Source organism: Corythoichthys intestinalis, chromosome 8 (assembly GCF_030265065.1).
Source record: "Corythoichthys intestinalis isolate RoL2023-P3 chromosome 8, ASM3026506v1, whole genome shotgun sequence".
NCBI lineage: Eukaryota > Metazoa > Chordata > Actinopteri > Syngnathiformes > Syngnathidae > Corythoichthys > Corythoichthys intestinalis.
The window spans coordinates 45,729,935-46,001,121 of NC_080402.1; the positions used below are offsets into that span (position 1 = coordinate 45,729,935).

General features: G+C 39.4%; 6 protein-coding genes across 15 annotated transcripts; 3 read left to right on the top strand and 3 right to left on the bottom strand.

The window, feature by feature from the left end:
• Nucleotides 1–1,382: 1,382 nt before the first annotated feature.
• si:zfos-169g10.2 (somatostatin receptor type 5) lies at nt 1,383–14,629 on the bottom strand. 4 transcript variants are annotated; one of them, XM_057844088.1, is made up of 3 exons: nt 14,579–14,629; nt 4,177–4,939; nt 1,383–2,923 (listed from the first exon to the last, which is right to left on the bottom strand). In XM_057844088.1, exons 2-3 carry the CDS (start codon nt 4,906–4,908, stop codon nt 2,354–2,356), a joined length of 1,302 nt encoding a protein of 433 aa, XP_057700071.1. In that variant the 5' UTR covers nt 4,909–4,939; nt 14,579–14,629; the 3' UTR covers nt 1,383–2,353. The 4 variants fall into 4 exon arrangements, with proteins under 4 accessions (XP_057700071.1, XP_057700072.1, XP_057700074.1 ...); XM_057844089.1 differs by having other exon boundaries at nt 4,177–5,221; nt 14,579–14,622; XM_057844091.1 differs by lacking the exon at nt 14,579–14,629 and adding an exon at nt 9,406–9,529.
• Nucleotides 14,630–23,740: 9,111 nt separating this feature from the next.
• rac2 (Rac family small GTPase 2) lies at nt 23,741–32,797 on the bottom strand. 2 transcript variants are annotated; one of them, XM_057843369.1, is made up of 7 exons: nt 32,682–32,797; nt 31,402–31,473; nt 31,113–31,230; nt 30,976–31,038; nt 29,761–29,920; nt 25,470–25,606; nt 23,741–23,923 (listed from the first exon to the last, which is right to left on the bottom strand). In XM_057843369.1, the coding sequence occupies exons 1-6, from the start codon at nt 32,714–32,716 to the stop codon at nt 25,476–25,478; spliced, it is 579 nt and encodes a 192-aa protein (XP_057699352.1). In that variant the 5' UTR covers nt 32,717–32,797; the 3' UTR covers nt 23,741–23,923; nt 25,470–25,475. The 2 variants fall into 2 exon arrangements, with proteins under 2 accessions (XP_057699352.1, XP_057699353.1); XM_057843370.1 differs by lacking the exon at nt 32,682–32,797 and adding an exon at nt 32,202–32,272.
• Nucleotides 32,798–37,950: 5,153 nt separating this feature from the next.
• Nucleotides 37,951–56,260, top strand: cyth4b (cytohesin 4b). Of its 2 annotated transcripts, none has more exons than XM_057843367.1 (12): nt 37,951–38,089; nt 39,663–39,745; nt 39,825–39,895; nt 41,901–41,961; nt 42,866–42,984; nt 43,309–43,389; nt 43,951–44,063; nt 44,710–44,858; nt 51,956–52,207; nt 52,671–52,742; nt 54,226–54,380; nt 54,870–56,260. In XM_057843367.1, the coding sequence occupies exons 1-12, from the start codon at nt 38,071–38,073 to the stop codon at nt 54,955–54,957; spliced, it is 1,263 nt and encodes a 420-aa protein (XP_057699350.1). In that variant the 5' UTR covers nt 37,951–38,070; the 3' UTR covers nt 54,958–56,260. The 2 variants fall into 2 exon arrangements, with proteins under 2 accessions (XP_057699350.1, XP_057699351.1); XM_057843368.1 differs by lacking the exon at nt 54,870–56,260 and having other exon boundaries at nt 51,956–52,067; nt 52,131–52,207; nt 54,226–54,384.
• A 1,274-nt stretch (nt 56,261–57,534) lies between these two features.
• On the bottom strand, nt 57,535–114,422 carry fam83fb (family with sequence similarity 83 member Fb). The gene is made up of 5 exons (XM_057844445.1): nt 113,877–114,422; nt 67,239–67,406; nt 66,628–66,749; nt 62,174–62,898; nt 57,535–58,083 (listed from the first exon to the last, which is right to left on the bottom strand). Exons 1-5 carry the CDS (start codon nt 114,339–114,341, stop codon nt 58,037–58,039), a joined length of 1,527 nt encoding a protein of 508 aa, XP_057700428.1. The 5' UTR covers nt 114,342–114,422; the 3' UTR covers nt 57,535–58,036.
• On the top strand, nt 90,403–229,468 carry LOC130920909 (E3 SUMO-protein ligase ZBED1-like). Of its 4 annotated transcripts, none has more exons than XM_057844447.1 (2): nt 90,403–91,246; nt 228,703–229,468. In XM_057844447.1, exons 1-2 carry the CDS (start codon nt 90,445–90,447, stop codon nt 229,086–229,088), a joined length of 1,188 nt encoding a protein of 395 aa, XP_057700430.1. In that variant the 5' UTR covers nt 90,403–90,444; the 3' UTR covers nt 229,089–229,468. The 4 variants fall into 4 exon arrangements, with proteins under 4 accessions (XP_057700430.1, XP_057700429.1, XP_057700431.1 ...); XM_057844446.1 differs by lacking the exon at nt 228,703–229,468 and adding an exon at nt 91,901–93,060; XM_057844448.1 differs by lacking the exon at nt 228,703–229,468 and adding an exon at nt 92,093–93,060.
• LOC130920907 (uncharacterized) lies at nt 125,688–132,467 on the top strand. 2 transcript variants are annotated; one of them, XR_009064246.1, is made up of 3 exons: nt 125,688–125,762; nt 126,045–132,139; nt 132,422–132,467. XR_009064246.1 is itself a non-coding variant. In XM_057844444.1 (2 exons), the coding sequence occupies exon 2, from the start codon at nt 126,213–126,215 to the stop codon at nt 131,943–131,945; it is 5,733 nt and encodes a 1,910-aa protein (XP_057700427.1). In that variant the 5' UTR covers nt 125,688–125,762; nt 126,045–126,212; the 3' UTR covers nt 131,946–132,467. The 2 variants fall into 2 exon arrangements, 1 of the variants encoding a protein (XP_057700427.1); XM_057844444.1 differs by having other exon boundaries at nt 126,045–132,467.
• Nucleotides 229,469–271,187: the final 41,719 nt, after the last annotated feature.

Genomic DNA, 271,187 nt, shown 5'->3' on the forward strand with positions numbered 1-271,187 from the left:
TAAGAGGGGTGCTAACTTGATCTGCTGGGAATTTGTTATTTGTTCATAAAGGATCAAATTGGTGTTTTTGGAGCTGCACTAGATCTGCAAACTGAAATTGTTTAACAAAGGTCGCAGTGAGGCACCAAAGTATGTCTGGACACTAGCAAGCTATGGTGTTTGGGGGACATCAGAGTGGATACACTCTACAAACAGGCATGCAGGGAAAAGGTGTGACAACGAACTGTTGATGTAAAAGCATTGGCATCCATGTCGATAGAAAAGAATTTAGGCTAGGAACTAAAATGCACACAGTGAAATCTTGGAGAGAGAATCAATTAGGGTGACCATATTTTGATTTTTAAAAAAGAGGACACTCAGCCCGGCCTCAAGATACTTGAATTTTACTCGAAGTTCACTCAAAGATGCCTATATCACTTTAATATATTTAAAGTGTGCCCCCTCACTCTGGATGAAAAATGCAGTTTGAAAAAAAAAAAAAAAATGTATGTGTATATATATATATATATATACATATATAATGCAGACCCATAGAAATGTAGTCCAGTCAATACACATACACACAGTAGGCTATGTGCCAACTAAACATTTTTATAAATTACTATCACGACAATTGTCCTTGACAAATTGTTATTCCCATTCAATTGATGTTCTCATTCAATGTTCCAGATTGCACACACACAAAAAACGAAATAAACTGACAAACTATTCAATCAGCATGTTTCCCAAACGTAGCAGTTCAAAACTACGTTTCCCATAATGCCTAGCGCGGTTTAGCTTACTGATAGCTAGCTGAGGCAAAAATCAGACTTTGCTATGAAAGTTTACAATCATCGGCAGCGCGCCGATGCGACACCAAACTGGATTTTACAGTCAAAGCTCCGACAGAAGTCAACAGTTGCCATTATATACGTATTCATCATTTAAAAAAAAAACAGGCATTGTGGCCAAATCGTCAACTCAGTAGATGGCGGTAATGCCTCATGATCGGGGTAAACTGCCAACAAAAACAAGAACTACTACTTCCCTCCATTCTAGTAGGAGCCATGTCAACTGCTGCCACTGCTGGTTTTTAGAACACTCAGAGACACTTTTACATTGCAATATTCTTTTAATCCACGCTACAAGGTGGTAAGATAACTATTGTAGCCACTGCTACCTTGGGGCAGTCTCACAAAACCGAGGCAGCCACTTAGCACCATTGGCCCTTCTGACCATGATCAACAACTCATTCTCACGCTACTTTCATACAGGCAAGTAGGATGAAGTATCTTGCCCAATGATACAACAACAATCAGCACAAGTGGCAGCTGGATTCCAACCACTGATCAATGGACAACCTGCTCAACCACTTGCATACCTGTCAGTCCAAGGCCGACGCATGCCCTTACAAACTGATGACTAATATTATAATGTTTTATATAGCGTGCAATATGAAACCAAAATAAAACTCAATTTCTAAAATAATATGAATTTATTGGTAACATTGTCACATATAACCTGGTGCAATCAAAGAACAATCAATATCTTCAGGTACATCATGATTACTAAAATTTAACAGTGACTTTTGTTATACGTGTAGCCTATGTAGCACTTTTGGCAATTTCTATCATGTCTTTTGATGGCTGCACTTAATGGCATTTCAGTGAATCAATCGTTAAAGTTGCTAAAATTGCTCCTGTTTTTGCATTAGTTCCCTTCTGTCTACTTTCGACATGAAAGTTTTAAAACTGTTTCATCATTTAAAGATAGATTCAAGTCAAGATTTTGCCGATTTAGGAGTATTTTAGATAAAAAATACATAGGTTCGTTAGGAAGGTTCGCTACAACAGGGCCTTTCTGAGAAGCCTAGCCTAGCATCGCGTTTGAAACGGAGTCACAACTCTTCCCTCCTTCCCACTTCCGCTCTTCTTTCTCTGTGTCTCTGACTTTTCATGCGTCATTTAACCAACGTAGCAACGCATAGTAACGCACATTGTCTTGTTGCCGAAAGGGTGAGAAAATCCGAATGGAGAAAAGAAAACGTAATGCACGAAAAACGTACAGATTTTGAACGTACGGCGTACACATTTAAAAATCAGTGTTCACTTCTACAAATTACACCGAAACCGTACAACTTGACAGGTATGCACTTGCTCCCCATTCATATCAAATTAATTATAATGAAATGATAGACACAAAGTGTCTGTGTTTAAAACATGGTTAGGGTTTCACAACAAGGCTTTGAAAATTGGGTTTTAAGCCCTTCTAAGGGCTTACTAGTTGGGTTTTTAATAATTTTAAGAATCCAAAGGACACTGGTTTCCCAGCATCATTGGGGAGACACATGAAGTTGAAGTCAAGAACATAGCAGTCACAAACAGCTGATTTCCAGCGCCGCCTTCACATCTTGTGACTTGTCCGCTCCCTCCTCCCACCCGCCAACGTTCTCCTCTTCTTCCACTTCCGGAGTCCTCTCCCTCTCAGAACCTTCTGGACATTCTATTGCATTGCTTAAAGCCTTTTGTGGGCTCGGCTCCCGGCATTCTACCCCCTCCTCCCGGCTCTTCGCCCTGAGTATGACCATGCCTCCCCACTGCTCGGTGGGGCAACGTGCATTGATGTCAGCCCTCTCGTGGCTGCGTACCCGACGCGATACCCGGCACAGGGCCTTACGAAACCCTCTCTTGAAGTTATCGGACAGGAAGGCATAGAGAATGGGGTTGGCACAGCTGTTGGCATAGGACAGCGCCACCACAAAGAAGTAGAGGCCCTGCAGGTCTCCTGGCAAAACCACTAGAAGGTTGACGATGTTGAGGGCGTAAAAGGGTAGCCAGCACAGTACGAAAACAGCAACCACAACCACCACCATGCGGGTAACCTTGCGCTCGGAACGACGGCGACGTGAGGATGTTGTCTGAGCACGTTTCCCGACGCTGCGGACCTGGTGACACACAATGTTAAGAGTATTAGGGTTCAATTATAATTTCAAGCCAGAGGTAGTCTTTTTCACAGTCAAGGTTAAATTTAAGTTGATACTTTTCAGTTATGTTTTCAATTCAGAGTGAGGGCTAAAACAGAGTGTGTTAGGATTTGCATTTTGGGGTTTAAGGACGGGTTAGGTTATCACCTCGTGGGCCCCTCTAGTGAGCAGATGCTGGTGCTTGTTCCGGGCTATTGCTTAGGTTAGCACATTTACTGTTTCCATCAACCAACTCAAACTACAGTTGCAGCCACCATTCGGCGTTACTTCTCGGCGTCACATAAGGCATGTCGAGCTGGGGACGGAGTAGTGGCTTCTTTTGCATATGCTCACATTTGTCTGCAGCAACTCATTTAATTGTACCCACCAAACAAGTGATCCCCCATTCTATGCCCTTAATAAACATTTGAATCATTGCAAGAGAAAAGAGCTCTTAGCCCTTTTACTGCTTTTTGTGTTTTCTACCGTTGTGTCAGTTAAACTTATTAGGGAGAGTAAGTTGGGGAACAACACTCTTTATTGTCAGGTGAACAACACTCTTTATTGTCATGTGTCAAGGAGCACACATAGGCTACTTACAAAACATACATTTTGGGACCCCCTACTTCCTGCTCTCTTGTGGCTGGCAAAAGCGCACCATATTTGGCTTGACTCTGTTTCAAGTCCTGGTTTGCTGGCTGAGCTCAGTTTTGAGCTAAAATTGCTCAAAGTGGAGGCCTTTTAAGCTTATTGACTGGTGCTAATCCAGCAGACCACTTGGCAATACTTTTTTGGAGGGTCATTTAAGGGGATTCCCTTAAAGAATATAAACTTTGGAGCCTCCACCCACCTCTCAACCTCGCACAGCGGAGGGCGCAGCATTCTCGGCTTGGCTCGCTGTAATACGCCGTTACATATTGCTTATGTAATGACATACTGGTGTTTTTTGGTGAGGTGGGTTCAACTTTGCTTGTTGCTGATGGAAAGCACATGATAAGAACCAGCATAACACGATCACCAGCACCAACACCAAACAAGCACCCTCATTCTTTTGGTGGAAAAAGGACAAAGGTTTTAGGTTTTTTTTTTGAAAGTAGCATTTCAAGATCGGCTTTATCTCAAATAACACGTATTATATGCCGGTAGACAAGTAAAACATTCAGACTATTTCTACCAAACATTAAATGAATAAAAATGTGCCAAATATTCCATCCTCAACCGTTTACGCTCCTTACCTTGATGACAATGAGCAGGTAGCACATGCAGATGACCATCAGGGGACAGCAGAATCCCACTGCGAAGGTGTACACTATGAACACTGTCTTCCACATCTCAGACGGCTCTGGCCACATGATCCCGCAATCTCCTTCCCCTTGCCTCACATCTGCAAATGCTACCACTGGGAGCACGACTACGAAGGACCCGGCCCACACAGCAGTGCTCACCGCCTTAGCCACTGACGGGCGCCGCCACCGTTCCGCTCGCACTGGCTGTGCCACAGCCAGGTAGCGGTCCACAGACATGACAGCTAGGCAAAAGATGCTGGTGAACTGGTTGATAGCGTCCACCGTCATCACCACCCGGCAGAGAAGTGAGCCAAAAGGCCAGGACAGGAGAGCGTTCTGGGCCGCCAGGAAGGGGAGACCCAGCATGAAGAGTTCGTCAGCCACAGCCAGGTTGAGAATGTAGATGTTGGTGGCCGACGCCCCCCGGCTGTGGTTGATCACCACGTGGATCACCAGAGTGTTGCCCGCCAGGCCCACGGCACAGACTACGCCATAGATGAGTGGGATGAAGATCCCAGTTAGCCCCGGGAGGTGTCCCCCTGACCCAAATGATGCCTCCTCATCTTCTGCCCCAGTGTAGTTGTTTGTGGTATTAAAATGAGGCAAGGGGACAATAGTGAAGGATTCGAGACTCCAGCTGGATGAAGAGATAGCATCCTGGGTCATCGGAAGAAGCTCCATGGCTACGTCATGGAGGAATGTGGGCCAGCATCTGGAAAACCCAGCAAGTTAAGGTTTCAAACGATGGGTAGCTTTGCAAATGAGTGCTTCAACGCAAGGGTTGGACTTCAGTACATCATTGGACTTCAGTACGCATTTTTATTGGGTGAAAGTGGGGGTTTTCAAACAGGGTTAGAGTTTCACCACAGGGTTGCACCCCCTTATTTTTCCTGTCCTATTCAGCTACATAGACAATGAGAATTGTGAATCTGGGTAACTTAAAAGTCTGAAAAACCTTTAATGTGCCACTTGGGAGTTTAGACAGAGGTTGAGGCTAAAGGGACAGAAACAAAGAAAGACAGAGTGAATAGTTATACAGAAACGTTGAATATATATTTATGCTACCTAACTGTAGCTACTTAAACTGGCTGGTAACCACTTCCTGGTGTACCCTGTCGATAGTTAGCTGGGATAGGCACCAGCGCCCCTGCAATCCTTATGAGGATGAGCTGTACAGAGAATGAATGAATCAATGAATAAATTCCTAAAAGTAAGTAGCTCCGCAAGCTTAATATAGGTATTCCCACCATGTGGGGAGGGGCTATACCTAGTAAACAGATGGATAAGAAGAGGGAAGATTTGTCATATATGAGTGTGATAATGCAGGATGATCATGCAAGCAATGTTAGTGATGTGTAGTTGGGAACCCAGTGTACAGATAAAACACTTGTAAGCATTAATTCGTCAACATCCTACTTCTAAATGTATAAGAGCAAATTCCAGCACCAGCACTCATGTACTAGTATACAGTGCCCTCCATAATTATTGGCACCCCTGGTTAAGATGTGTTTTTTACCTTCTATTTTTTTTAATTCAAATAATATTATACATATACATACATATATATTATACACTTAGAGTGTTTGGTTCCAAAAAGCTCAATCTTGGTCTCATCTGACCAAAGCACACAGTCCCAGTTGAAGCCTTAGACCGTGTCCCTAAATAGGTCTGGCGTGCCACGAAAGATGCGCATGCTGAAAAGCACCTCATACCCACTGTGAAGTATAGGGGTGGATCAGTGATGCTGTGGGGCTGTTTCGCTTCCAAAGGCCCTGGGAACCTCGTTAGGGTGCATGGCATCATGAATGCTTTGAAATACCAGGACATTTTAAATCAAAATCTGTTGACCTCTGCCCGAAAGCTGAAGACGGGTCGTCACTGGGTCTTTCAGCAAGACAATGGCCCTAAACATATGGCCAAATCTACACAGAACTGGTTCACCAGACACAAAATCAGCTCCTCCCATGGCAATCTCAGTCCCCAGACCTTGTTTTGTTGGCAAAAGGGGGTTGTACAAAGTATTAACACCAGGGGTGCTAATAATTGCGACACACATTATTTGATGTCAAATAATTATTTCTTTATGTGGGATTTTTTCCCCACTGAATAAATGCACTTGTATTGAAGGTTGGATTTTTCTCTTTTTTTCCATTAAGGTCCCATATTATTTGAATAATAAGAAAAAAAATATTAGAAGCTAAAAAACACATCTTAACCAGGGATGCCAATAATTATGGAGGGCACTGTATATCCATCCATCCATCCATCCATCCATCCATCCATCCATCCATCCATCCATCCATCCATCCATCCATCCATCCATCCATCCATCCATCCATCCATCCATCCATCCATCCATCCATCCATCCATCCATCCATCCATCCATCCATCCATCCATCATGTGTGTACCTACGTATGGGTTAGTAATGTGGAGAATTGAACCGCTTTGCAAGAGCAAACCGGGTTTCGCCCCAGCCAACCTCAGCATCTGGCCCCCCCACTGGTAGCGTCCCCAACGTCTAAGCAGAGCCACCTCCCACCAGCTGAAAACAAATTTTAAAAAACGAATAAAAACAAACAAATAAATAAATAAAACAAGGACTAGAACAATATCAGAGTCCCATGCTGTGTTGAAAGCCAAAGAATGAAATAAGTTTTATAAATGGACAGGGGGGCTCTTCTGATATACAACAATAATTTCACAGTCTAGTACAGTGGTTCCTAACCTTGCTAAAGGTACCGAAGCCCACAAGTTTTACATGTGGAGTCACAGAACCCTTTGAATTTACATACATTTTTCAAATTCAAAACCAATATATCTTAACCAGCAAGCTAATAATTTAGCAAATTCCCATTCAAAATTATTCTCATTTTGACAGCATGTTTTATAAACAGGTCAAAATTTGAGACCATGCTGCCCATTGTTTTGTTGTATTCTCTCATTCCAAGTGCGAGTCAGCCTTCCACTGAGCAAACCTGTTCCTCCTCCCATCAGAACGAGGACTAGCAGTTAAAAGAAATGGATTAAGCCGGCAAATTATGAGCAAACCAGCCCAAAACCTGGTCTAAAAAGCCACTTTGACGCCACTTTAATCAGCGTACGAAAATAGGGCTCCGTGTTTCTTTTCCTTGGCTGAACCCCTAATAGACTTACTCATCGAACCCTTAGGGTTCCATCGAACCCAGGTTAAGAACCACTGGTCTATTGGTAACAACAGAAATATTCACTATACCCTCTGAAGTTCTGCTTTGACCTCGGCACTTCCAAGATCAGCTGATAAGCTGACCTGAGTCATCGAGCAGTAGCTAAAAGATGGAGCAGCTCAGATACTATAGATAAGGTGGTGCACAATCATTTAAAGATGTAAAAGAATCTTAAAACAAACTCTAAAATGCACAAGCATTCAGTGGAGGGAGCCATAATGGGAGTTATTTGTGTCATATGCTATGTCATACTTTTGAACTCCACTTAAAAGGCGAGCAGCATTTTGGACCAGCTGGAGATATGCAAGTGAGGACTTACTGACCTCAAAATAAAATGCATTACAGAAATCCAAACAGGACATGACAAACAATGTTTTAAAATAAAAACAGGGTGAGAGTTTAAATTAGTTTTCAAAGTTGTTTTTCAGGACTAGGTTATGGATTCAAAGTAGGGTTTTCAAGACATAAGTACGTACATGTTTAAGACAAGGTTTAGGTTTCAACGCCTGGGGTGCAGTTTCAAACAAGGATTTGATTCTCAAAAGGTTGGTATTTAAATTCGTGCATTGAAACTGGGCTGGGGTTTGAAATTAGGGGTTTAAAATTTGAAAAAAATGTTTCAAAACAAAGTGGGTTATTTGAGTAAGGATTTAAAATGGTATTGGTTCAAAGTAGGGCACCAACGAAGGGAGGGTCTAGTCTATTCTAGTCTATTAAGACAAGTAGGGGTTCAAAGTATGGGTTTTAACACAATTTGTAGTTTGCTTTTGAAACGTTTTCAAGCCAGAGTAAGGTTCATTTTCCTAGGTAATGTTTCAGACATTGAGTAGTGTAGGGTTTCAAACTTTCAATTTGGGTTTCGACAAGCCCACACCGTGAAAAACCTTTGATGCTTGGAGGAAAATAACACACTTCTGTTATAATGTTAGCTTTCCATAATAGTGGCTATGATTTCAGGAGTAATTAGGGTCTGAAATTTGGATTTCAAAATGGGCTGAGGATTTGAAAGACGTTTTCAAGACTAAATTACTGTTTTGAAGTCAATCGTTTTGAAGAAGCAGGTTTCAAATTAGGACCTCAAAACAGGATTGTTATGTAGACACACATATTTCTTTATTATTTGATGTTTGTGAATAGGTAGACCGATGCATCAGTTGCTGGGTAAATAATAAGAGGAAATTATCTTAGCGCGCTAGCACCATCATAACAACAGCTTCCTAATCGCTGCCGCACTGCGCAGAGGCACACCCACATCCCTCGCTCTAATGGCGGATAATTGGTCACATCTCCGCTTGGTACAAAACGAACCAACGTATGGAATAAAAATAGTCTCCTTAAACCCTGACCAGAAAGACACCAGCACATGGACCCCTGAGGCTTTTGTACTATATGTATTGAAGACAGAAAAATGTTTTCCTGATGTATGTGAATTGACAGACATTTATTTATGTAAGTGAATGGTTTGAAAATGTTGACTTCACCATAATTGAGAAAAAACGGTGTCTCAGTAATCTGTGTGGAAGAAACGCAGATGGACCGACGAGTGCTTTCATGGGCTTTATGCAAATGATGAAATGTTTACAAGAAACAAATGTGGAGACCCGAGTAGAGAAATATTTGTTTACAATGCATGTAAATAGTGATAAGTTCTTAAAACTAAACTAACTAAATCCGAGAAAAAATGAACTGACTCATTATCTCATTAAGGCAAGCGCATCACACAGTATTATACTGGACTGTCTCAGGAAATTAGAATACACAATATTCTAATGTCCTGAGACAGTCAGGAAATTAGAATATTGTGTATTCTAATTTCCTGAGACAGTCCTGTATATATACACAGGACTGTCTCAAAAAATTAGAATATTGTGTATTCTAATTTCCTGAGACAGTCCAGTAGACCTAAGCATCTCAAACATTAAACATTAACGTATTAATCTTCCCGCTTGAGGCGTTCCTGTTTGTTTACTAACCATTTGAGGAGCTAGTCATTGTATCGAGTCCAGTTTTCTCCTCCTTCCTGGCCACTTTAGGTACTAAAGTGTTAGGTGGTAAGTCCAAGTAAAATTAGCTTTCTTGTGTGAGCTACTCAAATTTACTTTCTGAATCAGTCATTATTTTTTCCCACCATTGATAAGAATTCCAAATATGTTATCAGAGGTGGGTAGTAATGCATTAAATGTACTTTGTTACATTTACTTGAGTAACTTTTAGGGGGGAAAATGTACTTCTAAGAGTAGTGTTACGAAGTCATACTTTTTACTTTTACTTGAGTAGATTTGTGAAGAAAAAAAACGCTACTCTTACTCCGCTACTCTGGGCTACATAAGAGTCCTTCCAGTTTTCCTCTTTATTCTACATATTGATTAATTATTATTTTTTGCCAGCGAGGCCAAGAGTAGCGCTACAAATTTCACCAATGAGACGTCGCAACAATAATCACATGACTCCATTACACCAATCAGACGGAAGCTTGCTGCTCTATGATCATGCCAGCCTGTTGGCATGACTCGAAAGCGCGGATTTTAACCTCTCTCCCAGTTTTATTTGGCACCGAATGACCACGGAAAACCGGGGATATGATCCTTTTAATTTCATAATAGTAACTGTTGAGGTGGTTGCAGCTCAACGTTGCATTCGTGGGAAGAATTGACGGAGAATAAGTTGTCTTTTAGCCAAAACTTGGCGTGTTTAATTTCCACTGACATGCGGATACATCCGCTCTCATTGCTGTCTTCACAGGCAATCCCACAAATCAAAGTAATCAAAGTCAAACACAAAGAAGTAATAAAAGTAGCACTTTAGACAATTAAGTCCCATCCTGCCATCTTGTGGCGAAAAGATAATATGTCAATAATAACAAGCAATAGGAACATTATTTCAACATCAACTGAGGACACATTTATGAATACAAAACATTTCCTCCACCATTTCTCTCAACACCCCCACTTGTTCTCATGTTGATGCCTTTTTAACAACCAAATGAACTTTTACATTTCAAATTCCAAAAATAACACTGTCAAACTTCTTCAATTTTAACTTTCTTACAGGTTTTGTCATGATATCAGCTATCATGTCATCCGTTGGACAATACGTCAATGTTACTCTTCCCTGATTCACAGTAGATCTAATAAAATGATATTTTGTGTCTAAGTGCTTGAATCTCTGTCTGTTAACAGGATTTTTGGCAAGAGCGATTGTCCCTTGGTTGTCATGTGTACAATAGTTGGAGTGTACTGATAATGATCAATGCTACCTAGTAGTTGTTCTAAATATAGGCATTCTTGTATGCTTGAAGCCAGTGCCATATATTCAGCTTCACAGGTAGATAGTGCGACTGTGGATTGTTTCTTTGTTTTCCAAGAAATTGGAGAACTATTCTTGCTCAAGAAAACACCGTATTCTGAAGTACTGCGCCTGTCGCTAGTATCAGCTGCCCAATCAGCATCACTATATGCCTGTATACCAAGTTATGCATTGTCGTCACTTTTGAAACTAAGGCTCTTTTCGGAAGTACCTTTATCTCTCCCATCTTCATCCTTTTTGAGTGTGTAAACCCATTTACCCTCCACTGTTTTCTTGCCTTTTGGCAGTGTTGTCAAGGTAAATGTTTTATTTTCGTTTAGTGACTGAATTTCTTCATCCATGGCTTTTGACCAATCTTTTGAGTTATTTGAACTCATGGCCTCCTCATATGTTTGAGGTATACCAATTACCATCTTGTAGCAGTAGTCTACAGTGGTATGAACTCCATCACTATCTCTGACTTCTGTTATGAAGTCTTCTAAATGACTCGGTTTTCTCTTCTCTCTTGACGGATACCTTCTACTCTCAAGTTCACATTTTGTCACTTCCTTTGGACTCTCACTATGTGCACTTGGTTCTACAGGATCTTCAGTTCTGTTTTTGACCTCTACACCTGCTCGATCAGCCCTTGGCAATCCCATCATGTTGTATTCTTCATCTTGATCCATGTCACATGTCTGTGTCTGTTTTTCTATGACTTCCTTGTTCACAAACTTTACCAGCCTATGTTTTTGTACTTTGTTTGTGTATGGATAGTAGACTAGATATACTGGACTATTTTTGTCATAGCCAACAAACTGTCCTTGGCCACACTTAGAATTCAATTTTCCCGTGTCTTGTTTGTATGCGTAACAAACAGACCCAAATTTTTGCATTCTGGAAATATTTGTTTTCTTGTTTGTCAACATCTGGTAAGGAGTTTGCCCTGTACGTCTATTATAACATCTGTTGCGTACCATTGCTGCAGTTTGTACTGCGTAGTGCCATAGGTATTTTGGTAGCCCACTTTCAACTAGCATGCACCTATACATTTCAAATAGTGTACGCCATCCTCTTTTAGCTGTCCCGTTCTGGTGTGGGGAATACGGCGCTGATGTTTCGTGTCTAATTTCACTTTTTCTTAACAATGTTTGGAACTCATTGCAAGTATATTCAGTCCCGTTATCAGATCGGATGCACCTTACTTTCCCATAAGGAGCTATATCTGCGAGAAATTTTTCTGTTGCTAGAACAGTGTCACTTTTCTTTTTCAGGAAATACAGTATGTGAAAATTGCAGTCTATCAACTATGCAGGAACTATTCACTATTCAAACTAGGAACTATTTTCTCCACTAGAGGGCATTCATGCTCTTTGGACAAATAATGCTTTATTATTGTCTTTTTTTCCCCCTTTTGCTGGAATTCAATGATTTTTTTTGGGGGGGGGGGGTATTTCTTTGGCTTAATATGATTATGTAATGGGTTATTGCACAGTATCTTTATAACAACAGTTCATACATTTGTGCTGAGAGAAAAAAATACCATTGTTTAAAAAACAAATCAAACAAAAATAAGCAGTTACTCACAATGGCACTCATTACTTGAGTAAACTTTTAACTGGATACTTTTTACTTGCACTTGAGTACATTTTTTGGAAGACTACTATTATTATTTTTAAATAAAACTACTCTTACTTGAGTAAAATTTTTGGCTACTCTACCCATCTCTGTATGTTATCACCTGTTCCCTTTATGAGGTACTAGCGTTTGTCTTTCTCCCAGTCAAAAAAAAAAACAAAAAAACAAAATCTAATGTAAGACTGTGCCTCTCTTCCTCCCAACTTTTGTCGCCATGCCATATTGTCAGTCAGTAAAAACAACAACAAACCGGAAAATTACTTTAGGTGCCATACGATGCCGGGAGCTATTGTACTTGACATAGGCTAAAGCAAATGGATTTTTGAGTTTGAATTTTTTGAACACACACTACAGTTTTATTGTTTTTATTTCATTCAATATTTAGTTTTTTATTCATTTCAGTAAATGAACATGTTTTTTCAATTTAAATAAAAATGGTTAGAAAAAAATACTAACTCATGGACAGCTGATGTTGTTACCAAGTGTCACATTGCATGACGAGTGATTTCTCGTTCTGTACAATGAAGCGTCCAATTAAGCCCTGAATGCACACACAATGTGATTGCAGATAGTGTATCTCTTTCCACAAGACACCTCTTCTTTTGTCCCAAAAGTTCCCCTGAGGCGTCGTCCTGGCAATAAAGGGTCAAGACAAGGCCCCGGCAGAGAGATAAGTGAGAGAAAGGGCGGCCAAGCGCAACCACTCAGTTTGAACGGCTGTCAGAGGCTTTCGTTGGACGTCGAGAACTTCCTGACATTTACCCGTTGTTCCGCTGCGCTGCCTCCCAGCAGGCCGACGTCGGCCTATGGATTCCGGCCGTTGATGCTAAATATATCCGAGCACTAATTAACAACGTGGAGCTGCATTGATAGAGCGCCGGTGCCGATTGACAATGTGGTAGCAGGCAACAGAATGACAATGTGATGCACAATTGGCCCTCAACCAGCTGTTGAATTGACTAACATATGACTTGACGTATAATTACAATAAATCATGCTTAGCGCAGTTGTCACTTTGTGCATCTGTGAGAATTGACAGATTCATTTTTCATGTGAAAAGACAAGTTTCTTACTCGTAGCTTACATCATGTGTGAATAGAAAAGAAATGTATTTTCACATTTACAATACATTAATAAATTATACGTTATGCGCTTTTGCGACTGTATGTGAATGGCAGTTTTGTGGTTGCATATGAGATAGAGATATTCTCAATGTGTGTGAATGGACAGACAGGTGCTTACATTGTTTTTTTTTTTATGTGAATGGACAGATGTTTACAGGGAGTGTGAAAGGAGATCAGAAAATAGAAAAATTGTAAACATATGAATGTGAATGGACTGATTAGATGAGGTGTGAATTCTAAGAACGTTAGACACCATTATGTGTAAATGCTTCCATGGGTGTGTGTATACAGACAGAGATGTTTGATAAACAGAAACTGAGTGAAAGGCCACTTTATTAAGTACATCATGCAATCCTGTCAAAAGGGAAAGTCACACATTTCCAAACCTTGATTGGTGTTCTTAGAAGGCTGGAAATTGATGAGCACTTTCTGTGATTGACAGGTGACCTTAGGGGAAATATGCCTTAAAATAATCACCTGAAAGGCTACCTCACACATATCAGTCAGTTTAACAGTCACCTGCTGGCTGGCTTTACTTTCGAGGGGCAGTAGGCATGATAAGGATTGCAGCAATCAGCTAATCATCTGCCCAGGCTTTACTGAGCTGCTCCCTCAAGCCGGTTGGTGACGGCACACCCAAAAGATCATAAATCCCAAAATAATCAATCGTGTCGCCCTGGAGCGGATTATTAATCACCTGTTGTGTTCGTTCAATATACACAACAGGACATGAACATGATTAAATTACTTTACATTCTCACACTCCTGATCCATCATCATCATCAAAAAAAAAAAAAACACGGAAAAATACTTACTGGAAATGGAAATAACCGGTAATACATTTATCAGAAATTATATTTCAAATACAGAACATATATATAGAATAAAACAATACATTTACAGTTAATTGTAGATTTAAAGCACTTAAATATTGTTTTTGCTTTTTAAAAAATAAATGTATATTTTACTACACATTACCATCACGGTACAGTACAAATGCATGAAAAAGATTTCAGAAACAAGGAAACGATAATAAGAATAAGTAAAAGAATAATACGTTTCAAGATAAAACCGAATAAATAGGGAGTTAAACTCTTACCTTGGATCTTTTTGAGAGTCTCTGTCAAGAAGCACGACTCGAAGGGGGAAGTGTGAGGTTTAGAGTGAAGATGGTGAGAGTCCCCTCGAACATTAACCCCACGCCGGTGGTCCCTCCCACCATTTGCGCGCACACACACAATCCCACATGTACTTGTAATTCAACTGTAATAGCGTATTGACCAAACCTCGCTTGATACGATGGCAACAGATTTGCTGCACTGGCTCAAAATCAATAGTCACAGCAAAATCATTCGGGAAAGAGCTCAAAGTCTTAATTGTCAGGATCTTACCTGGTCAAAGTCTTACTTCATCTATCTATATGTATTTGTGTGTGTACATGAATACTGTTCATATATATGTGTATACCATATTTTTCCGACGAGAAGTCGCAGTTTTTTTCATAGTTTGGCTGGGGGTGCGATTTATACTCTGGAGCGACTTATGTGCGAAATTATTAACACATTATTATACTATTTCACGTGTTATTTTGGTGTTTTAAAGTGACACTGATGGTTTGGTAAACTTGTTAGCATGTTCTTTATGCTATGGTTATCGGAATAACTCTTAATAGCTATGTTACGTTAACATACCGGCCACGTTCGCATTTTGTTGTTCATGCATCATGTAACATTATCATGCTGTACACTTATTCAGCATGTTGTTCTCTATAGTATTTTTATTTTAAATTGCCTTTCAAGATGACATATCTGTTCCATGTGTTGGATTTTATCAAGTAAATTTCCCCCCAAAATGCGACTTATACTCCGGTGCGACTTGTATATGTTTTTTTCTTCTTCGTTGGGCATTTTATGGCTTGTACGACTTATACTCAGGTGCGACTTATAGACCGAAAAATACGGCACATATACAGGTTGTCCCAAGGTTACGACATACCTGAATTACGTAATTTAAGGCACCAGAGTCTCATCCGCCATTTCGTCTCCAGTCGTTTTTTTTTTTTTTTTTTTTTTTAATGATGTTGACTTTTGAGACACATGGTTTTATTTTGGCAAAGGAAGCGTACAACAGGTAGTACTTCCGCACGAGAGTAAGAGCGCATGTACATACGAAAGGAACGTATTTGCACTCACGAAGATGTGCGCACGGGCACACATGAGGAAGAGCGCATTTGCTCCCACGAAGAAGCGCAGCCGAGTGAGAGAGAGAGAGAGTGAGAGGAACGATTCCAGCTGCAAGCCTGCGCGCACATTTGTTACTTGTGAAGCATCCACAAAGGTGACACCTGTATGAGTTTATGGGATTATTTTTGACGGTGTGCCAAGGCTAACTGATACATGCAAGTCATTTGTGTGGATTGTTATTGGTGTATCAGCAGCTAGTTATAAACGCAAATTCGAATTGCTATTATTGAAGAAGAAACTGATTTAATTTCATTTGCATTTTAGTTTCATTCTTCAAGTGTCAAAGTCATGAGAAGCTGTATAAAGTCAGCAAACCGCATGGACGTCTGACATCGTCTTTTCGGAATTTAGCTGTCCTTCCTGTCTAGCTAGGAATTAGCTCCAGCGACATGGCAACGACAGTACAATGACGTATAATACATATTTTTGGATAGTTATTTTCAGATTTAGGGGTTGGTTCGGGGTACTTAAAAGGTTAATTACGACTTCTGTGGAAATCCGGCTTATGTCATCAGCATATGAACAGAATTCGTTCGTTACCCTGGGACTACCTGTACTAGTTATCCTAATAGCATAATTGCTTAGGTAATATTTTTTGCCAAATTGAGATTTATGCATAATGATACTCTCCTGCCACTGCTGCATTATCCTGACTTACTGCTTTTTCTCCTTCTATGTGTATGAAAAAAAAAAAAAAAATCTGAAAATGTTAATGTATGAGTTTATTTTTATTATATTAGGACATTATATATATATATATATATATATATATATATATATATATATATATATATATATATATATATATATATATATATATATATATATCGAGGAAAACACTCAGGTGACTCGAAGTTCCGCTCTGAGACCCCAATTTGGCAAAATTTCAAAGTTGTCTTATATGCATGTGTGATACATCATTGGAAAGCTTAAAATCTCAATTTTCAGGGGGAAGAAAAAAATTGAACAGGAGGGCATTTAAAAACTTTTTTTTTTTTAAACAGCAAAACTCTGGAGGCAAGAGCAGATTTAAAGACGCCACGATTTTAAAGAGATATCGCGTACTTACCTTGTTTCGATCCAAAAGCTCCATGTAGCGTGTATCACAGAGAGTCAATACATAGCTGTGAATGGCCACAGCTGGGTTTTTTGGGATTTTATGGGTGAAACATGGTAATACAGTGCCCTCCATAATTATTGGCACCCCTGGTTAAGATATGTTTTTTAGCTTCTAATATTTTTTTTTAATTCAAATAATATGGGACCTTAATGGAAAAAAAGAGAAAAATCCAACCTTCAATACAAGTGCATTTATTCAGTGGGGAAAAAAATCCCACATAAAGAAATAACTATTTGACATCAAACAATGTGTGTCACAATTATTAGCACCCCTGGTGTTAATACTTCTTTGTACAACCTCCTTTTGCCAACAAAACAAGGTCTCTGGACTCAGATGGCCATGGGAGGAGCTTGATTTTGTGTCTGGTGAACCATTTCTGTGTAGATTTGGCCATATGTTTAGGGTCATTGTCTTGCTGAAAGACCCAGTGACGACCCATCTTCAGCTTTCGGGCAGAGGGCAACAGATTCTGATTTTGTCCTGGTATTTCAAAGCATTTATGATGCCATGCACCCTATCAAGGTTCCCAGGGCCTTTGGAAGCGAAACAGCCCCACAGCATCACTGACCCACCCCCATTCTTCACAGTGGGTATGAGGTGCTTTTCTACGGTGGCCCTGAAGTGCAAAACACAACGGCAAATTAAAAAACAAAACGCCAAATTAAAAACACAACTGCAAATCACATAACAAAATAACAAATTAAAAAACAAAACGTCAAATCACATAACAAAATAACAAATTGAAAAACACAACGCCAAATAAAAAAACACAACTGCAAATCACATAACAAAAAAACCAATTAAAAAACACAAGTGCAAATCACATAACAAAAAAAACAAATTAAAAAACACAACGCCAAATTAAAAAACAATTGCAAATCACAAAAAAAACAAAACAAATTAAAAAACACAATTGCAAATCACATAACAAAATAACAAATTAAAAAACACAATGACAAATCTGAAATGAAATTAACAATTCACCAACCGGAAAAGGTAGGGACCAGTCAAAATGTTTACTCATCGCTGATTGGACGAATCCACCGGAAAGCGTAGTACTGATGAAGAAGGAAGTTTCTCCGCTTCTGGCGTGGAATTTCAAAATGAGCCTTACCGAAGATGCGAACATGGCTGCCGCTATAAAAGAATATTTTTATTCGGGGCATACGTATGAAGTCCTATTGACCCACTCCATGGGGCCAAATTACATCAGGCACGTGGATGGCTACGATAAACTGGTACACCAGACTCACCGCTGTTCCAGCTATTGAGTGTGGCCACCATTCACGCAGATACAATTTCCAGGACGGAGCAAGCCACAGCAAACAGACAGCGAAGTGGACCAATCAGCGACGGGCAGACATGACGTTAGTAAAATGACGAGGGAAGGACGAGGGACTTGCGCGCGGAAGTAAACATGTAGAGAGCGGAGTTTATTCAACATGGCTAGCGCGAGACAGACTGTTGTCAACGACTCCTGTCGATGTGTTTTTGGTCATTTAAAACTGATTTTACCGTGGATTGGAAAATATTCTCGGCTCTCCCGTTCACCATCTGTGTTGTTGTGGAGACGACTTTCGACGCGCAAGAGTGACGTTGCTCGTTAAGAACACGTCACGCAAATAAACGAATCTGATTTGTCGATTGATTTTGTACCTGCTCGAGAGGCCGTTAATGGGCTGGTTCCCAGACTATACTCTCAGTGTTTTAAAAATATAGGGAAAATAGTCTGGCAGAGCCAGGCAACTGGGTGTATGGATTCTTGAAAAGAATAATGTGGCTGGCTTGTGGCGCAACAAACAACAATCCGTCTGTAATCGTGTGCAATTCTATTAATTGCGTCACGGGTCTTTGTGCCATCCCAATGAGAATGCGAACAGACCTCGGCATGGAAAATGGGACAATCGCAGCAATACAGTGTGCCCTCCGTCAACGCCACTTATGCCACTCATCCACCCACCGTTATGGATCATCAATCGGCTATCAGCGGATTAAATCCTGGTGGTCGTTGTTCAGAGTGAGTGTGTATATGAGAAGAACACAGCATTTTAAACAAAATTGTGTATACCAAAAGCGAGTCATTCAAATTATAATCTTTTTTTTTTTTTTAATTCACCTCATATAAGGGTTAATTATTGCCACATAAAATCTTATGTATCCCCAGGTCTCAGTTATGGATAGGCTTCTTTGGAGACCTGAGAGACTTTTGAAGTTTCAGCGGAAGCCACGAACAGCCTGCTAGGATTTTGCTTCAGTGATGGTGTACAGAAAGACCTGGATAAATGCAAGGACCACTGGAACAAGCACAGGATTCGTCCAAGCGGTCTTGCATCTTGTCCTGGAGAGATATCAAATGATCTCTTGCCCCATAGGTAATTGTTTCATGTTGAATTGTATCACATATTACGTCATAGAATATACACATTATTAGTCTATCAAAATGTGTGAATTGTATCCATGGGTAAAGCTACTTAATAAGTGCTCTCTATCAGTTTACTATTCCATCACCTGATAAGCAATTATTTGGGACTCTGAAATATATCGATGTGCAGTTAAATGATTCATCAGAACTGATTGTCCAAACAAAATGGGGGAAATGCTGTCAATTTAAACTCATTTAGTAGTGATGTCTGAGATTGACGACTAATTTGATCTGTGTAAGGAAACCTTAATCATATTTTCTCATTTTGCATATATGGTTCCAGAGACGGTGGATTTCCTGTTGGGAGGGAACTGGATGTGTTTCCTGAGGCAAGGCAAACCGTAGGCTTGTGCAACGACCCAAATATTGAAGAATACCTACAGCACGCTGCTCAGCAACATTGACTACAGCGGCCACAGGACTGGAAGTCACCCACAGAATTGTATTTTACTCTGAAGGAAATAGCTGGGTTGTAGTATTTTTGAAAGTCGCTCATAGTATGTGACTTTTCTTTCCTCACAATAAACTTGTTAGGGTAACATTTTACCTGGTACTTATTATGAAACCCAAAAAGTTAGGCATAAAGAATTTAAAATTTTTGGCCACTTCCGAGTAAATGTATTCACCCTGGTCTTTAAATTATTGTCCTCATGGCACTGTATTGTGGTCAGTGCATTTAGTAGTTAATTTCTGTATGTATTGGCTGACTTGAAAATGTACAGTTAATAAATACCATCTTCCAGTACATGCATAGCAACATGGAATGTTTAAAAACATATATACTAGAAAAATGAGTTTAAAAATTAAGTCTGGCACTCTCAATGAAAACTTTATTAAAGATTTAAAAATCATGAGAAAAAAATAAAGCTAGGTGCTTCTGAGAACTTTAGTACCAGTTTCTGCCAAAATTTCTACATTGGCGAAACGTTCTACATGAGTCGAATTTGACACCCAAAGTACTACCTTGCACTCGCAACTTTTGTTTAGATGCGTACATACAGAACGTACTAAAAAAATGCCTTAAGAAAACTTAAATGTAGTAATAAGGACAGTTTAAATACTCTATGTGACTAATGTGGTCAACTGCTTCAAAGCTGACACAGAAAAACACGATGGTAAAAAGTATGAAAGGGTAATACATGCAAAAAGTATTTTTGAGGCAATGAAAAGGTACTAAAAAACAAAAATAGTGTTTACCCGCCACTTCTAACCGATGTGCGCATACGTGCCAATGCTTGCGCAAGCGTGCTGAGCATTGTGTAGGACATTTCGCCGCGTAGTAAGGAATCGCCGAACACCGGTCAACAGTACCTGGTGAGAACTGGCTTATTAATAAACAGAATAACATACACTAAACAGACAAGGCCATATTTGAGTCCACAGCCTCAGAACTCTTAAGGTGCAGGGGGTTACTACTTGGCTAACATGCAGTAGTGCAAAAAGACTTCGACAATTCCTAAACTCTGAGTGCCATTGACGATGATAGACGTATAACCACGTGGCTCTTTCCAAACTTCTGCTGTGAATTTAAATATCACCAGCAGACATATAATCCATTTAAAATAGGTGGGGTGACAGAATGAACATCCATTCCTTTGCTAACCCTCCAATTTCAATAGATTTGACATCTAGCGTTGTCAATGGGAGTGAGTAAACTGTTACTTTAAAAATTTCATAGGATGTTTCTCAAAATGTCATACGAAAAACATTGTAAATACAGTACATTAAAAACACCCAAATCCAGGTGAATTCTGGATTCCAAAGTCCATGTTTTGCATGAAGACACCATATGTGTCTTGAAATAAAGCTGACAATGTATTGGCACAAGTGCTGGCGAGTGTCAAGAACTTGATGCGTGGAAGGGGCTGGTGGAAATGCTGCTAACCCTATAGTGAACATCAGAACTTCTTCCAGGGAAACGGCTGCAACTTTCTCTGAAATAAGAATGGCAACAATACAGTAGATCATTTGATTGGCATGCATTATGCAATGCTTTTATTCCCAAAATGAAAGTGCATAATTAGGACATGTCAAGGAAATCTTATTAAGGCCTGGTAACCGAATGAATAATGTTGGCTTTCTCCGGTAAACGTATGTATCGTTTTACAGAGGTAAAGAAAGTCATACCGCACTGTTTTACTTACTCGAAGGACGTTCTGCGTCATTGACATTAGAAACTTCTCGAAGCCTCTTCTCACAGCCGCTGCAAAAATTAGGTGAGGATTCCCACAGGTCTAGCAATGCATTATACTTCAAGAATTCAGTTGTGTTTTACGTATTTTTGGCCAAATGTTGAACTATAACCAAAAGCGAGCAGTAATTATCTCTGCTGGTAGGCGCCGTCTTGCAGTCGAGTCTTCCGTCTCGTCCAATCAACGATGAGCGTACTGTTTCCGGTGGATTCGTCCAATCAGCGATGAGTTAACATTTTGACTGGTCCCTACCTTTTCCGGATGGCGAATTGTTAATTTCATTTCAGATTTGTTGTTGTGTTTTTTAATCTGTTATTTTGTTATGTGATTTGTAATTGTGTTTTTTAATTTGTTTTTTTGTTTTGTGATTTGCAATTGTGTTTTTTAATTTGGCGTTGTTTTTTAATTAGTTTTTTTGTTATGTGATTTGCAGTTGTGGTTTTTTATTTGGCGTTGTGTTTTTCAATTTGTTATTTTGTTATGTGATTTGGCGTTTTGTTTTTTAATTTGTTTTTTTTTTGTCATGTGATTTGCAATTGTGTTTTTTAATTTGCCGTTGTGTTTTTTGATTTGTTTTTTGTTATGTGATTTGCAGTTGTGTTTTTTTATTTGGCGTTGTGTTTTTCAATTTGTTATTTTGTTAAGTGATTTGGCGTTTTGTTTTTTAATTTGTTTTTTGTTATGTGATTTGCAATTGTGTTTTTTAATTTGTTTTTCGTTATGTGATTTGCAGTTGTTTTTTTTGTTATGTGATTTGGCGTTTTGTTTTTTAATTTATTTTGTTATATGATTTGCAGTTGTGTTTTTTAATTTGGCGTTTTGTTTTTTAATTTGCCGTTGTGTTTTTTGATTTGCCGTCGTGTTTTGCACTTCAGAGCCACCGTACTTTTCAGCATACGCATCTTTCTGGAACGCCAGACCCGCTTAGAGTGTTTGTTGCCAAAAAGCTCAATCTTGGTCTCATCTGACCAAAGCACACGGTCCCATGCTTCAACTGGGACCGTGTTAATTATTATTTTTTATAATATATTTTTTTTACTTAAAAAATTTATATTAATTTTAGTTAAATTTTTTATAATTATTATAAAACCAATAATTATGGAGGGCACTGTATATATATATATATATATATATATATATATATATATATATATATATATATATATACTCACCGGCCACTTTATTAGGTACACCTGTCCAACTGCTCGTATTGAAGGTTGGATTTTTCTCTTTTTTCCCCATTAAGGTCCCATATTATTTGAATAAAAACAAATTATTAGAAGCTAAAAAACACATCTTAACGAGGGGTGCCAATAATTATGGAGGGCACTGTATAACAAACGTCATGATGCAGAAATCGCAGACATCAAGGAGTGGTCAAGATTTTCATTTTCATATATTTACCATTTTAAACGTTTTTTTTTCCCAATACTTCTTTGTTTGGATCGATGATTTATCATCTAATATATTGTGGAAAATGCGACAGTAATGAAAAAAAATACAATTAAGCGATATTTATAAGCTAGATATCTGTGACTTTTTTACAGACGCCAATTTTTTCATTGTGACGTAATTTGTTTAAAAGTTTAAAATATGCGAGTGTATCATTTTTTAAAGTCGTTTTTAATTTTTAAATATTAGACATCATTTAATGATTCTAAGCTAAAAATGACAGACATTTCGAATAATAAATACGATTACTTACCCTTTTTTCATGGCTAGGTGGAAACAAAAGCGGTTGCGCGACGTCTGTAAACGGGGGTTTTCAGGGTAAAACATACAAATTGAAAATAGTTTGGGGGCTTATTGCACCATGAATCTGCTATGGCAGCATATAGACATATTGTTCTATCAAACACAACAGTTGTTTTGGCTTGTGTATATATATGTACACACACATATGTCCAATATATTTAAAGTGTGAGGGCTGGAAGTGAATGATCATGTTTTAGTGTCATTGACATAATTTTGACTGGGAGAGGCTGGCAGTGAATGATTGCTGCTATCCCTCCGAGTCAAAGTGAATTAGACTGTTATCACTGTCAATGGCAGCCAATGGGTTAATCTGTCCTTATGCAACATTATACACGCACGCACGCGCTCACAACCACATGCACACGCACTTGCATCGTCTACGCTAATGAGCGTGATTAATCAGCATATTACTTGTGCTTGGGGCAGATGGCAGAGATGCATTGAGATGAATGAAAGATGGCATGGCGTCCATTCATTTCATTTACCTTAATAATGATAATGATAAATGATTTTCCACTTGAAGCTAAACTAAGGTTTTTTTCTTTTAATCAAAACAAATAACTTTTATTTTATTTGAACAAGCATTAGCAACAAGGTTTGACACAACTTAATGTCCACATTCTTGACATTTGCATGCGTTCAAGAATTCCACTGGAGGACTTTGACCTTGGGAAGTTCTTGAAAAAGGAGGATGTCATCTGGTTTTTCGGTCCTATCAATGAAGACAGTTCAATTATCTTTTGTCGCAATGGAATATATGTGTATGTATGTATATATATATATTTATATATATATTTATATATATATAAATATATATATATATATATATATATTAAAAACTAATAATAAAAACAAACCAAAAGAAATGTTTGTTGTCTTGCCTAACTACGACAGAGTATTAGGGCCAAATTAAGAAAAAAAAAAAAGGACTACGAGATTAAAGTCGTACTGTTACTCCGAGAAAAAAAGTCGAACTGTTACTACGAAAAAAAAAGGGATATTAATGTAGCTGAATAAGCCACTATACACTTTACGTGCATGCACCTTACCTGGGAGCTACGAGAAAGCATTAGTACAGTGATACCTCGACATATGATTGCTTTGACACACGATCTGTTCGACATCCAACGTAAAATTTGACTCGCCATTTGTTTCTACATCCGACGACATGCTCGAAATACGACGATTTATGAGAGCGCCGCAGTTTCTTTGTTTTGCCGGAAGATGGACACACAGTGGATTTTCTTGTGTGAGAAAACACTGGTTCCAAGAAGGTTAGCGTAGGTAATGAAAAAGAAAAAAGGTGGCGCTTACCACTGAAATGAAAATGATAGAAAAATATGAGTGTGGTGTGCGTATCCTTGAACTGGCTCGACAATAAGGTCGTAAAATGTCTACAATCTCGAGGGTCCTCCTCTGACCTCCGTTCGGTTAAGGTGACAAATATTATTGTGGCAACATTGCCAAAGAAATCGCTAGCTTCATCAGGTTTCTAATCATTTATTCCATCAACTTGTGCAACACAACACGCCAACTATCCGCCGCAGTTGACGCCAGCAGCAAAACATTAAAAGAGAAAGTAAAATCTCTACCGCACTCTCTATCTCACTTTCACGTTAGCTACGCCTATGCTGTGTGTTCAGGTGCAGCACGCAAAAAAACGTCCACCACTTTAGAATCTGATTCGTTACGTTATTGAAGGAATTATTGACATTATAATATTGTTCTTATTTTTATTTACAATTTATTTGTTTTTCTATGTGTAATTGTCATTTGTAATAGTACCAGCAGTATTTATTAAGGAGGATGTAGTGCAGGTTTTCGAACTGTGGAACGAGTTATTCATGTCGCTTTTCCTCACGAGGGTCGCGGAGGTTCTTGAGCCTATCCCAAATGGAATTATAATGTATTTTTATGGGAAAATCCTGCTTGACATACTCCCATTTCGACTTGCAAACAACGTCCTGGAATGAATTAACTTCGTATGTAGAGGTACCACTGTATAGCCTACTGGAAATCCTTCTATTATTATAATTTGATCTACTATAGATGAGAGTTTTCATCCTTATTAGGAAAAGTCTAAAATTTATTAAAAAAAGATAATATTCATGAAAATGAATTCAAAGAAAATAAAAGTTCTTTTGTTGCAATGCAACAATGCAGTGTTTTCTGGACCCATAGTAAAAAATTCCTTTCACTGATAACTGTAAACCTTCTTTTGGCTTGTAATGCTAATCTAAAATGCGTTTGATGGTTACCCGTCATCAGATGAGTGTGCAGGGCTTCTTCTTGACTTTGGTTGGGGGCGGACAAAGAACTGCTCTGATGGCTTCATCAAAGACAGTCTTCAAACCTCGCTGAGTCAGTGCAGAGCATTCCAGGTATTTGATAGCATCTGGAACACACATGCGTGCGCACACCGACATGCACACACCCACATAGAAAACATTAAATTACTTGCTATTAGGGTTTCTACACAGGTTTAGGGTGTTGAATCAAGGTTAAAGTATGAGTTAGGTTCTAAAAGAAGTTGTCAAGTAGGGATGCATCGAAACGAAAATGCTGGGCTGAAACTGAAACATTGAATTAAATTATGGTATTGTACATATTTTTTGATGAACAATTTTTTTGCCTGTATCATGTTGTACACTGCGCCAGTTTTATGTAAGTGTGAGCTCACATTTTGCCTCCCTGTAAATATTCTCATTTATCCAGGTCATTTCATTCTCAAGGCATTGAATCGATCGCGTCAGGCTCCATCAGTTCAGCAGATTCCTGTCAAATATCAGTTTTCAGATGACACTATAAACATCGACCTCAATCAATGTCTGTGACGAGTCTGCAAATCAACAGGAGGTTTAGTGACTGTTGGTTTCGTGGGACCAACACAACTTGGAGCTAAATACGCCCAAGACTGCTGAGATGAACATGAACTTCATGAATCATTCTTCTTCTTTACAATTTCAGTCTTTCAGGGCTTAAAGTTCTAGACGGCAAACAGCAGTGGTCGCAGGGAAAAAAGTGACAAAAAAATTTAACTAAAAGAAATCAAATGCCCTTGTACAGTATAGATTTAAATAACACTTTATTAATATCCTATACAGTGTTGGGCACGTTACTTTAAAAAAGTAATTAAAAATACTCACTACTTCTTCCAAAAAGTAACTGAGTTAGTAACTGAATTACTCTATAGTAAAAGTAACTAGTTACCAGGGAAAGTAACTATTTCCGTTACTTTAAAAAGAACTTGTTGTATGTCAAAGAATCTGAAATTTTCTGAGCAGTATTCAAGTCAGTGGAATAGAGAAGAACAGACAGGTAGTTAACTTGTTAGGTGCTTCAGCAGATTTGAATTGCTTACCACAGATGTCGACAAAAGCTTTGCCCCGGGACATAAATTACACATTACATGCAGGTTCTTTCCTTTAATTTCTACAAATTTGAAATAGTGTCTATATCTCCACCTCTTAAAGGACAATTTTTCTTCTGAATGCTCTGCCATCCCGACCCTGTGCGTCTGTTTTGCGTGTATGTGTTTGCCACATGCGGTTCCGGTTTGCTTGTGAAATCACCGGCTCTGATTGGCTTACCACGACACATGACTCTAACCCTCAGCCAATCACCATCACTTCCATCTCATCTCTCGAGGGGCTGCATTCAGGTAGGCTCATTTTCCGACAATTCACGTCACCTTCAAAGCGTCTGCCATCCTCAAGATGGAAGCAGAATTATTGCTGGCTGACAGTGGGAGATGGGAACGAGGCTAGCATCAGCAACCATAGCATAGCAAACACAGAAACGTTACCAAACTTTGGAAAGCATTGTCTAACAGTGGCCGTGACCACCAAACCCTAACCCTATAAATTGGTTGACCACCCCGCTTGCCAGTATATCGTTAGATGGTTGTAGCATCAGTTATGCATTTCATCCCAAATGAATGCATTTATTTTGTTTTGTTAAATGTAGGGCTGTCAAATTTATCGCGTTAACGGGTGGTAATTTTTAAAAAATTAATCACATGAAAATATTTATAGCAATTTACGCATTCGCGGTACGACTCATTCACGCATTGCCGCAAACATCCTACAATGGCGCCGTTTTGCTTATATAAAGGGATAAGAGGCAGAGTCAAGTGAGTGGAGTAGATACAAGTATTCATTGGGGCCGTGCTTTTAATTGGCAAAAGCTTTGTCATCTCTCCCACAGCAACTGTAATTATTGTGGGAAGTGACGTGGGGAAGAATGACAGGAGTTGATCTTTTTCTTAACACCCTGTGGTGTACCCAACACAGAGAATATATAGCATTTCCAGCCACCACACACAGTCATGGTTGCACCACTTCCCATCATGCATTTGGGCAGAACAGTTAAGTTGCTACAGTATCATTTACTGAAAGCTCAACAAATACACTAGATGGCAATTTTTAGTCACAATATACAAACTCACATTTACCCTTTAAGAATTACAAGTCTTTCTATCCGTGGATCCCTTTCACAGAAAGAATGTTAATAATGTTAATGCCATCCTTTGGATTAATTGTTATAATAAACAAATACAGTACTTATGTACAGTATGTTGAATGTACATATCCGTCTTATCTTTCCATTCCAACAATAATTTGCCGAAAAATATGGCATATTTTAGAAATAGTTTGAATTACGATTAATTACGATAAATTAATTTTTAAGCTGTGATTAACTCAATTAAAAAAAATAATCGTTTGACAGCCCTAGTTAAATGTACACCTTATGCCTAATATATACATAACACAATAAAAGGGACTTGTTGTGGAACTTAAAATGTTGACTGGACAGTTATGGACTATTCACATTAAATCATTAGTAACATCAAATATTACACAATACACCAAAGTATATCAGTAGCCATGTCCTTAAGTCTTTCTGATAGTTTTCCCCTGACCTTTTTACTGCAATAATATAATGAAAACCTGAAATTATGGCTTTTAGTTTTGGCCACCCCAAGATTTTAAGTGGCCCCATCTGGCCACCCCTATGAAAAATTTCTTGAGGCGCCATTGTCGTCTAATTGAATGAGCAGGGACAAACAGCTTGGAGTCAGAAGTATGTGCGCTATTCTCGAACCTGAACTCACCCCAAGTCTTGGATGACAAATCAACAGAGCAAAGAGTCGAGTCGACACGGCTGGTAGTTTCTCCAATTTATTCAGAGTAAGTAACGCACCGCTTCTGACCGTCAGTAACGGTAACGGCGTTGTAATGGCGGAAAAAGTAATTAGTTAGATTACCCCGTTACTGAAAAAATAACGCCGTTTCGTAACGGCGTTATTTATAACGGCGTTACTCCCCACACTGGTCCTATATATTTAATTGGGCATATTTTAGAACCAGGAGGTGGCCAACTCTAGACAGGCTTGCTTGCCTCCTCGGTGCTCTCTATATTAGTGGCGTGGAAGAAGAACAACAAATAGGGCAGGTACTTGCATAATGCGGCACGGTGTGACATTACTTTGTGACCAATTTCAAAACCTTCCATTTGCAGAAGAATTTAACATGCAAATGCAACTGCAAAGAAAGACAAATAATATTAAAAACTACACTGATGAAACATTATCATCATCTAATGCATGAAACGGTTAAAAATAATGGAAAATAACATTAATGCCTCTTTCAGAAAATGTTTAAATTAGAATTTCAAAGTAAAGTTCAAAGCAAGGGTTAGTACTTGAAGTCAAGATTTGAAATCAGGATTTCAAAATAGCTATAGGTTTTTAAGTTGACTCTACTTGGTATAAAGTAACTATGTACACTAGGAGTGGGAACCTCTTGATACCTCACAATACGATACGATTTGCGATACAAAGTTCACGATACCGATGATCTCACGATATGGCGATACAACGATTATTGATACATTGGTCAAGAAATCATTCCAGGATATTCGACAAAACAACTAATAAAAAGAAAAACAAGCTATTTTCAACCTTCTGTGAAAAGAATGAGTTTATCAATAGTAGCAGTCCAACCCATTTGAGTTGGGAGGGTGGCAGAGTTCATTCGCTCAATGGCAACCAATGAGTTTCATTTGGAGGCATTTCAAGCCATTTGCTGTTGATTTTTCAGTTGATTTTGGAGCATCTCGGCGTCACTTCCTGTTTCTCTCCTTAAATGAATTGTCAGTGCCTCAAACTCAACAGGAAGTAATCTGTAAATGCCCTAAAATGCACAAAAATTAATTAATTAATATCGGAAAGACTAGCTGCAAATCCTCTGGTTTCGGATAACCCGAATAAATGAATTGTTTTCAAATTGATTCGCCCCTCCCGGTCTAAATGGATTGAAGCTTCTATCACAGTCAGTGGCAGCAATAGAGTTAACAGAGACACTATTATGGTGAAAAATTTTGATAGCAACTTGTAAATTCCTTTTTATTTTTAAACATTGACACCTATTTAAAACGATATACCAATTTTCGGCAGGAGCATATCGATAACCTTTTGAGATACAAAGTGTCGCGATAGTCACACCCCTAATGTACACAGTTAATGATTGGTTGCTATGGAGGACCTACCTATCTCCTTGGCCAGTGCCAGTCCTTGTGGGTAAGTGATTGGAGCCAGTTTCTTGTCTTTGAGCTTGTCTACCGTGTCCTTCTCGTCTCTCAGATCTAGCTTAGTGCCAACCAAGATGATGGGCGTGGACGGGCAGTGGTGGCGTACTTCAGGGTACCACTGACAAGCGGGTAAGCATAACTTCAGTTGCAATGAATTTGAATGGCATGACATTTCAACCCTATTGATCAGTGGGGACTTCTTCCAGGGATATTTATCGAGCGTAAGGTGAAAGTTATAAAATAAATTTGCTGGGGAGAGTTGGTTTCAGATGCCCAATCACTTTCTGGTTAAATATTATTTTTATTATTGTTGTACCATTTTTGGTTCTAGTATGAGGTAGGGTGATAAAGTACTCCCATTGTTATTTAAATGTCCCAAAAAGAAAGAGTGATTTTTTTAAAACCAGGGGGAAGATTTAAAATACAGTATGAGTTGGGTCATAGGTAGCTTTTAGAATTGGTTTGCAAGTCAGAATTCTGGTTCAAAAGTAGATTTTCCAGCCAAGTTTGGGTTAGAGGTTAGGGTATTACCGTATTGACCCGAATATAAGACGGCCCTGATTATAAGACGACCCCCTCTTTTTCAAGACTCCAGTTTGAAAAAAGACTTTTTGAACACCAAATTTATTTTTAACCAAATTAATTTTTATACTGAAAATAATGACAGTACATCTGAAACAAATGATTATAACTATATATTAGAGAGAAAAAGCATGTTAATTTGCCTCATTCAAATCTTAATATCTGAACATTTAAATATGTAAACTAAAGTGCAATCACATTCGTAAATAAATGGCTTCTGGTTTTTGAAATGTAAATAAGCCTAACCTAAACCTAATCTATTGTGATAAAACAACAAAATTGCAATAACTGCATTAACTATCAAAGTGAAGTCTAACTGTAACTGTAGTCTTAAGTTGAATCAAATCTGAATAAGGAAAAAGATTGCAATAAAATAATGCAAACTGGTTAAACTTGAGAGTAGCTGAGATCTGTCATGACAGAACATCGCTTCAATGATATCTGGCAGAATCTGGGTATAATATCTAGACGGCGGATATAAGACGACCCCCTCTTTTTCAATCTTATTCCACTGCAAAAAACACCGTCTTTTATCCGGGCCAATACGGTATAAACGGTTGTCAATATTAGCCTGTAGTATGTAAACCTCACCTTAGCTCTGACGTTCTCATGCGACGCAGGACTCACCAGCGAGAAACAAATCAGAAACACGTCCTGCACATGCACATAATCACACACCCAAAAGATGATGGGGCTTTATTTGTGAGTGTGTGTGCTTATGTGTATACCGTCTGCGGGTAGGACAGTGGTCTGAGTCTGTCGTAATCTTCTTGACCGGCCGTGTCCCAGAGGCCCAAGTTGACCGGCTTGCTGTCCACCATCACGTTGGCCGAGTAGTTGTCAAAGCTTCAGGGCCAGCAAAGAAAGAATGCTCTTAGCTAGGTGTTTTATCAGAATTAAACTCCAAATTGCTATTTTTGGACATTTCTGTGCAAAGGTTGCAGTGGTCTTTTAGTTCTTTTAGCCAGTTCAACAACCTTGTTGGTTTTCTCTGTGTGGATGTCTGTCTGTACTCACACAGTGGGGATGTATTCCCCTGGGAAGGCGTTGGTTGTGTAACTGATCAGCAGACATGTTTTCCCCACCGCCCTGGGACAGACACAAACACACACGCACCCTTATATGACATTGAAAAAAGTTGTGTGAGTGCAAAGAGGAAGTGAGTGTGTGAAAACAGGAAGCGGTCTGATTGACGCGTTGTCGTCACACCTGATACACAAGATCATATCCAGACTTTTTCTTTATATGTCTACAGCAACCATGTTCTCAGAATGAGGTCTGCCTTATAATGACCACCAAGAGAGAGTAAAATAGAGACCCTTCAATATCAATTTAAGGTGGTGATACAACAACATCGCTTAGTAGTTAGGGTAATAAATTATTATTTGATGATGATCCATTGAATGAATCCAAATGTGGTCAAATAAAATATTAAATCATTATTAGACACAGAATGGACACAAAGCATGACAAATGTTGTTAACCAAATTAGTTCTCTTCATATGGGTAATACTGAGCCTGGACTACATTGAGTTGGCTCAAGTCGTCAGTGAGTTGGTTACGTCGTGAGGTAATAAGTTCGTAAGGTAATTTCTCTTTTAGTCAATCAGTTAGACCCTTAAAGAATGAATTGGTCAGTTTGTTTTCAGTGAAACAGAAAATACTTCAAATGCTCCGATGGTGTCTAAGTTAGTAAGTAATTTAGTGAATAGGTGAGTGAGTTATTAGAAACATTTCTTGTTACACTATACCTGTTTTGTAGTCCACCCAAAAAAAAAAAAAAAAAAAAAAACATATTAAAGTATTGAGACACCCACCGGAAGCGGACATGTGAAGACCAGGAAGCCTTTCTACAACATGCATCAATGGGGATTTTGGAGAACAATTTTTAGACTTTGAGTCTCACTGATGTGCGTCCCACACTCTATTCTTCCACACGACACTCATACGAGTGCTCATTCTTACAAATATGGCTGTGTTGAGGGAAAAGGAAGTTGCCCAAATTGTTGTAGCGCACTCCCAAAAACCGGTGCACAGTCGTCCTCATTTTTCACACAATTAGTCTATCTGACCAATGTGTAATGCAATAATTTACTAATGACCCTTCCAAATCCTTTCATACAGATTCTACAAATCAAGCTTAGCAATTCTAAAGCAAATAATCTTAGACACGTTATAACCTCCCGCACCTAAATATGACACACATTTTAGTAATAAACACATAATCATGCTATAATAATTCAAGTACCGGTAATACAATATTCATAATTAATGTTGGAAATGAATTATAATCTTACCCATCTCCCACCACCACACACTTGATGGCTTGCATGTTGCTCGGATTCACACCCAACGTGGACACACACTCAAAGACGATCTACCGTGTGACATGACAGGAAGTTGTAACACACACACGCACACTTCTTTTCAGTGTGTGTATGTGTACATTGTGGTGAGGTGTTGCAGTAGCTTGTGCTCAACTTCCTCATTGCCTGAAATGCACACTCACAGAAATGGTCATTGTTATAGCTTAAAAAAAAAAAAAAAAAAAGAAAAGAAAATATCCATCCATCCGTCCATCTCTGCATCCATCCATTCATCCTTCTGTACACGCGTACACACACGCACAAACATGTAACGTGGATAACAGTGGTGGAATGTAACGAAGTAAAAGTACACCATAGTACATTTTCGTCTATCTGTACTTTACTTGAGTACAGATACGGAGTGGTACTTTTTATTTTTACTTCACTACATTTTACAGTGCAGATACTCAACTTCTTTTCAAAATGTTACCTGCATTACACTTTACTTTTGTTTGTTTGTTTTTTTCTCATTGTGAACTGATAGTTTCGTTTTCATGGTTCAGGCTCAATCGACAAGCCCCGTGCAACTGTACCGTAATTGAGCAGTAGAGGCAGCAACACGAGTACAAGCAGGATTAGACAGGTGAACAAGATATTGACCAATAAAAACCAAGAGTGAGAGGAGCGTGCCTTCAGATGGGTGCAGCACACTCTTGTACACTAGATGGCGGTATCACCTCATAGTTGCTTGCAATACGGCAGTAAGCTAAATTTGGGAGTTTTATGAGCTTGTTAAGCTTCTGTTTACAGAGCAGTCAATTATCTTGCTTATTTTTGCCATTCTGCACAGTTTTAAATAAAATTGAGCTGTCAATGAATTTTCTGGTTATTTAAATATTGGCCCGATCTCTCTGTGTTATAAATATATATATATACAGTGCCTTGCAAAAGTATTCGGCCCCCTTGAATCTTGCAACCTTTCGCCACATTTCAGGCTTCAAACATAAAGATATGAAATTTAATTTTTTTGTCAAGAATCAACAACAAGTGCAACCCAATCGTGAAGTGGAACAACATTTATTGGACAATTTGAACTTTTTTAACAAATAAAAAACTGAAAAGTGGGGCGTGCAATATTATTCGGCCCCTTTACTTTCAGTGCAGCAAACTCACTCCAGAAGTTCAGGTAGGATCTCTGAATGATCCAATGTTGTCCTAAAAGACCGATGATGATAAATACAATCCACCTGTGTGTAATCAAGTCTCCGTATAAATGCACCTGCTCTGTGATAGTCTCAGGGTTCTGTTTAAAGTGCAGAGAGCATTATGAAAACCAAGGAACACACCAGGCAAGTCCGAGATACTGTTGTGGAGAAGTTTAAAGCCGGATTTGGATACAAAAAGATTTCCCAAGCTTTAAACATCTCAAGGAGCACTGTGCAAGCCATCATATTGAAATGGAAGGAGCATCAGACCACTGCAAATCTACTAAGACCCAGCCGTCCTTCCAAACTTTCTTCTCAAACAAGGAGAAAACTGATCAGAGATGCAGCCAAGAGGCCCATGATCACTCTGGATGAACTGCAGAGATCTACAGCTGAGGTGGGAGAGTCTGTCCATAGGACAACAATCAGTCGTACACTGCACAAATCTGGCCTTTATGGAAGAGTGGCAAGAAGAAAGCCATTTCTCAAAGATATCCATAAAAAGTCTCGTTTAAAGTTTGCCACAAGCCACCTGAGAGACACACCAAACATGTGGAAGAAGGTGCTCTGGTCAGATGAAACCAAAATTGAACTTTTTGGCCACAATGCAAAACGATATGTTTGGCGTAAAAGCAACACAGCTCATCACCCTGAACGCACCATCCCCACTGTCAAACATGGTGGTGGCAGCATCATGGTTTGGGCCTGCTTTTCTTCAGCAGGGACAGGGAAGATGGTTAAAATTGACGGAAAGATGGATGCAGCCAAATACAGGAACATTGTGGAAGAAAACCTGTTGGTATCTGCACAAGACCTGAGACTGGGACGGAGATTTATCTTCCAACAGGACAATGATCCAAAACATAAAGCCAAATCTACAATGGAATGGTTAAAAAATAAACGTATCCAGGTGTTAGAATGGCCAAGTCAAAGTCCAGACCTGAATCCAATCGAGAATCTGTGGAAAAAGCTGAAGACTGCTGTTCACAAACACTCTCCATCCAACCTCACTGAGCTCGAGCTGTTTTGCAAGGAAGAATGGGCAAGAATGTCAGTTTCTCAATGTGCAAAACTGATAGAAACATATCCCAAGCGACTTGCAGCTGTAATGGGAGCAAAAGGTGGCGCTACAAAGTATTAACGCAAGGGGGCCGAATAATATTGCACGCCCCACTTTTCAGTTTTTTATTTGTTAAAAAAGTTTAAATTATCCAATAAATTTTATTCCACTTCACGATTGTTTCCCACTTGTTGTTGATTATTGACAAAAAATTAAAATTTTATATCTTTATGTTTGAAGCCTGAAATGTGGCGAAAGGTTGCAAGGTTCAAGGGGGCCGAATACTTTTGCAAGGCACTGTATATATATATATATATATATATATATATATATATATATATATGTCACAATAAGTCAATTTTAAAACTAGTACTTTTGTGCTTTTACTTGAGTACTTTTTTCCTTAGTTACTTGTACTTAAGTTTTTTTTTTGCTCCTTTATCTGTACTTTAACTTAAGTAAAAAAGTGATTACTTCCTTCACCACTGGTGGATAATATATAGGGGGTCAAGGGTTGCATAGGAAGGGTAGGGACATAACACTACCAACTTTTCAAGACGCTCAAATTGTCCCCACCAACCTTTAAGCAACCTTACATGCATTATATAATGAGTTCAGTTATACAGGTATTTGTTGTATGGATAGAATTGACCCTACCAATATAAAGTGAATTATTTTCATTATGTTCAAACTTACATTTACCCCTTTTCACTTGCTGAATGTGCCGGTCCATATTTTCTCCCCCCTCAAACACACGTTTGATTGGTTGATGAATTGACCAACCCTCGACATACACATGCACGTTCACAATAATACATGTCGACAACATTCTACCTCCTCCACCCCCTTCAAAGAAAGGGATATTAGAAGTTTTCTTCGGCCAGCAGCAGCCACTGTAAGTAATTTAAAAAGACGCCATTGTTGTGGAGGTGGGAAACACACCACTAATTTTGCTGCTGAAAGTCCAACCTGCATCAGAGTTAGCATAACATGAAACTGTGTGAACTTGCTAACCTGTAAAACTCGAGTAGGAAGTTGGTTAGAGAGACGTATAGTTCTGTTTGTGCTATCTATTAACGTTAATTAAACTATGAGAAATGTAGTGAACTCTGCTGGAACATATAGAACGTGAAAAAAAGTGAGCAAGAAGCTGCTAAGAGAGAGAGACAGGTGCTGCAAAAGCTCATGTGTTCACGCAACACAAAATACACACAACATAATCATGATTAACTACTGTATGTAAAATAGAAAAAGATTATTTTTTTGGGATGCCGCGAGCTACCCACACTACCGTTGCGATCGACCTGTTGATCGTGATCTACGTAATGAGCACCTCTGATTTAGCATATCAAGGAATTAGGTTCATATTTATGAGAAATGTAGCCCTGACCACAGTTCACCTAATCTGTTTGGTCTTATTAATGTCCCATCCCGAGCAAAACGTGCACATGCAGGTTATGCTGTTAAATCGTCCCTACCAATGTTGAGACTAAACCCACGCCCTTGATAGGGGTGCAAAAATAGATACATTTTAGAAAAAACACAACAATCATTCCATTCATTCATCATAGAAGATAAAAAAAAAGATGCAAACACAACTGGCGCATATCCATGTATTAACAAGCCTAGCATTAATTCCTCAAGTAATCAAATTACTTTCAATTACTTTTCACACACTCCTCTAATCTAGCCAACTAGGGAACTAGCTGACTAGTTTCTTGGCCAACTAATCGATTAGTTTGGATGAATTAAGTGTCATAACAGTAATGTATTCATTCGCCTCTGCCCCAACCACCACCATTTGCTATAAACAGAACCAGGAACAGAATAAAAACTAAACCTAGATTTCTAATCTGTAGCTTCACTTTACAACCAAAAGGTGACATTGCAGACCTGATTTGGTCCAAAATCAATGAATTTTACTAATAATGTCATATTTTCCTTATTATTTGTTGAGTCATTTCTCCAAATATACTCCAACCCACTTTTCCACATCCCTTCAAAATAAAAGTGTTTGAACTGAATGAAGAACAGGCCTGCTTGAACTTTTCTGGTTTTATTGCATTATTTGGCGGTTATGTTTGAACACTTGAAGTGATGCCATGTGATGACAACGCCGACTTTCATCACATCCAAATGATGAGGAACGCGAACTGTTGTGAACGTGCAATACCGCAGCCTGAAATCAGAGGGACATTTAAAAAAATGTCTGTCCATCATGGAAAATTTACTGCAGAGCTTCTGTACATCTACATGCATAAAAGCATTTTCTCTGGCAGACTGGTAAAATCTCTAGGATGGAAATGCTAATATCTCATCCCCTTAACTGTACTGATGACACTTTGCCCTCTGAACCTCATGTTTTTTAATCTGGATTTTCAGATTACATTGGATGTGGTTGCGAAAGTGTTCTCAAACTCTTTCAAGACAGGATATGGCTGTTTTCAGAATCTACAAATCTCATCAAATCATGTTTAAGGGTTACTTCTATCATTAACCCCAATGAAGTGAAGCTGTTCTAGGAGGCTTATTTTTTGAGTGGGACATTTTTTGCTTTACAGAAGAAAGTTCAAGGTTTTGTCTTAACATGAACTTTCTTTGAAAGTCTTTTTCACTGCCTTCATCATTACTAGGGATCATATTTTCGCTTCGCCTGGTGAAAACAGAACAATACAAATTATAGACATTTATGTGGGAAAATAAAAGGTGTTGAGGTGATTTGTATTTATTGTCTTTTTAAAATATGACCAAAAACATTTAACGGGGGTGTATACACTTTTTTAAATCCACTGTACTGTCTCTGCTTTGAGAACAGGAAGTTGCAGATGGAACATGACGTCCTGCAGAAAAAAGAAAAGAAAATAAGACTAACGTCATCAGCGTGCGAGTTTAAAATGTTTTTTCTCCGGTTTTAATTTGAAGGGGTGATTTCCTCATAAAATGAAGGCTTGAAATGTAAGGCAGGAGGTGTTGACGTTTATCCGATCCAAAGGAGAGCGCGTCACTCATTCAAGTGTTGCTCACACTTTGTAGACTTCATGCTGATGCAGCATCCAGACACGTTTGCCTGGTTATTTTATTTTGTTACATCGCACTTTCATTTTTGGTGGAGCTCATGACTGAGGGCCAAATGGGTATGACAATTTTTAATAATGACTTAATGTGATTGAAATGATTTAATTTAATAATGATAATAATTTTTTAAATGAAATTTTAGTTCTGCTTGCTTTTTTATTTACATTAATATTTTTCCTAATAAACATTTTATTGGAATGCTGAAGTATTTACAGAAATCGTCTTGTTATTGCCAACTTTTTGTTAATGGTAAATTTTGTATTTGATATGAAAATGGGAGTTTTAATAGCAGATTTGATTACATAAAATATGTGTTTAAAAAGTAACTTTTTTTTTTTTTTCAAAAAATTTTAGTTCTCATTGTACTTATTATACACTGCAAATTTATAACCTCTTAATCAGATTTTTTTTTTTTTTAAAATGTAGTCAAATAATTTTCTCCATTTGTTTTGAGTGTTAAAGACCAGTTAACAGATTAATGCGTCAGATTATTCCACTTACTTTACGTAAATATTACTATTTGTTCTTATTAAGCCCATACATCTAAATTGGCTTTGATTTTTGTAAGCAAGAAAAAAATTGCTTCAAAATAATGTTTTGAATGATATTCTTGAATTAAGAATATTTCTGATGAAGAAGCATTTATTAAGATTAAATATAAAAATCTATTGCTTAAAATAAATCTTTTCATCTTTTTTCGGGCTAGCTATTTTTATACTTTAATAATTGAGAGTAGAATTTACTTAAAGAACTGGCAGATAATTTCACTGAATTTTAGTAGATTTGCAATGAAAACTAGGGAATTTAACTATTTTTAAGGAGGTGTGTTTTTGCGATGTATAAAGTGAATTGAGACATAAATGAAACACATTTTATATAATTTTGTTTGCCAAAATTAGCACACACAGAAATTCTATTTTATTTGTATTATCAATCATCTCATTACAACAATGATACCTTGGTATAATGGGACTATTTAAGATTTGTGTGGGAAACACCTTAATACATTCCACAATCTGTGCTTTAATGGTCAGAATTTTATAGGCTCTTATCCTGTATGGCAGGAAAAGAGTCTTTAAACCTTTGAATAAAATAGAACAAAATAAAACGTGGTATTGTTTTCTCCGTATAGTGACTATTTAAATGCCACTTCTTTCTCCTAGTGTCAGCAACATCTTGCATGACTTTTCATGTGCGTGTATGTTGCAAAAGCAGCACACAGGAAGGGCGTGTGGTTCACGTTGTAGTTCACAAGATATGAGCATCTGCTAAGAGGAAGTGTAGTGAGGATCCCATGATCACATCTTCGGAAAAAAAAAAAAAAAATCTTTTTTTATTCAAACCAATCATGGGCTGATGGATATGTCTGGAGAGTCCAATAAAAATTTAAGTCACTGGTTGAACCTAGACAAGCATGATTAGAAATCACACTAATTAATCATGATTGTGATCATAAATCATTTGTAATACACTAAACTGTGTAGCAGTTTTGATGTTTTGTATTCATTTTTGCTTATTAAAACTTTGTGTTCCACCTACACCTCTCTCTGACACTATGCTACCACTTATAGTTTACTGTATACTGTAGATCATCATTAACAGTAACACTTTATGTTACGTGTTGTATTTTAGTTCTGTCAGACTTCACAGCAGCCGAAAGGTTGGAGCTAGAGAATATCAAGATGTACAAAAAAGGACTTCTGAATGACATTCAGGTACGTCATTACTAAATTTTTCACACAACAAATCAGTGCAAAAATTCATTTTACTGAGGATTTTTATTGACATGAGCAGAAACTGAAGGAAGAAATCGACAGTGTAATGGCCGAGATACTCACATTCGAGTCATCTGAGACTGAAGAAAGGTACGTACACTGTCAATCATGAATTGCCCTACAAATATTGGTTCTGTAGCTTTTCCCTAGAATCCAGCTCCAAATGCCAGGTTCCCTGAGCAACATAATAATTTGCAGACATCTCAATTCTAAATAGACCTACACATAAAAACAAACAAACAAACAAACAAACAAACAAACAAACAAACAAACAAACAAACACAGTCTCACAGACATAACTCACCTACTGTAAATTAGTTAAGTTGCATAACCCTAGAACTGTGGTCTCCAACCTTTTTTTTGCTTCAAAGTTTGGTTTAGTAACAGCGATCCCTCGTTTTTCGCATTTCATGGGGGCCAACACCCCCGCCCCGGAAATAAAAAATCCACTGAGTAGAGGCAGAACCTCTTTGCTTACAGTATATGTAGATTTTTATAAATGATTTTTAAAGGGTAGCACGGATAGAAAGACATGAAGTTCTTAAATAATAAATGTTAGTACGAGTTATAATATTTTGATATTTAAACCTGTCTTAATGTTTCGTTTTAATAAAATTTGTAAAATTATTTTAACTAGTAGGTCGCCATTGTTGTTGACGTCGCAGGGCGGTGACGTCACATGGGTACGCTGCCGGTGTTCTCAGATTTATCAGACTTCTCAGATGTTGCTCCCGAAGCTTGCTTCTCGGTGAATAAGCGACACGGAAAATGAATAAATGTATTAAACTTAGTTTGATTGCTGTTTTTTCGTATCATTTTCTGCCCAACAGATTGTAATGATGCCTTATTTTGCACATTGAGATCTAAGAGGTAGAGAAAGGCGAGTGGACACAGGCGTTCAGATTCGTTGCTCGGACCGTGCAGTTTATTGGCATAAGCTTCGGCAACTCCTCCTTCACAATATACAATTGAAGATAAGTACCGTATAGTGAAAATACAACAAAAATAATATATCGCTCTAAAAATAGCATTCACAAAAGAAAAGTGCTTCAATCTGTGCGTCTGTCCTTCACAACATACAACTGATCATACGGCACATTTCGCTTATGGCGCCCGCACCGTGCCTTAAAAGGAAAACTACGGTGTCAGTCAAGGGACAAAAGGTATTCAATGGCTTGATCTCTAAATAATTTAAAACTCACCATTGACACCTTGTGGCGTATTTTAAATCACTACCTTACATAGTTAAAGACTGACACTGTGGAAGTACGGCAGCGTGGCCATGTGACGTCACCGCTCTGCGACGTCAACAACAATGGCAAACTACCAGTTCATTTTTTTGGTTTAAAATTTTAAGAATTTGATTAAAACGAAAACATTAAGAGGGGTTTTAATATCACATTATTACAACTGGTACTAATATTTATCATTTAAGAACTGCAACTTTCCATCCATCGTTCCCTTTAATGATATATGCGTGTACATATACTAAATGTTGATAAAATGAAAAAAAGTAGTGATGCACTGCAGCGAAACGTGTCGTATTTTTCCGCTGCGAGAGCCGAGAGCGGTGAACGCTTGAATGATGTGTCTCGGCCAATCAGCTCACAGAGTCGAGTATACGAGTAAACCCGAAAAGGTCCAGAAGCATCAGCCAATCAGATTACTTGGAGTAAAAGGTTGCTGGGCCGTCTGCATTTTTCGTGTTGCTGTGAGTCATTTTTTTTTAAATATCTAAAAAATTTGCAAACAACTGAAACAGCAAATTTCAAAGTGCGAAATGGCGAGGGACCTCTGTATACTCCACACCATAATGTTTGATTATTGGCATATTTTCTTCAACAATTTGAGACATAATGTCTAACATTTTAGTTCAAATCAACCATTTTAGGACCATTTTGGTACTGTCTACATGCAGGTATCTTTCAGACAGCTCAGTAATTTTGTCCAATTGGTACCGAAGTTGAACCACATGAATTAGGCCAATAGCCAATTCTAAATTTGAACCACTTATATTTTCATCATTTTATATGAGTAGAACATGGTTGCAAAGTTCAATGACTTTTATGTTGTTGTTGTTGTTTTTTTTTTAAAGAAACATGGGAAAGAAAAAGTTCTCCAATGGGAAGAAAAAGTTCAACATGGACCCCAAGAAGGTGGGCGTCAAAATGTCTGTTGTGGCGTAACAAGCAATTTTCTGAAACGGCGTTGCATTTGTTCGGCCTCTCTCGGCAATACGAGGACTTCCTGTTTATCATGATGATGCCGAGTTGTGGTTTCCTCAACGCTTTCTGCAAGTAAACATATAACATCATTGTTACTGAAAATGTGGACTTAAGTACACTGAGGTTTTTATAGCTTGAGAGGTACGGAAAATCTGCATGTTTTGTCACTTTTTCCCCCAATCGGTGTGCCAAAACAATTGTATTTTTACAGTGTTAAAATAATTTAAGTCGCACTTCTTTCACATGTGAAAGCGGAACAAGATGTGATTTTAGGGAATCGAATTTAAGAACTTGGTTCCTGTTCACATTTGAGCAGGAGATGAGATCATAGACAAACAAAAATAGCTCAGAGATCTCTGCCAAGGCTTAGCAATTTATATATTAAAAAAACAGCAACAAAAACAATATATTACAAAGATTCTAATCAAACATGATGAATTGATATTTAACTCAGGTATACAGCAAGTGTATGAACCAGTTGGATTTTCATTGTGCCCAGGTGTGTAATCTAGATCTGACCTGGATTCAGTATGATTTCTCATTTCATCTCCCAGCATCCACATTTAATGGCTTTTTTTTAATGTGTGTGTTAGCAACATCAAATTTTGTACACACGTAGCCTACCACCACGACATACTGTACATAAAAACCTATGTTCAAACTTATGTACAAGAACACTCATTTTACTTTGGAACAGAGAGTTTGAGGATCGATTTTGACAATTTTAAGATGCCTTCCAAAAATGAACAAAATCATTGAACTTTTCCCAAATATTTGCCACCAAATTTGACTCGCGTACTTGTAAATTACTCATACATATGTGTGTTTGTCTCAGGGTATCAATTATCTGGTAGAGAACAAGCTTTTGAAGAAGAGTGCCGGATGCATCGCTGAGTTCCTCTACAAGGAAGAAGGCCTCAACAAGACGGCCATCGGGGAGTTCCTGGGAGAAAGGTGAGCAACTGGATTTGAACCACATACTCTATACCAGAAAGATAAGTCCACACCCAATGGACAACTCTTAGTATTTGGTCATTTCGTGCGGGCTAAAAATGCTAGCTAAGTTTGATGACTTGTTAGCCTAACCCTTCTAATTTGGTTCATTAGAGACTTAAAAAAATCTGCCATTTTGCATTGAAGTACAATAAACGTTCTAGGCTCATTTCAGTTGTCTTCAGTCCTTCAAAGACTTAGAATAGATATATTTTATGATCGTTTACGAGCGAACGCTGAGGAAGAAGAGTAAAATATTCCTTTTTTGTTGTCCTTTTTCATCAGAGATGAGCTCCACCTACAGACCTTGAAGGCCTTTGTGGAACTGCATGAGTTCTCCGACCTCAACTTGGTTCAAGCCCTCAGGTCTGTTTCGACACATATTTGGTTTCCTCATTCAAGTATTCAAATTAATGATGTGAAAACTATCGTAGAAGTAACCTTCAAACATCCAAATTGAGACAAATATTTTTGGGAGAACATACACATTCACGTTTATATGTTTAGGGACAAATTTAAGACTATGTTAAATAATGAGGAATATTGTCTTAAAGGAATTTAGAAATGTATATAGGAACACTCTGGTCTTCTCCTTGCTCGGCCATCACCTGTTTTTGCAACAGTTGATCAACTACAGGAGCTGAAAGGTCTGAGTGAGACAAATTGTTAGACAAAGCATTTGGGCTAAAAATAACAGCACTGGTGGAGAGGAGGAAAGCACACTTTATAGGTTTACATGTGTCATGCATTAGTGTGCACCACTCTACAGAATACCATAAAGCATTTTTCATTATTACATTAAGTCATTCCTTTTATCCTGTGGATTAATCAATCAAGAAATAATTCAATAATACAGTAATATGTGATAATGTGGGCCTGTGACATCACATCACACTAACTTACCAACTTTTATTGTGAACATGACAGACAGTTCTTATGGAGTTTCCGCTTGCCCGGCGAGGCCCAGAAGATCGACCGTATGATGGAGGCTTTCGCCGCGCGATACTGCGACTGCAACGCTAACGTCTTCCAGTCCACGGGTACGCTCACATTTGATGTTGGAGTGTGTTTGTGTATTTATTTTGAACTTGGTGGTAGACTACGTGTGTTTATGTGTAATTTGATGTTTTTTATATAATATATGGCCTTCATTCTTGAAAGGTGGAGTCATTTAACTTGTAATATTATTATTATTTCATTATATTATTTTTGCAATTAAACATCTCCGATCAAGTCTTGATAAATATTAGAGCCTATTACGCTTGTGTAATGCTGGTCATTAAAGCAGTACTTGGAGGGATGACGATTTCTGTGGGTGGGTCTTGATGTGAAAAGGTTGAGAACCATTGTCCAAAAGGGACTTCAGAAGTGCAGAAAAGTGCCCCCAAAACGCCCACCTCACAGGATGTCATTCTAAGTCTCTCCTCCTCTGTTAATCAAAACCCTTCTTAGAAGTTCCCCAAAAGGAAGTGTATGCTCCTTTGTAGTTGTACTACCTGATAAATCCCACCTGGTAAAAAATACAAATAAACAGTCACTAAAAATGATTCACTCAGACGTCATCTTTTGAGGCCACATACTTTTGTCCATGAAGCGATTTCCTTTGGGACTTTCACTTCTGCTGGTCTGGCTTCTCTTCCTATTGTAGCTGCACGTGATGTGACTTGTCATCTGTCCCCGCCACAGACACGTGCTACATCCTATCGTTCGCCATCATTATGCTGAACACCAGCCTGCACAATCCCAATGTGAAGGACAAGACCACGCTAGATCGATTCGTGTCCATGAACAGAGGCATCAACAACGGCCATGACCTCCCCGCAGAGCTGCTTTCGGTAAACATGGACATCAAGCATAAGCTTACAATTTGAGATAGTCGGCAAAAATATCTGCAAAGTTGAATCTCTGCATGCGATTAATTGCAATTAAAATGTTTAATCGCTTGACAGCACTAATAATTAGCAGTAATATTTAGTCGGTATTAATTATTAAGTACTTGCATTTTGTTTTTGTAATATTTTAACGGTATATGGCGGAAAACACTCAGGTCACTTGAAGTTCTGCTCTGAGACCCCAATTTGGCTAAATTTCAAAATTGTCCTATATGCATGTGTGATACATCATTGGAAAGCTTAAAATCTCAATTTTCTGGGGGAAGAAAAATTTTGAACAGGAGGGCATTTAAAAAAAAGTAAATACATTTTTAAGTAACAAAACCCTAACTGGAGGTGAGAGCACGCGAGAGCATAAATAAAGACGCCATGATTTTAACAAGATATTATCGCGTACTTACCTCTTTTCGATCCCAAAACTCCATGTAGCATGTATCACCGAGTGTCAAGACAAAGCTGTGAATGGCCACAGCTGGATTTTTGGGGGATTTTATGGGTGAAACATGGTAATATAAAAAAGGGTCGCGATGCACAAATCGCAGACATCAAGGAGTAATCGAGATTTTAATTTTTATATATTTACCCTTTAAAACATTTTTTTTTTTCTTCAGTTTTTCTTTGTTTGGATCGAATATTTATCATCCAAAATATTGGGGAAAATGCGACAGTAACGATAAAAATACAATTAAGCGATAGTTATGAGGTAGATATCAGTGACTTTTTTACAGACGCCAAATTTTTCATTGTGACGCAATTTGTTTAAAAGTTTCAAATATGTGAGTGAATAATTTGGTAAAGTCGCTTTTTAAATTTTTTTTATTTTAAACTAAATATTAGACATCAATTAATGATTCTAAGCTAAAAATGACAGACATTTCGAATAATAAATATAACTACTTACCTTCTTTTTATGGCTGGGTTGAAACAAAAGTGGTTGCGCGACGTCTGTAAATGGGGGTTTCCAGGGTAAAACCATGAAGCCATGAATCTGCTATGGCAGCATATAGACATATTGTTCTATCAAACACAACAGTTCTTTTGGCTTAAAATACAGCAGTTTATTTTAAAGAGGGGTACAAGAGCAGAAACTGCTTTTTCAGCGTTGTCTGTGTTTCCCGCCACATACATTTTTATTTATCATGATTAATTAAATCATCCTCTGTACCACTTATCTTCACGGGGGTCTCAGGGGTGCTGGAGTCTATCCCAGCTAACTGGGTCACCAGCCAATGCTGGGTACTAGAGGTGGGTAGTAACGAGTTACATTTACTCAGTTACATTTACTTGAGTCACATTTTGAGAAAAATTTACTTCTAAGATTAGTTTTATTAAGCCATACTTTTTACTTTTACTTGAGTAGATTTGTGAAAAAGATACGCTATATTGATTTTTCAAAACTGGTCATCAATCTTTCTTCCCTCTGTCAAACTATTATCATCCTTGGCAACTTCAACATTCATCTTGACAATCAAAATAATCCCTTCACAAAAGATTTCATCTCCTGCCTTGACAGCCTCGGTTTAACACAATGCATCAACTTTCCCACTCACAACAAAGGACATATTTTGGACTTGGTTTGCTGCTCTGGCTCCACCCCTTCTGACTGCAGGCCCCACCCATTACTATACTCTGACCACTCCCTAGTTACTTTCACTCTCAAGATCCCCTTTTCAAAGATTATCCTCCCCAGATCAATTTCATTTCGCAAGACTGAGACCATTAACACCCAAGCACTCTCTTGTGACATTGACAACCTTCCTCCCACAAACTCGACCAGTTCACCTGCTGATTTAGTGTCTCATTACAATACCCATCTACACTCACTCCTGAACTACCACGCCCCCCTAAAAACCCGTTCTGTTTCCTTCACCCAATCTGCGCCCTGGTTCACCCCTGCTCTCCGCCTGTTTAAGTCACGAAACTGTCAGCTCGAACGTCTGTACAAGAAAACTGGACTATCACTACACAAAGAAATGTACTGTTCACAACTCACTTTGTACAAGGACCAAATCAATGCATCCAAATCAACTTACTATTCCAGTCTCATTTCAGCTAATCAACACAACTCTAAAAGCCTGTACTCACTTCTAGCCAAACTCACTAAGCCTCCCGATCCACTCCCTCGTCACATATGTTCTGCTAATTTTTGTGCAGCCATCCTGACATTCTTCTCCACGAAAATCACTGACATTAACCAATCCCTGACTCACCACGGAGCTGCAGTTTTTAGGACTGACCCTGTTCCCTTTCATGTTCCTCTCATTAGCACCCTCTCATTTACCCTTCCTTCAATCCCGGCTATCTCTGACATCATCACCAAATCCAAACCCACTACCAGTCACCTTGATCCTCTTCCCACTGCCCTCATCAAAACTTGTCTTCCCTCAATAGCCCCCCTCATCACTACTATCATTCACTCTTCACTTACAACCGGTATGGCCCCTCCATCCCTCAAAACTGCTTCCATCACACCCATTCTAAAGAAACCCAACCTGGATCCCACCAATTTCAATAACCGCCGTCCCATCTCCAACCTACCTTTCATTTCCAAAATTCTTGAAAAAAACGTTGCATCCCAACTCCATAACCACCTAATTACCAATGACATTTACGAGCACTTTCAATCCGGTTTCCGCCCCCTCCATAGCACCGAAACAGCCTTACTTAGAATTACAAATGACCTCCACATAGCATCCGACTCCGGTTTATTATCAATTCTCGTCCTCCTCGATCTCACTGCCGCCTTCGACACAATTTTCCATACAATCCTTCTCGACCGACTCTCCTCCATTGGTATCACCCACACACCCCTTTCCTGGTTCACTTCCTACCTGTCCAACCGCACACAATTCGTCAAACTTGGCCCCCTTAAATCAAGTTCCCTCCCTGTCTCCGCTGCTCCTCTTCACCCAGCTCTACATATCCTCAAAACCAACCGCCTCCATCCCACCTTCCTCCCTCACCCTCTGCTTAGATGACATTAACTCCTGGTTCGCCTCCAACTTCCTCCTACTTAACAGCTCCAAAACAGAAGTGCTCTCAGTTGGAACCACCGCAACGTTCTCTAATGTCCATAAGTTCTCTATTACCATCAACAATTTACCGATCTCTCCTTCGTCTAAGGTTAAGAGTCTGGGTGTCATCCTCGACAGCACACTTTCCTTCCGGTTACATATAAACAGCATCACCAGATCAGCCTATTTCCACTTTCACAACATTTCTCGCCTCCTCCCTTCTCTCACCCACCATACCGCTTTCACCCTGGTCTGTAATCTAATAACCTCCCGGCTCGATTATTGGAACTCACTGCTCTTCGGTCTCCCTCACAAGTCCCTCCAGAAACTGAAGCTCCTCCTGAACTCAACAGCACGCTTCATCACTCGAACCCCCTCAACACACCACATCACCCCCATCCTCCGTCAACTTCACTGGCTTCCCGTCAAACAAAGAATCAACTACAAGATCCTCATCATCACCTTCAAAATACTCCATGCCCTGGCCTTTCCCTACCTTTGCGATCTTCTCCGTCTAAACAATCCAACCCGTTCACTTTGCTCTACCACTATTCTTCCCCTCTCCGTCCCCTGTGTCCGCCTCTCCACCTTTGGTTCCAGAGCTTTTAGTCATTGCATAGCTCTGGAACTCCTTACCCCTTGATCTGCGCAGCATATCTACTCTATCACTTTTCAAACCTAGACTGAAAACACACCTGTTCACTCTTTCTTAACCACCATAACCCCTAGCTCTTTTATATTTTTACTTCTTTTTATTGTTCTTTTAATTTTTTATCCTTTTAATACCTTTTTATCGTACTGTGATTCCATGTCTCTTGTGAAGCGTCTTTGTGTGTTTTGAAAAGCGCTCTAGAAATAAAATGTATTATTATTATTAAAGATACACGATAATATCGGTCACCGATAATTATCGGCCGATAATGGCAATTATGACGTCACACAGATAATCCAGATAATAAAAAAATTCAACCGATAATGCAATCCGATAATTATATACTTGATTTTGCCTCCAAATGTGCTCAACCGAAGAATTCAGCACGCCGCCTCCTCAACCCCTCCCCTCTCTGAAGCCCCTGAGGGAGGAGGGGTTGAGGAGGCGGAGTTACAAGACAAGAAGTAGTTGAATATTATGGCGGCTGTTACTAAAAAAACGACGCTCTCGCCATCTGCGAAACATGTGCCGTACAAGTTCCACGAGGCAGAAAGAACGCATCCTCATTCAAAACCACTAACCCAGCAGCCATTTAAAACTGCATCACAAAGAATTTTGGAACATATACGAGGCTGCTGCTAGCAGGAATGCTAAAGCTATTGTAAACACTAAGCTAAACTACAGGGCTTGTGACGATACAGAGTCGGGCTGTTTGGGAATGCAGCCCAAGGCGGGTGGTAAATTCCGACGGAGCCCGCCGCTTTGGCCAGTCCGGCAGGCCGCCGCCGCCTCGCCATAGGCGGGGCGGGCCGGGCCGAGCCCGGTTCCCCGGCCTCTGGACCTCCGGCGAACACCACGGTTTCTCGAGCGTTCCCCCACGGCGTGCGAGCAGAGCCAGGACCGGAATACGCTGCGGCGAACCGGCCGGGGCGGGCGGGCGAATTATCCGGTACGAATGTAGCTGCCGCCGAGACGAGACACAGTTTTTTTTTTTTACCTTAATGACACGAGAACCAAAGCCCTGGATAAAAGAAATAATGCAGTTTATACGACCACCATTCTTCATGAAAAAGTGATGTCCGGTAAGCAAGCTTATCATGACGGCACAGTGGTTATAAGATAATTTAAACATGGAGAAAACGAAGTCAGCCAGTCAATAATGCATTCAGAATGTGAAATGACGAGCGGTCAGATGACTTTGTAACGCTGTCTTTATTTTCGGCTTAATAAAACTCAGGCACAAAACAACACGGATGCGAGCGCCAACTCCGTCCAAATAGTACTGCCGTGTAGCAGTTTAGCTGCTGTAACGCAAATGTCGTGAAAGCCGCAAATGTAAACAAAGCGCTGCAGAATGGGTACATGACATCTCGCTCTTTTGAGGTAATCATTTTCACAGTGTGCAACAAAGCATATAACATTAGCAATCACTTTTCAAATTATTTAACTTATTTCTTTGCTCAATTACAGTCACAGTAGATAATCAAATTCTTAAATCAATATTCTGTAGCCACAAATATTATTCAAAATATTTCCTTCTTCAAGTTTTTTTTTTTTTTTTTTAGGATTAAGTATAATAATGTATTGCTTAAAACAAGGCTGTTAAGATTATTTTCAGCTAGCTATTTTTCTTCCAAGAAATCTGAGAGAAATACACTTGAAGCGATGGCAGATAATTTCACTTATTGCCAATAGATTTACACTTAAAACTGACTAGTTTTAAGGAGGTGTGTTTTGCAGCGGATTAATGTTATATATGTTAGGAATGGCTTAATTTTAAACGCATTTTTGTGCAACTTAGGTATTTACTCTGTAAGTAATTGTTGCCAAAGGTTTACCATTACACAATGTCAGACAATCTGTCATTATTTAGATGTTTGAATTGACGACTTGTTCTTACATTGTGTTGAAAAAAAGAGCAATAAATTATATTTTTGCACAGTAATATTTTCTTTTGTGTATACTTTAAAATTTTACATAAATCTTTTAATAGAATTATCGGCTTGACATTATCGGTTATCGGTTGGAATGAGGAGGAAATTATCGGTTATCGGTATCGGTTAAAAAATGCATTATCGTGCATCACTAATTATTATTATTATTCTTACTCCGCTACTTTGGGCTACACTCGTCACATTTTTCCTCTTTATTGTATTGGTTTTACTTTTTTTTTTTTTTTTTTTTGCCAGCGATACCAACAGTAGCTCAACCAGTTTTACCAATGAGACGTTGCAACAATAATCACATGACTCCATTATGCCAATCAGACTTAAGCTTACTGTTCTATAATCACGTCGGTATGTTCAATTACGTGGCATCTTTAAAGCGTATTTGACATAGAGCGAAAACTCGAAAGAGCAGATTTAACATCTCTCAGTTTTTATTTGGCATTGATTGACCACGGAAAACTGGAGATATGATTCTTTTAACCCCTTCAGACCTAAGCATGCTGCTGAAGGACATGACGTATTCTTGTCCCTAAACCAATAAATACACTGAATTTAGTTGCTATTGCCACTTCTGGGAGATGATTGGATGAAAATTTACCCATCGAAATCAAGTCATGAGGTTTGGCACGCCCTCTTTGCTATTTTTGGGTCTTTGAAAATGGCTGACCAAACGCAACTTCAAAAAGGATAATGTAAAGTGCTAATTTCTCATAAAAAAACACATTAATATTAACATTAAAAAATAACCAAAAAATCATGAAATATCCCTACCAAAAAACTGCACTTTGTTCTGGTGTTTAAAGTAAAAATCTGCGCAGATTTATTTTTGTCCAGCAGGAAAAAAAATGCAGGTCTGAAGGGGTTAATTTCACAATAAGACCTATGAAGGAACTATTCACAATTCAACTATTAAAACTAGGAACTATTTTCTACACTGATGCTCAGTACTCTAGATTTTTTTTCTCTCGCCGAATTTCAAAGATGTTTTTTTTTTTTTTTTTTTGTATTTGTTTGGCTTAATGCAGTTACACAATAGGTTATAATACAGTATAATAAAAACAGTTCATATAGATAACTTTGCTGAGAAAAAAAGTTTTGGGATGTTGGAGGAAGCCAGAGTACTCAGAGAAAACCTACGTGGGTGCGTGGTTAATATGCAAACGTCACACGGGAAGGCAGCACCCAGAACTGATTCATAACTGTGAGGCGGAGGTGCTAACCAATCAGCCACTGTGCCGCCCAATTTAAAACATTTTTTTTTTTTTTTTATTATTTTGGGATTTTTAAATATTATTTTCATTAGTTATTTTTTATCATCCTTGTTTCATTCATTTTCATTTTTTCTCTTTGTATTGTCATATTATATTGTTCTAACAATAATCTCTACAGAATTTGAGTTTGAAATTATTATTATGTTTTTAATAGAAACTGTACGAAAGTATACGCAACGAGCCATTCAAAATTCCCGAAGACGACGGCAACGACCTCACGCATACGTTCTTCAATCCTGACAGAGAAGGATGGCTCCTCAAGCTCGGTAAAAAATTATATTTAACATTACTGTCCCTGCAAAAGTATTCATTATCATCTCCATTTGAAGGCGGGCGAGTGAAGACATGGAAGAGGCGATGGTTCATCCTTACCGACAACTGTCTCTACTACTTTGAGTACACTACCGTAAGGCTTCTCCTCAAGCTTGTTGGCACTCCACAGTCTATATTAAAAGTCTGCACACCCTCGTTTTTGTCCTATATATGTATGTATAGTAAAAAAATACCTAGATGAATCATTTCAAAACCTTTCCCCATACGCCATGTACATCACAATTAAAAAAGAAGGTATAAAAAAAAAAAAAAAAAGAAAAGAAATCAAGTGTGGAAGCAAAAATAAACTGAGATGATGTGGTTATACACAGGTTACATGTCCTCTGCTAGGATGTGGCTGTGGTTTAATTTAACAAATTATTTAACTTGTGTCAGCACATACCTGCTAGCAGGGTTAATCGGCCAAAGAGCTTGAAATAGTGTGTGGCAGATATGTGCTGACTCCCAACAGTAAGGCCCATTTTTAAGAGGGGTGTGGAGAGTTCTTATATCCAATGAAGCTAGATGCTTCTAATCATTTTTTTTTTTTTCGGCAGGACAAGGAGCCCAGAGGCATCATCCCTCTGGAAAACTTGTGTGTAAGAGATGTCCCTTTTCCTCGGAAACCTGTGAGTGTTCATTACATAACCTGCTAGCAGCTAAAATCTGAACACTTTACTGTTCAGTAAGTTTATTTAGCAATACATTAAAAAACAAAACAAACATACAAAAAACAAACAAACATACAGGATATATACATATTGTATTGTAATCGATGCATTGTAATGTAATTTACAGTGAAGAAAATAAGTATTTGAACACCCAGCTATTTTGCAAGTTCTCCCACTTAGCAATAATGGAGGGGTCTGAAATTTTCATCGTAGATGCATGTCCACTGTAAGAGAGAGAATCTAAAAAGAAAAATCCAGAAATCACAATGTATGATTTTTATCGATTTATTTGTGTGATACAGCTGCAAATAAGTTTTTGAACACTTTAAAAAATGAATGTTAATACTTGGTTTTGTGATAGTTCTAATCATTCTTCTTCCTCCAAACATGGTTAGTTGAATTATCACAAAACCTGCTCCCTTGACTCCTCTGCATCATTCAAATTGTCATAGGCAAACTTTAGACAGGCATTGACATGTGCTGGTTTAAGCAGGGGAACCTTCCGTGCCATGCATGATTTCAAACCATGAAGTCTTAGTGTATTACCAACAGTAACCTTGGAAATGGTAGTCCCAGCTCTTTTAAGGTAATTTACCAACTGCTGTTGTGTAGTTCTGGGCTGATTTAGCTTCCCCATTTTCTAATGAGTGCTCCAACAGTGGACCTTTTTTCACCAAGCTGCTTTGCAATTATTCTGTAGCACTTTCCAGCCTTGTGGAGGTGTATAATTTTGTCTTTGGATAGCTTTTTGGTCCAGGTTACAAGTTTGAGGCTTACTGATTGAATGGGGTGGGCTGGTGTCTTTATGCAGCTATCAGGTGCATCTGATTCAGGATAATACATGGAGTGGAGTTGGACTTTTAACAGGCCAATTAACAGGTCTTTCAGGGTGAGAATTCTAGCTGATGGACAGGTTTTCAAATACTTTGCAGCTGTATCACACAAATTCATTGTTGAAAATGAATGCATTGTAATTTCTAAGTTTTTCTTTTTAGATTATCGCTCTCACCGTGGACATGCACCTATAGATGAAATTGTCAGACTCCTCCATGATTTCTAAGTGGGAGAACTAATAAAAATAGCAGGGTGTTCAAATACTTATTTTCTTCACTGTATATCTTTGTGTGTGTTTTTTTCTTGACCTCTGTTTTGTGTCACGTCTTCTTAATTTCCTGTTACTACATTTTGCTTTTGATCAGTGGATTCTCCAACTTTTGTTTTTCCTGTTGAGCGACCTTGAGTGTTCTGAAAGGCGCTTTGAAATAAAATGCATTATTACTGTTTTTATTTAAAATACATGTTTTTTTGGGGGGGGAGGGGGTAAATGTGTTTTAATCAATTCTAATCAATAATTTCTTTTTAAATCATGTTTGAACAAAAATAATTTCATTCTAATTTTGATAACTTTTTTGTAGTCATTTTTTTCTATTCTATTTTTTAGTACTGTCTGGAGCTGTACAACCCCAACAGTCGAGGTCAGAAGATCAAAGCCTGTAAGACAGAGACAGACGGCCGCGTGGTGGAAGGCAAACACCAGTCGTATGCCATCTGCGCAGCCAGCCCCCACGAGAGAGACTCATGGATCAACGCTATCAGGTAGCTAAGAATCCCTCTTCATTAACACGCTAGTCTACTTCACAAATTGTGTTTAAATTATTGGGATTACAGCATGTTAGAGTTGGCGAGCTGCTGTGCATATTTTAATATTTTGTAATCCTTATTTTGAATATATTTGTCATGATGGTGGTAGTTACAGCTGAGTATGTTTTTAAGTGATACTTGGTTCAAAAACTGAGAACCACTACAGTATTATACTTACAAATTTGTGTACGTTATCAATAACTATAATGTATTTTACATACATTTTTATGTTCGTTAACTTTAATCAGTACATTACACCTTAAGAATGTTTCACAAAAGTATTCACCCAAGTTATAATGTGATTACATTGTGGTGGAAGAGTAATTTTAGGCACAAACTAGCTTATATTATTATTTTTCTTTTCTTAATGGAACACAACTCCCATTATGAGTACAGAATGACAGTGTTGATTTTTAAAAAGCCCTCCATCTGAAATGTTTAAAGGGCGAGCATCACCAAAGACCCCTTCTACGACCTGGTTTCCCAGCGCAAGAAGAAGCTGATCAAGCAGAACCAGAACCAACAGGACTGAACTGAGACTCTGATAGAACATAAACACTGGCGAACAATTTTGGTCAGGATGGAGGAACCTCCTCTTTGTGTTTAGGCCCAATACACCACAACGAAAAGTGACTATGTGCCAAGACTCGTGCCAGAACCCCAAGATTTTTTTTTTTTTTTTTAATTCATGAGAGAATTGGACTTTATGAACTTTTATCATACCCTACACAGTTCCTTGGCTGGATATATAAATATATTCAGTGTTTTATAAACATTTTCTATGCAGGCTGACTATAGCAGGAGGCATCTGGGGTACACCCTTAATTGGTTGCCAAGATATCACAGGACACAAAGACACAAACAAGTTTTCATGTTCACGTTCAGAATGTATGTAAAAAGAACGTATATACATGATTTTTCATTGTACAGTTTAATATAAACACAAATATGAACTGCTCATTTATTAATGTCCACTAGATGGTGCTACTTTTCCCTATTCAAAGCATGCAGCAACATGCCACAACTATTGACTATGCCTCTACAGAAAGAATAGTGTGTACAGTATTAGGTCTGAGTTCTCCATAAAAAATCGATTTGGATTATTTTATTAATGAACAAATATGCATTTGATTGAGTTTTTTCATTTTCTTTAACTTGGGACTTCTCAAGCGTTTTACTCATAGATTATCATCCATTACAAACTGAAGTAGTTCGAGTTATATTTTGGGACTAAATAATATTACACGCATGTAAAATGTAAGATTTGTGACATTTTGCTTTGTGTTTTTTAAATGGGAACTCTGACGAGTGTCACTCTCTGATGGACAACAACAGTTAAAATTAACTTATCTAAATATTTGATCAAGCTTTTACACTACTTCAATAGATCATGCTTTCGTTTAGTCGTGAGGCATCCAGTGAATGGGGAAGTTAGGTGACGAATTAAGGTAGATATTTAAAGGACCTCTTTTAGGGTTGAACTAGTCATCACTTCCTTTTAGTGCAAGCAGCTGGAGTGTTTTGCTGTACTTCTGCTTTTCCTTTTCCACACACATCTCCTTTTCAAGAAATATATTCTCTGATAATACAAATATACAAAGGTAGTTCCTTGGTTTTTATCCACAAGTGACACATGCACATCAGGTCTTGTTTTCATGATCACTTCCTGTTCTTCATCCGCTTACAACTTACACCTGCTTATCACTTGCACTGTACGTTAGTGGCTACTAAAATAATGTTCATTGTAAAAATGTATATAATATATGGAACAATTTTTATACGAATATATTTCTGAAAGTGTCAAACAAAACTGAGCATTAAAAAATTCTACTCAATACCAAAAAAATGACTTTACAAGTGTTGTTTTTGCTACCCTCGCGTGGCCCGAACCGTCATTGCATGCTTGATAATGTGTCTAGAAACAAAATTGTCTTCAATTTAAACAACATTTAAACAAATCAACATTTATTTATTTTTTGTCCGTTTTTTTCCTTTAAAGGAAAGATCACTATTAATAATACAAATAATCTCCCCCTAAACTAATGTATCTAGAAAAAAAAATTGAAAAATATTGTTAAGTTGGCAAAAATAAATTTCTTTTCATGAGAGAGAAAAAAAAAAAAAAAAAAAAAAGCAATTAAGTTAGCAACAGTATGAAAAAAATGTTATTCTTTTTATCCCCAAATTAAATGTTTCATATTTCTCAATCGACCCAACATTTAAGGGGCTACAACTTTACTGGAAATTGCAGTTGAACCTTTAGTTCATTAACTAATCATCAACAACGTAACTTTAAAAACAAGCTACATTATGAACAAAAATGAAATCATAACAGTTTTTATTTTTTTTTCTCCAACAATGAAGAAGGCACACACGTATTTTGGTTTTAATACCCACTTTTGATTGGTCAGCCATTCAGTTTGCATGATAGTCCTGCCCCATAGACTTCATAATCATATTGACGGGTCACATCTGTCAGACACTGCGCCACGCCTTCAAGTAAGCGGCCTGCCCATGCCCAGCATCAAGAGGGGTTATTCTCAAACACACGCACGCAGCGATCTAACACCGGATTGAAGTTGGAAAAAGAATGAAAGCTGTACCGCATACAAACAGGAAGGATTGTCTCAGGAGTGATTTGTTCGAGGATTCAAGGTAATTATTGTATTTTTCGTACTATGCATGCATTTTGAAACGAATAGGAGAAATTAGCCGCTACTGCATTGGCATCATAGTTCGCAATATTTATGTAAAGCAATGCTAACTGCCCGTTTTTTTTTTTTTTTTTGCTTTTAACCAAGAATCGAGACTGTTCTACTTCCATATCTATAAAGAATTCAGGGATTTAGGCATATTTTCACAAGAATTTTCAGCGGAAAAAGCTCTGTAAGGCGGCTGCTACATTTGCTTACTGACTGGCATCATAGTTCGTTATATTTATGTAAAATAAATGCTAACTACACATTTTTTTTGGTGCTTTTTTTGGGATTCAAGCATTTATTCACAATAATTTTCAATGGAAAAAGGTCTTTGTTGACAGACTAGCATCATAGTTCGCAATATTTACGTAAAATGAATGCTAACTGCACGTTTTTTTTTTTTTTTTTTTTTTTTGCTTTTAACCAAGAATCGAGACTGTTTTACATCCATATCTATAAAAAATTGAGAGATTCAAGCATTTATTCACAAGAATTTTCAACGGAAAAAGGTCTTTGTCTGTGATTCCACTTGGTCAGCTTCGACGGCCACGCCAACAATGCAGGCCCCCTATAAATCGGCCCTGTGCCCCGTGTCCCGTCAATATATTATGAAGTCTATGCCTGCCCACCATGAAGTTCAAGTAAGTAAGGAGGTAAACTTAAATCAGATTAGTGATTTCCGTTTTCTAAAATACTTTGGATCTTCAATTAGAAGATCTTGATTCTACAAATGTAATACATTTCCAAGATTTGTACAGATTATGCAAACAATGAAGCGGCGCCAATAATGGTGAGCAGCGACATGTCTGAGTGTTAACTCAGTCACATTACATGCTAACAAAAGTGAATTTAGTGCGTGTAAACTGTTTAAAATATTTACTTAAAATAAAATCGTCCTCCAAAAATGAGACCTCAGGACACATTGCAGCCTTGTTTGGTTTGACGTTGACTCCTCCAGCCTGATGATCAAAAAGAAAAAAAAAAAAAAAAAACTATTATTAAGACAATATCTCCAAATCTCAGAATCAATGTGTGAGATTAAAAAGAAAAAAAAAATGTATTCAATGTATTTGTGATTCATTGCTGGGTAATATGAAGGTAAAATAGAACTGAAGAATTTCATACTTCAGAATACTTTAGAACTAAAAGAACATTGTATTAAAGTTTTAAGTGTTTTTTTTTTTGTTTGTTTTTTTTTTAAATGTGACCAGACATTGCAAAACTCTGAACAGACACATACATATTAGGGCTGTAACGATACCAAAAAAAAAAAAAAAACATGCTCCAATTTTGTATCACGATTCTTGACCCACGATTCGATACGCAAAATGATTTTTTTTTAATGTGAAAAACATTTTATTTAAATTATATTTTTACTAACGTTGTATGGAACAAATCACATTAGAATTTAACACTAATATGCAAAATATATAAATAAATAAAAAAACGTAACAACCACCACCAAAACTATACATAAGAAGAAGAAGAAGGAAAAGGAAAAAAGATTTTATAGTTAACATAATGTTTTGGAGTTTCGTCAATAGGTAGAAGAGTCACCTGGGAGAAAATTACAACTTCAGGACAGAGTTAGAAAATAATCATGAAAATGTCAAGAAATATGCTTGACATTCAGTGGTACCTCTACTTACGAACGTATCTACAATTTTCATGTTACAACACACTGGGAAAAAAGGGAAAATATTGCCTCATGCTATGAAAGAAATTTCAGGATGGTCTTGTCGCCCTGGGCACCATGTAGGCTAGAAACGCCACTGGATAGACGATAGGTACCATCTTGAACGAGAAGGAAGCCATCAAAGCAGCAACACCTTCGAAGAGCGTGACTACCCTTTCATGCAAGGAGTCAGTTTCGTGAAGAGATGGAGAGACTTCTTCTTCTCTGGTTTAAGGAAAATGAAATCGCTGGAGACACAATCACCAAGACGGTAGTCTGCCACAAATCCAACGCCATTTTTGATCTTGTAAAAGAAGAGACCATCGCCTTACTCGAAAGTTAGGCGACTACTCCCAGAACCAAATAATTTCATAAGTAGAGGTACCACTGTATTAAGACAACATGTGCAGCCATTTTACATGTAAATATGCAATAAACCACTGCCCAAAATTTGTGGGGTGTGAGACAAATCAACAGTGATCTGCTATGATAATACATTTTCAGCAATGTGAGACAAGCAATAGATAATGTTGGAAACATCAGAGAATTGTACACAATCATATACAGTACATGGATGTACCAATGTTTTGGAACTTTTTCAAAGAAACGAGAAACTGCTTTTTTGATGTGTACAAATGTCACAATGTTGTAAAGATTGAACAAGTAGTTTTAAGAATTTCATTTCTGACCCGAGCAATACAATAATGTGAAAAAATTAGGACACCCTATGGAAGCCTGTGTGTTTTGTAATATATTTTGTCATATGGATATTTAATATCGATTTTAACAATCTTGGAAGATTCAAGTAGTAGAACCAGGGGTGAAAGTGGCTAGAATTTCTTGCCGGAACTCCCAGACGTGAAGGTCGCCGCGGAGCCAGAATTTTTTTTTACATAGCGTTTGACAGTCATATTTTCGGAATCAAAGCACTGTGTACTAGAACAGCATTCTGGCCCTGAATCTTATACCGGAACTGCGTTCTGGCCCTCAATCTTATACCTGAACTGCCTTCCTGACCGTTCTGGCCCACTTTCACCCCTGAGTAGAACTAAACAATTAAAACTGGAAAAAAAAATTTTTTTTAATGACTTTCTGTAAAATGTAATGTTAAATAAATGCAATTAAATTAAAATGCCCCCACATTCAATCTCAATTAAAATAGCTTAAATCACACACAGGGGTATCACATCAGGTGCACATGATTAGAACATAATTACCCAGTGTTTTGAAGGAGGCTTGCCTTATTTAAAAATCATATTTAGTTTGGTGTGCCCCTGACTGTTGAAGTGAGAGAAAACACATTGGTGAGATCAAAGGAGCTGTCTGAGGCCTTTAGAAAGAAGATTGTAGTCGCTTATGAGTCTAGTAAGGGATTTCAAAAGATCTCAAAGGAATATAAAACCAGCCATTCCACTGTCCGGAAAATAGTCTACAAGTGGAGGACATTAAAAACAGCTGCCAACATGCCCAGGTCTGGCCTGAGAGCAGACCGCAAGATGCTAAAATAAGTCTCCAAAAACCCTAAAATGTCATCATGGGAACTACAACAGGCTCTTGCTACTGTTGATGTGAAAGTGCATGCCTCTACAATCAGGAAGAGACTTCACGAGTTTAACCTTCATGGGAGGTGTGCATGGAGGAAACCTTTGCGCTCCAAGAAGAACATGAAAACCAGACTGAAGTTTGCCAGAGTGAATGCAGAAAAAGAGCAGGATGTCTGGAACAATATTCTATGGACAGATTAATCTGAAATTTAATTATTTGGACACCAGAACAGAGGACATGTTTGACAAAAACCCAATAAAAGCATTCCAGGAAAATAACCTCATACCAACTGTGGAGCATGAAGGTGGAAGTGTCATGGTTTGGGGATGATTTGCTACAGCAGGACCTGGCCAGCTCACCATCATAGATTCCAACATGAATTCTATCATGTATCAGAGGGTGCTCTAGGAACATGTGAGATCATCTGTGAAACAAATTAGAGCTGAAGTGACAATGACCCAAAACATATCAGTAAATCCACCAAGGACTGGCTGAAAAGGAAGAATAGGAGAGTCCTGGAATGGCCGAGTCAAAGCTCAGATCTTAATCTCATTGAAATGCTGTGAGGTGATTTGAAACTTGCTGTACATGCGAGAAATCCCTGAAACATCTCACAGCTGAAACTATTCTGCGTTGACGAGTGGGGCAAACTTTCTTCAGACTGATGTCAAAGACTGGTAGATGGCTACAAAAAGCGGCTCACTGAAGTTGTTTCAGCCAAAGTGGGTAACACTTGCTTTTAGGTGGTAGGGTGTCCTAACTTTTTTCTCTGTTAGTATATGCATCTTTGTTGATATATTTGGTTTACTGAGTAAAACAATGTTAATTTTGTTGTTTACCTGCAATTACATAGCTTTCTTTTCCAGAGATAAAGAAAAACAAGATCAGACATTGATATGTTAACATTTCTTAATGTTCTGAATATTTCATGGGGTGTCCTAATTTTTTCACATGACTGTTTACCAAAGTGACTGAGAAAAACCGTCAATGTGCACAGAGGGTTTTCAATTTCAGGCTCACCGGAATCATGACTTGTGTCATCGACTCGCTAAACAGAGCTGTCTGCGCATGAGCCAAAGTGGGCAATATACATGCACATTACATGAGGCAAGGCTGTGGGCATAAATAAGGCAGAAGTTTACACAAGCGGTTCTAGGAGAGAAGTATTGAGGTTCCCGGAAGAATTTGGCGAGTGGTAAGTTGCGTTTGTTGTTAAAAAGAAGTTATAAGACCAAAAAAATTCATTCCTTCTTAGTGAAACCATGTTGCTGTCATTTCATTGACCGTCAATTCCAACCCCTAAAAAACTAAATTAAGGGGGTTATTACCTGAATGACTGTCACGCCCTGCCTTTGAGAAAGTCAGTTTCAATGCAGGCAGGCAAGCAGTTGCGAGTTTCCAACTGAAAAACACGTGGTTTGAACTGGGTTTGAAGGTGTGTCACGATTCTATCGTCTCACACTACGAGACAGAATCGTGACTAAGTTTCGCGATTTCGGTTTCGATACGCGTATCGTTACAGGCTTAATACATATATATACAGGTAAATCTTTAAGAAAGAAGAAGTAAAAATATACTGTGACGAAGCAGTTTCAGAACTGATCAATCAATTTCAAATTCATGTTAAAATGAGAGTTAATGCACACTTAAGTCCCGGTGTGTGGCCCTTTGTGGCAAATACGATCACCTTAACTCAATAAGCACGAATCCCTGTTGCACCACTTTTTCCACTATTTCGAGTGTTCATTTTAAGAATTGAGATTTCTTTTCCAGGTTAATGGGCAAAAGGAACCTGACTTGAAACAGTACTGTACAACTTTATCACTCACTAATGTTGTCTTGAGTGGCCTCGACCGTCTGCACCGAGTTCGCCCTGGGTCCGAGCGCGGACGGCCTCTTGAGAAGCTTGAGCTTGTTGGAGGGTGACTTGACCCTGACCTCCAGGTGATCTTGGCTGCCCAAGTATCCTGTGGGTTCTGCTGGGGCAGGGCTTGACCTCCCGCTATTGATGGACAGCTTGCTGACTGACAACCTTTTGGTGATCTTCTGCCTCAGCGTTAGCTTCTTCTTCTCCTGCGGGGCTCCGTTGGGTTTCTTTAAGAAATCCACTGGGGGTTCAGACGGTAACGGGTTGAGACGGTCCAACTTCTCGCTACTGGTGACCTGGTCTGGGGGCTCCATAAGCTGCAAGAGCTCAGACGGTCTAGTGGGCCCTTGCAGGGACCTTGCTGGTTGCGGGGCATCCGGGAACAAGAGGAAGTACTTGGGGTTGTAGTACTTGTGAGCGGGGACCTCGATGTTGACGTTGCGCGCGTCGCCAAGGCTGACCTGGAAACGGGATGTTGTGGCGGGAAGCGGGGGGCGCTTGGGGCCCACCTTCGAGCGCACGCTGGTGCTTATGTTGGCTGGCGGGCTCACATGGAACTCACGGAATAGGTCCAGCTTTTCCGACACGGCGTAGAGCTCTCGAAAGTCCTGGTCAAAGAACTCCACCACCTGGCCTGTCATCACCGTGATGGTGTTGCGATCCATGCGTGATGTGGACCATGAGAAACTGACACATAAAACAGAACATAAAAGTAGAGTGTCACATTTAGGGTTTAGGGTTATTATTATTTTAAATTTACAGTAAAAAAAAAAAAAAAATAGAGCACGTATGTACGTATTCAATGTTCCAAGTGTTACTTGAAAAAAGTCTAAAAATGTTCATAACATTTTTTTTTTAAATGTTTGATTAAAAAAAATCTTCTATTTGCAAAAAATTAAAAGCAAAATGTAAAACTGATTAATTGAAAAATATGGTCTTTTTTGTAAAAAAAAATATATATATATATATATTTAAAATGAACTTATTTTGAACTTGCAAAAAAAAAAAAAAAAAACATTCAAAATAATATATAAAAATATGAATGGTGGAAAACACACACAAGTCTGAAAAAGCAGTTTCTGCTCTTGCGCCTCTTTAAAATAAACTGCTGTATTTTACGTCAAAAGAACTGTTGTGGTTGATAGAACAATATGTCTATATGCTGCCATAGCAGTTTCATGGCGCATTATACCCTCAGACTATTTTTAATTTGTCCGTTTTACCCTGGAGACCCGTTTACAGACACTGAGCAACCACTTTTGTTTCAAGGTACGTAATTATTCGAAATGTCTATAATTTTTTAGATTAGAATCATTAATTGATGTCTAACATTTAGTTAAAAAAAAAAAAAAAATCTTAAAAAAAATATTCACTCGTATATTTCAAGCTTTTAAACAAATTACGTCACAATGAAAAAATTTGTGTCTGTAAATAAGACACGGATATCTACCTCATAACTATTGCTTAATTGTTTTTATTTTTTTGTTACTGTCGCATTTTCCCCGATATTTTAGATGATAACTAATCCATCCAATCAAAGAAAATGGAGAAAACAGAAAAGTTTAAAAGGCTAAATATTTGAAAAAGAAAATCTTGACCACTCCGTTTTGTCTGTGACTTCTTTATTGCGACCCTTGTTATATTACTGTGTTCCACCCATAAAATCCCCACAAAGTCCGGCTGTGGCCATTCACAGCTGTGTCTTGACACTCGGCGACATGCTAGAGTTTTTGGATTGAAACAAGGTAGTGCGCGATAAGATCTCTTTAAAATCATCTGGTCTTTAATGATGCTCGCTCATGCTCGCCCCTCGAGTTACCGGAAAGCCACAAAAAGATATATATATATATACATTGCAGTCGAATGCTAGCGCGAGAATTATGGACACAGCAGGTTAACTGACTAGTGCTATACATTATCTTTTTGACCCTTGTTGCCATTTGAATTGCTTATTATGGGATGATATCGATGTATTAGACACATTAGATGCTTAAATCATAAAACATAGGTCGTAGGCTTCAAGGCTAAATACAATAAATACATAGTGTTATGTACTCACATTTATATGTTCCCTTATGCATATGAAGACTTTTATTCTCAGTATCTCGCATTCACATTCTTTAATCATAACTGAAAAGATATTTTAAAAGCCCACAGCAAAAATATTATGGTATTGGAATTCAACCTCTAAAATTCTTCTGGAAATGTTGTTTCTTTACACACATTAAAATCAAGCCAAATCAAAAAATGTATACAGAAAAGTTGTCATTTACTATACAGCTAACTCCCCGTTTAGCCATTTTTATTTACAAACACAGGGCTGAATTTATTCTACACTTACTCACACACCAATTTGGTTTCTTATTGTACGTCCACCCACATGTCTTAGTGCATGCATATTGATTATCAAAGACTTGCGTAACAAAGGGGGATCATCTTGAAGTGTTTGTTATTTATTATGTACCAGGATGGGTTCCCAAGACCTTTTTTTTTTAATGATAAACTTAAAGAAAGTTTAAAAGGTCCCAAAAATGTCTATTTTTTACTCACCTGATTTGACCTACTTTTAATGTGTCAAAAAATACCCTCCTGTTAAAAAATTTCTTCCCTCAGAAAATAAAGATTTTAAGCTTTCCAATAATGTATCACGCATGCATATAGGACAATTTTGAAATTTGGCCAAATTGGGGGTCTCAGAGCGGAACTTCAAGTCACCTGAGTGAAATACATTTGGGGTTTTAAAAACGATATCATTTAGATGTCGAATATAATTTTTTAAAAAATGCATAAATTATACAAATTATTTTAAGGTATGGGAAAAATAAATAGTTATTTGAAAGGCCTAAAATTTAAAGTACCCTTAGCAAAAATTATTTTGTACTCTAGGCCAGTGGTCCCCAACCGTCCCTTCACCATGTTTGGTGGTGACATGCATTTATCATGTAGGCATCATGAGTTCTAAAGCATAGTGTGGTGTAAAACGCAAGATCGTCAGCAGTTTAAAAAAATAAAAAAATGTATATTTTTAAAAAGCTTCCCGCTCAAACTCATACTTCTGCTTTCAGTTTCCTCCCCACCTTTATGGGAATTTCATGTTATCTTTTTAAGCCATCAAATATGAAACACTCAGACTGAACTTGATTCACTCCTTCCACTTTTTTTTTTGTCTCACACACGTGATTCAATCTGAAACAGATTGTAATAATATTGTCTGTTTCTTAAAAGGAACTAAACCCCTATAGTCACATTTTGGAAAATGAGTTTCTAAAGGGATCAGAGTAAACTTTATGCATAGCTGGGAAATTGATATAATTGAAGTTTCTTTTTTTTCTTTTCTTCTTTTTTTTTTTGTCAGGATGTTTGTATTGTTTTGTTTTTGTCGCTACTGTGGTTGAAAGTGCAGGCTCAATGTTGCGCTTTTTCTGCATTGACAACACAGCTGCAAACTTACTATAGAAGAGCTAGTTTCGTTTACATAAGCAGAGTCTGTTGCACTTTAGCAACCATTTTCCAAAAAGTGACTTTAGAATTTAGTTCCTTTAAAGAAACAGACAATATGGGTCACAAAGCAATAATTTGGAACGCTGTTCAATCACAAAAGAAACTTTTGCATTCGGCAGTAATTACTGCAGCAAATTTTTGTGTATGATTGTTATCATTGAAATAAGGAGGTATTTCAGAGTTTGTCATACCTACAATTATACGAGCAGATCCGATAGGTGGGCATATTGTGACAGGTAAGTTTTAATGAGCCACTTCTACAGTCTTTATCTCTTCTTTCTTTTAATGAGTTTGGTTCAACTGTCACTTTTGACAGCAGAGGTGGCACTGGTCCCAGTTTTAAGTTGATCCTGTCAATCACTGGCTGTTAATGATGTTCTGAAGAACAGTGCTTAAGCGTTTAAAAACTAGAATATCGAGTCTTAGGTTGGTTCTAGGTGTGGTAGTAAAATTGGGTTGCCTACAATTACTGCTCTTACTTGTATGCTTGAACTCCTTTATTTGCTCTTCGTAGAATCAGCTAAATTGTTTATGTTAAATAACACTGGTGAGTTTTTTTTTCTCTCAGGTTTTTAACCATGGATATTTTCTTAACATGGTTTTGTTTAGCATATTTTCGCTGTCTGATATGGAGCACTTATTGCCCCCACCCCGTTTTTTTCCCTAATCCCCCCCAAAAATGTGTGTAAAGTCATCAAATTTTGACTGCTCGCAAGTGCAAAACTCAAATTGTTTGCAGTTGCCCTACTGACTTGAAATCTGCTGCAAATGATGAAACTTTAAACCAAAATGTTTGACTCTTTGTCTTTTCAGGAATTGTTTGTGAGTCTACTCAATGCAGCCATGCTTCAAAAATGATTTGTGAAACTGGCTATTGGGGCTAATAATACCAATGGGGAGGAATTGGGTTGTCACCTGTAGGATCCAAAGACCACCTTGTCTCCGTCCACTAGCATGTACTTGGAACACATGGAGCCGGGAAGTCTGCCAAAGGATAAATTGAAGCCCACCCCCGTGAGTGTCCTGGCCCGGATGTTCTGCAATTCAGAGTTGGTGATTATGAACACAATACGAAGCTAATGCCAAGAAAACAGTATTATTATCTGAGTAGAAAATATAAGTTGCTTCCAAAGAACAACACATGCCACTGACTCATACCGTCACAACTTCCATTAGCTATAAGTGTCACCCTGAGGTTGGCTTGGTGTCCTGCATTTTTGTGGTGAGCGATGCAAGCGCACGTTTGGCTTTATAAGACCAGGAAATAACTTTGAAAATAAATATAACCAGCAGTCCACTCTAAACAAATTTTATGCAAAACACTGTCCTATTAGAGTAATGATGATGATTTTAATTTTTAGTGAGCCAAGGCAAATACTGTGCTTTTATATTAAAACAACTTATGAGACATTTGACAACAAAAAGGGTTAGAAAGATATTTTAGGGCTGTATAATTGCTGAGTACCAGTGAAAATTCCACACATGTGTGGCAATCTTCACCTTGGTGGGAAACCGTCCCATCTTACCCGAAGGTGCTGAGCGCCAATCTGGAGCCGGGAACACATGTCCAGGAAGTGCGGCACGCCATTGTTGTCCAGCAGGATGTATACGGGCACGGAGCGACGCCAGGCAGCATCCATCAGGTCCTGCAGTATCTGCAGGTCTGTTAGCAGGTCCATCACAATTGCGATTACCTATGTTTATCAAAGAAATGACACTATACTCAATTATGTCACACATTATTTTAGTATTTGCATATGATTGATGTTATTCAAACAATACTATTTTTATTAGGGATAACGCCAGTCCGATCAAGTATTGAGTTTCCATACCCAGGGGACGACAATAGACGTACTTTTAAAACCATCAGGGCCAATAATGTGTCGAAGAAAGAAAAAAAAAAAAAAATGTATTTCACATTTATTCCCAGTGGTTCCGTGTTTTGATGATGTTACGTTAGCCTGATTAAATAAAACCTTACAGTCTATGCAGCCAGCCGTTTCACTCCCGCGTGAATGCCTGCAACCTGATTACCGCTGCTGATTTATTGTCAGTATCTCTGTACCCACCTAAAGTTATACTACAAGACAATATGTTTCTGAAACCCCAAGCACCTGGCCAAGCACCGTGGAAAAAAGACCACTCAAGAAAGAGAAATAGGGAGAGAAAGTTTCAGCCCAACCTATGGTATGAACATAACGTGATAATTTATCCGCGGACAAACGGAGAAAATAACATCGTCATAACGACAGTCTAGCTTGAAAACTGTTAGCCGTAATTGTGTTAGTCATCTCTTTGAGTTCTAAATTGTTGCCACGACAACCGAGCCAGGGGGAGACTTCCAGAGGGCGGTAGGAGGAACACAGGAAAGCGGGCTCGCCTCCCCCTAGAGTTTCCAAGAAAAACTGTTCTGTTTTTGCGTGTGTTTGTCTCCCGAAAACATTAAAATATGTGTAAATGGTCAGTGTAGTTGATTTGGGTTTATTCATGTTTCTACTTGGGTCATTCGTGTTACGGGTTGTTGCATGCCGTAAAGTTGAAAACTAGTAAATACTGACACCTTACGCCACTTTGTTAGATGTCAACATTACACATAAATAATAAAAATAAAAACATCATTTTAGCGCAAAAAATGGAGGAAGAACTGGCTATACTGGAGTGATTATGGAATTGGAATAGGAATTTTTGCACTAGATTTATGATTCAGCATCATTTTGCTGCACTTTTCATTAAATCTACCTAGAAAAAAATTATTCATCAAATTGTTTCCTTTTTGTGATGATCGGGATCAATAACTGACACGTTGACCTGGGCCAGTGGTTTTGATAGTGGGGACAGTAAACTTCAAAAGCCTCTGGGCCAGTTCCCTTATTGTCTACCCCTGCATACCAGTTTAATTCACCAACTGGAAATTTCCGATCTAATCTCTGAAAGTTTCTGATCCATGGGCTATTCCTGCTGACTGCTCAGCTACCTGGCTGCAAAATGTGAAATGGATTTCCTGAAAAGAGGTCTATCTCAATGAGAGGCAGCACACCGACACCAGTCTTTGTTCGGAAAAAGCTATGCACAGTTTGCAGCCATACGATGAGATTTTTCCCAGTTTTTGTTTTTATTTCCTTTATTTTCTGACCATGCAATTATTCATACATACTTTACTAACCTGACAGGTAAGATTTTATTAAAACCTCACTTAAAATAAATTAAAATGTTTAAAAAAAATACATACAGAAACAGAGCTCTGGTATCGGAACACTGGTAACGTCAGATATCCTGATTCATGTATCAAAATCAGATCGAAAGAGGAAAAAAATGTATGCCTAATTTTTATATTCATGAGGACAGCCACAATGCAACATGGAAATAATCAGTGTGAAGGGAGATGCCCAAATAAAAACAACAATATTGTCTTGATGGAGCACATGTATACTAGTGAATAAGTTGGTACTACTGGTCTGGTTTTCTTTCAGCAGGTCTCACAATATTGGGGTCTTGGCTATTACGAAAAGTTTTGGTGATTAAAATATTAGCTCACAAACAGACTGAGTTTTTATTTCCACGGCAGGACTGACTCATTTCTTCTTCCTGCTGACACACTTGACTTGCAAGTAGGTCAGTGACAGGGCTGTTTCACCACCTTTACTGCACCACATAATTAATGTTTGAAAACTCTTTCACCTCTTCTCACCAGGCACTCTGCTAGAATTTTAAGTGGCAAAACCCAGTGCTAGGTTTTATCCGCTTGTGTACTGTTAACCCAGCCCGTAGCTTGTTTACTGCCTCCCCTCAAAGGAGTTACGACTGGAAGCATTGCTCTTCGATTGAACTTGTTGCCGACAGCTTCTGGCTTTCTTCAAAAAGAAGGCTCTCACCAGTCACTACATTAGGTAGGCCTTCACAATATAAGTTTTCTCAAAGAGCCTCCAGTGTCAAAAGATCCAGTTCAAAAAAACAACTAGCCAGCCTTTGGAGTTTGCACTTTGCAGCGACTTTTGTGATGAGAAATTAAGTGAAAAAATTGAGTAATAAGAGCATTATCCTAAATTCATTAAAACAGATAATGTTAGGAAATACAGTATACATACTGTATATACAGTAGATACTACATACAGTGCCTTGCAAAAGTATTCGGCCCCCTTGAACCTTGCAACCTTTCGCCACATTTCAGGCTTCAAACATAAAGATATAAAATATTAATTTTTTGCCAAGAATCAACAACAAGTGGGACGCAATCGTGAAGTGGAACAAAATTTATTGGATAATTTAAACTTTTTTAACAAATAAAAAACTGAAAAGTGGGGCGTGCAATATTATTTGGCCCCCTTGCGTTAATACTTTGTAGCGCCACCTTTTGCTCCAGTTACAGCTGCAAGTTGCTTGGGGTATGTTTCTATCAGTTTTGCACATCGAGAGACTGACATTCTTGCCCATTCTTCCTTGCAAAACAGCTCGAGCTCAGTGAGGTTGGATGGAGAGTGTTTGTGAACAGCAGTCTTCAGCTCTTTCCACAGATTCTCGATTGGATTCAGGTCTGGACTTTGACTTGGCCATTCTAACACCTGGATACGTTTATTTTTGAACCATTCCATTGTAGATTTGGCTTTATGTTTTGGATCATTGTCCTGTTGGAAGATAAATCTCCGTCCCAGTCTCAGGTCTTGTGCAGATACCAACAGATTTTCTTCCAGAATGTTCCTGTATTTGGCTGCATCCATCTTCCCGTCAATTTTAACCATCTTCCCTGTCCCTGCTGAAGAAAAGCAGGCCCAAACCATGATTCTGCCACCACCATGTTTGACAGTGGGGATGGTGTGTTCAGGGTGATGAGCTGTGTTGCTTTTATGCCAAACATATCGTTTTGCATTGTGGCCAAAAAGTTCAATTTTGGTTTCATCTGACCAGAGCACCTTCTTCCACATGTTTGGTGTGTCTCCCAGGTGGCTTGTGGCAAACTTTAAACGAGACTTTTTATGGATATCTTTGAGAAATGGCTTTCTTCTTGCCACTCTTCCATAAAGGCCAGATTTGTGCAGTGTACGACTGATTGTTGTCCTATGGACAGACTCTCCCACCTCAGCTGTAGATCTCTGCAGTTCATCCAGAGTGATCATGGGCCTCTTGGCTGCATCTCTGATCAGTTTTCTCCTTGTTTGAGAAGAAAGTTTGGAAGGACGGCCGGGTCTTGGTAGATTTGCAGTGGTCTGATGCTCCTTCCATTTCAATATGATGGCTTGCACAGTGCTCCTTGAGATGTTTAAAGCTTGGGAAATCTTTTTGTATCCAAATCCGGCTTTAAACTTCTCCACAACAGTATCTCGGACCTGCCTGGTGTGTTCCTTGGTTTTCATAATGCTCTCTGCACTTTAAACAGAACCCTGAGACTATCACAGAGCAGGTGCATTTATACGGAGACTTGATTACACACAGGTGGATTCTATTTATCATCATCGGTCATTTAGGACAACATTGGATCATTCAGAGATCCTCACTGAACTTCTGGAGTGAGTTTGCTGCACTGAAAGTAAAGGGGCCGAATAATATTGCACGCCCCACTTTTCAGGTTTTTATTTGTTAAAAAAGTTTTAATTATCCAATAAATGTTGTTCCACTTCATGATTGTGTCCCACTTGTTGTTGATTCTTGACAAAAAAATTAAATTTCATATCTTTATGTTTGAAGCCTGAAATGTGGCGAAAGGTTGCAAGATTCAAGGGGGCCGAATACTTTTGCAAGGCACTGTATATACATACTTTATGTAATAAATTAAATTATTGCATTTTTTTCTGAGATATTGATTTTTGAAGAAAGCTCTCAGTCTCTTTGATGGAATTATGGTACCTGTGACGTTAACCCTTTAACACCTAAGCCTATTTTGGCCGAATTTGCATGCATTTGATGTTCCCTTTATATTTCAAAGAAAAAATTGTTTACAATGGCCAAGTTGGGTCCCTCTTTTCAGGACACCTTGAACTTCATGTCCAAACTGTTGTTTTCTTCACTGACCAATGATAATCCACATTTTGGACCCAAAAAGACAAAAAAATCCCAAAATCTTTTTTCAAAATTTGTAATGCTGATGTCCAATTGAGAACCAAACATGCTCGACCAACCGTTTTGAAGCTTGATGATATTTATTCAACTTGTTAGGATAAACATTCAATAGAAAAAAATAAGATTGAATAGTTTTATGTTTGACAATTCAACACAAACAGCAGGTATGGTCATTGCGTTTTTGGCCTTTACACATACTATGGTCAAAACAGGTTATATACTGTGCAAAATAGTGAGAAAAAAATTATATATATCATCTAACACAAAAAGGGTTTGGAGGATATCTCTTTGTGAAGTTAGGTGTTGTACCCATCACCTTATCAAAAGTATATACGTACATGCAATCAAGCTTCTCGAACACACATCTACATAAAAATATAGTAATTATAGTGAAGAAAAATATATATATAACATTGAAAAAAAGTATTTAAAAAAATATTGACAAGTAGTTCCGTTCAATTCAAAATTTTCAGGCATGCGACAAAATGAAGTTTTTTTGTTTTTTTTTGCGCACTCAATAAAGCTTCTTCTTGAACAGGTCACGGAGCTGCGTCACACACAACGTCACACAGCCTACTCTTTCGCCATTTGCGTGCTGTTGTCACTTCTACTCGCCGAGACGCCGACTCATCCCAAGAAAATAACGACAAATACGGCTCATCTTCTTCCTTGAGTTAATGAAATAATGCATTAGCTTGCGCTAAATGTAGATCTAGTTTCTTTCTGCACGTTTCAAAGTCACTCGCTCAAACCAACCGGCCGATGTTTGCTTCGAATGCCTCCCTTTCAATAGTTGGCGCCTTGCTCGGAAATTTATTAAAAATGATCACATTCAGTTCCTCCTTCTTGACATCACAACGGCTCTTGGGATATGTAGTCTTTTGTGCTGCTTTCAGTTTTGAAAAAGGACAAGACATGATGGAAATATGGAGATGGATACATGGTCCATGCAGCGTTTTAATGCATATTTATGAGTGCAATAAAACTATAAAACTCAAACGGCATTATCTCCCGTTTTTCTTGGCCGATTGACTTCAAATAAAAACTGGTGTGGACATCAACTTCCGCACTTTCAAACGAGACCAACCAGCGGCACGTGGGTGACGTAACTACAGCGTGACGAAGCTTCAAAGACGATATGCGTAACCGCGTCGCTGCCGACACGTTGGGTGTTAAAGGGTTAAGGAGAAAAACATGCATGCCAGGTAGCCAGCCATATTCTTGACCTGTAATTTAGTTGTTTTGCCCCCAGTGTTTTAAATGGTAGGGATGTCCCCAATCCGACCATGTGATCGGAAATCGGGCCATCTTTCAGAGGATCGGTATCGGGTAAAAAGGAATGGGTTTTTAATTTTAAAAAATATATATATACATATAGGTTTTGAGGGGCTAAAAAGTAACGGTAACACTTTACAATAAGGGTCCCTTAATTAACATTAGTTAATGCATTTTTAGACAGTAACTCATGTTTAAGTAACATGACAATAATCGATTTAATCCCTCATCTAACATTTATTAATATATTCATTAACATGAGTTAATGCATTAGTTAATGCATTTTAAGACAATAACTAATGTTTAAGTAACATTACAATAATTAATATAATCGCTTATCTAACATTTATTAATATATTATTTAACATGAGTTAATGCATTAGTTAGTGGATTAGTTAATGCATTACTTTTATTTAATGCATTCGTTAATGCATAACCAGACATTAACTAATAGTTTGGTAAAATTTAAAAATATATATAGGCCTATATAGGGTTGGGGTTTAGGGTTAGGGTTTGTTAACTTAAGCATTTATAATTTCTTAGTTAAGGGACACATGTGCTACACTTTACAATAAGCGTCCAAAAAGCATTCAGTAATGGTTAATAAAGATTAAGAGGGGGGAAGTTAAGCATTTATAATTTCTTAGTTAAGGGAGATGTGTGCTACACTTTACAATAAGGGTTGGCAAAACATTCAGTAATGGTTAATTAAGGTTAAGTAATACTTAACTAAGAAATTATAAATGCTAAGGTAAGAAACCCTAACCCTAAACCCTAACCCTATATAGGCCTATATTTTTTTTAAATTTTACCAAAGCATTAGTTACTGTCTGGTTATGCATTAAAGTGCATGTGACACGAAAACGCATGTTTATTTCATAATACACGCGGTATTTTATGCCCCTGAATGATATGGACCACTTGGATGTGTGTGGAAGCGATCGCTATATTTATTTAGTTTTTTAAATCCCGCGCCATGAAAATGAGTGACTTCCGGCTTCGGTCTTGCATTGAGGAGGCGGGCGCTGTGATGTGTACGGTGGAAGACGTCCTCTTCACTATACAGTGTACTGTTGTGTATGAGGACGAAGGATTCAGCTGATTTTGCGGATTAATACGTTTATTTTTCGCATCACGCCAGCCAAACGGCTGCAGAAAAATCATTCTGTATCAGGGAGAGGCGTATGCGCCTTTTTGGAGTTTCAAAAGGTTCCCATTCACCGTGGATATTTACTGTGGGACCATTGGACTAACGAGGAAGTGAGTAAACATCTTGTTTTGTATTATGTCAAATACAAATACAGCGATTACAAAGTAAACACTACACACTTTCTTTAAATAAAGGACTACTTACGTTTGATCATTGATAGGCATGTAAAAAGCTCTCCTCATGCTCATTAGCAGCACGTTAGCTGCACAACAACTCCAGCCACCCTCCTCTGGGGAACGAACTGTAAATTGCTCTCCGCCGGGCGGTTTGCCGAGCCGCAAAAACAATCGACAACCGGGTCGTCATGTCAAATAATCCAGGCAAGTTATGTGTGATTTTCCGCTTCGAAGACTTTGAAACATCACTCGGTTCGGGTTAGCATGTCGGCTAGCTGTCACGCCTTCTAGTTTGTTTACATTCTCTGAAGCCGGGGAAGGAAAATGACATATGTCCGATTTAGGTGTCATAAAATATCGTTCGGGAGGTGCGACAGTAAAGGTGAAGTCGACAGTTTTGACCATTATGGAGTAATTTTACCAAGTCGTCCTGAATAAATGCATTTTTATTATTTCATATTCCATTCAGCACAAGAATGTTATTTGTCATGACCATGCCATTTATTTAGCAATTGGGGAAAACACTTGGATAAAAAGAATATCCTGTAAAAATATTGAAGTAAAGTGACAGAAACAATGACATTTTTTTCTGCTCTCTTCGTCGCGTTTTCCTCGTTGTGAATAGTTCCCCGTCGACGGGCTGACTGGTCCTTCTCAAGCCATTTATATAGCTATTGGGGAAAAATACTTGGATAAAAAGAATATCCTGTAAAAATAATGGAGTAGAGAGACTGAAACAATGACATTTTGCGGCTCTCTTCGTCGCGTTTTCCTCGTTCTGAATAATTCCCCGTCAATTGGCTGAATAGTAAAACCGATGAGCCCAGTCTACCGCTGACGTCATCCACCTGTTGGGGACGCTAAAGCCCTATAATGGTAGGCGTGGCTAACCGGCAGATTAAAAGACTAATTTCTCGTCATCTGCGCTTTGCTAAATTGTTGTATATAGTCGAATCGTCTCAAAATATGATTCTAATTCACATAATAATGCCATTTAAGACTTTTTTTCTCGTGTCGTATCCTCTTTAACTAATGCATTACCTAATGCATTAGCTAATGCATTAACTCATGTTAATAAATATATTAATAAATGTTAGATAAGCAATTCTATTAATTATTGTAATGTTACTTAAACATTAGTTATTGTCTAAAGATGCATTAACTAATGTTAATTAAGGGACCCTTATTGTAAAGTGTTACTAAAGTAACAAAAAACCAAAATGATACAGAAATATAATGGCATTGCTAAAATAAACAAAAAATATATACATTTTAGACTCCTTAACACTTCAGGAAAAAGTGGAATAGGAAGTACTATACAGTACATTACAAATTATACACTACAGTATTGTAACATGTTTTGAACTTCTGGTCAAATGAAAAATAAAATAAATAAAAAATATTTTTCCTCAGTATTCGATCTGGGCTCGGTATCGGCAAATTCTCAAAGTCAAGTGACTCGGGTACCAAAATATGCAATCGGGACATCCCCATTAAATTATTTTGGTTTTTTGTGGGTGGAGGTAGAAGTTTACCTTTTGATAACCCATTGTTCAATGGCCAAAGAACAAAAATGTGCAAATAGGAGAATAGTTTGGAAGCTATACAGTAATACAACTTATGAGGAGGTACTCAATATTATTTCTACCTAATTACACTATAAAAAATCTGAACTACCCTGAAGCAGTGTTATGAGCATTATTGTTTTCTTTGACCAAAAATGATCCACTTAAAAAACACCCCCCCACACACAATGCTGAATTAATTTAAATAAAACACAGTTTCGAATGCTTACAGATGAATTACTTAATGTCATACATACATGTATGAAAAAAAAAAATACTCAAAATAATCACTAATAGGTATTAAAAACCATGTAGCTGCCAGAAAAAATATTGACAAAGAAAAAAAAACAAGACATGCATCAATAATCCTTACTTGCAAACCTTTTCTCTTGGGCGACACGTTTTGTCATAAGCATAAAAAGACCACTGTTAACAAAATCAGTCCTCCCATTATCACTATACTTTTCCTGAAAATTATATACATACATTCATTTGTGATTGACATGTGTTTTTCAACACTAAAAATACGTATATCTGTGATTTTCACATTTTTAAGATCCACAAATATATTCACAATTTTGTCTGTTTTGTTTTCACGATTCTGTTTGTGTGTGAATCTATTTATCATTTGTAAATATGTCATTCTGCTTTTTTCGATTGTTGAAGCTGCGTTGGTGGATCAATAGGAACGCCCAATTAATTGTTTAGACAAACATCCCACTGTTGGCGCAGATAACGTCAAAGAAAGTTGTTAGGACTTGAAATTCAACTTCCATATTTTAGGACGTCATAGTTATTTCTATTGTATGGAAAACAATATGATGCTGTTGTAACTGCACACCAATCGCAAACCTCAAGTACCACTAATACACACGCATTGTTCTTTTCATGTCATTCAATAGAAATGCACCCAAATTAAACACAAACACTACTTGTCGATCAACCAGTTGAGCAGCAAATACGCTACATTATTCTTCCAAATCTAAGTACAGTAAAAAAGAACAAATACACCCACTTAAAGGAAATCATACAGTACAAACAATAATCGGTGATCTCAAACTCTCAAGCTCTCATCATTGTTTGCTGGAGTCCTAAAAGTTGATGAGATGGTTGCTTTTAGCTATTGTTTGACCAATTTGAAAAAAATAAAATAAAATAATAAATATAATGTTGTTCTCCTATTGGCTGGAGATGGAAAATTTTGTTGTTACTTATACATAATTCCACATAAATACAATAATTGAAAATAATGCAGTTTCATTTTTTTCTTTTACATGGTTTATAACAACACTTATAAGAGAATTATGGAAGATTTGCACTTCAATTATTCAATACATCTCCCTAATATTTCAATAGACACTAAATAAACATGTTTTTGGGAAATAGTTCTAACACGGTTCTCAATGGTTGAGCAGAGATTCTCCCATTTTAAAAGACGATTTGTGATGCGCAAAGTTGTTATTGCTACCAAGATTAGTTCTTTGTCTTCGTTCGGGTTATCACAGCTCTGAGGGGTTTTCCAAAAAGTAGGATCCCCAAATCTGGGTTCATCAGTCAGCTCTTAATTTATACTTAAGGCGTCCGTGCGGAAACTCAGTTAGACACCACAGAAGTTCCACATGTAGCGCTTAGCTTGCACTAATACCATATTGGCCCGAATATAAGACGGTGTTTTTTGCATTGAAATAAGACTGAAAAAGTGGTAGTCATCTTATATTCTGGGTGTAGACATTATACCCAATCACGATGCTAGATGGCGCCAGATAAAATTGAAGCGAATGCTGAACTTGAGGAGTAATGTTCGGTCATGACAGATCTCAGCTACTCTCAAGTTTAACCAGTTTGCATTATTTTATTGCAATGCTTTTCCTTATTCAGATTTGTTTCAAGACTACAGTTACAGTTAGACCTCACTTTGATGGTTCATGCAGTTATTGCAATTTTGTTATTTTATCACAATAGATTGGTTTATTCACATTTCAAAAACCAGAAGCCATTCATTTACGCATGTGATTGCACTTTAGTTTACATATTTAAATGTTCAGATATTAAGATTTGAATGAAGCAAACTAACATGCTTTTTCTCTCAAATATATTGTTATAATCGTTTGTTTCAGATGTACTGTAATTATTTTCTGTATAAAAATTCATTTGGTGTTCAAAAAGTCTTTTTTCAAACTTGAGTCTTGAAAAAGATGGGGTCGTCTTATCATCAGGGCCGTCTTATATTCAGCCCAATACGGTAATAAATTTTGTGAGGGAAAAAAATCATAAAAGAAAACTAAAACGGTTCATTAGTAAACCGAACCGAAAATGCAAAACCAAAATGGTTCAATGCATCCACATGAACCCTGACACCATTTGTTAAAAGGTGGCCCTGAGCGTCCGACACTAAAGCGTCTGCGGACACTCTCTTGATTCAGTTTTCGCAAGTAGCGCTTAGCTAATAATAGCTTTATCCCGATCGCATATATTTGTGCCCAGGTTTGAGTCTGATTCGCCTGATTTTGAGAATCTGCCAATACCAAATCCCGATCCGATACTGAAAAAAAAAAGTTTTGTTTCTCGTTTTTATTTGAAGTTCCAAACATATTACAGTACTGTACTTTTTATAGTACCTTTTCCAGGAGTGTTGCAAAGTATGACATTAAAATATTTTTGTATCTTTTGGCAATGCCATTGTATTTCTGGATAATTTGTTACTTTTTAGCCCTTAAAAATTAAAATAAATAAATAAATAAATAAACAAAAAATTAGGCCTGAATGATATTGGAACAAATTAACATTGCGATATACGTATATTGCCAAGGCTCCACACTTACTTTTAGCATGGTTTGCTCTGGTGCATTGCACCAGCACAAAATGTAGGTGTACCCACATTTTTCATTATATCTCCTTTAATGCCATACATTTAATCTCTCCATAACATTCATATAATTCATATGAGTCCATTTAAATCCATTCATGCTTTGACGCTCATGCTGCCGAGAACAGCCTCTAGAGAACGAAGATGGACTAAACGATGATTAACACATTTGTGCCTCTGATCGTAGAGTTACAGAGCCTTCACTCGCCAGATCAAAGCTACAAACTTGTCAATCATCGTTAACTTCAAGTAACAAACTCCAGCTGCACTGCTGACCAAGAAAAGCAGCAGGAGGGAGAGGAGAGGCTGTACGAGCATGAGGCAGAAAAAAAAAGAAATATAGATTTTAAATTAAAAACCCGATCCTTTTAACCGGATTTCAATCCTCTGAAAAATGGCACGATCGGCCCAATTTACGATCACTTGATCGGATCGGGACATCTCTAGCTAATAATAAATTGTATGAAAAAAAAATGAATACAACAAAATCACAACGGTACGCAAGTGAACCGAACAGAAACTGCAAAACCAAAAGAGTTCAATAGATCAATGTGAACTGTTACACCCTCAATGATCAGTGTACAGAGTTGTACGTGCTGGTATTTGTGAATACAAATGTCTTCCTCCGTCGACGTCACACTGGCTTGTAATCAACGTTTGGGCACGCTGATGAATTGGCCGATTGTCTGCGGGACTCCTGCGGTGAGGGCAGAAAAATCAGCTTTTCTTCATTAACTGTGGAATATATTTAACTGGGGTGACAGGTTATTTCTACATACACTATATAATAAACAAACAAAATTTTGTGTAGGGGTATGCTCCTGTCGAATCGATTTATCGTTACGGGGCTTACAGGTCAGTTTTTGTTTTTTTTAGGGCATTTACAGGTCACTTTCTGTTGAGTTTCAGTCATTGCCTATTCATTTTGGGAGATTCTTGGGTCACCTTCTGTTCAGTACCCCAAATTAAACCAAAAGTGACCCATAAATGCCCTTAAATCAAAAGGAAATGACCCATAAATGCCCCAAAATAAACCCATAAATGCTCATGTCAACATGAAGTGACCAAAAATAAACAGCAAATGGCCTGAAAGGCGCCCAAATTAAACTCACTGGTTGGGATTGACCACCGTAGACGTCCAATTCGTTTGAAGTGCTACGGATTGGATGTCTACTACTGAGAAACTCATTCCAATACACAGCAGGAGGATGAAAATAGCTTGTTTTTCTGTTTATTAGTACTTTTGTACAATATCCTAGAATGATTTCCTGACCAATATGTCGTATCGCCATATCGTGAGATCATCGTTATCGTGAGCTTTGTATCGCAAATCGTATCATATCGTAAGGTAGCGAGAGGTTCCCACCCCTAATTGTGTGATTTGGTGAAAGCAAAGTATAGTGATCCCTCGCTAAATTGCGCTTCAAACTTCGCGCCCTCAGTCCATCGCGGATTTTTTTTTTCAATTAAAAAAACAAAAGAAATACAGATGAGCTGTCCCGAGTTTATCGCGTAGTCTCACTCTACCTCCCTCTTTCTCTCCCTCTCCCTGCTCTGTCAGGCAGTGCACTGGAGTTGCTTATTAAAGTAACAATGATTGACAGATGTTTGGGTTTGAGCTTGCCAGAGAAACGAACTTCAAAGAACCGCATGCGTCAATCATCGCTTAACTTGTGAAACAGTTGCTGTGGCAACTCATTGTGTGTAAGTGAGCAGCTTGAGCAGATTGGAGTGGACTCACTAAATGAAGCATTTAATAAAGCCAAGCATTCTTCTACTAACTTATTCGTATTTAAAAATAATTCGGTGAGAAACTAACATGTTTAAAACTTATCATAATTATTACATTTGAAATGCTCAAAAATCATTTATTGAAATATTTATATACATTTTTTTAGATTATACTTCGGGGGGGAAAAAGTGAAAAAAAAAACATGTCTTATATGTAGTATTACTCTTTCCAATGCTAAAACATTAAACATGGGCTGTGCTACTTCGCGGTTTTTCACTTCTCCCCATTAACTTCGAAAAACTAGGGCTCACTGTATTTCCCCTTAAATTAAATATTTATCTCAGGCTGAGGTAGCAGCAAATTCATAAGAAATTTAAAACAGAAAAAAATAGAGAGAGAGGGCCCATATGAATCCTAGATCAGTCACCATGTATTCCTGTGGAATTCCTACTTGATGTTTCTGATGGGTTTATGTGCCTGGAACGTAACCATCACTAACTGGTAAGAAACGTTTCAGTGCCAGAGTTACTTTTCTCACCACTCTGCACCCTCCTGACGTGCTCTGCATCGCCAATGTTATAAAGAAAACTGCCACTTGCAAAAAAAAAAAACAAACAAAAAAAAACCACGTAGCACTATGCAATAGATTTGCAGATATGTGAGTGCACGTCCATGATCTGTCAGGCTACAAATGTATGGCTAGAGTAGGTTGTCGAGGTAAATTATACGATTATGTGAGAAGCCGTTGCGTTCGAACAGATATTCCTCAGAAAATGAAAGTATCTGGGTCAGAGGATTCTCTCGCGGCATGAAGCATTTCGAAGGATTTGCGCTTCGATGTTGATGGGATAGGAACGAATAGACAAGCCATGTCACATAGTGATTTCCATGTGGGAGGAGCGTAGAAACTCAGGGATATTTCAAAAGCAGTGGGCAGGTTAAGTTCAAAGACTGTTACCATGATGACTGACTGACTTGGTGTTTCAGTTACCTCTCTAAAAGGAATGTAAATCTCGGAGTTTAGGCATGAATTTTGTCAGGCCCTGGAGCTGTCCAGTTCTTCATCTTGGACAGTCTTGTCTGGATGTCTGCTGTTGTGATGAGTACTGGGTCTTGTTCTGGGATGTTGCGATGTTCTGACTGCAGGTCTGCCAGCCATTGGGCATTAGTGTTGTGAGACGCCTCTTTTTCCCAGATACTCTTCCAATATTGTTCAGTCTCAGCCCTGGGTGGGTCTGCTGTGGTATTGGTACCCTGCCACTGAGAGTAGAATTTAGCTGGATTATTTGAGAACATAGTGTTTATTCTCCTGGCTTCTACTTCTCCTGTGTACCTCTTTAAGCGGCTAGCTAGGGCTATGAGCCTTTGCTTAGCAGTCTCCAGTGCCTCAGCTGTGGACAGCTTGCTGTATTTCTTGGGCAGTTGTTTCTTCGGTTTCATGCCTTTGCTCAGCTCTGTTAGGAGGCTAACTTCTCTCCGTGTTGTTCCGATTTTTGCCTCTACCCTTCGCTTCCATGGAGGCTCCTTCTGGCTACTGGCACTGCTTATCTTGTAGCCAAGTGACTCTAGGATGGCTGATACTGCTGCATATATCAGCTGATTGGTCTCAGTGATATTTACGGTAGGGATGTTCAACAGTGCTGTGTTTACATCCTCCAGCAGAGATTCTGATGGTACTTTGTTTGGGGAAAGGAATACAAAGGAATACTTATCAAACAAATAATTTGGATAAAAAAGACAAGGCGCTGTATGGTCATTGCAGAGCCAGAGCGTGCCATGCGCCCTCTTTTTACTCTTTCTCCTCTGCGATGCAAAACCGCATCCGTTTATTTACATTTTACAAACTTTTCCAGCGTTATTTCGTTGTGCAAATGCATTTAAAATGATCATAAAAATATGTTGACTATTTAAACATTAAGAAAAGTTGCGTTTTTTTTTCTGCCAACTGAGAATTCGTTACAAAAGACAGGCTTTAATGCGCAGGCATTGTCCCAAATGTGATCACGCAAAACGCAACCAGTCCGTTTTTCCAAGCAGCAAGCAGAGATCTGTCCAGGTCTGACTGGAGCATCCCTTCCCTCTCCTCCTCACAAATAATACATAGAATTTTGAGGGTTTTTTTCTCAGGCTTGGGCATACAAATAAAACATAACATTTTGGGTTTTTTTCGGGCCTGCAAATCAAGTTAATTGATCGGGCTGGGGCAGGTCGGGCATTAATACCAGCGGACCCGGGTCGGGTCGGGCAGGATTTTTTTAGGCCCGATCTTACCTCTTGATGACCTTAAATTGGTTGCAGTTACACGTCGGGGAACGCTCCCTCCGGAACAAAACACGACAGGATTTGACCAACATTGTGACAATGCTGACCAAAATTGACGTAATGTCCAGGTTATAAAATCGCCAAGCAGCCTTCCACGCACAGAGAGTGCCAGTGGGCAACACAGGTCAAGTCTGTGAAAGCGTCCAACCGGCTTCATTCTCGGAATCTTTTCATGCACTAAAGCAATGACGGGAGTAAATCCTGCGTTACCTTATACGGGAAATTCCCTGGTAATATGTGTGAAAAGGGCTACAGGCAATGCGACTTGTCAGATAGAGACGCTGGGGAGAACTACCTAGAATGAATGAATAATAAAAATCAGTGAAAACGGATGACACTAAGCAAGCTCTTTATTAGGCTTGTATTGTTAACACTTGTGTATGTATATCTGACATTAGTAGATTGTTCTTATTGGAGATGCGTGTGTGGCAGCTTTTTTTTTTTTTTTCAAACATTGGGTTCTGACAGTTGCCGTCATATTTTCGGGATCAAAGCACCGCATGCCGGAACGGCTTTCCGCCATCGTATTTCTTGGCGGAACCATTTTATTTTTGGGGTACTAGCTATAATTTTATCTTATATTAGACTGACTTTTTAAAGAATGAGGAACCTTTTGCAGGTGTTTAGAATTACACATGTGGCAAGTCTGTACAAAACTGAAGCTTTTCATCATATTCAATTTTTTTTGGGGGGGGGGGGGGTTTGTGGTAGAGATGTCCCGATCCGATATCTGTATCGGATCGGACGCCGATGTGGGCAAAAAAATGCGTATCGGTATCGGATCGGCCGACACAGAAAAATTCCGATCCAGACTTCCGATCCAGTTTTTTTTTAAAGCCCGGTCCGGTTCTAGTGCACCGACTTACATAATCCATTCCAGTTTTTGCTTCGGTTTCCCTAAAATACGGTCCGCATTTTACGCACACCTTCAACGTCTCCCAAATGACTGAGAGACTCTCGGTAAAAATGTCAGCTGTGTGGGATTGTTTCACTTTAAAGGACGACAAAGACGAAGAGGCAGAGGGCAACATATGCCACAATAAAGTCAAGCGTGGTGGTAAAGCTGTAAGAAGTGTTAATACAACCAAACTAATCAAGCATTTATCGAAATACCACCACAAACAATACAAGGAGTATGCGGAGTATATGAGGAGTAAAGGAGAAAACCGAAGACAGAAAGAAAGGTCATACACAACGAACACTGGCAGAAACTATTGCTATGCGTGACAAACTGGCACTTGACAGTCCCAAAGCCCAGGGAAGAGTCATTGCCGAAGGAATCATTCTGGATGATGAGCCATTATCTCTCGTGAGTAAAGTGGGATTTAGACGCATCGGGCAGACTTTTTTCAAAAAATATGTATTCATATATTTATACTAAAACGATGTATGATAAAAATATGTAGAGTTTTTAAACATTGAGAAAACTTGCGTTTTTTTTTTTCCTGCCAACTCGAGGAGATTAAAATTAGAGCTGTCCCGACTAGTCGACGTAGTCGACGTCATCGATGACGTAAATCCGTCGACAAGCACAACATCCCGTCGACGGTTAATGAAGGGTTAAAAAAATATATGTATGGAAAGTTCAGAATGTCGGATGCTCTGTATGCAAGCGGGGAAAGCGGCACAAAGCCAAAAAAAGCTCACCAGAGTGTCTAAAACATTGACTTATTTGAAAGAAACGAAGGAGGGTACACTCTTCTGCCCTGTCGCTTCAATGCCAAGCTTGGCTGCAAGTCGGCCGTGAATGAACACCATGCGCCGCAACCAGTTTGTAAAAAAAAAATTTTTTTTTTTCATTTTTTGTACACCAGAGGGTGCTGTCGCCTTACTAAATAATGATATTTCATTGACACTGGGCCTATAAGTGCTATTAGTATTGTTCTTAATGCTAATTGAAAGGTTTATTTCATGTTATGGTTTATTTTATGGTTTAGAAAATTATATAAGGTTAAAAGGTCATAAATATATACAGTATATACAGTGATTGCACTCAAGGGAGAGATTGTCAATGATAAGGTAATAATTTAAGGTAAAGGCAATTCATATAGGCAGTTCATTGATATATAAATAAGGTTTCAAAGGAAAAAGGTGAAAAGTTTTTGTTAATTTCTAATTGTGTTGTTTTATTTGTGTGCACCGTAGCTCTTACAGTGTGTTTACATCAAGGATGGAATAAAAGTTGTAAACCATCAGTTTAAGAGACCATCTTTCCCAGTCGGGATGCTACACTAGTTAATTCTATCAGCATTTGAACTCATTGTTTATTTGTGATTTATTATTGTTATTTACATGTTTATTTGTACTTTAATAAATCATTTAAGTGTTCCAATATATTTTTTTGTGAATTGATAAGCGTCAACAAAAATTTCATTGCTAAATTAGTAAAAAAAATTTAAAAAAAAATTTTTTTTTTTAATTATTAGTCGACTAATCGTAAAAATAGTCGCCTGACTAATCGGGAGAAAATTAGTCGTTTGGGACAGCCCTAATTAAAATAAAGGTCAAATCCACTATCCACCTGTTAGAACACACATGCAAATATAAAATATATAAATGTTTATTGAATATCCATTTTACAGTCTTGTTTAACTGGGAGAATTTGTTTCAAAAGACAGGCCATAATTTGTTATCATTATGCATATATGCACTGGCGTCACCAAACGTGATCACACAAAACATAACCTCGCATCGCTCCCGAGTCCTCACAAATAAAGCATAAAATTTTGTTTTTTTCGGGCTCGTGCCTACAAATAAAACATAACATATTGGGTTATTTCGGGCTGGGCAAGCAAATCAAAGGGAGTGTGTAATAGTTAATAGTTTGAGGTTGTTTGTGTGTTTTGCTTTTTTAAGACAGTTTACAATATTATTAGCATGTTTTACTGTCTGAATATGTCATTTCTGTTTGTTATTTAAAATGTTTTGTGTTTATCATTTAATAAACAGGTCAGTTTCTTGTTAGCAACCATTATGTGTTATTCCAACCAGGGGTCGCGTTAACCGAATATTTTCCGTCGTTGACCGATTTTTTAAAACGGTGACGGAAAAAAACTGAAGTCCACCTGTCATTTTGACAGGTTGCAATTCACACCCCAGACCACAGGGTGGCGAGTGAGCATATTAATTAGCTATTGTCTCTCTTGATGCATGACGTCGTTGGCCTTACTCTGAAAAATGTCAAGGCAACTGAGTGTCCGAAGTTTCTTCAAAAAGCCCCAAAACGACGATGGTGTTGATAAAAGAGGTGAAAAAACAGGGACTGCACAAGCGGGCACGCAATTCAAGTCCATGCGCACCAGGAGGAAGATGTAAGACTCCGTTCAGGCCACAGCAGGTGAACTGTTAATTTCATTGTTCCATACGTAGCCTAGCTACTGGGGCCACAGTCAGCTGTTTTTGTCACTGCGGAGAAAAACATTACATATTCATCTGCTTGATGTGTGATGGAACGGTGTGGATTCTCTGTTAAGCTTGTTTGGACAGAATATCAATTAAAATGAATGAAAACTAAATACTATTGAATATGTTGAAGCGGTATGCAATGCTAAGAGTCTTGTTAGCTGGAATTGCTGTGTCCAGCCGCTGTAGCTCTGCTGCTCTCTGTGAACTCTCTATTCAAGCCGGCACGCGGCTCTTAAGTGTCTCTGTCACGTGACTGTGTCGTAGCCGCTAACGCGCTCGGCCAAATGGACACACAAGTACGGAAGGTGAATTATGCCAAACGAAGGGTCACCACAATGTCATTATCATCATTTTAAAAATTTAAGTGACGGGTAAAAATAGATTATGACCGGATTTTTATGACCCTGTCAGTCAAAATGACAGACAACGAAAAAGTCTAGCGCAACCTCTGATTCCAACTCACCTAATTTAGCTGGCAAGTTGTTATCAAGACTACTAAAACCCTTTTCAACATGAGTCTGACAACTAAGTAAGGAGGCTAAATATCTTTAAACTTTAATACATGCTCAGAGAGGCCGGTATCGGTATCGGCTAGTATCGGTATCGGATCAGAAGTGCAAAACAATATCGGTATCGGATCGGAAGTGCAAAAACCTGGATCGGGACATCCCTAGTTTGTGGTACATGCAAATTGACATACTCAATTTTGTTGGTTTAATCTACCAAAATAAAACAACTTTTACTTGATATTCAAAATTTTGGGGGCGTACTGTATATAGTTTAAACAAATAAAAAAATAATGTAATATATCATTACTTATGACTGTTTTCATATTATTCATGACATAAAATTACCGCAATTAAATGTGAAAGATTGACTGAAAGAATAATTGAACTCACCAAAACGGCTGTCTCCCAATGCACTTATACAGTTCAGACACCTGTGTATTTCAGGGTAGTTCACGCTCATCAGTCCACCTCAGAGTGTAATGTTTTTGGTTAAAATGCCCAACTTATGTTTTGCCTGAGAACGTGGATTTCACCCCAATCCTCCGTCTTTGTGCCCAAAAATAGTGCCTGGAGCCTCCATGGTGGAAGTTTTATTGGTGCTCTCATGAAAAATATTTCATTCTGCATATTCATTTACGGTTTATCGCTGTACTTTTATCCAAACATGCTCAAAAACAACGATAATGGGTCGCGCCAACAGCCAAATGGGTTCACGCTCGTCATGCTGCCTCAACGTGCCCCATTTCGGCCATTAACCCTTGAGAGTCGAAGGACGCGCCGGCGCGTCCTCAGCGCACGTCGTCTTTGAAGCGCCCTCACGTTTTAAATACGTCACCCACATGCCGTTGGTTGGTCTCGTTTTAAAGTGCGGAAGTTGCGGTTTACTCTCGTTATTATTTGAAGTCAATCGACCAATTAAAACGTGAGATATTGTCATTTAAGTTTTATAGTTTTATTGTCCTCTCAAAAAAACATTAAAACGCTGCATGGATCATTTGTTTGTGTCTATATTTCCATCATTTCTTGTCCTTTTTCAAAACGGAAGCTCCATGAAAAAACCACAAATCAAACGAACCCTTTCGAAGTCACAGTGGACGCACTAAATGCGTTTTTTAAATAAATATAACTGCCATGCGAGGTTCCACCGAACGAGAGGGAGGAGTGTTCTGAAGCAGCGAGGTGGCGAGCCGACGGCCGTTTGGATCAAGCAGCGACTTTGTGTGACTTTGAGAATGAACGGAAAACTAAATTTAGCGCAAGCAATTGTGCTATTTGATCAACTTGAGGAAGAGGATGGTCCAAATTCGTCATCATCGTCTTCTTCAGAAGAGTCCTCGAATGAAGATAGTGACGTATTTGAACACGTGGGTGACGCCATCGACGAGCAGAGGTAAGCAAACTCTTTTTTTTTTTTAGGCTGGAAAAAGTTTCTTTTGAAAGTTTCTTTTGATATTGCAAGACAAAGTTAATTTTGATGCAATATAAGTGTGTGTTTGTGTATATAATAATAAAATGTGCATATCAGATCAAAGTCGTACGTGAACTGTGTGTATCCAAGGCAGGAATTTATAATTGTGGTGATCTTCTTTCTATATGAAGATTAGGGATGTAGCACATATTCAGCTATGGTATTCTTTCTATTGTCATACATATAGATTTCCAATATTATTTATTGCTGTATATATTTTTATTTTATACTTTATTATTTTCATAAGTACTGACTTTTTTTCATGTACATTTATAGTGACAATGAAAGTAAAGTGAAATGAAAATGGAAGGGTGGAAAGAGGACCAACACCCCATGGAAGTGTGGGCTGTGTGATGTCGCCCTGTTTCGAATTCCAGGACGAAACTGCTTTTCGGAGTGGCATGCCTGAAAAAAATTTAACTTGTTTATTGTAAATATTTTTGAAAATACTTTTTTCCCCCCCAATGTTATATATATATACATTTTTTCCCACAATCAGTCTTCTCAATTTGTGTATATAAATGTGTGTTCAAGAAGCTTGATTGTGTGTACATAGTTTTCATCAGGTGATGGGCCGCAATACCTAAACTCATAAAGAGATGGCCTCTAAACACTTTTTGTGTTAGATGGTATATATTTTTTCACTGTTCGGTCTGCTGTATATAACCTGTTTTGACTAGAGCATGTATAAAGGCAAAAAACGCCTATGCTATACCTGTTGTTTATGTTGAATTGTCAAATATAAGACTATTTATTCTAAATTTTTTTGGTTGAATGTTCATCCTAACATGTTGAATAAATATTACAGTTTCAAAACGGTTCGTTACGCATGTTTGGTTGTCAATTGGACATCAAAATTAAAAATTTTGACAAAACGATTGTGGAATTTTTGGTCTTTTTGGGCCCAAAATGATGATTTATAATTGGTCAGTGACGGAAACAACAGTTTGGACATGAAGTTCAAGGTGTCACAAAAAAAGGGACCAAACCAGGCCATCGTAAACAATTCTTTCTTTGAAATATAAAGGCAACTTCAAAGGCATGCAAAATCAGACAAAATAGGCCCAGACCTTAAAGAGTTAAAACCCAAAATTAAGTTTTTCCAGAATCAAGTCAACAGGATAATATCATGATACTCTTTCCCAGAGGCAGAGCTGGCGGCATTGGAGAATGTTGCGGGGTATCGAATTTCAAACTACGGAATGCTAGAAGGGCCACAATTTATCGCGCAAAGCAGTGTTGCGTGATGCCGTTAGTAAGTAGTTTAACTGAAAGCTTCGTTAAAAATGTGTATTACGACCGGCCCAAAAGTCAGGCGGCCCACCGGGAACTGTCCCGGTTCTCCCGATTAGCCACTCCGGGCCTGGTACTGTGCGATTACCTGCTGTTATGATGTTGATGCTAACGGCGCGCACACACGAGGTGCAGTGCATCGTAAAAATTCTACACGTGATCTTCGTTATGGATTAAAAAAAAAAAACAAACTTCGTCACGGATATAATTTAGGTTGCACTGAGATGTTCTTGAAAATTAAAACCACTATGAAAAAAATCCAGACTTACGGCAGCTAATTTAATACTTTTAATACCTTTAATAATGGAAAACTAAATTCAATGCCTTTTTAATACTTTTAATAACACGCAGGTACCCTGTAAATAATAAGAATAATACACAGATCCTGCTCACACAATTAAATTGATTAATTTCTGTGTGGTGCTTTAACTTGTGAAAATCCACCAATAAAGCTTTTGAAAACTGTTCATTAGAAAAAAAAAATCATTGAGGCATTCTATTTGTAAAATACATGTTAAAATCTTTGTCATTGGGATTGCTTTTCTCTTTAGCACAGGACTTCTTTTTTCTTCTATCTTTCAGAAAGAAAGCTGCCCAATATGTGGGGTCTGAAATAGGCCTGAACGATATATCGTTTAAACATCGCCATCGCGATGTGCGCATGTGCAATAGTCCCACCGCATGGACGTGCGATAGTTTTTAATTTTATTTTATTGGTTTTAATACACAAAATTTTGGTCCGCTTCATGGTTTCAGCAGGCCTTCTCCTTCCCTTCAGATCAGCAGTCATCGGCCCCTCCCTCTCCCCCTGCAACAGCAGAGTGGAGGGAGGATGGGCCAAACAGCCGAGTGGAGGGAGGAGGGGCTGTTCTCAAATTGAAAGTAAAACACGCAAGACGGTAAAGGAAGCGAATCAAGCGATGGAAGACTTTGTTCCCAAAAGAAAATCGACATCAGAAATTTGGAAATATTTTGGCTATCGGAAAGATGACACAGAACAAAAAAAAGCCCTTTGTCGACAGTGCCTCGCCGTGGTTGCCTCAACACGAGGTAATACGTCGAACATGTTCGACCATTTGAAACGCCATCACAAGCTCCTGTATGACCAATGCAAACAAAGGACCCCAGGTGAAACTTCCTCAGATCAAAAAACAATTACAGAAACCTTCGCTAGCTTAACACCTTACGACAGGAAGTCCAAACGGCATCAACAAATAACGGATGCAATAACTTTTCATTTGGCCAAAGACATGGCGCCTATGAACACCGTAGTTAAAACGGGGTTTAAAAAAATGATCTGCACTCTCGACAAGCGCTACGAAATACCGTCACGTACGTATTTTTCTCAAGTGGCCATCCCAGAGCTGTATGAAAAACAGCGGTTACAGGTTGCAAATGAGCTGTTGCAAGCAGTGCATTATGCATTTACAGCGGACTTATGGTCCAGCCGGACAACAGCACCATACATCGGGCTGACCATTCATTTCATTAATGATGAATTTGAACTCAAAAGTCGCTGTTTGCAAACTGCATTTTTCCCGGATGTTCATACAAGTGAGAACATTGCAGCGGCGCTGAAAGAAGCTGTGGCTTCTTGGAACCTGGACGAGGAACATCTTGTCTGCATAACGTCAGACAATGCTGCAAACATAGTGAGGGCAGCTTCCTTGAACAAATGGACCCGGCTGCAGTGCTTTGGACACAGGCTGCATCTTGCAGTTGGTAAGTGACTATACAATCTTTTCGGGTGATTTTTGAGGGTTTGTCAAACCCTCTAAGCCACATATGTGAATTAAATAATATATATTAATTATTTGTAATGAGGTTAAATGTTATATATTCATTCATTTTATATATTTTATGTAATAGGGACAGTGCAAATTTATGAACATCTAAAAGAAGTAAATATGCCAGTTTGTAGCAAAAACAATGCTATTTACAGTACTCCCGGTGTGTACTGTATGTAATGTATATAAAATCCTGGACAAAACAATGTAAATCAGAAAACCCCAAAATAAAATTTTCAATGTCACTTTATTTGTACATGTGGCTTCATGAAAAGTCATATGATTGGGGATTATTGAGTAGGCTTGTGGCCAATATATATACCTGGCTTTGTCAAAGTAGTGTCCATGATGATAATAATAATGATGATAATTCAGTCATTTTATAAATAAACTGATGATAGCAGGAATCACACGTTCTGAGTGTGTCCCCCCCCCCCAGAAAATGCAGTGAAAAAGAGTGATAAGATTGACCGTGCGCTAAGTATCTGCAAGAAGCTTGTGGGTCACTTCTCGCACAGCTGGAAGGCCAGAGCTGCTCCTGAAGATGCCCAAAAGGAACTCAATCTACCTTCACATTCCCTCATAACAGAATGCCAAACAAGATGGGGCTCCAGACAGATGATGATCAGCAGGATCCTGGAGCAACAGAGGGCTTTAGCTCAGGTCCTGTCTAAGGATAAGAAGACGCGCCATTTAATCCCAACCTGGCAGGACATAGATGTACTCGAATCTGTCAGTAAGTCACTGGGCCCACTGCTTGACTTCACTGATGCACTTTCAGGTGAGGACTACATCAGTATCTCCTGTCTCAAACCTGTTCTTCACCTCTTCAACACACAATTACTGCAAGGGCAAGATGAGGAAACAGACCTGACCAAGAAGTTGAAAAAAGAGATGTTGGACTATACAAATGAGAAATGTGAAGATAAAGCTTCTAGATATTGCATCTTGTTTGGACCCCCGGTTCAAGATGGATTTCATCGATGCAGACAAAAAGCCTCAAGTCAAGGCTAGAGTGACCACAGAGCTAATGGAATGCCAGGCCCAGACCTCTTCAGCACTCTTCAGTGCTGCATCAAGCAGCAGCACTGAAGAAAATCCCACAGTTGCTAACCCGCCCCAGGAAAAGAAATCCAAGAAGTCCTTTGGAGGTTTCTTCCAGTCAATACAGAGCAAAGCTGGAGCAGCAGGCACTAGCTCCTCTCTGACCTTAAGGGAATCTGTGGAAGCAGAGTTCAACAACTACCTGCTAACACCTTGCATAGATAAAGATCAAGATGCACTTGCATGGTGGAAAATTTACCAAATAAACTTTCCAAGACTCTCCAAGCTTGCCTGCAAGTATTTATGCATTCCCGCTACGAGCTCGCCATCAGAGAGGCTATTCAGTGCAAGTGGGAACATTGTCACATGCCAACGTTCCTGTCTCAAACCCGAAATGGTTGACAAACTGGTATTCTTGGCCAAAAACCTGTGAAAACCAGTTGAGGATTGCCGAATGAAGCTGGGTGAGATGTTTACCAAACACAGCTGTAGGGACGACTTTTGTTTTTCCTTCTGTGACAGCAATAAGCTATCTATTTGTCATGTTTAATTAAGTTGTTGTTAGGTTATGTTTACAAATTTGTTGTTTTAAAGAGCTTTTTATTTGTTGTTATATTTTGAGAACAACTCAGGGGACTTATGCACCTGTTCTTTAATTTATTATATTTAATATTTTTTTTAAATATGTTTACAACTTTGTTATTTTACTGAAGTTTTTATGTTTTTTTTTTTTTTTTTTTTTTTTGTGAACAACTCAGGGAACTTATGCACCTGCTCTTTTATTTATCATATTAATATTTTTGTTCAAATGTGTTTACAATTTTGTTATTTTACTGAAGTTTTTATGCGTTATTTTTTTTTGTGAACAACTCAGGGGACTTATGCACCTGCTCTTTTATTTATCATATTTCATATTTTTGTTCAAATATGTTTACAACTTTATTTTACAGACGTTTTTACTTTCTGTGAACAACTCAGCCAACCTATGCACCTGCTCTTTTATTTGTCATATTTAATATTTAGTTTAAGTTCAAATATTTTTACAACTTTTTTGTTGTTTTACAGAGGTTTTTATTGTTATGTTTTGAGAACAATTTGGGACTTTTGTACCTGCTCTTTTATTTGTCATATTTAATATTTTTGTTCAAATATGTTTACAACTTTATTTTACAGACGTTTTTACTTTCTGTGAAACACTCAGCCAACCTATGCACCTGCTCTTTTATTTGTCATATTTAATATTTAGTTTAAGTTCAAATATTTTTACAACTTTTTTGTTGTTTTACAGAGGTTTTTAATGTTATGTTTTGAGAACAATTCGGGACTTTTGTACCTGCTCTTTTATTTGTCATATTTAATATTTTTGTTCAAATATGTTTACAACTTTATTTTACAGACGTTTTTACTTTCTGTGAAACACTCAGCCAACCTATGCACCTGCTCTTTTATTTGTCATATTTAATATTTAGTTTAAGTTCAAATATTTTTACAACTTTTTTGTTGTTTTACAGAGATTTTTATTATGTTTTGAGAACAATTCGGGACTTTTGTACCTGCTCTTTTATTTGTCATATTTAATATTTAAGTTCATATATGTTTACAACTTTGCTATTTAACAGAAGTTTTTTTTTTCTGTGAACAACTCAGGCAACCTATGCACCTGCTCTTTTATTTGTCATATTTAATATTTAGTTTAAGTTGAAATATTTTTACAACTTTTTTGTTGTTTTACAGAGGTTTTTAATGTTATGTTTTGAGAACAATTCGGGACTTTTGTACCTGCTCTTTTATTTGTCATATTTAATATTTAAGTTCATATATGTTTACAACTTTGATATTTTACAGAAGTTTTTATTTGTTATATTTTGTGAACAAATCAGGGGACTTACAGTATGCACTTGCTCTTTTAGTTGTCATTTAATATCTTTGCTGTTGTTCAAGTATAAAATACTGTGTTCAATAAATCATCTATTTTGTGCAGAGACATGAGCTCCTGGTTCCCTTCATACAGCAATCTTCATCAATCACAGACGGTATTATACAAATACACAATAAACAAATACATTGTGGTCACGGTGACCCAACCAGTCTTTCCAAACAGCTATTCAAGTCATGTAGTGAAAATTTGAGTTTTAATATCGCAATATAATATCGCAATATATCGCAAACCCCCAAAAAATCGCAGCAATAGTTTTTTCCAATATCGTTCAGGCCTAGTCTGAAAGGCAAATTGTTGTTGGATTATTATCTTTAAATACCCGCTACTTTTTGAGCAGAGTTCTAGCTTTGTATAGGCTACTGTTCCTATTGTTGAAAGCACAAAAGTGTGTAATAAACAACTAGCACATTTATATTTTGCCTTTGTTTTTCTTACTGTACCGAAAATGAACCGAACCGTGACCTCAAAACCGAGGTACGTACCGAACCGAGATTTTTGTGTACCGTTACACCCCTAGTATATATACTGTAGATATCTTGACACTGTTCTTGTTCAATTCTTGTTTCAAGCTCAGTTGTTGTTGAAGCTTTTGAAAGCTTATGTTTAAAGAAATTCTAAATATCCATCCTCAGCTGTAGTTTTGGCTAAGCAAAGCAAAGGACCGTTTCTAAGGTGCTTGTCACATGATCTGTTCGAAAGATAATTTTGACCCATTATGAAATACTTACTACCAGTGTTGGGCACGTTACTTTAAAAAAGTAATTAGTTACATTACTCACTACTTCTTCCAAAAAGTAACTGAGTTAGTAACTGAATTACTCTATAGTAAAAGTAACTAGTTACCAGGGAAAGTAACTATTTCCGTTACTTTAAAAAGAACTTGTTGTATGTCAAAGAATTTGAAATTTTCTGAGCAGTATTCGAGTCAGTGGAATAGAGAAGAACAGACAGGTAGTTAACTTTTTAGGTGCTTCAGCAGATTTGAACTGCTTACCACAGATGTCGACAAAAGCTTTGCCCCGGGACATAAATTACACATTACATGCAGGTTCTTTCCTTTAATTTCGACAAACTTGAAATAGTGTCTCTATCTCCACCTCTTAAAGGACAATTTTTCTTCTGAATGCTCTGCCATCCCGACCCTGTGCATCTGTTTTGCGTGTGTGTGTTTGCCGCACCCGCTGTTCCGGTTTGCTAGTGAAATCACCGGCTCTGATTGCTTATCACGACACATGACTCTAACCCTCAGCCAATCACAATTACTTCCATCGCATCTCTCGAGGGGCATTCAGGTAGGCTCGTTTCCCGACAATTCATGTCACCTTCAAAGCGTCTGCCGTCCTCAAAATGGAAGCAGAATTATTGCTGGCTGACAGTGGGAGGTGGGAACGTGGCTAGCATCAAGTGTAGCAAACACAGAAACGTTACCAAACTTAAGAAAGCATTGTCTAATTGAATGAGCGGGGACAAACAGCTTGGAGTCAGAAGTACGTGCGCTATTCTCGAACCTGAACGCACCCCAAGTCTTGGATGACAAATCAACAGAGCAGAGAGTCGACTCGACACGGCTGGTAGTTTCTTCAATTTATCCAGAGTAAGTAACGCACCGCTTTTGACCGTCAGTAACGGTAACAGCGTTGTAACGGCGGAAAAAGTAATTAGTTAGATTACCCCGTTACTGAAAAAATAATGCCGTTACGTAACGGCGTTACTCCCAACACTGCTTACTACTGTAGGATTCTGGTTCATTTGATTAAATATAATTGTTTTATTGTTTTAAAACTTTTATAGACAACATTTTAACAGCTAGGTCTTTATTTTAGAGGGGAAGTTTAAAAAATTTTAACATTAGGCTTAATCTTCGAGTTGGCAGGTGTATAATTACTCTTCAAGTTGATTTGAACAAATTCTGTGCAGTTTTTCAGTTATTTGTTAGTTTCAGGGCTCCGGAGTGGTTAAGATAGTCCAAGTCAATGATGGTTGAAATCAACTACATCGACTAATTAAACCCCCGCTAACTCGAAGATTAATCTTATGTGAAAAATTCAATTACATGCGATGATATTTTTCTCTTGTCATTCTTATGTTGGGGCAGCAAAGAGAACAATTAGTAAAAAGTAACTGATTTTCAAGTAACTTAGTTACTTTGATAATAAAGTAATCAGTAAAGTAACTAGATTACTTTTTTGAGGTTTATTCAGTAATCAGTAATTAAATTACTTTTTCAAGTAATCTGTGACAACACTGATTATAATTAAACAGAATATAATATACAGTCTACGGCCTGCTCATTTTGTTGTATTAAAATACAACATACAAATATGTGTGTATTCATTTCATTAATAAATAAAAAATACTACTATGTGTGTATTCATTTCTTTAAGAAATAAAAATATTCTTTAGGGGCATGTAAAACAGCTCAATAATATAGATATCAGGATATTCAACACCTATGCAATTTAACTTTCTCAAACCGTTCATCCAGTAACTGAAATGTGAGCACTGAGCAGTTCAATCTCAATCGACTACTCACTGTCAAAATGTCCTTTGGCAATACACTGAACCCTAAATTGCTCCACCAGCATCTTGCATGTGTTTGAATGAGTGAATGTACGGCAATGGAAAGCACGATTTTGACATGGTATTTTAATGCCTTAAAATTCAAATTGGGGAACTGAAAAATTATAAAATTTAAGAGGGGAGTGAATGTGGCACGGCCCTTTTTTTTGACTGTTTATTACTGGGATTATATTCATTTATGTGTTGACAAGTCTGATCTAGTGTAGTCTCTCTTGACACCTGCCGGCTAAAATATTTGTGTGGAGGCCAGAACATGTTTTAGGCTGTCCAAAACACAGAAAAATAAGATGATTATTGATTACACGAGTCAATGAGTGTACGCGCTCTCAAGATTCTGCCTGCTAATGTAGACTATTTTGAGTGGTCTTCTATATTTCTGAAGTATGGTTATCCTAAATAACTGGAGAACAGGGAACTAGTTAATAATGACACGTTGTGTATATTGGCATTTTTTTTGTTTGTTTTGTTGTCTTTCAGTCTTATACGAGGTGGTGACTGTTTCCATAATGGCGAGGGGAACAACTGCTTAATTACCATGATTTTCAGATGATAAACTTCACCGAAAGACTATAAACCACATCCACCAAATTTCAAAAGAAAACAACAGTTGTTCAAGTATAAGACTCAGTAAGCAGCAACTGTCGACATTGTATTGCGGAATATTTACGCCAATAGACAAGAAGCTCAATAGCCTGTCAAAATCCATAAATAAGATGTACTGGACTATAAACCACTGAGTTCAAAGCGGGATAAAAAATACCATGCGATAGTCCGAAATAATGGTATTTGGCACAAATATTGTGCCCATGGATACATTTTCTACTAATTAGGGCATATTAGTAGTTATGTTAAATTCTATTGTGCAAAGTGGTATGTATCATGATTAACTGAGAATGAAGTGCATTAATTTTAGAGCAAGAGCATTCTGCATGATCAAGATGTGAAAACATACTGTATAAATAGGCCAGTTGGTCATTTTTTCCTGTATTTTGTTATTTGGTTTGCTTCTTGGGGATCAATAAATGAGTTCTAATATCCGATTAACCTAATTGACTATTAAGTAACTTCTTAACTAACTAACTCCAGGCATGCAAAATGGTTAGGGGTGAAAAAGGTGACAAAGTAACATGGACACACGGCATGCGCGGAAATGTGTATTTCATGGTGCAACCAGAGACATTTCGAATTAAACACAGTATATAATAATTTAACATATACAAGTCTAAATCTTTCATCCTGAAATCAGGACATATAAGATGCATTAAGTAGCAAATTAGACAAAATCTATATTATAAAATATACAGTATGTCCCTTTTGCAATACGCAGAGAACGGCTGTACAGCATACAATATGAATTTACAGGTACAGTATAAATTCGAACAGCCCGGGAATGGGGGTACTTTCAAATGCGACCTGTAGCGCAGGGCTCCCCAACCTTTTTTGCACCACGGACCGGTGTTGTTTGGGTCTTTTTTTCACGGACCGGTGTTCTGACAAATTTTGCAACCCATCAAAAATTGCAACGATGCGGTTCCGCGCAAGCGCGTAACGTTAAACATAGCCGCAAAATGCGCAAATGCAGCGATTCCAAAGTAAACACTACAAACTTTCTTGAAAGAAATTAATATTAACTTACGTTTGATCATGGAAGGACTTGTAGAAAAGTTCTTCTCAGACACATCCTGCCATGTAAGCTGCACACAACAACTTCACACCGCTCTCACCATTCACGACTTTGGCTCGTCGTTAAACATTAATTAAGAAGCCCGCTTCACAAAGATACGATGTTGGAAATTGTAGTAAGGTTTTCAATGCTCTCGTAGCGATGTCAGGATATTCCAGAATGACTTTAATCCAGGACCTCGGTAGAGTTGTTGTCTCAAATGTATGTTTAATAAGGTCGCCGTCATTTGCGATCTCTACAAGTTGATCTTCCTGTTGCACAGACATGCTCGAATCACTCGGTTTATTCACAAACGAATCATGAATCCACTCCTTCGCAGTTCAAGGGTCTTCGCCGTAAAAATATCTCCAAAGACGTCTGTTTTCCAGTCATCTTCGCTCGTGTGGGGGCTAATTATTTCCAGGAACAAATGTGCTGCGCCCCCAGCCTAGCAATACGTTATTATCGAGGACAAGCGCACATAGATATATTATATACACAAACAAGATGTACTGCTAAAAGTCCAATCTATGGATTTCTATGACGATATTCTAATCTATCCCGTAGTATTATATCTAGAGTAGACAGGGATATTGGTGTGTTAAGCAGGGGCACAAGGTTAATTCAGCCAGAATGCGGTCGTTATAAAATTATTATTTCTGTACGGTACCGGTCCGCGGCCCGGCAGATGGGGACCCCTGGTCTAGGTCATAGGACTAGAATGTAGTTTTGAGCATGAACTACTTTTTTGAAGTTAACGGTTTCACTCGCTCACCCCCCCCCCTTTTTTTCTCCTTGATCTACGTGATTCAGAAGAATGACCCATTTTGATTTCAAAACGGCGAAATTTCGCCGAAAGGAGGCAAGTTTGCATGCCTGTAACTCACTCACTCACTCTGGTTGGTTTAGGCGATGCTGATTAGAGATAAACCGATAATTGGCGTCGATATTTGGAAATTTGATGTATATGGTTTTTTATTTTTATTTTTTTATTTTTATTTATTTTTTTTAATCCGACCCGCCGATATGAAAAAAAATCAATTTAAAACTAGGTTATTTCGGCTCAGATGCAGCCGCGCCACTGTCTCCTGCAGCACTAGTCTTCACCCCATCCTCTGATTGGTTAAATGGTAATGGTAAATGGAGTTATACTTGTATAGCGACTTTCCACCTATATAAGGCCCTCATAGTTCTTCACACTCTGTCCTCATCTAACTACTGGTGACGTAAAACCAGGAGAAGCGTGGGATTTAGTATCTTGCTCAAGGATACTTAGTCATCAGGGCGGAGAATCATTCCCACAACTGCTGAGTTGGGGATCGACAATTAAACCAATGAACCATGCCACCCCCTAATATTAGCTATTATTTTCTATTTGTGTGTATCAATAAACATGCTCAAGACATTCAATGAAGTTCAGTGTTTGCATTATTTAATTTGTTACACTTTTACTGCAAATGAATATCGGTTGAAAAATAGGTTATCAGCCCCTCTAACTATTAATAATCGGTATCGGTCCTGAAAAACCCATATCGTTCGATCTCTAGTGCTGATGCCCCTTTTGATGGGAAACAACATGCCCAGAGTGCTTAAATGCTGTCCAATACAACATCTGGAATTTGCATAAGTTTAGATTTAAGAAAATAATGGAGTTTAATTTCCGGACAAAGTCCATGGTACATCCTTTAAAGTTGCTTTAACGTTGCTTATAAGGTGCAGGTGTTTTTTTTTCCCAATTTGAATAATGGGTTATAAAATGTTGATTTAATTACATGAGTTATTGGCATTGTAACTCAAGGTTATAAGTCAGTTCAATGAAATGTATTTTTAAGGTGTAGCATTTTTTTCAGCCACATTAAACAACTAAATGCAAAATTCTTGATTAAATATACTTTAAGAAACAGGTTAGAAAAACAAAAAGTGTGTCACAAACCCTTCCAGGATTCAGTTACACATCAATGTTTACCAGGCTCTTGCGTGGTCCGGGCCACACCCTTTCATGACACAAATGGAACTAGGTTATGTGCTTTATTTACTTAATAGTGCTCATTCACAAAACAACTCTTACAGCACTTCTGCTAAATGGACAATCATTATTCATAAGTAAAACTATTAATAAGATCAGGGTATAAAACCGAATATGAAATAGCTTTCTTTATCTAACATACAGTGCCTTGCAAAAGTATTCGGCCCCCTTGAACCTTGCAACCTTTCTCCACATTTCAGGCTTCAAACATAAAGATATAAAATTTTAATTTTTTGTCAAGAATCAACAACAAGTGGGACACAACCTTGAAAGTGGAACAACATTTATTGGACAATTTAAACTTTTTTAACAAATAAAAAACTGAAAAGTGGGGCGTGCAATATTATTCGGCCCCCTTGCGTTAATACTTTGTAGCGCCACCTTTTGCTCCAATTACAGCTGCAAGTCGCTTGGTGTATGTTTCTATCAGTTTTGCACATCGAGAGACTGACATTCTTGCCCATTCTTCCTTGCAAAACAGCTCGAGCTCAGTGAGGTTGGATGGAGAGTGTTTGTGAACAGCAGTCTTCAGCTCTTTCCACAGATTCTCGATTGGATTCAGGTCTGGACTTTGACTTGGCCATTCTAACACCTGGATACGTTTATTTTCGAACCATTCCATTGCAGATTTGGCTTTATGTTTTGGATCATTGTCCTGCTGGAAGATAAATCTCCGTCCCAGTCTCAGGTCTTGTGCAGATACCAACAGGTTTTCTTCCAGAATGTTCCTGTATTTGACTGCATCCATCTTCCCGTCAATTTTAACCATCTTCCCTGTCCCTGCTGAAGAAAAGCAGGCCCAAACCATGATGCTGCCACCACCATGTTTGACAGTGGGGATGGTGTGTTCAGGGTGATGAGCTGTGTTGCTTTTACGCCAAACATATCGTTTTGCATTGTGGCCAAAAAGTTCAATTTTGGTTTCATCTGACCAGAGCACCTTCTTCCACATGTTTGGTGTGTCTCCCAGGTGGCTTGTGGCAAACTTTACACGAGACTTTTTATGGATATCTTTGAGAAATGGCTTTCTTCTTGCCACTCTTCCATAAAGGCCAGATTTGTGCAGTGTACGACTGATTGTTGTCCTATGGACAGACTCTCCCACCTCAGCTGTAGATCTCTGCAGTTCATCCAGAGTGATCATGGGCCTCTTGGCTGCATCTCTGATCAGTTTTCTCCTTGTTTGAGAAGAAAGTTTGGAAGGACGGCCGGGTCTTGGTAGATTTGCAGTGGTCTGATGCTCCTTCCATTTCAATATGATGGCTTGCACAGTGCTCCTTGAGATGTTTAAAGCTTGGGAAATCTTTTTGTATCCAAATCCGGCTTTAAACTTCTCCACAACAGTATCTCAGACCTGCCTGGTGTGTTCCTTGGTTTTCATAATGCTCTCTGCACTTTAAACAGAACCCTGAGACTATCACAGAGCAGGTGCATTTATACGGAGACTTGATTACACACAGGTGGATTCTACTTATCATCATCGGTCATTTAGGACAACATTGGATCATTCAGAGATCCTCACTGAACTTCTGGAGTGAGTTTGCTGCACTGAAAGTAAAGGGGGCGAATAATATTGCACGCCCCACTTTTCAGTTTTTTATTTGTTAAAGAAGTTTAAATTATCCAATAAATGTTGTTCCACTTCACGATTGTGTCCCACTTGTTGTTGATTCTTGACAAAAAAATTAAATTTCATATCTTTATGTTTGAAGCCTGAAATGTGGCGAAAGGTTGCAAGATTCAAGGGGGCCGAATACTTTTGCAAGGCACTGTAAAAGTGATAAGTCAACCAAAGTTCCTTTGTTTGTTCTTCTCTTACAGCCCCTGTCTTCTTTTGGAATAGCCATTAGGAAAGCAAAACGAAAAGTTAATGCTCCATTCTCCGTTTCTATTATACAAGGCGGTGGGTACTGGGCAATATTATTACCAGTGTTGTCACTAACGCGTTACTAAGTAACATGTATTTTAATGTTATTACTTTCTTTTAGTCACTGGCAATCTAATGTGTTCATTTTTCCAAACCAGTAATCTGATTAAAGTTAGTTTCCTTAGTGTCTGTGCATTTCTATTTTGTTATTGCCTCATAATGTATGAAGAATATTTTCGTCATGTACGAAGAGCATTTTGAATTAAAAAATGTTAGAAAGGTTCCCACTACCGCTTGGGGTTACTTCCTGTTTTAGTCTCCAGTCACACACGCTTAGTGTTTTGGGACGCGTGAGGATCGCGGGTGCACTTTCGAGACAAGCCTGTTGAGATGTGCGAGGGAATGTTTATCTGTGTGTGTCCATGAATGTACATGGGTATTTTTCCTTTCCCATTAAGGAGGGTTCCAGCGATAGGTTGGACCCGCTACATGCGCGCCCCTTTTGTAGCTTTGCTGTTGCAACGGCGGATAGTCGGCGAGCATTGTTTACATCATATTCATGTTGCACATTCATGCCATGAGGTGACGTGTTCATTTCGCATCTTTGGGATGTGTTGTAACTGAGTGTAAAGTGCTTAGTTGCCGCTACATTTTGTGGCCAGATTGACTGTGTGTGTGTATGTGCGCTCGCACTCGCACCCGCCCCCACCTTTGTGTTTATTGCACTGTGCAATTAATTTGTGTGTTGTTGATTATTGTGCAGTCGATTTGCATTGTTTCACATCAGCACTGATATGCTGTAAACCCCCAAACCTTAACCCAAAGTTCAGAATTTTGACATTAGGCTTAATGTTTTAGTTGGCGGGAGTTTAATTAGTTGGTGGAGTTGAATTCAACAAATTCCATGTAGTTTGTCAGTTATTTGTTAGTTTCAGGGCTCCGGAGGGCCTAAGCTAGCGTGAGTCAATGGTGTTGAGATCAACTTAATCGACTAATTAAACCCCCACTAACACAAACATGAAGCCTTATGTGGAAAAAAATCTGATCTTATCATTATATACAGTCCCTCTCTCTCTCTCTCTCTCTCTCTCTCTCTATATATATATATTAGGGCTGTCAAAATGATCGCGTTAACGCGCGGTAATTAATTTTTTAAATTAATCACGTTAAAATATTTGACGCAATTAACGCACGTCCCGCTCAGACAGTATTCTGCCTTTTGGTAAGTTTTACAGCAAGGCTTTTTGTGCTGTCTAACAGCGAACTCTTGTGGTCGCTTTGCGACATTGGTTATTGTTTTCTTGCCAGTTCAATATGGCTGCACGACGTCTCGGGCTGACGCCTACGTTGTAATGTTGTGCTTATATGATCCTTGGACAAGATTTGTCCGTAAGTATGGTTGTTGTAAAGAATGTACATATTATGTTAGTAAGCGAAATGTTATATTTTTTGTATGAGATGCTTTTTGTTTATGTTTAGTGAACCTGTATAGCGTGCCAAGCTAAAGTTGTTGCTAATGCAATGCTTGTGTACTTTTTTTTTTTTTTTGTAGTTTTACGACGGTCTAAAGAGGACAGTGGTTTGAGGCCATTTTATTAATAAATTAGATGAAAAAGGAAGAAGTCTGATTATTAAGGCGTCGTTCACTAGCTGTCTAGATTTGGAAAAAGTAGACGCTTCGGAGTGAGGACAGCATAGACAGATTTAAATGACAGTAGAGTGAAATGCCCATTACAGTCCTTATGTACCGTATGTTGAATGTATATATCCATCTTGTGTCTTATCTTTCCATTCCAACAATTTATTTTACAGAATATATATATAATTTACAGAAAAATATGGCATATTTTATAGATGGTTTGAATTGCGATTAATTACGATTAATTAATTTTCAAGCTGTAATTAACTCGATTAAAAATTTTAATCGTTTGACAGCCCTAATATATATATATATATATATATATATATATATATATATATATATATATATATATATATATATATATATATATATAATTATTATAATTATAATTATCGGAAAGTCAATTACATGCGATGACATTTTTCTGTTGTCATTCTTATGCTGAGGCAGCAAAGGGAGAAAATTTGGTAAAAAGTAATCTATAAATTACTTTTTAGGTAACTTAGTTACTCTGATAATAAAGTAATTAGTAAAGAAACAACATTCTTTTTTGAGGGGTAATCGGTAATTAAATTACTTTTCCATGTAATCTGTGACAACACTGGTTATTACTAGAGGTGTGCAAAACTTCCGATTCTTAGATTATTCGCGATTCGGCCGTGGAAGATTCGAGAACGATTCACAAACATCCAAATTCCGATTATTGAAATATGCCAAGTAAAGTGGAAGTACAACACACTCAGCGCGCCGCGCGGTCAATGAGGAACGGAGCGAGAGTAGCTAAACATCCTGCTTCTCACTACCCGGCCCCTCGGGTAATGCCAATGCTCAACTCACGGCTCTAGCTCAACTCATGCCACGAGATAAAAAAACACAACAACATACCTGACTGCTGCCGAAAAGCTGCTACAAAGTACATCCACATGTTACGGTAGATATCATTTATATAGGACTAGATGCAAAATCGATTCGGTAGCGTTAGCAGCACACCTACAAAAAGCTAGATGCGGGCGTTAGTAAACGGCCGCCATCTTAAAGCAGTACACTTCCCTGCAAGGCTGTTTAGCGAACCTTCCAAGCAAACCTGATTAACTTTTTATCTAAAATACTCCTAAATCGGTAAAATATTGACTTGAATCCATCTTTAAAATAGTTTTAAAACTTTCACATGTCGAAAGTAGACAAAAGGGAAATTATGGAATAACGGGAGCAATTTTAACAACTTTAACGGTTGATTCACAACATTAAATAATTGAATGTAGTTTAAAGCTGCTGATACAGAATGGGGACTGGATTTTTTTATTTACTGTTATTTTTGTATATATGTTTACTGCTATATGTTAACTTGATGCTGAAAAAGTATTTTGGTTTAGCCTGAGAGTATTTTTGAACAATTTTGGAAGTAATGTACAAAACATTTAATAAAAAATAAAATTAAATTAAAAAAAAAAAAAAAAAAAAAGGAGGGGGTGCATCAATAATCGTTTTATAATCGAATCAGAGCCTCTGAATCGTGATCGTAATTGAATCGTTAGGTGCCCAAAGATTCCCAGCTCTAGTTATTACTATTGCAGGCAGTTCATGTTGCTCATATTCATGTATACTTTGTCCATTGAGGACTGTACTTTACATCTTTCTAAATGTCAAATAAATTCATATTGTGCAAGATATGAGTTTGACTTCTTTTTACACTTAGGGGTTATTTCCATTTATTTGGTTTATTACTATTGCATGAGGTGGTCATTTTCCAAAAATACTGGAAATGACTTTTTGTTTTCTAGTACAGTAGCTAGGCACATTTTTATTGTGCACAGCATAATTTAATTAACCCACAAGAGGAGCTAACCACTTCATTATACTGAGTAAATTGTATGCATTAATGCAAAATTGACTAGTGTTCTACCTAGGGGCATCACTAGGTTTTAAGAACAGGAGGGGCATAGCCCCACAGGAGGTGTAACTTTCAAATGCTGTGAGAAACTAAGCCTTTCTGTTTTTCCTGTTATACTGATACCGCACAAAACCGTGACCCCCGCACCAAGGTTCGTATTGAACCGTGAACTGTGTATCGTCACACCCATAGATATATTTTTCAATATGCAGGTGAGGCTCTGAATCTCCTGCCTTTCCTATCTTTGATCTAGTTGTTTTGATTAAAAAAACATCACACAGGGCTCATGGATACAGTGGGGCAAATAAGTATTTAGTCATTCACTAATTGTGCAAGTTCTCCAACTTGAAAATCTTAGCGAGGCCTGTAATTGTCAACATGGGTAAACCTCAACCATGAGAGACAGAATGTGGAAAAAAAAAAACAGAAAATCACATTGTTTGATTTTTAAAGAATGTACAGTATCTGCAAATCATGGTGGAAAATAAGTATTTGGTCAAAACCAAAAGTTTATCTAAATACTTTGTTATGTACCCTTTGTTGGCAATAACGGAGGCCAAACGTTTTCTGTAACTCTTCACAAGCTTTTCACACACTGTTGCTGGTATTTTGGCCCATTCCTCCATGCAGATCTGCTCTAGAGCAGTGATGTTTTGAGGCAACATGGACTTTCAACTCCCTCCACAGATTTTCTATGGGGTTGAGATTAGAGTAGACATGTGCCGGTTACCGGTTTACCGTGGTGTGAAAACGTCGCGGTTTCAAAACCACTAAAATTTTCCGTCATACCTTAGTATGGTATTCGCTATTTTTCATGTGCCAAAATGCAGCCGAAGTGGCTTGGTGCGGCAGCGCTCACCCTTCCCGTTAGTTGCCGTGAGTGTCAGTGACGCTATTCAGCTAAACACCCAGCAAACCCAAAAACAAATCCTCCAAATACAAGGTGTACTTTTCTTCAATTTATTGAGCTCTCAAATCGTGGTGAAATATACAAATGAATACATTTAAAACGTTATACAATTGTATTTTTCCACATGTGAGTAGGTTCAACAGGATAGCAGTAGCACCATGAAAAAGGTCGCCAAAAACAAAACACACATTTTCCTTTCAAATTCAATATACAAACTAACTACAACTTACAAAGACGAATGTTAGCCTAGGCTAAGCTGGGAGGGCAGCTTCGTCAACGTTTTATGTCTCACAGCCGCTGAGTGAGAAACAAGCTTAAAGGAAGGAGGGAGAAAAAAAAAAAAGGATCGCGACAAAGATCGCTAATTGCGGAAGGAGGTCTCACTCCTCACTTTTTGTTTTAGATGAAACCTTTCCTCAAAAATATTTACATTTTAACTAACTTATAAAACTAACTTCTACATCTTTAACTAACTTATTAACTTATGAATGCTTTGTTCTTTTTAACACAAAGGCATGACATCATGTAGAAGAGAGTTGACACAGTGGCTGAAAATGGCAAAACTTTAGCTTCTCCCCCTCAAAAAAAGTCATACAGTATATATTTTTAATTTTATTTAGAAGTGTTTTTACTTTTTTATAGCAATTATTTTGTTCTTGCTCTAATATTGAGCAACTTGAGCTGTGGCTGTGGGTATAGTCTAGGTTCTATTTAATTTAATTTTATATAAAATATTTGTTATTTTTTGTTAATTTATTTATTTTCACATTATATTCATGTTCCAATTTGCAAATGTGTTCTGAAAAAAAAAACCTTTTCAATGGAAAAAAGTTTTTTTTTTTTCTTTCTTTTTTTTAAACCATACATCTCAAAATTTTGGAGCTATAATTGCAATACCGTGATACCGTGAAACCGCGGTATTTTTGCTCACGGTTATCGTACCGTCAAAATCTCATACTGGCACATGCCTAGATTAGAGATGTCCCGATCCGATATTTGGATCGGATCGGACGCCAATATGGGCAAAAAAATGTGCATCGGTATCAGACCTGAACACGGGAAAAATTCCGATCCAGTTTTTTTAATAGTCCCGTCCGGGTTTTCCAGTGCACCGATTTACATTACCCATTCCAGTTTTTGCTTCGGTTTCCCTAAAATCCGGTCCGCATTTTACGGCACACCTTCAACACACTACATTTACATTACCGTCTCCCAATTTACCGAGAGACTTTATCGGTAAAAATGTCAGCTGTGTGGGATCATTTCACCTTAAAGGACGACAAAGACGAAGAGGCAGAGAGCAACATATGCCACAATAAAATCAAGCGTAGTGGTAAAGCTGTACGAAGTTTTAATACAACCAACCTAATCAAGCATTTAGCGAAATACCACCACAAACAATATGAGGAGTATGTTAAGAAAACCGAAGACAAAAAGAAATGTCCTACGCAACTAACACTGGCAGAAACTTTTGCTATGCGTGACAAACTGGCACCCAACAGTCCCAAAGCCCAGGAAATAACAAGAGTCATTGCCGAAGAATTCATTCTGGATGACGAGCCATTATCTCACGTGAGTAAAGACGCACCATCCAACACGCGATTCGGCCGTGGAAGATTCGAGAACGATTCACAAACATCCAAATTCCGATTATTGAAATATGTGAAGTAAACCGGAACTAATACACAGCGCGGTCTTCAGGACACAATGAGAAACTGATCGCATTGCATCCCGAAAGTAAACATAACTTGTCTTAGACCCGGGTAATGCCAACGCTCAACTCACGGCTTTAGCTCAACTCATGCCGCTGGATAAAAACACAAGAATACCTGACTGATGCTGACAGCCGCTACAAACTACGTCAACGTCGTTTTACTGGAGATAATAGATATCATATGTTTATAGAACCAGATGCTACACGACAGACTCGACTGCGTTAGCAACATTGAAGTATTGAAAACCAGATGCGTTTGTAAACCGCCGCCATCTTTAAGCAGAAGACTTCCCTAGTAGGCTGTTGTGAACCTTCCAAGCGAACCTAATGAACTTTTTATGTAAAATACTCCTAAATCGGCAAAATCTTGACTTTAATCTATCTTCAAAACAGTTTTAAAACTTTCACATGTCGAAAGTAGACAGAAGGGAATAACGGGAGCAATTTTAACAACTTTAACAGTTGATTCGCAAAATTAAATGAATTGAATGTAGTTTAAAGCTGTTGATACAGAATGGGGACTTGAGTATTTTATTTACTGTTTTAAAATGTTAGCTTGATACTGAAATAGTTGTTCATTTAAACCTGAGAGGATTTTTATACAATTTTGTCACTAATGCACGAAACATTAAAAGCCTCTAATAGCTTGGGGGATTTGTGGGATTTTCCACTGAGGTTGTTTGTGTGTTTTGCTTTTTTAGGACAGTTTACAATATTATTTGCACGTTTTACTGACTGACTATGCCATTTCTGTTTGTTATTTATAATGTTTTGTGTTTGTCACTGAATAAACAGGTCAGTTTCTTGTTACCAACCGTTGTGTGTTATTCAAACTCACCTAATTCAGCTGGCTAGTTGTTATCAAGAGTACTAAAACCTTTTTTAATATGAGTCTGACAACTAAGTAAGGAGGCTAAATAACTTTAAACTTTAACACATGCTCAGATAGGTCGGTATCGGCCAGTATCGGATCGGATCGGAAGTGCAAAACAATATCGGTATCGGATCGGAAGTGCAAAAACCCGGATCGGGACATCCCTAGTTGAGATCTGGAGACTGGCTAGGCCACTCCAGGACCTTGAAATGCTTCTTACGAAGCCACTCCTTTGTTGCCCTGGCTGTGTGTTTGGGATCATTGTCGTGCTGAAAGACCCAGCCATGTCTCATCTTCAATGTCCTTGCTGATGGAAGGAGATTTTCACTCAAAATCTCTCGATACATGGCCCCATTCATTCTTTCCTTTACACAGATCAGTCGTCCTGGTCCCTTGCAGAAAAACAGCCCCAAAGCATGATGTTTCCACCCCCATGCTTTACAGTGGGTATGGTGTTCTTCGGATGCAATTCAGTATTCTTTCTCCTCCGAACACGAGAACCTGTGTTTCTATCAAAAAGTTCTATTTTGGTTTCATCTGACCATAACACATTCTCCCAGTCCTCTTTTGGATCATCCAAATGCTCTCTAGCGAACCGCAGACGGGCCTGGACGTGTACTGGCTTCAGCAGGGGCACACGTCTGGCAGTGCAGGATTTGAGTCCCTGGCGGCGCATTGAGTTACTGATAGTAGCCTTTGTTACTGTGGTCCCAGCTCTCTGTAGGTCATTCACTAGGTCCCCCCGTATGGTTCTGGGATTTTTGCTCACCGTTCTTGTTATCATTTTGACACCACGGGGTGAGATCTTGCATGGAGCCCCAGATCAAGGGAGATTATCAGTGGTCTTGTATGTCTTCCATTTTCTAATAATTGCTCCCACAGTTGATTTCTTTACAGCAAGCATTTTACCTATTGCAGATTCAGTCTTCCCAGCCTAGTGCAGGTCTACAATGTTGTCTCTGGTGTCCTTCGACAGCTCTTTGGTCTTGGCCATAGTGGAGTTTGGAGTGTGACTGACTGAGATTGTGGACAGGTGTCTTTTATACCGATAATGAGTTAAAACAGGTGCCATTAATACAGGTAACGAGTGGAGCCTCGTTAGACCTCATTAGAAGAAGTTAGAAGACGTTAGAACTCTTTGACAGCCAGAAATCTTGCTTGTTTGTAGGTGACCAAATACTTATTTTCCGCTCTAACCTGGAAATAAATTCTTTAAAAATCAAAAAATGTGATTTTCAGTTTTTTTTCCCCACATTCTGTCTTTCATGGTTGAGGTTTACCCATGTTGACAATTACAGGCCTCTCTAATCTTTTTAAGTAGAACTTGCACAATTTAGTAGAGGTGATTATTTTTTATTCTAATCATAAAATAGATATACTGTATATATTATTATTATTATGATTATATTGTAGCATCTACAAGGCAATGCTAAGTTGGTGAAGATAATGCACTCAGCAGGAAAACAGCACATTATTTTCAATTAATTGTAATCACCTGTACGCCACAAACTGTATGCACAAAAAAAAGAAAAAAAAAAGAAAAAAAAAAAAGAAAAAGTTGCCCGAGAATTTAAAATGACGCTCGCCAGTTAGTGCTAGTGCTATGCTAATGCTCCGAGCCAATTATCATCACCATCATCGCGTTTGCAACATCGTCATCACCCCCTTCCTTCCTCCTTCCTCTCGCTCTACTCTATCCAGATTCCAGACATCTGTCAAAATCAGACAAGTCGCCTTTCATTCAACCAAATTGTAGAAACGAGCTCCTTCACATCTTCAGTAATGGTAATGGCGTTGATGGGAAAAGTAATTTATTAGATTACTCACTGGGTGGGGGGGGGGGGGGGGGGGGCATAAGAAACGCCACCCAGATAGCAGCAACATTAAACATTAACAACAACAACAACATTAAATAAACGCTGATTTTCCATCAAAATCATCAGTATGGTTGAAATCGAAATTTTCGGCGTCAAGTGACATTGAAACAGCGTTGTTCTATAGTTTGTCAGGCGATGGTTGGGATAAAATTTGTTTTATAATTGAAAAACTAATGTTGACAAATAGATGATTTATTATTGACCAGGAAATATGATTGAAAACATAACATTGATTCAGCGTTGTTCCAATATTTTTAATCATCAGAATGACGTTTAGGTTTTTTAAGGATTTCAACGTTGAAATATCCTTAACTGAGGGTGCAAAAGTGACGTTGATTCAATGACATAAGACCAACGGAATGTTGATCCAACATCTTTTCAACGTCGGTCTGCTATTTAGGCATTATACTCTAATGCCGGCCTGGTACCAATTGTGAGCAAGGACACAGGGAAAACACAGAGTGCATTTTCAGTGATGTGGGCATTCTTTATATGAACAAGTGGAATGGATTGGACGATGAACTGATGCGGCTTTCTACCTAACTCTATGAAGAGAGGGAAAACTGACAGATTTATGATCATATTTAGGTTAATAATGATATATTATGTGATTATGAATTTAAAGTGCCTGTGACACAAAAAAGCATGTTTATTTCATAATACACGCGGTATTTTATGCTCCTGAATGAAATGGACCGCTTGGATGTGTGTGGAAGCGATCGCCATAGTTATTTAGTTATCTTAATCCCGCGCCCCGAAAATGAGTGACTTCCGGCAACAGTCTCGAGTTGAGAGAGGGCACTGTGACGTGTATGGAGGAAGGAGTCCTCTTCACTATACAGCCGTACTGTTGTATGAGAAGGACTAAGGATTCAGCTGATTTTGCGGATTAATCCGTTTATTTTTTGCATCACGCCAGCCAAACGGCTCCAGAGAAATCTTGCTGTATGAGGGAGAGGCGTGTTTGCCTTTTTGGGGTTTCAAAAGGTTCCCATTCACCGGTGGATATTGGCCAAAACAAGCCCTACTACTGTGGGACCATGGGACTTACGAGGAAGTGAGTAAACATCGTCTTTTGTATTATGTTACATACTGGGATCATTTTAATATGTATGTGGCTTGCATTTTGTGGCTGACATGCTCCTTGTCCCCTCGGCCGACGACCTGTAGCACATCCCCCCGCCGGGAGAGCACTATGCTTGGCTTATAGCCCTCTTCATGTGCCCGGTGTTCTGTCAAATTTTCCGACCGATCAGAAATTGCAACTTTGTGTTAAAAATAGCCGCGAATACAGCGGTTAACACTACAAACTTTCTTTAAATAAAGGACTACTTACGTTTGATCATGGATAGTCATGTAAAAAGCTCTTCTCATACACATTAGCTGCACGTTAGCTGCACAACAACTGCAGCCGCCCTCCTCCGGGGAATGAGCTGTAAATTGCTCTCCGCCGGGCGGTTTGTTGATCGGCGAAGACAATCGACAACCCAGTCGTCATGTGAAATGATCCGGGTTAGTTATGTGTGATTTTGCGCTTCGAAGACTTTGAAACATCACTCGGTTGGGGTTAGCATGTCGGCCTCTTGGTTTGTTTACATTCTACGAAGCCGGGGAAGGGAAATGACATAAGCCCGATTAAGGTATCATAAAATATCGTTTGGGAGGTGCGACAGTAAAGGTGAAGTCGATAGTTTTGACAATTATGGAGTAATTTTGCCATGTCGTCCGGAAAAAATGCATTTTTATTATTTCATATTCCATTTAGCACAAGACTGTTATTTGTCATGACCATGCTATTTATTTAGCTATTGGGGAAAAATACTTGGATAAAACCAATATCCTGTAAAAATATTGAAGTAGAGAGACTGAAACAATGACATTTTGCAGCTGTCTTTGTCGTGTTTTCCTCGTTCTGAATAATTCCCCCTCAACGGACTGACTGGTCATTCTCAAGCCATTTATTTAGCTACTGGGGAAAAATACTTGGATAAAAAGAATATCCTGTAAAAAATATTGGAGTAGAGAGACTGAAACAATGAAATTTTGCTCTCTTCGTCACAATTTCTTCGTTGTGAATAATTCCCCCTCAATGGGCTGCATACTAAATCAGATGAAATCGTGACTCCGCTGACGTCATCTACCTGTTGGGGACGTTAGAGCCCTATAATGGTAGGCGTGGCTAACCAGCAGATTAAAAGACTAATTTCTCGTCATCTGCGCTTTGCTAAATTGTTGTATATAGTTAAATCGTCTCAAAATATGATTCTAATTCACATAATAATCCTATTTAAGACTTTTTTTCTCCTGTCGTACGCCCTATAAACTAATACTCTGGCTACTTTATAGTGAATATGTCAGCATTTTCTGTGATGTTTTGTTTTCTCAATAAATCAACACGAATTTATTAAGGGGGACTTAAGGATATTTTAGCGGGGCTGAAGCCCCAATTAAATTAGCCTAAAGACCCCACTGGTTCTACCATAATGATTTGAAAACCTAGTGTAATATCATTTTTTGTTGTTGGTCATCGATTCTCACCTTGCTGGCCCCCTGGATGAGTCTGCGCACTACCTCCTTGATATGGGGTCCATTGTCTTTGGGTGGGTGCGTGTGGACCGCCACCCGGGTCACCCCTTTGAAGAGACCCCAACTGGGCCAGCCGATGTCCAGTGGCGGCACTTCGGTATCAGACATTTGGGGCCAGTAAGTGGAGTGAACGCCTGAGTCCGACGAAGGGGATGACGCCGCCGCCCCCTCCCTGTCACCATCGCCGGTTTCATCATAGTGTTTAAAGTTGTTGTTCAATATTTTAACTTCTCTTGCGGATAAAAAGTCTTTCATGTTGTCGTCTTTGAGACGCATTTTGAAGGCGCCGTCGCCGTTCTTGAGGAGTTCCTCGACAGCGGCGCGCTGCTCCTCGCTGTAGTAGAACTCCGGCCGCGACTCCGGCACCTGGAAGCCGATGTGTCCGTCCTCCATGCACACGAGCTGGGATTCGGCCATGGCTGGAGTCCGTTCGATTGGCCTTCCTAGCTGGAAGGAAAGAAACGACCCACACGTCGAAAGATAGCCAAGAGAAAGTTACCTGAGTCCGGGGAGTGGAGAAAGGGGCTTGGCCAAACTGTGCTGCCTTCATGTACAAAACAGAGTTTTTCTGTAATCGCGCGTTATAAATGTCATTAATGAAACTATTTAACAATTTCGAATGTTATTTTAACAACTGGACATGTCAATATATAACCTTTTATTTATAACCAGTATTAAACAAAGCCACTTTACTTATTAGTGCAAGAACACCTGGAGATTGGCCGGTTTCCGCAGTGTACCCGAATGCATCATTTCAATGGGAGGTGTTTTTTGTGTGTAGGTGTTTTAATTTTATTTATTTATTTATTTATTTATTTATTTATTTAAATTTATATCTACGTTTATATATAGGGCAATAATAAACGTGAGGAAGTTTACATTCATATGGAAAGGCAGAGAGAAATGTCACATGCTTTCATGGATTCACTGCAATAAGAATATTTGAATACTCATATGGTTAGCACTGTACAGTATATGGAAGTCAATCTATTTTTTCTTTGAACTATGAATGAAATGTACATTAATAACATACATATTTACAAATATAATTCTAGCAAAATAAGTTCCATCTGTTGATGTATTAATTAGATAGACTAAATGCAAAATATGATGAGTTTTTTTCTTGATGAGATTAAATTTATCTTTCAGTCCTCTTCAATGCATTTTGTATTTCTTTTTGTGTTGTTGTTGTTTTTTTAATGCATGTGTATTGCTACTGTGGTGAGTAAACTAAGTATGACATGGAATTTTATATCCTTCTACCTACCTACCTACCTACCTACCTACCTACCTACCTACCTACCTACCTACCTACCTACCTACCTACCTACCTACCTACTTTAAACCCATTTGTCTACGCACCTACAAACCCCTTATTATTCCTTTTTCCTGACCCATTAATCTACAACAAACCACAACAACAAAAATAACAACAACCGTAGAAATAATATAATAAGATGAATACTCTGAATCTAGTGTAATTACTCTATTTGCCACAAGATATCAGCAGAACACAAGAAAAGTGAACCCTACGCTTACCAGCGTTCCTCGAGGCATTAAAGGTGGTATTTATGGTTTAAAAAAAAAAAGAAAAGTTTTTTTTGTCGTTTTTCTCGACATGCCAATAAAATGGTGCTTATACAGAGGCCAGTAAAAAAAAAAAACACACATAACAATGAGCATTGATTGGCATTAGTTAATATTAGTATACAAGGTTAAAAGAAAAATGTGTATTTACAATCAGATTCAGATTCAGAGTTTATTTGTCATTGTCAAGATAACAACGAAATTCAGATTGGAGTTCCAACAATACTATGGGTTAGTTTTCATTAAAGTGCTTGGTGCAGAGCAATATAAAGGTAAAGTGTCACCAGTGCCCCCACAATCCCACCATAAATAATGATAAATATTGATAGATTTACATAACCATTTATGCCCCCCCCCCCCCCCCACACCCCACAGAGTCAAGTGCGTACTAATGACAGCATAACCATAACAGCAATTTCAGTGTACTTGTGAATTCAGCAGTCTTATCGCCTGAGGGTACAGACTGTTTGCAAATCTTTTAGTACGGCTGCTCATTGACCTGTACCTTCTACCTGAGGGTAGAAGGAGGAACAGGCGATGGGCAGGGTGGTATTTATCCCGCAGGATGTTCTTCACTCTGTTTAGACAGCGTGTGTTGTATGTGTTACCTATCTCTGGTAGGGGAGTCGCAGTGATTTTCTCTGCTGTTTTTACCACCCGCTGGAGTGCCTGCTGGTCTGCTTTGGTGCAGCCTGCGTACCAAGCTAGAAATGCATAATTCAGAATGCTGCTGATGGCACAGTTGTAGAAGTTCACCAGCAGCGGTCTGGGGATGTTGTAATTCCTCAGTTTCCTCCGGTAGAAGAGGCGCTGTTGGGATTACCAACTACTGAGGCAATGTGATTGTTCCAGGATAGGTCCTCTGCCATGGTCACCCCCAGGAACTTAAAACTGCTGACCCTCTCCACCACCTCTGAGCCAATGGTGAGAGGGCTATGGTGTTTGGGCTTGCACTTACGGAAGTCCACGATGATTTCTTTGGTCTATTTAATATTTAGAACCAGGTTTTTCTTCCTGCACCATGACGCCAGATGTTGCACCTCTTTCCTGTAATCCGTCTCATCGTTGTTGGAGATAAATCCAAGATCAGTGGTATCGTCCGTGAACTTGACGATGAGGTTGGAGGGGGAGGAGGCAGAGCAGTCATGGGTGAACAGAGTGTAGAGCAGAGGGCTTAGCACACAACCCTGGGGAGCCCCAGTGTTGACGGAAAGGGTGGAGGAGGTGTTATTACCCACTCTGACACTCTGTGTGTGGTTCGTGAGGAAGTCCACAATCCAGTTGCACAGGGTGGTGTTAATGGACCCCATACAATATGTAGAACAATGTTATTTTATTCATCACATCCTAATTAATTATAATACTTTGTGTTATTTATAGATGTTTAAATTGGACTATATTCATAATTTATGCTATTGGCGACCAGGAGCTCAATGCAGCACTCCAATTACTCTAATGAAGAAAAGCAGTGTAGGAAATCAGTTCAAACGTTTTTATAACATACTTGCATTGAACCAAATTAAAATAATTTCAATAATCATATAATTTGATAGTGTTTAAAACATTGAAGTGTATGTTTAAAAAAACAAAAAACAAAAACAAAAAAAAATTACTTAAACTTAAGTATTTCAACTAAGAAATCTGAGGGGTGAAAATGTAGGGGAAAAACACCAAAGGGCCTAATTTGTATTTTTTTTTTTTAATTTATTATTATTTTTATTTATTATTATTATTATTTTTTTTTTTTTAAATACGGCAAACTGTCAATGCTCGTTGGATAGTCAATGCAAAAAGCTAGCATTTTCTATTTCTTTATGGCAGTTATAAAACATATGCCTGATTTTTCCAATATAAACCTGTTGGTTTATACACTATTTATCATAATTATATATATATATATATACATATATACATACAGTGCCTTGCAAAAGTATTCGGCCCCCTTGAACCTTGCAACCTTTCGCCACATTTCAGGCTTCAAACATAAAGATATAAATGTTTAATTTTTTGTGAAGAATCAACAACAAGTGAGACACAATCGTGAAGTGGAACAAAATTTATTGGATAATTTAAACTTTTTTAACAAATAAAAAATTGAAAAGTGGGGCGTGCAATATTATTCGGCCCCCTTGCGTTAATACTTTGTAGCGCTACCTTTTGCTCCAATTACAGCTGCAAGTCGCTTGGGGTATGTTTCTATCAGTTTTGCACATCGAGAGACTGACATTCTTGCCCATTCTTCCTTGCAAAACAGCTCGAGCTCAGTGAGGTTGGATGGAGAGTGTTTGTGAACAGCAGTCTTCAGCTCTTTCCAAAGATTCTCGATTGGATTCAGGTCTGGACTTTGACTTAACCATTCTAACACCTGGATACGTTTATTTTTGAACCATTCCATTGTAGATTTGGCTTTATGTTTTGGATCATTGTCCTGTTGGAAGATAAATCTCCGTCCCAGTCTCAGGTCTTGTGCAGATACCAACAGGTTTTCTTCCAGAATGTTCCTGTATTTGGCTGCATCCATCTTCCCGTCAATTTTAACCATCTTCCCTGTCCCTGCTGAAGAAAAGCAGGCCCAAACCATGATGCTGCCACCACCATGTTTGACAGTGGGGATGGTGTGTTCAGGGTGATGAGCTGCGTTGCTTTTACGCCAAACATATGGTTTTGCATTGTGGCCAAAAAGTTCCATTTTGGTTTCATCTGACCAGAGCACCTTCTTCCACATGTTTGGTGTGTCTCCCAGGTGGCTTGTGGCAAACTTTAAACGAGACTTTTTATGAATATCTATGAGAAATGGCTTTCTTCTTGCCACTCTTCCATAAAGGCCAGATTTGTGCAGTGTACGACTGATTGTTGTCCTATGGACGGACTCTCCCACCTCAGCTGTAGCTCTCTGCAGTTCATCCAGAGTGATCATGGGCCTCTTGGCCGCATCTCTGATCAGTTTTCTCCTTGTTTGAGAAGAAAGTTTGGAAGGACGGCCGGGTCTTGGTAGATTTGCAGTGGTCTGATGCTCCTTCCATTTCAATATGATGGCTTGCACAGTGCTCCTTGAGATGTTTAAAGCTTGGGAAATCTTTTTGTATCCAAATCCAGCTTTAAACTTCTCCACAACAGTATCTCAGACCTGCCTGGTATGTTCCTTGGTTTTCATAATGCTCTCTGCACTTTAAACAGAACCCTGAGACTATCACAGAGCAGGTGCATTTATACGGAGACTTGATTACACACAGGTGGATTCTATTTATCATCATCGGTCATTTAGGACAACATTGGATCATTCAGAGATCCTCACTGAACTTCTGGAGTGAGTTTGCTGCACTGAAAGTAAAGGGGCCGAATAATATTGGCCGCCCCACTTTTCAGTTTTTTATTTGTTAAAAAAAGTTTAAATTATCCAATTAATGTTGTTCCACTTCACGATTGTGTCCCACTTGTTGGTGATTCTTGACAAAAAAATTAAATTTCATATCTTTATGTTTGAAGCCTGAAATGTGGCGAAAGGTTGCAAGATTCAAGGGGGCCGAATACTTTTGCAAGGCACTGTATATATATATGGCGGAAAACACAGACAAGACTGAAAAAGCAGTTTCTGCTCTTGCACTCCTCTTTACAAGAAACTGCTATATTTTATGACAAAACAACTGTTGTGTTTGATAGAACAATATGTCTATATGCTGCCATAGCAGATTCATGGCACATTAAGCCCCCGAACTATTTTTAATTTGTTAGTTTTAACCTGAAAACCCCCGTTTACAGACGTCACGCAACCGCTTTTTTTTTTAACCCAGCCATAAAACTAAGGTAATTAATTATATTTATTATTTAAAATGTCTGTCATTTTTAGCTTTGAATCATTTATTGATGTCTAATATTTCGTTTATAAAAAAAAAAAAAAAAACATGAAATTATTCACTCACGTATTTTAAACTTTTAAACAAATGACGTCACAATGAAAAATATGGCATCTTTAAAAAGGTCACGGATATCTACCTCATAAATATGGCTTAGTTATATATTTTTTGTTACTGACGCATTTTCTCCGATATGTTAGATTATAAATAATCGATCCAATCAAAGAAATTTTGAAAAACAACGTTAAAAGGGGTTAATATATGAAAAATTTCTGAAAGATTTCTGCATCGCGACCCTTGCTATATTGCCATGTTTCACCCATAAAATCCCCCCTAAAATCCAGCATTCACAACTGTGTCTTGACACCAAGTGATACATGCTATATTGAGTTTTTGGATCGTAACAAGGTAAGTACGCGATAACATCTCGTTAAAGTCATGGCGTCTGTAATTTTGCTCTTGCGTGCTCTCGCCTCCAGATAGGGTTTTGCTGTTTAAAAAAAAAAAAAAAAAAAAAAAGCCCTCCTGTTCAAATTTTTTCTTCCCCCAGAAAATTGAGATTTTAAGCTCTCCAATGATGTATCCACAGGCGGTTTTTCCTATGGGCAATGTGGGCGACCGCCCAGGGCGCAATCTATTTGGGGGCGCAAAAGCGCCCTCGAGGAGAAACAATAACAACAACAAAAAAAACAAATAAAACTTCGCTAGTTTCTAGACTTAATACTGCTCATTTCCACGTCAAGTTGGTAGGGTGGGCACGAGGGCGTTTCTTGTTATCATGTCAATTGCTGCTGAAAGTTATGTGTGTCATGGAAGGGGCAGGGGTGGCGGGCGGGGTACCAGCTGTTCACAACTGGAGCGTGAGTGAGTGAGCAAGCTGAGTCTCTATCACAGGTCGAGAATAAATAAGGAGGGAAGCGGGGCTTTGAACCTTACACAGCATTTCACAGGCCACCTCATTATTCCTGTGACTACTTTAAGAAATGGTGATTTTTTCCAAGAAAGTCCATTAATGGGTCTATCATATTCCTCGTTCAATACTCTACAAGAAAAATATAACATATATGCATCTAAAATAATCCTAAACGATTTTATTAGCAATTTTAATACTCCTTTTGGCAAGGTTACTTGGGTATGCGGTATGCCGCTGCGTACGTTCCCATAGCAACCGGTCCTGCTACGTCACAAGTGCTGCATATTCTGAGAACGAGAATAGGCGTAAATCAAAAAGTAAATCCGAACTTTAAGATTTTTTTTGGTTGAATTTGAATCATATTTCACATCACTTAATATGATACAAAATAATAAATGCAAGTCTAGTATAAAAGCTCATGCAAAATTGTTTAGTACTTAATTAATTTCCTCTTGAGTTATTATTTTTATTTATTTACTATTTTTTGTATGTCTAATGATGTAAATATGTTGAGATGGTTATATTCTATGTGAACTAGTTGTTTGTATTATTTGTTATTTGTATGTTTGGTAGTGTTCAATTAAAAAAAAAAAAAAAAAAAAAAAAGAGAATAGGCGTAAGCATAAGGTGCGCATTTCAAGCAGAGGGGGCCACCCCACCTGTTTGAGGATTAATCTGTGCGTCAATGAACGAATGTAAGTATTTCCTCTTCATGCCATAAAGTTCTTATGATAAGTTAGAGCCGTTATCAGCGCGACCGTTTCGTGTTTTTCCTCTTACGTCGGCTGGTTGATCCCACTCGTTCTCGATGCGTCGAGGAGAGCGTTCTTTGCAATATATTCGCTATGCACATTTGCTTTAAGAGGGAAGGTGTTAGTTTAGCATCTTAAAATGATGTTGTACATCCATATGAGTGTAAAGTGCTTAGTTTTCCCCACTTTTATGGCCAAGATGACCGCACGCAGCGCGCACTCGAACCCGTCGCCCCCACCTTCGTGTTCATTTTACTGCACAAATACCAGTATGTATATGTGTCACGTGACTCAGAGTGAGTGGGCGGCGATCGGGCCCTTTTTTAATTGGCAAAATGAAAAGTTATCCGTCTGGAAATAAAAAAAGAAAGAAAGAAAGCAGAAGAGGAGAAAAGGAAGCAAGACAGCGGTGAGTGTACTATGTTACTGTAGTTTTATGTCCTAATGTAGTCGAAGCACTGCAGACTAGTAGTAGTAAACCAATTAACTGCCTTAACTTGTTGTAACTAGCTTGTTAGCGTTTGCTAACAGCATTGCAGCATGCTAGCGTTTCTTCATACATAAAGATGTTACCTAGAACATTAAATCAGTGTTTAGAATCACCATACACACTGATCAGCCAGACTGATAAGATGTTACCTGATTCACTTCTGTGCCAGAATGTTATCCTTATTAAGTAAAAGCAATATAACTTACCAGCTAGTCAGTAGAATACGGTATGTGTAAAGGTATGTGTACTAAGCAAAATAATAATAATCTGAAGTACATTTTGTTTATTAAGGCAAATGTGTGTAAATAATTAAGGATAGTGTGAAGTGAATGAATAATGCAATGGGGGGGGTGGGGGGGGGTCACTTTGAGTGTCCAAAAAAGCGCTCTGTGAGAGCGAGGCTTTATTAGACTTTTATTAAATATGCTTTTGCTACAAGTCCAACTGTCCCCCTTACTTGCACATGCTCAAAGGGCCCCATGTTGCCTGTTGCCTAGGGCCCCCGGGGACCCTTGCTACGCCTCTGGGCGGGGGATAGACTATTTTAATAAAATAACGTAAAAAACGTAACACATTCTTGTGTTTGATGCCGGCGGGGGGGGGGGGGGCGAAAGTAGCCAGGACCGCCACTGGATGTATCACACATGCATATCGGACAATTTTGAAATTTGGCCAAATTGGGGGTCTCAGAGCGGAACTTCAAGTCACCTCCCGGTCATGGCATAGTGATATCCAGGTGGGTCCTTGGGCAAGTCCGTCGCCCGGGTTAACAAGGTTCGCGTCAGGTGTTGGGGGACCAGGACAACCTGATGTCAAGTGGGCTACTGAAACAAGACACAGATGGAGCTGGACGGAGAACAGGGTGTTAATGGAGTGCTACTACAGCAGCAACCACTGCGGAAGGGGGTACATGCAGAGAATGTGGGAAGAATGGTTACTTCAAAATCCCACATCTACACTGACCAAGAAACAACTACTAGCTCAGTGTTCTAATTTCCACAAGAGGAACTTGCTATCACAGTTAGAGATCGATGAGTCTCATCCAAGGTACAAAGATGCTACGGCAAGGGGGAGCGAAGACGTCAGGTCAAGTGGGGGGGTTTCATCACAACCCCACAACATAGAGATTGGGTATGAAGCCCCAAGAGCAGCGGAAGAGAATGAGAGAGCAGCAGACCTGAGAGAGAAGATCATGAAGTCCTGGGGAACTCAACTACCTCCTAACTGCCAAGGCTAACAAAAAGTACCATCACCATCAGAATCTCTACTGGAGGATGTAAACACAGCACTGCTGAACATCCCCACTGTAGACATCACTGAGAAGAATCAGCTGATATATGCAGCATCAGTCATCCTAGAGTCACTTGGCTACAAGATAAACAGCACCAGTAGCCGGAAGGAGCCACCATGGAAAAACAACACGGAGAGAAGTTAGCCTCCTAACAGAGCTGAGCAAAGGCGTGAAACCGAAGAAAAAACGGCCCAAGAAATACAGCAAACAGTCCACAGCTGAGGCACTGGAGACTGCTAAGCAAAGGCTCACAGCCCTAGCTAGCCGCCTAAAGAGGTACACGGGAGAAGTAGAGGCCAGGAGAATAAACACTATGTTCTCCGATAATCCAGCTAAGGTCTATTCTCAGTGGCAGGGTAGCAAGACCACAGCAGACCTACCCAGGGCTGAGACTGAACAATACTGGAAGAGTATCTGGGAAAAGAGGCATCTCACCACACTGACGCCCAATGGCTGGCAGACCTGCAGTCAGAACATCGAAACAACCCAGAACAAGACGTAGTCGTCAGCACAACAGCAGACCCAGACAAGACCGTCCAAAATGAAGAACTGGACTGAACGCCTAGCAGCACAATTGAACCAGCTGCTGAAGTCGGGAACCCACCCAGAGTGGCTAACCCGAGGTCAGACAGTCCTCATCATGAAGGACCCCCAGAAGGGAACAGTACCATCCAATTACCGGCCTATCACCTGCCTCAGCACCACATGGAAGCTCCTATCAGGCATCATAGTGGCTAAAAATGAGAAGGCACATGGAGCATGCACAGGGCACAGAAAGGGATTGGCAATAACACCAGGGGAGCCAAGCACAAACTACTGGTGGACAGTGCAGTCGCCAGAGACTGCAAGACTAGGAGCACCAACCTGTGTACTGCCTGGATTGACTACAAGAAAGGCTATAACTCAATGCTGCTCGATACTGGAATGCTTGAAGCTGAATAACATCAACAGGACACTAAGGACCTTCCTCCAGAACTCAATGCTGCTGTGGAAGACAACTCTAGAAGCTAACTCAAATCCAGATGCACATGTGAGCATCAAATGCGGTATCTACCAAGGTCACCCCTGCTGTTCTGCATAGGCCCAAACCGCCTCAGCCAGATCATCACCAAGAGTGGTTTTGGGTACCAGTTCCGAAGTGGAACAACCATCAGTCAACTCCTCTACATGGATGATATCAAGCTGTATGCCAAGAACGAGCGTGACATGGACTCCCTGATTCACCTCACGAAAATATACATTATACAGCAATGACATCGGGATGTCATTCGGACTAGATAAGTGTGGGAAAATGGTATCCAGAAGAGGGAAGGAGATCTCAACTGAAGGGGCTGAACTACCTGAAGGCAACATAGCAGATGTGCAGGACAGGTACAAATACCTTGGGATCCCATAAGCAAATGGAAACCATGAGGAAGCAACTAGGAGGTCTGCCAAAACCAAATCCTTACAGAGGGTGAGGCAGGTCCTCAAGAGTCAGCTGAATGGCAAGAATAAGATCCAGGCCATTAACAGCTATGCCCTACCAGTAATCAGATACCCTGCTGGCATCGTATCCACTGGAAGAGATGCAGGCTACCGACATCAAGACAAGGAAGCTCCTTACAATGCACGGAGGGTTTCACCCTAAGTCCAGCATCCTGAGGCTCTACACAAAGCCGAAAGAGGGAGGCCAAGGACTAGTGAGCATCAGAGCCACTATCCATGAGGAAACTACATCCCTCCAACAGTACATCATGAAAATGGCCCCTGCTCGGTGAATGCCTCAGGCAACAGACGCCCAGTAAGGAGGAGGACCCTGAAGAGCTACCATGGAAGGACAAGCCCCTGCATGGTATGTACCACTGACAAATTGAGGAGGTAGCTGACATGGTAAAAACATACCAGTGGCTAGAAAAGGCTGGATTGAAAGACAGCATGGAGGCACTGATCATGGCAGCACAAGAACAGGCCCTAAACACAAGCTCAATAGAGGCCGGGGTCTATCACACCAGACAGGACCCCAGGTGCAGGGTAAGGCTATGCAAAGAGGCCCCTGAGACAGTCCAGCACATCACAGCAGGGTGCAAGATGCTGGCAGGCAAGGCATACATGGAACGACATAACCAGGTAGCAGGCATAGTGTACAGGAACATCTGTGCCGAGTACAGACTGGAGATCCCGGAGTCAAGGTGGGCAACACCCCCAAAGGTGGTCGAGAACAACCGAGCCAAGATCCTGTGGGACTTCCAGACAGACAAACTGGTGATAGCCAACCAGCCTGACATAGTCGGGGTGGATAAACATCAGAAGACAGCAGTAGTGATAGATGTAGCAATCCTGAGCGATAGATAGATCAGGAAAAAAGAACATGAAAAGCTAGAGAAATATCAAGGGTTGAAGGAAGAGTTGGAGAAAATGTGGGGAGTGAAGGCAACAGTGGTGCCAGTAGGGATTGGGACACTAGGTGCAGTAACCCCCAAGCTGGGTGCATGGCTCCAACAGATACCAGGAACAACGTCCCACATCTCCGTCCAGAAAAGCGCAATCCTAGGGACAGCTAAGATCCTGCGCAGAACCCTCAAGCTCCCAGGCCTCATGTAGAGGACCCGAGCTTGAAAGGAGGGACCATACCGCCCGGGTGGGCGAGACGACGATTTTTATATATATATTTAAAATACAATACGCATACATACCTAGAATATACTAACCAAATTTCATTGTCATCAAATTTAAATATTTTATCCAATTAATTAGCCCTAAGACAAAAAAAAAAATCAATAAATAAAAAATGATGCTCATACATTACTAGAATACCTACCTGTGATGGTTTGTTCAATTGTATTTGTCAAATAATGACCTCTGGTGGCGGCTTTGGGTGTAGTTGAATTCCTGCCTTTCTTTTCCTATGAAGCAGACGTGTCTAACAATGCTAAAGGACAGCTACGTTCTGGTTCGACCCACATGAGGCTGTAAGTTGTTTCAAGGAATGTATGTTGGTGTGTGTATTTGTAGTTAAGCGGGGAGATATTGTTTGTATAGTTATATTTAGCGTTTTACGAGGAGAGAAGGGAGAACACGTTAGCATTTTTAGCATCAAAGCTAGCGGACTTTTGTATACAAATGGTGCAGATTTAATTTACTAAATGTATATATTGATTGAATGGAAGGGACATTTGGCGACTTTGTTTTGTGTGAAATATTTAGTATTGATATGTACGTCATTTTCAACATTTTTGTATGTGTGTTTTCAGTTTTACGAATTCATCAAGAGTGAGGAAGTAAAGACTTCAAAATCCACTTTTGCCTCGTTGTGCTGTCTGTCTAGCTAAACAGGCTCACGTTTAGTGAGGACAGAACAGTAAAAAGCCTCATTATCAACAGTTGGAGCCAGAAGCTGTTACTCCAAGCATAAAGACATAATGTTGAAGCAAGTGGACGCTCAATCGCAAAGTCAGCAGAGAAGCTGCTCACCAAGTAGTCAAGGTGAGTTATGGGAAACAAGGTCTCGTTGCTCCAGATCCTCAAAGCAGTCTACAAGGTCATCAGCAAGCGTTGCAGCCCTCAAAGCGCGAGCCAAAGCTGGGGCTGCACAAGCGCAGTTGGCTTTTGCAGAAGAGGAAGCTGAAGCCATGAAGCAACAGGCTCAAATCCAAGCTCAACTTCATGTACTGAAGGTGAAGAAGGAGGCAGCAGCTGCATCAGCAGAAGCGGACATCCTGGAAGCAGCAATTCAGCAGGAAGAAGCACAACCACTTTGTCATCCATCATCCATCGACTTTGTGGACTCTAAACAAAAGGTTCAAAATTATATCGACAGTCAAGTAATCCAGCCAGTACAACACCCAGTCCCATGCTGGAACCCCTTCCACCAAATTGACAACTCAAGCATTCAACCTCAACCATTACCTCAACAAAATTCCCACACTTTCAACTGCATATCATCACCTATTCCTGGCGCTACATCTCCAGCTCCAATTCACCAGTATCAGCCACTCAGTTCATCTCTTCCCCACCCTCAGCAGAAAACAAATGTAAGTGATGTAGCAAAATATCTGATGAGACGTGAACTTGTAACAGGCACCATGCAGAGATTCGACGATGATCCACAAAATTATCGCAGCTGGAAATCATCTTTTGTGAACATCACTAAAGACCTAGCTCTGTCAGACAAAGAAGAGCTAGATCTTCTACTGAAATGGCTTGGGCCCAAGTCAACTGAACAAGCAAAGAGAATCAGTGCAGCTCAAGTCAATAACACAACTTCTGCGCTCAAAATGGTTTGGCAGCGACTAGAAGAAACGTTTGGTGCACCTGAGGTAATTGAGCATGCCCTCTTTAAGAAAATTGAGGACTTTCCTAGAATTGCGTCTAGAGAAAATACTAAGCTAAGAGAGCTGGGGGATCTCTTAATGGAACTTGAACTTACAAAAGCAGAAGGTCATTCTCCAGGGTTAGCCTTTCTAGACACCGCCAGGGGTGTCAATCCTATTTTGGAGAAGTTGCCATATTCACTACAAGAAAAGTGGATTTCACATGCATCTAAATACAAACTAGATCATGGTGTCATATTTCCACCATTTTCAGTCTGTTCTAGATTTGTGCAAGAGCAAGCACGCATAAGAAATGACCCAAGTTTTTCATTTCTTTCAGCAACTCAGTTCAAGTTTGATAAACAAGTTAAAAGCAGCACTCGCCCAATGATATCCGTGAAAAAGACTGAAATTGCTGTAGACACTGAGTTAAAAGAGGTATGTGAAGAGCCAGACAAACAATGTCCGTTGCATAACAAGCCACACCCCCTCAGAAGATGTCGCACTTTTCTCACCAAGCCTCTTGATGAGAGAAAGGCGTACCTGAAAGAGAAAGGCATATGCTTCAGGTGCTGTGCGTCAACCAAACACCAAGCGAAAGACTGTACTATTAAAGTCACATGCAAAGAATGTCAGAGTGAAAGACACAATACAGCTCTTCATCCAGGTCCTCCTTCAACCGACATCAAACCGTCTTCAGAGGCGCGTCAGCACGGCGGGGAGACCGAGTCAAGTCTACAACCCGTTTCCGCTACCACAATGTGCACCGACGTATGTGGGGAACAACGTAGTCCTAGATCTTGTGCGAAGATATGTTTAGCTAAAGTTTATCCAGCAGGCCAACGAGAAAAGGCTATAAACTTGTATGCTGTCATGGACGAACAAAGTAACCAATCCCTTGCTCGTTCAGACTTTTTTGACATCTTCAGAGTAAACGGAAGCAGAGAGATTTATACTCTGAAGACATGTTCAGGTGTCATGGAAGTGAGCGGGAGGAAAGCCAAAGACTTTATTATTGAGTCAATAGATGGTCGTGTAAAAGTGCCACTTCCTCCTATGCTAGAATGTGACATGATCCCAGAAGATCGTTCTGAGATACCTGCACCAGAAGTCACACAACACCATCCACATTTAAAGGCACTCTCACACAAAATCAGTCCTGTAGATCCAAACGCACAGATCCTCTTGCTGCTCGGTAGAGACATCCTGAGGTTGCACAAAGTGAGAGAGCAATGTAATGGTCCCAGTAATGCACCATTCGCGCAGCGCCTTGACCTAGGCTGGGTCATCGTGGGTGATGTATGTGTAAGTGGAGTGCACAAACCAGTCTCTATTACAGCATACAAAACAAACACCTTGTTCAATGGACGGCCATCATATCTCGATGCCTGCACAAATGTCCTACAAGTCAAAGAAAAAAAGGTAACCAACGTAAAAGATGACATGCACAGCTTCACAGACACTTATCAAGTAAAACGATCAGACAATCTTGGGGATACAATCTTCGTCAAAGGAGAGGATGATGAAATGTTGGCACCGTCACAACAAGATGCAGAATTTCTCAAAATAATGCAAAATGAAATGTACCAGGATGAGACAAACAATTGGGTTGCACCGCTTCCATTTGTTACACCCAGACAGCGTCTACCAAACAACAGACAACAAGCTTTAAAGAGACTTTACACACTCAAACGTAGTCTTGACAAAAAGCCTGAAACAAGAGAGCACTTTGTACAGTTCATGCAAAAAATCTTAAACAACCAGCAAGCAGAAACCGCATCTCCCTTGCAACCTGAGGAAGAGTGCTGGTACCTCCCAATGTTCGGGGTGTACCACCCTCAAAAACCCCATCAAATTCGTGTGGTTTTTGATTCAAGTGCCAAACATGAGGGTGTAGCGTTGAATGATGTCCTCTTAAGCGGCCCAGATCTTAACAATGCGTTACTAGGAGTGCTCATCAGATTCCGTAAGGAGCCTATTGCAGTAACGGCAGATGTGGAACAAATGTTCTACTGCTTCAAAGTGCGAGAAGATCATCGCAATTTCCTGCGATTCCTTTGGCACAAAGACAATGACGTCGCAAAGGAAATTATTGAGTACCGCATGAAAGTGCATGTGTTTGGAAATCGTCCGTCTCCCTCTGTTGCAATCTACGGATTACGCAAAGCTGCTGGGGTAGGAGAAACGGAATATGGCAAAGAAGCATCACAGTTTGTTATCAGAAATTTTTATGTGGACGATGGTCTGGTCTCACTCCCGACAGAACTTGAAGCGATCACGCTCCTGCAAAACACTCAGAAAATGTTGGCTGTGTCAAACTTGCGCCTACATAAATTCGCTTCTAATAGCAGCAAAGTCATGGAGGCGTTTCCAACAAGCGACTTGGCAAAAGACATTAAAAGCCTAAACCTAGACAACGACCCGTTGCCTGTTCAGAGAAGTTTAGGCATCAGCTGGAGTCTTGAATCTGACACTTTCACCTTCCACGTGAGCAAAGAGAAAAAACCCTTCACCAAAAGAGGCATACTATCCACTGTCAATAGTTTGTATGACCCCTTGGGGTTTGTTTCGCCTATAACTGTACAGGGAAAAGCACTCATCCGAGAATTCACCTTGGAACCATGCGACTGGGATGATCCCTTGCCTGCAAACAAAGAGAGATTGTGGACTGCATGGAAGGATTCACTTCTCGAGGTAGAGAACATACACATTCCTAGGTCGTATGTACCACAGTCTATGTCCTCAACACAGCACAGAGAACTTTGTGTTTTCAGCGATGCTTCATCTACAGCAATAGCAGCAGTTGCTTACATTCAAGTTAAAAATGACCATGGACAGTATTTCAGTGGATTTGTCATGGGAAAATCCAAACTAGCACCGAGACCAGCGCACACAATCCCACGTTTAGAACTGTGCGCAGCTGTCCTCGCTGTAGAAATGGCTGAGCTCATATGCCAAGAAATCGACATTAAGCTCCATGATGTCAGGTTCTACACTGACAGTAAGATTGTGCTAGGTTACATCTATAACATCTCAAGAAGGTTTTATGTCTATGTATCAAACAGAGTCTCAAGAATCAGAAAGTCATCTGTACCATCGCAGTGGCATCATGTTTCATCGGAAAACAACCCGGCAGACATTGCCACACGTCCAATAGCAGCGCTATTGCTACCACAAACCTACTGGTTCACAGGCCCACCTTTCCTGAACAAAGACCTGTCACAGTTTCCTCCCATGGAAGATAACAACAACTTCAAACTAATCGAACCAGAACAAGATGTCGAGGTTCGACCGGAAGTCAATGTCTGTGCTACCCAAGTAAGCATCAAACATCTTAGCCCACACCGCTTTGAAAGATTCTCATCGTGGAAACATCTAATAAGAGGCATGGCAAAACTCATTGCAGTCATCAGAAACAAATCCAAAACTGCAGACAAAAAAAGTACAAATCTACAAACTCAAGCAAAACTGTCAGTCATTGCAAGTGTTCAACAAAATGCATTCAAAGAGGAAATGACAAAGCTTAAAAAAGGAGAGCATATCGCAAAAACAAGTCCCTTGTGGAATTTAAACTCATTCATAGACTCAGAAGGACTGTTAAGAGTGGGAGGTCGAACATCTCTTGCCAATCTTCCATATGATGAAAAGCACCCACTGATACTCCCTAAAAGGCATCATGTGTCAACTTTGCTTGTGAGATATTACCACCAAGATGTCGCTCATCAAGGTCGTCACCTCACCGAGGGAGCACTTCGATCTGCAGGTGTCTGGATAATTGGCGCAAGAAAACTTGTCTCAAGTGTCATTTATCAATGTGTCATATGTCGCAAACTTAGGGGTAAGCCTGCTGAACAGAAAATGGCCAACTTGCCCGAAGACCGTCTTACAATGGAGCCTCCTTTCACAAGGGTAGGTCTAGATGTTTTTGGGCCCTGGACTGTTGTCACCCGCAAAACAAGAGGCGGTAGCGCTGACAGCAAACGTTGGGCAGTTTTGTTCAGCTGTCTGGGCACCCGCGCAGTTCACATAGAAGTCATAGAATCTATGTCTACATCAAGTTTTATTAATGCATTACGAAGGTTTTTCGCAGTCAGGGGTCCTGCCAAAGTTTTGAGGTCAGACCGTGGCACTAACTTTATAGGTGCTTGTAAAGAGTTGAAAATAAGCACCGATGACTCTGAGATTCAAGATTACTTGAGCAAAGAAGGCTGCACATGGACTTTCAACACACCTTATTCATCGCATATGGGAGGCTCATGGGAAAGAATGATAGGCATCGCCCGTCGCATTCTTGATGCCATGCTATTGCAAGCAGGTCCTACTCGCCTCACACACGAAGTTCTGACAACGCTCATGTCAGAAGTTATGGCTATCATGAATTGCCGACCATTAGTTCCCATCACCACGGATTCAGAGACACCAACAGTTTTGACGCCATCCATGCTCCTAACCCAAAAGAAAGGTGCTGCTCCTGCTCCAGAAGGTACGTTCGACATCAAGGACATGTACAAAAAGCAATGGAAGCATGTTCAAAGTCTTGCAGATGCCTTTTGGAAACGCTGGAGACAAGAATATCTGACAGCTCTTCAAGTAAGAAAGAAATGGACTCAGGACAAGGACAATATCTCAGAAGGAGATGTCGTCTTAGTTAAAGATGAACTACTGAAACGCAACGAATGGCCCATCGGACTCATTACAAAGTGCATCCCAAGCGAAGACAAAAGAATCCGAAAAGTGGAAGTACGAGTTGTCAAGCAAGGGACTCCGCGTGTCTATTTGCGACCGATAAACCAACTGATTTTGTTACTCCCTCGTCATAGTGAAACAAAAAAGACTGATTAAGTTTATACATTTTGTGGTATAAAGTATTTATACCAGACGGGGAGTGTGATGGTTTGTTCAATTGTATTTGTCAAATAATGACCTCTGGTGGCGGCTTTGGGTGTAGTTGAATTCCTGCCTTTCTTTTCCTATGAAGCAGACGTGTCTAACAATGCTAAAGGACAGCTACGTTCTGGTTCGACCCACATGAGGCTGTAAGTTGTTTCAAGGAATGTATGTTGGTGTGTGTATTTGTAGTTAAGCGGGGAGATATTGTTTGTATAGTTATATTTAGCGTTTTACGAGGAGAGAAGGGAGAACACGTTAGCATTTTTAGCATCAAAGCTAGCGGACTTTTGTATACAAATGGTGCAGATTTAATTTACTAAATGTATATATTGATTGAATGGAAGGGACATTTGGCGACTTTGTTTTGTGTGAAATATTTAGTATTGATATGTACGTCATTTTCAACATTTTTGTATGTGTGTTTTCAGTTTTACGAATTCATCAAGAGTGAGGAAGTAAAGACTTCAAAATCCACTTTTGCCTCGTTGTGCTGTCTGTCTAGCTAAACAGGCTCACGTTTAGTGAGGACAGAACACTACCATTTTCCATTCTGATCCATCCATAAATTTCTTCCCCAAGAAGAAAAACAACAAAAACAAGTTTTTGAGTCCCCCCTACCGGCAGTCCCAAAATACACATGCTGTTTATAAAAGAGTGGCTAATTTCATTCATTCATTCATTCATTTTCCATGCCGCTTTTCCTCACGAGGGTCGCGGAGGTGCTGGAGCCTATCCCAGCTAACTACGGGCAGTAGGCAGGGGACACCCTGAACTGGTTGCCAGCCAATTGCAGGGCACAAGGAGACATACAACCATTCACGCACACACTCACACCTACGGACAATTTAGAGTGTTCAATCAGCCTACCATGCATGTTTTTGGGATGTGGGAGGAAACCGGAGTTCCCGGAGGAAACCCACGCAGGCACGGGGAGAACATGCAAACTCCACACAGGAAGGCCGAAGCCCGGGATTGAACCCTTGATCTCAGAACTGTGAGGCAGACGTGCTAACCACTCAGCCACCGTGCCGCGAGTGGCTAATTTATTATTCTTAATTCATTTTTCTCATCGGTCGAGCTGGTGGTCAGAGGGTTAATATATTGAGGATGTGTTACAAAGGCAAAGTCTTTGCTAAACCCTACCACATCTAATTTCATTGGACTGCGTACCTAATGAACTGTCCAGGAGTGTAAAGTCACAAGAGAGCTTTCTCAAGCTCACCTTCCTAAAAAGAGCAAACATCCTCTAATTGACCTGGGTTCGGGATAGACAGTGGCAACTATCTCATTATTCCCTCGGACTCGTGGCCGGTATTTATTCAAGAGCGTGTCATTACCCTGCACTCCTAATGCCAAGTCCGAACATAATAACTGCTGCAATTCTTTAATTTCGTGGCATTGTCCACTAGTGCACAGCAAATTAAAGAGGGGTCGCTTTTACACAAGGTCGCAGCAATGAAACTATTATAGCCTCCAAGACACAGACGATTTTTTGAAAGCAAGCAAATGTAACACATTTTGCACGTTAAAGAGTGAAAAACCACACCCAAAAATTTGGTTAAAGAACAGCTTAAAATGTATTTCTTCATGAAAACACGGTATGTTTGTATGTACGGTATTTGGATTTCTTGAAAAATCTAAACATAATGTTCAACAATGGGTCTTAACTATCTCTGATGATTACAAAAACATGCAGCAGTAGGTTGCTCTTCCTCAAGATGCAAAATTTTCTTATAAAATCCTGCATGCTAGGTGAAAGGTTTAGATTTGTTTTAACATTTACCAAAATATGAACGTTCAATGACACTCACCTGCTCTTGATAGATACAAAAAATGTAACTTCATATTTTGGTTTAAGACTCAAAGACATTATTTTTTTCCAAACACACGGAAACGTTTTTTTGAGGACCCTTTTGCCCTTGAGAAAACTCATAAGTTTGGTTTGCAAAAAAACCCACTTGATTGTCTCTGATAATTAGCAAAAGATGACTTTTGAAAAAAAAAGAATTTTGTACTTACTTTTTGTAAGTACAAAAGTATATTTGTTAAAGACAATAAAGTATTTTTCATTTTAATTCATATCACACTAGTGTTGTTTTTGGCTGCCCTTTTAATTTTTGTCTTAGTCTTTTGGACAAAAATACTTATTGGTGTTATTGGTCATATTTTAGTCATTTCAAAATGTGTTTGTCTTCATCTAGTTTTCGTTGACGAAACCTTTTTGGTCGACGTTTTTTGTCTGAAAATAAATAAATTATTTATACATATACATTATTTTGAATTCATTACAACCACCTGAACACCATGTACTGCATGTTAAAAGTTGTCCGAGATTTTAAAAGGACGCTTGCTGTTAGTACTAGCCTAATGCTAAGGCGAATGCTATGCTAAGGATACGAATTACATTTAGTGTGTGATGATTACTCAGCACAGACCTTTAAAGGCTAAAGCAACATTGCATATTCTCTCTTACCAAGAAAGGAAAACACATCTTACTGTGTGTTTCAAAACAGGCAAGCCTGCAGAGGACACCGATGGGTTGGGGGGGCACAGCATGTCACATGAGTGACACCACCAGACACTGATACAATGCAGGCTAACTATACATACAGTGTCACACATTGTGAACATGTCACGGAAAATATGGCACACTTTTGTCTCATTCTGGTCTTTTCAGACAAAAAATGGCATTCTTCTCGTTATGTTTCAGTCTCCAAGGACATGTTTTTAGCTCCTTATTGTCTCGTCATCATCATGAAAAAATTGTTTGTTGACGAAATGTTTCCATTTCTTGAAGACACAAACATCCCTTTTAGATTTATGAAAATTAGCAAATTCATTTCTTCGACACTCAATTTGTTAAGTTTGTCCACCACTCAGCATTTACAAAAACCCATTTTCTGGGTTAGGTCAAGCATCAAAGTTGTCTCGATGTTAATAAAATCATATCAGGTGTTCAGCTTTTGATTTGAGTTATCTGGGATTAATTTCAGCTTCCCTGTGACCTTGAAAGATAGAAGCGCTATTATCAAAAATGATGAATGGACCTACTGTATTTCAAAATCCTACCTTTCCACAGTAAGTATTGTACATTGAGTACCATCAACCAATGCCAAACCTTGTTATCGTGTGCGTATGTGTGGGGGTGTACATGTGTAGATGTGCGCGTGCGTGTTTCATTTCTACATAAGTCTTTTTAAATGGGTGGAAACACCTCATCTAACTTTTGCCGCCAATGTGCCATTCAACGTTAACGGGTCCGCTAACTCGGATTAGAGTGCATGTGACAGTGTGGGTGCTTTTTTGCGTGTGGGAATGTCTGACAGTAGCATCTTTGTTGGTACCAGGAGACTTCAAAGTGTCTCTGGAGAGCCCAGGAACAAAAACAGCAGAGAGAATTGGTAGGATGAGTATTCTCCGGGCAGAATGTTTACTTCGCTTGTCTGAGAAGTCAACAAAACATCAATTGAAACACAACCTTTTTATTTTCTTGGTGGGAAAAGTGCTGGTGTTTATGGACGTGAACAAGCTGTAAAATACACTCGTAGCATTAAATTTCCATCGTTGGTCAACTACTGTGAAATGAAATGGCAAAACAATGTTGGTAAAGTATTAAATATATACTTAAACAGTATGAGGGAGCCATAAAAAGCAATGAATAGAATGAATAGGAAGAATAGAATGAATTGAATGCAATTCACTGGGGAGCAGGCATCTTTCAGGTTCGATTGTTCATTTGGCTGCCTTGTTGCATGAGAGCTGCATAATGGGATGGGACTGTACCATTTGTCATTTTCTAAACAGGGTAGCAGCAAAAAGGAATGGTGAAATGCTAATTTGGAACCCTAACCCTAATTTGCAAACCTTATTTGAAATCTTGACTTGAATTCCTAACACTGGCTGAACTGTAGAGCCATTTTAAAAACCTTAACCTTTGACTTAACTGTATAGCCTAAATTAAAACTACATTTAAAACTCCTACATAACTCTATGTTGAAAACCTAATTTAGGCTTTGGCAGCCAACTTTGAAACCCTGAGAAATCCTACCGTGACACGCTAGTCCTGATTTGAAACCCAATTTTAAAACACAAAACATTCTTAACAACAGTTTAAAACTTAAATTCTAGTTAGAAACGCTGTCCCTAATTTGAAACCCTTGCTTGAAACCATAATGGTGGCTTGAACCCTAATTAAAACCTGAATACATATAATGTTAATTAATATTTTTATACACTTACTTATATTTCAATTTTTATGAAAAAGGGTTTAAAAATATATATGTATATATATTTTTAATTCTATTATTATTATTATTTTTTATGCTTTAATTTTTTTTTTTGGTAGCTATAACAACCTTTCTTGACACCCTAGTTATAACATGAAACCAGAGAACTTGTGACACTTACATGTAATCTGAAACTGAAACTGTCCCTTGTTAGAATCTCTAGCCAAAGAAATGTTATCCTAAATTGAAAATCTGATTATTGTTCAAAATTTAAGCTTGAAACCCTTTTTGATTTTTCTTCCACAGTGTGACAACTGGAATTTGATTGCACGTTCCCGGTGGCTTTTGTTAACTATTTAACTTTACTGCCTTATTTCTATTATGTTATCTATTATATCTGTTCTATTATGTTCTTTTTTTTTTCCATCCAAAGCTGACATGTTTGCCTTTAGCCAGTGGCGTGTTAGCTGTCATTCGCGTTAAACTCTGAACCATCTCAAACCTCCAAATTTACGGAGCTTCCCCTGAGGGGAGCCCCCACTTGCCTGTCTATCTTACCTCTTCTTGAGCACCGCCAATAAAACAAATGCACTTATTGAGAAAGCTTGCAATATGAATGTAAAAAAGAACTAATGCTGCCATAAAGCTAAGGCTTGATTTAAACAAGCAAAGGTATGCGGTTCAGAATTGGCTATAAATTATGTCATCAAGTCATGATGCACTTTTTGGGCTTATATTCATTTTGATAGTGTCACAAAGTGTTCCTCCCAAAAGCAGGGGCATCACTAGACTTAAAACAATACAGGGGTACAGGGGGGCACTGGCGAGCGGGCAGTTTCACAATACATAATACATGTTGTTGTTTTTTTTGTTTTTTTTTTAAAGTGATATTTTTTCCAGCCATCAGTATTTAAAATCAAAATTAGGAACATCCTTTGTTAATAGTCAATACACCTCTGATCATGCTCATCAACTTCTATCTCTTCTTCACCTTTTCCTGCACTCTGCTATCACTGAAACTAATTAATCAGTGTTTATCACCTGGTAGAGTGTGACCAAAAAGTGGTTTATGTTGCCAAGGTGGGTTGCCTAGCTTACCTCTCTCATTCCTCCTTGCTGATTTACCCTTCCAAATAACTTTCTCACATCCATGTGCAAGAGTAACGCTGCTTGAGTCAAATAGAAATAAAAAAAAAGAATACATCTTGTTACAGATAACAGAAACTGCAATAACAATAAAATGGTGGTAAAACAGCTGGAAATAATGATGAGCACACACACAAAATTGTTAGAGGTTGTATCCCAAAGATAGGAAATTAATTCATACGGATTGATTCTGTTCATTTTGGTCGTATAAACAAATAGCAAAAAATACCATCAGTATTGATACAGTTCAAATTCCACATATCATTTTAACACTGTCAGGATTAGTCAGGTGAGCGTTGGAACCAGAATGCAGATTCAGCAACAGGCATGAAAGTTTGGCCAGGAGGCCGTTTATTGCAATCAGCAGCAGAATGTAGGAAATGCAACGAGATGCAGACCAGATTACTTGAAAGCAGGATTGGTTGGGATTCCGTCAAGAAGAGCAGGCAGGATATCACAGGAAGGCGGTCTCAGGACGTGAAGCTGTGTGCTAGAACGATCAGACAGTGAAGTGAAGTGAGTCTGCCACTTAAATACTCCCCAAACGATGATTGGTGGCAGCTGTGCCCAGCTGAGAGGCGGGAAAGGTAAATGAGTGAACCAGATAGGCAGGGGACATGACAGGGCCCCCCCTCAACGGCCGGCACCCGACGGCCCAGGCGCCCCAGGATGGGCAGCGTGGAAGGCACGGATGAGGGCAGGGTCCACGATGAATCGGGAGGGAATCCAGGAGCGCTCCTCCGGGCCATACCCCTCCCAATCGACCAGATACTGGAAACCCCGGCCGCGACGCCGCACCGCCAGGAGCCGCCGGACAGAATAGACCAGGCCGCCATCCACAAACCGGGCGGGGGGCGGGGGTCTGGCCGGAGGGACAAGACGACTTGCACGGGCAGGTTTCAGCTGACTGACATGAAATGTGGGATGGACTCTCATGGACTTTGGCAACTGCAGGCGCATGGAGACAGGATTAATAACTTTAGAGACCGGAAATGGGCCCACAAACCTGGGAGCAAGCTTCTTCGACTGGACCTTCAAAGGCAGATGGCGTGTGGACAGCCAGACCCGGTCACCCGTATTGTATGTCGGGGCAGCAGACCTCTTGCGATCTGCAGCGGTCTTGTAGATGGCCGAACGACGAAGCAAAATGCGTCGAGCTCGTTCCCAGGTCCGACGGCATCTACGGATCAAGGCAAGAGCCGAGGGAACTGGAGAGTTGTTATCAAGAGCAGGAAAGAGCGAGGGCTGAAAGCCATGTACAACATGGAAGGGTGAGAAGCCCGTCGCTGATGATGGAAGAGTGTTATGAGCCACCTCCAGCCACATCAGCTTCTCGCTCCACGTGGAGGGGTCCTGGGACGGCAGGCAACGAAGACCAGTCTCCAGGATTTGGTTCAGCCTTTCCGCTTGACCGTTGGACTGGGGGTGGAAACCAGATGAAAGACTAACCGTAGCCCCTATCATCTTGCAGAAGGCTTTCCAGAAAGCCGAAATAAACTGTGGTCCCCTATCAGAAACCACATCAGAGGGGAAGCCATGCACGCGAAATATATTGTACATGAGTACTTGTGCCAAAGCTTTGGCAGAAGGTAACTTGGGTAATGGGATGAAGTGTGCCATCTTGGAAAATCTGTCTACAACTGTGAGAACAACGGTGTTGCCAGAGGATGGGGGTAAACCAGTTACGAAGTCCATACATATATGTGACCATGGTTTGGATGGTATGGGTAAGGGATGGAGCCCACCAGCTGGTCTGCGCGAAGATGGTTTGCAAGAGGCACATACCGGACAGGCGTTGATGTAATCGGTCACATCTTTGCGCATGGCTTTCCACCAGAACCTCTGAGATATGACAAAAACTGTTTTGGTGATACCTGGATGACAAGAGGTCTTGAGAGTGTGGGCCCAGCGGATAACCTGACCTCTAAGATCAGGCACCACGTATAGCTTTTCTTTGGGGCACTCTGATGGGATCTCTGTGGACTCGAGAGCTGATTTTACTTTGGCTTCAATATCCCACGACAGCACAGACAGGAAACGGGTTTCAGGCACAATTGGCTTTGGTTCTGAGGGGGTTTTCCCTGAATCGAATATCCTGGACAAAGCGTCAGGTTTAGTGTTCTTTGACCCAGGTCGAAATGAGATGTGAAACTGGAACCGGTTAAAGAACAGAGACCAACGGGCCTGGCGTGAATTCAAACGTTTAGCTGTTTTGAGATATGACAGGTTCTTATGGTCGGTCCTAATCAAAAAGGGCTGGGAAGCGCCTTCAAGCCAGTGCCGCCATTCTTCTATTGCTAGCTTGATTGCTAAGAGTTCTCTGTCCCCAACATCATAATTCTTCTCTGTCTCTGACAGTTTCTTTGACATGAAATAGCAGGGGTGAAGTTTACCATCTTTGGGATTTCTTTGGGAGAGCACCGCTCCGACTCCGACATCTGAGGAATCGACTTCCAGAATGAATTGGTGAGCAGGGTCTGGCAAGGAGAGAATAGGGGCTGAGGTGAAGCGGTTCTTCAGCAGATCAAACGCTCTCTGGCATGGCTCTGTCCACAGGAAGCGTCTATGGGTTGAAGTGAGAGAATGCAGGGGTGAGGCAATAGTGCTATAATTCTTTATGAACTTTCTATAGAAATTTGCAAACCCCAGGAATCGTTGTAGCTCTTTCAGGTTTTTTGGTATGGGCCAATTCAAGACTGCTGATATCTTGTCAGGATCCATTTTGACCTTACCCCCTGCGAGAATGTATTCGAGAAATGGGACGGAGGTTTTATGGAAATCACATTTTTCGGCTTTGACATCCAACTGGTTCTGTAGCAGTCTCTGGAGCACTGCCCGTACATACTCCTGGTGAGATTCCTGGTTGTGGGAGAAGATCAAGATATCGTCAAGATACACAAACACATTTTTGTTCAACAGGTCCGCAAGAACATCATTTACAAGGTTCTGGAATATGGCAGGTGCGTTGGTGAGTCCAAATGGCATGACAAGATATTCATAATGTCCGGAAGGCGTGTTAAAGGCAGTCTTCCACTCGTCTCCTTGCCGAATTCGCACCAAATGGTAGGCATTACGCAGGTCTAGTTTAGTAAAGATCTTAGCCCCTTCGAGTAACTCAAAGGCGGTAGATATTAGCGGAAGAGGATAACGGTTCTTGACCGTTATTTGATTTAATCCCCTATAGTCAATGCATGGCCTTAATGTTTTGTCTTTCTTCTCTACGAAAAAGAAACCGGCCCCGGCCGGGGATGAGGAAGGACGGATCAGGCCCCCGGCCAGGGATTCCTGAATGTACGAGTCCATGGCCTGACGTTCAGGTGTTGACAAGGAATATAGCTTGCCTCGTGGAGGGGTGGTACCAGGCAAAAGTTCGATAGCACAATTAATGTCTCTGAATGGGGGAAGTGAGGTAGCTTTGCTTTTGCTGAAGACTTCTGAGAGGTCATGATAACAACCTGGAACATTGGCAAGATCAGAAGGAGGGACAAAGGTCTGAGGAAGCCGAGGAAAACACAATTCAGTGCAGTCTTTTCCCCACTTTATTATCTTGACAGTGTTCCAATCTAATTGTGGGTTATGTTGCTTTAACCACGGCAGGCCAAGGATTGGGTCATGGGGCATTTGATCAAAGACATGAAGGCAAAGATGTTCCGAATGGGCGTCAGTAAACGTCACACAAACCGGTTGAGTTCGGTGAGTGACTGATCCAAGGGGGGTGCCGTCAACAGCCCTGACCGCCAGCGGACTTTTCAGCCGGATCAGGGAGTGTGACAGACGCCTTGCGAGATTGAAGTTAATCATGTTAGCTTCCGAACCAGAGTCAATAAAAGCCGAAACCGTAACATGACTATGGGGTGAGGACAAGGTAACTGAAGGAGTGACGTTTCCTGAATTATTAATGATAGTCTGGCTCACCTGGACGGAGGTGTTAGCTGGGTACGAAGCGGCCTTGACTTGACATTTATTGACTACATGACCATGTTGTCCACAGTAAAAACACAGTCCACCTGTTGCTCTGCGGTGACGTTCCTCTGGGATCAGACGTGTACGGCCAAGCTGCATCGGCTCCTCAGGTGTTTGTTTTCGCGGTGGAATGGAGTGAGGCGAGAGCTGTTGAGGAGACGGCAGGAAGGAGTGGGCGTTCCGTTGATCATGATGATGATGATGTCGGCGCGGCAGGCGTCTTCCTTCCTGGTCTCGCTCGGCAAGGCGTCGGTCCATCTGAATGGCCAGTGCAATAAGGGAGTCCAAGTCACCCGGGATGTCGATGGCTAACATGGCAAGCTTGATGGGGCCAGACGGGGCTTGAAAAAATGCGTCAGTCAGTGCAGATGGGTTCCAATCACTGTCGGCTGCTAGCGTTTGGAAATCAATGGCGAAATCAGCCACCCGGCGTTTCCCCTGTCGCAGGTTCATTAGGGCTAACGACGCCTCTCTGCCCGGTAGTTTGCTTTGAAAAACTTGTTTCAAGGAGCTGGTGAAAGTCGGATATGATGAACAGACAGGTGAGTTGCGGCTCCATTCAGCAGTGGCCGAGGCTGCGGCTTTTCCTGAGAGGTGGGAAATGGCATACGCCACCTTGGAGCGCTCGGTCACAAAAGCAGAGGCTTGTAATTCAAAGTGGAGCTCACATTGTGTTAGGAAGGTGCGAACGTCTCCCGTGTCACCCGAAAAGCGTTCCGGGCGGGACAGTTGTAAGTTCACCTGTGTGACAGGAGCCCCCGCTGGACCCTCGGAGAGCAAGTTGGGTTGGTTCACAGGAGCAAAGGTTGGCCTGACAGATTGGGCTGTTGGTTGAAGCTGAAGAGCGATGTTTGCGAGCTGAGAGTTCAAGTCCTGTATCATTGACGCTTGTCGATCAGTTGTCTTTTTCAGGAACTCATGGAGGGAGGAAATCTGCTCCTCATGCTGCAGGATTCGCTGTCCCTGGGTTTGGAGGGCCACGTGAAGCGGATTTGAATCTGCGGGTTCCATGTTTTGTTCTGATCGTTCTGTCAGGATTAGTCAGGTGAGCGTTGGAACCAGAATGCAGATTCAGCAACAGGCATGAAAGTTTGGCCAGGAGGCCGTTTATTGCAATCAGCAGCAGAATGTAGGAAATGCAACGAGATGCAGACCAGATTAGTTGAAAGCAGGAGTGGTTGGGATTCCGTCAAGAAGAGCAGGCAGGATATCACAGGAAGGCGGTCTCAGGACGTGAAGCTGTGTGCTAGAACGATCAGACAGTGAAGTGAAGTGAGTCTGCCACTTAAATACTCCCCAAATGATGATTGGTGGCAGCTGTGCCCAGCTGAGAGGCGGGAAAGGTAAATGAGTGAACCAGATAGGCAGGGGACATGACAAACACAATTTAGACAAAGCTCTTGAGTGAGAGCCTCTCAGTCAAATCGCATTTAATTGTCATTGTATTCAAAGCCAAAGACGGCAGCTAACCTGCTACTTCAATTTGCGACCAGAGTAGTTTACCGCAGTTAACTGCATGATACGTAAAGAGTAAAGTTGAACAGTTTAAAATTCACGATTCATGGGAATAGGCGACCAAACAAACATCAACACAAACAGTAGGTAATAAAAACGAATAACAATGATGGGCAGTTTATCTCGCACTAACATGTAAAGCAGTTGGGAAGATGTCATTTGCACCGTCTACTAGATGAGTGACACACGCACCGTAATATTGATTCTGCATTCAAGTGTTGTTGGAGTAATTGAAAAATAATTCTTTATTACATGGTGTCTATAAAAAGCGCCAAACAGTCACTCTGTTAGGGCTCCAGCTCCTCCCTCCTGAGCCCTGGCCCACCTCCTGCAGGTGTGCCTGTTTTTATTTTGATGACAGATTGCACGACAGACAGGTGGAGCGGCCACAGTTGATGGTGATGATAATCAGCCCTCTTTAAAAGCACTGGACGCCGCCACCTCGTCGCCCGATCAACGTGTCTGTTTGCTAAGTCAGTTGTATCTCGCATTCTTTACTTATTTCTCTGATCACCGGCTCACGACATTTTTTGCTCTTGTCCCAGGTCCTGTTTTTTGCGCGCCCCTCGTTGGATTTCATGCCTGCCTCCTTCCCGAGCGTCATCGCCTCACGCCCACTCGACTACCCCGATCAGGAAGTTCCACGGCTTTTGTGTTGGACACAAATAAAACATTTTTATTCCTTGCCACACCGTGCCGGTTTCTGCATAAGGATCCTCTCCAACCCACGAATCCTAACACACTCAATTTGTGATGTATCGTTGGAGCACAAAAATAGGCTACTCGTCTTTGTAGCAACTATGTTTTTATCCAACATTAAAACTTTACAACACATCAGAACAATTTCCAACTTGGGATCTTAGACCTCCTGATACATATGAACGCAGTATATCTCCCGAAGTTGGTTCGCCGAAGTGTCAACTCAATAAATTACTATATTAAGGAGCCATGTGCAGATTGTGTATATGGAGTGAATACGACCATATTAAATACAGTGGCACTTCGACATATGATCGCTTCGACACACAATCTTTGTGACATCCGATGTAAAATGTGACTCGCCATTTGTTTCTACATCTGACGTCATGATCGAAATAAGACGATTTATTACAGCGTTTCTTTGCTTTCCATCAAGACGGACACATGGCGGATTTCCTTGTGAGAAAAATCAACATGGGTTCCAACAATGTCATTGCAGGTGGTGAAAAAAAGGGAAAAGGTGAGGCTTACTATTGCAATGAAGATTGAAATGATAGAAAAATATGAGCGTGGTGTGTGCATCCGTGAACTGGCTGTACAATACGGATGTAGATGGTATATGATCTCGGCGGTCCTCCTCCATTCGCCATTCTTAATAAGTTGACAAGTACTATTATTGTAACATCGCCAAGATAATCGCTAGCTTCGTCAGGTCTGTAATTATTTATTTCAGAACTTGTGTAACACAACATGCCTACTGTCTGCGGCAGCTCAACCCTACAACAGAATATGAAAAGTGAAAGTAAAAAGTCCTCTCTCACTCTGATACATCAGCCAGCGGTGCATTCAGGTACACCACGCAAAAATACATCTGCCACATTAGAACCCGATTCGTTACATTATTACAGGTATTATTACTATTATTAAATTATTATTCCGATTTTTATTCATAATTTGTTTGTTTAGCGTTTGCGTTTATTTTGTGTTTGTTTGCGTTTGTTATGTGTAATTGCTTTTGCAATAGTACTAGCGGTATTTATTAAGGATTTAGTGTAGGTTTTCGGGCTGTGGAACGAATTTTCTTATGGGAAAATCCTGCTCGACATGCGACCATATCGACTTACACACAAGGTCCTAGAACAAATTAACTTCATATGTAGAGTTACCACTGTAGGAGCAGTTTGTAGATTATGCTATGTATACTCAAAACTCCAAAGTATTTATTTATTATTATTATTTTTTTTTACTGGTGAAATTTATACTGGGCAACTGCAGATCAATACTTGGGGAACATGCCCCACTGAAATATGTCTGGCGACGGCCATGCCCAAAAGCAACCAAGGCCCATAAAACAATATGCTAAATATACAGTTTACATCAGACAAGGAATAGGAAAATTGGAATTGAAAAATTTTAGTCTTTTTCTAATTAACTAAGCAACTCTTGTCGGTTTGGAATTAGCTCATGCTCACTGTCAAAAAATGACAGTAATTTAAATAAATGTTTAAAATGAATAATTAATCATCAAATGACTGTCCAATGAAGACGCTTGATCAAAACAACTGTTGTCATTGGGTGTTGTGCTCCATATGTTTACCTGTGTAAACATGATGTCATTGCAGGGGGAAAATGGCTTTAGCTTCATTTTGCTAAAACCTACTTAACCTTGGCCTTGGGGTGACTTGGTCCAGCCAATCAATAAAAAGTCATGTGTTGACATGATACTTTGAATTTGAAGATGAATAGAGCCCTGTCCCTCTTTGGACACCCTCCCGCTAAGAACTCATCCATCAGAGCACGGTGACCATTCATCATCATCCTGTCTGTCTCAACACCCAGTTTGAGCCTGAAATCAATGGTAGGCGGAGATTTCAGCAAGGACTCCATTAAGAAAATGTGGAGTCTTCTAAGTGAGGGTATAGCCTTTATTTGGCAAAGCCACTTGGAAATGATGTGCTGATTTCACAGGATCGCTAACATGCTTTTTGACCTCCCGGTTGTTATGAAATAAAAGTGAAATACAGTACAGTAAAATGACTCACCCAAATAGCATTTTGCACACTTGCCTGTCAGGTAATGACACTAGTCAAATTGTGTCTTTAAATTCTAAACAGAATTTAAAGTTCTACTTAAAAACTGACACATATTTGGAACCCAAACGCAGTCTTAAAAATCTACTTCTACTCTATACATTACACAAAAATCGGAAACCCAAACTCAGTTTTGGAACTTTGTTTTTAATTGCTACCTCAAATTCAACCAAAACATTCTTGAAATTTCTAATTCCCTAATTTAATGGATGAGTTGTTAGCATGTCCTCCTCACATTTATTAGATCAGGGTTCCAAGCCCGGGCTCCGGCCTTCCTATGTAGAATTTGCATGCTTTCTTTCTCTCTTTCTCTATATTGGTTTCCTCCCACTTACTCCCACCTCCCAAAAACATGCATGCTTGGTTGTTTGAACACTCCAGACTGTCCTAATGTATGACTGTGCGCATAAATGGTTATTTGTCTCCTCGTAGCCTGCAGTTAGCTAGCAACCATTTCAGGATGTAGCTCCTCCTACTGCCCGCATAGTTTGCTCGGATAGGCTCCATCACCCCCGCAACCCACGACACAGAAGATGAATGAATGAATATTTTCATAACCCAAATCTGAAACTCAAACCCAGGCTTTAAATACTAACCGATACATGCGGCGTAATATGTAATATTGATTTTAAACCTCTATTTACATCTGTCGTATCCTTCCTTTTGAGGCACTCGCTTTCTTGTTAGAACCCATAACCCTGAGTTCAAAATACTACTTTCAAATCGTAACCCTGAGTATATAGGTCTACCATAATTTTAAACCCTAATACCGTAATTTTCGCTTAATAAGGCACACCTGACTATAAGCTGCCACCCACCAAATTTGACACAAAAATGACAGTTGTTCATAGATAAGCTGCACTGGACTATAAGCCGCAGCTGTCCTCACTGTATTATGGGATATTTACACCAAAAGATATCAACACTTTATTTGACAACGGCATCATACGACTGTCATAAGACTAAATGAAGCTTTGAACCAATTGGCTGCAATGCTTAATTGCTTCAAGAAGCTTTATTTGGCTATCACTGCCACCTGCTGTCAACACTGTTGTCCAACGTGCCTCCTAGCATGCACTGCAGCACTACAGATGTAAATAAAAATCTAAATTCATGTATGTGCTAATTATTTCTTCAGTTACTGTTCCAGTTGTTTCATTAATTGCTAGTTATGGTATTTGGTAAGACTTTATTTGACAGTGGCACTATAAGACTATCATTAGACAAAAATGCTATGACACTGTCATGAGCATTAATGAAAGCTTATAACAGATGTCATTTAGTATTATCTGGCAAATTATCTCACTTTGTAATGGATGTAAAAGAGCCGAACTGGAAATTAATGGAGTTAGTGACATAATTTGCCGGATGACACTTAATGACATCCGTCATAAGCATTCAGTAATGCCCATGATAGTGTCAAATGAAGTGTTACCTATTAACCCAAATAAATGAACAAATAAGCTGCACTGGACTAAAGCCGCAGCATTCGAAATAAAGGAAGGCAAGGCAAAGGCAAGGCAAATTTATTTATATAGCACAATTCAACACAAGGCAATTCAAAGTGCTTTACATCACATGAAGACCATAAAAATCACATTTAAATCAATACAACGTAAAAACCAAGACAAATGATCGCATTTAATCACAGAATAAAAATAAATAAATAAAAATAAAACAAAAATAAAAATAAAGCAAAAACTACTACTACTAATAATCATTGAAATCAGCAATGGAGATAAGCACAAGAGGAATAGAAGGCAGGTAGGTTGAAATATATAGACAGTTATGGATATGCAGTGCCAAACAAAAGCGTTTTTAGCCCTGATTTAAAGGAGCTAACAGTTTGAGCATACTTCAGACGTTCGGGTAACTTGTTCCAGAGGTGAGGAGCATAATAACTAAATGCTGTCTCACCCTGCTTGGTTCTTGTTCTTGGAACATGCAGAAGACCCGTTCCAGACGACCTTAGGGGTCTAGATGTCTCATAGGAATCTAACAAGTCAAGCATGTATTTTGGTCCAAGGCCATTAAGTGTTTTGTAGACGAGCAGTAGTATTTTATAGTCTACCCTTTGACTCACTGGAAGCCAGTGTAGCGATTTCAAAACCGGTGTAATGTGGTCCAGCTTCCTTGCATTTGTGAGGACTCTGGCTGCAGCATTCTGTACTAAAAGAAAGGAAGAAAGCAGTAGCAGTTTATAGTCCAAAAATTACGGCAATCTTTGGAAACTAACTGTAGAATCTTAAATCCATCCATCATCTTCCGCTTGCTCCGGGGTCGGGTCGCAGGGGCAGCAGCTTTAACAGGGAAGCCCAGCCTTCCCTCTCCCCAGCCACTTCAACCAGCTCCTCCAGTGGGATCCCAAGATGTTCCCAGGCCAGCCGAGAGACATAGTCTCCCTCCAGTGTGTCCTGGGTCATCCCCGGGGCCTCCCGCCGGTGGGACATGCCCGGAACACCTCTTCGGGGAGGTGTCCAGGAGGCATCCGAACCAGATGCCCGAGCCACCTCAGCTGGCTCCTCAGCCACCTCAGCTGGCTCCTCTCAACGCGGAGGAGTAGCAGCTCAACGCCGAGTCCCCCCCGGATGACCGAGCTTCTCACCCTATCTCTAAGGGAGAGCCCAAGAGTTAGCTTCTGCAGCTGGGGACCGCCAAGGCCCCGCCCTTGGCTGCCGCCCAACTCACTACGCACCCGACCCCTTTGGAACCCACGTTGCCTTTTTGGGCTGTGCCCGGCCGGGCCCCATTAGGACAGGCCTGGCCACCAGACGCTTGCCTTCAAGCCCCACCTCCAGGCCTGGCTCCAGAGGGGGGCCCCGGTAACCCGAGTCTGGACAAGGGAAACCTGAGTTCATTCATGTCATTCATCATAAGGAGTCTTTTTGAGCAATGCTTTGTCTGGCCCTACACCTAGGACCTGTTTGCCATGGGCGACCCTACCAGGGGCCCAAAGCCCCAGACAACATAGCTCCTAGGATCATTGGGACACACAAACCCCTCCACCACGATAAGGTGATGACTCACGGAGGGGAGAGAATCTTAAATCCTAATTTTAAACCCCACGCCAGACTTGAAACCCAAACCTAAACCTAATAATCTAATCTTAAACGTTAACCGTGAACACACTTTGTAGTGTAATGACCCAGTGGGTCAGTTGTTCTCGTTTTGCTTTTTCCACTGCTCTGTGTGTGTTGTGAGTTGGTTTGCTGATTGAATGGATTAGGTGCAGGTGTTGCCTGTTAAGCAGCTCCTGATTGGTGCAACGTGATTGGCCAAGTTGTAGACTCCTTGGCCTATTTAAGAAGCTCGCCACAAGCATTCAGTCTACTCTACAGTCATACCAAAACCCTGAAACGTTAGAACTCGTGCAGATTGTAAACAGTGGCCCAATTCCTTCTTTATGTTTAGTTTGACAAGGTACCTGTATAAGTTGTAAATAGTAGAGCAGTGATGTAGGAGGGAGAAGCCTTTTTGTTGTACCCCCTGTTTTCTGGTGTTTTTGGTTGTTAGGAGGTGGTGAAATGTCTTTTATCTACCCTCTTTCTTTTTGTTAGGGAAGGTAGTGTTTTGCTAGACTGTTTAGTTAGTTATTTTGGTGAATTTCTCCTTCTGAAGCCAAATAAAAAAAATTCCCTTGAAATACTACCTTCGCTGGCCTGTCTGGGTGAGGGTTGGACGGGTGTTACGTCCTGATTCCCCTGGACCGGGTAGTAACAGTAGAGTTCAATCACCTGGCATCCTACAAGATTTTCTGCGTTCATCGATTATGTTTGTTCGAAATTGTTGTTGGTGGGAGGTGAGTCTTTGGAGGGTCGACTTTACCCGTGCATTTATATCAGCTATCACCATGGCGACGCTTTTCATGTTTGCACCACCTCCGGCCGACAATGCAGCAAAATGACCCTCATTTGAATACAATGGATATTCATTATAGACATAGACCAGGTCAAAGTAGGGCAATTGATGGCAGGATGAAGAAGTACGCACACAGGCCGACACACGCACACACACACACATGTACTTGCACGGCAGGACGGTTGAATAATTCAACAGGGCAGAGATGTTTTTGAGTGTGTGTATGTGTGCGTCATACGGTGCATTAACTTGTGTGTCGATATCATTAGCGACTGTGTCTAAATGTAGGAACATACCTGTTTCAGGTTAATATGAATTGTTAGACAACAGGTAGAAATTGCATGAACAGGTGCACACAATACAGTATTAATGGGTCACTCGGTTCTGGCAATCCCATTTTTGCTGAATGTCAAGCCGTTTTATCAAAGCAAATGTACAAATCTTTAGAGTAACTTGCTTAATTCCACATTTATCCACTTGCTGTTTTAGTCTTGACTCATAATTCATAGCAGCCTGAAAAAAATAATCATTGTTAGCCATGGCATCAAAATCCACATTTAAATCCGAACTGCCAACAATACTCTCAATATTAGTCTCTTAGGACAAAACGTATGTACTGTTGTACAGTATGTGAGGGACTCATTCATCCACCTCAACAACAGACATTTTTAAAATCAGTACGACTGGGCATTTGTTTGTTATTTGTATGTTTGCATTCTAAGTAAGTATAATTATAATTGCTTCGCCTCCACTAAATTTTCTGCCGTTGTGGCACTACTTTAGATGGCGACAGTCTGCGGTTCCGCCAATTTGATTCTGGGTTAGAAAATGAGATGATGAAAAATGATTTTGGCCCACCATTGAGAACGGACAAAAAAGGTTTCAGAACTGATCACTGGACACCATTCGAACTCAAATAATTTTTTCGTTAATTAGCTTCATTGCTGCAGCCATGTTGTGGAATATGTCCAACACAGTCCAGGTCATACGGTGACTTGTGGTTGCCAGGGAAACCAGATGGCAGGTCCACAGGAGTGGACCACCCACCCACCCAGTCTCCACTCCACCCAGCCTCCAATACACCCCTCCCCACTATAGACCAACCTTGATCGTTCTGTAAAATTCTATGCACCAATTACAAGGACATTTTGCGTGGAAAAACAATTCCAGTGGCTCTGGACAGCCTCACTTTCACATGCTGAGCTAAACTAAAGATGTTTAACTTGAGAATCAAAGAGTCTATAAAAGGGACTGATTCCACCAAGTCATCAGACTCCACTTTGAAACGTTTTTTTTGTCACTGCTCTCATAACTCTTGAAAGTATGCAATGTAGCCAAGTCAGATCCTTTAGCACAACATGCTGGTGATCATATTGTTATCACATAATACATAAAAGAGTGTTGAGCAACGAATGTACATTTGCATAATTTAATAAGTTTAGCTTATTACTGATATTTTATTGCATTTACCTCAGTAAAGGTTTTCTGGCCTTTTTGTGTCCACAGTACTGTCAGACAAACTTGTATTCTGTACCATGATATTTTAGCTTGAAATCAAAATATTCCGAAAGAGCTCACCTGGAAAACAAGCTACTGTACTGTATATCCTACAATATATCTAAGTCTATTTTTATTAGGGACAACAAAACACATTTAATAGTCACTCTAGTAGATGATGGTTCTTATGCGAGCATGGCGGCAAATGTTAGCAATGCCAATCAATCTCGTTAAACTCACATGCTTGACCTCCGTTAGATGCCTAGACTGGCAGTGGGATCAGCAATAAATTACAGCCCTGGGCGTTAAATGTCGTCTAGAATGGGATAAGAGGCATGAGAGAAAAAAGGGTATGTTGAGAAGACGAAAAAGGATGTGTCACACCAAGTACATAAGAGAATAGGGCCTTTTAAAGGAGGACGAGTGTTGCCATGGTTGACATTTGGCTCAGGACCAGACTGATACCCAGAGATCAGCCCTCCTTCAGTTTGTGGAGGATGAGTATTCTAAATGATGAGTGCAATAATAAAAAAAAAAAGATCTAAAAAATGTCACGCCTGAGTCAGTTGCTGCATGTGAACGCTGCCAAGCCGGAAAAACACCAGTACATTTCCCTTTATCTGAAAGTCACAAGCCGGATAGATTTCGGGTCATATTACCACATAATGTACCAGTATACTATGTCTAAAAGCAGTTTTATTCAGTGGTTACCATAGATGTCTTAGATTAGCTCTAACACACTTTAAGGAGCTGCCCTGTAAGGGGGCCTCCAACTTGGGCTCTACAATTGGGGGAAACGAACAGGAACAAGATAAGGGTAGGGTAATTTGGTAAGTATTTCGTAGTTGCTTTGTCAGTAGGTTGGAAAAATAATGTGGTCAATAAGTGAGCCAGGCCAAATGGAACTTTTGCTTAATGAGGATGTTTCACTTTCAATCCTAAAGGTTTCTTAAACGCAACGGTTTCGATATGGTGTCCATCTATTCTATTATACTGTTGTATTATGGGGTAGATTAACAATAATTTGTTGCTACTGGAAAAAAACATCTGGCATACACATCAGTCCATCAGTCATTTTCTTTTGGCAAAATGTCTTGTTTGGGTCACTCTTACCCTTAAATTAGGCAGTCTTTTTAGGGAGAGTTGTAAGGACATTGTTACATACTGGCGGACGTTGCAAAATTTGGATGTTTTCATTCTTGAATGAATGTCCCTTCTAAAGATACAAATGGAGGCATCTTGGTTTGTAGCTATGTTAGTTTAATGGATAAAAAGTATGTAATTATTTGTAGGCTAAATTCTCGGTTGGTAGGATTGAAAATGGTTGGCAGGTGGGTTGGCCTATTGGCCCAAAGACCATGGGGCAAATCTCATCTCTGTAGGTGTCCAGTATGTGCCACACAATGTGGGCTCCACAACAAAGAACCCAATCTGTTCATGTTGGATCGTCAATTTTTGGTGCTTTTTTTGTTTTAATTTTCTGGTCTGAGGCAGTCAGGCGGACACAGAGAAGAGCATTACACATGCCCTCACAGCAACAGCACGGCGTTGTGCCTCTTATACTCTACATAAGAATCCATGAATAATGTATGTAACCAGTCATATAATGGCAGCGTGACAGATGTTTATTGCAACGCACATGCATGCACACACATACTGTAGTGCTGAGTGCTCAGCTATTGGCCACATGACAGTAAAATGTAATGTCACGACCACAACACTTGGTTTTAAATCTTGGCTGTAACGCTCCATTCAACCTTGTGTGTGTTCATGGGTGCATTTGGGTGTGTATGTCTCATATGCCACCTATGCAGCTATTGATAAACCAGAACTTTGGCTAGGTTCATACTGCAGGTCTTAATGCACAATTCTGACTTTTTGTCATATGTTTTATTTGGCGTGCCCGTTCCGACAGCCTTTGTCCATTGAGCCCATTCAAGTTTTATGCATGCGCACTAAATCACAGTCTGACACGCGCTGAGCAAACTGACCCGCATGCACAGAAGCATCAAAACAAATGACTACTCATGCTGGCTGTACGCCATTCCAGGGTGATCATATTTTGATTTCCAAAATGAGGACACAAATAACAGACATTATAGTATAGTATAGTGTAGTGTAGGGTAGGGTAGGGTAGGGTAGGGTAGGGTAGGGTAGGGTAGGGTAGGGTAGGGTAGGGTAGGGTAGGGTAGGGTAGGATAGTAATAAAGTATACAGCTTATATGGATTGATAAAACGCATGCACACACAGTGCGTGCGTGACGCACACACATAAGCCATATGTGTGTACGTCAGTTTGCCCCAACTCGCCCATGTAAGCAATATTGAAATATTGCTCATTTGGCAAACAGAAAGAAAACCGAGCATTATCAGGTTTATCCTTTTTTTTCATTTTGTTTTTTAATGACTGTGGTCAAGCCCGCCTCCTGCTTAAAAGCTGAGTTCAAATAGGGACTAGCACTCATGCACAGCTATCGCTGCCGTCCTGCCTGCCGCTCTCACTCTTTGCTGAAGTAATTGCTGCATGAATTCCGATCGGGGAGACTTGACAGTTCAGACCGCCGCCACATTCTGGAAAAATTTGTCCCAGATCAGATTTAAAGCACATACGAAGGTGAACCAGATCGGATTTGAAATGGTCCACTTCTATGCGACTTGTCCCTTTCAGACTGTCAACTTAATGCCTCACTCGAGTCGGAAAAACACGAAAAAATCTGATTTGTGCACTAAGGCTAGGTTCATACTGCAGGTCTTAATTCACAAATCCAATTTTTTTCGTGTTTTTCCGACTCGAGTGAGGCATTAACTTGATGGTCTGAACAGGACAAGTCGCATAGAAGTGGACCATTTCAAATCCGATCTGGGTCCCTTTCGTATGTTTTAAATCCGATCTGGGCCACATTTTTCCAGAAAGTCACGCATGGTCTGAACTGTCAAGTCTTCCAAATCGGAATTCATGCAGCAATTACGTCATCAAAGAGCGAGAGAGACGCCACGCTACAGTAGTGGTGCAGCTGTGCATTAGCGCCTAGCTTGCCTTGAACACAGCTTTTTGGGAAGGATCGGGCTTGACAACAATCACAAACAAATAAAAATTGGTTGATAATAAGAATAAGAATGATAGGTTTTCTCTCTGCTCTATATGAGCAATATTTCAAGATTGCTTACACAGCCGAGTGCCCGTATGCGTGTGTGACATGCACGGACAGTGCATGCTTTCTATCGATCCATATAAACTTATATATATAAGCCTAATATATATATATATATGTATATATAGAATATAAACCTAAATTGGGATTATTTATGTCTGTTCGCGACTACGGTGTCATTCGACATCCGATGCTTTTCCGTCCAGGTGACACATTGCTTTGTAATTCACCACCAAGCCACTAGAGGGGTGTGGCGTTATGTTTGTAAGGTTTTGGGGCATGCTTGTTGAGTTCCTCTCGTCTAGTTTACCAGAGAAAAAAATAGATAAACAATGCAAGATGGAACACTTGAATGTGGATCTTCAGCTTATCAACACTGAATAAATGTTGATAATACAAATGTCGATGTGCAGGCCATGCAGAAGACTGTTTTGAGGCGATCTTTCCACTTTTTGATGCCACATACATAGATTTCTAGCCTCGGGGGGAAACCAGCTAGCTGTGGTGGCTCGCTTCAAACTGGCATCGAGCACTGCGTCCAGCGGTTTGTCCGAGGTCTGCAAAGCCCTCCAACCTAATTTGTTTGCCGTGTCCTACAACCAGCCAATGGGAAGCCATAGCAGATTTCTGGCATCTATGGAACTTCCCAAACTGCGTTGTAAGCCTTGATGTTAACATTTACATAAAAGCACCGAGGCACTCTCAATCAGTGATGATGGTATCCTGTGTGAACTGTCTGTTGTTGAAAATTAAACATCAAAACAACTTTTTTGACACCAAACCTGTGCTTTATTCATATACTCGGAGTGTGACGATGCAGAAGACGGTTTCGAGGCGTTCTTTCCAACTTTTGATGCCACATAGATTTCTAGCCTCGGGGGGAAACCAGCTAGCTGTGGTGGCTAGCTTCAAACTGGCGTCGAGCACTGCGTCCAGCGGTTTGTCTGAGGTCTGCAAAGCCCTCCAGCCTAATTTGTTTGCCGTGTCCTACAACCAGCTAAAGGGAAGCCATAGCAGATTTCTGGCGTCTATGGAACTTCCCAAACTGCTTTGTAAGCCTTGATGTTAACGTTATCATAAAAGCACCAAGGCACTCTCAATCAGTGATGATGGTATCGTGTGTGAACTGTCTGTTGTTGAAAATTAAACATCAAAACAACTCCTTTTACACCAAACCTGTGCTTTATTCTTCATATACCTGAAGTGTAACACGTAAATAAGTCACAGACTCACAGCAAACATATGTGCGCAATAAATGATGAAGTGCACCAACCAAAAATACGACATAAAGTGATAAAAAGCTGGCAGTTTTTGGCCGACTGGGTCACCGCTCTGTGTGGCCACTCTATTTCGAACACACACATATTTGTGTGTTCATACTTGGCAATATTAATAATGTCTTGACGAGACATTGTAGAAGTTGTCGTACTTGCTCCTCGTTGATACTCTCGTCGGCTTGGTTCATTTTTGCGTGTAGAAAAGTAATGTTTGACAATGCCGGTGATTTTGCGCTGAACCGGAAACAACAGTCTGAGCGGACCAATCATAATCCATTTCCACCACGTCACACGCGTTACGCGATGCGAAGTCAGAAAAAAAGGAAGGAGCCAAAGAGGCTAAGGCGGAGGGTCGTAAATCGGGTCTTCCTTGACGGCGCAGGTCTGACGCGGAAGCATAACTCGGCCTTATGTCAAAGGTGCTATATGGAATTTTTAGTGTTAATGTAAAATCCTTTTCTAGTCCACCAGTGATGAGTTCACAGAGCCATGACATTTTAACTGAGACTGCCCCCAAAAGCCCTTCTTCTTCCCTTCAATAGAGGGGGTTTGGGTCAAACACTGTGGGCGAACATGTGCCTGTGCACGTGTATACGCAGTGCTGTTTCACCTAGCTCCGCTTGGCAAAAACACGGCCCACACGAGCCGGTAACTGTCCCTCATTTACCATGGATTCTGCAGACAATAAGAAGAGACCGGCTTCTAGCACAGCCCCAACTCTCGCTCACACTTCAGGCTTTATGTTAATACTTGTACAAACATGCGTCCCATGCATGAGCATAACACAGAAGCTATAGTTAAGCTTTCGACCAGAGGTGGCAGTTGCGAGTAAAAAACTCCAAATAGCACTTTTATGGTAACTCACGTAAAGGTTTTGTTTTGTTACTTCTGATCACCGATCATTATTTTAAATTTAATATTTCAGATTTAAAATTACAAATAAGATGCAGATTTAAATTTAAATTCTGGATTAAATACTGAAGTGCAACACTTATTATTATCATTTATTATGTACAAATTTATTATGTACAAATACATATTTCAATTGCTAAATATTGTTATAAATAAGATAAAAAAAAAAGTAATTCTAAAATTTTCAATGCACATTTTAAACATTATTGGCGCGAAAATTTATGTTGTCGTAATTTCATCATGTCCTGCTTTACAAATGGCACTACCTACCGACCGACCGACCTACCATGAACTCATTTTTTTTGTTTTTGTTTTTTTAAAACTGCCTTTATTTTGCTTTTATGAAAATGAAATGAACACTTAATGTAAACATTTTGGACTGTTAAAATGCCTCTTAGCTCTTTGGCTAGTGTAGTGACTGACTACTGAAATACACACACACAGTAGTAAAAAAGTTACTTGGCAAAGTGGTGTTAGCTCTCAGTTTTTTTTTTTTTTTTTCATTTTTTTTAAATAAACAAAAACATAGTAACCTTTGCTATCTTTGATGGTCATATAATGTTGTGAATCAACCGTTAAAGTTGACAAAATTGCTCCCGTTTTTTGCATTAGTTCCCTTCTGTCTACTTTCGACATGTGAAAATTTTAAAACTGTTTCATCCTTTAAAGACAGACTCAAGTCAAGATTTTGCCGATTTAGGAGTATTTTAGATAAAAAGTTACTTAGGTTCGCTCGGAAGGTTCACGACAACAGAGCCTTTCTGAGAAGTTTACTGCTCTAAAATGGCGGCTGTTTACTAACGCTACCGAGTCTGTCATTTCGCATGTAGTTCTATATGCATGAGATATCTAGGCGTAGATTGTAGGCTGTCGGCTACAGTCAGGAAATACTGGAGCCACCTAGCCTAGCTTCACGTTTGCTACAGCGTCACAACAAACACTCTTCCCTCTCCGTGTCTGACTTTTCTCGCGTCATTCAACCAACGTATTAACACACATTGTCTCGTTGCCGAAACAGTGACAAAATCCGAACAGAGGAAAAAAACGTAATGCACGAAAAACATACAGATTTTGAACGTAACGTACGCCGTACACATTAAAAAATCAGTGCTCACTCGTACAAATTACGCCGAGACCGTACAACTTGACAGGTACGAATTATAGTGGACCATCACAGTTAGGTAGTAGCACTCTGTAGCACGGGACGTCCAACTATCAGTGGTCAGGGCGAAACTATGTGCTTTAGCAAAATCATCTTCGGTGGCTTTGCGTGCCATTTCATAAATGTCGGGGATTACGTTGTTGGAGAAATATGTCCGCGAGGGAACAATGTAACGTGGGTCAAGCGTTGCAAATAAATTAAACAAGCCGGCCATGTGTTTTCACTGGTGTCATCTTCGGGGTTGTCCTGCTCTGAGAAAGTGATATCTGTGGGTGAGGCCGGCTGAGGTGCTGGAGTCATGCTATAAGTGTTGTCATTAGCATAAGGAACAAGCACCGAGCAATGCTTGCAAATTGTTTCTTTTTTTTTTTTTCAATATTTTGTCTCCCTCCTCATTGTAGTCCACGGGGAAACCGCAATGTTACCACACGGCAAATTTGAAAGAAGCCGGTGCTTCCTCAAAATTCGGTCTCTCCACTCCTCCGCTCGCCATAGCTTTTTGTTTTCTTTCTTGTTTCACTTTCACTTCGCTCGTAAGCGAGAGAGGGCATTACTCGGCTTCTATTACACAGGTGCTTGACAGCGATCGGACATTTACTTGCGGGGCGGGAATTTCTCCACAGCTGTGCTTCACGTCACACACAGGCACACAGAGCTCGACCAATTAATTACACAAGCGTTCGGAATAAATTAATTGCAAAACCGAAAAGGCGCGGTTAATAAAGGCGTATTGAACCGTACAGGGCGAACAGTACAGTTCGGCTTTGAACCGCAAACCGTTGCACTGCTACTACTAACCAATTTACATGCTCCTTCTTTACCCATCAATCTAAAAACCCTACTGAACCCACTGTAGGTATTCAAATTCTCTTTTCTCTGCTCTCATAAACTAAATACCTGCATTTCCCCCCCACCTCCATTCCACTTCTGTATTGATGGCTACATACCAATCAACCTATCTTCAGTCTTTTCTATCCACCCTACTAATACGACTTTGATCAAAACTACCCCAGGCATGCGGAGCGATCCAAATCACTAGGGCCTGCATTCTACAATTACATAATCATCCATGAGCGTTTGAAGATACTGTTGGTTGCTAAGTGTGACTGGTAGAGAGTTCACAGGTAAATCTCTGTGGTGGTGGTAAAGCCTCTTCATTTCTCTAAGGTTGCATGCACTGTGAAATATCTTAGACCCAGGAGAGGACCATAGGGTACTAACCTGTCTGCAGCAAAATGGTCGTAGGTCGCTATCATAAAGGGCCGTTCAGACCAGACAGGCACATGACAGATGGCAAAATAAAGCGAGCTATGGCAACACATGCAGACAAGCAGAGAGTGGCACATTTAATTAGCGTCACAATGCTCACTGTCGAGGCGCTAAGCACACAGGACAGACCTGGACGCCGGACAAGAACGAGCCCACCCCACCAAAGGACTGATTGATTTTCTATGAATAGAGAAGAATTAAATGAGGGTAGAATGCGTCAACAGTAGATTAAATTTGTGAATCAAATGGGGATACTTTCAAAATGTGTCTTGCATCCAGTTCCATTCCTTGGTCAGGATTGAAAAATAAGGTTCTAGATATTATATTTAGCTTTGAAATATTAAATCAATTAATTAAATATTACTATATTAATGATATTAAAAGCAAGGTTAGAGTTTTATATTATTAAGGCTTTCAAATGAGGGTTTGGCTTTCAAAATTAAACAGAATTAATAAAAGTTTAGGTTTGGAATTAGGATTTAAAAACATGGTTAGGGTTTCAAATTAGGGTTCCAGGGCAGGGTTAGGTGTTCAATTCAGGGTTCAGATTCTAACTTTGGGTTGGAAACCAAGGTAAGGGCTTGGGTTTCAAATAAGAATTTGGGTTTCAACTTAGGTTTTGAAACCAAGCGTTAAGCTTTTCAATAAGGGCTTAATAAAAGAGATTGGGATTTAAAATTACATTATTATAAGGAAACTGAAACAATGAGGCTGTTTAAATAGTGATGCTGCGACAGCAAGACACAGAGATTGTGTTGCCGAATGGCCTCGTCTTTACACATATATCGGCCAAAATGGAAGGCGAAGACGCAAACTTTTGATTCTTGCCTCCAAAGAGAAACGATTTGATTGTGGGGATTGCTCTGCATCCATATGAATGGAATTCTCTCGCTCCGATGACTCACACATGTCACTTTGGGGGTTTCAGCGGGGAACCCCACACTTCCCTTTCCCTGGCCACATTAACTTGCTCGGACTGGGGGATCACGAGGCTCTCCCACGTCAGCGTCGAGATACAGTATAATCCCTCCAGCTAGTCCTGGGCCTTCACCGAGGTCTCCTCCAAGCTGGACATGTCAGGAACACCTCCCTAGGGAGCCGCCCTGTGGCATCCGCACTAGATGCCCGAACCACCTCAACTGACTCTTTTCTACGCCAAGGAGCAGCGACTCGACTATAAGCCTCTCGCGAACAGCAGTATTTCTCACCCTGTCTCTAAGGAAGACGCCAGCTTTCTGCCTGAGAAAATCCATTTCGGCCGCTTGTACCCGTGATCTTGTTCTTTCGGTCATGACCATAGGTGCAGGTAGGAACGAAGGTCGAACGTTAGATGTAATACTGCTCCTGCTTCCCAGATTCTCAGTTCAATCTCACACTCCAAAGTTCCCTCACTCGTGTACAAGACCCCTAGAGACCTGAGAGCCATGGCCTCAGGATTGGAGGTGCTAATCCTCATCCCTGCCGCTTCACATTTGGCTGCAAACCGATCCAGTGAGTGCTGCAGGTCACAGGCTGATGATGCAAACAGGACTACATCATCTGCAAAAAGCAGCAATGCAATCCTCAGCCTACAAACTATAAACCCTCTTCGCCACAACTACCAATTGATAACCTGTCCATGAAAATCACGAACAGAATTGGTGGCAAAGCACAACCCAGGCGAAGGCCAACACCCACCTGGAACAAGTCTGACTTACTGCCGAGGACACGGACACAACTCTCATTTTGGGCGTACATGGACTGGATGGCCCTGACTGTTTTTATGATATTTTTACTTGAAATTTATTTTGTTTGCGTTTTTGTCCCATTTTGAAACAAAAGAAAAAAAACGCTTGGATGTCAATGCTTCGATTGAGCGGGTATGTTGTCTTCCATGCTGAAGAGGTTGTTGTCAAGGAAGTGCATCATTGGCTGTCGCCTTATTAAACTGCACTGCCCCCTAGGGCATGGCATGAATATTACATTGTTTTCACGGGGAATTAGACGGAACCAAGACGGAACCATTGAAATGCAAACATGAAATGTGTTGTATTGTCGAAGTGTCACCATGTAAACGGCCCCAAGGCTACAAATTAAGATTTTAAGCATACTGTATGTCATGATTTTAAATTAGCATATCAAACCTAAAGCATTGTTTAAAAACATAAATAAATAAACCAAAGGTATGATTTCAATAAAGGATCAGGGTTTTTAAATGAAGGTTTAAAAGCAAAGTTAGGGTTCTGGACACAGGTTAAAGTGCGGTTATGAAGTTTTAAATGTAGATTAGAAACCAGGGTTTAATTTTAGTTAGGGTTTTAAATTAGGATTATGATTTGAGGTTTGAGTGAGCGTTTCAATTATGATTTTTTTTTTTTAAGCCTTGACATACGTATCTTTTTGATCTTTTTGCTCTAGGACCTGAATGGTATTTCTCGACTGAGAATTGAGTTAGTTTTAGTAGGAAAGCAGCAGAGTCCTAAAGTGTATCCCTGTGATGAGCTCATGCCATGAGCTTGTTTTTCTTTCCCAGAAGCAAAATCTGAGAATCTCAAAAACATGAAGATAAAACAAGTAAAAAGAATGCTGCACAGTAAGGGCATGATGAGAAATACAATATATAAAAAATAAGAAGTGAAAGCATGCAGAGAATCAATACGCTAACTTGAACATGATAACATTACATCAGCAGGGATTAGCACAGCTGACAATGATACCAACTCATATACATACATATGTTCCACCTGCATAGTCATAACCTTTATTACATACTTTATAGACATGATACAAAGTATGTATTATGAAGTATGACTCTCATATTGTAGGTTTTAGAATTAAATATCATGTCTGTTTTAACTAAATAATACAAAAGTTAGACTGTAATCCCCATGGATAAAGATGTTCGCAAATTATATTGTTTTCTGCAATGAGAGCAGGAGTAGCCGAAAAAACATTTAAAAAGGTAGCTGTATGTATCGGAATGGAGAAGAAGCAATCCCGAAGTATCCTGGTCATAGAGGTGGCGCATATGAGGATTTTGAGGTTATCTCTAGAAGTGATCAGGTATGGCAAATGATTTCAGAGGAACAGCAAAAGTGAGATACTTTGGAGACAGAGTTAAGAGAGAGAGCAAAAATACAGTATATGGTTTTGACACAACCCGAAGAGAAATTGCGAATATATTGGTAAAAAAGTGTTGAAGATGGTGCCACCAGGAAGAAGATAGAGAGGAAGACCAAAGAGAAAATGGATGGATGTGGCATTGAAAGGCATGAGGGCAGTTGATGTTTAGAGAGGAGGATGCCAGAAGATTGGGTGACACGGAAAATGATGACATGCTGTGGCAACCTGTAACAAGGCAAGCTGGAAGGAAAAGAAGAAAAACTGAGCATAGGTTTAGAAAACCACACCCTGCTCGAGTGCCAACTTCTAACCAACTACTTCTACGTCTTACCACAAAAAAAAAATGAATACTACGTTTTTTGGTTTGTTCCCCTTGTCTATGCAACTCAACGACCATGCCAACGATACTTTGTGAGTATAATATTTGGGAAAATCATCTCTTGATTACATTTTTGTCAGACTCACTCTTACCTATAATGCCAGCAACTGCTTGAGAAGAATCACCAGTACATCAACCTGGGGATGTCGTTGAACTTGGTTCCATTGTCACACTCCCCGTTGACAGTGGAGCCAACTGCAAGATCATTTCTTAAGCCTGAGTTATACTCCCGCGTTGCGGTGACGGCGTAGCGACTACGGCGTCATTCGACATTCGATAGTTCTGCGGTGAGGGAACGCGTTGCTCTGTAATTCACCGCCAAGCCACTAGAGGGATGTGGCGTTATGTTTGTACGGTTTTGGGGCATGATTGTTGACTACTTCCGCTAGTCGGAGAAAAAATAAACAATGCAAGATGGAACTCTTGAAAGTAAATATTCTGCTCATCAACACTGAATAAATATTGAACATACAAATGATGACGGGCAGGCGACGCAGAAGACGGTTTCGAGGCGGTCTGGCCGACTTTTGATGCCGCACAGAGAGTTTTAGACTCGGGTGGAGAGAGCTAGCTGTGGCGGCTAGCTTCAAACTGGCGTCGAGCACTGCGTTCAAGGTCTGCAAAGCCCTCCAGCCTGATTTGTTTGCCGTGTCCTACAACCAGCCAGTGGGAAGCCATAGCAGATTTCTGGCGTCTAGGGAACTTCCCAAACTGCGTTGGGAGGCTTGATTTTAAGGTTATCATAAAAAGCACCGAGGCACTCTCAATCAGTGATGATGTATTGTGTGTGTGAAGTGTCTGTTATTGAAAATTAAAGATCAAAACAACTCTTTTGACACCAAATCTGTGCTTTATTCTTCATATACTTGAAACATATGTACACAGTAAATGATGAAGTGCACCAACCAAAAATACGACATAAAGTGATAAAAAGTTGGCAGTTTTTGGCCGACTGTGTCACCGCTTCGTGTGGCCACTCGATTCAGACCACCCACGTCTCGGTGGTTCTTCCATTTATTTATTTTTTCGATCGCCGACCTTGCCATTTGGCAGTCACAATAATAATTTCTTGACGAGACTTGCTCTTCGATGATACTCCCGTCGGCTCGGTGCATTTTTGCGTGTAGAAAATAATGTTTGATTCTATTCTACAATGGCGGTGTTTTCGCCCGGAAACAACAGTCTGAGCGGACCAATCACAGTCCGTTTTCGCTACGTCAACGCGTCTACGCGACGCGAAGGTTAGAAAAATCGAGAGGTGCGCGTCAGGCTACGGCGTAGGGTCGTAACTCGATTCTTCCTTGACGGCGTAGGTCTGACGCGGAAGTATAACTCGGCCTTTAGGGTCACATAGTAGATACCACTTGGTGCTACCTTCGGAAGGTCGGCCAAGGCTCCACAACGCACCACATGCCTGTGAGTCAGTGTAGCCAACTCCCCAGTAAGGAGAGTAGCTATTGCCTGTCTAAAAGTCGCTAGATGACGTCATTACCTAATTTGCATAATTGGCAATTTGCATGTAATTATAATGGACGCTCTAGGAGAGAGGAATGAGCATAGGTGGGTAGAGTAGCCAAAACATTTTACTCATGTAAGAGTAGCGTTACTTCAAAATAATATTACTCAAATAAAAGTAAAAGTAGTCATCCCAACATTTAGTAAAAACGTATTTGGTGAAAAGAATACTCAGGTGATGAACACCAATGTAACTTCTTTTGATGTCTGCTTGTATATGATTTAAAAAAAAAAAAAAACAATTATTATTTTTTTTTTAAACATTTATGTGAACTGTTATTATTATATATTAAAGAAGAAGACTAACCTATTACATAACCACATTAACCCAATAAAATACAAAAAAAAAAAGTGGAGAAAACACATTTCCTATTATAAAAATTAAAAGGCTCATATCTCCGGTTTTCCTTGGTCTATCGGTGCCAAATAAAAACTGGGAAAGAGGTTAGAACCGGCGCTTTCAAGTCATGTTGACGGCAGCGCTCTACTCCAAATACTTAATTTTTTATGGTGCTTTAAAGATGCCACAAGAACAGGCTGGCATGATCATAGAACGGCAAGCTTGAGTCTGATTGGTATAATGTAGTCTTTTGTTTATTGTTGCAACATCTGATTGATGAAACTGGTAGTGCCACTGTTGGCGTCTCTGGGAGAAAAATGTAACGACTAGGGTGGCCCAAAGTAGCACAGTAAAAGGAGCATTTTTTCTTCCCAAATCTCCTCAAGTAAAGGTTAAAAGTATGGCTTAGTAAAATTACTATTACATTATTATTATGATGTCTCATTGGTGAAATTGGTAGTGGTACTCTTGGCATCGATGGAAAAAAAATAATAAATCTAATATGTAGAATAAAGGAACAAAGGAAAAGTAGGAGAGTAGGAGTAGTGTTTTTTTCTTCATAAATCTACGGAAGTAAAAAGTATGGGTAAGTAAAACTATTTTTAGAAGTATATTTTTCTCAAAAAGTTACTCAAGTAAATGTAACGGAGTAAAAGTAACGTGTTACAACCCACCTTTGGGAATAATGTTGTGAGAGAAGCAAAAAGTGAGTTAAAAAAAAACACCAGGAAAAAGTCGCTAGATTTGTCGCGAGTCGCTTTTGACAAAAAAAAAAAAGTCGGCAAAAGGCTTTGGAAAGTTGCCAGATTTGGCAAAATAGTTGGCAACACTGCTGAGGGGCATCCCAAGGTGCTGTGTCGCGGCTTGCCATTTGCTGCACTTCACATTGTTACACAAAGTCCAAAAGACATTCATCACAAAAACAGTCGAGGGAAAATATTGTCTGCAAACGGGTTGTAATTTGTAGGCAAAGCGTGATGGCCGAGTGAATGAGAAAGTTGCCCAAATAGTATGTCATGGTGTTTGTTCTTTATATAGTTGGAGGAACGGGCCAGAAAGACAGGTTTTTACTGTGTCCTGCTAACTGAGACGAAAAAAGAATTTATTTATGACGGGCTTTTGTAAAACAAGACATAGAAAAACATATCCATGGATTCATTTTTAGTAGATTGGACTATTGTTATGATATATTTACAAGTCTTAACAAAAAAATCAGTCGCTGCCTCAAGTTGTCTGGAACCAGTCTGTTGTGTTCCAAGAACACACAGCAGGCAGCAAGCACTTGACCAAGCAGGGTGAGGCAGCATTGTTATAATGTTCCAGTTACCTGAAGCTCTGAAGTGTGCTCAAACCGCTCATTTAAATCAGGGCTAAAAACGTTATTGTTTACCACAGCGTACTCATAACTGCCCATATAGTTCAAAATTTAAGTTATTTGACTTTTGCTTTTCAATATTTTTTCTGGGGTTATATTGCTATTTCCTGTTTCAATTGTTTTTTGTTTTTAACTGTCTTCATTATTTAATGTGACTATTATGTATATTTTATTGGTATTTTTGGATTTTCATGTAATGCAAATAACTTTGAATTACTTTATGTTGAATTGAATTAGCCTTGCCTTGCTAGATTTCAGGAATTCTGCACTAAAGTGTCCTCATCATGCATACAATATTTTCATCATGTATCTTCAAACATATTTTATATAAAGTGGTACCTTGACATACAAATTTAATTCATTCTGTATGTCGAAATGGTCATGTGTCGTGCGGGATTTCCCTATAAGAATACATTATAATTTGATTAATTCATTTCACTGCACAAAAACCTGTGCTAAATCCTTAATAAATACAATGGGTACAATTACAAATGGCAATTACACATAGCAAAACAAATAAATTATAAATAAATTAGAAATTTTAAAAAGCGTTTTTATAGTCACCTTAACTTATAGGGACTGGCAAACGGAGGTTGGAGGAGATGGCAGGTGTGTCGACGGAGAGGATACAGTGAGCCGTGTTATGTCTAATTTAACAAATGCATTGAAATAGACACATGTAAAAGAATGTACATTATGAATAAATAAGAAATAAAAAAATAAAAAAAGTGTTTTCATTGTCACCTTGATTTAGGTCAGAGGGAGGTCAGAGGAGACAGTGGGTGTGTAAGTAGAGGAGGAAATGGCGAGCGATGTTGTGAGCCGTATTGTCTAGTCAGTTCACTCACACGCACATATTTTTCTAAGACTTGTTTCCACATTTCAATGGTAAGCGTCACCTTCTTCCTTTTTTTTTTTTTTTTACCCCTACTACCACCTGCACTAACCTTCTTGGGACCCTTGATTCTTTCTTTTACAAGAAAATCCGAAGTGCTGCAGTCTTGCAGGAAAACAATGAAATTGTGACACTGTCGTAAATTGTCGTATTTCAAGCATGTTTTGATGTGTCTAGACAGATGACGAGTCAAATTGACGTCGTATGTCGAAATAATTATATGTAGATGCGTTCGTATGTCGAGGTAACAGTGTATTTAGAAACAAATCGTGAAAATGACTAACAGTTTTAAGCCCAAATACTAAATAAATGACATTGTTCTTTGGAACAAACGAACTAAAAATTATATATTTTCATGAATTTGTATCACGTGTGTATCTTTTATAGGGAAAAGCATATCACATTGCTTAAAATTCATGCGTCAAATTATGGCCACATAGGGTTAAAGAATGTCTAATGTGCCATTAAATTAATCAAATGTGTGAATTAATTAGTGAGTTCAACGTTACCTTGTTAACTTGTGCCGTTAGTAGCCCATTAACATCACTATTAACCAGAGGTGGGTAGAGTAGCCAAAAATTTTACTCAAGTAAGAGTAGCGTTACTTCAAAATAATATTACTCAAGTGTCCAGTATCCAGTGAAAAGAATACTCAAGTAATGAGTAGGGCTGTCCCAAAAGACTAATTTTCTCCCGATTAGTCAGCCGACTATTTTTACGATTAGTCGACTAATCTAATAATTAATTTTTTTTTTTTTTTTTTTTTTTTAAACAATTTAGCAATGAAATTTTTGTTGACGCTTATCAATTCACAAAAAACATATTGGAACACTCAAATTATTTATTAAAGTACAAATAAACACGTAAATAACAATAATAAATCACAAATAAACAATGAGTTCAAATGCTGATAGAATTAACTAGTGTAGCATCCCGATTGAAAAGATGGTCTCTTAAACTGATGGTTTACAACTTTTATTCCATCCTTGATATAAACACACTGTAAGAGCTACGGTGCACACAAATAAAGCAACACAATTAGAAATTAACAAAAACTTTTCACCTTTTTCCTTTGAAACCTTATTTATATATCAATGAATTGCCTATATGAATTGCCTTTACCTTATTACCTTATCATTGACAATCTCTCCCTTGAGTGCAATCACTGTATATACTGTATATATTTATGACCTTTTAACCTTATATAATTTTCTATACCATAAAATAAACCATAACATGAAATAAACCTTTCAATTAGCATTGAGAACAATACTAATAGCACTAATAGGCCCATTGTCAATGAAACATTATTATTTAGTAAGGCGACAGCACCCTCTGGTGTACAAAAAATGAAAGGAAAAAAAATTAAAAACTGCGTGAAGGCGCTTGAGGCGTTCATTCACGGCCGACGTGCAGCCAAGCTTGGCATTGAAGAGACAGGACAGAAGAGTGTACTCTCCTTTGTTTCTTTGAAATAAGGCAATGTTTTGGACAATCAGGTGCGCTTACAATCAGGTGCGCTTTTTTTGGCTTTGTGCCGCTTTCCCCGCTTGCAAACAGAGCATCCGACATTCTAACTTTCCACGCATATATTTTTTTAACCCTTCATTAACCGTCGACGGGATGTTGTGCTCGTCGACGGATTTACGTCATCGATGACGTCGACTATGTCGACTAGTCGGGACAGCTCTAGTAATGAGTAACATTGTGAGTAACTGCTTATTTTTGATAGATTTTTTTTTCTCTCAGCACAAACATTTCTATATAAACTATTGTTATAATCATACTGTATAATAACCCATTAAATAACCACATTAAGCCAAAGAAATACAGAAAACAAAAATCATTGAATTCTGGCGAGCGAGAAAAAAAAGACAGAAATGAAGCATTATTTGTCCAAAGAGCATGAATGCCCTCTAGTGAAGAAAATAGTTCCTAGTTTGAATAGTGAATAGTTCCTTCAAAGTTACTATTATGAAATTAAAAGGATCTCTAGCTTTCCGTGGTCAGTCAGTGCCAAATAAAAACAGGGAGAGAGGTTTAAATCAACGCTTTCCAGTCATGTTGACGGCAGCGCCCTATGTTAAAATGCTTCATTTTTTACAGTGCTTTAAAAACACCACTTAATTGAACAGGCTCATGTGCAGTGTTATGCACGTAACTTTAAAAAAGTAATTAGTTATAGTTACTCACTACTTCTTCCAAAATGTAACTGAGTTGGTAACTGAATTACTCTATAGTAAAAGTAACTAGTTACCAGGGAAAGTAACTATTTCCATTACTTTGAAAAGAACTTGTTGTATGTCAAAGACTGAAATTTTCTGAGCAGTATTCGAGTCAGTTGAATCGAGAAGAACAGACAGGTAGTTGTGTTATAGAACCTTGTAATATTTATTGCACCTCATCAGCAACAGATTTATCCTACACTTGAAGTGCAACAAAAATACTGTAAACAGATTTGAACAGCTTACCACAGATGTCGACAAAAGCTTTGAATGAATGAGCAGGGACAAACAGTCATAAGAAGTATGTGCGCTATTAGGCTCGAGCGTTTACGGGGATCGCGTGAGATTTGACGACAACGCAGCCATATTGGAAGCGGGTCTGGCTCGCTGACTTTAACTTGCCAGTTCGATAAAGAGACAAACTCGTTACTAAGGCGAAGAACAGATATGTGATCAAACTTAAGGATCTGAACAATGTTGACCCTTACGAGCAAGCCGAAGACAAATGGAGTAAAGATGTCGACAGGCTTCCACAATTACGCCAAATGGACATTCTTCTGTATTTATTGTTTGGTGTATGTTACCAAACTCATCAGCGATTCCGAAATTAACAAATCGCTACAAAGCTACGAACAGTTTTGCTGCGGATGGGTGCAGGACCTGCACATTTTGACCGTATCAAACGGCAACTCCATCATTCTTGCAAAGGTAGGCTATGTGTGTTTACTATTTTCATTGCCATGAACCTGAACACACCCCAAGTCTTGGATGACAAGTAAACAGAGCAGTGTAGACTCGCCACAGCTGGTAGTTTCTTCAATTTATTCAGAGTAAGTAATGCACCGCTTTTGACCGTCAGTAACGGTAACGGCGTTGTAACGGCAGAAAAAATAACGCCGTTATGTAACGGCATTATTTATAACGGCGTTTTTCCCAACACTGCTGATGTGATCATAGAACGGCAAGCTTGCATCAGATCGGTGTAATAGAGGGGCAGTTTACATGGCGACTCTCCGAGAAGACGAAAAATTTCATGTTTGCATTTGTATGGTTCCATTTCCATTCAAACAATATCGCAATTCCGCATGAAAACGATGCAGTGCAGATTTACAAGGTGACAGCGAATGATGCACTAATAGACCCTACTCACGTGACGTCACAGCCACGCCCCCGCGCCATGTTGTCCGGATACTAGTCATGTTAATGCATTAGCGCTTCGTAAATTCCTCCTATTATGGCGTGTTTTTCTGCTCGTTAACATTAATAATCAAAATGGTGAAGTCGTGTGTGGCGGTCGGTTGCAAAAACAGAGAAGATAGACGGAGAGACTTGAATTTTTACCGTATTCCGAGAGACCCGGAGAGGAGACCGAGATTGACTGCTGCAATTCGACGAGAAAACTGGGCTCCAAACGACTACCACAGATTACGTAGTAGTCATTTTATATCTGGTAAGATGCATTTAATATATATTTAGAGGGTTTTGGGCTGAGAACCACAATTAAGATCATTGCTAGGCTAATCGCCGACAACATACACTCAGACGTTGTGAATGAATTACCTGAAAATATATAATTATAAGGGGATAATCAGACAGTTGTCATACAATTAATTTACAATTTCACTATTGAGGTCAAAAGCCAAAAAATAAATTCAACTAGGGACAATCTGGAGTAGTGCTATCGCACTTCATATTTATTACGTATTATATATGTATACAGTGAGAGTGCTATCGCTAAACCATATAAACATTAAAAGCCCTAGCTCCATTGACAAATGATATGAAATACATTAGACTTGACAGTGGATGTTAGCAAGAACAAAAGATTTTGAATTGAAAATTTCGTAACTCACCTTCCGAGCACAAGATTCCTGCCGAATTTTCGTGTACGAGGACCTGTTTCACCCAACCAGCAACGTAGCATTTATAAGCCTCCAAGCTCTTAAAGTTTTTCAAACTTTCGTGAGAATAGGCTGATTTTGTGTGGACAAGATAGTTGTAAATATCAGGATATCAGATGTCAGGCGAAGCCAGCGGGTCGAAAAACATCGATTTAGGCATCAAATACGGATCTGACGAATGGATAAACTGAAGCTTTTCCACGTAACGCCTTTTATGCAACGGATCCAATGAGTTGACAGCGTCAGATAACACCGGGGCTTCCATGAATTGCTCTATAACTTGCTCGACTAATTGAAAACAATGAGAATAGGTCTGAAAAAGAGGTACAATATGGCGGCCGGAAACAGCGACACGCCCATTTTGTGACGTAGGTGAGTAGGGTCTATACCTCCTCAGCCCGGAAGACAACATGCCCGCCCTCTCCAAGTAATGGCATTTTCTTTTGTTCAAAAAGGCACCACAATGGAAACATTCAACATATTTAAGTTAAAAACATTATGAAAACTGTAAATTAAAGCCGACGTTCCGCCATCTGCTGTTTTTAATGTTTAATAGCAGCGCACGTGCGCGAGTGCTTACGTCATCGAAGCAAAGGCGGTTTCCGTGCGTTTGAATGCGCTGCGACCCCCGTAATCGAATTCTTCCAATTGGGAGGCAGGATTCAGAATTTTTTGTCTTTGTCTTTCGTCTTCGCCGACACCATATACACGCGAGGCAATTCCGCTACTCAGTCATTGCGTCTTCATGTCGCAAAGTCGCCATGTAAACTGCCCCAGAGTCATGTGATTATTATTGCGACATCTCATTGGTGAAATTGGTAGTGGTACTCTTGGCATCGATGGAAAAAAAAAAGTCTAATAAGTAGAATTAAGAGGAAAGATGTAACGACTCTTGTGTAGCCCAAAGTCGCGAAGTAGGAGTAGCGTTTTTTCATCACAAATCTACTGAAGTAAAAGTAAAAAGTATGGCTAAGTAAAACTACACTTAGAAATACCTTTTTCTCAAAAAGTTACACAAGTAAATGTCACGGAGTACATGTAACGCGTTACTACCCACCTCTGCTATTAACGTCTTTAAAAATATTATTATTTTTATTTTAAATCAAGTTCCTACATTTAAACTTTTCTCTGTTGCCATGCAGCATCAAGTGATAAACTGATTATTTTCCTTTCTTTTTAATCCAATATGCGCGCATACGTTCATGTGGAGCCTGTGTGGAAGGAGGAGGACGGAAAGAAGGTTCAATCTCTTCTCGCACAAGACTTGAGGAATTCCCAGAGTTTGAGAAAAGAAGGGGGGAGGAAGACTGACGGACGTAGGTATCTGCAGCGGACTCGAACCTGCAGCTCCTCAGATGACACCGTCGAGCGCAGGCGGCGAGAGAGAGGGGGCGAGGAGAAAGAGGAGGTGGAGGAGACACTCCCTGCACCCGTTCAGGTTTGCTTGTGGCCACGGTGACATCGCGTCGACTCTGCTAAAAAAGAGTGGTGCGCATCCCTCCACCAAGGCGCGCGGTGGGTCCACGAACGCCCGACGCGCGCACACCCGTTTCACAAAAAGTGTGTGACACGTGCAACAGGATTCCAACAAGCGGTTGTGTTGTGAGCTGCGGACATTCGTGCACGTGGAATACCTGACAGAAGAACCGTTTAGGATTTCCAACAGAACCGATCCAGACTTCCATAGTGGATTTTTATTTTTTCACCAGGATTTATTCTTTTTCCTGTTCTTGTATTTTGCTGCACGGTTGTGGAGGTTTCATGTGGAAGGAGAGGGTAAGCAACAGTTATGTCATATAAAACATTCCACAAATTTGCATAAGAACTTGGACTTGTTTTCTGTTTTTGGCAATTGAGCTAAATACGGATCAGTTTGGATGTGTGACTTTCAATTAAGCGACACCTTGCACGTTCAGTGGACATGATTGATTTGATTTTAATAGTGTTGCTGCAACAGGGGGCGCTCTTTCAGTTCAAACTGCGCCTACTCATGACCACTTCATTAGGAACACCAGCACACGCCAAAACTATTATGAAAAACATCAACCAGTTTGCTGTGAACGCACACGGGCGCTGTTCCCACTAATTAGGTTGATTTCCCCACCTTTTCTACCTTTATTTAATCTATTAATATTTAGTTCAAAAGATAAAGAAGGTATAGGTAATTTATTTATTTTTCTTCAGATGTTTTCACATACAAAAGTTCAAGGTCATAACATCAGAAAACGTATTATTATTAATATTATTGTTATTATTATTATTTTAATTTACAGTTTTCCTCTTTTCTCCAAACTTGGTATTCATTATGAACAGCTACTAAAACCGGCCTTTGATTTTAATGCATTTTTCGTACTTCAAGGGTCACCTACATATCACAATGTCACAAATCACATAGTGCTAAACCCTATTATGTTTCATGTCAATTTAAAGGTCTCGATGACGGGTTTCCAGATCAATGATTACTTTATTAACATGAGTGGTTTATTATGTAATGGCTGGAAACTGGTTTTGTATGAAACTGCCAAGCAATATTCCCTCAAGGTCACATGGTCAGAACCCATCAGGCTCTGACCCAAGTGGTGGTCTCGAGATGTGGGGAGATGATAACTAAGATTTTGTGAGTGTGACTAGGATACAGGAAAAATGATACCGTTTTTCTTGAATAAACAGTGGTAATGTAATGGGGAATATTCCTTGGTCAGATTGTGAAAAAAGATGACTTTTTGTCAAGCACAATAAGGATTTAATCTTGGGAAAAAAAACAAAAAAACTTTACATTTTCCCCATAGGACTATTTTCTTAGTAAATGGTCTCATATTTGGATTCTTGTAGATTGGCGGCACGGTGGCAGAGTGGTTAGCACGTCCACGTCAAAGTTCTGAGATCAAGGATTCAATCCCGGGCTTGTGTGGAGTTTGCATGTTCTCCCTGTGCCTGCGTGGGTTTTCTCCGGTTACTCCGGTTTCCTCCCCACATCTCAAAAACATGCATGGTAGGCTGATCGAACAATCTAAATTGTCCCTAGGTATGAGTATGTGTGTGAATGGTTATCCGTCTCTTTGTGCCCTGCAATTGGCTGGCAACCGATTCAGGGTGTACCCCGCTTACTGCCCATAGTTAGCTTGGATTGGCTCCAGCACCCCCGTGACCCTCGTGAGGATAAACGGCTTGGAAAATGAATGACTTAATGTAGATTTGATTTTTTTTTCAAGGCAAGTGTGACTATTAAAAAAAAGAAAATAAAAGGTCATTCTTCAAGTATGAGACTTTCGTGAAGATTTTATTTATTTTGTTTGAAAATTTATTTTGGGGAGAAAATATTTCCTTTAGTGAGAATTTTTTTTTTTTTTAGTTTTGAGAAACCCCCCCCCCCCCCCCCCCCCCGCCCCAAGACAATACAAATATTATCACCCCACCACCACACCAAAATGGCAACCACTTTATTCTTGTAATAATGGTCATAATTGTTAATTAACACACTTGTATCATATGTTATATATCATCTTAGTCGGAAAAACTATGCCAAAAAATGTATTTACTATATTCAAATATAAGGAGAACAATTTTGAAAAAGTGTCAATATACGTAGCTAGGTGGAACGATTCTCACATCATTTAACATTACATGAGAAGGTTTATCTCGTATAAATTTAATCCTGTAGATAGGCTAATAGAATAAAAGGCAATAAAGCTTTTAGTTGCATCAGTGTTCAAAAGTTACGCTCTACACACTTCACATTCCTTTAGAGACTACGGCTCAATGCACAATTGATTTTCAGAGCGGAGATGTCAGAGGGGTCAATGCTTACATTCAGTTTGCATTGATAATTTTAAGTACTGAAGGTAGATGCATCACATTGATTCTATACTCTGTAGTATGTGCAGTAAGTAAATGGTGATAATGCACTATTTATGTAAAAGTCTTCAAAAAAAAAAAAATTACAATGGTACCCCAATAGACAAAATTAATTTGTTCAGAAGTGGCCTGCGTATCAAGATTTTTTTCCAAACAGAGATTTTACAGTACCAGTATTCTATTGTCATCTTTTGTATGCTGAATAATTTTTTGCAACCTGAAGCACACAAAGCTTCGATAAACCTTTCATAAAATGAATATTTCATGTACAGAAGCTTTCATATCTAGAGGTACCAATGTAAAGAATAATATCATAAGCAGTCCACTCTCTGAGATTTATCTAAGAATTTCCAGAATGACTCCTAAACTAAGACTCTTAGTTTGGCTTTTTTGGAGGTTAAGTTAGAAACTCTCTGAGGGGATTCTCACAATCTTTAGGAATACAGGCTCTGAATTTTTTAGGCTGTAAGCATACATCCCCCCTCACGAATTGTTCAATGTTCTCTTTCTTGATGCGACCAGTTGAGCGACCCATCATCCTCCTGCTGCTCTCTGCAAGCACCTCACCTCGATCAATACAGTCTCATAATTCAGCCCCCTGACCCTGACGACTGGTCTTATTGCCCCCTGGGGAAGACACACACACACACATATGCCATCTATTTCTATAAATGTCAAAAAAAAAAAAAAAAACTACCGTATTGCCGCAAACGGCATCTAGGGACAGATTATTTACTAATTGAATATGGGGAGGCGTCAACTGGGGCCATTGGTGCAATGTACGAAGTAGAAGTACTTTGTTACTGTACTTAAGTACATTTATGTGTATCTGTACTTTACTTGAGTACAAATATGAAGTGGTACTTTTTACTTTTACTTCATTACATTTTACAGCAGCTATCTGTACCTTTTACTCCACCACTTTTCAAATTGTCGCCAGCGATACACAATATTTTAGTTTTTTTTTTGTGTTTTACTCATTGTGAATTGATAGTTTCCTTTTCATGCATCAGTCGCCATCGATAAGGCCCATGCAACTATACATACAGTGGGGAGAACAAGTATTTGATACACTGCCAATGGGTTTTCCCATTGACTGTGTATCAAATACTTGTTCTCCCCACTGTAACAAGCACTAGAGGCAGCAACACAAGCTCAAGCAAGATTAGGCAGGTGAACAAGATATTGACCATTAAAAACCACCACACTCTTATACAGTATGTGGCGATATGCACCTGATAGTTGCTTGCAATCCATCATTAAGCTATCTTTTGGAGTTTTTGAGCTAGTTAAGCGTCTGTTGAAAGTATGGTCAGTTTTTTTTGCTTTTTTCAATTCTGCACAGTTTTAAAGATAACTGAACAGTCAATGAATTTTCTGGTTCTTTCTTCGAATATTGACTCAGACCTTACTATTTATAAATATATACTTATTAAAAAATGTTTATGTTTATTGTGTATATGTATAATAACATTTTTGCATCGGGAGAAAACAATTCTTACTTATAAAGTAAATTTTAAAGTACTTTTGTACTTTTACTTACTGTATTTTTCGGACTATGAGTTGCACCTGAGTATAAGTCGCACCAGCCATAAAATGCCTAACGAAGAGGAAAAAAACATAGTTAGCACCGGAGTATAAGTAGAATTTCTGGGGGAAATTTACTTGATAAAATCCAAAACATAGAACAGATATGTCATCTTGAAAGGCAATTTAAAATAAAAATACAATCGAGAACAACATGCTGAATAAGTGTACAGGATGATAATGTTACATGATGCATGAACAACGAAATGCGAACGTGGCCGGTATATTAACATAACATAGCTATTAAGAGTTATTCAGATAACTGTAGCATAAAGAACATTCGAACAAGTTTACCAAGTCATTGGTGTCATCCCAAACACCAAAATGACATGTGAAATGATATAATGATGTGTTAATAGTTTCACATATAAGTCGCTCCAGAGTATAAGTCGCACACCCAGCTAAACTATGAAAAAAACTGTGACTTATAGTCCGAAAAATACGGTAAGTAAAATTTTGCACCTGCATCCACCACTGACTGGGGCTCAGCGGCGAGTAGATGCTACTTTGGTTAGCAACAGAGCTGAGCTTGCGATGCCTGTGTGTAAATAGTATTGGGTTATTTTTTTCTTGAAAAAAAAGTCTATTTGCAGGAGGAATTCAAGATATGGAAGGTGCATTTAGTGACTTTAATGACTGACAACAAAAAAAACAATAATCAATTTTTACAGGCACCAAAATGGCCAACAAAAACACTTATACTACACAATTCAGTTATTTATTTATTACACGTTTCCAGTAAAATGGAAAAAAAAAAGCACTCAAGAGTATTTTTAAGGCACATTTAATTTTTGGGCACCGAATTTAATTTTTCATTTTCAAATAATTTTCAGTTTCTGATACTGAAACAAATGGCATTTTGAATTAATTAATTAATTAGTGCGTTCATTCATTCATTGGTTCGTTCAACAGCGCAATGTAAACGCCCTCAAGTCAACCGGAACTTACATGTGTTGATTGGTGCTACTTTTTAGGTAAGTACCATAGTAAAAATGCGGGTTGAGTTCTTCAGTGGCATGAAAAACCTTGGGTACACCCATAGTGCCAATGCCTGTCTGCAACCATGTTTCAATTGGGCTCTGATTCGAGTACACAGTAGCATGCAAATGTTTGGGTACTTGGGTACACCCAAACTTTTTCATGCCTCCGTACGCTCACATGAACCATACAGCTGGCAGAAAATGACTCTTGGGCTACGTTTACACTGCAGGTAAATTCTGATTTTTTTGCCAATATGCAACACACATCTGACGTTTCCATACAGTTATGAATAGTCCAATTCTGAAGTTTTCAAATCCAAACAAGACCTTATAATATGTGAATGTATTTCAAATATGTATCCGATGCGTCTGCACTATGAAGGCACATTCGTCTGAATTGTAAACATCCGATCTATACAACATCAACAAGTAAAATAGGACAGACACAACAAGCAAAGGCGGACAAATCCAGAACAATAGCTCTTGTTTGTTGACATAATTTATGTTAAAAAATATTGACTTTTAGTTGCACAAAATCTTTAAAAGTTGCCCCAAAAGTCATATTTATTATAAGTCGAATCATATTTACTTCCATTAACCATGTACATACCCTGTGACACGTAATGAGGTTTCACACATGTCACAGCATGCATGCATGTGACGTCAAGGAAGCGTTCCCTTCCCACTGATGCCACGTGTGTTTGTGGAATAGGAATGACTACACATACATAATAGAATTAACAAAGAATCCAAATTGGGCATTACTCTATGCAGTGTGAGTTCAGCTTTTTAATCCCGCCCACAAAGTAAAGAATTTGACTGAAAAATCAAAGCCCCTAGAGTTAATGTCAGTATGTAAAGATTTTATTCATAACTGTCACTGAGGTATGTGGCAGCTCACAAGTTGGCTTGATGCTGGCACACCAAGCGGTTGAAACTCTCCTATCAGAAGCTACAGACTAGAGAGTGAAATCGGAGTGAATTTTGACTCCCACTCCTAGGGATTCTTCCCACTCCCTTCTAATGCTGAGCTACATTTGTAGAGACTCACCCTCCTATTCCCCTTTTTACTCCCATACGTATCCTGTTGTGTGTTCCTTTCATGATATACATTACTTTTGTTATATTTCATAAAGATCAATATGTTATACTTGAAAAACGTGTTCACTTGTTGTATTGCTATTGTACGGAAGAGGATAATAAGATAATTTTTCTATGAGACATTCTTTACATTTCTTTCTCTTTTTAAAGCCCTGTTTTGCGTACGAAATCACTCAATCCCATAAATCTGAGCATCTGATGAGCAAGCAAGGAGTCTTTTAATTGTTAACGCGTGTGGTGGCGGCTTCCGACGTCTTAGTGTGTGTTGTCACACAGCTTGAGCAAACAGCTAAATGGGAATCTGTGCTGATAAATGGTGGCAAAGGCGGCGAGCAGATGGAAGCCTTTGCAACAACCTACTTGCTGGCAAACTGATGACAATTGACTCACAGACAAATCGCTCGAAGCGTTGCGTAGTCATTCATTCTGTTTTGTTGTCCATTCATTCATTCATTCATTTATTCATTCATTCATTCATTCATTCATTCATTCATCTTTTGTCGCGTATCTTGACGATGGTTCTGAGGGTGCTGGAGCTAATCCCAGCTGACAATGTGAGGCGGAGTACACCCTTAACTGGTTGCCAGCCAATTGGACAACAAGACAAAGAACAATTCACTTCCAATTCATACCTAGGGATAATTTAGAACCTACCCTGCATGTTTTTGGGATGGGGAAGGAAGCTGGACTACCCGCAAAAAACCCAAACCGACACGGGGAGAGGATGCTGGAGTTGAACGTGAGCATCCAAGCATTGACAGCAGGTTTTTATTTCAAAGACTTTGATTTTCTTTTTTTTTTGGTTTAGTGCCAAAAAACTGGAGGAATGTTTCATCACTAAGAAATATTTTTAGTTAAAAAATAGGATAAAAAGGTGAGAGGTCTCTACATTACACTAGAGTCTTTCTGATCTGATGCACTGCTTCCACAAGCTATAAGTGTGAATTCTTGTATATAATTATATATATTTTGTCAAAAGAAATCATAAAGAAACTTGAGGGTGTGCATTGTAAGTAGATATGAGTAAATTGGCAATATATGTCCCTTTGAACCAATACCTACGTACTGTATATATTACTGGCATAGCCTAGGACAGATATTTCAGTTGGGTATGACCTCTGACAGGTGTCATGTGTGAACAAAAAATTGAGAGAAGAAAACTAGGCAGAAGCGGAAAAAGTAGAATAAGTGAGTGAAGCACATGGCAGGAGCAGAATAGACATAAATTAGATCTGTGGTACGTATTGCCAAGTGACAATACATTGAATTTGAAGTGCTGTTGTGAATGCATGGCAGAGCCATTGGAACTGAGAAAACAAAGCCCTGAGTTGCAAGCACAACAAAGTGGTGAAGTGTTGAACAGACCGTTTTTCTGCATCTTCACGCCGTTAAGGCAATGGACTGAGTGTTGCCTGCAAAATGAGAACAGCCAGTTCACCCCTAACTATGGTTTGAAGTTGAAGGCACTGACAAGAAAAGGTAACACAGACTTTGTGAAAAAGGGTACAAGGAGTCCCTGGTTTACGAACAAATTCCGTTCCTGCACTGGTGATGCAACTCGGATTTTCGTGTAAATCTGAATGAACCCTATAAATACCTCAAAAGACCCTCTTAAAAAAAATAAAAAATGAATAAAAAAGAAGGAAAACTATCCAAAAATGTTTTATACGTCACTGTACTGTCCTCGCCAAGACGTTGGAGCGAAGTCCTAGCTCGACAGTGTTCTAAGCTTCGAAATGACTATGTCCGACACCCGCGTGGTTTGCTGACTTTATTCAGCCACTCATTACATCAACAATTGCAGAATGAAACAGACAAAAAAAAAAGAAATTAAATTGAAATTACTGAAATTATCAGTCTTATTTTCAATAACAGTAATTCAAATTTGCATTTACAAGTAGATGCTAATACAGCAATAACAAACGATTAGCATGTATCAGTCCGTGTCCGCACATCACCAAAAACAATCACATAAACTTGCCCCAAGATTTTAATCACAATTGAAAATGCACAATGAACAGTACAAAAGGGGTTATATTCAGCCGTCGCCTATGGATGCTTCACAAGCAACAAATGTGCATGCAGGCTGTCACCCCTTCAACTCGGCTGCTCTTTATATGTGTGTCGAGTGGGCGGGCGCGTCTATAATTGCGTTAACTTCCTGTTCTATGCTTCCTGCGCCAAAATAAAAGCACGCATCACAAAACAAAAGTCAACATTTAAAAAAAAACACAAAAAAAAAACGACGAGATGCAGGCGTCGTACAGTCAAAATTGTGTAAGTTGGGCTGTCGTAACCTGTACTTTCGTTCCAAAATGATATGTAATGTCTCATGTCACAAATTCACATGTAGATATAATTCCTGCTGCTGCTGAAATTAACAAACAGTGCGCTTTTATTCCACTCAGGCAAATCATCAAGCTTTGCCTCCTAGCTCCAGCTACCCAAGAAATACTTCTGAGTCTTTATTTATTTTTCGGCCCACGTAGATGGACCAAATACGCCCAAAAGCCCTTTCAAATTTAAAATGGCTTGCCATCCTCTTTGATCACCGTGTCATAACAAACATAACCCAGGCTTCATGCAATTTGGATGCATCGGTGTAAGCTGGTAATATTTTGTAATGCTCCCATTGCATTTTGTAGTTTACTGCGAATAAAAACGAAATGGCTGACTTCCTGCGATTTTCACAGCATCTAATCTGCACTAATTTCTGTGCATCCATGCTGGATTTCATGCTAATCGCTCAAATAGTTTTGATGTTTCCCACATGCTGTTTAGGGTACTACACTTTTAGGAAGCCTGCTGAGGAATTAAATAAACCTCGAAAAATCCTTCTTTCTGTGAATGATCTCCCCCCTTTGATAGTACGAAACGATTATGTTGTACATTGTCAGATAACTTGTTGCATCACTTTTACGATGATGCTCAACTTGTAAGGATTGTGGTTTGGTGGAGTGGGCATAGTGGTTAAGCACTCAGCTAGCCCAAATTGTCTTTTACTATAATATTATCCTAAGAATGAGGGGAAGATCTTGTCTGGGGTTAATGACTGTGGGTCTGCATTGTGATGCTGAAAAATCATTATTGAAGTCGCACACAAACACACCTGTTTCCATTTTCACCGACCTCATTCCATTTCCCTTCCAATTTGCCATCTGATTGGCTCCCGCCTACCTCTGCCGCTTTCCTGATTCTGCACCGTAATTACTCCTCCATCTGCGACCACACTTTGATTTTTTTACCTTAACTGGTTTGTTTTAACTTTTATTTGTCTCATTTTATTTAAGCTAAAATTGATGCTATCTTAGCCTAAGGATTGCTAATTAGGCTATGCGGTGATCTTTGTGCCGACAAGAAACTGTTTTTTTAATCTGAATCTTTAAAATGTTAAAAACTTGAATTTGAAGTAGTTAACTTGAATAACTGAAATATAAAACAATCTGAATCACGTAACTTGAATTTTAGAATTTTTTTTATTGGAATCCTTGACTGAAAACTTATTATTTCATTCATTCATTCCTCTTCCGGGCCGATTATTCTCACAAGGGTTGCTGGTGTGCTGTAGCCTGTCCCAGCTAATTATGGACATTTGGCGGGGTACAGATCAGTGTTGCGAATCCTACTTTTAAAAAGTAATTAGTTACAGTTACAAATGACTTCTCCCAAAAAGTAATTGACTTAGTTACTCAGTTACCTCGTTGTAAGAGTAATTAGTTACTCAGCAAAGTAAGTGACGCTACTTTTCATCTTCTACGCGTTATTACATTATACATTCTACAACATCTTTCACATCAAAGATGTTTATATTAACTGATTGAATAATTAAAGACACTATGTACAAAACTTTAGAACATTTGGTATTTATTTGGATCAAATATGTTACTGTCTCTTAAGAAAACACAAAAGTTAACTGGCCAATAACTAGTGCAAATCTCAAACTGAATTTAGGCCTACTGCACAATAAGCAGAACACTATCCCTAAATATTCAGTAAAGTAACTATATTAAATATAATTCAAGTTTGACAACGCTACCTTTGAAATTCCCTGGCCCCTCACCATAATTGCTTTCTTGTTGTGTTTGCCAGAGCGTGCACTGGAGAAGGGCCATGATCCGCCCACCAAACCAATCATCATCGGGTTTGCAACTGCATCACCACCCCCGTCCCTACTCCCTGCCCCCGCTCTGCTCTCTTAAGGCAGGCAGTTGATGTATGACAAAATCAGACAACTCGCGCTATATTCCACCAAATTGTAGGAACGCAACCCTTCACATCCTCAGTAGTGGTAACAGTGTTGCAAAGACGGGAAAAGTAATCAATTAGATTACTCACTAGTGAAAACAAATAACGCCTTTATTAATAACACTAGTACAGTTTGAATCGGTTGACAGCCAATCGCAGGGCGCAAGGACATTATTAACTGTTCACACACACACTAAAACCTAGGGTGGAAACCGGAGCATCCGGAGAAAACCCACACAGGGTTGCAACATGCCAACTCCACACTGGAAGGCGGAGTCGGGGATTGTGCCCTTGATCTCAAAATTACTGTATGAGAGATATGCTAACCAGTCGTCCACCGTACTTCCCCGAAAACAGAATATGAGTGATTTAATTTGAAATTTGTAATTGACTTCACGGCAAATTCAACTCCCTCAAGTTTTCACGTTTAGGTACCACGATACAAATTTAGTCTGAAAAACACAAATTTAAGTTGCAAAACTCAGATTTATGACTTACAGCGGTGTGAAAAAGTATCTGAACCTTTTGGAATTTCTCACATTTCTGCATAAAATCACCATCAAATGTGAGCTGATCTTTGTCAAAATCATACAGATGAAAAAACAATGAACAGTAAACCATCACATTTAATTTTTTGTGTCCCCCCCTTTTGGCAGCAATAACTTCAACCAGATGCTTCCTGTAGCTGCAGATCAGTCTGGCACATCGATCAGGGCTAATCGTGGCCCATCCTTCTCTACAAAACTGCTGTAGTTCAGTCAGATTCTTAGGATGTCTGGCAGGAATCGCTGTCTTTGGGTCATGCCACAGCATCTCACTGGGGTTCAAGTCTGAAATTTCACTTGACCACTCCAGAACGTGTATTTTGTTCTTCTGAAACCATTCTGAAGTTGATTTACTTTTCTGTTATGGATCATTGTCTTGTTGCAGCATCCATCTTCTTTTTAGCTTAAGCTGTCTCCCAGATGCCCTCAGGTTTTCCTGCAAAACATCCTGCTGAACTTGTAAATTCAGTCTTCACTTAATAATTGCAAGTTATTCAGGCCCTGAGGCAGCAAAACAGCCCCAAATCATGATGCTCCCTCCACCATGCTTCACGGTGGGGTTGAGGTGTTAATGTTGGTGTGCTGTTCCATTTTTCCTCCACACAAGACGTAGTGTCATACTACCAAACAATTCAACTTTGGATTCATCAGTCCTCAAAATATTTTGCTGAAACATCTGTGGAGTGTCCAAGTTCCTTTTTGCAAATATTAAACGAGCAACAATTGTTTTTTTTTAGACTGCAATGGCTTCCTCCGTGGAGTCTTCCCATAAACACCATCCTTGGCAATAGTTATACATATAGCTGATGTGTGCACAGAGATATTGGACTGTGCCAGTGATTTCTGTAAGTCTTTGGCGGACACTCTATGGTACTTTTTTACCTCTCTGAGTATTCTGCGCTGAACGCTTGGCGTCATCTTTGGTGGACAGCCACTCCTTAGGAGAGAAGCAACAGTGCCAAACTCTCTCCATTTATAGACAACTTCTCTGATGAACATTGGATTGATGAACATGACCAGACTTTTAGAGATGGTTTTGTATTGTTTCCCAGCTTTATACAAATCAACAATCCTTGATCGCAGGTCTTCAGACAGCTCTTTTGACCGGGCCATGATGCCCATCAGACGATGCTTGTCATCAAGACATTTCTTATCTGGTATGTGTTTTATAGTTGGCAGGGCAGCTTTAAACCACTCATCAGTGATTGGGCACACACCTGACATACAATGTTTGGTAAAAATTGGTTTCAATTGCTCTTCAAGTTTCCTTAGGCACAGGGTTCACTTACCTTTTTTTAAAAAAAAATTTTATACCCCTTCTTTCATTGTTTGCATGCTATCCTCATATAAAACCTCTAAATGTCTGGGTGGTCTTAGTTAAAGCAGACACTGTATTTTCATCTGTGTGATTTTAACAAAGATCAGATCACATTTGACGGTGATTTTATGCAGAAATGCGAGAAATTCCAAAGGTTCAGATACTTTTTCATATCACTGTACATACAGGTACGTACTTGGGAAAAGCAATTTGATCTTGGCCAAATCAACACATTCGTTTTTGCTCACGTGACACATGCCCTTCGTGAGCATGTAACTTTCAAAGTAAATGAAACATGTTTTACACATAATTACACACTTTTGTACATCATATAAGGAAAAATGGCGATGAACTTGGAGAACGTGAGATTTGGATTTCATTGCATCTCTTGGCGCAGCTGGCGCAATGTTCTCTCAAGCTGCAGATTCGACAAGGACGTTGCAATTCAAAATGAGATAAACCCATAGTGATTTTAGTATTTAGTCAACAATTCACTTAGCATATAAAATAGACAAGTGATTACATTTGTCAAGCCGATTACAATGAAGTTATTGCACTGTGGTGTCGATTATACAGTTGTTTACAGTTATCAAGCTACTTGTTGATGACAAAAGGACAATGACTTAGAGTTGTGGAGCTGCATTGTGATGCCAAACATTTTTTTCTTATTTACCAATGCGCCTCGTGATGACAAACATGCATTTGTTAACAGTTATGGATACTTTATAATGACAACTATGCAGTTGGTAATATTTTTCTAACAGTATGGTCACGATGAAAATCTTGTGTGAAATTATCAAGCCACATCGTTATGACAAATATACAATTTTTTAAACTTGTGAAGCCTCCTTGTGACGACTAACTTAGGTTGGTATATAAAATATCAAGAAGCAGTTGCGACCAACGATAGTGTCAAGTACAATTGTTTACAGTTTGAGACATTATAATAAATATACAACTATATAGAGAATTAGCTGCGTCATGATCAAATGAGAAAGATTTTTCAATGTGCCTCATGCTGCTTCACTGTGAAATTAATATCTCCCAGCATGTAGCCTTCTGCACTAAATTCCAGTGGTGCTCAGGAATTTGATGGTTTGCACCTCCGTCATCCTCAGTTGTCTCGGGCGCAACTAGATTTTATTTGGTGCTCGGGCGACATGACTCAAAGACTAATGGGTCCAATATCCTCCGCTGTACATTCATCGCTTTACCCGCTGGCGGAAACTTAGTGGTGGTGCGTTTTAAGGACGTGTGATCACTGAATCATGACCGTTTGCCATTCGGAGAATCAGATCAGTCTGGGGGCATTCATGGAAATAATTTGATGGCAAAACTTTGATGAATTGCTCTCAAGTGCAATAAGGTGTGCGAGTTCATTGTTCTAATAGGATCCTGTTAGGCTTAAGTAAATTCAGCACAGCAGTGATGCTTGACCTGTGGTGTATGCACCCCTGGGGAAAATTATAGAAGCCAAACTTTGTAACTTCACTCGAGCTATAAAATATATGCCTGAGTTGTGGTTGTAGTTTAACTTTATTTTGTAAATTTTCAGGGTGAATTAGGGAAAAGAAGTATGTCTTGTTTTTTTTTGTTAGTACTGTACTGGGTCAATATATATCTGTCTAGTTCAAGCTTTCATGGATTATTTTGCTTTGTCGGGGCAAGAACATCATTGATATTTTCTTAACAAATAATTTGTAACATAATCCCTGAGCTAAAGATGAATAGCACTCGGAACATGATTGTTTTCAACACTTTCAGGAGCAACATTTGTTAACGAATCTTCTAGTTATGCTTTTGTTCTTTTTATGTTGTTTTACCAGGCCAAAGTACCAAGTGATTTTTTCACAAATTCAAGTCAGAATGAGAATCTTTTTGATTTTGAATTCCAAGAAACACAAGTCAATCAACAATGTTAGATATTTACAGCAAGATATTTTTGCTCAGCACCTTGTTATATCTTTAGCCAGATATAAACTGTACATACCCACTTGCCGACCTTGTGATGCTCTGATCTTCTTATTCTATGTTGAAGAAAAAAAGCTGGGTTTTTAGAAGAGGTAACTACTGTATCTATGTATGTATTTTCTGCTTCAGAAATGCAAATCATAAACTTTTTTTTTTTTCTTAATTTTAACAAAACATACGTTAATACGTAGTTCCTAGGTAGAAGGCATCATTTCTATGCTGTCATTTTTGGTCGTCATTATTGGCGCTCAAAGCGCAAATGTTGCTATCTGACAAGCAAAATAAAGGACAAGCAGTATGGCCCGGCCTTGCTGGGCATACAACCTGTGCTGTGTTGTTGAGGCTAAGGTTTGTTGAATCAATACTAGTATGTATGAAAGCTCGAAATCAGGGCTTTCCTATGATTTTGGGATGTCAATTCAGCGGTTCTACAGTTAACACCTTGGGCAGTTTTTACATTTTGCTCCCTTGAAAAAGTTTTTAAAAATGAGTACCATATTTTACGGACTATAAGTCGCACCTGAGTATAAGTCGTATCAGCCATAAAATGCCCAACGAAGAGGAAAAAAAAAAAACATATATAAGTCGCACCGGAGTATAAGTTGCATTTTTGGGGGAAATTTACTTGATAAAATCCAACACATAGAACAGATTTGTCATCTTGAAAGGCAATTTAATATAAAAATACAATAGAGGACAACATCCTGAATAAAGGTACAGTATGATGTTATATGATGCATGAACAATGAAATTCGAGAATACTGTCCTCACCAGGACGCTACGGCTCGGTCCTGGCTATACAGAGAGCTAAACTCACAAATGATGATGCTGGACATCCGTATAGTTTGCAGAATCAATTTCATCCTCGATACCAAACAGGTTCGCATCAACTTAAATAAATGATAATTAGCAGCTATTACAGCAATGACAAAAATGGTTAGCATGCGTTCGCTAGCATTAGCACATCGTTCAAACAACCATACAACTGGTTCTAAGTGTCCGATCGCGGGTGGAAAACACAACAACAACAGAAAAGATAATACACACAGGCGTTGCCTCTGTAGAGATATTTTACAAGCATAAACAATGAATGTAGGTTCGCTGCCGTGTTTCTCTCTCTCTCTCTCTTTCTCTCGCCCACTCGCTCAGAGACTCTGCGAAGCTGTCCGTCTTTCTCTGGCGCGTGAACGCTCTTCTTCGCGTGAACAAGGGTGAGTGCGCCCCCACGTGGGTGTGAAAGCGCCACAAACTAAAAGCATGCATTTCAATATAAAAAAAGTCAATAATACAATTGAACACACATTGCCAAAGGCAGAACTCGAACGTGGCCATAGCTATGAAGAGTTTTTCAGATAACTATAGCATAAAGAACATGCTAACAAGTTTACCAAACCATCAGTGTCACTCCAAAACACCAAAATAACATGTGAAATTATATCATAGTGTGTTAATAATTTCACACATAAGTCGCTCCTGAGTATAAGTCACACCCCCAGCCAAACTATGAAAAAAAACTGCGACTTATAGTCCAAAAAATACGGTATGTTGGACATCCGAGCATGTGAATTCTGCCTCGTTCCTGACAATTCATGCTGCATGGGTCCACTTGTGGGAACACCTGGCTTAACGGTAGAACCATTGTTACCCAGGCATATAAGGCTTGAACCAATTAATAGCGGCACATTTTAAAGGTGCCAATTTAAGTCCACAGCATACGACTTCCACTCCACTGCACTGTAACCTACTTTTCCTTCTCGTGCGTAGTGTGACCCAATCCAAAAACACCACTTTTGAAAGTAGTCCAATTAACGGTTTATCGATTGTCAATTTGTCACTCTGTTCAGGGGCGCGCCGGTGAAAAAAATTTTAGGTGTGCATGTGATTGGTCGACAGTTAGGGTCCACTAAAACCAAGTTTCTTGAGCGAAAATTAGGCGGTGCCATCTTTGACACTTTCTGCTTGGGACTTCCGGTTTAAACAGAAATTAGAAGTGCGGTTGAAGTAAGCAGTGTGTCGACAAAGTTAAAACTGCAAAATCAAACCAGTGCCACCCACGGAATCTTCAAAAAATGGAATTAGCACGGCGTAGATGAGTCTCCGGGGCTTTCTGTGCTTTACCTGAAGTCCTGGAAGCACCTATACAGGACTGTCTCAAAAAAATAGAATATTGTGTATTCTAATTTCCTGAGACAGTCCAGTATATGAGGAAGGGCAGATTACTGTGTGGTAAAATCAGAACCTGACAACCTCTTTACTTTTTAACTCGCTTTTTTGAGGTAAAACTTGTAAGTACCATGCTTCGGTGGAATGACCAACATGGCTAAGAGCTCAGGTAGCCCAACTTCGTTTTATAGTTAATAAGAATTATAAATTCCAACTATCCTGCTTCACTACACGTCCGTCTAATTGAGTTGTGATTGGCTCGTCAATAAGCCCTCGTCATCATCTCTGACAGCATACTTTTCTTATAGTCTCCATCTTTCTTTACCACACTGGCACGCTTCCCTCTCCATCTACTTCCATTTCCTTTCTAATTAATCCTCACATGCCTGGCTTCTCATTTCCAAGCCGCCGTGTAATACCACCATGATTGTTTATTGCCCCCACCAATGTGTGTGTTTGTGTGCATTTATATCCTGCATGTGTGTCTGTTTATACTTGTTATATGAGTCCTATTGTTCATATCTGCTGGTGTTTCCCATTGTTTATGTTTATGGAGGCGTGTGATTGCGCACTGTTAAAATATGAATGTGTGATACAGTCGGTGTATGCGTGTACCTCCCCGTCAGAAGCATTTGCAGGCTGATTGTGGCCGCCAGCTGATAATTAAAACCAAGCCACGTAAAAAAGATGGACGGCAGCGGAAGCAAGGAGCAGTGAAGTTGAGCGTCAGTTTCATTCTTCCTGCCTCCAAATAATTGTTATCCTTCCGTATCTTTTCTTTTTTTCTAAGATGCTGTTGAAAAGTCTTCCCGCCACCGCAGCCAAAGCGAATTCCGCCCACCTCTTTTGGATGAGAGCAAGATGCTATTTTTTGCCTCGAGTTTGTGTCTTACTTAATGCCATTCCTTTAAAAGCTCAACGTGCTCGTTCTGACATTTCTCCAGGAAGATTTGAAGAAAACAGGTTGGTGGTTTCACCAAGCAGAATACGAGCACGGAAATATGTCCTGAGCCACTACGGTCATCTTGGGTCTTATAGAATTTAAAATTCATTGGGTTCTTGTTGCGCTGTTAAACCTTTTCTCACTGTGAAAATCCAAAAAGTTCAAACACAAAGGAAGGTATTTCCGTTTTGATTATTACATGGATAGAAATGAGGTTACATTTCTTTATTCATTGTTTTTGTTTGCTTAAGAATGGTTCCAGATTGAAGCTGCAATGTTTTTTTTTTCCCTTTTTTAAAAATTGTATTCTATTTTATTTATTTTAAGGTTTTTGTTTGTTTGTTTGTTTTAGTTTAGTCACTACAATGAGAGGTAACAATGCTGATTGAGCAAATCAGCTTCTTAAACATAGTGCTATAGACAAGTTTCCAAGGTACTTCCGATTTATTTCCGAATTTTTGCTCGCGACTTCCGTTTTCCATGTTCTTTAACCAAAAAACAATGGAGCAGGAAGGGCATTACTCATCAAAATCACTCAAAATAGACAGTTTGGAAATACCGTATCCATCTGCCATCATCACGACATGGGAGGACAATATGGCTAAGATTCACCACACCCAAAATATTTTTGTATTTTATTGATTTAATGGCAATGGATGAAACACAATCAGAAACCTAAAAAGCTCCGTGGCATCCAGTACCTACCTGCACAGCAACAAAGTTTAATGTGTCCTAATACATCATATAGGAATTTTGTGTTCATGAAGACAGATGTGGAACCAAGGCAGTGACACTAACAATAACAGGTACAATTATGTTCAGTTTGACTACAATTCTGTGTGTTATGTCACAGCTGAAACATCATTAGCTTTGCATTGGTTTCAACGAAAAAGAAATGGAAAACACTTATCTACTACAAGTAGATGAGTAGTAGTAGTACACGAGCTTTTTACCCTAAATGCAAGTGTTACACGTTTTTTGTTCATTTGTTTACAGGTGGAAAATGCTGTTAGGCAAGGAAAGACAACTTGATGTCCCTAACAACAACACTCATGTTGATGGACATATATCGAGACTACGTGTTAATATTTTTCTAATAATTTTATAAATTGTGATTTAGTGACCGGATTTTCAAATGCACCATTTGTTTTAAATAAAACAAGAAGTGAATCATGTTGTCCAAAAATTTTATATTAGTTTTATATCTGCAAAAAAAAAAAATGACATACTGAGTTTATATACACATGTGCAATAAGCACATAACACCATAACTATAATCTAACCAGATAAAAAAAAAAAAAAACACTTTGTAGTATTTCCTTTAACAACAAAATCCGTGTCAGCCCTTCTGCATTCGGCAAATGTAATATTATTTGGTAATTTCGCCTCATTTTGGTCACTCAAGTGACCAGCGTATCAATCTACACCTCATGTTAACACAGGCTGCACAGATTGTTAGACTTTTGTCCACGAACAATTAATGGGGTGATGAGAACAAACATACAATCTTTTAGGTGGATCCTTTAGGTTTAAAACACATCCTTATCTTATTGTCTGCTTCTGGTTTCAATTGAAGGCATATGGTAAGGTAGATCCACACTGGCTCTTTGTAGCTACTAGCTGGTCACTGATCAAAACATTCCACTTCCAACTATATATACAGGACTGTCTCAAAAAATTAGAATATTGTGTATTCTAATTTTCTGAGACAGTCCAGTAAGCGTGATTTTGAGTTATTCCAATCACAGTTTTATGCTACTGATTCCGTTCATCTATATTCAAGATCTGCCGATCAAGATACCGATACCGATCACGTGGATGAGCTATTCTTTTCTATTTATGGTGAATGTTGTAAGATGACCTGAAAAAGAAAATCACCTTCATTTCAACCAAAAGCATATACAGTGGGGAGAACAAGTATTTGATACACTGTCAATGGGTTTTCCCATTGGCAGTGTATCAAATACTTGTTCTCCCCACTGTATTTACGTTTTCCAACACAATACAGAATCCACAGCAAATATTAAAGCAACACTAGGGAACTTTCAGTTTTGGTCGATTTTAGTGGCACAGGTGGACAAAAGCGGTAGTGTTTTGCCTTAAGGAAGATCGTATTTCCGATGAGAAGCAGCGCACAGTGTCGTAAAATCTTGATCTCCCGGTCGCCTGCAGTTGAATTGAACGACATTTCTATTTCCAGCGGCTGTATGAAGGATGGATAGTGATGAGGTAAGGAATCCAGTTATGGCTAAACAATATCATATGACAATGTTGAAAATAAGAAACGTTTGATTTTGTATCGTATTCACCCACCAGCCTTCCGCCACCCCCTCGACCGAACTCGTCAGCAAGCCAGCGAGTAAAAGTCGAGCCAGTCTTATATTCTTTATTTTTATTTTAATCCTCGGACAAAACTTTTCGTCACTTTTGTTGCTCTGCCATTTACGCGAAAGCGTTTGCATTGACTTCCGTCTTTATAGGGAAAGGGAGAAGTGACGTATGCCGTAAAGCTGTCAGCACCAGGGGTCGCGTTAACCGAATATTTTCCGTCATTGACCGTTTTTTTATAACGGTGACGGAAAAAACTGAAGTCCATCTGTCATTTTGAGAGGTTGCAATTAACACCCCAGACCACAGGGTGGCGAGTGAGCATATTAATTAGCTATTTCTCTCTTGATGCATGACGTCGTTGGCCTCACTTGGAAAAATGTCCAGGCAACTGACTGTCTGACGTTTCTTCAAAAAGCCCCAAATCGACGATGGTGTTGATAAAAGAGGTGAAAAAAGAGGGACTGATGCAGTGAAGGATGACAACGAATCAAGTGAATCGCCGGCCGGTTCACTCCTCACTGCGGTGAGCAGTTGAAAACGCCGCCAATTACCAAGAAGGGCAGAATTGGTAACACGGTGAAAGCGGCATAAAGCCAAAAAAGCGGACCAGACTAGCCAGAGCCTGAAATTATTTCAAGGAAAATATGGAGGGTGCCACCACTGTGTGTACTCTTTTTGCTAAGTTGAGCTCGCATACCACGGTAGCACGTCGGCTATGAACGAACACTTGGCGCGCCGTCACCCACGTGTATTTCGGAAAACAACAGGAAACAACAAGCTAGCGGATTGTAACTTTCTAACGAATTTTTAAAAAATTTGGAAGTTGCCTTTATGTGCGTCGTATCAACGTGCATTTTTATTTAATAATAATAATAATAAAACATTTTTTTTTTAAATTATATATATATATTATATATATAAAGGAATTATATAATATTTTATTATTATTAAATGTATTAGGATCATGGAAGGTCCCACTTGGGGGGGTATATATATATATATATATATATATATATATATATATACATATATATATATATATATATACAGTAGGGAGAACAAGTATTTGATACACAGTCAATGGGAAAACCCATTGGCAGTGTATCAAATACTTGTTCTCCCCACTGTATATATCCTGTATATACAATATAATAAAAATATATATGGAAACACAGTACTGGCCTGATTACTGTAATCCATGACTGCACTAATGTTAGTTACTTTATATTACAAAGTATTATTGTATTATTGTGTATATACATATAGTGACTGCATCAAGATAGTCATTTTAAACATTTAAGTGGCGGGTAAAATAAATTATGACCGGATTTTTATGACCCTGTCAGTCAAAATGACAGACAACGAAAAAGTCTAGCGCAACCTCTGGTCAGCACGTTAGTAATTTTTTTGCGTGAGTGTTCCTGCCACCCTCCTCAAAGTTAATTAGTGCCGGTGAATGTGATACAGACCCCCTCAGGCCATAGCAGAGGTGTCATTAACTAGTTTCCAGTTGACATATCATGTCAAATATCACAAATGTTGTGAAAATGTTTTACAAAGGTTGAAATGTTCCCTACTGTTGCTTCAAGTACAAAAGAAAACTGATAAAACTTCTGACTTTTAGTATTAGAATCTTCAAAAGATTACAATTACTCAACTACACTGCTGGCCAAAAGTACTGGCACCCCTGCAATTCTGTCAGATAGTGCTCAATGTCTCCCAGAAAATGATTGCCATTACAAATGCTTTGGTAGTAATATTTTCATTTATTTTGCTTGCAATGAAAAAACACCAAAAATGGGACAGACAAAAGTGTTTGTACCCTTTGAAAGAACGTGATGCTTCTTTAATTTGTGTAACTAACAGCACCTGTTACTTACCTGTGGCACATAACAGGTGGTGGCAATAACTAAATCACATTTGCAGCCAGTTAAAATGGATTAAAGTTGACTCAACCTCTGTCCCTTGTCCTTGTGTGTACCACATTGAGCATGGAGAAAAGAAAGAGGACCAAAGAACTGTCTAAGGACTTCAGAAGCAAAATTGAGAGGAAACACTGGCAATCTCAAGGCTACAAATCCATCTCCAAAGACCTGAATGTTCCTGTGTCTACCGTGCGCAGTGTCATCAATTAGTGTAGAGCCTATGGCACTGTGGCTAACCTCCCTAGATGCGGACAGAAAAGAAAAATTGATGAGAGATTTCAAAGAAAGATTGTGCGGATGGTGGATAAAGAACCTCGACTAATATCCAAACAAGTTCAAGCTGTCCTGCAGTCCGAGGGTACAACATTGCCAACCCGTACTATCCGTCGGCGTTTGAATGAAAAGGGACTCTATGGTAAGTACACAGGAAGACACCACATCTGACCCAAAGACATAAAAAAGCCAGGCTGGAGTTTGCCAAAACTTACCTGAGGTAAGCTTACCTGATTTTTTAAAATTTTTTTTATTGCAAGTAAAAAAAATATATATATTAAAAAAAGATATTACTACTAAGACACTTGTAATTGCAGTCATTTTCTGGTAAAAATTGAGCATTATCTGACAGAATTGCAGGGGTGCCAATACTTTTGACCAGCAGTGTATACTCTTCACAGACTAAAAAAAGTGCATTTCCATTTGCTGTAAGGTAACTGGAATGAGTTGTATTTAAAAAATAAATAAATGTATAAATAAAAACATGCAACTGTTCAAGGTAATGTAGAGAAGCCTGCTTAATGGTTCCAAGGAGTCGCAGTTGTTAGCAATTAACAAAACCTGGTCTAAACACTCGACTGGTTAAAACAAAGGCGACATTGCCTGTGTAAACTGTTCATGCGATGTCTATTAGTACAGTATATTTCAAGTTCCAATATAAGTTATAGCTACTTGATTAGTCAGCTAAAACTGCAGTGAAAAAACACTAGTTCTCCAAGAAACTGTCACAATTATGAGGAGAAATTGTGAAAACACAACATACAGCATGCATGTTGTTGTTGGATTTGTCATGCCTGAAGAGAAAAGAAAGAAAGAAAAGAAAGAAAGAAAAAGAGAAACATTCCAATTTTCAAAAATAATAATATTGATGATAGGATGAAATTTTCACAATATTGTGAGTGAATAAAATTTGAAGAATATTTGGAATCATTGATTGACCTTACAATGAAGAGATAATATGATGTTGAGAAATAAGTCTTAAAGTTGTGAGGGGAAAAAAATGCAAGAATACAAGTTGAATGTTTCCATTATGAAAATTAACTCACATTTTGAGAGAAATAGGGAAAAAAAATATGCATTATATACAGTATGTATAAAGAATAATTTGTTAAGAGAGAAACATTTTTAAAAAACATGGGGGGGGGGGGGGGGGGGGTTTCAGCATTGTACAAGAAAAAAAAGTTCAACTGAAAAATTCAATTACAAAAAAAAAAAAAAAAACGTAGTATGTATGATAAAACGGTTGATACAGTATTACGTCATTGCTGTGGAAGTGGAGTTTTCACTACTAGACATTGATGTGGTGACATGCTTGTAGCAGTGTGTTACATTGTGTCACTTTGTTCCGCAGCTGTGTTTCATAGTCTTCTTGTGACGTTGCATCAGAAGAAAGCGCTAAAATGTCAGAGATAATTTGTGGTCAATGTGTTGCACTGCTTTGGCTTTAGCGGAAACTTGAGAAAGCTCTGCTTTCTGATAACCTGCTAAGGAAAAAAAAACTGTAATCAAGTGAATTAAGTTGCAATGTGCTTTTCCTGGGCCATAGTAATCGAAACAGCAATTAATCTCATTTACTGAGCACAAGGCAATAAAAGCATTAGTGTTGAAGGCAAATGATGATTTGTGCGAGGGCATGACAACTATGCATTTTACGTGCCAAAATCAACTGTATACTAGTATTTATTTTAATAGGTTTGTGTGAGAGAGTATACTGTATGTAGTGGTTTGTGTGTGAGTTAAGGGCACCCACCCACACAAACATACCCACACCCTTGCACACCCCCCACACGCACACAAACACAAACTAAGGCCCAGCCAATCCTGTTGATTAAGGCTGAGGTCAGCGCCAACTTGTCAATTATTATTTGTGAGTGTGCATTCATGAGTGGGTTTGTATTTTTGGGTGTATGACAGTATGTATGGGTGTATGAGGGAGTGAATTACACGTACTACACGCGACCTCCAGGAAATTAATGACAGTCAAGGACGCGTCCTCTAATTCCATTGGCAAAATAAGCACGCACACATGACCCGCATTTACTAGGTCAGTAATTTGTGTTCATTTTGATTAGGATAGACGCGTAAAGTAGTGAAAAATCGGACACATACACGTAGCTAGATCAATGATTAAAGTGTCATTTCCCCCGAACATTGCTGAGGCTCAGGTTATTTAAAATTCGGTGAGGCTTTGAAAAAAGTGCCAATAGCTGAACAAAGCACTTGGGCAAATGTTGTTTTTTTCAGTCTAACATTTAGAATCAAAACAGTAGGGGGAGGGGGGGTGAATTAACCAAAGAACAAACCAAAGAACAAAACTAAAAAAGACAACAACATAAACAAATGAAAAAAACACCCAACCCAACCAATCAAACCAACCAACCAATCAAACCAACCAACCAATCAAACCAACCAACCAACCAACCAACCAATCAAACCAACCAACCAACCAACCAATCAAACCAACCAACCAACCAACCAACCAACCAACCAACCAACCAACCAACCAACCAACCAACCAACGACTTCGCTTTGCTTGTACCTTGAAATCTTGTTTGAAAGTGTCACATCAACATGACTGACTTAGCATTTGGAGCTCATTTGTTCAAAGTTTGTTTTTGTGAACCTCATCTGTATGCTGATGTTGTAAGCCTGTAATATTTACAGTGGTGATAAAACATGTCTGAACCTTTTGGAATTTCTCACATTTCTGCATAAAATCACCATCAAATGTGAACTGATCTTTGTCAAAATTCCACAGATGAAAAAACAATGTCTACTTTAACTAAAACCACCCAAATATTTATAGGTTTTCATATTTTAATGAGGATAGTATGCAAACAATGACAGAAGAGGGAAAATAAGTAAGTAAACCATATCATTTAATATTTTGTGCCCACCCTTTGGCAGCAATAACTTCATCCAGACGCTTACTGAAGCTGCAGATCAGTCTGGCACATCGATCAGGGCTAATCTTCACCCATTCTTCTCTACAAAACTGCTGTAGTTCAGTCAGATTCTTGGGATGTCTGCCATGAATCGCTGTCTTTAGGTCATGCCACAGCATATCAATGGGGTTCAAGTCTGGACTTTGACTTGGCCACTCCAGAACATGTATTTTGTTCTTCTGAAACCATTCTGAAGTTGATTTACTTCTGTGTTTTGGATCATTGTCTTGTCCATCCTCTTTTTAGCTTCAACTGTCTGACAGACGGTTTTCCTGCAAAACATCCTGATAAAATTTTTGAATTCATTCTCCCATTAATGATTGCATGATGAATATGATGCTCCCGCCAGCATGCTTCACGGTGGGGATGAGGTGTGGATGTTGGTGAGCTGTTCCATTTTTCCTTCGCACACGACGTTGTGTGTTACTCCCAAACAATTCAACTTTGGTTTCATCAGTCCACAAAATATTTTGCCAAAACTTCTGTGGAGTGTTCAAGTGCCTTTATACGAACATTACACGAGCAACAATGTTTTTTTAGACAGCAGTGGCTTCCTCTGTGGAGTCCTCCCATTAACAGCATGCTTGGCCATAGTTTTACATATAGTTGATGTGTGCACAGAGATATTGGACTGTGGCAGTGATTTATGTAAGTCTTTAACAGACACACTAGGGTTCTTTTTTACCTCTCTGAGTATTCTGCGCTGAACTCTTGCCGTCATCTTTGGGGGACGGCCACTCCTTGGGAGAGAAGCAACAGTGCCAAACTCTCTCCATTTGTAGACAATTTCTCTGTCAATTGATGAACATCCAGACTTTTAAAGATTGTTTTGTATCCTTTACCAGCTTTATATAAATAAACAATCCTTGATCGCAGGTCTTCAGACAGCTCTTTTGACCGAGCCATGATGCACATCAGACAATGCTTCTCATCATGACATTTCTTACCAGGTGTGTGTTTTATAGTGGGCAGGGCAGCTTTAAATCACTCATCAGTGATTGGGCACACACCTGACTTAAAATGTTTGGTAAAAATTGGTTTCAATTGCTCTTTAAGTCTCCATACGCCGAGGGTTCACTTACTTATTTTCCCCCTTCTGTCATCGTTTGCATGCTATCCTCATTAAAATATAAAACCAAATAATGTTTGGGTGGTTTTAGTTCAAGCAGATGCTGTTTTTTTCATTTGTGTGATTTTGATAAAGGTCAGATGACATTTGATGGTGATTTTTTGCGGAAATGTGAGAAACTCCAAAAGGTTCAGATACTTTTTCATATCACTGTTCATACCTTTACTTTCAAGTGTGTGACAAAGTGCTGCTTGTTGTTTTTTTTTTTTTAAGTTAGCAAGGTGACATTTAGCCCAGCAAAAGGTCTTGGAAGCAGAAGTATTTCTTGGCTGCTGTGGGCAGTTTTAGTTGGCGGCGTGGTGGTTGTGATAAAAATAAAACTAGCCTTGAGTTGAATGCCTGATGGATTAATAGCTGAATCCGCGTATGGGGACCAAGCTGCCTTTTGAAATGACTTTATCTGATAAACAGTCCTACAATGAAGCCTGGAATTGTTGTCGTAATAATCCCAGAAGTAACTACATGCCAGATATTGGATTAGAGAACGTTCATAATAAATAAATCACCATGTGGACAAGTGAATATACTGCTATATGATTGGTTTGGAGGTGTTAGAAGTGGGGAGGTCAACTGAAAGTTTCTTGTGTTTGGTAGTGGATATTAGGTGCAGTGCTTCTGTGATTTTTACAGAATACACGTGAAAGCCTATCGGGGATCAAGTCGTTTGTCAATATCAAGCCTTTCCCTGATTCCTCGAGTCCAATCAATGCGCTGCTTCTAATACCTGCACCTCCATCTTCATCATCAGTCATGTGTGGCGACGTACAGCGAGTGCACCAGAAAACAAAACTTCGATGGAGTCACTACTTTGGACAGCTTTTCTACAGTTATTTAAGGCTACTAATGTCAAAATGGGGCATCGGTCACTATAGTCAATAGTTATTTAGAAGCAATTCTCCCTTGTATGTAGAAATTTCAACATTAATTCAGTGTTTTTCAACCTTTTCTGAGTCACGGCACGTTTTTACATTGGAAAAAATCTCGCGGCACACCACAAACCAAAAATGTTCCAAAATTACTGCCTGTACAGTATATTTATTTTTAAAATAGTTTCTCAATATTTATGCTAATTCTATTTTATGCTAAGTGTGCAACTTGAGCCTGCTTAAATGAACCCAAAGCGGATATCCTGACAGGAATCTTCATCAACAGCTCAATCTCTCTCTCTTTTTTTTTTTTTTATAGCAGTTAGGCTTGAAAATCTCAGAATTATCAGACAGGGGGACTTTAGCAATGTCTTTAACCGCATCAGGGCCAAGGAGCTGGCTGAAAATAGCTTTGCAGACAGGTAGTATTAAGCTCTCTGCCACATTGTGGGACTTTGGATTTAGCAACAAAGTAACTGGCTTTGGGGGCTTTCTCATTTACCATTGTAGCTTTTCTTAAAAAAGTTGCCTGTTTCTCTGTGTTTTCACAAAGGCGGACAAAATAGTCCATCGACTAGTTTTGAAGCGACGGGTGTTTCGTTTGGGGATGACGTTTAGGATAGCTGCTCGTTTCGCGTTCAAGAACTGCTCAGATTTCGAGCCATCTTGCTGCCCTTGAGAATGTGTTGGAATAAAACACAGGGGGAGGATTGATTGTCGTCACATACCAGTATGCATAAAATGGAAAGGACACTCTCGTGAATATTGACTCTTGACGAGTCTAATCAAATGATGGACAGTAGACGTGCTAGGGTCCACATTGTCGCGGATAGCAAGGTAGCTGATGGCTTGAAATTGGAGCAATTATTGAACGCGACAAGAGCAATACCTCGCTCATCTGCACACAACTGCAACTTTCTACCTCCGCCTTCCTTCTTACTGCAACTCCGCCCGACCACATAAAAAAAAGGAAAAAAAAAAAAAAAAAAAGCGATATTTGAGAATTTCTTGCGGTCCTGTTAGGGTTGCGCGGATAGGAGGGGATCCTAGAGTAGACAACTGTACAACTGACTGTGATCCACAAATGTTTTGTTTATTTGCGAACAAAGCTGGTGGAATTCAGACCAGCGGGAGGCAGGCAGTGTTCAGAGAAGAACCAGGCGTTGGGATCCGACAAGTGGCGAGCAGAAATAGGTCCTGGGGCAAAAAACAGAATATCGTGAGCCGAGAATCAAAGACAAAAAATATAAGCAAGGCGTTATGCAACTGACGGCAGAACTAGACGAGTTGATCTGGCGATGAGGTGAGGCGTCCACTGGCTTTTAAAGGCTGCTTATGGTGATAGCCTGCACCTGTGGCCGCTCCACCCGTCTGACCTCCAACCTGTAATTAGGATAAATCATGCACACCAGCCGGAGGCAGTTGAGAACTCAGGAGGGAGGAGCAGAGGCCCTAACAGGCACACCTGACGATGTCTCACGGCTCACTAGTGTGCCACGGCACACCGGTTGAAAAACACTGCATTAATTTACAAATCAGTCTGTCACTACAGTGGAAAGGGCTCTGAAAGCTGTTTTCTTCTGTTCTTACATAGATGCATGAGTCTTTGATGTCAAAGTTACACATTATTCACAAAAGTTGATGAGAGAATGTGATCCCATTCACACTCACACATTGTTGTAGCCTTTTGTGATGGATAGAACGCATTTATTAGTAGTTGGATGCTGTGTAAGCATACGAACCCTCACCCAAAAAATTGCTAATAGACACACACTGAACTAGCTATTATGTAGTAATAATAATATGCTAATAAATTTTGTTCTACAGAATATGTTCCATTCATGGCAGGCAGCCTGTTAAAATTGAGCCTTATCTAATGGATGACTTGCTCCAGATTCTCAGCAGCTTCACACAGTCAAAGAATTTCAGTGCTCATATGTGTTTGCAGGATGTACGGTATATAAAGTTTTAGGCCTGCAGTACATGTATATTATTATACAGTGGTATGAAAAAGTATCTGAAACTTTTGGAATTTCTCACATTTCTGCATAAAATACCAGCACCAGCAGCCCTTCCCGCATATAGAGCGCCAATTGGGCAACACAGGTCTGTGAAAGTGTCAAACCCATGTCATTCCTGGGGTATCTCCTCATGCATAAAAGCAATGACGCGAGTAAATTCTGCGTCACCTTACAGGGGAATTCACTGGGATATGTTTGTGAAAGGGGCATTGACTCTATAACAACCAGGACCTTCATGATACATTTCAGATTAACTAGCTAGCAGCAGCTATGTAGCAGCATTATTTTAGTGCTAGGATGTACTTTTGACCGCAAAACAACAAAGATAAGACATGCGCAGAGATTATCTGTAGTGTGCAAGCCAGGTTTTTATGTGTCAAACACGGAGCATTTGGTTTTATAATTACATGAGATTTTCTGCTGTTAGCTGGGGGCTGGCGCTAACTAACTGTCACTACCAGCAACGATAAATACTCACTTTCATCCATCTATTAAGCTCTATCCATCTATGTTCTCCTCTGTGTGCGGCAGAGGTAGACACACACACAAAGCCGGTACGAACCACGAGCAAGGTCACAGGGAAAATGCAGACTGGATTTTTAGTGATGTGGGTGTTCTCCATATGAACAAGTGGAACGGATTGGATAACGACATACTGAAGGAGCTCATAACCTTACTCAAAGAAGTGAGGGGAAACTGACAGATTTATGATAATATTTAAGTTAATAATGACAGGTTATGTGATTATTGATCTAAACTAATATTCTGGCAACTTAATAGTGAACATGTCAGCATTTTTGTAATGTATTTTTTTTTTCAATAAAACTACACCAATTTTTTTAGGGGGGTCTTATGAATATTTTAGGAGGGGCTGGCCTAACAATGCCAATGCTGACCTGTGCATCCAAAAAAACCTGACCACGCGTCACGACACGTAAAATGACTGTGACTGGTCCGTTCAGAACGTTGTTTCCGGTTTAGCACAACAACACCGCCGTTTTCAAACTTTCCAACCCCTCCGCAAATGTCTTTCTTCTGTGTAGCCTACGCCTCAACATTTGTATTAACAACATTTGTTGTTCAATATTGATTAGCTGCTGCCCCAAATTCATCTCCGTTGCCATTACTGTGTTTGACAGGAAAACTAAAGGAATTTGACCCCAAGAGTCCCCCAAAACCGTACAAAGACACACCCCTTTAGTGGCTTGGCGGTGAATTACAGAGTAACGCGTTCCCTTGACGCAGACACTTTGTGTAATGACAATAAAGGTGTTCCATTCTATTCTACCTTCAAATGCTCAATAAAGATGTAGGGTCTACGCCGTCGCTCCAATGTCAACGGAGTCCAGAAGCATAAATCCGCCCTTACTATGGAGAGGCGACGTGACATACCCAGAACTTGTTGCCAGCCAATCACAGAATTAATGGCGATAGTAAAAGGAGAAAAAAACAGTTTTGTATGGTTGCTCACCACAATTGTGGTATGAAGACTTGTGCAAATAGAAGGTACACATTTTTAAATAGTTGACCACAGAAGTGAATGATGAATACTTTTGAGTAGCAATCCTTGAAGTGACTAATTAGCTAGTGGCAACAATGAAGTTATTCATAGAAATTTCTGAGTTTGCCGAGTTTAATTCAAAGCCAAACCAACATTCCTTTAGCAAACAATAGTGTAACATACAGTAAAGGGTGCTATGATGTCAGTGCATTATCTTATATTAGTGTTCCTCTCAGCATGACATTAGCAGAGCATGAGGATCTATGGCTTGTAAAAATAGACAGTCAGGGCAGCTGTAGTTTGCGCTGTGAGCAGTATTAGCGGTGTTTGTCTATGTAGCCACACTCAAGCTGTGTGTGGTGACAGATCACCTCATTGGCTTCCCGGGTTAAAATGGTATAAATATACGCAACCTAGATAAGACAAGCGTGTGTACAATATGTCTTTGTCATGGGCTTGCAAAAGCGTGCTGAGTGCTTTTTTTATGGCAGCTATTCGAGGACAATTGAGTCCCTTTTGAATTATGTAACCTTAATATTTTCAAATTTCCAGCCATGTTTCAGCGCTTCTAACGATCACATTTTTTGGCTTCCAAATACAACAAAAAACCATTATATGATTATTGATTTGTTCCTGTGTGTACATCATCAACCCAAGTGAATGTAAGAGTGACTGCACTATTCATCTTTATTGACAGACACTTGATTATTTCAGTCCTGAAGTGGAACAACCATCAGTCACCTACTCTGCATGGATGATATCAAGTGGTATGCCAAGAACGAGCGTGACATCGATTCCCTGATTCACTGCACGAGAATATACAGCGATGACATCGGGATGTCATTCGGACTAGATACGTGTGGGTGAATGGTATCCAGACGAGGGAAGGTGATCCCAACTGAAGGTGCTGATCTACCTGAAGGCAACATAACTGATGTGCAGGACAGCTACAAATACCTGGGGATCTCACAGCGAATGGGAACCATAAGGAAGCAACTAGGAGGTCTGCCTCAACCAAATATTTACAGAGGGTGAGGCAGGTCCTCAAGAGTCAGCTGAATGGCAAGAAAAAGATCCAGGCCATTAACAGCTATGTTAATCGTATCCTGGCCACTGGAAGAGATGCATGCTACCGACATCAAGACAAGGAAGTTCCTTACAATGCACGGAGGGTTTCACCCCAAGTCCAGCATCCTGAGGGTCTACACAAAGTGGAAAGAGGGAGGCCAAGGACTAGTGAGCATCAGAGCCACTATCCAGGAGGAAACTACATCCCTCCAAGAGTACATTATGAAAATGGCCCCCAGTGATTACCGGCTCGGTGAATGCCTCAGGCAATGCCTCAGGCTACTCCTTACTGGAGGAGGACCCTGAGTAGCTATCATGGAAGGACAAGCCCCTGCATGGTATATACCACCGGAAAAATTAAGGGACTAACTGAAATGGGAAAAACATACCAGTGGCTGGAAAAGGCCGGACTGAAAGACAGCACGGAGGCACTGATTATGGCAGCACAGGAACAGGCCCTAAACACAAGATCAATAGAGGCCGGGGTCTATCACACCAGACAGGACCCCAGGTGCAGGCTATGCAAAGAGGCCCCTGAGACAGTCTGATGCTGGCAGGCAAGACATACATGGAACAACCAGGTAGCAGGCATAGTGTACAGGAACATCTGTGCCGAGTACGGACTGGAGACCCCAGAGTCAAAGTGGGCGACACCTCCAAAGGTGGTCGAGAACAACCGAGCCAAGATCCTGTGGGACTTCCAGATCCAGACAGACAAACTGGTAATGGCCAACCAGTTTGACATGGTGGTGGTGGATAAACATCAGAAGACAGCAGTAGTGATAGATGTAGCAATCCTGAGCGATAGCAACATCAGGAAAAAAAGAACACAAAAAGCTGGAGAAATATCAAGGGTTGAAGGAAGAGTAGGAGAAAATGTGGGGAGTGAAGGCAACAGTGGTGCCAGTAGTGATCGGAACACTCGGGGCAGTAACCCCCAAGCTGGGTGCATGGCTCCAACAGATATCATCTCCGTTCATAAGAGCGCAATCCTACGGATAGCTAAGATTTTGCGCCGAACCTTCAAGCTCCCAGGCCTCTGGTAGAGGACCCGAGCTTGAAAGGAGAGACCATACCGCCGAGGTGGGTGGGACGACGATTTTATACTGTATATGTGTATATATATTAGCAGTGCAACGGTTTGCGGTTCAAAGCCGAACCGTACGGTCCGCCCTGTATGGTTCAATACGCCTTTGTGAACCGCGCCTTTTCGGTTTTGCAATTAATTCATTCCGAACGCTTGTGGAATGAATTAAGCTCTGTGTGACTGTGTGTGACGTGAAGCACAGCTGTGGAGAAATTCCCGCCTCGCAAGTAAATGTCCGATCGCTGTCAAGAAGCTGTGTAATAGAAGCAGAGAAACGCCCTCTCTCGCTTACGAGTGAAGTGAAAGTGAAACAGGAAAGAAAACAAAAAGCTATTGCGAGCGGAGGAGTGGAGAGACCGAATTTTGAGGAAGCACTGGCCTTTTTCAAATCTGCGGTGTGGCAACATTTCGGTTTCCCCGTGGACTACAATGCGGAGGGAGAGAAAATATTGAAAAAAAAACAAAAAAAAAAACATTTTCAAGCATTGCTCAGCGCTTGTTCCCTATGCTAATGGCAACACTTACAGTATAACATGACTCCGGCACCTCAGCCGGCCGACATCACCCACAGATATCACTTTCTCAGAGCAGGACTACCCCGAAGAGGACACCAGTGAAAACACACGGCGGGCTTTGTTAATTTATTTGCAACGCTTGACCCGCGTTACATTGTTCCCTCGCGGACATATTTCTCCAACAACGTAATCCTCGACATTTATGAAATGGCACGCAAAGCCATCGAAGATGATTTCGCTAAAGCACATAGTTTCGCCCTGACCACTGATAGTTGGACGTCCCGTGCTACAGAGTGCTACTACCTAACTGTGACGGTCCACTATAATCAGGGGTGCACATATTTTTTTTGCCCTGGTTCTCAGAGGAGGACCTGGAGATGTGACTTGGTCCTCATTGAGCTTGAGAGCCGACTCGCCTGATGCGATAAAATTATGACAAGCTTTACTTAGAGCCAATTACCTTTAATTAATTATATAAACAATTAACGCTTGATTAACATTAACTGGCACAATAAAATTGCCATTACTTTGAAGTGAAATGTAAAGAAATAAACATAAAAGCACTAATTCAAAATAAAGGGCATTCATATGCGGCTCCCACATTAACTCCAAGCCTTTGTAAAAGTAGGATGTCCTCCTCATAAGAGCTCATTGAACGTGCATGTTTAGCTTTGTGAATTGCGAGCAAAAACACGTTTGTCAGTGCAAGGCGCTGCTCTTCATTAACTTTATTCCGCCACTTGTCCATAGGGCGAGTGGGGTGCTGCCTGACATCGATAGTTTGCTTAATTGCCACATGCTGTTTTTTCGTGCTTTTCAAAGTTTGGATGGCTGAAATTCTTTGTCCGTACATAAAACTCACTGCTTTTATCAGCGACATTGGGATTCTCATGGCAAATGTTGCTCCACATTTCCGTGCGAGCATCATTTACTTCTAGCCATGGTACCTCCTGCAGCCACTTTTCAGCAAAAGTCCTTTTTTCCGGTAGCTCGGGTGACGTCTCTGTCGTCTGTCTTTTGACGGGGGTGGGGGAACACGGAAATAATTACTCGGTGGGGCCTGCCTTTTCGACATTTTGAGAAGTTATTTTTCGTGTCTGCCGCAAATACAGTGGCCAGCCATCGGTACACAAAAGCGTATGGAAGCTGTTGAGGGCCAGCACGTTTGTCTACGTCCAGTACGCATTCGCGCATGCGGACCACTTATGTGCACCCCTGACTATAATACATACCTGTCAAGTTGTACGGTTTTGGTGTAATTTGTACAAGTGAGCACTGATTTTTAAATGTGTACGTTTTTTTCCTACGTTCGGATTTTGTCACCCTTTTCGGGAACGAGACAATGTACATTAATACGTTGGTTGAATGACGCCAAAAAAGTCAGAGACACGGAGAGTGAAGAGTGTTTGTTGTGACACTGTAGCAAACGCGATGCTAGGCTAGGTGGCTCCAATATTTCCTGACTGTAGCCGACAGCCTACAATATACGCCTAGATATCTCATGCATATAGAACTACATACAAAATGACAGACTCGGTAGCGTTAGTAAACAGCCGCCATTTTAGAGCAGTAAACTCCTCAGAAGGCTCTGTTGTAGTGAACCTTCCTAGCGAACCTAAGTAACTTTTTATCTAAAATACTCCTAAATCGGCAAAATCTTGACTTGAGTCTATCTTTAAAGGATGAAACAGTTTTAAAATTTTCACATGTCGAAAGTAGGCAGAAGGGAACTAATGCAAAAACAGGAGCAATTTTATCTACTTTAATGGTTGATTCACAACATTAAATGACTCCAAAAATAGCAGAGGTTACTATGTTTTTTTTTGTTTTGTTTTTTGTTTTTTTTTGTTTCTTTGAAAAAAAAAAATGGAAAAAAAAAATATGAAAGGTAACACCAGTTACTTTGCCAAGTAACCTTTTTACTACTGTGTGTGTATTTCAGTGGTTAGTCACACTAGCCAAAGAGCTAAGAGGCATTTTAACATTCGAAAATGTTTACATTTTAAGTGTTCATTTCACTTTCTTAAAAGCAAAATAAAGGCAGTTTTTTATTTAAAAAAAAAAGAAAAAAAAAGAAATGCAAAACGCAAACCGAAACTGTGATCCCAAAACCGAGCTTCAAACCGAACCGTGGGCTAAATGAACCGTTGCACCTCTAATATATATCAGTATAGACACACATATACATATATATATATATTATATATATATATATATATGCAATATATATATTATTACTCATCGACAGATCGTTTTGTTTTTTTCTCTCCACGATTTTTTTTCATAATTTTAATATCAACAAATAAAATTTGGTTGCTCTCAAACAGCCTTTGAGGGAGCCTTTTAGACAGAGGCAGTTCACCTGGGGTTCTAGGCTCCTACTGTGTCGCTGTTTTGCAGTATCAGTGCTGGTCTGGTCTGGGGAAAATGGCTCCATGAGTTGGTGTTTAAACACATGGATGCACTGCTCCCCAGTCTCTGACCCTAAGAGTGAAATTTATTTTATTCTGTGTTTGTATGCGTGTATTTGTTTCTTTGTGGACAAGTTGGACGGGGTGGTTGATTTTAAAAACTGAACTGCAATTTTACAAATGAAAAGCACTGTATAAATAAGAATAAAGTTGCAGAACAACACTATCTTGGTATTTTTCAAAGACCCAGATAATTAAGTTTGATTGAACATAAACCTTAACTTCAAACCAATATGGCATACTTACTGTGCCCTTCCACCTTTAGAAGAGTATAAAACTATACTTATGTACTATAAAACTTTGCTTAAACCTCACAATGTAGCATCAGCCATGTTTCGAAGGGCGCATGGTACATCTTTAGTTGCAATTAAAAAAAATATATCTCAAATAAATTAGAAGGGCTGCTGGCAAAAGGGAAAAACAACTTTTAAAAGGGTTGCTTCATACTAGCATGACAGGTATCTTCTGGGTTTTCTAGTATGGTCCAGAGTAAGGCTGCAACAACTAATCGATTAAATCGATTAATAAATTACCGTATTTTTCGGACTATAAGTCACACCTGAGTAAAAGTCGCACCAGCCATAAAATGCTCAACGAAGAGAAAAAAAAAACATAAGTCGCACCGGAGTATAAGTCACATTTTTGAGGGGAATTTACTTGATAAAATCAGAATATACATAGAGCAGATATGTCATCTGGAAAGGCAATTAGAAATAAAAATACAATAGAGAACAACATGCTGAATAAGTGTACAGTATAATAATGTCACATGTTGCATGAACAACAACACGAACATAGCTGGTATGTTAACATAACAAAGCTTTTAAGAGTTATTCAGATAACTATAGCATAAAGAACATGCTAACAAGTTTATCAAACCATCGGTGTCAACCCAAAACACCAAAATAGCATCTGAACGATATAATAATGTGTTAATAATTTCACACATAAATCGCTCCAGATTATAAATCGCACCCCCAGCCAAACTATGAACAAAACTGCGATTTATAGTCCGAAAAATACAGTAATTGCCAACTAATCTGATAATCGTTTTTTTGCCGGCACCAATGAGCAGTCCCGTTTGGGTCCTTGTCTGTGTGTAATGTGAGGCTGCAAGTGCATGCCAGTGATTACCCAACAAAGAGAGAGTTCACTGCTACACTCAGGTTGGGTTGCTGACTCAATACAGGAATATTACGAAGTGTTGAGAGTTAGACTGTCTTTTGTGTTGTTACAAACCGGATTCGGTTGAAGTTAGATTAGATCAGTTAATTTTATTTTTAAAAATTCAGTATCAAATGGTCAAAAAATACAAACCTGTTTCAGTAGACCTTGGGAAATTGTGTAAAATGTAAATAAAAACAAAATACAATGATTTGAAAATCCTTTTCAACCTATATTCAATTGAATACACTACAAACACAATATATTTAATGCTCAAACTCATAAACTTTATTTTATTTTTCAAATAATAATTAACTTAGAATTTCATGGCTGCATTGCGTGGAGTAGATGTTGGGAAAGGGCATGTTTACCACTTCGTTACATCACCTTTCCTTTTAATAACACTCAATAAACGTTTTGAAAGAGAGGAGACTAATTCTCTTAGCTTCTCAAGTGGAATTCTTTCCCATTCTTGCTTGATGAACCACTTCAGTTGTTCAACAGTCCAGGGTCTCCTCTGTCTTATTTTATGCTTCATAATGCGCCACACATTTTCAATAGGAGACAGGTCTGGACTGCAAGCGGGCCAGGGGAGAAGCTGGACTCTTTTACTTCGAAGCCACGCGCAGACATGTGCAGAATGTGGGTTGGCATTATCTTGCCGAAATAAGCAGCGACGTCCATGAAAATGACGTCGCTTGGATGTCAGAATATTTTGCTCCAAAATCTATGTACTTTTCAGCATTTATGTTGCCTTCACAGAAATGTAAGTCACCCATGCCATGGGAACTAATGAACCCCCATACCATCACAGATGCTGGCTTTTAAACTTTGCGTTGATAATGGTCAGCTTCCTCTTTGGTCCAGAGGACACGACGTCCGGTGTTTCAAAAAAACAATTTGAAAAGTGGACTCATAAGACCACAAAACACTTTTCCATTGTGCATCAGTCCATTTTACATGAGCTCGCCCCCAGAGAACCCAACAGCGTTTCTGGATGTTGTTCATAAACGGCTTTTGCTTTGCATGGTAGAGTTTTAACCCGCACTTACTGATGTAGTGACAAACTGTATTTACTGACAGTGGTTTTCTGAAGTTTTCCTGAGCCCATTTGGTGATATCCTTTACACACTCATGTCGGTTTTTAAGTCAGTGCCATCTGAGGGATCGAAGGTCATCGTCATTCAGTCTTGGTTTCCGGCCGTGGCGCTTACGTGCATTGATTTCACCAGATTTCTGAACCTTTTGATGATATTATGGACCGTAGATGTTGAAATCCCTAAATTCCTTGCAATTTTGCTTTGAGAAATGTTGTTCTTAAACTGTGCAACTATTTTCTCATGCAGTTGTGGACAAAGTGGTGAACCTCGCCCCATCCTTGCTTGTGAATAACTGAGCATGTTTTATGGTACCCACCTGTTCCGAATTAGCCTGATCACGTCTTCAATAGGTTTTTTTGATGAGCTTTTCTCAGCTTTCTCAGTATTTTTTGCCACCTTTCCCAACTTCCACTGGACGTGTTGCAGCCATGAAATTCTAAATTGATTATTATTTGGCAAAAAACTATTTAGTTTATCAGTTTGAAAATTAAATATGTTGTCTTTGTAGTGTATTCAATTGAATATGGGTTGAGAAGGATTTTCAAATCGTTGTATTTTGTTTTTATTTACATTTTACACAATTTCCCAACTTCAACCGAATCCGGTTTGTAGATCCAGTTAAAGCAGTGCACTTGTAGATTACAGTTAAATTAGGAAGCTGTAATAAAATATTATTTTTGAAGGAAATAGTCATCATCAAATAGTCTGTTTGTCAAAGTTGACGCAGCCTTAGTTTGCTAAAATTTTATTGAACCCATAGTTCAAAACCATAATCCTTGTTTGCAGCCCCTATTTATGTTTCAAATTTGATTTATTTGTTAATTTATTTTTAAAACTTTAACAATAACTCAAACCCTCACTTTGCAACAACAACCTAATCTTGAATTTGGAATTAGCTACACTGGACAGATGCTTATTTTCATAGTCTCAAAGTTTACTGACTGTTTTAAGCAATCGTCATGGAAAGCGGGTGCTATTTAATGGTTGTTGTTGTCATGCCCGCAGGCGTTGCTTCCAGCTACGCTGGGTGGCTGGCCTGTCCCCACAACTTTTTATGCTGGTCATAAGAAAAGTTGAGCCCAAAATTCACTGTGAATAGTATTTGCCAAGACACCCATGTTTCCTCATACAACACTGAATGTGAAGACCTGCTTATATTCATATTCATAAGCATCAAATAATCATTTGTCTGGGTTAAATGTATTAGCATTAGCTTGTTCGTGGACATGAGTGGTATGATGGAGGCTACAATTGCGATATCTCTGATCTTTTGCCAAGAGGAGACAAAAACTTTTTTAAAAAATGTAATTAATTAATAATTTATTTTTTTTTTTTTTTTTTTTTTTTTGCTTAACAGCTTAAATAAGCTTTTAGGATTTAGGAATGGACAGTAACTTTTTGGTTCTAGTATTTTATTCAATTAAATTATTGGATATAAATGAATAAGGAGTGATGACCAAAAAGAGCGCAAAGGCTAATGTTTCTTTAACAAAAACAGGAACATCTTCATCATTCCCAAAACCTTACGGAGACTCTTCTATGGACTGATGAGCTATAAAATGAACAACATGAATAAGTTGCTTCACACAACACAACACTACACAAAGAACCTCTTACTAGCAGTAAATTATTGCGTCAGTATTGCGATGGTCTGGTAATGATGGTCGGGGACCTTTTTGGCTGAGAGAGCCATGAACACCACATATTTTAAATGTAATTCTGAATTCTTTTTAATAACATTGTTATGCTGTTGCTAATCAATGATGAGTATTTCTTTCCATTAATGTGACCTCTGGTGATGCATGGTTTTGCTGATGGCTTTTTAGTTTGGTTGATACGTGGTGGGGTTAAGCTTCATGCAGGTGTTGAGAAACTGAGAAACTCTTTTCATGTCCCCGAAGCGCCACAAATCCTGTTTTTCCCCTGCACGCAAGGAGCACCATCAGTGCTCACCGAAACGAGTTTATCCATCGGTAGATTTTTTTCTTTAGCTAACTCAGTAAAGGACATGAATAAATCCTCCCCTCTTGTTGTCCCTTTCATAGTCAAAACCTTGCAATCACGCTGAACTGGGATAAATGGCTTACGTGTGTTGACTCATCCAAAGCGAGAGAAAAAAACGGTGCCGCATTTGTTTCCTTATGTCCTGCTGAAAAGTACAATACTTCTCGTCTTTTTTTCTTTTTGCCATCTTCTTAAAAGTGTTTCTAAAATTAGCTGACAACATGGAAAACAAAACTGAGAACGAGGGAAGTTTACTTCCTGATCTCATGTATATGCGCACATTGGCCGCTATTTTTGACAGCAAAATACGGCAACCCCACTTGCACAGTGTCTCTCTCATCTGTGTTGCCTATGCGATTGATAAATAGATAGATAGACACAACGATATGTATGTTTGCCGTTTTCCCACTAAAATTACTGCAAACCGTCTTTCTAGTCGCCGGTGACTGTCGCCGTTTCGCGCAATGCGCAAAGGAGTATAACGAAACTTTTTTTTTTTTTTTAAATTCAAGATTTGCCTGCGAGCCAGAAGGCCCGTCAAGAGAGCCGGATCTGGTTCGCGAGCCATAGGTTCGTGACCCCTGCTTTAGAATGACTGACTATACATACGCGGGGATTAAGGAGAGGATACTGCCCCCCAGTGTCTGAAACATGTCATTGCATGTAACTGACTTTCCTATATATGAATTTAAAAGACCTAGCTGGTAAAATGTTGTCTATAAAAGTTGTAAAGCAATAAAACAAGCTACAAAAATGAATGAAATGAGCAAGAATTCTACTAAGTATTTCATAATGGGTCAAAATATAACCTTCGGTGTGGCCGAGTTAAATTCTGGACTTGAATCTGATTTAAATGCTGTAACAGTGCCTTAAAAAGGCTGATTGACAGTGTTGCTAAATTAAAACATTTCTGCAAATTCGGTACTTTTGTTTTTGTTGTTGTTTTTTAAACATTTGTTTAACCATCAAATTGGGGAAGCTGTCAAAGAATTTCAGTAGGTATCAAATACTTTTTCAAGGCTCTGTACTGTATATTCATGAGTGTAAAATTAGTATATTTATACAGTCTAAGAACAACATGCAACTGACTTTACCTTCCTGGCTAATGGATACAAATGTGCTTGTTTTGCTTCAAATGCAATTTATCACCAATGCTTGAAGGCAAATCCAATACTTGCATATTTCCAGTAATGACATTAGTCCGTGCAGGCGAATGATTCAGTGTCTATAGCCTTATGCTTATTAGGCGTGGCCAGGTGATCTACACACTGCTTGTGATCAGGTCAAAGGGCACCTAGCATGTCATCAGTCTCTTTCTCTTGACTGATTTCTGGCTTGTTTTTGAGATTAGCGCACACACTTACACGCACCCATACTTACATGCACACCCCTGCTGACAAGCAGGAAATAAGTGTGCATTCACCAAGTGCTGAGCCATGATATTAGATTACATGTGACAATTAACTCAATAAATTCAGTTAAATTTATGTGCAATGTACCCCTTTCCCCCTTTTTCTTTCAAGTGAACTGCATGAATCAAAATGTCAATGCTTTATATGGAACTGTTCCACAAAGTAAAAGGATATAAAAAATAGAATCTGTTCTGATAATATATAAAGACAATTTGATTTTATATATTTTTGGTGTCAAGTGATGTTTCTTTTACTTTATTTTGAAATGAATGCTTTACTAAAATACATTTGTATTGTCTTGTTCTCTGTTTTTCCCTTGATTTGTCATGTTATGTTTTAGTATTGCTCTATTTCTTTAAAAAAAAATCCTATTTTACTATTTGAATTTCCCCTGTAAACTTTCATTTACATAATTTTACAATATATTTTATTCATAGGTGTGTGTTTTTTTTAAATCTAAAATCTAAAAAGTTTTGCCCATCTTCATTTTTTATTAGTTTTCTGCATTTGTTTTTATTTTTATTTTTACCAATATAACTGAAGATAAGTACTGAAAACACATGAATTGTATTACTGAATTATACTAAGAAACTGACATTTCAACACCTCAGCCTGTCGTTACTTTTTGGGTGGGCCGTAAACAGGGTACCTGCTGACATCAGCAAACCCAGTGCATTCTGGCATGCCCCTTTGAATATATAACACTAGGGTTGGCAAAATATTCCACAAAGGGTCGCAGTGGGCGTGGATTTCCCTTCCAACCCATCGAGAGGAAACTTTTTCATCAATCTGGTGTCTTGCAAGCGCAATTAGTTGATCGCAGTCAGGTGCTTCTTAATTCAACAGAAACGTCATTGGTTAAACTGTGTGTGCTAGATCACTTGGAACAAAGACCAGGACCCGCTACGGCTCTTGAGGACCGGTTTGCCCAACCCTGATGTAACACTAAGTGCCGTCAGTCTATATATCACTTAGTCCTGTCAGTGGCTATTTGGTACAGTTGCAACTTCCTTATTTATTGCGCAAATTACATCCCCTGAACTAAGTACATATACATCATCTCTCATGTGTTTGTTTTATGTTTTTTTTTTTTTTTTTTAATTGTGACGTAAGGTGAGAGATACGGCAGGCACCGAGCGACGCCAAGGCGTTGCTGGCTGGCCTTACAGGGGCTGAATGTCATATCTGTGTGATTTTTCTCAGTTTTAGTTTTTAATTACAACACTTGTTTGAGCTGGATGGGCGGGGCCGTGCGACACACCTGTGGCACATTAGGGGAGCTCAATATTTAAGGACACCTGTCCCCATCTGTGGTTGTCAGACTAATGTTGCTAACCGCTGTGTGCGTCATCTTGAGTTCTCCTGCCTGCTTACGGTTGTATTTGTTGATATCACTTTGATTTTGTGCTAGGATTTTCGTTGGACTTTGCTCTTATTTGTTTTCGACTTTTCAGCCATTGTTGCCTTTCCCTTGGTTCTCTCATCGGCTTGATTTGTGCTTCTTCAGTTTGGAATTTTCTTGCATGTTCTGGCGTGCTCCCTTAGTTGTCTTTTTGTAATAAATACTATAGCAACTTTCTTGTCTGGTTTGAGATCCATTTGCCATTTCACCACACCGATTATGCAGGGAGCGATCCCTGCGATATGGGCCGACGGTAGAGGTACTGCGGTCTTTTACAGTTCTGCCAAGGGTCCATTGAATTTCTAGTGTTACTTCTCTGACATCGAAATGCATCTAGCGCCTATGTTTTTTATAATAATACATGATGCAACATATGGCTGGCCGTGAGAGGCGAGGGAGATATGCTTTGTGTGGTGACGGCCAGCGGCGGATGCGTGCGGTCAGCGCAATTGCTGCCATGTGTTCGCTTTGATTTTCTACTGGATTGCGTGCATGTTTGCTAATTAAAATTAAACGTCTGAAGCGCTTAGGTAGGGGATTCCCAGAGTTGCTGCTTGCTGCTGCTAGGTGACTCTCTCTGACGCTCTCAAAAGTCCTGCTGGCGAGAGATGCTTTTCCCTGCATCTGCATTCACAAAGCCTCACTGGCTTGGTAGATGAGTTGTGTAGACATCTAGACCATGTTTCATCCATTTTCAGTGTTTTGCGAAGCAATGGTAACAAGCACACCAGTGGTGATTGCTCTAAGACTGCAAGGGAAGCTAAAGTGTCCAGAAAAAAAAAAAGTGTGTCGATGTCATTGACTAAATGCACTACAACACGCTCAACTTTTGTTCAGAATTAGCTTCTAATCACTCGTTTCTTCACAGTCCTTCAAATAGAGCGGACTGCGCTGAGTCTCCAGAGTCGAGAGTACGTTGTTCCATTACAGCGAAATGAGACGTGTCATATTTAAAGGCTGGGTTTATCCTGCCCATTGGACGCTCGGTGTCTCTGGGGGTCTATGGGCAGGTCTCGGCTGGCCCGGAAGTGCTGGTTCTCTGCATGATGATTGGATGATCTTTTTCAGAATGAATCCTTTATTGATTGACAATGAAATGAGTGAATCAGTGATTAAACATTCATTCACTTCCGTTGCGGGATTTTCGTTTTGTTGTCCTGAGTTGAAGCGGACACTTTCCCCATCCTCCTAGCGACCCTTTCTTTCTTAAAAACAACTAGCGAAAATCGAGCTACTATTTCTGGTGTTTTTTTTTCTTTTGTAGCTGCTTGTGTTTGGAGACTGACTTCTGTCACTCTGCAGTTTCTGTCCCTACCGAGCAGCTTGTGCTGCTGAGCCCCTCCAAAGTCACAAAGCACTCACGGGTGGACACACTTTGAGCTAACCCTCCTTGAAAAAACAGCATCCACCATTGAAGTACACAGTTTGGCACTTGAAGGTGTGTGGGTTGAGTATAGTCATGACACGTCAACAGTGTCTGACACCTGACGGGGCGACTTTATTTATTCCCCATTTTGAAGCCCTATTAAAATTTGCCATTTTTTTTCTCTTTTTTTAATACATTCAAATTTAGCGAGCTTGTTAACAACTCTTTTTTTTTTTTTTTGAACTAATCAAATAATGTATCAATGTTGACCTCCAATGCACAATCACTTAAAATGTTTTTACATTCTTAAGTGACCTTTATCTCAAAGTGAGTATGTTCATTTTTAACACGTGTCACATTCAGCATTCCTTCACAAAATGTCATGACATTTGTGAAGTAGTTGGTAGCACAGTTCTGCCCGTGCAGAAAGCAAGCAACCTTATGAGGCAGTCATGATTATTTCATAGAGTGCAGGAAGTAATACGAATTAAAACGTGTCAAGCCCCAAACTTCAGGAATCCAACTCTACACATCACATACTAGTGGATAATAAGGTTGAAAAAAGTACAGACCAAATTTCATCTGTTACAATAAAGACATTAAAGTGAATAGCTTCTAAGGATGAGCCAGTACGTATGTGTATGGGGGGGTTGTTTGTGTGTGTACACAGGTTAAAGTGTCATATTTTTCTACATCTCGTTTGGCTGCCAGCAGCAGCTAGATTGCAAAGAAAACAACTTTTTTTTGGTGTCCTTTTGCTCTCCACACGGAGCCAGGCTGCAATGCATAATTCAAAGGTGGCCACATTGCTTCGGTCCGTTTCGCACTGCAGTTCCAACGACAATATGACCAGCCAATTAAGTCCATGCCAAAAGTTGCCGCAAACAAGGCCTAAAGAATAGAGGTTACTGGACGTTTTTGCAACTTGATAATAAGGCACATAATGATGACGAGCAGGGACTCTAATAGGTAACTAACATTATGAGTGGAAAAGATAGCATGAAGAATTTTAGTCTAACCTTGATTTATGTCTTGTGTGGTGACTTGCGCATTTGAGGTCATGAGTGAATGTCTATTGTCAATGGCAGGCAACGAGTTAAATTCTTCTCAAATTCAAATTTGCAAATTGTTTCAAATGTAATTAAAGGAGCCTTTCCTATGATAGCATTTGCAATGAACTCAATTTTTGGACAATGAAGTGAATGCATTCTGGTGGCACAATACATTTTTAAATTATATATTTTCCCATTTTTAAAGTTCTTTTATTCATTTTCTTTGCCACTTATGCACGCAAGGGTCACAAGTGAGTGCAGTAGCCAAACCTAATGGACAGGTCTGAATGGCAAAGTCAACTGGATTTAAAGATTGTAAAAGCAGGGTTTGAAATTAAATCAACTGATAAACTATTTCTGGTGTGTTAAATGTTTGAACGGGAAATTTCACAGCATAGGTTTTAGGAGATACCGACAAATTTTTCAGAATGTTGACTTCAATTTCCTCAACTTCACAGTCAGCGATCGCGTCGTCTGCTGGAGGTTCTGCCTCCGGCTCATACCTGTATAGTGCAAAATTGGGAGGAGTTACATCGTCGTCAGCACATAAAACATCCTCAAAGCTATCTTACGTGAAACCGAAAACATTTTAATTTGATTCAATGTCTGAATCGCTGAAGAAAGAGGAGTTGTCCGAAAAATTGCTGTCCGTGGTGGTTGTATGTTCTGCTGTGTAAATACACAGACTCTGTCAGCAACGTAACACCTGCTGGTAAGCAATATTTAGCCACGCTGTTGAACTGGCCGAGTGTTTTTGGAACTGGTGCGGCGTGGGCAAGTAAAATTCACTTTTCTTCATAAAGTGAGGAAAATATTTAACGGAGGGTTCCAGGTTATTTCTACATACACTATATAAAAAAAAAAAAAATAATAATAATAATAAAAAATGTGGTTTTCGGAATGCAACATATTTCCCCTTTGACTGGAGACTAAATGACTCGGACAGCACTACAATAGCTCAAAGAATTAAATGCCCAGCTCGGCTGCATTAGACCAGTCAACACTGTAGCTTAGGGAGGCCCCTGGTTCAGAGGGTTTTTTTTTTTTTTTTTTTAGCTGCATCTTTTGCTTAACGGACCATTAGAATAAGGAGACAAATATGAGAAGCTCAAATTGTTCCCTCACTGTTGCAAAGAGAAACACGGCTTGTACGAGTATGACAAAGGCTGCAGCAACTGCTTGTTTGTTTTTAGCCAAGATGTGATTCAACAAGCTAACACGTCATTGACCTAGGTTAAGTAGTCAGAGCCTCCAGTGACTCAAAACATTTTTCATATATTATTGTATTTTCTGTAAACTGAAGAGTAGTACAGTTTAAAGATGATCTGACACGCCTGAGGCTTTCTCATTGTATGCAAGACCAGATCACAGCAAAAAATAAAAAATTAATAATAATAATAATCAAAGAGGATAAATACAACACTAGTGGTTGTATTACTGATTTTTACCTTTTCTTTTCATAAATTTGCTTCTTTCGTTATTTCATGTTCATATACAGTACATTGTTAATTCATACTGTTGATTTTCTCCAGTTTTCAGTGAATGTTTACAAGAAGGCCTCTTTCCCTCCTTCCTGCCTTATAACCCCAAGATGGATGTTGTTTTCTTGTGATTCTTTTGTCTCATCTCTTTCTTAACCTCATGCTGCATTTCTTTTTGTCTCATCTCTTTCTGAACCTCTTGCTGCATTTCTTTTAAAATTGAAAATAACGGAATTGATCACCTAGTAGTAGTTTGATGAGATGTGCAGACAGAGGTTAGCCCGCTTACCCTGTGGCATTTTTTGTGGCCATATATACATTGGTCTTTTGAAACAAGTGGAAGATTATGTGTGTGTGTCAATTCTTCTCTTCGAGAATGTGGAAGACACCTATATACAGGTATTTGGATCAGGTATGTTGCTGAATGGAACCACCAACTTCGACATTTACTGTATCTCAAAGTTCAGAAGGTGTTGGTACCACTTTTGGAAATGGAACTGCTCATCATGAGGGAGAGAACTCTCAGACGCGGGCAACGTGTTCAATAGTGAGCTGAACATATTTTAACTAGGAGAAGTTGACAGGTTGACCTTTATTTACCTGGAAAGAAAGACCAATCAATTTTTGATTAATTCATTTACCAAGATGACCAGACACATAGAAAACTTTAGCGCTCTCCTACACACAACAATTGCTACCTTTTCCGACTATGGCCATGTAATGCTCTATGTACAGAGCGTTATGTGCAGAAGAGAAACTGGTCTCTGACTCTTTTCTCGGCCATATCGTCACTCTGTCGGCCTGCAATATGTCATTTTTGTTTGCAGCCATTAAAAGTGTTGGATGAAGTACTCACTTTTTTTTTTGTTTTTTACTTCTAGAAAAGTACAGATGCGGGTGCAAAAAATTACTTAAGTAACTTAGGTTACTTAGGGATATACAGAGGGGCAAATAAGTATTTAGTCAACCACTATTTGTGCAAGTTCTCCCACTATTAGATAGGCCTGTAATTGTCAACATGGATAAATCTCAACCATGAGAGACAGGACGTGGGAAAAAAAAACTGAAAATCACAGTTTGATTTTTAAAGAATTTATTTGCAAATCATGGAGGAAGATAAGTATTTGGTCAATACCAAAAGTTCATCTCAATACTTTGTTATGTACCCTTTGTTGGCAATAACGGAGGCCAAACGTTTTCTGTAACTCTTCACAAGCTTTTCACACACTGTTGCTGGTATTTTGGCCCATTCCTCCATGCAGATCTCCTCTAGAGCAGTGATGTTTTGGGACTGTCGTTGGGCAACATGGACTTTCAACTCCCTCCACAGATTTTCTATGTAGTTGAGATCTGGAGACTGGCTAGGCCACTCCAGGACCGTGAAATGCTTCCTACAAAGCCACTCCTTTGTTGCCCTGGCTGTGTGTTTGGGATCATTGTCATGCTGAAAGACCCAGCCACGTCTCATCTTCAATGCCCTTGCTGATGGAAGGAGATTTTCACTCAAAATGTCTCGATACACGGCCCCATTCATTCTTTCCTTTACACAGATCAGTTGTAACGGTCCCTCTGCAGAAAAACAGCCCCAAAGCATGATGTTTCCACCCCAATACTTCACAGTGGCTATGGTGTTCTTCGGATGCAATTCAGTATTCTTTCTCCTCCAAACACGAGAACCTGTTTCTACCAAAAATTTATTTTTGGTTTCATCTGACCATAACACATTCTCCCAGTCCTCTTCTGGATCATCCAAATGCCCTCTAGCGATCCGCAGACGGGCCTGGACGTGTACTTTCTTCAGCAGGGGGACACGTCTGGCGGCGCATTGTGTTACTGACAGTAGCCTTTGTTACTGTGGTCCAAACTCTCTGTAGGCCATTCACTAGGTCCCCCCGTGTGGTTCTGGGATTTTTGCTCACCGTTCTTGTTATCATTTTGACGCCACGGGGTCAGATCTTGCATGGAGCCTCAGATGGAGGGAGATTATCAGTGATTATCACTTGTATGTCTTCCATTTTCTAATAATTGCTCCCACAGTTGATTTCTTTACACCAAGCGTTTTACCTATTGCAGATTCAGTCTTCCCAGCCTGGTGCAGGTCTACAATTTTGTCTCTGGTGTCCTTCGACAGCTCTTTGGTCTGGCCATAGTGGAGTTTGGAGTGTGACTGACTGAGGTTTTGGACAGGTGTCTTTAATACTGATAATGAGTTAAAATAGGTGCCATTAATACAGGTAACGAGTGAAGCCTCGTTAGACCTCGTTAGAAGAAGTTAGACCTCTTTGACAGCCAGAAATCTTCCTTGTTTGTAGGTCACCAAATATTTATTTTTCCACCCTAATTTGGAAATAAATTATTTAAAAATCAAACAATGTGATTTTGTTTTTGTTTTTTTCTCATGGTTGAGGTTTACCCGTGTTGACAATTACAGTGCCCTCTAATCTTTTCAAGTAGGAGAACTTGCACAATTGGTGGTTCACTAAATACTTATTTGCCCCAATGTATATATACAAACAGATATCTCAGTCAATATCCAAAGAAAGAACTAGAAAATTAATTGACTGCTCAGTTTTATTTAAAATTGCAGAATGAAAAAAACAAAGAATAAATTTGACTGCACTGTAAACAGCAGCTTAACAAGATGAAAAACTCCCAAAACGTAGTTTAATGGTAGATTACTGCACAAGAGTGTGGTGGTTTTTATTGGCTAATATCTTGTTCACCTGCCAATCTTGCTTGTACTTATGTTGCTGCCTGTAGTGCTCAGTTATGGTATAGTTGCACGGCGCTTATTGATTGCGCCGGATGCTTGAAAACGAAACTATCAATTCACAATGAGAAAAAAAGAAAACAAACAAAAGTTACGTGTAACGCAGGTGACAATTTGAAATGTAGTGGAGTAAAAAGTACGGTACCTGCTGTAAAATTTAGTGAAGTAAAAGTAAAATCTACAACTTTATATTTGCACTCAAGTAAAGTACAGATACACAAAAATGTACTTAAGTACAGTAACGAATAGGGATGGGAATCGAAATCCGATTCAAATTCGGAACCGGTTCGGAGTGTTTCGAGGCCTCGACATCACAATGAAAAAGCCTTAACGATCCCTTTAACGATTCCTAAAGACGCGTATTGCGTCGTGACGTGTCTTGTTGTCCAGACGCATCAAACTAGCATGGCGCCAAGAACCACTCTCCAAAGTTTGACTACACTTCACCAGGAAAGTGTGTGAAAATGAAAGGTTACGACGGGTAAGCACGAGCATTGCAGCCATAAACATAACAATGACAGCATGTAGGTTCAAACGCTCGAAAGTGTGTCTTCACTTCACGAGGAAAAATTACAACAAAGCGACTTGCAGTCATTGCAAGGTGGAGATAACTGCATCGGGAGGGAATACGACTGCGCTGTCCTCACAGAGAGGCTAAGGCTCAGTCCTGGCTATACAGCTAGCTGAACTCCCAAATGACGATGCAGAAGACGTTGGTATAATTTGCTGACTTTATTCAACCATCACTTGAAGAGTGAAACTTAGAAATTAAACAAATCAATTTCGTCCCCAATAACAAACAGGTTTGCATCAACGTAAATCAGCGATGATTAGCTGCTAATAACAGTAATAACAAATGGTTAGCATGCGTTCGCTAGCATTAGCACATCCTTCAAACCACTACTCAACTGGATTTAAGTGTCCGATCGCGAGTGGAAACACAACAACAACAATACAAAAGATGATACATACAGGCGTTGCCTCTGTAGATATTAACATTAACAAAGAACGTAGGCTCGTAGAAGTGTTTCCCTCTCTCACTAACTCGCTCACTTGCTTGGATGCGGCATTTCTTCTTTGGGTGTAAGCGCGCTCTTCTTCACGTGAGTGCGTTCTTCTTCGTGTGAGGAAGCGCAAGGGCGCCCCCACTTGAGCGTGTAAGCGCCACAAAAACTAAAAGGCATGCATTTCAATGTATTGGTAAATAATACACGTTAACCTAGCAGTCCCCAAACTGCGGCCCGCGGCCCAAATATGGCCCGCCTCCACATTTGGTCCGGCCATTTTGAATTTTTTTTTTTTTCTCAATCGTTTTATTTATTTCCTGGCCTTTTCCTTGAAGAATTCAGAGAGGGTTATTTGGTTATTATCTATTTAATTAATAGTGTTTTTATTATTAATTATTATTATTATTATTATGTTTATTATATTATTATTTTTATTTTATTTACTTTGTTTGTTTGTTTGTTTATTCGTTTATTTCAGGCCATTATTCCTTGCCAAGACAACAAATATATACAGCTCATATAATAAAGTAACAAAAAAGAGCAGCAAAGCTAAGTAACATTACAACATCAACTACATGCCTGAAAAGGAGTGGGAAGAAGAAAACTTATTTAATCCCACCCCTATTCTTATCTAATTAAGAACAAAAAATTCTTGCTACTTCCTTCCAAAAATGTAGGCCACCAAAAAATCAGTCCAAACAGTTTTGCACATATACAGTTTTGTACCAAATTTTGTCCCTTGTGATGAAGTTACCACAGGCAACACCCAAACCAAAAACAATTTCATACCAACATGGTAAATGAAAGTAAAACCATACCAACAATGGTAAAGGCCACAGACACAGGACAACAAATTATAAATGGCAACAATAACTATACCAACAACGGTCACGGACAATATACCAGCAATGGTAAAAAACAACCAGCACTCATTCCAAGACAATTTATTGATGTAATTAAGACCTTATTTCGGTATACTGTGACCAGACCATAAGTTTGTATAACCTTTTAAATTTGTAGATAGTTTGGCATTGCTTGTGTTGCATTCCCAAATTATTCCAAAGTTTCACTCCACACACAGACACACAAAAGCTTTTACGAGTTGTTCGAATTTTTGGTATTCTGAAGTCTCCATATCCTCTCAAGTTATGAGTTCTCTCTTTCATTGTAAACAAGTTTTGCAATTTAATTGGTAATAATTTATTGAATGCTTTATAGAGGATTATTGAGGTATTATAATTTACAAGATCGTTAAATTTTAGCAGCTTTGATTGAATAAACAAATTATGTGTATGATCCAAAAACCCGACCTTATGGATGATCCGCACGGCCCGTTTCTGTAAGGTAACTAAAGGATTTATCGTGCTCTGATAAGTGTTTCCCCAGACTTCAACAAAATATGAGAAGTATGGGAGAACCAAAGAGCAGTATAAAGTGCGGAGTGTGTTCTCATCAAGGAATTGTTTAACTTTATTTATAATTGAGAGACTTTTGGAAATTTTTGTTTTTATATGTCTGATGTGGGGTTTCCAGGTCAGCTTACTGTCAATTGTGACACCCAAAAATGTATTCACATCTACGTTTTCAATTAGGATACCATCAATAATTACATGCAAATCAAGATTAGTTTTAAAGCTACCAAACATCATAGCTTTGGTTTTACTTAAATTTAATGATAATTTATTTATATCCATCCATTTTTTAATTTTAATTAGCTCCTTGTTCACGACCTCAATCAACTCATTATAGTTATTACTACTATGGAACACATTCGTGTCATCTGCAAAAAGAATAAGTTTTAGAGATTGAGATACATTAAAAATATCATTTATATATAGATTAAACAATATTGGCCCCAACACTGACCCCTGTGGAACACCACAAGCAATACCAAGTTGTTTTGATGTATACTGTCCCATTTTGACATACTGCACCCTTTTGTTTAAATAATCTTTTAACCAATTGCCTGCAACCCCACGAATTCCATATTTTTCCAGTTTATGAATCAGAATTTGGTGATTGATTGTATCAAATGCTTTTTTTAGATCACAAAAAATACCAATTGCATATTTATTCTGATCTAACGCATTAGTGATTTCTTCAGTTGCTTCAATCATAGCCATTGAAGTTGTTCTTCCAGTTCTAAAACCATACTGGCCTTCATTTATTATTTTATGTTTCTCCAGAAATTTTTCTAGTCGAGAATTAAAAAGTTTTTCAAGAATTTTAGAAAACTGGGGCAACAGAGAAATTGGTCTGTAATTGTTAAAACTATATTTATCGCCACTTTTAAATAGTGGTATTACTTTTGCAATTTTCATTTGTTCAGGAAAACAGCCAGATTGAAATGATAAATTGAAGATATGAGTTAATGGTTTTGCAATGTTAAAGATGACTCCCTTAACCAATGTCATGTGAAGATCATGGCAATCGGTAGATCGCTTACTTTTGCACTTGAGGACAGTATTAATCACTTCCTGCTCGTTTGTTGCTGAGAGGAAGAGTGAGTGTGGATTTGGTTCAATTCTTACACATCCTTCACCACCTCCGTGGTCCGGAATGTCAAAAGCCAACTCTGGGCCAATATTTACAAAAAAATCATTGAAACCATTTACTATATTGTTCATATTATGTTGTTTGCCATTTTTGCCAATAAAATACTCTGGATATGACAGTTGAGTAGGACATTTCTTAATTAAATTATTGAGCACATCCCAAGTTCCTTTCACACTGTTTTTATTTTCATATAATTTTTTCCTATAATATAACTGTTTACTTGCCCTTATAATTTCAGTTAATTTGTTTCTGTACGTCTTATATCTTATTTCTGATTCTTCTGTTTTCAGCTTAATAAATACTTTGTAAAGATTATTTTTCTTTTTGCAAGCATTAATTATCCCTTTGGTAAGCCAGGGACTTTTTGTTTGTTTTTTCTTTATAGAAAATTCTTGTACAGGGCAGTATTTGTTATATAAAGAGATAAATATGTCAAGAAAATTACTATAAGCACTGTTTACACTCGGCTCACTGTAAACTGTTCTCCAATCCTGAAGTGCTAAACTGTTATTAAATGCATTAATTGTATCGTCACTTTTTATGCGTTTATAAAACACTTCAACAGAAACCTTAGATTTCTTATGATCACAATTACACAGAGTAAACACAGGCAAGTGGTCAGTGATATCACAAACAAAAAGGCCACTAGTGGTTTCGTTGTCCATTGTATTAGTGAAGATGTTATCAATGGCAGTAGCACTGTGTGATGTTATTCTGCTCGGTTTAGTTATTGTCGGGTATAGTGATAAACTGTACATGGTATCGATAAAATCATCAATGGTTTTCAGTTTAGATGGATTTAATAAATCAATATTGAAGTCACCGCAGACAAATAATTTTTTGTGGTTCATGGTGGAAATTGTTTTTTCCATCAGTTCACCAAACATTTCGATACTTGAACCAGGCGTTCGATATACACAGCTCAAGATAATATTATTCTGTTTTTCTATTTGAATCTCCACTGTTAGACATTCCATGGTTCCATCAACTGTAAATGTCGCATCTGATAACACTGTGAATTTTAAGGTTTTGTGAATATATAAGGCTACTCCGCCCCCCGTTTTATTATCTCTATTCATATATCTTAACTCATATTCATCAAGCTCAAAATGTATGCCTTTATCATTGTTAAACCAAGTTTCAGTAATGGAAATAATATCAAAGGGCTGAGCAAAACCATTTAAATACTCTTTGATGGAATCAAAATTACTGTACATGCTGCGACTATTGAAATGTATAATAGACAGCTTACCTTCCAATATAACACTGTTTTTAAATTGTTCTTGTCTATAATAATCACATTTCTTGATGGAGTTTGAAAGAAAATTATCAGGATCAATATCTGAAATGAAGTCGATTGTGCTGTGTTCAACATATTCGCATGTTTCCAGTTCCACTTGTTTATGTTGGAGAATTTCCTTTAGCATGTCCATTTCATTTCCTGGTGCAGTCATTGTTTTTGTTGTGTTAAGCATTAAGCAAGTTACCTTAAACAGATGTTCGGACTGGTGAGTAGTGCTAGTTGAATTTATCCAGATCTTCCATATTCTTCACCACCAATACCTTAGCTTGCTCAGGACTTCCATTCAGTTTGATGAAAACCTTACAGTTTGTTACCCAGGTATGTTGGATCTTGTTTTGCCTTTTCAATAGTCGTGCCCTCCTAGCGATGTCTGCATTCCTTTTCGTCAAGTGCTCATTTATGAAAACGTTCGTGCCTTTCAGTTTGCGGCCTTGTTTCAGGAGTGTCATCTTGTTCTTTTGGCTGATAAACCTCATGATGACGGCTGGTGGTCTCTCGCTCCTCGTAGGCAGTGGGTGACATGCTTCAATGTGCTCCAGGTCCATGTCTATCCCCTTGGTTCGGAGGTAGGATGCCACCTGATGCTCCACTGATCGGGTCTCTTCTTCACCGGGCTCCCCGCTGTCCGCGGCCGTCGCACGCGCATATGAACGTGGCTTGATTTTTATTCCCGTGATGACCACGTCATTCATACGGGTGTGTTGCTCCAGATCGTCCACCCGGCGCTCCAGATCGGAGATGCGCCGGTCTTTCTCATTGTTTTGGATACGCAAAAGTTTCACTTCCTCCAGTAGCGACAGAATCTGCTCCTGCTGCGCCCTGACAGCAGTCACATCACCAGCCAATGAGTTGAGGAAGGTTTTTAACTCCTCAAACTCCTCTGGGGTCGGGCTTTTCTTCGGTGGCATTTTGATATCGTTTCCGCACACTTCATGCAGGAGTGGAGAAGACTCCGGTCCGACGCTTCCGCAGCTGGCTAACGTCAGCTAGCCCGCTGCGCTTGCTTTTGGTATCAAGCCCGTCAGACACGTTAAGGCTCCACAAAAAAACACAACATCCTCTGTCAGCCAGGTATTCGTGTTAGGTCAACACAGACCACCGAAAAATACAAAAGTAAATGCAGGAAATGGCACAGCCAACTTTTTCCAACAACTCATGGACCGCATGGAGTTGCATACCGGAAGGAAGATTCATTCCGTGAAGAATCCAGAAAGGGTTATTTGATTGTGGCTTTCTGAAAAACAATATTTTTTTACATTTATGCACTTCTGCAATCATCACACTTTTTCTGTTACAAACTGACCCCGGCCCCTCATCAGAGAAGGGAAAAGTTATGTGGCCCTCACAGGAAAAAATTTGGGGACCCCTGCTTTAACACATATTGCCAAAGGCAGAACAACAACCTATCTGCCAATACATACCAATATTTTTTATTTCTATTAGATAAATGTTTCAGTAAAATGTTACACATTCTTGTGTATTTGCCACTTATTGCCACAGTTAACATTGAGGCTTTGGGCCTCTTTTGATCTCGTTGTGAGTTTGTAAGGTTGTGACTTCTGATTAAACAAACTCGATGCCAATCAAAACGTTTGTTCTTCTTTTTCCCCAAATTAGAATCGATAAGAGAATCGATAAAGAATCGAATCGTTAAGCAATATCGATAATGGAATCGGAATCGTAAAAATCCTATCAATTTCCATCCCTAGTAACGAAGTACTTATACTTTGTTACATTCCGCCAATGGGCATTAAACAGAGTATTCATGTCTTTACTCAGTAAGTCGTATGGAATGTTCTGCCTCCTAGTTACCTCACAATTTGACATCTTACTTCTCAGCTGTTGCGAAACTTTGTAATTTCAGTCATTCCCCTCTCAGTCATGTTGTGACCCAATCACTACATTTCCCATTGACACTTAGTATTCCACTCTTTTGTGTCATCACTCAGTTTCCCTGCCAACCAGTCATTTTATAGTCAGTAATCTCAAACTCAGTCTTCTTGACACTTGATCACCTTGCCTCTCTTTCTCCTTGCATTCATCATCTCGCTTCTCAGTCATTTCCTTAGCCATCTCATGCTCATTCATCTCAGCATTTTATCACCTCCCCACTCGGTCCTCCTGCCACTCACTTGTCTTGCACTCATTGAACATGCACTAAGTTTCACTCTTTCCTCTTGCATTTGTCATCTCGCTTCTCAGTTACGTACTGTATATCCTTACTCATCTCATGCTCATTCATCTCAGCACTTTATCATCTCCCCACTCGATCTCCAGCCACTCACTCGTCTCGTACTTATTCAACTCGCACAAAATCATTTTATATTTGGTCTTTTCATACACATTCGTTCCGCCATCTGTCATGTCATCACTCAGTCGTCTCACACTGAGTTGTTTTGCCACTCTCCTTCATCTTACTAACACTTAGTGATTTTTACATTATGCCATTTTGTACTTCTTCATTTCCTGTACATATGTCATCTAAACACTCACTTGTCTTGCAATCTGTCACTCATGCCTCTTGAACTAAGTCATCACTTTTTCAGCACCTCTTCCTCCTCTCCTTCATCTACTCATACATCTTTGGGACATAAAAACACTCGAAAAATTTCCCACAATAGTGTATGAATTTTTAGCCCTTTGCCAATAATGCCGCAGGATGACCCTGCCGTTCGCTGTATCGATTCTTTTGGTAAGGTCAATAGTCATGAAAAAAACCATATATTTATATATTTTTCTTTCTTTTCTGAACAGAGCTTGTCGTTGCCATGACGAGCGAGGAGGAGGAGGACGGACCCTCGACGGCAGCAACCATCGCCCGGGTGAACAAGGTCAATGATGTCATTGACCCCTCCTCCCCACACCAGTGCCAACTGCATAAGGAAGAAGGAAAAGGAGAGGAGGAAAAAGATATAGAGGAAGAGGAAGTGGACTGTGATGACGATGAAGATGATGGAAGCAGCGCAACAAGTGTACTGGTGGTTCCTTATCCTGAACTGGTGCCCGTCGTCTTTTTCTGCCTCAAGCAGACCACCTGCCCTCGCAGCTGGTGCATCCGCATGGTCTCCAATCCATATCCTTTTTTTGTTAAACAGTTGAAGTTGGCGCTAGAGGACATGAGTTACTCAGTAAGCGGTTAGGGAATGGTAGGGATCCAATTTTTAATTCCCTGTAAGTGAAATGTTAATCTGTCTGATTACTAACTAATATATTATAATAGCCAATACTTAACTGATACATAAGTGGCCAAAAATATTGGATTATGACACACCTCTTTAAGTATTTATCAGTATTGGTATTGGTATTCAGTATTGGTCATTTTGCCAGAATGATTGAACCTCGAACTGCCTATATCACATTCAAGTCCAGTCACATATTCACCAAAGCAGATGTGTGAACATTGTTTTCACACATATCCCAGACCTTTTTCAAGACCGGTAAGTAGGAAAAAAGAATGAATAAATAAAACATCTATCTATCTATCTATCTATCTATCTATCTATCTATCTATCTATCTATCTATCTATCTATCTATCTATCTATCTATCTATCTATCTATCTATCTATCTATCTATCTATCTATCTATCTATCTATCTATCTATCTATCTATCTATCTATCTATCTATCTATCTATCTATCTATCTATCTATCTATCTATACAGTATATACAGTGGGGAGAATTTGATACACTGCCATTGGGAAAACCCATTAGCAGTGTATCAAATACTTGTTCTCCCCACTGTATATATATTTATATATATATACATATATATATATATATATATATATATATATATATATATATATATATATATATATATATATATATATATATATATATATATATATATATATAGTGGGGAGAACAAGTATGTGATGCACTGCCAATGGGTTTTCCCATTGATTGTGTATAAAATACTTGTTCTCCCCACTGTATATGTACGTATGTAAAGATTCAGTGCTGCCCAATTGGCAACCCTGCAACTGTCAGATAACGCTCAATATCTCCCAGAAAATGATTGCAATTACAAATGCTTTGGTAGTAATATCTTCATTTATTTTGATTGCAATGAAAAAAACAATTGAAAAAAAATTAAATCATTATCATTTTGCACAAAACTCCAAATATGGGCCGGACAAAAGTATTGGCACCCTCAGCCTAATACTTGGTAGCACAACCTTTAGACAAAATAACTGTGAACAACCGCTTCCGGTATCCATCAATGAGTTTCTTACGATGCTCTGCTGGAATTTTCGACCATTCTTCTTTAGCCAACTGCTCCATGTCTCTGAGATTTGAAGGGTGTCTTCTCCAAACTGCGATTTTCATATTTCTCCACAGGCGTTCTATGTGATTCAGGTGTAGACTCGTTGCTGGCCACTTTAGAAGTCTCAAGTGCTTTCTCTCAAACCATTTTCTAGTGCTTCTTAAAGTGTGTTTTGGGTCATTGTCCTGCTGGAAGACCCGGCTTTCTCACACTGGGCCCTACATTATGCTGCAAAATTTGTTGGTAGTCTTCAGACTTCATAATACCATGCACACAGTCAAGCAGTCCAGTGCCAGAGTCAGCAAAGCAACCCCAAAACAACAGGGAACCTCCGCCATGTTTGACTGTGGGGACCGTGTTCTTTTCTTTAAAGCCCTCGTTTTTTATTTTATTTTATTTATTTATTTATTTATTTATTTATTTATTTTTATTTTTTTTCTGTAAACTCTATATTGATGCCTTTTCCCAAAAAAACTCTAACATTCTACCAAAACGTTTTTGGCTTTCTCAGGTAAGTTTTGGCAAACTCCAGCCTGGCTTTTTTAGTCTCTGGGTCAGAAGTCTGGGTCTTCCTACCATAAAGTCCCTTTTCATTCAGATGCCGACAGATAGTACGGGTTGACACGGTTGTACCCTTGGACTGCAGGACAGCTTGAACTCGTTTGGATGTTAGTCGAGGTTCTTTATCTACCATCCGCACAATTTTCTTTGAAATCTCTCATCAATTTTTCTTTTTCATCCAATCTCGGGAGGTTAGCCACAGTGCCATGGGCTTCTCCCCTTTTGATGACACTGAGCACGGTAGACACAGGAACATTCAGGTCTTTGGAGATGGATTTGTGGCCTTGAGATTGCCCATGCTTCCTTACAATTTTGCTTTTCATGTCCTCAGACAGTTCTTTGGTCTTTTTTCCTTTCTCCGTGCTCAATGTGGTACACACAAGGACACAGGACAGAGGTTGAGTCAACTTAATCCATTTTAACTGGCTGAAAGTGTGCTTTAGTTATTGCCACCACCTGTTATGTGCCACATGTAAATAACCGGTGCTGTTAATTACACAAATTAGAGAAGCATCACATGATTTTTCAAAGGGTGGCAATAATTTCATCTGGCTCATTTTTGGAGTTTTGATAATGATGATGACTTAATTTTTTGTCGATTCTCTTTTGAGTTTTTTCATTGCAAGCAAAATAAATGAAGATATTACTACCAAATAATTTTTAATTGCAATCATTTTCTGGGAGTAATTGAGCATTATCTGCAGAATTGCAAGGGTGCCAATACTTTTGTCCAGCACTGTACATCAAGTTCTCAAAGGGAACTACGGACAGATAGACTTTTCGTTCATAAAAGATAAATGTTAGTATGAATTATAGAAATTTGATATTTAAACCTGTCTTAATGTTTTCATTTTTATAAAATTTAAAAAATTAGTTTAACTAATTGGTCGCCATTGTTGTTGACGTAATGCACTCTGGGCGGTGAGGTCACTGGGCAGCGGTGCTGTACTTCCACTGTGTCACTCGTTAGCTACATAAACATGTCATCAGTTCTGCCCTTCCAATTTGAACCCATGCGGAAAAGTGATGAGCAGGACAGCTTTGTCGATATTTCACAAAACGAGCAGCAAAAGCAATTAGATGAAGGTCACCAGCAGAATACGAAATCCTCGTTTCCTGTGCGACAGACGAGCGTTTAGACCACAGGTCTATACTTCTGCGTGACGTAGGAGTCATGATTTTCCTGATAAAGCAATCGCAACCCACATATGTTGTCTCTCTGTGTGGAAAAAACCTGAAAGGGAAACACAACTGAAAAGAAAGTGCAGTTGGCTTTTACCATAGAATTAGAAAACGCGGCTCATTTCAGACAGCAAGCAGGCAACAACATAGGGATTGCGTAAAAGGGTTTATTGAACACACAAAACAAACACGTGATCACGAAAAGGGAGACACAAAAAGGGTCTTTGACAGTAGGTCTGGATCAATTAAAAAAAAAAAAAAAAAACGTGGTGAGAGGCAGGCAAATAAAAAAATAAGGCAATGATGCAACTAGCACTGAATGTATATATAAACTGTCAAATGGCAGCAAGTCACTATCTTGGCAAGCCGCCTAGCATCGGATTAAAGACACTACTGATGAACTGGAATTGAATGCAGGTACGACGTTGGATTTTCATCCAACATCTCTGTAACAAAACAATCTGACCAGCAGCAGAATGCGAAAAAAAAAACATGCCTGTCGTCATACTAGCTTTGCTTGCTAGCCAGCAGAGCTATTCTCCCAGTCCAGCCCAACCACGTCATCACCCCCAGCTCAGTGTGTATTGCGCGCGTAAAACATGGCGGCCTCCGTAGGTCAAAACATGTACTAAATATTATAGATTTTTAAATTATTGGCAATAATATACGTGTTGCTAATAACATATTTCAGTAAAAGAGAACAATTGTGGCTTATTAGAGCCTAAAAGTCTTTTAAGTCCAAGGGTCCCTTTAATATGAGAGTGTTCACACAAGCCCAATTGGAATATAAATGTTAATGAGCAAACATATCACACCAGTCAATCACAGACCCCCAAAAATTAATACCATGGGATTCACTATGCCCAACAAAAGAAAAGCATTCCCCACAGTTCATTGGATTGCCTTTACATCGCAATTATTCTTCAAAGCACATGATTGAGAGTCAACTTCTGAATGATTCAATCAGCAATCATTCCTCTGCAATAAATTAAAGGTGGCCACCTCTGCAATCATGGAAGAAAGATCTGAGAGGAAAAGACCGTCGCAGAGAACTTCACAGAATAATGGAACTACTCCTTTGTGGACAAGGCTAGGTTCAATCTAACAAAGGTCAGGAGACGTGGGAGGAACATCAATCAATCATTGGGCATACAGCCACTGTAACAGTGCTGGGCGAGGAGCGCCAAAATCCCTATGTGCACTGCCGTCTCAGCTCATCTCAATTTAGTTTAAAAAAACAACTTTAGTTGAAACAAAACAAATCCAAAAAGGTGAAACATATTAATGTAATAATGATCTTGGGTATTATTGAGACATACATATTCTTGTGTCGTGTCTTGGATCATTCCCTCCTGGTGGGACGTGTCCATAGCTTGTAAATATTATATTTTACTTATTCACAACCAACAGCTTATCACTATACCATACTATAAAGACTGGTGGGAAGGTAGAACAACTAGTAAATCAAGAGTTTAAGCCCGTAAACCATACTTTTTCTGTGCCCCTTACCCTGTACCCCTTATTCCACCCTAATTTTGGGGAAAGGTGGACCACACCCCAGAACAGTATCCAGTAAGTCACAGAGGCAGTTTGATGAATGAATTTGGTTTTAAAATTGCGGATAATTTAAGTTCAAATTAATTCAAAGATTTTCCTCTCTAGTTGTGGCACATGTTTTGATTCCTTGAGCAGTATGGAAAAAAGTGAGATGCTTATTTTTCTTCCAAAAAATGGGCCAGGCATTAAGTAGGAGACATGCAGCCCCCCCCCCCCACACACACACACAGACACACCCACAACAGGTGTATTGACAACAAAGTGTTCCCTAATACTGGAGTGAAATGTGACCTTTTTGTTGAATTCCCATTTTTTTCCCCCACTGTTTGATATTTATAATCAAGAAGCGTTATGCAAAGTGAATCCAAAGAACCATGACAGAAAGTTTGTCTCTCGTTGGACTAAGTGAATCCAAAGTAGCACAACCACTTTGGATTCAGTCCTTCTGTTGAATTACCATTTTTTCCCCCACTGTTTGATATTTATGGTCAAAATGAGCATGTGACAAATAGCGTTATGCAAAGTGAATCGAAAGAACCGTGATGGTAAGTTTGTCCCTTATTGGACTAAGTGAATCCAAAGTACCACAACAACTTTGAATTCAGTCCATACGAATTAAATTCATTCCAGGACTTGGATCGTAAGTCGAAATGGTCGCATGTTCAGCGTGATTTTCCCTTAAGAATACATTTTCATTCGATTAATTAGTTCCACAGTCCAAAAAACAATGCTAAACCCTTCATAAATACTGCAGGTACAATTACAAATAGCAATGACCTATATACAAATAACAAATACAATTAAATAAAATTAAATACAACAAATAAATTATAAATACAAATCTGAATAATTATATTAATCATAATAATGTATCGAATGAGGTTATATACATATATAATAATAAGCGGCATGGAAAATGAATGAATGAATGAATGAATGAATGAATGAATGAATGAGGACGTAACGAATCAGGTTCTAATGTGGCAGCTGTGTTTTACATGCTGTTCCGGAATGCACCATGTGACTGATGAGAGTGAGAAAGGTGCGGAAGAGTGGAAAGTTTTTACTTTCTCTTCATCTTCTGTTGTTGTTGCCGTCGGCTAAGGCAGACATTAGCCGTGTAGTGTTGCACAAGTTCTGAAATAAATGATTAAGACCTGACAAAGCTGGCGACTTCTTTGTTGATGTTACAATGATACTAATTGTCACCTTAACTTGTAAAGACTGGTGACGTGTCAAACTTTACGTGGGATGTCGAGGCACCACTGTATTTGATTGGTGTGGACAACACTTTGGATTTGTGAGTTTGAGTTTTTCAAAGTTAGCAAGCACTTTTTTTAAAATTAAGTTTTAGTTAGATTACTTTTGATTTGTTTAATCTTAAATTGAAATTACTAAATCACTATTAATTTTTGATATATTAATTTGCTATTTCTGATGCTTTGTTTGCCATCTTTTGTTTAAATTAAAAGTGTATACATTCTCGAGTGCATATTGTAAGACTACAGAGCAGGAAAAGGCAGAGTAAAATATGTTTCGGGAGAAGAAGAAAAGCTAGGAGAGAGATGATGCAGCTGTTTTCACGCATGCACGAGCGTGCCTTTTTCACTGTATTTGTCCACAGCATTACATTCGGTTGTCATTCAGAAAGACAAAAAAAGAAAGGCAGAAATGTTCTTTGTTGTGGCCAATCGTGCGTCTTACTGCCTCATCACACACCCCCTGCCAACCCTGTCATCTCTGTCATATAAAAGAATTAATGTGGAAGAAGTGGAAGGAGAGAAGAGGACATTTACTCCATATTTTATGATTGAAAGTGAGATCATTTCTCTAAGTATTCATTTTTTAGTGTGTAAAATATGCTTGCGACTTTTAGAATTCAGTTCATATCTTCTGACTTGAGTTAATTGAAAACAGGATCCATCCATCATATAAATACATCTGTAATGCAGATTTGTCATGGAATTGCAATGTTTCTTCTGCTTTTTCATGCACATCATGTCAACATGAATGTGTGACTTGGTTGAGTATTGTCATCTTAATTGATTGCAATTGCCTAACAATGTCTAACCACTCACCAACCGATCAGATTTTATAATAGGACGACAAAGTGACAACATCTTCATCCTCACGTTATTAAAGTCAAAGTCACTGCTTGAGTTGTTGATATGCAAAAAACACTAAATGATACTACAGTGCATGTAGCTAATCTCATTTACCTGTCTATAAATGTTCTTGAAGAATAATATTAATAGAATCATATGCTCAGTTTCTCCCAGAAAATGATTGCAATTACAAATGCTTTGGTAGTAATATCTTCATTTATTTTGCTTGCAATAAAAAAAATAAAAAAAAAACAGAAGAGAATGAAAAAAGAATTCATTATCATTTTACACAAAACTGCAACTTTCATCTCTCTGCTGTTAATTTAGTTTGTCACTAGTAGACATCCAATTCATTTAAACTTATTGGACGTCTATGGCCGTCAATGAGTTAATGATGATCCTTGGAATGAAATACTTTGTAACAAAATTAGCGATTGTATTTTACGTGGAATAGGAAATGTTTCCATTTCAAACTTTTATCTTTTATACAGTGCCTTGCAAAAGTATTCGGCCCCCTTGGATGTTGCAACCTTTCGCCACATTTCAGGCTTCAAACATAAAGATATAAAATTTTAATTTTTTGTCAAGAATCAACAACAAGTGGGACACAATCGTGAAGTGGAACAAAATTTATTGGATAATTTAAACTTTTTTAACAAATAAAAAACTGAAAAGTGGGGCGTGCAATATTATTCGGCCCCCTTGCGTTAATACTTTGTAGCGCCACCTTTTGCTCCAATTACAGCTGCAAGTCGCTTGGGGTATGTTTCTATCAGTTTTGCACATCGAGAGACTGACATTCTTGCCTATTCTTCCTTGCAAAACAGCTCGAGCTCAGTGAGGTTGGATGGAGAGTGTTTGTGAACAGCAGTCTTCAGCTCTTTCCACAGATTCTCGATTGGATTCAGGTCTGGACTTTGACTTGGCCATTCTAACACCTGGATACGTTTATTTTTGAAACATTCCATTGTAGATTTGGCTTTATGTTTTGAATCATTGTCCTGTTGGGAGATAAATGTCCGTCCCAGTCTCAGGTCTTGTGCCGATACCAACAGGTTTTCTTCCAGAATGTTCCTGTATTTGGCTGCATCCATCTTTCCGTCAATTTTAACCATCTTCCCTGTCCCTGCTGAAGAAAAGCAGGCCCAAACCATGATGCTGCCACCACCATGTTTGACAGTGAGGATGGTGTGTTCAGGGTGATGAGCTGTGTTGCTTTTACGCCAAACATATCGTTTTGCATTGTGGCCAAAAAGTTCAATTTTGGTTTCATCTGACCAGAGCACCTTCTTCCACATGTTTGGTGTGTCTCCCAGGTGGCTTGTGGCAAACTTTAAACGAGACTTTTTATGGATATCTTTGAGAAATGGCTTTCTTCTTGCCACTCTTCCATAAAGGCCAGATTTGTGCAGTGTACGACTGATTGTTGTCCTATGGACAGACTCTCCCACCTCAGCTGTAGATCTCTGCAGTTCATCCAGAGTGATCATGGGCCTCTTGGCTGCATCTCTGATCAGTTTTCTCCTTGTTTGAGAAGAAAGTTTGGAAGGACGGCCGGGTCTTGGTAGATTTGCAGTGGTCTGATGCTCCTTCCATTTCAATATGATGGCTTGCACAGTGCTCCTTGAGATGTTTAAAGCTTGGGAAATCTTTTTATATCCAAATCCGGCTTTAAACTTCTCCACAACAGTATCTCGGACCTGCCTGGTGTGTTCCTTGGTTTTCATAATGCTCTCTGCACTTTAAACAGAACCCTGAGACTATCACAGAGCAGGTGCATTTATACGGAGACTTGATTACACACAGGTGGATTCTATCTATCATCATCGGTCATTTAGGACAACATTGGATCATTCAGAGATCCTCACTGAACTTCTGGAGTGAGTTTGCTGCACTGAAAGTAAAGGGGCCGAATAATATTGCACGCCCCACTTTTCAGTTTTTTATTTGTTAAAAAAGTTTAAATTATCCAATAAATGTTGTTCCACTTCACGATTGTGTCCCACTTGTTGTTGATTCTTGACAAAAAAATTAAATTTCATATCTTTATGTTTGAAGCCTGAAATGTGGCGAAAGGTTGCAAGATTCAAGGGGGCCGAATACTTTTGCAAGGCACTGTGTATACAGTGCTGGCCAAAAGTATTGATACCCCTGCGATTCTGTCAGCTAATACTAAATTTCTCCCAGAAAATAATTGCAATTACAAATACTTTGGTGGTAATATCTTTATTTATATTACTTGCAATGAAAAAAACACAAAAGAGAATGAAAAAAAAATGAAATGATTATCATTTTACACAAAACTCCAAAAATGGGTCGGACAAAAGTATTGGCACCCCTAGCCTAATACTTGGTAGCAGAACCTTAAAACAAAATAACTGCAAACAACCGCTTCCGGTATCCATCAAGTTAGTTTCTTACAATGCTTTGCTGGAATGAAACCATTCTTCTTAGCCAACTGCTCCAGGTCTCTGAGATTTTAAGGGTACCTTCTCCAAACTGCCATTTTCATATCTCTCCACAGGTGTTCTATGGGATTCAGGTCTGGACTCATTACTGGCAACTTTAAAAGTATCCAGTGCTTTCTCTCAAAGCATTTTCTAGTGCTTTTTGAAGTGTGTTTTGGGTCATTGTCCTGCTGGAAGACCCGGCTTTCTCACACTGGGCCCTACATTATGCTGCAAAATTTGTTGGTAGTCTTCAGACTTCATAATGCCATGCACATGGTCAAGCAGTCCAGTGCCAGAGGCAGCAATGCAACACCAAAACATCAGGGAACCTCCGCCATGTTTGACTGAGGGGATCGTGTTCTTTATCTTTGAAGGCCTCGTTTTTTTTTTTTTTTCCTGTACACACTATGTTGATGCCTTTTCCCAAAAAGCTCTACTTTTGTCTCATCTGACCAGAGAACATTCTTCCAGAGGGTTTTGGCTTTCTCGGGTAACTTTTGGCAAACTCCAGCCTGGCTGTTTTATGTCTCTGGGTCAGAAATGGGGTCTCATTGGGTATCCTACCATAGAGTTCCTTTTCAGTTAGATGCAGACGAATAGTACTGGGTGATTGTACCCTCGGACTGCAGGACAGCTTGAACTTGTTTGGATGTTAGTCGATGTTCTTTATCCACCATCCGCACAATTTTTGGTTGAAATCTCTCGTCAAATTTTCTTTTCCGTCCACATCTGGGGAGGTTAGCTACAGTGCCATGGGCTTTACACTTACTTATGACACTGCACACCGTAGACACAGGAACATTCAGGTCTTTGGAGGTGGACTTGTAGCTTTGAGATTGCCAATCCTTCTCACGATCTGGCTTCAGACAGTTATTTGGTCTTCTTCATGCTTAATGTGGTACACACAAGGACACAGGACAGAAGATGACTCAACTTTAATCCATTTTAACTGGCTGCAAGTGTGATTTGTTATTACCACCATCTGTTATGTGCCACGGGTAAGTAACAGGTGTTGTTAACTACACAAATTAGAGAAGTATCACATGATTTTTCATAGGGTGCCTATACTTTTGTCGGGCCCAGTTTTGAGTAAAATTATAATGACTTCTTTCTCTTTTGTGTTTCTTCATTGCAAGAAAAATAAATGAAGAGCAAGCATTTGTAATTGCAATCATTTTCTGAGAGAAACTGAGCATTATCAGACAGAACTGCAGGGGTGCCAATACTTTTGGCCAGCAGTGTATACTGTATGTTGTGGCAGTGAATGAATTACAGTGCATAAACACAATGCAAGCACATTAAAGAAATACAACCCACACACACTTTGAAATGTTAGTTTAGGAGGGTAAATTAGCTGTTGCCGTGCAAAATTGAAAAATAATCCTTGTCAGCAGCCATTAAGCTTTCGATGTCTTAATAATTAATCTCAAACACTTCCCAGTTTAGAGTTTTGAGGCCCCACTAATTCACAAATTAGGTTGATTTTCAGCAAATAGACCTATAGAAATAATGTAAAGATTACTCCAGAGTTTTCCACTAAAAGAATAATCTGAGTCTTTTAACGGTGAGTGAGAGCGGAAGTGGCACCAGGGGGGTTTTCATGTCAGCCCACGGTCCCTCAAAAATAAATCACTTTGACATCTGTAAAGCTCTCCCTGGTCTGTTTCGTCTTCATGTGCATGCTGCCCCTGAACTTGAATTTTTAAAAAATCGACTTCATTCCCGCAAGATCCTGATAGAACACACTTTAATCTCTTTATTCACTAAATCTTCATGATAAGTAAATAGGTTTCGCAATGGTCCTTCAATGTGTATGTTTACATGGTTAGTTTTCCTCAATCCGATTGAAATCAATTGTATTAAGTTAATAGGATTTGATCTGTGTAAATGACATTTAAATCAAGGGATTCACGTTCAATCCGCGTTTGCATGCCCCCAGCTGAATCCGATTGCTTTGTTCTTTTTGACATGCGCATTACGTTACTCTCTGCCACTACCTGTAATGTGTAAAGGTGCCTTCACATGCTTTGGTAAAGATGTTCCTTACTACTTGCTAATTGGTAGTTATGAGTGCATCCTGTTCATGTGCTTTTGTGGTAATAGCAAAACAATAAATAAAAAATAAAAAAACAACAACATAGCAGACACAGATTTCATTTTGGGTTGTTGCATGGACAAAACAGTGTAAGGCACAACTGTAAGTGCACAAGGACAGATAATTTTCTCCAGGGTATTTTGCCGACTATTTTTGTACCTGTCCCCACTACGTTTAAGGTGCGTTCAAGCCCCCCCTCCCCACTTCTGCAAGGTACCCCTGCATTTGCGCAAACTACGCATGTGTAGAAGGGAGCAGAAGCATGTGTTACGTCATCGCCCGTGAGGTTTACCTCTGAACCGGAAACTCAAATTTCGAAATTACTACACCTTCTAGACCAGAGTTCGGGAACTCCGTTTTGTGATCACTGCTTTTTTCGTGAACGCAATTGAACGCATCACGCGAGAGTGAAGGGAGGGAACGCTCAGCTTTTACGAGAAGTTGCCGAGATGTGATTGAGATAAATCTTTAAAAAAACAACAACGAAAGCCTGACATTGTTACTTGGGATGTTACTATCAATGCTCAGTTGTGCTCTCACCACTTGAAAATAATAAATAGAATATGAATATGGTGTGTCGCCGTGTTTTCCGATTTCCTGGAAGTCGCAATCAGATGTGCTTGTGCATAACAGTGGCGATCCTGGAAGTGGCTACAGTTTTGACAGGCGGAAATGTCATTGAAAAAACTGATTGCGAGCCTCTTTGACTGGGGGTACCAAGCAGTTCACTTTTCGGGGTTTAATTTTCCTCTACGCATTTTTACATACTCATGTTTGGTCACCATTGAGTTGGGAGGGGCCAGCCCCGCAGATGGCTGATCGGAGACTTAATGCGGGAGACGAGCTCTTTAAGAAAACCATCTCCACCTAATCCACGCTGCAAGGACCACAAATTGGCACTGAATTGAAGCATATTATTGCGACATAGTCTGAAGGTTCAAGAAAAATATGTGGAAAGGAAAAGAGGAGCAAGAAGGCCACTTCTTGATTGTCCGCCTCCATTTTTCACGATTCCATCATGCCGCACTAAAAATGGTGATGGCATGACGTCACTTCCTTAGTATCCGATTGTTGTACGGACACACTAGTCTATATTAAGCTGCGGGTAATATTAGCCGGCCAATTTATCTGTGTAAGTGTAACGGGTACACGCAGGTCCGTTGTGGAGCGTGGAAATCTCCCTGCCGATTCCTTCATGTGGGGACGCTGGCGGGTGTGCCCTCGGCTCGAGCTTTATGGCGCAGTGGTTAGCGTCCCTACCTGCCGGAAGCGTCGTGGCGTGCAGGTTCACGTTCAATCCTAGTCAGAGGTGGGAGCGGAACGCGGGGCGGCACTGACACACCAGTTACATAAGTTCTTGCACGGATAAGAGGCAGATTAGAGTAGCCGACATGCCGTATAGTTTAAGTAATTACACTTTTAAGGCTGTTATCTGTCCTATTGTAGACATAGCCGTAGCCGTAGCCGTAGCCATAGCTTAGACTTATTCATTCGTCAACTATAATAAGAAAACATCAAAATGCAAATGCTGTTTTTGTTTGAAACTGAACGTTTTAGCATTAAAAAAAAAAATATATATATATATATATATAAATATATATATGTATATATATGTATATACATGTATAAATTGAGTTTTATAAATGATGAAATGAATAATAAATTGTTTTATAAATGCGTAAACTACGTTTTGATGCTGCCGTTAAATTAAAAAAAAACAAAAAAAACATGCAAATTGATGATAAATCTCTTTTCAAAACTTTTAGTTTCTTACCATTCCCAACTTCTTGTTCGAGCTCCGCCATTTTGAAAAGTAAATGTTCGTCCTGATAAATCTCTTTTCAAAACTTTTAGTTTCTTACCATTCACAACTTCTTGTTCGAGCTCCGCCATTTTGAAAAGTAAATGTTCGTCCCATTTCGGAAACTTGGGTATCATAATAAAATCCCTGTTTTCCAGTAGAAAACACGATTTGAAGGGGCGTTCACATGCCATTTTCCACTCGATAAGTGGTATATACCATAATTACGACATGAAGGCAGCATAAGAGAAGAAAGGGTGCACATCCTGCTTCACCTGTGTTCGCTTGCGTAGTAGGAGCGCATGCGGAAACCAAACATTCCTCTTTATTTATCCACCCCACTTCACTCAGCAGTTTACATGGCGCATGGAGCGGATATCAATCGGTGTAGAATGCCTCTCTCAATTTGATCCAAAATACAATACGCTCCAGGTGAATCTAATTGGCTCAGGTGTTTATCTAAGATATTGCCTTTTCAATCAGATTATATATAGGATTTTTGCAGTCATGTAAACGCACCAGCTGACTTGTTTATTCAGCCAGAGGGTTGACAGGTATTGACATTTAAAACTTGGGTGGAAAAATGGCATCAATTAACTAAATGTCTGTAATTTAACTAATGTCTTTCTAACACTCTGCAGTTTGCAGCTTTCACGCAAACATTTTCAATCTAGGTTTTATCTTGGGATCTTCAGAATATGTGAGTTATGTTTAACTTTTGTGATTTATGGCAGCACTAAGGGAATTTGGCAGACCGCTTTGCAAATTAGAGCCTAAAAGTCGATCTAACCTTAGGCCTCTTTGAGGCATGTCTAACTTTTAGATAAAATGCTGGCCTGCATAATTTCGGTGGGTCTGATCTCAGTGCAAGCGGAGAGATACAGGCACGCCACTAAAATGATACATTTTTGATTTATAAATATCAGAGCAGCGCATACCAGACACTCTGAATCACTGTACACTAGAAACATATTCTTTGGACGGTACGGTACACAAGAAAGCCTGTCCGTCTCAACAGACCATAGGACATGGTTCTAGTAATCGATGTCCTTTGTTGACATGTCTTCGCGAACTGTTTGCGGGCTTTCTTGTGTACCGTCTTCAGAAGAGGCTTCCTCCTGGGGTGACAGCCATGCACACCAATTTGATGTAGAGTACGGCGTATGGTCTGAGCACTAACAGGCTGACCCCCCTCCTCTTCAATTTCTGCAGCAATGCTGACAGCACTCCTGTAACAAGTCACATGACATTTTGGAGGGAAAATGACAAGCAGTACTCAATTTCGACATTTAGGAATGTGCGTAGTTTGTAAGGGGCGTACTCACTTTTGTTGCCAGGGGTTTAGATATTAATGGCTATATTTTGAGTTATTTTGAGGGGGAAATAAATGAACTCTATTATATAAGCTGCACACAGACTACTTTTCATTGTGTCAAAGTGTCATTTTGTCAGTGTTGTCCCATGAAAAGATATACTTAAATATCTGCACAAATGCGAGGGGTGTACTCACTTTTATGATACACTGTACAAGTCCATTGCCATTTTTCATCACAATATTTATAACTTGTCAGGGTTATCAACAGTAGGAAAGGGTCATTAACGAACACAATCAGGATCCGTCCGACTTTCCATCATCTGCCCGAGGATTCCTGCTTTCAGTTCGTTATTTCCAAGGCTATACAGAACCTCCTGAATCAAGCTAAGTAGCTAACCAATTTTTTCTTCCAAATACCAGGGATGAGCTATTAGCGTTTAAAGGGAATGGGAAGTTGACTGCTTATTTACTGTGAAAGAAATCTGTGACATTTATGCCCTGCAGCAAATTTAACGTACAATTGTAGCTACAAGACTGACTAACCAATAAGCAATTGTAACAAAAAAAAAAAACAAGACTACCTCATCAATAGGATGAATTGACAAGAATTCATGACCAAACAACAATGACTCTTTCATAAACAAGACTGGTTTACTAAACAATGACGGCCACACAAGATATTTATGTCAAATTAGCTCACTACTATTACAAGCATGGTCTCAACATTTGGTGATTTCAAAGAAGACAACTATTCTTTGCGAGGAAAAGGCTTTTGTCCAAACTTCTTACTTCAAATCTTTGGAGAACTTTTGACTTGTCTGAGCCCCTTCAACTATATATGCTAATTCTACTATCAGTCCTCGTGTTAATGCCGCAATTAATCACAAGGCCTGTGTCAGGTTGCAGACCCGTTAAAGCCGGTTTAAACTTCTATCTTTAGCAAAATCCATTGTGTCCGCTTCACTTTTACTTTAACAAGATGATGGAGAATTCTTTGTATAATGTCAAGTTTGTGATCTAAAGAAATTTAATTTGCATTCAGATAGCACATCAAACATTTGGAGATTGAATCTGATGGCGAGCCTGCTGTTTCTGCTTTGATGAATTTTGAATATGAAATTTCTTTAATGAGGCATTTAGAAAAAAGCTTTGTTATGTTGGAGGATCATGCAACGGGCTGAAATATCATTCATCTGCCTTAATTGCTGATCTTTTGTCATAAGCTTTTCATGTTTTCATATTTTTACAGAACAGTATAAATATACATACACTGTAGCAGCTGGATAGTACAGTGATTAGTCATACTGATTTGTACACAGGACGTAAGGTTGGGATGAACATTTTTAAAATATGCTCAGCAATTTAGTCACCCCCCGTCATTAAAATGTGTACACCTTCATTAAAATAATCTGCTGAAACGTATACATTGCTGTATTTATATCAATGCACATTAGTTTTGGGCTTTCCACACAACCCATGCAAATTGATACTGTATGAGTCATACTAATGCATGTGTGTGGGTGGGATTACAGTCCAAACAAGCTGCATGTGGACTGAATCTGAAGAGCCACATGACAGAAAAAAATACAGTGAGAGAAAGAAGGACAATGAATAAAGATTTATGTAGTTGGAATGTTCCCTCATTTTGAGGGTTTCATCAAATAGCTGGCCATTCAAAACTTTTGACTACTTTTACAAATGTACAGAATATATACTGTACATACAGTTTACACAACTATTTTAACACACAGGTGACATGTTGAAGCTCAGATGAATAGGATTTAGCTGTTTATGATGTTTTTAAGGTTTAAATAGTTTGATATTCACAGTACCGGAAGGGCATCAGTTAACATCTGATCCTTCTACATAAATTGATAAATGGTATTTACTTCCAACTGACTGGCATATCTCATGTTGAAAAATTCCATCTCCACCTTTAAGCCTTCCAGGTGAAAAAAAAAAAAAAAACAGTATTTGACGATGACAAAGAGGCCATTTTATGGAGTGTGTGCAGGCTATTAAAATGTCGCCTGGCATATTTATCATTTTTAATGTTTTTCTTTAAACATTTGTGCCTAGAAAATAATTGCTTCCCTGACATGTCTGTTAGTATAGGAACTGCGGGGATGCCAGGAAAAAATGGAAGGAACGATAAGGCGTTAAGATTATAATAACACGTGAAATTCAAAAATTATTGCACAACTTACAGCAGTTAGCTCACCCACACATTTTAATGGACATGTTTGAACAATTACTCATTGCTAGTTTTCTTGCCAGAACAAATTTTCATCAGATGAGTTTGGGAAACTAACAAAAAGCTCAGTACAGTATAAATGTTGGCTGTATTTCTGTGGCTCTTAAAGTGCGTATGACAGGAGAAAAAAAGTCTTAAATAGGATTATTATGTGAATTAGAATCATATTTTGAGACGATTCGACTATATACAACAATTTAGCAAAGCGCAGATGACGGGAAATTAGTCTTTTAATCTGCTGATTAGCCACGCCTACCATTATAGGGTTTTAGCATCCCCAACAGGTGGATGACGTCAGCGGAGTCACGATTTCATCTGATTTAGTATGCTGCCCATTAAGGGGGAATTATTCACAACGAGGAAAACGCGACAAGGAGAGCCGCAAAATGTCATTGTTTCAGTCTCTCTACTCCAATATTTTTACACGATATTCTTTTTATCCAAGTATTTTTCCCCAATAGCTAAATAAATGGCTTGAGAAAGACCCGTCATCCCGTTGAGGGGGAATTATTCAGAACGAGGAAAACGCTACGAAGAGAGCCGCAAAATGTCATTGTTTCAGTCTCTCTACTCCAATATTTTTTCAGGATATTATTTTTATTCAAGTATATTTTTTCCCCAATAGCTAAATAAATGGCATGGTCATGACAAATAACAGTCTTGTGCTAAATGGAATATGAAATTAAAAAATGCATTTATTCAAGGCGGCATGGCAAAATGACTCCATAATGGTCAAAACTGTCGACTTCACCTTTACTGTCGCACCTCCCGAACGATATTTTATCCCACCTATATCGGGCTTATGTCATTTCCCTTCCCCGGCTTCGGAGAATGTAAACAAACCAAGAGGCGTGACAGCTAGCCGACATGTTAACCCGAACCGAGTGATGTTTCAAAGTCTTCGAAGCGCAAAATCACACATAACTAGCCTGGATCTAGCCTAGATCATTTCACATGACGAATGGGTTGTCAATTGTCTTCGCCAATCGGCAAACCGCCGGGCGGAGAGCAATTTACAGCTCGTCCCCCTGCTACTATGGACAGGAGAGCTTGCCGGGAAACAGCTGGACAATGACCGCTGAACAAACCGGCCGACATCAGAGGAGCGTGTAGCTGCCAAATGGTCAACACGAATATGGCAAAATAATGCTTTACTACACGGCGAAGACGTAAACAGAGAGCGGCGTGCAGTTGTTGTGCAGCTAACATGTGCATCTAATGTGTATGAGGAGAGCTTTTTACATGCCCATTAATGATCAAACGTAAATAGTCCTTTATTTAAAGAAAGTTTGTTGTGTTTACTTTGTAATCGCTGCATTCGCGGCTATTTTTAACACAAAGTTGCAATTTCTGATCGGGTGGAAAATTTGACAGAGCACCGGGCGCACCAAGAGGGCAAAAGCCGAGTATAGTGCTCGCCCGGCGGGGGGATGTGCGACAAGCTGCTGGTCGTCGGCGGAGTGGACAAGGAGCATGTCAGCCACAAAATGTAAGCCACCTCCGTATTAAAATGATCCCAGTGTTTGACATAATACATAACACGATGTTTACTCACTTCCTCGTAAGTCCCATGGTCCCACAGTAGTGGGGCTTGTTAAATTTTGGCCAATATCCACTGGTAAATGGGAACCTTTTGAAACCCCAAAAAGGTGCACACGCCGCTCCCACATACAGCAAGATTTTCCTGCAACCGTTTGGCTGGCATGATGCGAAAAATAAACGTACAGTATTAATCCGCAAAATCAGATGAATCCTTCGTCCTTCTCATAACACAATACGGCTTTCACAGTATGGCCTTCCTCCGTACACGTCACAGCGCCCTCTTTCTCAACTCGAGATTGTTGCCGGAAGTCACTCATTTTCATGGCGCGGGATTCAAAAAACGAAATAAATATAGCGATCGCTTCCACACACATCCAAGCGGTCCATTTCATTCAGGAGCATAAAATACCGCATGTATTATGAAATAAACATGCTTTTTCGTGTCACAGGCACTTTAAACTAAATATATGGTGGAAAACACTCAGGTGACTTGAAGTTCTGCTCTGAGACCCCCAATTTGGCCAAATTTCAAAATTGTCCGATATGCATGTGTGATACATCATTGGAAAGCTTAAAATCTCAATTATCTGCGGGAAAAAAATTTGAACAGGAGGACATTTAAAAAAAAAAAAAAAAGTTTTTTAAACAGTGAAATCCTACCTGGAGGTGAGAGCATGCAAGAGCAGAATTACAGACGCCATGACTTTAACGAGATATTATCGCGTACTTACCTTGTTTCGATACGAAAACTCTGTGTAGCATGTATCACTGAGTGTCAAGATACAGCTGTGAATGGCCACAGCCAGACTTTTTGGGGTTTTATGGGTGACAGGTGGTAATATAATAAGATCAGTGATGCAGACATTGCAGACATCAAGGAGTGGTCGAGATTTTGTTTATCATATATTTACCCATTTAAACGTTTTTTTTGTTTCAATTTTTCTTTGTTTGGATCGATTATTTATCATCTAACATATCGGAGAAAATGCGACATTAACAAACAAACAAAAAAATACAACTAAGCCGTAGTTATGAGGTATATATCCGTGACTTTTTCACAGACACCATTTTTTTCATTGTGACGTCATTTGTTTAAAAGTTTTAAACATGCGAGTGAATAATTTTTTAAAGTTATTTATTTATTTATTTATTTATTTTAAATAAAATATTAGACATCAGTTAATGATTCTAAGCTAAAAATGACAGACATTTTGCATAATAAATATATTTAATTACCTTCATTTTATGGCTGGGTTGAAACAAATGCACAATTTCACAATTTCCAGGGTAAAACGGACAAATTAAAAATAGTTCGGGGGCTTAATGCGCCATGAATCTGCTATGGCAGCATAACGACATATTGTTCTATCAAACACAACAGTTGTTTTGGCTTAAAATACACTATTCTTTAAAAGAAACTGCTGTAAGAGCAGAAACTGCTTTTTCAGTCTTGTCTGTGTTTTCCGCCATATACTAGTTCGTACAAAATACATACAGCAAGGAGAAGTATTTGCACCCCTTGTGATTTTGCAAATTCACCCACAAACAGGTAGAGGTCTGAAATTTCAATGATAGATGCATTTCCACTCATAGAAACATAATCTAAAAAAATCCGGGAATCACATTGTATGATTTTTTAAAATAATTTATTTGTAATTTTGCCGGGGTTAATAAGTATTTGTACCCCTGAGAATCAGCAATAATTATGACACTCAAAGAGTTGTCAGTTTATCTAAAAAAAAAAGTCCACCTTTCCCTCCATGAGTAACCACCCACCCACCATCTGTTTCAGTTCAATATTGTTACCTGTGCACCACACAGTCGTTCATAATCCAATTGCTACCATGGGCAAGACCAAAGAGCTTCCCAAAGACACCAGAGATAGAATTGTAGAGCTCTACAAAGCTGGAAAGGGTTACGGGCAATTGCCAAGCTGCTTGGTGATATAAGATCCACCATTGGAGCAATAATTAGAAAATAGAAGAAGTTAAATATTACTGTCATTCGCTCTCGGACTGAGGCTCTATGCAAGATCTACCTCGTAGGGTCTCACTGATCCTCAGAATGGTGAGGAATCAGCCAAGAACTACACAGGAGGAGATGGTCAATGACGTGTAAGGAGCTGGGACCACCATTTCCAAGGTTACTGTTGGTAATACAGTAAGATACAGTAAGTTAAAATCATGCATGGCATGGAAGGTTCCCCTGCTTAAACCAGCACATGTCCAGGCCCGTTTTAAGTTTGCCATTGACCATTTGGATGATCCAGCCAGGTCACGGGAGAAAGTCATGTGGTCATATGAGAACAAAATGGAACATTTTGGTCTTTATTCCACTCATAGTGTTTGGAGAAATAAGAATGATGAGTACCATCCCAAGAACACCTTCCCTACTGTGAAGCATGGGTGTTGGTAGCATCATGCTTTGGGGGTGTTTTTCTGCATATGGGACTAGACGACTGCACTGTATTAACGAGAGGATGACCAGGGTCATTTATTGTGAGATTGTGAGGCATAACCTCCTTCTGTCAGGAACGGCAATGCGTTAATGTGGATCCAAAACACAGACCAGGAGATCAGTAGAGCGAATGTTTGTATTTAATGAGTACCACAAAGGGAGCACGCTAGGAAACGCGAGTATAACAAAGTACAACTGAGAGCACGCTAGGAAACGTGAGTATAACAAAGTACAACTGAGAGAGCACACTAAAAAACGCGAGTATAAAAAAGTACAACTGAGAGAGCACGCTAGGAAACATGAGTATAACAAAGTACAACTGAGAGAGCACACTAGAAAACGCGAGTATAACAAAGTACAACTGAGAGAGCACGCAAGATGGCGCGAATATAACTGAGTACAAAATTCTAACTACAAAATCCAAAAGAGCACAAAAGTAAATAAGATCAAACCAGAACACGACCGAAGAATGTCGGGAAGCACCTAGGATGACGATGAGCACACAGCGGTAAGCAAGGCAAGTAACAAGCATATGCAATAGTCCGACACTCGTGTATGGTGACAGGAGTCCTTAAATAATAAGTGCTCCTGATGTGTCGCAGGTGTGTTGTGCAGCCCCGCCCATCTAGTTGATTCATGTGCTGGAATGAAAGGAAAATAACTGAGAAGGCACACAAACGTGGCACCTTCCCTCAGTTAGAGCATGAAAATGGGTCATGACTGGGTCTTCCAACATGACAATGGCCAGAAGCAGACAGCTAGAATAACCAAGGATTGGCTTCGTAAAAAGTATGACAGGGATGCACTAAAGGACCCAAATGCTCGACAGTTCAATCCAAACAAAGATTTATTTTCCAGTTCATAAAGTTCAAAAAGGGAAGATAACAAAAATTCACAGCAACGGCTGGACATTAATCAACAAAAATTCACAGCAAAGACTGGATATTAATCAACAAAAATTCACAGCAACAGCTGGACCTCAAACAACTGAGTATAGTTCACTAGAAACAAAAAAGGCATTGGTTCAAAAACATGAATCGTTCTCAAAAAAAGGGGCTTACACAAGGACGTGGCGTAGGACGTGGCAGGATAGCAGACAAACCGACACTGGGTAAGTTTGGAAGCAGGCTATTTATACAGAGGATGACAGGTGGACGCGATCAGCTTGATTGGCAAGGGCAGGAAGTAAAGTTAACTCTAGGAGGCATGCCAGTACCAAAATAAAAGAATGACAGGAATCAACACAAAACATTAACAAGACTTCCGAGACGTGACAGTACCCCCCCTCCTAGGGGCGGCTCCAGACGACCCACGAGACCGCTGTGCCTCAAAGTCCTTGATAAGGTCCTTGTCCTCAATGAAACTTGCAGGAATCCAAGACCTCTCCTCCGGGCCATACCCCTCCCAGTCCACCAGATACTGTCGACCACGCCCACGTTTCCTCACATCCAGAAGCCGCCGGACCGTATAGACAAGACCCCCGTCCAGCATGCGAGGTGGAGGCGGCGGCTTGACATGTGGGACGAGGGAGCTCTCCTTAACTGGCTTAATCCTGGAAACGTGGAAGGTGGGGTGAACCCGGAGGGACCTGGGAAGACGGAGGCGCACAGAGACAGGGTTAATCACTTTGGCAATTGGGTAAGGACCCACGAACCGAGGTGCCAACTTCCTGGAAGCCATCCGAAGGGGCAGGTCTTTGGCACACAACCAGACTCTCTGCCCCGCCTTGTAGTCTGGAGCTTGACAACGACGACGATCTGCCACCTTCTTCATTCTCGCAGCGCTGCGGATGAGGACCTTCCGTGTCGCAGCCCAGACCCGATGGCAGCGTCGAATGAGGGCATGAGCCGACGGGACCATCACTGCCCTTTCTCCCTCAGGAAACAGAGGAGGTTGGTAGCCATAAGCACACTGGAAAGGAGACAGTCCTGTTGCTGCGGTGGGAAGGGTGTTGTGGGCGAACTCCTCCCAGGTAAGGTGAGTACTCCACGAGGCAGGGTTCTGGGTTACGAGACACCGCAGGCTTGTCTCCAACTCTTGGTTGAGCCGTTTCGTTTGGCCATTGGACTGTGGGTGATATCCTGAAGATAGGCTTACAGAAGCACCAATGAGAAAGCAGAATTCCTTCCAGAAGCGTGAAACGAATTGTGGACCACGGTCGGACACTATGTCCTTTGGGAACCCATGGAGACGAAATACATGATTCATCATGATCTCAGCTGTTTGTTTGGCTGACGGTAACTTGGGCAATGCAATGAAATGTACCATTTTGGAAAAACGATCCACCACCGTCAGGACGGCAGTGTTACCTTGCGATGGTGGAAGTCCTGTTACGAAGTCCAAGGAGATGTCTGACCAGGGTCTCATGGGAATGGGAAGTGGATGCAGGAGTCCTCTAGGTGCTCTGGAGGAAGATTTGTTTCTGCAACAGACAGTGCAGGCTGCAACATATTCCCCCACCTCTTTTTCCATGGATGGCCACCAGAACCTCTGTTTGATGACAAACATCTTGCGCTTCACCCCCGGATGACATGTAAGTAGAGACGTGTGAGCCCAATGAATGACTTGGGACCTAACGCTCTCCGGCACAAACAAACGATCCGAAGGGCAGCCACTAGGTGTAGGACATCCACTGTTGGCCTGCTTGACAACAGACTCAATCTGCCAGGTGAATGCCCCAACCACACGATCCAACGGCATGATGTGCTCAGGCTCTTTGGAATTATCTGTAAGTGGAAAGAGTCTAGACAAGGCATCAGGTTTACCATTTTTGGAACCGGGTCGATAAGACAGAATAAAGTTGAACCTGTTGAAAAACAAAGTCCACCTGGCCTGACGTGCACTTAGTCTTTTGGCTTTTTTGATATATTCTAAGTTTTTGTGGTCTGTCCATACAATGAATGGGTGTTTTGCCCCTTCTAACCAGTGTCTCCACTCTTCTAGAGCAGCTTTAACAGCAAGAAGCTCACGGTCACCGACATCATAGTTGCGCTCAGCCGATGAGAATTTGCGTGACAAAAAGGCACATGGATGAAGCCTGTCTGTGCCAGCAGAACGTTGAGACAGGATTGCTCCTAATCCCTCGTTGGATGCATCCACTTCCACAATGAACTGGCGCTGTGGGTCTGGAACTGTGAGGATAGGAGCAGATGTGAACAAGCCTTTAAGACGTTGGAAGGCCATGTCTGCATGCGGGTTCCACTCGAAGCGAACTTTGGCGGAGGTCAAGGCATGGAGCGGTGCGGCCACAGAGCTGAAATTCCTGATGAAGCGCCTGTAGAAATTTGCGAAACCCAGGAATTGTTGGACCTGCTTTCTGCTGGTGGGTGTTGGCCAATTTACTACAGCAGAAATCTTAGCGGGGTCCATCTTGGTCTGATTTTGTGCGATGATGAAACCAAGAAAGGAGATGGTTGTGACGTGGAAATCACATTTCTCAGCCTTAACAAACAGCTTATTGTCTAATAGTCGCTGCAATACCCGTCTAACGTGTTGAATGTGGGTCTTTTCATCTGGGGAAAAAATGACAATGTCATCTAGATACACAAAGACAAAAATGTTCAGGAATTCTCTCAAGACATCATTGACAAGTCCCTGAAACACCGCTGGCGCATTCGTCAGCCCAAAAGGCATAACGAGGTACTCATAATGTCCGGTAGGTGTGTTGAACCCTGTTTTCCATTCATCCCCCTCACGAATTCTCACCAGGTGGTAGGCATTGCGTAAGTCCAACTTCGTGAATATCTTTGCCCCCTGTAAAAGATCGAAGGCTTCATTCATGAGCGGAAGGGGATACCGGTTCTTTATTGTGGTGATGTTCAGTTGACTGTAGTCAATGCAGGGGCGCAGCGTTCCATCTTTTTTCTGCACGAAGAAGAAACCTGCCCCTGCTGGTGAGGATGAGGGGCGGATGAGTCCTGCCTTTAGGGATGATGCGATGTATTCATTCATGGCCTCTCTCTCAGGTCCGGAGATGGCGTAAATGCGCCCCTTTGGGATGACTGCACCCGGCTGGAGCTCGATAGCACAGTCACTGGGTCTGTGAGGAGGAAGAGAAGTGGCCTTGGCCTTGTTAAACACTTCTTTTAAATCAAGATAGCAGTCAGGTACTTTGGACAGATCTGGATATAGTTCTTGACTTTTGGTATCATATGACTCTTTTTCACTCTTGAAACAGTCTTTCCTGCACTGCCCCCCCCCACTTCAATATCGTTCCCAATCCCCAGTCAATGTGAGGGTTGTGTTTAACAAGCCAGGGGTAGCCCAGGATGAGAGGGTATTGTGCTGAATGGAAAAGATGGAACCGGATTTCTTCAGAATGGCCATCTGCCATTTTCAAGTTTACGGGTTCGGAAACATGAGTTACACTAAACAAGTGCTTGCCATCAAGCGCTCTGGCGTTTAGGGGGCGATCTAAGACCTCACTTTGCAGGCCCCATTTTCTAGCTAAAGCCCAATCCATGAGGCTTTCATCAGCCCTTGAATCAATCATTACAGCAATAGATTTGTTACGGCCCTGGAAATCCAATGTTGCCTGCGTCATGGTGCGTGAAGGGAGGACAGAAACACGTGAAGGGCTCAATGACTCTTTTCTTCTGCTTGATGGATCCGCTTTTGCTGAACAAGCTGACAGGATATGTCCTGCTTCACCGCAGTAGAAACAGCATCTCTCAACGAAGCGCCGAAGGCGTTCCTCTGGGGTTAGCTTTGCCCGTCCCAGTTGCATGGGTTGGCCTGGGTTGCTTGAGGGTGCTGGTTTTCCAGGAGGGAAAGAAACGGCAGGTGGGACTCTGGTTGGCTGAACGTGGGAGCACCTCCACGGACGAAATGGCAACTGCGTGTTCTGTTTTTTGTCTCTGATTCGGTCACGAATTCTGCTGTCAATTCGGGAAGCCATGGCTATTACGGATTCCAGGTCTGAGGGAAGGTCCAGGGGAGCAAGCTGATCTTTGATGGAATCAGAAAGTCCATGCAAAAACGCATCTAGTAGGGCCATATCATTCCAACCGCTATCAACCGCTAGTGTGTGGAACTCAATAGCATAGTCCGAAACTGTGCGGTGGCCTTGCTTCAGCCCAACTAATGCCCGAGCCGCCTCCCTTCCTGGGGTGGTATGATCAAAATGTTTCTTCAGTGTCTGACTGAAAACCTGAGACGAGTTGCAAATCTCTGACTTACGTGCCCACTCGGCGGTGGCCCAGGCTGCTGCTCTGCCAGTCATGTGGGATATCATGAATGCTACTTTGGCCTGTTCAGTATGGTACATGGCAGGTTGGTGACTAAAATGCAGTTCAAATTGTACCAAAAACGGTCTGCAGTCCCCAGAAGCCCCGGAAAACTTTTCTGGAGCAGCCAGACGGATTGCGACGGGGTTTGCAGGTGATGAACCGGGAGGCGGGCCACTCCCTGGGGTCAGAAGCTGTTGGAGTTGGTCTGAAAAAATTCTTAATTGCTGGGTGATCGAAGCCTGGAGTTCATTCTGTTGGCTGTGAAGCTCCCTGATTCCTTGGTCAACAGCACACAGCTGTTCCTCGTGTTGTTGCAAACGACTGCCTTGATGCCGCAATGCATACATGAGCTTTTCAGTATTGGCTGGGTCCATACTGGTCGGTTTGTACTGACAGGGAGGCACTAAAGGACCCAAATGCTCGACAGTTCAATCCAAACAAAGATTTATTTTCCAGTTCATAAAGTTCAAAAAGGGAAGATAACAAAAATTCACAGCAACGGCTGGACATTAATCAACAAAAATTCACAGCAACAGCTGGACCTCAAACAACTGAGTATAGTTCACTAGAAACAAAAAAGGCATTGGTTCAAAAACATGAATCGTTCTCAAAAAAAGGGGCTTACACAAGGACGTGGCGTAGGACGTGGCAGGATAGCAGACAAACCGACACTGGGTAAGTTTGGAAGCAGGCTATTTATACAGAGGATGACAGGTGGACGCGATCAGCCTGATTGGCAAGGGCAGGAAGTAAAGTTAACTCTAGGAGGCATGCCAGTACCAAAATAAAAGAATGACATGAATCAACACAAAACATTAACAAGACTTCCGAGACGTGACAAAGTATATCAACGACAACCTCAAAACCTGACAGATTTGGAAAGGATTTGTGTGGAGGAATGGGCCAAAATCCCTGTTTCCATATGTGAATACCTGGTGAAGAACTACAGAAAGTGTTTGACTTCTGAATTTGCAAACAAAGGCGTCTGCACTAAAAATTAGCACTGATTTTCTCAGCGGTACAAATACTTATGAACCCCAGGAAATTCCAAATACATCACTGAAAAATCGTAGAATGTGCGTTCCGGATTTTTGTTGTTGTTGATTATGTCTTGAATGGAGGAAATGCATCTATGATTGAAATTGCAGACCTCTACCTATTTTCTAAGTGGGTGAATTTGCAAAATCACAAGGGGTGCAAATACTTCTGCTCCTCACTGTACATGAGTCACTATAAAGGAAGGTGATACAATAGAGGAACATAAAGTTAAATAAAAACCAAAACAATCCCCATAGACTCTAAAACATTCTTAGAGCACACACACAGTACAGCCCACAAACATCAAAGCACCAACTTATCTGTGAAGTAAGGTGAAGGGGGGTATCATGGTTTGAGACTGCTTTTCCACTTCCCATCATCGAGAGAAAAGAGATTTAACAAATTTATGAAGACTTTTTAAATTAGTGTTTCAAACTAGATGAAGAGTTTCAGATACGTGTTTTAATCTGGTTTGCTTCTAAACTATTGTTAAGGTGTTATTACAGGGTAAGGGTGCTTCAAATTAGGGTTTCACGTGCAGTTCTGCTCTTCTTAAATGGTGTGTTTTAAATTCTGCAATGACTCAGTAGGATGAATATAGTGCGTATGTGTGCGTATTCATGTTTCTGCTTCTGGCAGGCGAAACAAGTAAAACCTACACACTCAAAGTTGGCAACACGCTACATCACGCACACAAAAGTGGAAAGAGCCCAGCAGATGGTCTTATCAGTACATTTGATTTTACTGAATTTATCATATTACAAAAAGGCACAACAAATGGGGCTATAAACCTGATAAACATGGCTTAAGGTTTCAAGTTAGAGCCAAATTTGTATAAATAATAATAATTCTTGTTTCTATGAAAACTTTTTTTTGTCTTTAAAAGACCTATGAATGAATGAATAGACCAATGCTTTTATTTTTTTCTGAAGAAAAACTACCTATAATTTAAAAATGTATTCTTCTGAGCTTATAAGAATGAAGTTAAAAAGATCAAGATTTATTTTTTCTTGAAAAAAAATAAATAAATAAAAAACTGAAAAAACTGAAAAAAATAAATAAATAAAGAACGCACTAGCTTAGCCACTCTGGAGCCCTGAAACTAACAAATAACTTGGAATTTGTTGAATTCAAGTCCACCGACTAACTACCGTAAACGCCTGCTAACTCGAATATTAAGCATAATGTCAAAAATCATTAACTTTGCTTTAACAGGACCTAGGCCTGTAAAAATGTAAACATTGGGTTCATCTTATGCCTCTAATTGCAACGTTATGAGGGGCCGTACAAGACATTTTTCATTCTGGCCCTCTCACACACGTAAAACACAGAAAACGTGGCTCATTTCACTGCAGTGTTTCCATTGTCGGGAGTTGCATTTGCCAAAATGTTGGTGCGTCTGATATCACAATTAGTGCCGCGACGAGTTTGGGCACGTGTCACGTTAGCTCCCATTTGGACTGCGAAAGGGATATGGGAGTTGCTAGGTCGGAAAATTTCTCACATCTCACTTTCAATCGCGTTATTATGAGCGACGTTGGGTGCAGCTGATCCTGTCCTCTGCCGCTCGAGACAGGATGACAAAGATGTGACCGTTTCAGAGGTCGACAAACTATTTCGTAGTAGCCCAACTGCTTGTCGAAGTGCTTGCATCCTCTCTTTCATCTATGTTGACCCGTCTCAACAGGAATTGCTTCAGTTTCTCAGCCAATCAGAGCTAGCCAATCAGAGCTGCCTTCCGTTTCCACTATACTTTCACTCACACATACATACCTGTATATACTTTCATTCACACATACATATATTCTCCCCTCACACAGATATATATTCACTCTTATACCGATATATTCTTCTCTCATTTACATATATTTTCTTTTTACATACATACACAGAGTGAAAATGTATGAATGTGAGAGTAAAAATATATGAATGTGAGAGTGAAAATACATGAATATGAGAGTGAAAATGAATGAATGTGAAAGTAAAAATGTATGAATGTGAGAGTGAAAATATATGAATATGAGAGTGAAAATGAATGAATGTGAAAGTAAAAATGTATGAATGTGAGAGTGAAAATGTATGAATGTGAAAGTAAAAATGTATGAATGTGAGAGTGAAAATGTGTGAATGTGAAAGTTAAAATGTATGAAAGTGAGAGTGAAAATGTATAAATGTGAGAGTGAAAATATATGAACGTGAGAGGAGAATATATATGAACGTGAGAGGAGAATATATGTGTGTGAGAGTAAATATATATGTATGTGAAAGGAGAATGTGTGTGAGAGGGCCAGAATAAAAAATGTCTTGTACGGCCCCTCATATAATTCTTCCTTGATGACATCATCTAATTGAGGCGGGAACTATAGATGGCACATCAGTGAAGCGTGTCAAACTGGTCTTAAATAATTTTTTTGCAATGCGTAATTACGACTCAAACACAAAATGATCAATAATTTAACAAAAAAATATATGTACATTTTACTGTAACCACACTATATCAATTTCAGCAGTTTGTTTTTTGTGTGTGGTGAGTGCTATTTAACAATGACATTTAACAGCCATGATGAAAACTCCAGGTACAATATAATATTCTGCCCCTCACCACAGTGACTATTGTGATAACATTTTGTTTATTTATTATTTTTGTGGGGGAGAGAAAAAGACATTCCTTATAATAAGTCACATTTTATTTCTCATGAAATTACTCTCGATAAAAACAACTAATACAATAACTGCTGTTTAGAAATGCATTTGTTTTTTAGGGCACTTTCACATTAGATCAAGAGGACCAGGGCCCGGTTGGTGAACTACCTCACAGCAACACTTGCAAATGACTTGTTGAAAAAGTTCAGCATTCACACTGCGCCAACCGAACTTTCCGAGTAGCATCACGTGGACGAAAAGCGCACTCATTGATTGGACAAATATAAGAGGAAATACTTCCCTCTTGGGAGGGGAGGGAGCGTGCAGTGTCACAGCATCACGCTGTGATGCTGCACCTAATCTAGCATAAATTAAGTCGCCACTTGGCCAGTGGCGGGGTTGCTCCTTCCCGACTCTATGCTGAGCGAAGTGGAGTATATAAAAAGTGCATAGAGGAAAATTAAACCACGAAAGGGAACCGCGTGGTACCCCAAGTCACACAGGCGTGCTTTTGCTCTCACTTTCGTGACTTTTCGGACTGTCAAGTTGTCGTCACTCCCAGGAGAGTGAGACTCACGTAATGGCTGCCTCGAAAGGCTCCACCTGTCTCGGCAATTGTCACTCTCACACGATTCATTTAGGAACAGCATGCAAAACACAACCACCACATTAGAACCCGATTCTGTGTATCAAAGGCAACTGCTTAGCGAAGCACAACAACATTTGGCCATAGTTAAATGTCTGTTATCTTGTCATTGTTGATTTGGAATAGAGTGCGCGCTGTACTTCCACTTCCAAGAAGCGTCACAGCCTGGACCATCACAGTAGCAAAGTGCACCCTGCTCCGGTTGTGTTTACAATCCAAGCATTGTGCTCTCAAAGCATACCAAGACCCACGATTTTTTAGCAGACCAGAGTTCGTTCGTTTGCTCTGAACTAGCGTTCGGATGCGTGTTCACATTAAAAATGATTTGGACTATCTGAGAAAAAGAACTCTGGTCACTATAAAACGGACCAAACATTTTTAGGGTGAAAGCGCCCTTAAAGCAACACGTGGTAACTTTTCAGTTTTGGTCAATTTTAGCGACGCCGGTGGACAAAAGTCGTATTGTTTTGCCTTAAGGAAGACTGTGTTTCCCATGAGGACCAGCGCATGAACACATAGTGTCGTAAAATCCTCATCTACCGGTCAGCTGCAGATGGATTAAACAACATTTCTGTTTCTAGCGGCTGTGTGAAGGATAAATAGTAATGAGGTAATGAATCCAGTAGTGGCTAAACGATAGCATATGATGGTTAACAATCGTGTGGCCTCGTGTGGCTAACCCCCTCCCTAGCCGAACTTGTCAGCGCTGAGGAGTTCGGTTGGGGGCGGGGGGGTGTCATACCAGCCAGTGAAAGCTGGGCCAATGTTTATTCTTGAGTATCCTTTTATCTTTTTTTTCCTCCTCAGACAAAACTTTTTGTCTCTTTTGTTGCTCTGCCATCTTAGCAGATTTCATGTGAAAGCGTTAGCATCAACTTCTGCCTTTATAATGAATGGGGAAAGGGGGAAGTGACGTATGCCGTAAAGCAGTCAGGACATTTGTAGTTCTTTTGTGTGGCAGGGTTCCTGCCACCCTCCTAAAAGTGCCGGCGAACGTGATACATACCCCTTCTAGATATAAAAGAGGTATCATTCAACTAGTTTTCAGTCGACATATCATCACAAATCATATGACAATATGTTATAAAGGTTAAAAAGTTACCCAGTGTTGTTTTACACAACAATAAAATGTCCGATAAACACTGAATTTTCACATTTTAAAAAAAGAAATCAAATAGAGATTCACTAACACTGACAATTGTCTTGAAAAACGACAACAAATTGTTTCTTTAAATGAATCTTTATAAAATGGCTTAATTCATGAAAGAACACATAAAAAAATTCCCAATATAGATTTTTTGGGGTGGGGGGGATAATACACAAAGATCTCACAAAAATTATGATTTCACAAATATTACCTTTTATAGGATTACAACAACCATCCTTCAAAATTATATACTTATTTTGTTACAGGTGTTACATAAACATTCCCTGTAGTCAACCCAGTTTGTCACACAAAAGGTTTGTCAGTTTGTCAGCTTGCTGAGCTTTGACTTTACCTCCCTCAGGCAAGTTTAGGAGGTGATGGACTGCTAAATGAGCTCCAATGAAACCCACACCAGCTGTTTTTGTGTGCGTGTGTCTGTTGGTGTGTGCACGTGTGAGATGAAAGTAAAAATGTTTTTCTTTTATAGATCTGGAATTGATAAAGAGTTGATTTCATCTGCCAAAGTGTGACTTATTAAAAAATGCACAAACATATGCACGCGCACCTCACAGGGCTTCTGATATATTATAATTATATATTTTTGTAATGTACTGGTTGCCATGGTAACACATGTCTCAAGGAATCCCGTGGCAGCTGTGCAGAGGCAATCACAGTCAGTTAGAATGCAGAAAATAGTGTCTATGTCGAGTCAGAAAGAAGACATTTAAAAGACACCTACGAGCTTGGGTTCAATTGCACGTTTGTTGTTTTACTTTTTTTTTTTCATGCAGCATTATATAGTGTTGTGCTTCAAACTTGAAAGGATGGTGTTTAAAATATGAGTACTGTATAATTCAGTGTTGTGGAGAAGCAGAAGATGGTAGTTATGGTGCAATAAATAATTTTAAATTTGTTTACAATTTATAAAACACAACTTTACTATCGTTAAAAATTACATTATTTGCTTTAAAGAATGTTGTTTTTCTTAATCATTATTATATTTTTTGTAAGACTTAAACAAAAAGCATTCCCCCGCGTCATCAGTAAAATGGCACCTTAACATACGAATTTAATTCGTACCAGGACTTGGTTTTTAAATCGAAATGGTCGTATGTCGAGTGGGATTTTCCCCTAAGAATACATTATAATTCCATTAACGCAACACTTGGTTTTGGTCGATTTTAGCGACACCGGTGGACAAAAGCGGCAGTGTTCTACCTCAAGGAAGACTCCGTTTCCCATGAGGACGGGCGCTGCATTTCCCATGAGAACCAGCGCACACCCGAACATTGTCGTAAAATCATCAATGAATCAAAAATCAACCTCCTGGTCATCTGTTGCTGGATTAAACATTTCTTTTTCCAGCAGCTGTGTGAAAGTTAAAAAGTATTAAGATAATGAATCCAATTGTGGCTAAAATATAGCATATGACGGTTAGCAACCGCTGACGAATTCAGTTGGGGGGGTGGAGTCACGCCTGCGAGTTAAAGCCGGGCCAATGTTTATTCTGTATATCCTACTAGCATCTCTTTTTTTCTCTCTTCAGACAAAACTTCTCGTCTCTTTTGTTGCTCTGCTATCTCTGCAGCATTCGCGCGAAAGCGTTCGCATCGACTTCCGTCTTTATAATGAATGGGGAAAGGGGGAAATGACGTATGCCGTAAAGCAGTCAGCACATTTGTAGTTTTTTGTGTGGCAGGGTTCCTGCCACCCTCCTTAAAGTTGATTAAACCTAACCTAACCTAACCTAACCTAACCTAACCTAACCTAACCTAACCTAACCTAACCTAACCTAACCTAACCTTAAACCCTAACCCAAGATATAAAAGAGGTTTAATTCAACTAGTTGTCAGTTGACATATGATCACAAATGTTATGAACATATTTTATAAAGGTTGAAAAGCTAACTAGTGCTGCTTTAATTCGTTCCACAGCACAAAAACCTATGCTGAATCCTGAATAATTACTGCAGATACAATTACAAATCGCAAAACAAATGAATTATAAATACAAAGCAAAACAATAAAATTAGTAATAAATAAAATATTATTAAATCAGAAAAAAATAAGCGTTGTTATTTTCACCTTATAAAGCCTGTCGAACTGAGGTCAGAGGAGGAGATGGTGGGTGGAGGTCTAGTTATCCTTAAAGGGCAACTGAAGAGGTTTTCAGATTTCTCTCTTAAGTGTTTTACTCAGTTGAATTGTATTAAATGCATCATTCACTCTCTCAAAAAGTCACATTAAAAATAATAATAATAATTGACCGCATAGTTTTTGAGTTATGGCCATAGCAACACCATAGCAAGGAGGGACGCGCCGTCCTGCCGACCGCAACCTCATGACGTAACTTCCAGGAAGCCTCGCCACCACTCTGAACACGGAAATATAGCACCACGCTATCCTCGCCATATATTCCAAACATTTTCTGGGTTTTACTCGCGGGATTTGTCATGCCATCTCGATGTGTACCGATGAATTACTCACAGGAAGACTCCAGACTCTAGGAGTGCTCAAAAAAAAACTTCTCCTGCAAAGGTTTGGACCGTTTTTGTTAGCATGCATACAGGTCCCCAATCGGCTCATTGTTTTCATCATTTCAGCCACGACAGCTTTGAAAACCTACAACAATGCAACCTTGGTTTTACAAAGACGTAAGTAGAACATTAATGGCTTTTTTTGATAAACGAGGGGGACTCCTACTGCCTGTTTGTTGAAGTGAAACATTTTTTTTTGTTGCTGTTGGCCTGTCATAAGTAGATAGGTTGGCTGACATGTCGTCTACTCATGTGATTTTATAACTATATCAATAGGTATTATGTAAATTCAAATGTCCCCAGCACCAAATAGGTCCTTGGCTCGCTGTTTTTGGCCTGTCACAGGGTAGATATAAAGCCTACAACAACAAAACAATCCACCTGTCAGGCCCTAATGTATCAAATACATCTCAATAAAACAATAACTTGTTATACTTCAACATCAAGGTCTGCCTATTTGAAGAGGGAACAATAGCATCAAATAGATGCTGCTTTGACTGGGGCATTATTATTTGATCACCAAGAAATTATCATTAAATTAAAAATAGGATTCATCCAATATTTTCATGCTACTGTGATTTTCTTTTTTTTCTCCAGGAAGCCAAACATAAAAAATTAAGTGGCGGAAACCCTCAACACAATGAAAAAAGCGTTGCAAGTCAGTCGCCACCCAGTTTCCCAAAATCAAGAGAGAGTGGGTCGAGTCATATGATGACCCAAGTGATGCGGTGTCCAGCGATGACGACTGAAGAGATCCTATGAGGCCTGCCAGATGCTGAATTTCTTCCGTCTGCGACATCAGATGACGATGACTGAGGAGAAATAAATGTAGCAAATTTTGATGACATGAAATCATAAACTAGTCATATATACAGTACACATTTTTGAAAAGAAAAATCTAGTTACCTTCATATGTAATACATATTTATCATATAAATACATATTTCGCACTGCCATTATCATTTTTCAATGTTGCGTTAGTCTGTTGCTATCCTAACTTTGTTTTGCTTCTAAATTTATGTTCTTTGTTGTGTGCCATTGTGTGCTTGGTATAACTAGCTCATATGTTGTGTCACAATCTGACAACGACAGCTGATGCTGATTCAACATAAATCTGGTATCATTTATTATTGTGGCCTATTGAATATTTTTTCAGAATGTAATATAGTTACAATATATTATATACCAATAGAATACATTAAACAGTCAACAAAATGTGTCAATGTTGTTTACAATTTATGGTTTTATTTTTTTTATGTAATTCATGCCCCAGTCAGTGCTTCAGCCTCCTCAAGTTTGGCTCTCATGTCTGGGATCTCCTGACTACACAGGCATAATGTTGGAAGGGTAATTACTTGACGGTTTACAGCAACACCTGGAAAATAAGATCGTTTTGTCAATTATTTTGAAAAATCAATAACATAGCATTCATTTAGCCACATTTGGGCTAGCTTTACCATATTTAGATCGGAAGGAGCTGTCCCATTACCTAATAGCCAGTTTTAGCTATGTGGAGAGCATGGAAAAATATACAACCACGTAATTGCATTCTCGCTAATAAAAAAATCACGATGCTGGATTTAGGCCTACCACTCACTCTCCCATTCGTGAAGTGTCGAGCTGCCAAATGGCGTCATGACGCCATCTGCTGTGTCAAGTAAATCGCCGTCATCTGACGCCTCAGGTTCAAACATGTAGGGATTAATTGTAGTTCATCTTTCCTGGGAGCCTTTGCCATCGGTAGCGTCACGAAAGAGCGATCCTGAATGGTTACCTTTGGTGGAAATATCACTGACATCGTTGTTGCTGCTATGCTAGCTGTGGGTATTCTTCTGTTGCCTACGTCACACTTTCGGGTTTGCGAAGGGACCATTAACAGAGTGCAAAAAAACTAAAAAAAGGCAAATTATCCTTACAATTATGTGTTGATAATGTCATGGTTGTTTTGACGAACTCGTCCAAAGTTTATATTCATACAATTACAGCAAAATCCGGAAAGGTCTTCAGTTGCCCTTTAAACCATATCAGCAAAAGATGTTCTATCTCCTCCAAAATAGCGCTACAATGTTTAGAGAGTATAGTCATCTCCTTCAATTTTTTACCATTTTGATGGCTTCCATCTGCTTGAGGACCATAGAGAGCGAACCTTCTTGGGACCCATGTTGATTTCTTTAACTAGAAAATCCGCTGTGCTGCTGTCTTACGGGAAAACAATGAATTTGCAATGCTGTTGTAAACTGGTGTGTCATCAATTTTTGCAATACAGGTAGTCCCTGGGTTACGATGTATCCGACTTACGTGATTTCAACTTTACAATGCGAAAGTGTCATCTGACATTTTGTCTTCAAGCATTTTTTTTTTCTGTCGCATAAACAGTACCTTATTGTACCTCACAGTTTCTTATTCTTTCCTATATTTTATTAATATGACTGTTCTGCCCTTTGGAGAAATGTGTACAGTGGTACCTCGACATACGATCGCTTCGACACTCTATCTTTTCGACATCTGACATAAAATTTGACACACCATTTGTTTCTACATCCGACGACATGCTTGAAATACGACGACATGACAGCACCGCAGACGAACGCACGGTGGATTTTCTTGTGTGAGAAATCAACAAGTTTTAAAAAGGTTGGTACAGGTGGTGAAACAAGGAAAAAAGTGACGCTTACCTTCTAAATGAAGTTGCAAATTATAGAAAAATATGAGCGTGGGGTGCGCATCCGCAACTGGCTCAACAATATATCTCCTCGGTCCTCCTCCGTCTATCGTTCACCAGTCTTTATCAGTTAAGCTGACCATTATTATTGTGATAACATCGCCAAAGAAATCGCCAGCTTCGTCATGTTTTTATAATTTATTTCACAACGTATTCAACACAAAACACCTTCTGACCGACAAAGTTGACGGTGTTCTCAAGAAAACATTGAAAGTGAAACCCTCAAGCTCACCGCTCTCGGGTGCGGTGCGTTCAGGTACAGCAAAAAACGTCCGCAGCATTAGAACACGATTCGTTACATTATTACAGGAATTATTATTATTATTATTATTATATTATTCCTATTTTTATTTATAATTTATTTGTTTTGCTATGTGACATTGCCATTTGTAATAGTACCAACAGTATTTATTAAGGATTTAGTGTAGGTTTTTCGGCTGTGGAATGAATTAATGGAATTATAATGTATTCCTATGGGAAAATCCTGCTCAACATACGACCATTTCGACTTACAAAGAAGGTCCAGGAACGAATTAACTTCGTATGTAGAGGTACCACTGTATTTGATTATAATGTTTGTTTTTGTTTCGTGATGTATGGTTTTATTTTGGCGCAGGAAGTGTAGAGCAGGTACTACTTCCTCACGCGAGTAAGAGCACATGTAAACACGAAGAAGAACTTATTTGCGCACACGAAGAAGAGCGCACGTGCACACACGAGGAAGAGCGTATTTGCTCCCATGAAGAAATCGTGCAGCCATGTGCGAGAGAGAGGGGAAAGATTACAGCTTAGCTCGCTGTCAAGTTAGGACTTTGCTCAAACGTCTTGGCGAGGACAGTACAAGGATGAATAATGCATGTTTTTGGATAGTTATTTTGAGATTTAGGGTTATTGAAAGGGTTATTTCCGACTTATGCGGAAATTCGGGTTAAGTCACCAGTGTAGAAATGGAATTCATTTTTTTCTGTCTTTTCATTCCCTTATTTCAAGTGCCACAGAATACTACTACAGCTACGTGAACACAGAATCTGCAAAAAAAAAAGAAGAAATTATTCCCATCTTTCATCATAAAAAAAGTTGTTTCTTCACTTTTTCCATATACAGTTAAGAGCAGTTGAACCATATACAACATTGTTATACATCTTTGGTAGTGAATGAGTTGATGGAGATTGCAAATTAGTTGCTGCTGTAGTTTTTGATATGTATTTCTATTTATCATGACTTTCTTACAATACTTTAATTGTGCTGTAGCTTACATTTGAACATAAGAAAAAAAAAATGGCAAAGTAAAATAGTAAATTTCTGTGAAACTGCCATCATTAGTCTCAAGGGGAAAATAAGCACTGACCTGCTCATCCTATCATGCTGTTCACAAAAATGATGATAAGGAGGAGGAAGAGGAAAGTGACGAAGATGTGCTGGTGAACTCCTATACTGTACCTTTTCGCTCATTATAAGCTGCTTGCTGTGTGAGGCAGAAATGCTGACACATGTGAAAATTGGGACAATCCTTCAAATATGAGCTTAAACAGCAGACAATGACACATTATTGCTTGACACACCTCATCATTCACACACAAACAACAGCTTCCCATTACATTTTGTAAAGTTAAAAACAAACAAAAACAAAAAAACAAGAAAAACAAAGCACTAAAAAAACAATACCAATGATTTGACAAAGAATTAACAAAGTATTTGATGATCAGCAGACACAAACATTGACAGATAATTCAAGTCTGTTTACTCAATTGTTGTCATTTTGCAGAACAGCGTTATACAGTTTCGAGTGCTGCAATACAACACAAGCTGGTTAATATTTTGCTGTTTAATATGCTAATGGTTACTTGACCTTTGACAATTTTTTCAAAACCTTATGGTATTGGTAAACATACAATATGATATTTTTTATAATTCACTTGTACAATGCACACCCTCAGTTATCAAACTTTTACATACTTTTTTTTTTTTTTTTTTTTTTTTTAACACTTAGTCATTGATGTTCAGGATGTAGTCTGACTTCTCAATACGAGAAAAGTGATATTGATATCGGATAGATGCGCAAGAAAATATAGTATCTTCCAGTTGCTCCGTGATTTGGAATTAATATATCAAACAGTTCAGCACTCTTGAATACAAATCAATCAAAACGCAAAACATATATACTAATACATAGACATCTTTTAGATATGAAGTTTTCTTAAAAAGGTTTTCATTCAAATGTCTCACAACGTCCAACGTTGAAAAAAATTGAAAAACATAAAAACTGTTTTTTTTGTTGTTGTTATTGCTCTAGGTGAAATGTGAGTTAATCATATTAGATTGATCGAAGGCCCATCACCTGACTATAAGCTGCCACCCAGCGAATTTGACACAAAATCGGCATTTGTACATAGATAAGCCACACCGGCCTATAAATCGCACCTACCAAATTCAACAAGAAAACTATCTGTTCATGTATAAATGGTAAATGGTGTTATACTTGTATAGCGCTTTTCCACCTTTCAAGGTGCTCAAAGCGCTTTACACTACATTGCCATCTACCTACTGGTGACGCAGCACCAGGAGCAATGTGGAGTTCAGTATCTTGCTCAAGGATACTTAGGCGAGTTCATCAGGGCAGAGAATTGAACCCACAACCTCTGGGTTGGGGGACAACTACTCTAGCTGCACTGGACTATAAGTCACATGGATAGTCACACCTAAAGACAACTGTTGTCGCGACACTATAATATTTTCAACTTGATATTCATTTATTCATTCATTGTCCATCCCGCTTATCCTCACGAGCGTCGCAGAGGTGCTGGAACCTATCCCAGCTAACTATGGGCAGGAGTCAGGGTACACCCTGAATTGGTTGACAGCCAATCGCAGGGCACAATGACACAAACAACCATTCACACACACACTCATACCTGTGGACAATGTTAGAGCGTTCAATCAGCCTACCACACATGTTTTTGTGATATGGGAGGAAACCGTAGTCAACTTGATATCTATACTCAAAACAAAACAAAAAAAAAACAAAAAAAAAAATACTCAATACAGTTTTCGCTACTACATAAATCTAAAATAAAAAAGTTTTTTGGGGGGGAACACTTTTAGCGCCATTGGATGATGATAAATGTCCAGTCTTGTGGCTCATGAAAACTTGAAACTCTTTAAAAATGTCAATTTGAAGTAGGTGGGTTGCAAGTAAATGAACATTCATTTGCTGCCACCCTCCCAGTTCAAATAGATTGGACGTCAAGCGCAGTCAACGGCAGCTAATGAGTTAACAAGGAAAATGCAAAAATATCCTCCATTACAATCAAGAGTCATGCAGAATCAAAGTCACCCCATGACAACAAAATTCTCTTAGCCTGTTGTAGCAACCCCAAAAAAAATCAACAACTGAGTAATCAAATATCGTATCCCGATACAACATTTCAGATGCAATTCTAGAGATCGACCGAAAGATTATTAGTTGTTAGAGCCCGATAACCGATTTTTGTTGGCTTAAAAGAAATTGAATAATACACACATTGAATTCATTGAAATGCCTAAAACATGTTTATTGAATCCCCTAAATCGAAAATAATAACTCCAGAAGTGCCTGAAATTCATAGACTCAGAAACATCTCTCATAAAGTTGAAAAAAAGGTTAAATAAGTAGCTCTCTGAAAAATTTCCACAGAAAATACTATACAAGAAAAATACAGGTAGTTCTCAGGCTCAGCAGCACCTCTCGTAAAGTTAAATAAAGACAAAAAAATAAACACACAATAAATAAAATATAAATATAACTGAAATAATTTAACTTTGTTTTAACTTCAAACAAAAACAAAAAGTGCAGAAGTTCTCAGGTTCAGCATTATGTAACCACAAAAAAAAAAAAAAAAAAAAAAAAAAAAACGATCTATGTACCACTGTACATTAAATTTCCAAATATCAGCGCCGATAATCAATACAATTCAATACTTTTCACAACCCTACTAAAGACATACACAAAATTCACGTATAAAACGCACTGGACTATAAACCGCGGGAATAAAAGTGGAGGTATAAAGCAGTGGATTATAGTCCGAAAATTACGGTAAATAAAATTACAAAAAGAGAATATACCCACGCAATCAATCAACACAATCAATCAGTAAATCAAACAATCAGTGACTTGGAGGGCTATTGTTGCTGGAAAGAAAAAGGTGTATGAAACCCATGTTGAGCACTTATTCTTAAAATAAATAAATAAAAGGACTGTCTTCACGGCTTAGTGACTGCAGGTGTGCGTGCGCGTGTGTGTTTAAGTCCAGTGGGCTTTGGGGATCTCCGGCATCCTTTCACCGGAAAAGCCTGAGGGATGACTCGGACTTCCTCCTTGAAAGTGTCTAGTTAGCCAAGCGTTGTGCCGGCTCCCTCTTCAGAACACAGAAAGGTTCGGTCACAGTTCGCTGACGCTATCTCTCTTTCATTTTGCTCTCCTGCAAACTTTGCTTCTAAGCATTTGCTATCTGGTTTTGGATTTAATACAAAAACTGTACTGTACACATGGATTTTCAATTTGGGAAAAATGGGGATTCACTTGTTTTATTGTCATTTTTCACACTTTTCCAGACAGCTTTAAAGATTTATAGGATTTGTTAACTCAAAAGTATGGACTAATTGGTTATTGAAAAGATGGTTGAACAACCACCCCCAAAAAATGAAACTTATTTCCAGTGTTGGGCACATTACTTTAAAAAAGTAATTAGTTATAGTTATTCACTACTTCTTCCAAAAAGTAACTGAGTTAGTAACTGAATTACTCTTTAGTAAAGTAACTAGTTACTAGGGAAAGTAACTATTTCCGTTACTTTAAAAAGAAGTTGTTGTATGTCAAAGAATTTGAAATTTTCTGAGCAGCATTCGAATCAGTTGAATAGAGAACAACAGACAGGTAGTTGTGTTATAGAACCATGTAATATTTATTGCACCTCACCAGCAACAGATTTATACTGCACTTGAAGTGCAACAAAAATAAACACATTTGAATTGCTTACCACAGATGTCGACAAAAGCTTTGCCCCGGGACATAAATTACAGTTTACATGCACGTTCTTTCCTTTAATTTCGACCAAGTTGAAATAGTGTTTATATCTCCACCTCGTAAAGGACAAATTTTCCTCTGAATGCTCTGCTATCATATCCCTCTGCATCTGTTTTGCTGTGTGTGTTTGCCGCACGCGCTGTTCCGGTTTGTGTGTGGAAACACTAGCTCTGATTGGCTTACCATGACACATGACTCTAACCCTCAGCCAATCACAATCACTTCCATTGCATCTATCCAGGGGGTGCATTCAGATAGCCTCGTCTCCCTACTCCTCCCGTCACCCTCAAAGCGTCTGCCGTCCTCAAGATGGAAGCATCATTCTTGCTGGCTGACAGTGGGCGATGGGAACGAGGCTAGCATTCAGGTGTAGCAAACACAGAAATGTTAGCAAGCTTTGGAAAGCATTGTCTAATTGAATGAGCAGGGACAAACAGCCTTGAGTCATAAGAGGTACGCGCGCTATTCTCGAACCTGAACGCACCCCAAGTCTTGGATGACAAATAAACAGAGCAGAGTAGACTCGCTACGGCTGGTAGTTTCTTCAATTTAACTTCAATTTAAGTAACGCACCGCTTTTGACCGTCAGTAACGGTAAGGGCGTCGTAACAGCGGAAAAAAATAATTAG

Excerpts from the sequence above, each read along its gene's own strand:
- fam83fb (XM_057844445.1), bottom strand. The coding sequence starts at position 114,341 with ATGGCCGAATCCCAGCTCGTGTGCATGGAGGACGGACACATCGGCTTC. Across the intron at positions 66,750-67,238 it reads TTGGCGCTCAGCACCTTCGG|AACATCCGGGCCAGGACACT; the intron begins GTAAGATGGGAC and ends TCTGAATTGCAG. Across the intron at positions 58,084-62,173 it reads GGCCACTCAAGACAACATTA|GCTGGAGGAGTCAACGTCAA; the intron begins GTGAGTGATAAA and ends TTTGATCATCAG.
- rac2 (XM_057843369.1), bottom strand. The coding sequence starts at position 32,716 with ATGCAAGCCATCAAGTGTGTGGTGGTGGGAGATGG. Across the intron at positions 31,231-31,401 it reads GGGGAATACATCCCCACTGT|CTTTGACAACTACTCGGCCA; the intron begins GTGAGTACAGAC and ends CTGGCCCTGAAG. Across the intron at positions 29,921-30,975 it reads ATGAGAACGTCAGAGCTAAG|TGGTACCCTGAAGTACGCCA; the intron begins GTGAGGTTTACA and ends CCCGCTTGTCAG.
- si:zfos-169g10.2 (XM_057844088.1), bottom strand. The coding sequence starts at position 4,908 with ATGGAGCTTCTTCCGATGACCCAGGATGCTATCTCTTCATCCAGCTGG. Across the intron at positions 2,924-4,176 it reads ACCTGCTCATTGTCATCAAG|GTCCGCAGCGTCGGGAAACG; the intron begins GTAAGGAGCGTA and ends GTGTGTCACCAG.
- LOC130920907 (XM_057844444.1), top strand. The coding sequence starts at position 126,213 with ATGTTGAAGCAAGTGGACGCTCAATCGCAAAGTCAGCAGAGAAGCTGC.
- LOC130920909 (XM_057844446.1), top strand. The coding sequence starts at position 90,445 with ATGGAAGACTTTGTTCCCAAAAGAAAATCGACATCAGAAATTTGGAAA. Across the intron at positions 91,247-91,900 it reads CAGGCTGCATCTTGCAGTTG|AATGCCAAACAAGATGGGGC; the intron begins GTAAGTGACTAT and ends CCCTCATAACAG.
- cyth4b (XM_057843367.1), top strand. Across the intron at positions 44,064-44,709 it reads TAACGTCTTCCAGTCCACGG|ACACGTGCTACATCCTATCG; the intron begins GTACGCTCACAT and ends TCCCCGCCACAG. Across the intron at positions 44,859-51,955 it reads TCCCCGCAGAGCTGCTTTCG|AAACTGTACGAAAGTATACG; the intron begins GTAAACATGGAC and ends TGTTTTTAATAG.